At 45.1% G+C, this 287,642-nt stretch overlaps 3 protein-coding genes and 2 long non-coding RNA genes across 13 annotated transcripts in view; 4 read left to right on the forward strand and 1 right to left on the reverse strand.

The window, feature by feature from the left end:
* Positions 1-18,879, forward strand: part of NKAIN4 (sodium/potassium transporting ATPase interacting 4) — a 51,492-nt gene extending 32,613 nt beyond the window's left edge. The window contains exons 4-8 of one of the 5 annotated variants that reach the window (XM_069034293.1): positions 733-855; positions 1,268-1,465; positions 9,094-9,154; positions 12,220-12,304; positions 16,651-18,879. In XM_069034293.1, the coding sequence (XP_068890394.1) occupies positions 733-855; positions 1,268-1,465; positions 9,094-9,154; positions 12,220-12,304; positions 16,651-16,660 (477 nt within the window). In that variant the 3' untranslated portion in view covers positions 16,661-18,879. Of the gene's footprint in view, positions 1-732; positions 856-1,267; positions 1,466-4,806; positions 6,416-9,093; positions 9,155-12,219; positions 12,305-16,650 lie in introns of those variants that run through there. The other 4 variants (XR_011156080.1, XR_011156079.1, XM_069034296.1 and 1 more) reach the window with 4 other exon arrangements.
* A 1,613-nt stretch (positions 18,880-20,492) lies between these two features.
* BIRC7 (baculoviral IAP repeat containing 7) lies at positions 20,493-28,443 on the reverse strand. Of its 2 annotated transcripts, XM_069034374.1 has the most exons (8): positions 28,271-28,442; positions 26,055-26,583; positions 24,937-25,036; positions 24,269-24,350; positions 24,140-24,185; positions 23,009-23,227; positions 22,059-22,124; positions 20,493-21,627 (listed from the first exon to the last, which is right to left on the reverse strand). In XM_069034374.1, exons 1-8 carry the CDS (start codon positions 28,304-28,306, stop codon positions 21,425-21,427), a joined length of 1,281 nt encoding a protein of 426 aa, XP_068890475.1. In that variant the 5' UTR covers positions 28,307-28,442; the 3' UTR covers positions 20,493-21,424. The 2 variants fall into 2 exon arrangements, with proteins under 2 accessions (XP_068890475.1, XP_068890476.1); XM_069034375.1 differs by lacking the exon at positions 23,009-23,227 and having other exon boundaries at positions 28,271-28,443.
* A 7,869-nt stretch (positions 28,444-36,312) lies between these two features.
* Positions 36,313-51,697, forward strand: YTHDF1 (YTH N6-methyladenosine RNA binding protein F1). Of its 2 annotated transcripts, XM_069033987.1 has the most exons (5): positions 36,313-36,683; positions 37,075-37,099; positions 38,565-38,644; positions 42,688-44,214; positions 50,197-51,697. In XM_069033987.1, the coding sequence occupies exons 1-5, from the start codon at positions 36,657-36,659 to the stop codon at positions 50,221-50,223; spliced, it is 1,686 nt and encodes a 561-aa protein (XP_068890088.1). In that variant the 5' UTR covers positions 36,313-36,656; the 3' UTR covers positions 50,224-51,697. The 2 variants fall into 2 exon arrangements, with proteins under 2 accessions (XP_068890088.1, XP_068890087.1); XM_069033986.1 differs by lacking the exon at positions 50,197-51,697 and having other exon boundaries at positions 42,688-50,190.
* Positions 51,698-52,534: 837 nt separating this feature from the next.
* LOC138120979 (uncharacterized) lies at positions 52,535-56,860 on the forward strand. 2 transcript variants are annotated; one of them, XR_011156019.1, is made up of 3 exons: positions 52,535-52,583; positions 53,360-53,450; positions 54,645-56,860. It is a non-coding gene; the product is annotated as an uncharacterized lncRNA (long non-coding RNA). The 2 variants fall into 2 exon arrangements; XR_011156020.1 differs by having other exon boundaries at positions 52,535-52,579.
* Positions 56,861-98,510: 41,650 nt separating this feature from the next.
* LOC138121077 (uncharacterized) lies at positions 98,511-200,446 on the forward strand. Of its 2 annotated transcripts, none has more exons than XR_011156075.1 (3): positions 98,511-98,777; positions 126,885-126,949; positions 200,330-200,446. It is a non-coding gene; the product is annotated as an uncharacterized lncRNA (long non-coding RNA). The 2 variants fall into 2 exon arrangements; XR_011156074.1 differs by lacking the exon at positions 200,330-200,446 and adding an exon at positions 187,848-188,114.
* The last annotated feature ends 87,196 nt before the right edge of the window (positions 200,447-287,642 follow it).

A 287,642-nucleotide genomic window follows, 5' to 3' on the forward strand; every position in this document is an offset into this window, starting at 1 on the left:
GCCTTCAAATTTTTTAATCTATCCTTCAGAACAAACCTTCCAACCTCTTGCCTTGTTTTCTGGTCAAAAGGGATTGTTTTTCTGCATCAAAGTGACCTGAGAGGGCTTCACGGTCAGCCAGAACTTGGCACTCATCCATGAAGGGATGCAGCTGTTCAGCCAGTCCTGAGTTTGTCTTTTACCTGCAGGAGGGCTTTGCCATGTTCTGCAAGCACAAAATCCCAGAGCTCTACTGAGTATTCCCACAAATACTGCTCTTTTCTCAAGTGTGAGGAAAGTGTGGCCATTTTTAAGTGAACGTCTGGCTGCACACCAAAGCCCTGCACTCCTTGTGTGGCATTTCACTCTGTAACCCCCTCAACTGGTTTAAAGAACTTAACTAGCAAAGACAAGGGAGCAAAACAAAAAGCCTCTTGAGGTAAAGTTGATGAAGAATTACAGGGGAGGTGTTTACAAGAAGCTGCAGTCAGCACTGTGAGGTCAGCTCGTCTGGGTAGGGCTGGCAGGAGATGCAGAAGCACCAGATGTGAGGAGTGTGGAAGGAAATCAGGCAAAAATGGTACAGGATCTTGTCAGATGTGTTAAAAGCTAGGAACAGAGGAAGATCTGTTGGGTTTTGAAGCTCACTTTGGGGTTATAAAGTTCATATTTTTCAGTTGCTTGTGTTGATTCCCAGGCTGGGAAGACCCTGGCAGGACACTTAGTGCTGCCTTTTTTATCTTTTTCTTTTAGAGTTGTAAGGTTCGTCTCCCAAAGCCAAAACTTGAGGGTTCTTTTCTGGGTGAAGAAACCACTAGCAAAGTGTTCTTGGGTCTGCAGCCTGTGTCCAAACTGCGCTACAGGGTGGTGGAAAAGGTTTGTTGCAGGGCTGCCTCAGGAATGGTTCTCACCACTGCAGCCTGCCTGGGAAATATGTTTAGGTTAGATAATAGGAGGAAATTGTTCCCTGTGAGGGTGGGAAGGCCCTGGCACAGGGTGCCCAGAGAAGCTGTGGCTGCCCCATCCCTGGAAGTGTCCAAGGCCAGGTTGGATGGGGCTGGGAGCAACCTGGGATAGTGGAATGTTCTTTAAGGTCCCTTCCAAACCAAACCATTCCATGATTTTTTGAAGGAATATCAAGCCAATGTGCTTTGATCTGTGCTAGCGTGTTTTGAGAGCGGGGATTTGGAAACTTCTAGTTTTCCATTATTTTAGTATGCACTCCATCTGACAGCATGTCTGACACTCTCAGAGTAAACAGAGAACTCTTTGCCACTTTCCTCTTTAGGACAGCGAACTCCTGACATTCAACATCTCCCGGCACCAGTCCTGGTGGAGTGAAAATGGCCCTGGCTGTGTAAGGAAGGAGGCTCCAATGTCTGGCATCAAGGGGCTGGATAACCATTCCTACATCTCTGTCATCGGCTGTGCCCTGGAGTACCGCTACATCGAGGTCATGCACAGCTCCTTCCAGATCCTCATCGCGGTGAGTGCCTCACTGAGGGGCAGCAGTTCCTGAGGAGATGCTGTTTGGCTTTGTTTTTTCCCAGGCACAGAGCTTGGCCTGTATTTTCCACCACTTTCTGTATTGTCTGATTGCCAAAGCCTCTGTAAATGTGTTTTGTTTGATTGTCCTCCTGTTCTCTCTTTCAAAAAAAATATTGCTTGAAAGAATTGGAAATGGGTATCAGCAATCTGATGCCTGAAGTAATGCATCTGTGCAACCATACAATAACAAATGGTCCTGAGTCCCTGTTGGGGTGTGAGAATTCATGTTTTGACAAGGACAGAGACCCTTCTGGAGGAGGGTCAACAGCAAAAGTTTTGATGGGACAAGAGGAAATGGTGTCAAATTCTACCGAGGAGGTTTAGTTTGGATACTGGGCACAATTTCTGCACAGAAAGGGTTGTAAAGCACTGGAGCAGATTGCTCAGGGAAGTGGTGGAGTCACCATACCTGGAAGTGTTCAAAAAATGTGTGGGTATGGCACTTGAGGACATGGTTTAGTGATGAATGTGGCAGTGATGCTGGGTTGATGATTGACCTGATCTTAAAAGGCTTCTTCCAACCTCAATTCCATGTTTCTGTGAAGGATTGCTCTTACTCCCCATGACTCAGTGATGGGTGGTGGAGCACATACCTGCACAATTGTTGTGAAGGATCCCCAGGAAATGAAATAAACTTCTAGGAGGCAGTAAGCAGCACATTTTCCTTCTGCTGATACCCAAGATACGTTCACTAAATGTTTTCATCCACTCTTTCCTCATCAGTGTCTTCCTCAGGCTTTTGAAAGTACTCTGCAAAAATGCAGTGTCCCTAATGTTCACTCTTAATTGTCTCTCACTTGCCTGTGAAATTAACTGAAACAAAATGTCCATTGTGTCCCTTGCTTCAGTGGTGCTCTTGCATTTTGTAGCCCACATCTCTAATCTGCTTTGGGTTGTTATTTTGGGGTTAATGGCTTTAGTTACAAGTGTGAACTGGGGAACCATTCATGTTTTGGCTTTCAGTTTTGGCTTAAAAAAAGAAAGGCAACTTGCCCTGTTTAAATGCTGAAGGATAACACAGATTTTTCAAGTTTCTGGAGTGCCAAGTACTTCTCTGCACGTTTTTGGTACAACTTTCCACTGTCCTGATCCTGCATTTCCTATTAGCTGGGATGATCTGTGTTACCCAGTGAACTGCAGGGAGGGGGGAAGGCTCAGTCCCCTTTCTTGTCACAGAGAAGAGGCAGAGGCAGAAGCTCCTGTTTCCTGAGTTGGATGGGCTCCCTGGCACGTGTGCTGGCTGTTAATATTCCGTCGGTTCTCCTTTGGGGAAGATGATCTGCATGAAACTGTTTGTGAGCTGCTTCATGGCTCTGTGTGAGAAAGGCAAACCTGTGTGTTCAGGAGAACAGAGCCTGGTGTCTTTTAGAAAGGGCTGTTAGGTGGAACAGGATCGGTGGTGTACCTAAATCTGGTGAAACAAGGACAGACTTTGCAGTCAGAACATCCCTTTTTAAAGCACAGAGGTTTCTCACTCTTAGAATCCTTCCTGAACTCCTGAGCTGGCACTGCCCCTGTTCCCTGGGCTAGAGGTTGAGCCAGCAAATGGTCCTGAGTTTGTTTGGAGTAGATCTTTGGGTTTTGGCAGCTTATTGACTTAGGCACGTGGCCCTGGGCTGAGTGATCACACTGATATATAGCACCCACTCTCTGGCAGTGGCTTTTCCTTTGCTTCTTCCCAAAGGCACTTGACAACATTCTCTGTGCATCTGCAAAACACCACTAAGGGCCAGATGGGGAGACAGGAGGGAAATATAAGACAAAATAGGATTTAGGGAAATATTTTGTCTCTCTTTCTCCCTGAGATTTAAGGTGCAATAAATGTTTGAATCTTAAACCCTGGAAATGGGGTTAAAATACTTGTAGGCAAGAAACCCATGTGAGCTGAGCTATGCAGTGAACTAAATTTCTACTTGTCCTGTAATAAAAGCAGAGTATTGAAGCCCCAGGTCTGTAACTGCTGGCTCTGAAATGCTCGTGTAATTTTGTCATGCAGTGGGAGAAATGGAGCTTTTCCTCTCTGCTTTGAGGTCAGGCAAAAAGCAAGTCTTCTTTCTCCCTCAGACCTTGCCTGAAAGCAGTCAGCCGGTTCTCTCCCTTTTTACTTTCTGAGGGTCAAACTCTTTGATCCCTGCCAGTATCTTTTTCTGTTCTCTTTATCTCACTTTGAGGCAGGTTTTATTACAGGCAGCTGTCCCCATAGTGCTGGCAGGTAAAGTGCTGCAGACAGGCAGGGACACAGATCAATAGTAAAAAAACACAACCAGCAACTTGAAGGCTCAGGGGATGCAGCAAGAGACATGACCTAGTTCCCTCCTTGCCTGGGAGCAGAATAGTCAGTTCCCTGTTAGGAAGGGCAAGGGACAGGCAAAACTGTGCTTTCAGTAGCGTGTTTTTGCTTTGTCTAATGGTTTTTAGAAGTTGTGGGGTGGGGGGGGGTGTGTTCTGCTTTGTTTGGTTTTTACCCCAGATACAGCACTGTGAAATCCACGCTGTTTGAATATGCAGTGCCCAGCTGTGAACACTTTCTTTTGTTTTCCTGGAAGTTGAAGTGCCTTGAGACTATTGAGGGACTGTACTGCAGGGTTGTGTACTTGGGGCAAGGCTTCCTGAATTCAGTCTTGCATGCCAAAGCAGAGGGAAAGCAAGCCTGGACCCATATGGTGAGCACAGTGTTGGCTGTCAGCTTGACTCCTGCTGATTCTATCATCCTGCTCCTGGGCATACATTTGAAGATACATAAGGTCTCAGTCTGCTTTTGCTTGGAGCTTGTCTGTACTCCTTGAAGGCAAAAGCAATTCCTTTAATCTAGAATGCAATCAAATTTGGGCATATTAGTCACCACACATGATACAAGTTGCTGTAGGGCCCAATAGGAAAATCCTTCTCAATGCTTTAGCACAAAGCACATTGGAGAAAAAACTCCTTGTGGCAACATCTAAAAGTCTTTACTGGTATAGAAATGAATTGTAAAGATAATCCTACCAAACCAGGTAGGAAATGCAGCAGCAACTACTTTGTCAAGACAAGACTCTGCTTTGCTTTTGCCTTAGCAAGGATTCATCTTGCATGTCCCCAGCTCGCCAGCCAGCAGGGGCAGGAGCGATTCCCAGCTCTGAAATACCTGGCATAGCTCTGGGCTGTCCATATGGTACTTCTGGGAGTGGGGAGGGTGAGGCTTTTCCTGAGGCTCTGCTGAATGGGGTAGAAATTGGAAATGTCTTCCCAGCCGCCAGAACTCGCTGCCCGCCTGTCTGTTGTTTTCACTCCGACTGACAGGTTGGAAGGTTCCCAGGAAGGCAGCAATACAAGCCTTGACAGCAGATGTTATGTGAGAACCAACGCACAAGAGATGCCTTCCTCTTGGCAGAAGGTAGATTTTCAGTGGTTGAAATTGCATCCAAAGAGTAAAGAAGGTCAAGGAATTAAAGGATTTTGATTGCCTCTCTTTGGCTATCTGGTCACAGTAGCTCTTTCACAAGCTCGATTTTTGCTTTCTCATAGCAGACTTCTCTTCATTTCCTCCACTTGCACTGATGACAGTGTGCACACTTCATTAGCTCTGATTAGAAGTGAAGTCTGGAGTGCAGCTGCCCTGAAAGAAGAGACTTTGCACGTATTCTCTTTGCACGTATTCACGTGCTGGAAAAAGCAGTGGAAAGTTTGTCTATTGAGAGAAGAGCTGGAGAATCTTCATTAGGACAGAGGTAGACTAAAGCTAAGATCTTACACAAGTGACAGTAACACCTCCTAAAATTTGCCTTCCCATCCTTGGTGTATTTTGCACACTTGCAGCCAGCTGGTCCCTTTCTCCAGGTTTTTCTCTAATTTACTGACTCCAGCACATTAGTTCAATGCTGCTGTTTTATGAACAGTTTTCAACTCTATTAAAAAGTGAACTTCAGAGGACTGAGGGGCAGGGGAATGCTCAGACATATGTTTTCCTCATTCCCTTTGAGCACACTTGTCTCTTCCTGTCTTTCCTGCTCTATTTGTTTGCCTGCAGAGTGCTTGGGACACCCCAGCTCCATCCCCTCCTGTGGGGCAGCGTGTGCGTTCCCAGGCTGACAGAGCACACCTGCCCTCGACATGTGTTCCTAATAAAAAGCATAATCGGATCCTTCTGCAGCTTGGAGAAAGCTGGTACTGAACATGCAGAACAAGCAGAGAAACAGCAGCAGAGGCTAAAGCCCTAGAACATTCTTTGGGGAATTAGAGCAGAGGCTTAGTGTCATTTTACATCGCTGACGTTTTCCCTCCTCTTCCACCTCCCCAATGTAATTTGCAAAGATCTGGGAATTATTGGTATTTCCCTGGGATACAGAGCTTAAACCCCTCCTTTGTATTGAAATCAGCAACCAAGATGGCACTTGGAGCAAGGGTGAAATGATTCCAAATTGTTGGCCTCTGTGAAGCTTCCTGTTCTGTGTTAATCGCTGATAAACTGGGTGATGTTTGGGGGCTCGACACAACATTGTCAAAGATGCAGTCAGAAGGGAATTTCTGGTGTCTCTTGGAGTCTGCTCATTTCACACTCCTGCAGACTCTTCCAGGAGAAAGGACTGGACAACAGGAGCAGCATTTCTCCTCTTTAGCTATATTTCATTCATAATTTATTCCAGAGGTGAGACATGGGCAGTCCCATGAGTTCAGTTAATCCTTGAGATTATTTAATTTGAGGTTATTTAATTACAGATGAATCCTTTAGAGTATGTAATTACAGTTTAGGTCAGCACATAAAAAAATGGAATTTGTATTTATGTTGTACATCTCTTCCCCCCTTGCCCCTTAAACTCTCCTGTTCTGGCCAGATCACAAAACAAAGGTTCTTTGAATAAAAAGTTCCATTAAATAAACAAGTTTTTTTATTGATGAAACTCATTTAAAGAAGAAATGAATTATAAAGTCAATAACAAGTAAATTTTAAACACTAAGCAGATACAAACAAAGCCAAGAGCTGGAAGAAATCACAAAAGGAAACCTTCCCTTCCAATGAAGCTGGAATTAGAGATTCAGGGAATCCCTTAATTCACTAGTTGTTGGTTGGTTGGTTTGTTTTTCTGAATGCAAAAAGTCACCTTAGTCATAAAGTGAAAAATGTATGGGGTGAGCGGAATGATGGTTGAGGGTTATGGGGCATTAATTTCTGAGCAAAACAAACTTCCCAAGTCAATCGCAGTGCTTGGTGCTTCTGAACCGTGAAAAATGTCCAGAGCTTTATCAGGTTTGCTGTGACAGTACAGCTGATAATCCCTCCCAACTCTGCCCATAAACTGGGCAGGTAAATCATTTTCATTGTTAATTCCATCAGGAGTTTCCTGGCACAGGTATCACATAAGATTTGCATCTACGTGTTATAGAGTATAATAACAATGAGTGGATGTAGGGCTGCCACTTTGCATGGCTGTTAACCCAAAGTTCCTACTCTGAGAGGTGATGGGAGATCTGGGGAGGGAGAAAACCATCCTAGAGTTCCTTTGGAATCAGGGTTTGTATTCAGGGTGCATCTTTCCTGCTTGGATCTATTTGTGTGTGTAAATTGCATTGTTTGACCTGGTGTAAAAGGCTGGATCTTGCAACTATAAAAATGCTCAAGCAGGTACAGAGGATGTGTGTGAGCACACTCCTGATTTGTTATTTGGGTTCAAATGCCTTTATGCTGAAGACGAGTGTGTGCAGATGGGTGATTGGACATCCCATGGAATGCTGGGACGTGCAGAAAGCATTCTTGTTTTTCCAAGAGCATCTTGGAAAAACATCTCATCCCAGGTCCCGCAGCCCAGGGACGAGCAGGTGCCTCGGGGCTTCAGCACCACGGCCAGAGCCCAGGCCGGGCCGGGAATCCTGCGCTCCTTTGGGTTGGGAAAGCTGTCCAAGATCATCGAGTTCTCCCAGTACTGCTAAGGCCACCACTAAACCTGTCCCCAAGTGCCACATTTACTTGTCTTTTAAGTCCCTCCAGGGATGGAGTCGTAGGGAGCAATAAGGTCCTTCCTCAGCCTCCTTTTCTCCTGAGCCCCCTCAGCTATTCCTCATCAGCCTTGTGCTCTGGACCCCTCCCAGATTTGTTGCTCTGACCTGCCCAAAAACTGCCACAAACTTCAAGAAAGAACCCCAATCTCCAGGTTTTATGTTAGCACAGTACAAGCAATAGGAGAGAGGAAAAATCTCTGATATTCTGTTTGGTTTTGCTTTGTCTACCTCTGAACAGTAATAGTTCTACTCTGAGACAATTCTGAAAGGCAGCAGGTACAATTAGATTGGCCATTGCATGTGGCCAGAGGATTTATGTTTCCCTGTAGCTCACAGGAACTGAGCCTGAAGCAGCCTTGGTTTCATAAATGCCCAGCAGAGGAATGAGGGAGGCCCCCAAGCTACCCTTCCTCCACTGAGGTTCTGGGATGTGCTCCCATAAGGCTCACCCAAGAGGAAAGGAGTGAGCTGCCTTCTCTTTCATATGATTATAGAAAAAAAACTTCAAGGAAAAACATGGTTTAGTGATGCTACAAAAACATTCCATTTCCTCCCAACGAGGCATGTTTTGTCAGGGAGAGCTGGAGAAAGCACAAATGTTGTATAACTCCCCAGCAGAAATCTCATTATCTTGCCTTTTGTTTTCGGGTGTGATGTATTTTTCTGTCATATTAAAAATGAATGGACTCTACTTTTCAAGCCCTCCCATGCATCATTCTGTCTCCTCTTGGAGTGAGTCACTGTGTGCTACAGGCTGACTCCTGTTCCCAGGAATTGAGTTCACAGTGGAAAACAATTATGCCTCACAATAACTTTACTAACACAGTTACTGTCAACCAGGATCTCGCTAAGCAGGGTGTTATGTAAAGATGTAAAATGAAGGATGGGGAGGATATTTGATTAACAGGAAGAAGGCAAAGCAAAGTAAGACCCTGCTGCATCTGGAATGCTTAACTCCCATAGTACCAGGAGTTTGTTTCTCTGTTTAGGCTGAGGAACACCTTGATACTGAGGCCAACGGAGGCAGCTCTGATGCTTTAGAGCTTCTACAAACTACTGAGTTACTAAAGATTTTGGTGTCTCTGAACATTTCTGCCAGTACACCACCATTTTTATGGTTAACTACTCTTCTGTCTCACCTGCATAAAAACTACTCACCTCTTATTGGTAATTTACCCCATATGACAGAATGCTGAGCCCATGAGTTCTTGTCCTGACTCTCAGTGTCTCCTGTCTGTTGTTCTCTGTCCCACAAGGCCCTCTCCTGTATCCCCATCACTTCTTACAGAGAATTAATTTAGCACAGTAGTTTCAGTTTCAATAAAGCCAAGCCATGCTCTTGCCAATCATTCAAGAAACCAAAGGTGAGGATGGGTCTTGCAAGTTTTCCTTCTTGAGCTTTGGGTGTGCTCCCTCAGTGCCTGCCCTGACACCGACACCTGCCCCCACCTACAGCAAATGGGACTTGGCTCCACAGTTACAGAAATGCTGCCAAGCTGAGTGTAAATAGTGGCTGTTGAAGTTGTGCCCGGTGGGTTCTGACCAGGCTCACACTGGCTGATGCTAAAATGATTTATTCTCTCTATTTTCCAGCTGGTGGGCTTTGTGTACGCCTGTTACGTGGTTAGTGTTTTTACAGAAGAAGAAGACAGCTGTAAGTATTTATCAACAGATCCCTTGGCAAAGGCTTTAGTAAATTTTATTTCTCTCTCAGATGTTCATCTGTCAGGACTGAGCTGCCATCAGACTTCTTTCCATCTCTGCCTCTGTGTGTCATGGCACTAACTACCCCTCAAGGATCAGCTATTTTTACAGTGAGGGTTTTTTTCCCTGTGTCACTCTGTGTTAGATGCTGTAATTCTGCTACACTTAGAGCACAAAAAGAGCTTGGGTTTGGCTTCTCAGCTGGACTAAGCTTTAGAGAAACTGGGCAGCTGCTTCTGTTCTCAAGCTCATATAGCCTGAGAATAATGGTTCTGAAATATTACTGCTGCGATTAAAAGCACCTACAACAAAGCTTTCAGCCCAGGGCTCGAGCGGGAGACCTGCTGAGCCTCATGTGCCACAAGCTGAGGATGAAGCAGATCATGAGAGTTCTTGCCAAGAACCAATCTGACCACTTAATTTAAGAGCAGGGGAAGTGCTGTGTTTGAATTACGAGGAGGAGGAAGGAGCCAGCTCCGTCGTGTTGGGTACACAAATCTCTTCAGTGACAGTGAGTCACTGTGACACGTGTCAGGGTGAAGACTCAGAGGTCTGTGGGCCCTGTGCAGGGATCCAGTTGGTCCTGGATTGCTTTGCACCTCAAACTCCCTTTGAGACCAGTAATTTTACAAACAGAAAAATGGATGCAGAGAGTTAAAATAAATTCAAAGTTCGGTTTGTTTGGCACTGGGTTGGGTCTAGGCCAGTTTACTCCAGCAAAGGATCTCATCCAAAAGTTTTACATCCAAGTATCAATTCTTCTAAGGCATTGATTAGGTTTGTGCAAGTAGCTTTGTTGTTTTAAAGAGCAGCTGGCATGGATGAGAGCTGGAAAACAACAGCTTTGAACTGAATATTTGAAAGTGTGTGAAGAATGTGTTTTCATAGGAGCGAGAGGAGATGCATTACTTATCTGCCTCGTCCTTATGTTTTTTTCTTCCTTCCTTCCTGCCTGAACTCATTCTCCTGGCTTTATTGATCATTCCTTTAGAGCTTGGCAGTGCACTTAGAGAAGGTGCTACATTATAGTAATATTTTTTAAATTAGGCTATAGCTCTTCTATTAGCTAAGTAGCTCCATTTCTGAGCCCCTGCTGAATATTGTAAAGCAGTAACTTGACAGAACTCATTTTTATAGTAGGGGTTTGTTAGGAGAGACAAAAACATGGAAGGAAGCTTTATCTAGGAAACACAGAGCTGTTAATTTCAGGATATGTATTTTTTTCCCCACTAACAAATTCACTTTCCCTCCCAGTTTCCCAGCTTGGAGTTAAAATGCCAGCTTGAATAATTAACAATGACAAACCATCAATATTTCACACTCACAGGGGTAGATCCTTCCAGTGACCTGAATAAATTTGAGCTGCGTTTTAATTTTCTCTTCCATTTGTGGTTTCCTTTAAATGTTGCTTTGATATGCAGCATGAAGTAATTATAAGTGCTGAGGCACATTAATCAGGAAGCTCATGCTAACGTGATTTTCATGAGAAAACACAGCAGTAGGGATCTACTAATGCTGAATTGTGGGCAAGAATATTTTAGATGTGCTAATGCAATGTATTGTATCACAAGAAACCACACTTAAGATTTTTCTTTTAAGTGTCTTGGATTTTGAGTGCCCTCATGCTTGGGTGTTCACATGATAAGCCTTGTGTTGGTTCAGGGTACTAGACAGTTACTGAAAATTGCAGTTCTTCCCAATTCTTCCCAATTTAGGCCTTCCACAACTGAGATAATAAAGTTAGAATTTTGGGTTTTTTTAAGTGCAGCCGGTTTTGATTTAAAAATCCTCAAATGCTTTCAAAAATGGCTGAGAAAAGGTAAAGTTTCACTGAAACTATTTGGGAATTATCCCAACAATTAACTTAGAACCTCTACAGATTTCACCCATTACCTGTCAGTTGTCCCAAAATCACAGTATCAGCATGAAGCTCTCCAGCAAGATGAATTTGTCAGAATCTGTTGTCCTTAAGAAGTCTTTTAAGAAGTTTGGGTTTTTTCACATCCAGTATATCACATCCAAATACTTTTTTCTATTATTTGATCAGTAAAAATCCTCAAACCTCTTCAGCTTAAATTTAAAATAATAGTGCCACCTTCAGGAAAGAAAAATAAGCAGGCATTTAAATAGTTAATAAAACTCTCCCATTATTTTTAAATGGTACTTGGACAGGATGGTTTTCACACTTCCATACAAAATGCACTAACTTGGCACCAAAAAATAATCCAAACTGGGTCTATTTGAAAGGGTTTTGGCAAGGCCTGCGAGGTCAGTCACAAATCACAGCACCTCACACCCCTCCTGCCCTGACTGTGCTGGCCAGCTCTGTGCTGCAGGCTCGGCCTAAAGTCCAGGGAACTGAGACAGCCTTGGAAAATTCCTCCCTGGTTACTAAGGGAATTGTCCCTTGGAACTCTCCCTGCTGAGTTACGCTGCCCTTCCGTGAACACTGGAGAAGGGAAGCATTGTTCCTGCTTGTACACAATTCAAAGAAATTGAGTTGGCAGAGGGGATGCGAAAAATACCAGAGCTGAAGATAATGAGGTGGTTGCAGTTTTCCAAAGCTGCTGTTGTCTTGCAGGAAAGACAAGTGGGGCAAGAAAATTCCCCCTTCAGTGTAGAGCCTTCACGGGGAGTGCTGTGCTGCCAACTTCTCCCTGGCATTCGCTCAGGAGCCGTTCCCCAGCTTCCTCCCCTCGGCTCCGCGTGGAGCGGCTCCGGCTTTGTCTGCTCGCTCTCATGTGCAGTCACAGCGTGGGGGCAATACCCAAGGAGGCTTCTCTGGAGTCCTTTGTTAGCTCTGCTTTAAGTTTTGTGTTAGCTGAAATCTCCTCTTTGGCATGTTTGCCCATCCCAAGAGATCCCAGAAATCCATACCTGAAAAAAATCATTTTTCTGTTCCGTCACTAATTTTTGTGTTTATGCCATGACATGCACCAAACCTTCCTTTCATTTCCTTTCAACTTTCTGGCCATGTTTGTTTGTTTGTTTATTTGAGTTTCGATTTTTTTTCAGTTGATTTCATTGGTGGATTTGATCCATTTCCTCTCTACCATGTCAATGAAAAACCCACCAACCTTTTGTTCAAGCAGACATACCTGTAAGTATCATCTGTGCTAAGAGACTCCACGTGCTTCTTGGTTTCATGGCTCAAGGGGACCACAGGTTTGGGTTTTTTCTTGTTGGCAGGTTGATTTTTCCAACAGGCTTTTCAGGCATGGAAGGAATGAACAAATGGACACCAGGGGTGAAACTGCCCTTTCTCAGCTCCAAAATAATTTTAAATTCTGTTGCCTGCAAGAACTGAGCCTTCCACATGGGGGGCAGCCCAAGAGTTCTGCTGAGAGCAGGGAGCAGAAAAGGGAGTTGTCCACAGCAGCTTCTCTCATACCAATAAATGAAGAGCCACTCTTGAAGTCTCATTTCTGCACAGGATCACAGTTTCACTCTGTCCACTTAAAAGCTGATTCTTAATGAGATTCTCAAACACAAAGGCCAGATTTGTCTGTTGAAAGCAACAATGAGATCTGAGCTTATATTCCTTAAATTGATCTGCAAAAGGCAGTTCAACACATGGAAGTTTTTTACAGCAGCTGCTGAGGGAGGCTGTTTTTCAGGAACAATGTTACCAGAGAGTCCTGCCAAAAAGAAGGATGTGAGTGAGGGTGGTGGAAAAGAGTGGGGCTGAGGGGACAAAAACTTCCCTGAGGTAGATTGGTAGATGAGCCCCTCAATTTTGTAAGGACTTACTGCCCACTTCATCACTGCAGCACATGATCGGGAATACAAGTAATTTTTGCAAAGCCATTGAATTCCCTGTAACTTTGGGAGTTCTATAGTGTTATTACAAGGGATGCTACAGGAGATTCAATATTGATTTCTCTCTCATTTTATCACAGTGGGGTGGAATTTTTCATAGTCTGCAGAAGCTGTGCAGCTTTAAGCAGCTCCCTGATTTACTAGCTTGATGCAGCAGCGTGCTGAAGAAGCATCACATTCTTACAGTCCAGGGTTTGGGCTGCTTTTTTTCTTAAAATGATCAATTCTGCTTGTGAAAAAAGCTATCACTTCTAAATGAAGATTCCTATATGGGGAGACTGGAATATGAAGAGAAGTTAGCAATGCAAAACTTTCTCCCAGGGCCTCAGTAAGATGGGAAGCTGCTGCTGAAGTCCACAGATAACTTTGTTGTTCCTCACTCCCATTCCTCAGCCCATCACTTCTCTGTTGATATTTTCTGCCAGCACAAAATAATATTTCTCTCAGGCCAACAGGAGGTGAAAACAGCTGCTGAGCTGTAGATAATGTGACCCTCTATAAATTTCAGCAGCCACCAAATAGCAATCTTTGTTTATTTATTTCAGCCTTACTATTGCCTTTTTTCCACATGTGTGAATGGTAGTGAGGGGAGGAAGGGATAATAGATTCCCAAGCTGTGGTGCCATGGAGCATTGCAGGCTGGGGCACTGAGTGCCAAATGCCCTTGTCCTGCTCTCAAAATCATTTAGTGATGACTTGAAGGCTTTTTTGTTTGGTTGTTTTTTTTTTTTTTAATATCCTGCTCAGGAAGGTGAAAAACAACATATACATCCAACTTATCTGAGGTGTAAGTTTACAGAAGAGCTAGGGATCAGGAACATGGGCTTTCTGGTTTGAACTCCTTTTTGTTGATGGAAATGCTGAGCACACCCAAATTTATTCTACAACTGATCACTTGGAGCTGACTGCTACCAGGAACTTTCCTTTTAGGATGGCATCACCCCCTTGTCTGCACTCCTGAGAATGCATTGTCTGGGCTCCCACAGCTCTCTAACAGGATCAGTTTTCTTCATTCCCTAATGGAATTATCCTATTCACTCCAGTTTTACCTATCCTTTTGTGATAAGATCACACTCTTTCCTCCTCACTGTTCCCTTTCCTGCATTTTTCTCTAGACTCTCTTCTTCATCTCTCCAAATTTATGAGTTTTTAGAGATCTGAGACTCCACAGAACAATGACATGAGCTGCTAAATTCAGTATTCAAACTGTGCACCCCAGTTCTGGCCTTCAGCCTCCAGCCACAGCACTGAAAGAAGTTCTTAAATACCTTTGCCTCCTACTAGGAGGAGAAAACATCTCCCCAAACAGTTACTGATAATAGATATTTCCACACCATAATCCAGTTATGTCCCAGCTTTATCATAATGATCTCCCTGACCTCAGATGCAAGCCTCCAGTTAGTGGAAAACCTCACAAATTTTCAAGTCAGGTGTTATTTTTCTCTTTTTAAAAAAACCAACAACAACAATCAACCATCATTTTGTACTGTTTTTTACAAAGGCAAGATTTAAGTGTGCTCATCTCAAATCACACCTTGAACACTCACACAGCAACAATGATATTCTAAAAGGAATTTTTTTCAGGTTCCACGACTGCTTTTGCTCCACATTTCATTGACTCCAGGGGAGTTTGGTTGTGATAGTTACTGTTTGAAGTCACAACCTTACATAAAAGAGGCTGAAATCAACATGAAAAAATTTGTTCTGGAAGTTTTACTGCCTAAAAGAATTGCCTTTAATCTCACTGCTGATTACCAATCAAGGCACCACATTAATTATTTAATAATAATAATACATTAGAACTCCTGATAGAAGCATGTTAGTCTTCAGTGCCTGAGTTTCTGTGTCAAGGTACTTACCCAAAAGATAGCAAATCACTTCTTGAAAGCCAGAGTTACTCACCTGAGGCTAAATGAGAATATTTCCAGTGAGTTTTTAGGAAGGAAGGGTTGAACTCTTCCCCCTCCCTCAGCTGAAGCTCAAGTTCAGGTTGTGCCTGCTGGTGCCACTGTCTCCCTTTGTGCTGCACAGCACAGGACCTCAGCTCTGGGTTGCTTTTCTTCTTGTTTGTTCATTTGTAGTAACAGAATTCTCATCACTTGAGGCACAAAAGCGTTTTTGCACCGATAACTGTGGAAGTGTTGGCCAAGCCAGCTTTGGCATTCCTCACTCAAGCTGTTCTCTCCGAGCCCCCTGCACTACCTGCCAAGTGCCCAGAGCATCCTGAGCCTTTGTCAGCACCTCCTGCCTGCTGAATCCTTTCAGTCTCCTGACATCATTCTCCAAATTTGTTTTGTAAAGCAGCACTGTGCAATCTCAATTATAAAGCAGAATAGCCTCAAAGTGTGATTTTGTACACAGGGTAGTGCTAAATCAGGAACCTGCTGGATGACAGGAGGTACCCTCTGTTTATTTAAAGGTACAGAGATGAGCACTGGATCTTCCTGCCTTTTAAAACTGTGTTTGTAAGGCCAAGCAGTGAACTGCACAGCTGTGAGTTTCCAGCCCCTGACACTGATCTGGCACCTCAAGTACTGCATCACATTAGGGCCTTAAAAGCTTTAATTTTAGTCATGTAGCCAGATTTTATGGACTTTCCTTTCCTCAGATCTACCAGTGGAAAGGGCCCTGTGTTAACACAGGGTGTGACTTTTATCAGATGGAGACCTCAGTATTGACAAGGCAGCAACAGGAGGCATTGGTTAATTGGGGGATCTGAGGCTCCAGTTGCTCAGTTTTATGGTCCCTAATCAATCTTTTGTGGGGCACTGTCTGCTGGCCACAGGCATGAAGCAGCTGTGAGCATTAAAGGACTTGCCCCCATACAACCATCATCCCTTACTGGCTTAAAGTGGGTTCTTCAATACACCAAGATGTACAAGTACACAAATAACATTGAGTCAAAAAGTCAAAATCCAAGACTGAAACACTGGAGTACGGAGGGGGAGGAAAACTCCTTTAGAATTGTTTTCCCACCTATCCCCTCCCAACTTTGACAACCAGAATAATTTACAAAGGAAACTTAAACAGGAAAAAAAATACCACTTTTTTTCTGAGGAGAAAAAAAACCCACAAAACAAAACACTTCTGCTTCTCTTTCTAGGTAGACTTTTTCCCAAACAAACAACATGAATTTGCAAACTCTTTTGATCATCCTGAAGCTGCATGTGTAAGAGGTGATGTTTCAGCCAAAGCATTCACTCACCTTTACTGCTGGCTCCAAAACTAGATCTGCTTATCCTGCTGCACCTACACAAAAAGCACATCACTGCAATTTCAAGCAGCTCTTTTATCCTAGAGATGACCCTTAGCTTTTTAAGTTCCTAACCAAATTTTATGCAGCTCCAAATGCTGAGGATCCATAGATCTAACACTTGAGCCTAACTGCAGCATATTCAGGTCTGACATATGCATAGCATTCTTTCCAGGCTAGAAGACTACTTAACCACATTACTTCTGAGCTCTCAATCCTATTCCTCATCTGTAGTCAATTATATTTAAAAGTCCAGAAGACGAAAGAAAAAAAACTGTCTTCATTATTTCCACACCCTTTCTGTTACATGAAGAAAGCAATTGAGTACTTGCTCCACACTCACATCCTGCCTTCACCTTTTCCCCCTCTTACAGGCCTGCGTAAGTGAAGAGGAGCCAGAGGATGGATAAACCTTGCACTCCACCAAAGGTGCTGCAGGAAACAGTCCCCTGGGGCCTGGATCTTTGGCAGAGGAAATGCAGGATGGTGAACTCCATTCCATTTTTTTGGTCCTTGTCTTCTTTTCAAATGCAATGAATGTACATCAAAGAATGGCCACACAGTTGGTTTTTAATTCTCCAAGTGCCCTGACGAACCTTTCCTACCACAGTCTGCTGGTACTGGCCCAGAAATGGCACAGGCCTGAAGACCTCTGGCAGAACAAGTTCACCAAGAGCCTCTCTCAAGAGCTACAGTTGAAGTTGGAGCTGCTTCCTTGCGCCATGGATCCAGAAAGAAGGAAGCACTGCATAACACCCTGGGACATTTCATATGTTCTGTAGTTAGTTTCCTCCCCTTTTTCTGAACAGAGCCTCAATCCCCTAACACAACTTCATCTCCTCCCTGCCTGTATAAAACTAGGTGGGGGCTTTTTACACTTGAGTTACTTAGGCATTGTTGGGTTTTAAGTTATAGATGAGAACTCTTCCCTTCCTCCTCCCCAACCACCCAGGACTCCCTTGCTCATTCTCTGTAGACATGGCAGTAGGCATTTGTCCTGGAATTCAGTGCTCTGTGGCCTAACTCCTGTAATGCTGAACAGCTGAAAACTTCTTCACTCAGCAGGGAGCTTCACCCCACTGCAACCAGCCAAGCCATTCCTGGAGCAGCTGTAGCTTACTCTGGGTCTGCCCAGCTACATTAAATTAACCCTGGTGTAGCCACATATGCAGCTGAATCCTGCTGCAGGACCCTGGAAAAGGCTCAGTTCCTCATGGATCAGAGGTGGGTTTGCGCCTGCCTTCTTCACCTAGAGCCACACCTATTCCATGGTAACATCGAGATGGAAGAATTTCATCTGTGACAGGTTTTTCAAGGGGGGGGAAAGGGGCTGAAGGGGGAATGCGAGTGTAATAAAGTTGCATTAATGAGCTGCAGCAATTAATTAAAAAAACAACAAAACCAAGTCAGTTTTGTTTGCTGTGTCTCCCAGCATGTTAAGTGTCAAAAGCAGAGGAGGAGCACTTGTCAGCCAGCCCTAGCATTTTTGGGCTGCTACTTCCAAGTGCTGTTGTAATTCATTATTGACTTGCCTAATCTTCTTGAGATTACTTGGCATTTTTAGAGAAATGCTTTTCAGAAGGGTCAAGCTAGAAGCCATGCTAGGGAGAAGTGTGAGGGAAGAATTAAGAAAAAAATAAAAACATTAAGTGCTAAATCTCTTTTTTGTCTCATTCCAAGGGGCCCAGGAAGCAAAATACTTTTTTATAAACCCAAATGTATAAGCATTAAGAGTATTTTTTGCTTCTGTGTGACTTCTATTCCAGATACCCAAACATCCTGAGTTTTGCTTGGGTGCAGCTGCAACTAAAAATGTTGTTTTCTGTAGGGTGTTTTTTCCCCTTCTTTTAGCCACCAAAAGCCACAGCTTCTGACTGAGCAAAACAGACAACTAGTTTCATCCTAGTTTAGTAACTCAAAGAAAAAAGCTCAACCCTGACAGCTCTGCCTGACAAAACACAACTACCTCCCTTATTAGTAATATTGTGTCACTACCAAGTTAAGAAATATCAGTGAAACACAAGCTACTCTCCATTTTGAGATCCCACACAGCAGTGTGCACACACCATTAACACTTTCTCTACCTCTCCTTTATTCACTTCCTTTCTGTATCACACTCATTCCTGCCTGCCCACCTGATGTTCCCGGGAGAGGCAGGGAAACAAAAAGGAAAAGAATACACATTCTCTAGTCAATGAGATTTTCCCATGAAAGATTTCATTTGTTTGGGGCTTTTTAAATTAATCTTTTCTCAGAAAGCACTGACTTCACACTTTTTGGTTTAATGTGATTTCTTTTCCTCAGAGAGAATATTATCAATCAGATACCAGGAGGTACTAAAATTCAACACAGATGGTAGAAAAATAACAGTTTCAGCTCTGAACAGGTGAAACACTTCACTGGTAGTTTCAGGAAGCAATTCTTTTAGGTGGCAATAAGAGGGAACTTCTGGAATTATTTTGAGGTCTGCATGTTTTTAACACTACACCTCTCCAACTGACCAAGCCCTGATGCCACTTTCACCAATAAAACTGCTCAAAACCACTTGCCAAGTACTCTAAAGAGATAAAGCATCAAACTCTGCACTTAACAGCATTGCCCCTTGGCTTTAACACACACTGGTAAAGATCAACTAAATAAAAGTGGGATGACTGAGTAGCTTCAGAACTACCATTCAATTGCCTGTGTTCATTGTAGCATAAAGCACCAATTAACAGGAGTAAAACAAACACCAAGCCCATATTCAGGTAAGCCTATAATATGCAGTCCCAGTGACTGCCATTAATCATAAGAAAAAAAAAAATATCAGTCTGAGAAGAAACAAAGCTACCCAGGGTCATATTCCACACTTAATTACCTCCTCCAGTTTTCATTAGCAAAGCCATTCATCCTCGTGCTCTGAGAACTCCTGCTTCTGCTCTGTGCTAGACCCACTCCAAGTACCACAAGGTGACACAGTGACCCTCTGTTCTGTGAGGGCACAGAGTGCCAGTCCACCCCATCCCATCTCCAGCCTGATCCAGGAGCAGGGAGCAGCTGAAGGTGGTGCTCAGGTGCGTTCCCTTATCTCCCTCTGTTGGGGACAGACATCCCTGGAGATGTTTCTTGAACAGCATGGTACCTCTTTCTGAAGGGACATTTCCCCACAGAAAAAAAACCCAGCTCCTCCCTTCCTGATGTGGAAAAGCCACAATTTTCAGTGTTCAGTAGGAGAAACCCCAGAAATAGCTGGTCCATTTCCAGCCTTGCTTAGTTTCCAGTGACACTGAGATGAGTTTGGGAGGAAATAACACTGCTCCAGTACTGAGCTGCTGTTTTCCCTTCTCAGATTAGCACATCTATTTAAACTATACACTTTTGCTGTATTTATAGAGGCAAAACAAAGCCAGTGATATCTTGAACCCAGACAACACCTTATTTGGCATGGTGGTGACATTCTGCTCCCTAGGAAAGCTGCTGGGTCTGGCAGAGACCCAACCAATTCCTCCAAGAGTTGCAGAGTTTAAACCACTCAACTTGCAATTTCTCTCAGCTTTACCAAGAACTAATATTCCCTTCTGAAGCAGGGATGAAGAGAGCTGCCCTCCCATGTGATCCACATAGATAACTGACACCTTACTCATAGGCAAGCCCATAAGCCTGTTAGTAACCAGAGCTGGAACCAAAGAGAAGCAGTTCCAGAGCCACAGACTAAAGAGCCACCCACCAAAACTCTGCAAAGGGTTCAGATGCAGAATTATTCCCCATTTGCACAGTTTCATGTATCAGATCCTTGTTCTCCTGCATCCTTATCTCTTCTTTTGCAGTTTAAGATAACCTGGACAAGCCAGATTCTTCCCTGTGAGGCCCTGGCACAGGGTGCCCAGAAAAGCTGTGGCTGCCCCATCCCGGGAAGTGTCCAAGGTGGGGCTGGACAGGGCTTGGAGCAACCTGGGATAGTGGAAGGTATTCCTAGCCATGGCAGGGGGGTTGAAATGAGATGAGCTTTAAGGTCCCTTCCAAGCCAAACCATCTGAAGGCTCTATGACCCATGTGCTGTCTGGTGAATTCCAAAGGAAATTAGTGGATGGTGAGAACAGTTGGTTTTCTTACTCATGCCCATGCAGCACTGAAGGACAGATGTGATTTACAGCCTAATGTCACTAACATCTTAGGACACCATCACAGCCCTCCCCTCATAGGGGATTGTACTAGTCAGATACTCAGGCCTACTAAATTAAACAAAGGAAAAAATTTATTCCATGAAAAAGAACAGTTTATTTTTAAAAACATATTTCCTTTCCCATTCAGTTAACAAGGGATACTGTGGATGTAACTTACTCTTTTTGGCTACATGATAGAATATTCCATTTTAAATAAGAATCACCAGTTTAGCCAGAAAAGAGACGGTCTAAAAAGGTGTGTTTCCAGAGCTGTTTTCTAGTAGGATAGTACCCAACAGCCAGGGAAGAGCTCCATAAGAAGCTTCTAGGAGACCATTCAGTGACCCTGAGCAAAGAGCCTTCACCTGGGGAGGTCAGCTGAGAGCAGAGAGGTTGGAGAGTCAGGCCAGGCTTTTCCACTTAGTTATGCAAATTTGAGTATTACTGAAACATTTCATCAGTTGTCAAAGATTCAACAAAAAGGGGAGAAAAAGGTAGATTCTCCTTCCCCTACAACACATTGCTGCTGAGTATTGTAGTCTCAATGGAATGCATTTTGCACAAAAAATACTCCCATTTTCAATCAAACTTCCTGAAGGAATCCCTAGCAGAATAATTTCTTGACAACTGCTAAGTGAGTGAGAGAACCAGAGAGTCGGCTAAAAACAGCCTTTGATTTCAACACAGCGAGCAAAGAGTCACTTGAGAACACAAAAATGTGGAGAAGGAGAATCTCTGTCAACAACAGCCTCATTTTGGAGGACAAAAGAACCCAGCAGAGTTTTCCTGGAGTAGTCCTAAAGCAAGATCAGCAAGAGTACATCAAACCAGCAGCTCTTCCTAGGAACACTGTGCATGGGAGGCACATTTAGTGAGTTTTCACACTTGTGCCAAACTACCCTGCAAATAAGAATGCTCCACCATCAAACCCTTTACTTATTTCCTCCCTCTGCTGAGTTATGAATGAGTTGTACAGACTTATCTTTCCCCTCAGGTGCATCATGGCTCAGGACATGAAAGCTCTCACACTCCCCTGGATGACAGCTCTGCAGATGGGACACAGCCTCAAATTGAGGGCACATTCTCCACAAGCTACCAGGTGGCCACAGGGAACAAACACAACAGACACCTCTTTGTCCATGCACACTTTGCACATCCTCTCCTCTTGCAGGCGGCGGAGCTGTTCTTCTGTGCTCAGCTGAGGCTCATCTTTACCAAAAAAGAAAAAAACAAAAGCCCAAACTGTTAGTGTTGTCACAGCTCCAGAGTCCCAGTTGTGACAGCTTAGGAAGTCACACTGCAACTTGCCCACTGTTTTGTTCAGACTGTGAAGATGGCAAAAGTACCTCTTAGGCAAGTTTCATTTAAGCTGAAAAACTACAGCTATTGTAGACTGGCTTATCTACACAGGATTCAGCTTATCTACACCTGCTGGACCGAGCAGGGACACAGATCAACAGCATTTACTATGGTACATAATTATCCTGATAAACTGGATTTTTTTGTAACAGCTGCTTCACAGGGGCATTCCAATCCCTGACAAAGGGTTTCTGTGCTCAGGTACCACTCTGATACTGTTATTCTAGAACCCTCCCAATTATGCTGAAGCTCAGTGCCCCACCACTGCCAGCCCAGAGCACCTGGTTCCTTCTGCTGCACAGATCGCATTTCTTGTCTTGATGTTCCAGTCTCTCTCTGAACAGCACCTGTATAACCAGAAAAGAGGATGGCATTGAATGCTACCCCCTTTATCCCTCTCCAGACAGTGCTGTGTGAAAAGATGAAATACCCTGGACCTCAGAAGCATTTAGTTAAAAGTTTCTTTACCCAGCCTGGTGTGGCTGATGTTCTCTGTGGTGCTTCAGCAGCTATGTAAGTTCACTCCCTGCCAATGCCTGTCTGTCCATATCACATTCTCTCCTCGAGGTTGGTTTATCTATCACATCAGCTGGTCATTCCAGCTCCTATACTTCTATGTAATCAAAATTTCAGGTTTGTGGAATTTTTTTTTTTCCATGTTAGCTACAGAAATGGCAGACCACGCTGTGGAGGCAGGAGCTTTGGAACTGCATCTTCAAGTAAACTTCACTTGGCAAACAGGCTTCACAAAACAGATAACACAAGATAGAAGTTAAGGAAAATACATACTATCTAGACAAAAAGCATGGCTGTTTCTCATCAAGTTATTGATCCAATTTTAAATAGGCTTGAAGTGATCATCCATCCTAGAAGCTTTGCTTCAGACAACTGCCTCTGTCTGGATCAGATGTGAATCTATGCACAAGCCTCCACATCGTGGAGCTGCTGGTTACTGCAGCTCTGAGGGCAGCAGGAAACACCAGGGACGTTCCCACCACAGCTCAGTGCAGGCAGATACAGCCACTGATATCCCAGTAACCACAGCTTCTCCAGGTTTCTTTAAATCAGAACCCCATTGCTCAGGCTCCCAAGGGAAGGCAGGTTTGGGGACATTACTCCTCTTAATTTCAGCCTGGGCAGAGTGAAGGCAGACCCTCAAGACACTCCCAGCAGTGCTCCAGATGCAATGAGGAAGAGGTTAAACCCCAGCCCAGGTGTGAGTCAGGCCTACCTCTGCTTCTTCCTGCACTGCTGCTGGCCCCCCCACCTGACTGCAGCAGGTCTGAGATCAGCTCAGACTCAGACAGGTAGAAAGTCCCAGTCAGCCCAAATTTATTCTCCACCAGGATTGCCACCCAGGTGGGGTCAAAGCCCATCTGCAGGACATTCTGCACTATGGCACTCTGATCCTCAGAAGGATGAGCCAGCAATTTCCAATCTCTCAGAGGATCTGTAAAGCAGTGAACAGATACTTTACCAAAAAGGCAGAGCTTTGGGCAAAAAGTGTGCCATTCCTTGACGGCATTCTACATAAAATGGCATTAATATATTCTAGAACACTCCTCAAGCTATCCATATAGCCAGATTAACATCCACATTTATTTTTTACTTCAAATCATAATTCACAAGAAAGTTAATCAAAACTAATTTCATAAAAGCCCAGACACTTATTTTGGATGGTTTATTTTACTTTATCACTGAACATAGTCTCCAGTGTTTGGCATCAGCCCAGAATCCTTATCTTTGTTTTCACATCCCAGAACAGAAGCCTCAGAACCGCTTTCATGAACATCAAGTGGAACATCCCAATTAAGGCCTCTCCTACCTTAACCATTCATCAGTAACAACAGGAGCAGGAAATTCAGCTGGCAATCTCTTCAAAGGCTCAAGTCTTGCTTAAGCTTATGGGAGCCAAATTTCACCTACTTACATTTCTGGGAGCAACTGATAAATGGGAATAATCCCTAGGATCAACACTTCCATGAATGCCTAGACCCTCCACTGTTCTCTGGTTTCTTATCAAGCCTGTTTAAAATGTTGTAGTGAAAGACTTTACAGACAGACATCAACAGCAAGAGCATGCAAAAGCCAAAGGTAAATTAGGCAAGCACTCAAAATTCACACGATCTCTAGACTAGCTAAGTATCTCTGGTCTTAGACTAAGAGCTCTCACTAGAACAAGTAACTTTGTTTCTTGAGCTAGAGACCATTTCCTAAAACCAAAGCGAAACAGCTGCTAGAATATCAAAACATCTCACAAACACCCTGTCTACAGAGGGCACAGGAGCTGGGGTGGGATGATGGAACTCAGACTGCACCAAGTTCACCAGAAGATAAAACACCATGGAATTACTGCACTGACCTTGGGAAGGAGAGGAGTCTTGCTCAGTCTGATCCCAGGAATGCCTCTGAAAATGACACAAAAAAGTGTGTTCAAAACTCCACCATCTACCAAACCTAATCCACTACACACAAAATATTCATGACTCACTGGAGCCAGCAGGGTGGTAGAAAAGGTTGCCTGAACGCTGCTAACAAATTCTCTCCCCCTTGAGTGCAGTAAAAATTCACACCTATGATCAGAAAGGTTTAAATACATTAGTACAGGATCTCCCAAGTGAAGCTAGCAGTAGTAGTTTGAATTTTAGAAGAAAAGAGTGCTATGAGCAATAAGCAAACCGCTATATATCCATTAAAGACAGGGTTTCTCCTGCCCACCCCTTGCACAAAGGCTGAAAAGTAAGAAGATCATGATCCCTCCTCCCCCTTAATTCAGTCTTCATTTTGGCCCAGGATGAGCTCAGTTGTAACATGCTTTAGAATAGACCACAGGAACTCTGATGAGAGAGCAGTTCACAGGAAGAAACAAGAACTGCTGCAGAAACCTAAAGCTTACAGTACATTTCTTCTAGTACCTCAGAGTAGGAGAAATGAAAGCTCTTCTTTGATGTCAAAGAAAGTTATTTTAATTGAACTCTTAGAAGGTGAAATCTCAGGTCTGAACTGTGCCATTCCACCTGAACTTGAGCATCTTATTTTGCTTTTAAGGTGAGAGAATCCCAATATTTCTATCCTATGAAAGAAATCTGTCAGTGTGAAATGCACGACCTATCTTTTGGCCTTGCTATGAGGGGTATTTGTTAACCAAGACTGACTTACTCTGGATACCATTTGGCATGTTCCCTCCAAGGATCATCTCCAAAGGACCAGCTCCTCACACCTCCATCACAGTAAAAACACCTCACTACATCTCCTTGTCCTGAAAGAGAGATCAAGAGATTGTTTGATATCTGAGACACTACATGCCCTACACTAACCCTCACTAACTGGGTGAGAACCTGGGGCAAGACTCAGCACAAAACACAGGCTTTGGACAGAAGAGATGAACACATGACAATTTACCAACACTGTGCACATTGTACAGGGGCAGGAACTCAGTCTGAGCTCCCAGAGCTGCAGCTGGTTGAGCTGATTCCAGAAGGCAGTCACAAGCTCACAGGCAGCATCTATGGGAGCAGCTGAGCTGCCATGCACAGCCCCCCCATCCAACCCCCCTGCCTGCATTTAGAGCAGAGCTGTAATTAGTTGTACCTGTGAACACATTTTGCTCACTAACCACAATCTACCATAGCACAAGTATTTCCTCTGACTGGTCAATTCAGAGATGAGTATTTCTTCAAACCTATTACCTAACCAGCAAAGCATTCTCAGAGGGAAACAATAACATTATATTGATATTCACATACACATGATTACAAGAAATATTACAAGTTTTCCTAAAAAAAAAAAGTATCTTATTTCTGTATTTCAAATCAAGTGTTCTTAGAACAACAAGCCAGATGTGCTGACTCCATACAGCTTTCACTCAGATTTGGGGTTTTGAGAAGAAAAGGCTTCAGTGCAAGACAGAGCCTATGCAAAACATGACAAACCAAGCTTCTCAAGTCCTTTTAGCAGTGCAAGGAATAAATTACACTCAATGGATCTTCAAGCACACACTTTTCTGTCAGTAAAACATCTGTTTAAAACACACCACCTTTTCCACTCCTGCTGGCAGGGGAGTTTATGTACTAGTGACCCCTCAGTACCCAAACAGGAGTTAAACGTTGAAACAAACTGTGCACAAGCAGCAAGTGAAACAGCACAGGCACAAGGAAGGATGTGGTTTTTAACTACAACACACACACTCACAGGTATTTATAAGACCAATAACACACAGTGAAACGTTCAGAAGTTTAGGTGAGTAAGAGTTAAGGACACTTCTCCAGAGTACCCACCTGTGTAAAAGAACCCTGCTCTAGCCAGTTGCTCTGGATGCATGTGGGAATTTTGAGGCCAGTTCTCAAATGTAGACAGTCTCATCTCCTCTGTGACCATCTCGGGGTATTCTGGCTCATTGGGCAGGGCTGTCTCCTCACTGACTATCCCCTGCAAGAGACTCAGGAACTGCCCATCCACAGTGTCAAAGATCTCCTGCAGGGACAGCACCTCCTGGTTCCCAACATCCTCACCGCAGATGTATTTACAGGAAGGGAAGAATTTCATGTGCTCTATTATGGGGCAATCAATAGGTCTCCAGTCCTTCAGGACACCACCACAGCAAAAACACTGCACTTCATCCCTGGGGCCCACGTAGAAAAACCCAGCCTTGGCCAGATCCCGGGCAGACACAGGGGCAGTGCGGGGCCACTGCTGGAAAGTCCTCAGTCTCATTGCCATGTTCCTCATGCTGGAATCAAAGAGCTGGCAGTGAGCACCCCTGGGCTCCGGCTGCTCTGCTGCTGCTGCATCCCCCATGGCCGTGCTCTGAAAGAGAGGATGGGAGAACCCAGAGCAGTCAGCTGCATTCCCAGCACCAGGCAGCACTCATCCCGCCTTATTATTCCTCATCCCCACGCACATTCCAGAAAGCTTCTGCTATCAACAAAGCCCAGCTTGTTTCAGAATTGCAGCCCAGCCACAGACCTTGTGCTTCTGCACTTTGCTGTCGAACTTTTGCTGAGCACTCACTGGTGCCTGATGGGAAGAGCCCAGCACTTTCCAAGCCCCTCTGCCAATTTACAGGAAAGATGGAACAGAGAGAGGAGGGCAAAACCTGTGCCATCTCCCAAGCTGAACCAAGCCAGCTTTTGGCATCTGGTCTGCAAGATTAATCCCCAGCCATTTTGCTCAGCCTTTAAACTAACACTAGAAAGGCTCTGCTTTTTTATTCCCCAAACCAGGCACACCATAAAACAGAGAACAGCCACACCCAAACAAATGTCTCAATCTCGCATTTACAGCCAAACACCAGGCAAAACATCAGTAGATTTTTTGTGACCTTATTGTTATGATTATTAAGCACTGAATATCCAGAAAGAGCTCTATAAAAGAGAACCTTTCCAAGCCTAAAATAATTAGGTGCAGTTTCTATGAGGTGGTGTCCTTAAATCAAGAATTTTCTAGTTTTTGTCATTTTCTGCTCTGTCCTCCTTCTGCACAAGAGTAAGAGTGAAATTAAAGAAATTACCAGTGCCTGATTATCCAAGCTCTCATCTTGCTTAAGTAACAGCCCTTCCCTGGGTGATTAAGCTGAACTGCAACTCAGCCACTGTGTCCAACACTTTCCCTATGGCTGGCAAAGACACTTTCAAACAGCCTTACAACGACACAACTGAGAACCAGGAACAAGTTAATTCCTTTGGAGCGAAGTTCCTACAAAATGTAACTAAGTTAAAGGTGCAAAACCCAGCTTGCTCAGCCACAGGCCTCTCAAAACAAAAGGCAGCAAGGAAGAAAAAGCTCATTAGCAACCAGAATTTCATTCTATAATGACAGTGACAGAAACCAGAGTTGGAGGGAAAAGCTCTAAAAGTGTCTTTCAGAAACTGTGCTTTATTTAATACAATAAAGAAGTTACTCAAGAACTATGCCACTGCTATAAAGAAAAATCCAAAGCCATTAGTCACTGATGCCCAGCAGAATTTGCAAGCTAAGCAAACTGAGGAGCAGACAGATTATTTGCCTTCACAGCAGATTTTGCTCCCAGAACACAGAAGCTTGTTCACCAGGCACAGCTCCCCAATCAGTGCTGTTCCCATCTTGGGCCCTAACAAAACAAAAGCTATAACTCTTAAGCTACAACAAATTCTGGGTTTCACAGAGATGATGACCAGCTTGTCTTAGCCTCCCTCCACCTAGAAAGCCCTTGAGACCAAGCTTCATAGCTTTTGCTTTGAGGTGCAACATAGGAGAATATACTTAACTTTTGCTTATTAAGAAGCCCATTATAGTGTATCTGCACATTCATATGCTCAGCAGAAGACTCATTAACTTTACTAACAAGACTCCCCAAACCAAATTCAAATTTTAAATAGCTATAATACCACTAAAAATTAATGTTCTTTCACAACCTGCTACTTACATAGTAATACAAAGCCAAAGCAACATTGCAGCTCATGCCATCAATTAACACAATAAAAATAAAACTACTTTTAAAAAAAACCAACTTTACCTGAAGCAAACGAACAAAAACCCAGAAGGCTTCCATGAATTAAAACTCTCTCAACACTACAAGCTCCACACAAAAATCTTCTGTCCTCAGAAGCCTCTCCCAATGGAGAAACACCACCAACCTCCCTCAGAGGCCATTTATAATGCTTAGTTGCCCCCAATTGGTTGGGTTTGGGCTGAAGTTCTCTATTGGCTAATGACTCCAAATTTCATCTTTATAAATAGGAGTCAGGAGGCAAAAGTTAGCCTCAAATTTTCTCTAGAAAACAGCTGATCTTGTTAAAACTTAGTCTAGTGCCAGGTGTGACATCCTGATTCCTATGATACAATGGCTGTTGCCTCCCTATTTTGCTGTGACTGTAATAACAGTATTTCTGCATCTTTTCAGCTTGTTTTCACATGTGGTTTGCACCTGACATTTCTTAAGAAAATGTACTGTAAAATTAGCAGATAAATAGCAACAAGAATTTTCTCCAGACAGCTTGAACAGATTGCATTTCCCTTACTTTAGGAATTAAGTCTTTTTCTACAATCGCATTTTCACAACTTGAAATCCTCCCATTCTTTTGCCTTCCTGTGGCCACAATTCCACAAAATGGAAGATTTTAAGGATAGTTTTGAAAGGTGCAATTACTTGAAAATGTGTTTTTCTTTACCACTGCCTGAGAAGAAGCATAAAGCTTCTTCTAAACTCTTGACAAAATATCAGTTCTCTGTGTAAACATAAGAACATGGGTAGTTTGTGTTTCTTAGAAATTATAAATTAGCTTTTTTCTTTTAATAAAAAGATCCCAAGTCTTTCTTACAGGCAAGCCTATACAATCATTCTCATTAAAAAGAACAGTGTTGGGTTTTTTCTAATTAAATACTTGCTAATGAAAGCCCCTGAGCAGTAGAGGGCAGTGCTTTTATATGACATTTACAGAATCCTGTAACAAGAGAATGTGCTGGGGAGGTTTGTCCTTAGTGAATTTCTCTGTAATAAAATACATATAAAGATAATTGCACATTATCTTCTGCTCCATGGATCCTGTTCTAAGTCTATGCTGATTCTTGAAGAATGCATCCTAAAAATCCAAGGGACAGTGTTAACAAAATCCCTCCTACAGAGGCTGTTTGAGGTCTGCTGATGGGTTGTAGCAAATCACCTGTTAATCAATAAGAGTGATTGATAATTCCGATTTTATGAAGCATTTTACAAGCAATGACCTCATCTTCTACTGCTTATAACCACCTGGCTTCTCAAAGGTATGCACAATTCCACCTATTTTAGGAGAATACCCAGCCTGATTGTTAAAGAGGGAAAAGCTGTATAAATCTCAGAGAAGCTCAAAAGCAGCTTCTAAGTGAATTGACAAAATTTATCTGTTTCTAGCAGTGGTTATTTGGGTTTTTTTCCTGTATACATAATATTTTTCCATCATAAAAACTTCAAGACAGGTTTAAGGTTGATCATCTGTGGGATACACTCGTGATTTTGGGGGGAACATTTCACCAACAGAGGAAAGCTGAGAAGGACCAGTGAGATAACTGTAGCAGAAGAAGATGAAATGATACCAAGTGTGGTGCTGAGAGCAAGTAAACACAAGTCACCATGTATAAATCATAGGATTTTATTTTAGCTCACCAAGATTTGGAAAGCAAATAACATATTCAGTAATGTGTTGCATGCAACTTACATTGAGCTTCTTTAGCAAGTCATACATTTTCAGTTTCTTTTCAGAGCATTAAGATGTCCTACTGAACTTCTGAATGCGTCTTAAAATGAAGAGTGTCATGAGTTAGTGATAAACAAATGTGGGAATCAGTAAACATCAATCAGGAGTCCAGGACAGATCAGTGATAACGATCAACAGTGCCATTCACTAGACAGTGATTGGAAACACTCGATGAAGAAAGTAATATAAACATGATTAATCAAAAATCTGCTTGCTGTTATCAGCCTGATTTGGAAGGAAAACAATCAATAAATACAAGGCCCAGAGTATAGCTGGAGACAGCATAATGAAGAGCTTGAAAGCACTGGAGTGACTGGAGCCCCTGGAAAAACTCCAGCAGAATTCAGCATCTCTACCCTTGAGGTGCTGCACAGCTGTAAGGGGATGAAGCTTAGCTTGAGGAAGACTATTGTGCTTTCATCAATAAATTAAGAGTTTACTGAGGAAAGAGGCTTTTATAACAGGGGGAAAAAAAAAGGTATCAGTTGGCACTGGTGAAGAAACAAAGAGGCTGGAACATGAGACACTATAGCTTGCCACTGCAACTGATGTGTAAAGGAACCGGCTATCAAGCAAATTTATAACATAATTCCTATTCCCACTTGCTCAGATATTAGCCACTATGAAGACATGGATCCATTTTGCAGAAAAAACCATTCAGACCCTGTGATATAACTGCTTAGCAGCCTGAAGCAGAGTAGACAAAATCATTACACTTGAAGCCCTAGACACAGATGACTGCTGCTCTTTCTCCATTTAGGGCCTCTCTTTTCCTCTTCTGGCTGCCTCCTCCTTGTGTGTTGTCCTTCCCCTTCCTTCCCTCTGCAGGGCCAGCTGGTCTCATCCTTCAGCACACCACCTACACTGCTGCTCCCTGGGGAGCTGCTGGCACTGCTCCTGCCACAGGAACACCTGTGAGGAAGCCTGTCTGCTCAGCTGCCTCCCAGGGCACTCCTGAGGGACCAAAGCACACTGCTGGACATTGACACAGAGCTCCACAGCATCCATAAAACAAATCCACTGCGGACAGGAAGCAGGATCCAACCCAGTGAATAGTGACAAGACACACTGAAAAGTGACTGGTCACCCCTGGGACAAACACAAAGCCATTCCCTCAGGGCAGGGCAAAGCTCAGAAGTCTCACTTTGCTGTTTCATGCAGCTCAAGTTTTTCTTTTCCCATAACAAGTTCTGCTATACATCTGCAGGGATCTTCTCTGCCTATCAATGTCTTCCTTGCTGCACTTCCCTCAGTGGACTTTTCAATAACAATGAAAAACAAATTTAACACATTAATAATAATAAATGATTTATTTCTTGACACATTAACAATCATTAATTCAGGAAGCCTGGAAAATGTTGCTATGAAGTAAATCATAGAATCCCAGAATGGTTTGGGTTGGAAGGGACATTAAAGCTCATTCATCCCCACCCCCTGCCATGTGCAGGGACACCTTCCACTATCCCAGGTTGCTCCAAGCCCCATCCAACCCGGCCTTGGACACTTTCAGGGATCCAGGGGCAACCACAGCTTCTCTGGGCACCCTGTGCCAGGGCCTCCCCACACTCTGAGTACACCAAACCTAACATCAAACCTAAATCTCCCCTCTTTTAGTTTAAAGCCATTCCCCCTTATCCCATCACTGCATGCTCTTGTAAAAAGTACACATACTATACATAGAGACTGCTGGAAGTAGTGCACAGGTGAGTTACAAATACCTGTTTTGTGATTTTCTAGGGATTCAAATATTTCAATCTCCTGCTGTAATTCTTTTCCCTGACCCCCACTACCATGGTATTTGATTGCCTCAAAACTTTAGGTATTGTAATAGTTAGGAATAGCTAAATGTAGCTTGCAACGTGATTCATGGAAGTGCTTCAAATCAAATCCTATTAATATCCCAGCCCACAGAACAGAACACAGTACATATGAAAAGGAAAATCTGCAAAGCACAGCAGATACTCAAAAAATCAATAGAGGAACTGGCCTTAAAATCCTACTGTGATCTGAAAGAGAAGCAAACTAATATACCAGTTCTTTGAAACATGGAAAACTCTTTCATAACTTTGTGGTTTAAGTGTCCAGCCTATTATAAAAAATATTTTTGCTATTGAAGAGTGGGTTGAAAACTGTTCACTTCTTTTTCAAAGGAAAGTGTTTGTAGAAAATAGCTTCTCTTTTATTTTTCTAAATGGCTTTTGGAGCTGAAAAATGTGAGTTTCTTTTTCAAGGGTCATTTTTTCTCTTCATTCAGTTTTCTACCCCTTCTTGCCCTTGCTGGTGAACCCAAACACCATGAGAAAAAAAAAAAAAGAAATAAAGAACAACCCCAAACCCATTATTTGTTGTCCTTTTTTTGTTTCCCATAACATTCTGAATACTTGAAAAAAATCTTCAAAGATTCAATGCTGCTGCAAATTGAATGAACTATTTTCAGTTTTCAGTAGATCAACAATCCAAAGATCCAAAGAGCAAGCAGAGTGCTTAGAGGCCTGAGCAGCAGCACAGGGATTGGGAATACAAATTAAAGTTGAGGAGAGAACTGTAGGGCTAAGTATATTCCCACAGTGAGTATGGAAAACATAAATCATATTCCCTTGATTTTTCCTTCCTAAGTAGCACCTGGCAGGTTTCCCCAAAGATGAACTCTGCTTCTTCCTCTCCCCCTGACTGATCATTTCCCAATTCCTTCTGATTCTGACATGGAGGAGCCTCACATCTGGGCTTTATTCCCTTTACCTACACCAAGCCAGGAGGTACAGGAGCAGGAGACCTGGAGACTCATATAAGCTGAGTGGCATTGCAACTCCAAATTGTTCACATATAAAACTAACAGCTCCTCAGAAGAGATTCTTACCCACTTGTGACCAAAGTTCCACCATTCAGCCATTAAATTACCTGTAAAGAAGGATTTTTCAGGCATTGTTGTGATTCTAATGGAGCTCATCCTACTTTATAATTGGCAGAAAATCAGCCATCAAGAATCACAGAACATCTGATTTTCCAATTAAATCCGGCTATAGTTTGGACTGTGTTTTCATTGCAGAGAATGTGCCTGGCTGCCTGAATATTGCTTGGGCGACAGGCAGAAAGATCTATTCCTGAGCTATTCACACTACAATCATCTGCTTTTCTCCATGCAAATTGGCCTGGAATAGGTTTAGTTTGTCCCTGTATCCATAATCAATAGCAAGATTGAAAGACGAGGAAGAAAGACAACAGAGCAACCTGAAGTCACTGCAGAGAGCTAAAGGGGAAAATGCACAACAAAGTAACCAAAGACAGACTGACCTTACAATTTAATGGAAACCACACGACAGCAGCAAGAAGGAGTTGCCAAGGATGAAGATCAAGAGGGAGACAGGGGAGGGTCCCTGTGCTCAGTTGTTGCTCCGTTGAGCTCCTTGCCACAGCTTTCCAAGGAAGTTGTCTTGCAGGGAACAGCATGTGTGATGCTGATGTCAGATGGGATCTGTTCACAGGCCACACTCTTTGCATATGATTTCCCTCCTCATGTTTTCACAAACAATGTGTCAGTGACATGAGAAACAGGAGAGAAGAACAGATACAATTTCTCTGTGTGTCTGCTTTTATTTTTCACCCTCAAATGATGGAAGTGAATGCTGGATCCTTGGTTTGGGAACATTCCACAGGGGTGTGGGGTCCAGGAGGGAGGTGATTCTATTATGGCAATATTTGATTTTCTTCCCTGATCATAACAGAGAGCGGTGCATATAATTCCTGAAAAATCTAAATTAAAAAAAAAATAATGAAAACACCAACAAAAGTATTCTGTATCTTACACATGAACTGTTCTGAGATTTCAGAGAGTATTAGCAAGGGAAAAAAAAGGTAAGTACAACTTTTTCTGAAACTAGAAGAACACATTTGTTTCAACTAAGACAAAACCAAACCCTGTGTCACCCCCTGCGTTACAGTGTTACACTCCAAGAGTATCCTAAGTTATATATATAAATATGAATATCACCTTACCCATATCCTTCAACTGAGACTTTTCATCTTCCTGGTCTTATTTCTAAAAGATTATGCACTTCTCAACGGATAGACAAGATCACTCTTAGCATTACCAGGAAGAAAAAAAATTCACATTTTCCAAATGCAAAAGACAAAAAGATATTCCCACAAAGACCTAGCTGTGTACATGCATGTATATATGTGACCTGCTGCCTTGGGGTCTAATCTAACAGGTACAGCCTCAGAGCAGCCCCCTGTACATTGGGATGCTGAAGCAGAGAGCTCTAACGTTCTGCCCACATGCTCTCCTGGCGAGGATGATTCATAGTCACATCGTTTCTATATCGAGATGTGAACATATACAATCACATGGACTTCGGAGCAGTGCCCATCACCCAGGCATCCAGCCTTTCCTTCTCCTTCCACACACATGTTCCTCTCTCCAGCCACGCTGATCACTTTTTTCGTCCTGTTTTTTTGAAGCTCTGTGCTTTGGATGGCCTTTCCAGCTCACTCAGGGACTGCCCAGAGCAGGGATTTACTGACTTGCTCCATAACTACACTAGAGACAAATAGAATTGGAACAGGCCAGGTTGGAAAGGGCTCGGAGCAACCTGGTCTAGTGGGAGGTGTCCCTGCCCACGGCAGGGATTGGAACAAGATGATCTCTGAGGTCTCTTCCAACCCAAACCATTCTGGGATTCTAGGAAAATACCAATTATTACTTGCTACCTAAGTCAAACAGAGAACATGAGGCATCTCCAGGCACTCTTTCTTATGTCTGATCAGAAAAAGGACAAAAGTGGACTCTTCATTTCAGGTATTTTATTAGAATGGTAAAACTCAAACTACCAAGTTCTAAACATGTGAACACAGAGAAGACTCTGGTTTTAACTGCATCTAAAGGAAAGCATGATTGTGTTGTTTAGTGCATTTCACAAGGATCAAAATTTGCTACTTTTACCCTCAAAATGAAGCGTGGAGATGTTACAAAACTTTGTAGCTTGCGTAACTTACACCTTGGCCCTACTGAAATCAACATAAACTGGGCTAAGGGGCCCACAATTCCACCCAGGTTCTGCAAAATAGCTGGAAGGGGGAAAAAAATTAATTGATCTGATAAAAACCCATGTTGAGGGTGGCTGCTGCCAGTGGTCAGACTGGCTGTGATCCTCTGCCACGGTGTCCCAGCTATGGCTACCATGGGCTGGCATGAGGGAAAATAGGGCTCCCAAAGCTCTTGGGGCAATGGGTGAACTAAAACAGGCTCCCCAGGAAAGTGATCATGGCACTGAGCCTGATGGAGCTCAAGGAGATTTGGACGATGATCTCAGATACATGGTGGGATTGTTGGGGGTATCCTGTGCTGGGACAGGAGCTGGGCTTTGATGATCCTTGCTGTAAACAGAAGGAGACATGGTCCTAAGATGCACCTGGGGAAGTTTAGGCTGGACATTAGGAGGAATTCCTTCACAGAAAGAGTGATTAGACATCGGAATGGGTGGCCCTGGGGAGGTGGCAGATTCACCATCCCTGGAGGTGTTTAAGGAAAGACTGGACGTGGCACTCAGTGCCATGGTCCAGTTGACAACATGGTGTTGGTTTGATTCGATGATCTCAGAGGTCTTTTCCAACCTAGTTGATTCTATGATTCTAAGGAAAGACTGGCTGTGGCACTCAGTGCCCTGGTGTAGCTGACCAGGGCTGCTGGGTCATAGGTTGCATTTGACGATCTCAGAGGTCTTTTCCAACCTAATTGGTTCTGTGATCCTGGGTCTCTTCCGACTCAGGAAGCTCTGTGATTCTGTCTCAGTGATTCACGGATCCTGTGAGCTTGCACAGCTGAGTCTGTGGGCAAAGAGTCCTTGTAAAGGCTGAGGGAGGAATAGAGAAGGGACAGAATCAGAGAATATTCCGAGCTGGAGGAGACCCACAAGGGCCATCGAGTTCAACTCCTGGCCCTGCACAACACACCAAGAATCCCTCCATGTGCCATTGTCCAAACACATCTTAAGCTCTGCCAAGCTCGGTGCTGTGACCGCACCTCTGGGGGAGAGCGTTCCAGCGCCCGACCACTCTCTGCGTGAAGAACCCTTTCCTCCCGAGGAAGTCGCACGCAGCGATGGCGTGTCCCTCAGGCTCCCTTTCCCCAGGCTGAGCAGCTCAAGGGCCCTGGGCCGGGCCGCGGGGCGGTGCCGGATCGGCCATGAGCCCCCCTCGCTCCCCTCGCTCCCCTCAGCGCTCCCGCGCGTGCGCAGGAGGCGCCGCCGCCCCGCGCGCCTTTCCCCCGCTCCCCGCCCCGTGCGCTCCCGGCGCGCCCCGCGCGCGCTCGGCGCTGACGTCACCGCAGCCCGGCGCCCGCCGCCATTGGAGTTGGCGGCCGCCGCTACCCCGCTCGCTGCGGCCCCAGGCCCGGCCCGCGGGCATGTGAGAGACCGGGCCGGCACCGGCACCGGCAGCGCCACGGCTGAGCCGCGCCACCGCCGCCCGCACCGCCGTCCCCTGAGGAGGCGCCCGGCGGCCCCTTTCCCTCCCCCTCGGCCCCGGCCCCTTCCCCGCCCGGCCGCCGCTTGAGGGGAGAGGAGGCGCCGCCGCCGCCCCTCCGCCAGGCCCCGGAGCTCCGCGCCGTGCCGAGCGGCCCTGCCTCGTCCCCCGGCGCTCTCTGCTGAACCACGGCGGCCCTGTGCATGAATTATGTCTGCCACAAGCGTTGACCCTCAGGTGAGTGAGTGGCGGGGCGGCCCGTGGGCGGGGGGATTCCCGGGCCTGCGGCTGGCAGGCCCCGCGAGGCTTTCTTCTCCCTCTCGGCTGCTTTAGACCTCCATCGTTCTCCTTAACTTCCCCCGTGGGCACAGCACGTTCCCGCCTCCTCCCTGGAGCCGGGGCCATTTCTCAGGAAGACTGGTGCTGAGTTATACGTGGAGCACGCTGCTCCAACCCAGGTCCAAACAAACCTTGAGATGCTGCTGGCGGTTTTTTTTTGAGTCTCTTCCCCGTACTCAGAATCTCTGGGATTTGCAGTGACTATGATAATATGAGCGTTTTTCTAAAATTAACTTTTTTATTTCCCTTTTCTTTTTTTTTTCCTAAATCACGTGCTGTGGCTTCCCAGAGACCGAAAGGACAGGATAATAAAGGTGAGAATCATGCTGAGATATGGTCGCTTAAATTGTTACTGTAACAGATCAATTACACAGGTAGCTGTAGGTGAGCTGAAATGTATCACTCTTACTCCGTATGGAAAACATCTGGGAATGAGGGAATGTGTGCTTTGTTTCAAAAATAACATCGACTGCCATTCATCCAAGCTTGCCTGCATCCCACTTAATTCTGGTGGATTTGCAGTGGGAAGAACTGTGTGTTGGTACTTAATAATTCTCCTCGTTTAAGATGAAGCATGTTGCTGCATAAAGTCACAAGGATATCCCTGTACAATATATACATATTTACCTACTCTTGCACACTGTGAATGCAGTTGTGTTGCTGCTCTGCTGTTGGCTGAGATATTTGCATGAGTCTACAAACCTAATAATATAAAGAACTTTAAATAAAAGGTAGCTAACTTCTGATGAGATAATAGGCTTTTTTTGTAACTTTCCTGCTTCATTTAGGAGTTAAATTTAATAACAAGTCATCTAAAAAAATAGCTTTGTTCTTACTGTGATTGTTAACAAGTGTGTAACTGTTAAGGCTTAGAAAGTAATGATGTTCAACTCATAAATGCATTTTAATAGATCTTAACCTGCCTTGAAGATCTAGCTCCTTCTAGTTGAAGAAACACATTCCCTGTGTTTGTAAACACGCTTTTACCTCTACTCCCCCTACAGACTTTGAAGAAATATTCTGCTAAATTCCCAAACTTGTTTGCAAAACATGTTATTTGGTGTTGTGTCTTATTTAGTTCAGCTGTTCTATAAAATAGGTAAATACAGAAACTACCACACCGTGTGTTTGACCTTGTTTTTTTAAATTTAAAGCAAACAGGAAATTATTTGAAGGGACCTAATACCCGTTTTGGGTTTGTATATCATTCAGTAATGGGTTTTGAATGCTTATCAGACATTCTTTTATGCTGAAGCAGGACTTTATGGCAGGTATCTTTATTTTACAGATGAGAACGTTGAAACTTAAGTTTTCCTGAAAATGTCAGGATACCAAAGCACTTAGCAGTCATCATTTCATAATTAAATGTAACCTCACCTCATCATATTTTAGCCAGCTTAAGCAGTGAATAACACACTCTGGGAGAACTGTGAGTTAATTATGGGCCAGAACAATAAATGATAAATGTTATTCCCAATTTTTTTTCACAAAATTGTTCTCAATAATTATTTTTTATTTGGAGTTAGTTCATATGAGTTGTTTACTCACTCTCAGCTGTAGAATTTTTAATTACTAATTTTTAAAATTTACTCAAACTTCGTTTTGTAAGCAGAAATATAAAGAGAAACCACCTGATGGGGGGAATGTCATCCCTTGGTCTTTTTATGAGTCTTCCTGGTTTGAAGAAGAAATGTGGCTTTACCTAAAGTACATAGGGTGGAACTCATCCCTGCAATGCTGCTGCTGGTGTTATAATGTGCTGTAACCCTTTTCTTGTAGTACAAAATGGTTCATTACATCAGAAGGACACAGTTCATGACAACGATTTTGAACCTTACCTTTCCGGGCAGTCAAATCAGGTTAGTGGATTTTTAACTTAGTTTTTTTTTTTTTCCTTAGGCATGCTGTTGGCATTCCATTCATAGGATTGTGTGGAGGGAGAAAATGCCTTAAATAGAAATGGAAAAAGAAATGACAGCATATTGTGTTACTTGGTGATACAACCAGCATTTGTGTTCCCAAAGCTAATATTATTCTGCATCTCCAGATGGCCACAAGTGAAAGTGAAGTTAATGCTCCAAGGAGCTGGAGCTGATTCCTCCTCCCCTTGCAGGTTACTGATGTGGCTGGACTGTGACAAACTGATCTTACAGGTTGATCTTATGAGTTGCTTGTGGGAGTCTGAAAACTCTGCTTTGGACTCTCCTGATTTCTATTATTTATATAATCCTAGAAATTAACATAGCTGAGATTTGGGTTGGATGCTCTCTAGGCAGTTTGTAGAGTTGTCCCATTTTTTACACTTCAGCAAATGTTCTTTCATGTCCTCTGATATATCTTAAGAATTAAAGATGTGTTACTTAAGAGTAAGGTACTGTAATGTAAACTCTCATTATAATGCACATTCAATCAACATCCATGACTAAAATACCGTTAGAATAGGAAGTGTACTCTGAAGTAATTTTTCACTTCACGTTCAAATCTCTAGAAGGAGCAAAATGTTTAGAAACTGGAGAAGCAAAAAGTTTTCATTCACAAGTGTGAAACACTGTTTCAGAGAGAAACACTTACCAGAGGTACGTGATGGGAAGGCTAAGTGTTACATTTTAAAAAGGAAATTTATAATTCAGCCTGAAGCTGTCAGATGTCATTGTTAATATTGATGACATCACTGAGCTTGCTTGCAGCATAGACATGTTCTCCAGACTTAAAATAATTTAATGGAAAGCATTCCTTCTTTTGGAGTTAATGTGCTGTGGAAGGTAGAAAAGACTTCGTGGGGAAAAAAAGGAGGTAAAATCTTAATTTTTAATGCAAAATTAATTATAAAAGAAAATGAGGTTTTCACCTCCCTCTGATTTTTTTAAATTGTGCTTCATCACATTTGTATTCAATTTTTAATTATTAAAACCAAGCTGTGTTTTCTAATGTTAAATATACTGAATGTTCACATAGAAAAAGTAGATCCATCTATTATAATTTAATGCTAGGAAATTCGTCTTTGCTGTCAACAAGCCCAATTATTAGGATTAAATAGAAAAATTGCTACGGCTGTTAGAATTTCCATAATTATAATAAAAGTTTTCTTTATGAAAGTGTAGCTCCATTGACCAATTTATTTATGCTGCAGTGAAAAATTGGCATGGCACAAGAAACAATTGTGTAGGCCCTCTTACAATTTTAAGTGGAAAGTGACAGTAGCATTAATTAGAACTGTTGAGATTTTGTACTGAAGACAACCATGTTGCTGAACAAAGCCTTATTATCCAGTTACCAGATTTATTCAGCCCTTGAAAATTACTGTAAAGTACAGATGACTTTAAAAAAATTTTGAAACCAACTGGATATTTAAAAAAACTTAGGAAATTAAAGCCCCAGCTGACACAATAACATATTTGATATCAAAAATCAAATGTAGGTTAGTAATAGTGTGTTAATTTCATAATTTAAAAATATTAATTAGTCTTTATAATGAGGATGAGCATGTTATAAAATCAAATAAAATATGATTGCCTTCCATCTTTCTTTTGAAAACTGAGATTGAGTGGTACCTTCTTTTCTTCCCATAAAAGTTCTGGTTTCTAAGGGGCAGTAGTTAATGCAGAGATAGGAGAGCTTTTCATTGTAAAGCACACTAAAAGTACTTTTAAGAGCAAAGGGAACTGAGTCAAATAGACCTTTCATATAAAAATTTATACTCAGCAAGAAAAGTCATTTAGAACCAAGAGATTATTCCTTTGGAACAGGGAATCACCAGCAGGTAGCATATTTTGGGGGAAAGGAGATTCTTTCCTAAGTAACAAAATGATTGGGATGGGTGATTGTTTTTGTTTGGGATTTTTTTTTTTTAATAAAAATGATACAGAAGGTTGCAGAAAGGTCAAGGATAAGTTTATTGAAATAAATGTTCTGATGTTGCGGGAAAGAACTTCTGTCAGGGTTTCTTTTACACACTCTAGCATAAAGCCAGTCAAAATAGATTGAATGTTTGGTAGGAATGGCTCCTGAAACTTTCCTTTAATCTTGTTAGAATCCTTGTGGAGACTTCACAGGCTGTGTGAGGAGATGACAGCTGCAGGAATTGTCTAAAATCCTTCAGCATAAATATTTCTGAGACAAAACGCTTTTCTGTAGGCTTACTCTTTTTGGTCTTACATTCTAAATTTGTAGAATATATGAGCATAAGTATCTCAGAGAACTCCTTATACCTCCTCCCTTTCACCTGCCTTTGTTTTTAATTTTTTTCTTAACACTTTAAAATATTACACACAGCAATGTCAAAGTAAAGTATTTCAGAAGAATGGGTTTTTATACTAAATATTGAGCTTGGGACACTCAGAAAACTTGGGGTATTTTAGAGAATCATCTGATAGGAAGGTGATTTCTGTACCTCTTGTTAGTGATAGAATTTGTGTGTAAATAAAGGCAGCTTGAACAGTGGCAGAGATCATTTCCTTTGAATCAATAACATTGGATTTAGGCTGTTTAAATCTCAGAAGTGTTTGCAGTATTGTTTGGAAGTCTGAGGCATATTGTGGTATCATTCTGTGTATGAAACAAGGATATTGAATTACTCTGGCTTTGGGGTATCATGGAAAAGAGGTCATTGAAAAATGAGCAGTATAAATGATTCTGTATCAGTTGGATATTAGGCTTATCTTCAGCAAGGAGGGGATTTTACTTTGTTTTTAGAAAGCTAGAAATAATCTGATTTTTGAAAAAATGACTGAAGTTCTGGTGCAGTTTTGCTAATTTTGCAGATACATTTTTCTTTTCAAGTTTGAAATCTAGCAGTTTGAAAGAAGAGTTCGTCTTCTTAAAATAGCCTTTATGAGTAAGGAAAGGCGAGCTACTGTTTGACTCATTAACAGGAGATGTTGACCTTCCCACCCCCTCTCTGGTAATTACAGTTGGAGTGTCACTTTGGAAGGTCTCCAATATATGTGCTTCAAGTTGATTTAAAAAGGAATAAAACCTACTTTAGAATATCCTGGCTTTGTTCTTTTGAATTGTTGAGTAGAAGAATCATATGGAATGCTTCAAAATCAAGTGCCAGCAGAAGTGTTAGTGAGAGGAAAAGCTTCTCAGCTTGGTCTAAGAAACAGTTGATGGGGAGAAAATTTCTGAGGGTGTCTGCTGGTTTATAAATGTTTGGTCTCTTATTTCATGAGTGGGAGAGATGTCCTGTTTGGAAGGACAGTCAGAAACACGCCTGCACAGTTGTAACTTTACTACTGAGGGGGGAAAAGACTTATGCAAAAGGTTGGATAGGGTCGTTCTCCAAGAGTTTGGATGGCCTGTGTCGTGTGCCATCTTGGCATGGACTTGTTTCTGGTGCACCAGTCCCTGTAATTTCAGTTTGTGTCTCTTACCTGTGGCAAACTTGGCATGTGTGTCAGAAGTAGCCTGTGTGTGTTCTACTGCTTGAGGTGTGGTTTTTTGTTGGAGCCTGTTGGCCCCTCAAAACAACTCCCTAATGAGGATTGTAGTAGTATGTTATGTGTATTGTCATATTAAATTAATTTATAGTCTAAAGCTTCCTCCATGTAGCAGTCTAGAAATGCTGAATATCCTTTGTTCTGTGAGCTACAAAATATAGTTAGATATGTTCCTTGAAATAATTTGGGGTGTTGGCTACTAAATGACCTTAGTAATGTAAGATTACATGGTTTCAAAATCTCAACTACTAACCTCAGTGTGAGCCCCTAGTCTGGGGGTATTATAAATGCCCAGATGCTTCATTTCAGCCCTGAATCCTTCTTGGAGTATGAACTAAGATCTGTCATTAGAAATTACATTACCTGGTCTCTTTTCTATTACCTCTCTCTTTTCTATTTGGTGTTGTGCCTATTTATAAATGAAGGGTTTATTTATCTGGTGATTTTCTTTTTCTCTTTAACAGAACAGTAGCTATCCATCAATGACTGATCCTTATCTGTCCAGTTATTATCCACCATCTATTGGGTTCCCCTATTCTCTCAGTGAAGCACCATGGTCTACAGGAGGAGATCCTCCTATCCCTTATCTCACCACCTATGGACAGCTCAGTAATGGGGATCATCATTTTATGCACGATGCCGTTTTTGGACAGCCTGGGGGTCTGGGAAATAATATCTATCAACACCGGTTTAACTTTTTCCCTGAAAATCCTGCCTTCTCAGCTTGGGGAACAAGTGGATCCCAAGGACAGCAGACTCAAAGCTCAGCATACGGGAGCAGTTACAGCTACCCACCCAGTTCCCTGGGGGGTACAATTGTGGATGGACAAACAGGATTTCATAATGATACATTAAATAAAGCTCCTGGAATGAACAGTATTGAACAGGGAATGGTTGGACTTAAGATTGGTGGAGATGTTACAACTTCTGCGGTGAAAACAGTAGGTTCTGTTGTTAACAGTGCCGGGATGACAGGTGGCCTCTCTGGGAATGGTGGATCTAATGTAAACTTGCCAGTATCTAAACCAACCTCTTGGGCTGCTATTGCCAGCAAGCCTGCAAAACCACAGCCTAAAATGAAAACAAAAACTGGGCCTGTAATTGGAGGAGCTTTGCCTCCTCCCCCTATAAAGCATAATATGGACATAGGTACTTGGGACAATAAGGGTCCTGTGGCAAAAGTTCCTGCCCCCCAACAGATACCTTCTCCTCAGTCTGTTCCACAGCCGCAGCAACCAATTGTGCAGCCTGTTCCAGCTCAGCCTCCTCCATTGACTCAGTCACAGTATCAGACCCCCCAGCAGCCACCCCAAAATCGCTGGGTAGCTCCTCGCAACCGAAATGCAGCTTTTGGCCAAAGTGGAGGAACTGGGAATGACACCAACTCAGCTGGCAGCACCCAGCCCAACCCCGTTCCGAGCGGTGAGTCCCATCCTGTCCTTGAAAAACTGAAAGCTGCTCACAGCTATAACCCTAAAGATTTCGAATGGAACCTTAAAAATGGACGTGTGTTCATAATAAAGAGCTATTCCGAGGATGATATTCATCGTTCCATTAAATATTCTATTTGGTGTAGTACGGAACACGGCAACAAACGCCTGGACAGTGCTTTTCGCTCCATGAACAGCAAGGGCCCGGTGTACTTGCTGTTCAGTGTCAATGGCAGTGGACACTTCTGTGGAGTAGCAGAGATGAAATCACCTGTGGACTATGGCACCAGTGCAGGTGTCTGGTCTCAGGACAAGTGGAAGGGGAAATTTGATGTCAAGTGGATCTTTGTGAAAGATGTGCCCAACAACCAACTGAGACACATCAGGCTGGAGAACAATGACAACAAACCTGTTACAAACTCCCGTGATACACAGGAGGTGCCCTTAGAAAAAGCAAAACAAGTGCTTAAAATTATTGCTACTTACAAGCACACGACCTCCATCTTTGATGACTTTTCTCATTATGAAAAGCGCCAGGAAGAGGAGGAGGTGGTGCGGAAGGTAAACTTATTAAAAAATTTATTTTATACACAGATATGGGGAAAATGAAATGTGAAGGCTGCTATGGTGGAAAAATGTAAGTAGGAATTCAAAATGTTTTTAATACATCTCAACTTGATGGTTTCTTGTGTGTTTAACAACACAAACCTGACGCATATTTGTCTGTGAAAGTTTCACAAGTCAATGAGTTTCAAAGCAGAAAGCTAAGCAGTAATACAGGTAAAGGACTTTATGTCCAGTTTATTGGAGTTTGATTTATTTTTTTATCTTAAAATAGTTAGTAGAAAATAGTTTCTGTTTCAGAATTGGGTTCTGCCAGTGATTGTCACTTAAGTTTTTTGAGTTGTTTTAGCACTGTTTGACTGGAACTGGGCTATCAAAATTGATACCTGTATTGGTATTTGAAATTTGTACATCACCTTTAAGAAGAAGAAACCTGATTTTGTTTATTCAGTTTATCTCTATGGAAAAGAAAGAGTTGCATAATATTGCTGGAATAGTGCTAGAAAGAGTGCGTTTATGCTGCTGAAGTCACATGTATTATTTGGATAAATAAAGGTTTTCAGTTCCCAGGTTTAATCTGTCTACTAATTTTTGAAGTTTTGAGTGAAGATGTAGTGAGAGAAGTCTGGGCAGTAACTGTGAGAGTGTAGTAAAAATTTCCACACGCACTTTCATGGCTCTGAGTCTTATCACAAGGGATCTCTGTCCCTCTCCATCCCACAACCTCGGTTTCAAGAATGCCTTTCTCTAATTAGGCAGTCTAGAAGTAATAACCTGACAAAATAATAGGTGTCAGGATGTGTAGTTGCTACTGAACACATTTGCTTGTTGTTGGTAGTGTTTCCTAGACCTTTTTGTGTAGCATTGCAAATACAGCATTTGTTTGACAGGCTGGTTTAGTTTAGTGTAGCTCACACTTGCTTTAAGATGTTTTTAAAGCAAAGACTTAATGCATGTTCCTGCAGCTTAAATTTTAAAATTGCCGTTTTAAAGGTTTTATGGCCATTTAAAAGTGTAGATAAAATTGCTTTAAACTGTCTTCATAGAATGTACTGTTAAATTATATGAGAAAAGGAGTTCAGTGTCTTTAAAACTTCGTGGCTGAACTTCTCCTGGCCATGATAGATGTGCATAGCTGACCTCAGCACAGCAGAGGACAGCTTAAAACTGGAAGTTTTTCTTATGTACTCCCTATGGGGTTCCATGAGGTAAAACCTAAAGGCCTTTACTTGGACACTTCATTCCTTCAGTAGGTAATTAGCAATTCAATATTTAATGCAACCTGTATCTTGGAGAGGTGTTCCCTTATGTAGGAGAGAATCTTGATAAAGTGGGGCAGCCTGGGTTCCTCTGTCCAGTGTTTGTGGTGTACGGGGGTGTGATTGTTTTGGGTTTTTAATTCTGTCTCCCTGTGCTCTGCTGCCAGGGCTGGAGGGGGGAACTGTGGGTGTTCAAGGAGTGAGAGTACAGGGAAAGTGGTAACAGATCTGCTCTTGCACAGATAACTCATTGGCCTGAGGAAGATCCCAATGGTGGCACAAACACCAGAATTCCTGTGCTTTGTAGGATCTCAGAGGGCTGGTGTTATACTGCTGAGCTGATCTCATTTTGGGTTGATTTAATAAACACAACTAATTCTCACTGTCTGCTCAAAAATATTCTTACCCAGGTCACTGCTTTATTTATAACAGGATCAGTTTTTCAAAATAATGTATTTTCCTTCCTCATTTAAAATGGAAGGCTTTGGCTTGTATTACACATTCACAAAATAAACTATGAAGTCTAATTTAGTATTTCTTAGATTCCTCTGAATAGCTTAGAAAATGAGACACCAGAGTATCCGGAGGAAGGTAATAGTGCCAGAGAGGTAAAGCAGAGCAGCAATGAAGGAATGGAAAATAAGATGCTGCTTGTCAGGTTGCACTCTATAAAACTTGTCTGGAAAGTCACTATTTTTCCCCTTCATTGACAAAATGGATTTTAGAACTCCAGCTGATTACTAGAAGAGTTTGGTTTTTTTACAGGATATACACACATTTAAAGTTCTTATTGTTAAGAAGTTTGTGCTGTTGAAGTTCAAACCTTCCTGTTAACAAAGTTAATCTTCCTAGGACAGTAATTTTTGAAGAATCTTGCAGTCAGTTAAACTACCCTATGACCTAATTGACATTTTCAGATAATTGTTTGTATATGTGCCATCCTAATTGGTTTTCAGATTGCTGGGTTTAACTCATTATATTCTTGTTTAGCTTTAAAATTGTTGAAATTTTGTGTTTCCATTTCACTGCTGTTGTGATTACAAGAACAAAATTCTTAAAAAGCCATACAAGGAGAGCTTGAATGACACAATTACTTTTATACACAAGTATTTAGTAGAGAATAATAATGTAATCTGTGCAGGGCATACCATTGGCCTTTCAGCTCTTTAGATGGTTCCAGTTTGTTGTTAACCAGCATTTCCATGGCTGCTGTGCAGATCCAGCTCCAGTGTGTGCAGCTGAGTTTAACTGATGTAGGAGCTTCTGTGTCAGTGCCAAATCATCCAGTGAGGCTTTGGCAGGTATAATGCTGGATGAAATTCATTCAAGTGCCAAAGATTCAGCACTGTTGCAGCATTGCTGAAAGAAGGTATCCCTCCAGAACTGAGAGAGGATTTGGTTGTGCTGGGTTATAAGTCCAGCTTTTGATTTGCCACACTGAAATACTTAAGCCCAGTCTGGTGACCCAGAACATGGGAGGGGAGTAATAGAAGGGTGTTGGGGTCTGGAATGAAATAGCAAAACAGTGAGTGGCGTGAATTCTCACCTGACCCTCACAGCCTTTTTCAGTCAGTTCCAGAGCTGCTACAGTGCCCACAAAGAGCTACTTCTGTCATCAAAGCTCATGCTCTGAAAACTGTAAAAATGTTGTGACGTGTGAGAGAGCTTCTTTTAAAAGAAAATAGAGTATAATTTGGCATTGGTTATTAATATTTCCTAAAGCATGCCCTCAGAGTCTTTACAAAGTTGTCTTCCAAAGTTTAAAAGCTTGTAAAGACACGAAACTTGTTGCAGTTCTTGGTACTTCACAGGTGACAGATGAGCTGTCAGCAGCTCGTGCTCCCAGATCTGCACCGAAGCAGATGGTCCCAGTTCCTGTACTGGGCTGCTGTGCTGTCACCTCTCATCCAGGCAGGGCACTCAGCTCTTCCAAGGTCTACACCTTGGTGTTGTGTTGGCAGAGCTGCACGGCCTCAAAGCTCCTGAATCACCAGGATTACCAGTTCTGCTTTAGGAGATTAAATACTGGAAAGTGTTGGCTGGTGCATGTTGGCACCTGGGAATACTCATTTTCTCCTAGCACTGTGTGATTCCTTTCAGTGATGAGCTTTCTGTGAACACACTCACAGAACTTTAAAGGATGGAATATTGTCCTTCCTCCAAAGTTATAGTTAAAAAAACATATTTTAAGAGTAGTACTGTGTTCCTGAGATAAAGAAAATATTTATATTTTTGTGTCTGAACATAAATGCTTTGATCCCACTGACTTTAACCAAGTTTAGTAGGAAAGGTGAAGCTACTTTAGCCTGAGATGAAGAGAAAAGAAGTTTTACAGGGATGAGTGTCTCCAAGATGGAAATCTCTGCAAATTTTGTGGAAACCCATTTTCCCTGTGTCTGAAGACCATACAGATTAGTGTCATGAAGGAGAAGTGTGCAGCTGGAGCTTTCCTGGGAGATACCAAGAGTATTCCACTGGAGAAGAGAAACTGAAGGCTCCGGATCTTCAGAACCAGAATGAGCACAGCTTTGTTAGTTGCTTACAAAACTGTTTGTTCTTGCTTGCAGTAGTGCTAAGTAGCAGTAAGGAAGAGAATTTGAGAGTTAGAGCTTCTTAAAAGCAGCCATGCTCAAGAGCACGAAGAATTGCTGCATCAGTTTAAGTTGTTTCAGACATTTATAAAGAGGAAGACAGATTAGCCCCCAAGAGAGAAAGCAAAAAGCAAGGTAGGAGGAACTGCTTGGGAACTTGCTCAGTAAAGAGCACTTTTTACTGAATTACAGAGTCTGAGCTGGGTTTCTGAATGCCATGAGCACTTCAGGTGGAGGTCTCAGGTGCTAGCCTGCCTCTGGTTATGTGGGACTAGTCCACATAAATAAGTAAAACCTTCCATTTCTAAAGAAAGTGGAATTAGGAAGGTCAGTGTGTGACTACACAGAAAACTACACATCAGTTACATGAGGTGGCAGTGGGACAGAATCAGCTCATGAACAAGGTAGGGCAGTAAAGGGGATGTTGGAAAGGGAAGTTGGAAATAGGAGGAAACAATTACTTTTTTTGGAAGCCTGAAAATAGAGTTGATATGATTCAGTTCTAGATGCATTCTAACCACCTTTTGTTTGAAATGTCAGGCAGACATAAGCTCCTTTTATCAAGGACAACACCTAATATTCTGACACTGCCATTAAGAAATGGGTTTTTCACTGATAATTCATCATAGTCAAGAGTTAGAAGGAGGAATATAGATTTTTGTAATAAATTCTACCACTTTACACAACCTGTTTTGTTGATTTGGTAAAACAACTTTGCTATCTCTTACTTCTGTCTTAAATCATAGATTAAGAATTCATTCTGGACTTTGTTGACTTAATTTTATTATGAAAATTGAAATATTAATATTCTGCCTGGAGGCAGAAATCAATATATTCAGTTTTTAAAAATCTCTTCTGATTTTTATGCTGTGACCAGCTGAAGCAACAAGTGCAGTCTGTTACATTTATAATGGTTGGTATATTTCCAAATAAGCTTTACATCACAGCAGAAACAATTCTGAGATGAACTTTATGCAGAATGAGTCCACAAAACAATCTGAAGGAGTTAGTTCAGGAGTTGGCTCTTGGTGGTGCTTGGGCTAGTTCACAGTTTCCTTGCTTGGAATAGGATTTGGTGCCATATTGGTGCATTTAAGTACAGAGTTGAGTCTTGCCATGCCAGTTCTGCACTGTAAACAGTAAAAATGGGAAGGCTGAGCCCTTTCTGTTCAGTGTGCAGCGATGCCTTAGCTGCAGGATGCACAGGACTGAGGACACAGCAGCCTGGTTTTGTCCTGCTGTTGTTGCAGGTTCTGCACTTGTGGGGCTCCTGAAACAGAGTGAACGAGTGCCCTGTTCTGTTGGGGCATTGCTCAGGGTGTCTGTGGGAGCCCTGTGCTGCTGGGAGAGCTCAGGGTCACTGATGTGAAGCTCACCTGCAGGCAGTCCCCAGGGCTGTATCCTTTGAGTGACTTTTATCTGGTTTCAGTATTTGTGATTAGCAGAAACTTTGGAAAAAGGCTCAAAGACCTCCCAGCTGCTGTGCTGGAGCACTTAGGATACCCTTGGGTTGTTCAGTCCAGCTGTGCTGGGTTTTATCAGACTTATGTAGAAGCACAAAACTCTTCTTCCACCTAATATTTTTTTCCCTTACCCCCAAATATTTCCCAGTGCTTCCCAGAATAGTTGAACAAAGAAGAAGAATTAGGGACAGCATTTCTCAACAGCTCAAATCCCTGCTTTTACTGAATGTGACTTAACTCCAAAGTCATTTGAGTGCTTCAAAATTAGACCAGTTCTGTGGAGTTCACTAATCTGCCATCTGCTTTCTGCTCATGTATTGGTTGTGCTACTACTGCAGTAGCTGAAGTAATCCAGAAAGTAGAATATTGCAGATCCTGTTTCTCCTTAGGAGTATTGATATTTCATACCTTTCTCTCTCTGTGACCTTCAGCTGCTGTTAGTTTGAAGTGACTGCAGGTATTCATCCAGATGTTCCATTTGAGGCTGCATTAAAAAACATTAAGTTATCAAGTCCTTGGGTTTGTTGGGTATGAGCAATATATTTATAAAAAGTAGCAGCATTGTTTTAAGTGTATAATTATCTGGGAGCACATTAGTGCTGTTAAACTACTAAAAACTTTTTGCTTGTTCCTTTGACTAAAATCTTAACTTTTTTCTCTTTGCAGGAACGTCAGAATCGAAACAAACAATAAGAATAAACATATACAGTTTGATATATATACTAGAACTGATATTAAATTCGACTATGAGAAACAAAATTAAGTATAACTGGTGCTGTATCCTGGCATCAGGACAAACTAAAGCTTTCAGCTCCAATATATCTTCTCGTGCAGGGGAAATTAAGTTGTTGCATCTTTAAGTACATTGTAGTTTATTTTTGCCCAAGTGGATCTGCATTAATTTGTATCTTTTTTCTATGTAAAATTCTGTAGAAATCATTAATAAAGGTGTGTCTGTTTTTATTTTTTTAAGTTGGTAAACAGTTATATTAACCTAATGTGGACCTATACATGAGCATACTAAAGTGTCAGTGCTTCCCAAAGACTTTATTTTGGCACAAATTATGTTCCTAGCCAGATATAGAGATTATGGAGAATACATGACAAATCTTCCTTTATCTTCCTCCCAACCCCTTTTTCTTCATGGCAGAAGTAAGAAACCATGCATTGATTTATTTTTTTGTCATTTAAAAAAAAAAAACCTCCTAAGATACTGCACTTCAGAATTTTGAAATGAAAAAAACCCTAAATTTCTGATCACTTTGTGCAGCTGCTCTGCCTCTTTATTTATCTGTACAATTACTCTTTTAAAACTGCTGATGCGCCATGTTGGTCTGTCTAGTAGAAAATCAAATTGTCAGTGGAATTGTTTTTCTGGAAAATATTTCCCTTTCACATTCTGTTAACCAGTGCTTCAGTGTGCATCTGTTACTCCATATCCTGCCGAGGGTGAGCGAGATGCTTTCTCTCAGCCATAATTCTGCTTTACGGTTTTTGTAGCTTAATTAAATAATAATGTGATGCTATCGACATTGCAGGGGTTTTAAACAATGTGTTTAAACCTGTTTCAGCTTTCAGGTGTTATTAGTTAATTGCAGATCATTTTTAATCCTTCCCTTCATTACTCTCTCCCAACCCCCCCAAATCCTAATGCCATTTAAAGTTTTTATACCAATAATGCTGAGCTTTAACGTAGGAACTAATAGTACGGATAATATGATGGATTATGCCTCAGATGTTTAAAATTGACAGTGTGTATGTCTAATTTTTTTTTTCTGTTGGATGAGTAAAAAAACCTGTTTTAAGAAATTGAATTTGCTGTCATGTTTTTGTGGAGTGAGGGGACCGTCGGAGAACCTGTCACCAACTGGAGTTCCAGTTAAGCATGGAAATGGTGCTCATGTCCGCTGCTCTAGCACACTGAATCTGCACGTGTTTATTGTAGAGGATCTTTTACTATATTAGAAAGCAAGTATCTTCTGAATACTATTTACTCCAAAAGGACCTCCAATTTAAATAAAGTTTAATCTGTATCATTTAGACTTGTATTTAGAACGTATAACTCTGTCTCTGGACTGTTACTGCCTGTAAGGAGTAATGGACAGCATCAGATTAACTTTTTCCTCTAGGAGAATACAAGCCTTAATAAACAATACATATTTAGCAAGCTTGATGTCATTTTCATTTTTTCCCTGCATTCAGTTGTCTCCTCAGTTCCAGTCACCCTTTGTGCTGACTCATCAATTAAATCTAACTTGCGAAGTGGTTTGATGGACTAACTCAGATGTTTGCTCTCAGCACACCTGAAGGGTGCAGAAGGGTTTCACAGGACTCTGCAGAGGACATTTAAGCTGCTTTGACTGTTCCCATTCCTCAGAGGACCTGCATCCGTGTGCAGAGGCTGTCACTTGTGCTTCGTCACTTGTGCTTCCCTTGTACCGTAGAGAAGCTGAAGAGAGGACTGGAAGTTGTGCTGTGTCCTTCAGGAGGCAGCAGCACAGCCTTCGGTCACCAGGGTGGGAAAAGAACTTCCCAAATCTAGCAAAGCTCTCACCAGTTTCTTTCCCAGTACTTGGCTGTGTTTCCCAGCTCTAACTGTAGTAATTTGCCTTGATATCTTTTTTTAACTGACTGATTGAAGCAATTCTGCTTTTTATAAACATGTTGTCATCCAGTAAAAGTGCCTGCTGTTAGTTTCAGTTATGTCAGAACACTTCCACTGGTGATTCTAGAGCCAAAAATCTCTGCTCCATCTGGACCCTCAAGAGAAAAGTTAGTTACACAACTTTAGTACCTTTCTTTTTTTAATCTAAACAATCTCTGCTGTGATACAGACTTCAGGTAAATATTTTCTAAGAAAATGAAACACAAAAATTTTTAAAAATAATTGGGAGCCTTCAGCTGAAACTGGTTTGACTGTATTAATGTGATGATGTGTTTCAGCTGTCTGGCTATGTGGGCAGCAGAAAACAGCTTCAGCCTGAAGAGATTTCTTACTGATACTGCAGAGTTGTACAGCCCTATCAGAGAGGTGGGAGAAGATTCAACAGTGGGTAAAATAATCCTGTTCATCACAACCACGTTGGGTGCTCAGATAACTGCAGTGTTGGCTGCTGGTCCTTCTGCTTTTCAATCCCCTGCCACTGCAATTCCAAGGGATGACTCACTTTTTGTGTTTCACAGAGTTCACATTTCACTGCGAGGGGGAAGAAGCATTCTTCCAGTGTCTCTTGAAGAATAACTTCATGTCACAAATCTTGCTTATTCTTTATTTAGTCCAAGTAATGGTTCTAAAGGAATGTTGCTGTGTGCTTTTGGAATTGGTGCTTAAATTCGCTCCTTAAATGAGTTGCTTTGCTTGATGTTTCTGGAATTTGGGTGTGACAGTAACGCTGCTGCCTTTCACTTTTAAGTCAAATGGAGCTGGTAGCACCAAATGCTGATTAAAAAGTTAAATTATTTCTCTGGTGCAATTACTGGTTGGTGATGGCAGCCCATTGTACTGCTCTGAAGCCGTGAACTTATATAATGGGGGGGAAAAACCTATTTGTTTGCAGGTCGTCACACCAGAAGTAATAGAACTGAGTCTTCATGGAGATTATGTTTGTTGCTGGGAGTGAGTTGAGCTTGTAGAGCAAATGATGAAGTTAAACCCTACACAGATGTGTGAGGGCAGAAACAAGCAGACAGAAATTCAAGGTTACTTCTCTCCCATAACACATTGTGCTCATAAGGCCAGATTGATTTCTTACCTCTCATTTTTGGGAGATGGAAATAGGGGATGTAAAATTTAAAATTCTACTTTTTTTCTTTTTTTCACCCTTTACAGTACTGTTTATGTTCAAAGATGTGAGATGGTGTGTTTATATTCAAAGATGTTTCTTCACAAAATACTTGATATTTCTTTGGAGAACTTAAAGGTATTTATGAATTTACTCAAAGGGTATTAGTGAGATCTCAGTAAAAAAAAAAGTATTTAATTCTAAGCATTAGGCTGACCACAGTGCACTACAGAGCAGGGGTAAGTGGTTTGCTTTTCGTTTTTAATAATGAGGGGTTTTATTTGCCCATAGAAGATGGAAATTCCAGTAAATCTGGCCATAAAAAAAACTTGTAGGCAGAGATAGTGCAAAAATATGAAAAGAAAACTCACTGATGTAATGTTACTGCCTTTTTCTGGTTTCTGCACCTATTGAGAAAAGTAGCTGAGAGAGGAGTAAGGGAAGTTTAGTTAAAATAGCAGATAAATGCAAAACGAGGCACAAACAGCTGATGGAGGGAAGTGTGTTTTGATGTAATGCTCCTTTTCCTGGGCTCTCGGCTACTTTGAATTCTTTATGTTGAACAATCTGTTTCCCTTGGAAAAAGCTCTGTCTCTTGCTGACGACGGTGCTCAGCATCTGCTCATTTCAGGAGAAAGCTGTTCGCTATTTTTGGGAAAGTGCAGGTTTTTAATTGGAATTTGTGATCCTGCCCAAGAATAGAGCGAGTGTAGCTGTGGCTGGGGCTGTCATCACTGCCTTGGCTGTAGCCTGCCTTGTCCGCAGCTCCTTTGAGAAGGAACAGCTCTTGTTCAGCCTATTTTTAGAATTAGGGGAGTTGAGTCAGAATGTTGAAATGACTTAATTGGGGTGTGACTTGGCAGAGGGAGATTTTGGATTTCACAAGAAACATGGTTCAGCTCGATGGACTATTCCGTAGCTGACATCATTCCCAAAGTGCGACTTCCCCGTTCACATCTCTTGGTGCTTTGACCGAATGTGAGGGCGAAGGGAATTGTCCTGGGTATGAATGTTGTCGATTTCACAGCTTTCCTGTCTTCAGAAAGCTTGTGTTGATTAAAAAAAGCTTTCAAATTGCCTGTTGCAGATGCAGCGCTGCATTGCACGTGCAGTGTGATGGCAGCCGGGGATGTTTCTCATTTCCCTGCCAGAGCATAAGCAGGGCAGGGCTTCAGCAATTCCAAGGACAGCTTTTGTTCGCTGGTACAATATGGGATTAATTTCCTTGTTTTATGTAGGATCATTATTTCAGGGCACCTTTGTAATCCCTTGGGAAATGTTACACAGAAGAGTGCTGACTTGACTTCTGTCTCCTCATTTTGCTTCCTGTAGCATCCCTGATCTCCCTTTTGTTCACGTCCTGAGGTGAGCTTCTGCCAGAGCGAGCAAGACCTTGGAGATGTGCCCTCTTCACCATGCAGGACTTTATGGAACTGGCATCAACACTGTCTTTTACTGAATCTCCTTCAATTTGGAGAGAGTAGGAGGTTTTTTGCCATCTGTCTGTTTATAAGTTATTCAAGAAATTATTTTTACCTGGGATGTTACCATGACAACAGACAGACAGTAAAGTCTTCACCAAACGCATTTCTAATGTCCAACTGCTGCTAAATCAGTAGGATCTGGTGTTTTGCTGTGGTTTCAATAATGAAGACAGTGGGAAAGAGGTGTAAATACTTGTTTTACCAAATATACATTCTCCAACTATTTTTAGATTATTAATGCAGTGCCTTGGACAGTAATATGTATTGCAAGCAACCTCCTTAAATTTTTTCCCCCCTCACCATCTGGGTGTGAGAATAGGAAGAAAATAAATTTTATCAGTAAAGGATACATTGATTTATACAGATATTATTAAGGAGCTTTTTTCATTATTTATATCTACTTTGATTTCTGTGCTCTGCTCTGTGGGTCTGCAAATTGTAACTTGAGCAATTTGATTATTGATAATGTCTAAGTCTCTACCATAGTTCAGCATGTCTCTGGAAGCTGAGATCTGCAAACCCTTCTGAGTTTGAAACCACTGATGTAGTAGGAGCTGTTCCTCCTGCTCTCTTGTGACAACACATTTCAGCTGAAAGCACTTGATGGCCGAGAAGTGGAATGTTCAGGTTGTTGCAGCTGAAAGCGCTTTGCTGAAATAGTGTTTAGTCAGTCCTGGTGGAACTTTGGGGAGGTAGGAGTCCTTAGGCTGAGAAGTAGCAAATCAGATCATTGTCTGCACCTGGAGGGAGAGTCACTTTTCTAATTCAAGATTGCACATGCTCTGTAGTGGGTCCAAATTTACCAAGTTTGGAGTTAAGTTTACTGGTGGAGTGGCTTCTTCTTCATCCCCTTTGTGGATAATCAGCCCTTTCAGGAAATAATGGCTTTTGGAAGGTCTGGGGATTTACGGAGACTCTTCGGCTTTCTTAGACCATTGCTGTGTATGAAAATCCTTCTCTAATCTAAATCTGTTCCATACAAATTTGTAAAACATCAACAGTATACATTTATGTGGGTGCAAATAGTCTGATTTATAGGGGGAAGAGCTCCTCAGAGGTCTGCAAAAAGCTCCCGCTTGTAACACCAAAAACTGTCAGGGGAGGCTTTTGGCCACTTGTAAAAAAGATGATTATGCAGAGCCCTTGAAAACACTTTGGGGAAAAGACAAGGTGCTTTGATGTTTTGGCCTGTATTTCATAAATACATCAGTGACATTTGTTACCTGGCATGAAGATTCACATTTGTTAAGTGCAACTGTCTGTAAACTTTCTAGACCTCTATTCCAATCTTGAACTCGTGCAAAGCCTCTCTGAAAGGTGCTCTGAGATACACAAAAGCTGAGATCCTTCCCAGCTCTGCTGCTCAGGATTGGGCTTGGACAAAGCCTGGAAGGTGCAGGGTACGACTGATAACAAAACTGTGCCATTGCAGAGGATTTTTGAACTGTTCTGTTTAAAGACTGCAGGTTTAATCTTTAAATGAGCTATTTTTTACTTTCCCACAGGTACTCTAAGGTAGAGCAGGGACTGGAGTAGGAGCCAAAAGGACTGAGCAGGGAGGCTGCTTGGGAGGTGTCAGGAAGGAGCAGTTTCTGGTTAGGACCCCATTTCTGGGAGAGTATCAAATTCTGAGGTACCAAAGCAGGTTTTATTTCTTAAGCCACTGGCAAGTTGTTGAGATTTCTCTCATATTTTTATCCTTTTCAGTCCTCACACTGTGTCACTTTGAGATCTCCCTTTGAATCAAAATACTCAGTTACAGTGTACTGAAATTGAACTGTTGGCAGCAGTTGGATGGTCAGACACTTAATCACACCAAATTCAGTGTTGTTATGCCCTGGTTTGTATATGTAGTACCTGCTTAACTGAGCTAGCTCATTCCACAGTGTTCAGGGATTTATGCTTTTTTTCCACTAATGCTAGATCAGCCACCAGAAGTTTGGAACAAAAGAACCAATTAAGGAGGTGTAGCTGCATGTTGTATCACTGGTGTGCAGCATTTCAAAAAATGAAAGCAAGGGAGACTGCCTTGTGTCCTCTAGCTTTATATATTTGACCTCTGTAAAAGAGAAATTACAACTAAAACATTGTAATTCCTTGTTTGCTCTGACAAAGAACAAGAATTCCTAGTTTTAACCTGTTAGTCCCTTAAAGAACAATCTTTCAGTGTGCCTGGGACAGCTCGTTCATTCACTCAGCAGCATCAAGGTGAGAAGCATGGTAGGGTTTTTTGGTCCAAAAGCTTTGTCTTTCTAAAAATGCCCAAGAATGTCTTTCTAAAATCCCTAAGAATGAGGGAGTCGTGGTCAGTGAGCTGGGAGAAGAAATAAAGAGCAATTTCTATCAAGTGGGAGCAAAGACAACTCCAAAAGATTTCCTGACGCTGAGCAAAGAGCAACACTAATGAGCCCCCACAGGAAATGTAATCTCCCCGTAGTGAGTAAAATAGTAGGTGGGGAAGAGGAGTAATTTTATGAGCCAGGTATAATTTCAGATTTTTTCCTGAACTTACTGACCTTGATGAGGATGGGAAAACACTGCAAGTTGCTAATTCAGTTATTTCAAAGAACAGGATAGTGGAAGATTAAAAGGAGGGTATTAATAAAAGAGCAGCAGACAGAGTGATCTTTAGACAGATTTTTAAAAATTATTACTCCATTAGAGTTTTTTTAAATAATAAATACAAGCAAGGGTGTGAACCTGCAGGTCACAAATTGCACAGAGGTTCCTCCTGTTAAAGTCCAAAAGCCTCCTGGTGAAATGAGAGCGGGGTTGTGAGGCACAACCATCCTCAGAAACATATTCAAAACTGTCATCTGCTGTAAGGGACTGTGACCTGCCTTGGGGCTTCAGAGAACACCCAGCCCCTTTCCCTCTCACCTCCTCCTGATGGGCTGATGTTCCACAAATCGAGTGGCCCATTGAGGTGATGAAGAGGGTGAGTAAAACCATCGCAGGCATTTGTGAAGCTGTGCTTTTGTGCTTTTCAGTCGGTGAACAGATGCAGTTTTTCGCTCAGAAATGCTTGGAGCATGGAGGTCATTAGCAGTCAAAAGCCTGTAGATAGCCCGTTGTACAAGTGGAGCATGAGAGAGCCCTGCTCGGCTCTGCAGGGTGAGCAGGAAGGCACAGAGGGGGCCAGGGAAGAGAAACCTGAGCAGAGGGAAGGGGGAAGGTGGCAAATGTGAAAGCAACCCTGATATTTTTGTTCTTATTTGTTTTTTAAAGTGTGAAGGCATGGTTATGTTAGAGATAAAGGGAAAGACAGGAGGAGGGGAGGGAAAACAAGTGGTGCACAGTATGTGCTGTCATCAGCTTCCCCAGCACACCTGCAGTGAGAAGCCCACATGGGCTTTCCTGAGAGGCTTGTGGCTGCTGCAGCATCCCTCAGTTGTTGCTCATAAAGCAATAAAGGTGGTGTTTGAATTATTCCTGGGATCCCAGCTGTGCCATTAGTCAGTCTGGTGAGGTTTGAGGTTTGTCCAGAGGCACAAAGCATTTCTAGCCTGGTGACTGCAGCAAGCGTTCTGTGTGTTTGAAAGATTAGTTACAGGAGCCATCACATCACAGAGAAAAGGAGGTTTATAGGCAGTACCTCTCTGACACCTCTGCCCACAGGAAATTGTACAAACACAGGCTCAGAGTCCTGGGCAGTTAAAATGGATTTTCTTTGTGAGCTAATGTCATCATTTCCAATGCAGTTACTTGTGCAGCTTTCTCAGACTTCATTCTCCAAGGCACTTTTCATCCTCAGTAGAATGAGAGTGTTCTGCATGTAATAAGCCATTAGTTTCTCAAATAAATCACACTCTGGAATAAACACTGGGATTTTTCTGCTGTATAATAGCTTTATGTATGCCAGTGTATATATTACATTTATGTACACACATACATGCATTTGCTTCCAAGAGGAGATGGGCACGGACAAATAGTGATGGCTTTTTCTTCACACAAATGGGAAGGTGGCAGCTATCACTGTGTGTCTGAGCTGAAGGGAATTGGCACAGCCCCAGATGCTGCTGATTTCCACTAGCTGGCAATCTCACTGTGCTTTTTATAAGAATGCATTAAAGGTATTAATGATGCTAACAAAGAGGAAAGTGGGATGATTAACAATGAAATGAAATAGCAGAGGAGGGAGGAGGTCTGGAAGGCTCAGTGTACATCAGAGGCTGTTCTCAGAGATGCAAACCAGGGAAAGCAACCCCTTTTTCACAGCTTTTGTCAGACAGTTGGTCTGGTGTGATGCCTGCCCGGTTGCCCATGCTGTAAAAGCACATCCCACGCTGGGTGGTTCCAGCCCAACAAAGGGATTCTGTGAGGATGGGTTCTCCTTCCTGCAAGAACTTGCCAATAAATAAAAAAGGGTTTGGGAAGCTCTGCAATTCTTTTACAGTGTGAAAGTGCTGGTAAGATAAGGATTTTATTCAGGGTTACCTTTTCTCTAGTAGCAACACTGGCTTACAGCACAGGCTCTCTGTCCCAGAGCGCTGCTCCCCTTCCCATTACAGTCCTGTCCATACTTGGTTTTTTAATTGAGCTCTAACTATAAAACCCAAAATACCTTAGTTCAGTGCTTGGATCTACACCCCAGGCTGCACAGTTAGCACAGCTAGTGGAGGGTAAAGGATCAGAATTAGCAGAGCTGGAGGAAATGTAATAGCAAACTTCATGCCAAGAAGCCAACTGCAGGGATCCTGATCATCTCCGTGGTGCTAATTTAGTGGTGCTGCTGTATTTAACAGCATTGCCATTTCAGTGGCCATCAGCAGAGTTCAGATGAGCCAAAGAGAGCTAGGCAGGGAGTTGATTCTTTCCATAGGTTCAACTGCATATTTAGGATGCCTTTGAATTAGTTTAAAGCTATAGGTATATATGGATCACTCTGAGGTCATGTGATGTAGTTGGTAAATTGGTCCCAGAGTTCTCAAGACCTGTTGAATTGAGAAATAAATTCATGTGGAAATCACCAGGATTGTGGTAAATCATAAGAGTGTGGTGACCTCTCACAGTGCTTTGCATCCTCCTCTGGCAAACAGATTCCTTGACCTTTGTGTGCTCTGCTGCTCTCAGGTCAGGCTGGGTTTCTGTTCCCTGTGGGATGAGTGCTCCAGGAGCCAAGAATATTTTACCCTTTGTTTTCTTTTCCTGAGCTCATGCCATACTCAGCTCTGACTTCCAGATGTGGCTCCCACAAGGTGGGAGCCCCTCAGACTGTGGTCTTTGCAGGGCTGTAGCTCGAGCTGAGAATCAGCCTGGCTTGTGAGTATTACAACCAAGTACTGAATTCAAGGACTAGAGCAAAAAACTAATCCTAGGTTCTGTCTTAGTCATGTTGGAGTGTTCTCTTATGTCACTGCTCTCAGCCCTGGGAATTGAGATGGTTTTTAGGTGCCATTCACTTGGAATTTGTTTCCATGTGTGTCAGATTATTGCACTGCAAGGCTCTCACCAAAGCTAAAGGGTACAAAATGAAGCCTTTCTGTTCCTCACCTGCCATTCCCATCTCTCTGCAGATTTGCAGAATGCAGGGAAGGATATGGGCAATGTAACTCCCAGTTGGCACCATCTGGCATAGCTCATGCTTGGCCTTCCAAGTATAGGATGTGATCACAGCCATGCAACTGTTCCATCCCCACACTGATGGGGCCTGTGTGTGCTGCTTGGCACAGTTTGTTCTGAAAGAAGTTCCTGATTTTGCTGAAAAAAAACAAAAAACCAAACAAAAATACCAACCAAACAAAAAAAAATAGCCAAAAGCAAAAGAAGAAACCAAACCAAAAAAAAACCCCAAGCCAACAAACCAAACACTGTTAGAGCAAGAAAAGAAAAAAAAAGCTGGAAAAAAATATAAAAAGCAACGTTCCAGCAGCCCTGCTTAAAAAAAAAAAAAAAAAAAAAAAAAAAAAAAAAAAAAAGGAGGGAATTGTTTATTTGGAGTATGAGGGGTCATGGAATATGATGTTCAGCACTGAAATGCAGCTCCCTGCCCTAGGAAGCCCTGTCCTCCCTCACTGCCTTTTGTTCTGCTCCAGACAAACTGGCTGCACTGCTGCATCCCTGGAATCATTTCCTTCTGACACAGAAGGCTTCCATTAATACCTTCCTGCTTGCATCTTTGTTTCTGGGCAATTTTCAGAGCATTAAGCCACAGCACATCCTCTTATCCTGGGACTCCCCATCTCAGTCATTAGCTTCTTTTGCAAAGCCCTGTCCACTGCATGCTGCAAACCTAATTGTGCTGTGCTGTTCCCTCCCCTTTGGCTGCTGCAGCAGTTCCAGCCTCAAAGAGCTCCACCAGATTAACCACAACTGTTCCTTGCTGAAATCACCTTGGTCCCTATTACTCAAGCTGTGCTTTTGCATTTGATCTTTTAAATGCTTTGTAATGCTTACCCCACCTTTACGTGAAGCTAATTGGGATGTAACTTCCTACAGCACTTCCAGATCTTTTCCTGTAACGATGCCAAAAGCTTTTCTGTCTCTGGGGCCTGCACCTGAGTTCAGCTGTGGAATGACAGGTTTCCAGTGGCAAGGCTTTCCATCAGGATTTGACAGTGTAGATGTCTGACTTTGTCTGGCTGTCACTTGCATTGGGAAAAGGGGGAGCCTTGGGTGGGAAGGGTTTGTGCTGCCAGCAGAGTTTAGAGCAGAATGCTGCCAGGCAGCCCAGGAAAAGAGCCCCCATGTCCTCCTGCCTCCACTGGCTGGTTTGCAGTGCTGCTTTGTTCCACCCCAGCTCCACCTCCCTTCTCCCTGCTTTCATTTATTTGCAGACACTTGGGTGTCAGCTCCTCATGCCTTACGCTCCAAACCTACAACTTGGCTGCCTCCGGATCTGGCATCCTTGTGCCTTGGCATTAACACTGCACAACCTCTCCTGCTGCAGGACCCCGTGGGATGTTTTATGAGGGTGCCACCCTACAAGTAATCCCTCCAAAATGGAAGTTGCCCATTTCCAAGGATGTGATACAAGTCCTCTCTCTGGGAGCTGACGTACAGGCTCCTGACAAATTATCTCATGTGCACCTACCACCTCCTCCTCTCCCTTGCTTCTGCCTTTTTTCTTCTTTTTTTTTTTTTTTTCCATCTGAATGCAAGAGATCTGACGCATCATATTAGGTGATTTCTGTAGGTCTCATCTAAATACCACTCCTGCTTTGGAGATGCTGTTGAGGATAAGGTGGGCTAGGAGGCAGCTTCTTGTGTTGTGCAATAGCTAAAATGAAGCTCAGCAGCTGCAAGCAAGCCTTTGATCGCTGCTTTGCACAAAACATGAAGCTCTCTGAATCAGCTGGCATTTCCATAGGGGAAGGGATGCAAGCTTTGCTGGAACGAGGTGTGGGAAGGCTGGATGTTACTATCATGATGTGAAGTGCTCAGGAGCATCCATTCTCCCTGGAGATTGGGTTAATTTATGGGGGCAAGGCCGGGGAAGAGGAGATTTGTGTTGCCTCTGGGGATGGAGAAGGAGCATGTTCATGTGGATCTCAGTTGGGAAGCTTGTGGCAATGAGGGAAAGGAGGGAGAACTAGTTTTTAAGTGAAGACGGTAACCTTCTCCCATCCTTATGGGGAGAAAGGTCTTCAGACAGTCTGGTTTATCACAGTGGTCATTTGCAGACCGGCAGGAAAGGCTTTGCTCCTTGCACTCTCCCGGCCTTGTCATTTTAGACACGAGCTCTTGGCCGACACCCCGTGGAAGTTGCAGCCCTGGCATCCAGAACTGCTGCGTGTGAGAGAAAGGACCGGGACACGAGCGATCCGGCCGTGCCTGGAGGATCCAGAGAGGGGCCGGGGGATGCAGGGAAGGAGCCGAGCACGCATCTTCTGCCCGAGCAATCCAATGCCTGCTTTGCATCTTACACCGGCTGTCGCTTCCCGCAGGCTCTGCTGGGATGGAGAGCGAGTGCCACCGTGTGCCCAGCAGCAGCCATGGCTCCCAAGGACCACGGGGGTCCCTGCTCCTTCCCCAGCCGCCTCCTGAGCCTTGCAGAGGGCCCAGCAGCCCCGGGAGACGGGAGGGGTACCAGGGGTACCAGGGGCACCAGGCTGCAGCGTGCTGGGCTGCCCGGCAGAGAGGGATTCAGAGCTGAGCCAGAGTGGCAAAGCCAGTGGCAGGCAGGGGCGGTGGGCTAAAATGTTGAGGGTGAAAGAATGTAGTAGAAGACCTCTTTTGGTTGTTTCCCTAAATGCCGGAGCAGAGGGGTGGCTCTGGCCTCGCAGGGAGCGGGACTGGACGGTCAGGAGGAGGCAGAGTTGCCTCCTCAGTTCAGAATGAAATTTAATTCAAGCCACAGTCTTGAAACCAAATTCGTAGCTCAGGGCGTGTGTAGGTGCAGGATACTGAATCATTCATCGGCGGTTCGGTGACACAAAGGCCACCCGGGAGGCCCGAGGGCCGGCGACTCTGTCAGCGGGAGCGCGGCCGCTCCGCCGCCCGGCCCTGGCGCGGTGTCCCTGCTGGCCCTGCTGGCCCTGCTGGCCCCGCTGGCCCTGCTGTCGCTGCAGGAGAAGCGACACTGGTGCCATCCTGCGGTCACCTGGCCCTTTGCAGGAGGCACAGTGCCTTTGTCCCGCTTTTGTCTCCTCTGTCCTGCAGGAGCTGCTTCTGTCTCGGCTCTCGCTTTGTACTAAAGGTGATAAAAGTTTAAAGAGGTGTTGCCCGCTCGGGCTGGGCAGCAGCTGGCGGTGGGGTTACTTAGAGGGTTATGAGAGCGGGCTGTGAAAGCGATCCCTGTGCTCTCCCAGTCCTAGAGCAGCTCTACAAGCAGCACAGGAAAGCTGCTCTAAAATACAGGCAGGCTCTGCAGGGAGGGAGGATGATGTGCTGAGGGTCCCTCACTTTCTTGTGGCAAAAGTCGGGCAGCCCAGGCTGGGAAAGCTGGGCTGTAGGTGAGGTGAATTGTCCTGACAGCTTAAAAAATCACCTCTCCTCCTAAAAATCTCCCCTCCCTTGAGGGTAGACCATGGTTCAGGGTCCTTGAGTGAGTGCTTTGAATCCTTCTGTGTCTGACTTTGCAAGTCCCTGGACAGAGAGACAGCTGTATAACATATATATTATGTATATCTATCTATATATGTATGTATTATAAATATGTATCTTCAGATGCACCTGTGTAAGATATATTTTATGATCCCACACATATCAGATTATCAATGTTTTCCTCTGTTTCTGCAAATGTACCCAGGAAGGTGTGCAGTCAATTGAAAGGGAGCTATTAGGAGGTGACAGAAAATGGCAATCCCTCTGGGATGTCACCTGAGGGTATTATACCTTGGTAATGCTCTCAATTGGTTTTGAGCTGGCTTGGGACAAACCATGTGAGGAAGTAATCCCAAATAGGATTATTTTCATAGGACTGATGAAGATACATCCCATTTCTATCATTTTAGAAAAAAATGATGCTTGAATTTGACCACTTCTGTTGCAATTCCTCAACCTTGTCTTTGTATGAGGACAACAAGGCACTGCACTCTGTCACTGTCACTTGAGCAGAGGCACCTTTCTGGTCTCTGTGGAGACACAGATGATGGGCCCTTTGGGTTTAGGAAAAGACATGAAGATGTGAGGAAGCTTCGCTGTATTTTCAGGAGAAATAGATGTGTGATGCCACTTTCTGCTTGTGGCACTGTTAGGCTGGAGGGACCAGTGCCACCTTGGGACTCCCGCTATGTGCTTCCCCCAGATCTTCCCTGGGCAGGAATTTCTCCTCCTTCCCAGGCTGTTCCAGTGCTTCTCTATCCTTTCCGCCACAAGGCTCTTTTCCTACTACCTGAATCATTCCTGCTGCAGGTTGGGCCTGTTCCTACCTGCAAAGCCATGGAAATTGTCTGGTTCCCTCTCCTTGCAGCAGCCTTTTATGCACTTCACTGTCAACCATTCTTTCTTAGGTTTACCCACTCATGTCATCAAAAGTCAGGCCTCTGCCCAGGTGGGTTTCTCCTTATCCTATTGCCAAGTGGTGCCTGTGTTTCTCAATGTAGCTCAAACCCAAGGCCTCCCTGGCATGCACAGTGGGCTGACAAGGCAGCTCCATCTGCCTGTGGTGATCTGGGAGAAAAGACACCTATTTTTTAATCTGTCCTTAATGATTGATGTCAAGACACCTATTTTTTAACCTGTCCTTAATGATTGATGTCAGGACTTGTAAAGGATGAGCCTGTCATGTGCAAATTCCTGAGCAGTTGTCATGTGGACGTGGACTGGAGGCTGGTGCTTTGTGTACATCTACAAGGAAGAGGTGCTTAGAGGGTGGAAGGTGATGCTTCCTTCTCACCCCAACTTGGCTCCAGCTGTGCTTTTCCCTGTGGGGAGGAAACTGCATCACTCTCCTGAGTGTGGGGGAGCTGTACAGGGGAAATAAGATGATGATTTCTCCTCCATGGTGAGTCTATCATAGAATGGCCTGATCCAGCCCCATTGTTGCAGCTCGTATTTTCCCCAAGGCTTTCCCATCAGGAAACTGGACTAAAGCTGTGACTGCCACAGGAGTATATCTGATCTTGGATAAATTCTCCTTCTGAATGTCAAGGAAGTGGTGCCTGCAACTGGAGGTGACTTGGTGGCAGTGCTGTCCTTGCTGTGTGACTAATGGTGTTACTCTGGGGGCTTTTTTCAGCTGAGCAACTTGTGGGATGTGTGACTTCCTGGAGGAGGTGCCTCCAGCTGAACCACAGCAGAGCTGAGCCTCTGAGCCAGCCGGGAATCACTGCAGGATCACCACCAACCACGGCTAAGGAGCTGCACAGAAGGGACCATATCCTTGAGGGACCTGTGAATCCACACTGAGCAGCAAAGACGATGGAGAAGGCCGGGGAGAGCAGTTTATGGGCACACGGAGGTCTCTGTGCAATAACTCTCTGCTCCTTGGTGACTGAGCCTTGACTTACCTAAAGAGGGGTCAGTGTAGGAGCAGGGAAGGTGCAACATGAAACCACGGCTCGTTCCTGCCAGCCGCACTGATCTGGCTCCTGCTGCCTCCCTGGCTGTCACATCGGTGGGGAGGGCTCCTTGCAGCACAGTGGCCCCAGAGCTTGGTGGGGCTTGTGGGACCCCCCGGCCGTGCTGCAGCCGCTGGCTCTGCACAGATCAGGGATGGGCACGGCTGCTGCCAGGCACGCCGGAGCAATAGGTGTGGTAGCGCTGGAGGGGGCTTTGTGTGAGGGAGGAGGGTTACATCTCAGTGATCAAATTTAATAAATCCCCTCTTGGCTAAGAAGGGAGCACACAGAAAGTCTGAGGAAGAACATTTGGGAATTGAGGCAGTCCTGTTTGCTGAGGAGTCTGTGCAACACCCTCCCCGGCAAACCTGGAGAGCGATCTGGTCCAGGGTCAGCATCTGACTTGCACCATTTTGGCACAACCGATCTTGATTCTCAATGCCAATCTGGGGACTGGGCCCAGTGTGGTCCATTGGGTCCCACACAGCTCCCACCAGTTACCTGCATTCCTTCAGAGCTATCCTTGGCCTCTTGGTGGCCCCTGGAGGAAGCCAGCAGCTTTCCTGCTGCACTGCAGATTACCTTGGAGTGGCTCACTCCCTTCTCTCAATGTCAACTTTACATGTATCAGGATCTGTCTCCCTGCACTTGGCTTCTTACTCCTCCCTACCAGCTTTGCAAAGAACCAAGGACTTGTTCAAGAGCAGAACTGCCCTGTGGCTGGAGATCTGCCCCCACAGGATTGCATGGAAGAGATCAGCGATGTTCCCTTCCCCCAGCAGTGAATCCAGTCACCGCATAACCCAACTTACATTGGGGGCAAATGAGGTCAAAATGCATCCTGTGACATTGCAGCACACGATGGATGTGGGAGCAAGCAGGTCTCCGACACCTCAGTACCTGTGCTGATCTATTGGGAAAGAGAGAGGGGGAATATCCAGCTTCTTTTAAGAATCTCTGTGCCCCTAGAGCCCTCCTGATGAAGCTGGGCCCTCCTGCACCCTCAGCCTCTTGCCCTGTGAGCTGCTGCAGTTGCACGGTACCTGGCCTCGTTGGAGCAATGCTCACGATCAGGTCCAGGAGGGGCACAGGTGGCTGCACCGCTCGATGGAGCCCTGTGGGCATCGTGTGCTCCCTCGCTCCTGTCTCCTGCCAGCTTTGGAGGCATGACCCGTTCACTACTGCTCAGTTGTGCAACGCCTCTGCAGCAGAACAGCCTCAACACCACGCTCCTCCATGGCCCGTGTCCTCTGCTTCTTCCCTTGCCCCACTTCCCCCAGGAGCCCTGCCTGAAAGTCCCTGCTTTTCACAGGCCAACTTGAAATCAAGTAATCCCACAAAGTACGGGAAGGTTTTCCTTTCCCCCCTCCTAAGCAAGGCGAGTGCTCTGCCACTGACATTTCCGCTGCAGACAAGGTCGTGTGTCCCACACAAGCACTGCAGGGATGGAGGATGGAGACATCCACGGCCTCGGTTCCTTGGACAGACGCAATGCTGACAAAAGTGGAGCAGAGATGAAGCGGGGAGGGGGGCGCAGAGAGTTGGGTGTATGCGGCTCAATCCGGCTCTATGGCTTTTTGCTGCCAAATTATCAAATCCTCCCTTGCCCAAGCACAGTCCTCAGGAAGCTCGAACTTAGGGCTCGGCATGTCTTTAGGAAGTTGAATACACAAGTCTTACAACAGAGATTTATTGAGGTCTAAAGCCTAACCTAAGAACCGGTGTGGGTTACTGCAGTCTCACTGGAGACTGCAAAAGGGGATGTGTGCCTCCTTGCAGGCTGCGGTGACAGGGCCGGAGGTGGCTCTGGGGAGGCTGCAGCGCTGCAGCCCCTCACCTTGCCAGCCCTGCTTTTGGAAAAAAGCAGGCTCGTCGTTTTGTTCTGTGGATAGTTGAGTTGCAAAGGGGCTCAGAGGGGCAGGACAGGACCCTGGACCTGTCCTGCGGCTCCGCAGAGCAGCGGGAGCCACATGGCCGAGCCCCCACGTGAGGGAGGAGCATTGCAGGGGCAACGGCAAAAATAAAACCAAAAAAAGACCTGCTGAAAAAATGAAGCAAAAAGCGCCCCCCTTCCTAAAATCCTCCAGAGGGGTGTTTTTTTCAGGGAGCTTTCTGAACGGCATTGTGGAGGCTGAGAAAAGGGGGGTGTCTCTTTGGGAGGGGGGTCCCTCGCTCTGCGACGAGGGGCCGCTCGTCACCCCCCGCCCACGCCCCGCTCCTCGGAGCGGTCCCTGCCCACGGCCCCCCCAGCTCTGCCCGCATTGTCCTGCCGCTCCTCCTGCCCTTTGTACGCCGGGAGCCCCCGCAAGTCCCGGCGGGGCCGGAGCGGGGCCTCCCCCCGCCTCCCCCCGTGCCCCCGTTAATGCGAGGAGACAGCTGCCCCGCCGGGCGCTGGCGCATTGTTACTCCTATTTGTCAAAAGGCCGAGGATGCTCCATAGATCGCTCCGTGGCTGTTGTTAAGTGTAATTAGAGGGTTTATGTCCCCAATTTCCATGAAAATGAAGCTGTGAGGCTCCTCTCTTGGCATTCACCGCGTGCCTTAATTGTATGGACATTAAATCAAGGTCCGCTGTGAACACGCAGAGAGGGGCTCGGGCTGTCCCCGCTCGGAGCAGGGCAGGCGGCGAGCGGGGCTTGCGGGAGAGAGCGGGGGGGAGAGAAAGAGAGAGAGAGGCTGTCAGTGCAGGGTCCACCCCGCCGGGACCGCCGGCCGCCCTCCCCGCCGCCCGGGGCCCCCCTCCGCCGAGGCGGCCGCGGGGGCGCGGCGGGGCCGGGGGCGGCGGGGAGCGGAGGAGGGCGGCGAGGAGGGGCTGCCTTGCTGCCGGGGGCCGCTGCCGTCCTTTTCCCCCCGCTCCTCGCCCTGCCGGGGTCGGCAGCGTGCCCCGGACCCCCTCCCAGCCGCACCGCTGCAGCGCACCCGGGCAGATGCGGAGCGCCGGGCGCGGAGCAGCCCCAGGGGCAGAGGGGCGGACAGACGGACACATCCCGAGCTCCGGCCCTACCAGCGAGAAAAATGCGGCTGGTGGTGGTAATAATAATAATAATGATAATAATAATAGTAACAAGAACAACAATAATAAAGCCGGTAGCGCCGAGGACATCCCGCAGCAAGCCTCCGGCTGCCGGTGCCGTGCGGCGCGTCCCGGCACGGAGGCAGGAGCGGCGGCAAAGCGCCCGGAGATGCTTCACAGCCCCCTCGGTCCCGGGGCTGCGGGAGCGGCTCTCCCCTCCACGCCGGGCCCTCGCCGTCCGAGCCCCGGGCAACCGGCGGGGGGATGCGGGGGACGTGGGGGATGCGGGGGACTCCCGCTCCCTCCCCAGAGCGAAATGAAAATCCCGCTCGTGTGTTTGTCTTTGCTGGCCAGGCAAAGGAGCCGATTTCTCTCCTCTTGAAGGGAAACCGGCGGAGGTTAAACACGCGTTTCCCATCTCTCCGCTCCGCCGCGGTTGGCACAATAATAGCTTCATAAAAAAAAAAAAAAAAAATAGCAATGCAAAAAGGGAAAAAATAATTAAAAATTGAGAGGGATTGAAAAGGGGTAAAGCAATTAAACCGGTTTCGTTGATCGCCGTCAGACTTAGAGTCGCCTTATGAATTTAGGACGATTTCTCTCTCTAGATATCGCGTCTGAAAAATCCTCGCCCCCTCCCCTTCCTCCCCTCTTTTTTGTCCAAAAGCAAAAAAAAAAAAAAAAAAAAAAAAAAAAAAAGGAAGAAAGAAAGAACAAAAAAAATCACAAGCCCATTAAGGTCGCTTGCACAAGGGGAGGAAAAAATCCTGATGCTGTTCCAAGTCAGCGATAGAGCCGGTCGCTCCCCGCCACTGTCGCCCGCACCCCGCGCTCACAGCCGGAGCCCCGCTCGTAGCGGATTTACCCACTCGTGGACGCGGCGCCCGGCGGCTCCGGCGGCACAAACTCCGCTCCTCGCTCAGATCCAGTGCAAACGCCCTCCCGTGGCTCAGGACGCTTGTTTTTGTGTAGGCAAGCTGGAGATGAATAAGAAAGGCGCCTAGTCTCTCATTATCTTTGAATTTCAGACTTTTTTTTTTCCTCTCTCTTTTTTTTTTTCCTTTTCTCTTTCTCTCTCTCTCTTTTTTTTTCCTCTTTTCTCCTCCTGCCCTGGAACAATGCAGAAGGACCTCATCAGAGTGAAAACCAGGCTCCCGCTAGGCTTTAAAAGCAAGATGAACTTGGTGCACCACCCATCTTTCTCTTCTCTTCTCCAAAGCTCTTTAAAGGGGTTATGAGGCGTCTCTCTCAATTTATCCCTTTTCTCTTGATCTTCCTAGCAGAGGGGTTTGGGGTCTAGTCCTGGCTGTTTCAGCTGATCTCATCCAGTCTAAGGGATTAGAGCTTCTTCTCCGCATCCCGGCTCTCAGCACATCTGCTGATTGGGTTCAGCACAAGAGGATTACATTGGGACCCAATGACGTCACCGCTAGGACATAAGTTCTCCTCCATTAACCAAATCCTCATCAGCAAGATGTCCTTGAAACTGGAGGAGTAACATTCAGGACTCCATCGCCAGCCCGTCCCCACCTTCCTCCCGGGCGGGCTGCTGGGGCTTTCGGAAAAAATATTGTTTAAGCTTTGAGCACTTGCAGCTGCATCAATAATGCACCGCTCCAGGCTGGAGGATCGAGGCGGCACAGGAGAACGTGTACCCTATAAATAGGGTTCTGCACCTAAACTGTTAATCAGAGAAGCTTTATATATTCTGTTGCTTTTTTTTTTTTTTTTTTTTTTTTTTTTTTTTTTTTTGGTTGGGAAGGGAGGGGGTGGAGGGGCAGAGGGGGAGGGGAAAGCTGAATCCTACAGTTATATTTCCAAGCTCAAAAAGACATCAGCGATAATTTTCTTTAGAGCTGACATGGATGTAATTTTAAAACGTGTTTTCTTTTTCTTTTTTTTTTTAAGTAATGTGTAGGATTTCACCCCCGTTCTCTCTGAGAAGAGACAATGTGTCCTGAGTTATATAAAGTAAGAGGCTCCCTTTAAATATACAATACGAATTTTATATTTTGGGGTTTAATGCTAGATTTTTCTTAACGTTGCATGAGCTCAGATTCACAGGAGTGAGGACCTGGAAGGAAATGGTTTTGACTTCCAAGTGACAAACCGAGAGAGTATTTTGTTTTTTCTTTAAGCTAAGACTTCCACCCTGGAAAACGCTGAAATCACGTATAGATTTGCTGCCCTCAACCTGCTCTAACCTGTGCCGTGGCATCCAGGCGTCTCTCCCCATCCCTCTCAGGCATCCTGCACTTGCAGTTTAGCTGGTGCCTCACTGTATCCTTCCACCACATCCATTTTGCGAGCTGGGAAGCAGAGATGGGTTTGCTGCACCTCTTGTTGGTTAAACTTACAGACCTCACCACAGGGCAGCTGCTACAATGGGAATAGGCTCTGAGATTTATTTATTTATCTCAGGTCACCAAATTTAATCTCTGGGAAGAGAAATCGTGTTTAATAACAAGCTGGCTATGTCCAGTAAGGAGAGGTCTTGCTTAGAAGCCTTGCATGTGTTTTATTTTTTGGTAAGCACGCCGCTTCTTCAGTGCTAATTATCCATCCTTCCTGCTCCAAACACACACCCCCCCAAAAAAACCTGAGGCACATTCACACTCATTTTTGTGACAGGACATGCAGGTCTGTGGCTTTCTGCACGCCCTGACTCCCTGCCTAGAGTAACTTTTATGACCAGCAGTGCTATGCGTGTTTGCTGGCAGAGCTTTCAGGCGAGGATTTATTTGCCTGGGTGTATTTCCATGCGCTGTGGTATTTTCCTCCATGGTAAGGAAGGGTGTAAGGTGGGGGAAGGCAGGATACAATTATTTTGATGGAAGGTGTCTTGCTCCAGTGCTGGAAGTCTCTCCCTGCCTCAGCAGTATGAGCATTTCCAGGACAGCTGGGCAACAACCGCTGGAAGAGGGCTCTATTCCCTTCCCCACTGGAGCAAAACAATTGTTTTGAGGCCTTCGTTTCCCTCTCTGAGGGCCGTGCCCTGCCAGGCCAGGCTCCGAAGGGGAAACGGCCTCCAAATAGCAGCTTGTAAAAAACTGGTGGGCCCTGTTTGGCTACTGAAATACTCGCAGGGAGGTGAAATATCACCTCCCAAACTCAAGAGCCACATTTTCAAGGCATCCACAGCACTGAGAGCCCCCGTCCCTGTTTGTGTGCCTTTCCCTCTTCCTCTTTTATAATGCTGCGGTTCATGACAAGCACAAACCAGGGACAATCAGCGTTTGACATTACACAGCAAAGGGAATTTTCCCTTCGCTTTTCATCTTCTGAAACTTAAAAAAAAAAAAAAAATCTGCTTATTTAGAGCCTGTTCCATATTGACCTATTTACTCCGCCAGACCGAGGCCCTCAATCTTTTATCGATTTAAAAGAAAACAACCTAAACAAATTAACACGGAGGAAAACGCTCAGGTTTACCGTTTGCACGGGGCCTGTCCCCGGGGGAGGCTCGGACCTCGCATCCAGTCCCGAGGGTGCCGCTCCGAGCTGGGGACGAGGGATGCGGAGGGACTCTAGGGATGCTCGGGATGCGGGGGCGGCTGGGCCGCCTCCCCCCTGCGAGCCCCGGCCCTCGGCCTCCCGTCCGGCCCGGGCCCGGCCTCCCCGAGACCTCCGGTCCCTCTGTCAGCGGCCCCCAGCCCTCTGCCCCCGGTCGCCGGTCGCCGGTCGCCGTCCTCCCCCCGGCCCGGCCCGGCCCGGCCCCGCTTCGCTGTCCATGGTGTTGAAGGCGCGGAGCCGCAGCAGCGGGCGCGGGGGCGCCCGGGTCAGCCCTGGGGGGACACACGGGACACCCCGGGCTGTTTCTCGCCTAAGAGGAGGCGGTGTTTCCCTCCGTGCCCTTCCCGACGGGTCCGCACCCGGCCGGAGGGCCCTGCGGGGAGCTGCTCTGTCGGTCTGTCTGTCCCCGAGCGCTCGCTCCTCCAGCTGCCCCTGTTCCCCCGCGAGTCCTCCCCGAAAACCCGAGGGGTTGATTTTCCTCTCCCCTCCCCCGGCGGAGCGGGGTTGGGGTATTTTGAGCCTCCTGTCACTGCGAAGCCCCGCGGTGGTGACTGAGCGATGTCATATGGCGGGGGGGAGCGCTGCTGCTCGGCAGGCTGGCAGCAGGCTTTATTTCTCCTTTAAAACAAACCCATCATCGGCTCAGCCCCTCGAAAGTTTACCATTAAATACCCTCACCAGCTCATCCCCCGCTTCTGCGGCCCTGCAGCCTTTTCCTGATCCCAGACTTTAAAGGCAGGTTTGGCTGCTATTTTACCAACACTTCAGTGAGACATTTTGTCTTAAGCACAGCCCTTCTTTAATCTCTAATGCAGCATTTCTCCATCCCAGAAGAAAACAGTCAGATGATTCGTAAAGGGCCATTTTTTTCCCCCTTTTTCGTTTCTTTCTTCTTCTCCTCCTCTGTCGCTCTCTGCCGTTTTAAACCTACCACCTACTGTTCCCCGAACAAAGGAATCCCAGAGACAAGCAACATGCCTCCACTTTCCTTCCATTTCCAAGCCCCTGCTCCACCACGCATAGATGACCACATTAGAAAAATATACAAGATTGAACCCCAAATCAACTGCGGCACAACAAACCGTGGAAAACGTGCGCTCAGCCCTGTCCTGGACAACATGACACGCACACACACACAGACACCGCACACGTGCTCACACACACACACACACACACACACACATTGCAGAGCGCTCAAAAACACCCCAAAATCTCATCCCCCTCCTCATTTTGGCTGAATAAGTCAATAATAACCAGCCTTTGTCTGTCTGTTGCCACCCGGATGCGGCCCAGGCACCAGAGCAGCGCCGAGCAGCCGCTGCCCCGTCGCCAGCCCGAGCATTGCCTCAGAGCTGACCCACAGCCTGGAGGAGAAAGCAAAATCTCTTAAAAATTAAGCCCAAATCTCTTTCAAATCTCAGACAAAGGTTTTGCGGGTTCTAGGCCTCTGGTTCCTGCCCCAGAAATCTCTCTGTGTAGGAAAGGCATCAACAGAGTTTGGTCCCTGCTATAATTTCAGACATACTTCTACATTTTTTAATCTTTCTTAGAAAGCAATTCATTTTCTTAGAAAGTAATTACACTTACAAGAGGTTTGGGAATCAGATTTTTCTATCAAGTCTCCTCTCCCTCTTTTCTCTCTCTGTCTCCTTTTGGTCTTCTTAGCTGCTGCAAGGCTTTTTTTTTTTTTTTCCAGATCTGTAATAAAAAAAATAAATAACCCCCCTCCCTCCCCTCTTCCCCTAGAAATATACAATTTGCTGATTTGCAAAGCCTCTTCCTATGTGGAGGAAAGCTGCCTGCTCTCCCCACGACTCGCTTTCCTGGCCTCCCAGCTCCTTGAGAAAGGAGGAGGGCCTTGTGCATTACAATTCCATTCAATCTCATTCATTCTTGCCTCTTTCTAACGGTCTTTGGACAGCAAATCCACACCAACGGGGGGTCCGAGCCCCCTCCCCAGGCCCCCCCCAGCCTTAAACACACACAATAGCCGTCAGCTAACAGCACAGCAGCAACTTTGAAACATTCAAGCTTCTGAAGTGAAGAATGCCCGCAGCTCCCCAACCCCCACCCCACCACTTCTTCCTGGGCTTGACATTTAAAAAACATATAATGATCTTAATTTTAAAAAGGGGAAGGGGGGGGCGAAATCCTCACTTGGGTCACACTTGGTTTCTCAGGGCAGGATTCTGGTGTCAAGAATTTCCTCGGCAGGAGAGGATTGCTCCATCACATAGCTAATTACCTGCTTCCCCTCTCGGGCTCCATGCTGCAGAAAGGCTTTTCTCTTCCTTCCTCCCCTTTCCCTGGAGATGTTTATTTGGTTGGATCAATCACCAGGACAGTTTCCAGCCTAATTTTTCCTGGTCACCTCGAGAAGGCACAGCTGAGGGCGGGGAGGGGCTGGGGGAGTGGGGGGGTCCTGGTTATTGTGTGCTTGCGGTGCGGATGCTGCACTTGTGTGGGGTTGGGAGTGGGGTCTGACATCCCCCGGGCTCCCCCAAGCCCGGGGGTCACCCCTGTGCTGCTGTAGTGGGGTGCGCAGCTCCTTCCCTGCAGTGGTGGCACAGCTGGGGTGGGGGGTTCATCCTGGTGGGGATGGGGGACCCTCTCCTGCCCCACCACGGGGAAGGTGTCTCCTACCTCTCAGATGGGATGTGACCAATGAGCCACCATCTCCCCCTTAGAAACGTTGTCCCTGCCCTGCTCCTGCCAGCCTGGGCTGCGGAGCTCAGGCCTGGCCACTTTATCCTCATCTTCAGCCTCTGCTGGCTGCTGCACAGAGCCAGGGCCAGCCTTGGACACAGTTTCCCCACACCAACACCACCAGGGTTTGAAGCCTGTGTATTTCTCCTTTTTGCATTGTCTAAGAGTGTTGTTTTTATCATCTCAACCTTCTGATCGCCCCCTTCTTCCCCAAGGAGCACCCTGATCCCAACAATGCTCCCCCAAGCTCCAGGACATTGTCCCAGGGTATATTTTTCCTGGGAATGGGGAGGAGAGAGGTCCCTGCATGAGAGCCCACTGGGGTTCTCACTGAAATCCAGGTGGTTTTGGTTCAGGTCTTCAGTGGTGGTGGCAGGGCATCACTGTGCTCAGCAGAGGCTTCACTGGGTTTCCAGGCACTGCTGACTCTCCTGACCGAGGCTGCAGCCACTGTCCCCTCCCTGGTGGAGGGGACAGGCCAAGTGGTGCTCCTGTCCCTCAGGGCTCAGCCTGGCTCTGCTGACACCCCTGACAATGGAGTTCCCTCAGAATAGGGAACAGGGCAGCACAGGGACCCCCTGGTTTGGTTTGGCTGCTGAAAGGGAAGGAGAAAGGGATGAGGGAAGGAAAAGGGAAGAGGAAGGGGAAGAGATGTGCAGCAGGGCAGGGCTCTGCTGTCCCCGCTCACTCCTGCAGTGGGATTTTGCAGCAGCACAAGCATTAGCAGGAGGGGGAGGCCACAGCTCCGCTGCACATATTTGAGGGAAAAGTCCAGTCCTAGAGGCAGCCTGTGGCTACTGCAATTCTTTTAATACAATTAAAAATCAATGACACTCTGTGCACGCACACAAATAAACATCACCTCTCTGCATCCCCGCTTCCCTGCCCACCCCCTCTTGGAGCCGGTGGGGAAGGCATCTTCTCCAGAGCCTGTTCATTACTGCTCTACTTAGGTGGGGAATTGCTTAACTGGTCTTTCTCCAGTAAATCATATTAACTCCAAGCACAGCTATTTATAAAATGTTCCACAGCCCAAGAGTACGGCATCCAGATCACTTGAAGAAAATTAGGCGATTAGGCGTGCATAATCCAAGCCCAGTGCGTCTATGTACAAAGCCTCGCCAGCCGGGCTGCCTTCAGCTATTCACTGACATTAAAGAAATCACCGGGTTTATTGGAAGCCCAGCCCGGGCCTGAGTCCCAGCCAGGGACAGGGAAATAACCTTTTGCAGGGCAGAGCATTCCCAGATGGCTTCTGATGGCTGGGAAATGAAGCCCAACCTGAGAAAGTCTCCCCTCCCCAGCCCTGCTCCTTCCCTTCCTGCAGAAGGGCCCCTCCAGACATATAAAATGCAGCACTCCAGGCTGAGTTTCTCCCCCCCTCCTCCTCTTGCGACCCATTAAACGTCTTCTATACATTTCCTCTTCATCTTGTCAAGGCCAGTTGCTCTATGACTGCTGGTTTCCCAGGCAAATCACACCAATTTCTGAGTTGATGTTGAAGGTCCACATTGGCTCAGCAGGGGTCCCAGCGAAGCACTCATCCATGGAGCCGGAGGTCAGGCTCTGCCCTGCTTCGCCAGCTGAATTATTATGATTTTTTTTAAAGTCGTGTTGTTCTTTGAACATTTACAGATCTGTTGGCGACGGGGATAACAACAATAACCGAAGGAAGGGTGTCCTCACTGCAGACATGCTTCTGAGCCTTTCTGAGAGCAAGGATGCTGAGCAGGATGCAGCTCCTCCAGCTTTCTTTCAGCCTAAACTCCTCAAGCGAGAGTTTTTCAGGAGGAGGCTGATGGGGTGCAACTCCCCCCACAGCCACCTCAGGCGAGGGCTTTGCCCCGAGCACCCGGCAGCTGCAGGCGCCCGCTGCACAGCCGTGGCCCTCGGGCTCTGTCCACGCATGTCCGAGCTTGCATTCACATTTTAAAAACATTATTTGCTTAAGGGTGTCTGGCTGCCTCATCTGTGCCTGGGCCGGGAGCGTGGCACACAGGCGGCCGTGGGCAGCCCCTGTCCCTGTGCAGGCTGGCACACTCTGGGTGTGCATGGGCAGGAGTGTGAGCACTGCCCCACACCCCCAGCCCTGCCTGTGCAGGGACTGCAGAGCTCAAAAAGAAAAGAAACCTGGTTCCTGCTTTTGCACCCTTATGCTCTTCTCCCCTCTCTCCCTTCCCCTTTGCCAGCTTTAGCATTTTTAATTAAATTACAAGCCTCAATAATGTTTTCCTAACTACAGTTCCCTGCTTCCTTGTGGAGTAGTGTGTGGAAAGGTATAATTTTGCAAACAGTTTCTTTAAGAGCTGGGCCTGAAGTACCATCAGCGATGTGTGTGAATAGAAAAAGAAACACCTCCACAAAAGAAGGGATTGTTAATGGAGGACAATCCAAAGGGGGCCCACTAAGGCCTGTCCTTTACAATAAGGATGGAGGGCGATGATTTGAATGCAGGGGGCCCTACTTGCAAATCTGGACAAAAACAAAATGGTAATAAGGGTTGAATCCCTCAGTGGTCAAAGCAGTGGGCAGCAACTGGTCTCTTTAACTCCCCCCACCCCCTCCTTCTCCCAAATCAGACCCCAAACAAGAGGAACTCTCCTCCTCTTTAACTTTATTTCCTTGATTAGCTCTAAAAAAATAATCAGCCGGGTGGACTTAGGGGAAATTTTTTAGGGCTGTTTGAAAGGAGAGAGCTCTCATTCTGCAGGTGCTGAGGGGACGCGCCTCGCTGCGGGCAGGTAAGCTCTGAGGGGCTTTTCTTTCTTAGCATGGGATTGCCGAGGCAGAGCTGGGATGCAGCTCCGTAGGGCCCTTCCCATCGGCGCAGGCTGCACGTACGGATGCTCCGCAGAGATGCTCTTGCCTCCCCGCCTGCCCTGCCTCCAGATGTTGCATCATTTCGCGGGGTCAGTTCATTTTATAACACTGCTCGTAGCTTCCTCATCTCGGAGCCAATTAAAACCTCGCATTTCAGGGGGGGATGTGGGGGGAATTAATAATTACAGTGCTGTGTTTAAATACTGCTCGCCACTTATTTAATGGGGTTTCTGCAAAATGTTGGGAAATGGCTCTGGGAAACCGGGTGCAGGCTCTGCCTGCACTGAGGGCCGTGGGAGGGGAGTCTGGCTGTGAATGGGTCCTGAATGCTGGGAAAGGGGGTGCGAGGGCTGGAGACATCCCTGGCTGATGCTGCCCCCCCCACCAAGGACCCCCACAATTCCTTCCCCCTATCCTCATCCCCATCCTCATCCCCATCCTCATCCTCATCCTCATCCTCATCCCCATCCCCATCCCCATCCCCATCCCCATCCCCATCCCCATCCCCATCCCTCTGGCTTTGCTTTCCCCTGCACCCCCCCCCCCCCCCCCGCCTCAGCCCAGCTGTGATCTTCATCCTGGGTGGGGAGGTGCAGGAGGGGGGTGCTCAGGGCTCCCCTCATCCCTTGGCACGGTCTTTGACCCCCCAGGCCTGGTGCCCCTGCCCTGCTCCCCACCATCTGCTCAGGGCACCCCAGAGCCAGGCACGGATCTGCCTCACAGGGGGAAAATGGGAGCAAATTCCCCCATGGCTCTGGTGGGCACAGCCACAGCCCCTCTCCCATGCGTGTGACACTTCCCATGTGTTGGGGCAGCTTTACAGCTCCTTCCTCATGGATATGCTGAGTGCACCAGGGTTTATTTATATATTTATGTAACACATATATGCTGGGGTGGCACGTGTCTCTGGATGGCCAGGCTGCGTGTGAGCTGATGCTGTAACGCCCTGCGTGCTCCACATCCCCGCAGCCGTGTCTGTACAGCCTGCACGGCTCGCTCAGAGCCTGCAGGACACATTGACTTCACAGAGATATTTTGCAGAATGTGTCTGTAAAATCTCTACAGCTCCGAGCTGGCTGTGCTGGTGTCCATCTGTCCAGACACAAGGACACGTCTTGCCTGCAGAGGTGTTGTTTCCCCATTCCATGTGTGAATTCTGGTGTTGTTGCCTCGGCTTCCCCTGCAGAAGTTGAGCAGCACTTTCAGCTCAGTCATTCCTCCACTCGGGAGTGGTGACTGAGCTGGGGCTGAGCCAAGCCTGAGCTGGAGGCCCCCACTCAGTGGGGCTGGAGCATCCCTGCACCCCCTCCCTCTAACTCCAAAGCCCTTTCTGCAGGTATCTTCAATACTCACTGTCTGGGAGAGCAGCCTGACATTAGGGAGTACTCCCAGGTAGGCTATGGGAAGAGCTTTTTTGTAGGAAAAAAAAAGGAAAGAAAGGAAACACACCAAATTTCTGATTGGATTTTTTTACTCTTGAAAAATGTGTTTATCCTGAGCCATCCCCAGGAATGTGGTCCTGGCTATGAGGGCTTTGCAGAGATTGTTTTACCCTAAGGAATGGGGGGAAAACAGGTTTGGCATTGTGGGTTTCCCCCCTCACTTACTGAATCAGCCCATCTGAAGCAAAGGTCCCAGTAAAGGGGACAGGCACCTTCCTGTGCCTGATGCCACACTCCAAGCAACTGCCGAGGGGACAAATACCCATTAGCGCTTTACTGAGCATCCCTGTCTTCCCCTTCCCCCTTTCTTTATTTACCAAAAGTGCTTAGAGAAGGAAAAAAGATCTGCCACCCACCTCAGGTTTCACCTCTCCTTATATATTTATCCTAAAAATACGAGCCCCTACTGGAGGTAGGAGCCTGTTTGATCCAAGAGAGCTTCCCAAACACGTTCAGCTCGTGTGAGCAGCCCGGCAGCGGCTCCCGGCACTGCTGCGAGCCGCTGCAGCAGCCCCTGAGCCGCAGCATCCCGAGCTGGGGCCGCGGTGGGGAAAAGCCAGTGCAGGTACCTGCGGATACCACCCCGGCAGACATCTCTGCCTGGCATTCCTCTGTGACGAGCGTGACAATCGCTGAATGAAAGGAAAGCACCTCACAGTTGATTACGACAGAGTAACACTCCTGCATCTCTGCTGCTGCAGCGTCACCTCCGTATTTTCTCCAGCGGAGTTTTGGCGGGGGGGGGAAACATACATTTTGTGTGCATTGAACTGCTGCTTTGGTGCTGTCTCGAACCATCAGCCCTGTCTGTTTGGGATTCTGGGTAGAGGGGTTCATCTCGGGGGTTGGTTGTGCTGAGTTGGATGCTGTAGTTTCCAGAGGGAAAAGTGTGCATGTAAACACAAGCCCTGGTGCTGCCCGAGGGGTGCTGGGACGCCGGGGGATACTCGGGTTTGGGGGTTTGCCAGTCCTGCTCCCCCCGTGAAATGCGCTGATAATCTCACATTAATGCCGAGATCTAAGGCAGAGAAATAGTGAAAAATAGTTCCTTGCACGGGGAGAATTCATATAATGGGAAATGCAAACTCCAATGTTCCTCCTTCAGACAAAACAAGACCATATTTAACAATGCCTTGTTAAAAATAAAGAGGAAATCTATTGATGTAATAACTAAATTGCTATTACAGGCATCAAAGCACCCTGATGCTTTGAGGTAACTTTATTTCCATCAGTCTTTTTAAAGAGCACAACACTAAAAAAAAAATAAAATCCCCCACCATCCCGCCTCACCCAAACGCTGCCATTTTACTCATTAATTTTGTAATTAATCAGTTAAGAAGTTCTGACTTATTGGATTAAAGGGACGGGGAAATGCAATTCCGCCCAGCCTCATTTTAATAGGCGATTGTGAAATTGCTCTTTTGAGTCTCTGCCTCAGCTCTGTGCCGGGGTGAGGGGGCGGCGGCCGCGGGAGCCCCGGGGCCGGGGGAACCCTCGGGGACCGGCGGCTGCGCCCCCCTCTCCCGGTTCCGGGGAGCGCTCGGGGCGGGCCCAGGGAAGCCGCTTTCTCCCCTTTGCAGCTGGGGAGCAGCAGCGGTGGGTGGGCACAAGGGGTTCTCCTGTCTCCGCGGTGCTCAGGGGCTGCGGGCATCCCTCCCTGCCCTCCGCGGCCGCCTGCGGGCACAGGGTGGGTCTCTGCCGCTCCGCTCCCAGAGCCGGCCCCGGACACGGTCCTTGGCTCAAAAGGCAGGGACAGAGACACTGCTTCCCCCCTCAGCCTCCCCCGTGCCTGTCTCGACTCTCCCTGCCTTGCCTGTCCCTGCCCTGTCCTTGCTCTGCCTGTGCCTGCCTTGCCCCGCCTGCCCCAACCTACACCTGCCCTGCCTGGCCCTGCCTGCCCCCGTCCCCTCGCAGACCCTCGGAGCTCGCCCCAGCCAGTGGCCCCTGTCCTGGCTCCCCGAGCAGTGGGGACAGCAGTGGGTGGATTTTGAAGGAGATCGGGCGCAGTTGGGGATGGATGAACTGCAGAGCCCACGCAGCCATCGAGCGCTTGGGGGTGGCTTTCGAGGGGACCCGGCCTCTCCCCATCACGCATCAAAGGGCGCTTGGGTTTTTTTCCCTTAAATAGAGCCCTGAGTGGATCTGGCTGGTGTGTCCCCAGAGTGACAGCCCTGGGTGTCACAGCCAGTGGCCCGGTGACCTGCTCCCAGCTCTCTCCTCCACAGACGCTCCGGGTTTGTCCTTCCCGCGGACACCCGCGCTGTCACAGCGGGCAGGGCGGTGCAGGGAACGCTGCAGCCTCGGCTGCCGGTGAGCGCCTGCCCAGCCGTGCGGACCGAGCCCCGGGCAGAGGCAGGAGCCAAAGGAAACAGCGCGGGATTCCTTTTTTTAATTTTTTTTTTTTTTTTTTTTTTTTTTTTTTTTTTACAATATGCGCTTTGCAATTAGACACGTCCAATGGATTATTTCTCTGCCTCTGCCTTTGATCTTTTCAAAACTAAACAGCTTTATAAATACCATCCCTCTGTTTTCAGCCATTTTGCAGTTCTTGTACAGTTAATGTACCGCAGCGATCCACTTCTTTTCTTCTTCTTCTTCCAATTCTTCCCAGAGCAAACAGGCACTACTGTCCTCACTGTCCCAGTGAGATTTATTTCTTCTCTCTCCTTGTGTCATCACCAACACCCTAGAATAAAAGAATAAAAATTTTGCTGGACAATTTTGAAGAAATCGGGGATGAGGTGTAAACCCGCTGCCCCGACCCTACCACACAAGGTCTGTTACTATCATTAATTTGTAAACACCACAAAACTTACATACATAAATGCATGATTTAAGCTAATTATTTACTAAAGATTTTTTTTAGCAGTGCAGCAAATCTCTGGAGTTTCTGCATTTGCTTTGCACTTAAAAGAAGTTGGTGCAAATGAAATCAGCACATTAAAGTGCATCTTTCATTAGAGGACAGGGAGCACGGATGAAATCTGTCCCACCTGTCTCCATGCCATCTATCGGGTGACCTTGGAGCCGTTCATTCATGTGGAGTTCTGTGCTTGGGTATTCTTATTCCTCTTATTATTATCTCCTCTCTTTTCCCTTCTCATTGCCAAAATTCCCAGCCTCTCCAAGGTACTCAGGGAAAACCCTCAGGGTTAAAGCACTTTCCTTGGCTTTGCTGCTAGAGATGTGAGCCGGTGCCTCCAGAGCTGGAAGGGGCAGAGTGAGGAAGCAGAGGGATGGGGATCCTCACCAGGCTCTCCAGCACTGAGGGAACTTCTGCTTCTCATTTGATGGAGGCAGTAAAAAGTAAAGACAGGAGTTTTTCTAGGAGAGGGATGGGGTGGGGGTTAAGAGATATTGAGTGATTTCTATCCAAGTCACTCTTTTTTTACATAAAAATAAAACACAGTAGATGTTGTCCCTTCTCTTGCTCTGCACAGACATGAGAGGAAGGGAGAGCTGGGGAGGTGGCTGTGGCAGGGAGCCCATGTAGGACCTGTCTGTGGAGATGTCAGGTCCAGGCTCTGCTCACTGACAGCAGGGAAAGATTAGTTGAATGTCACCCTCACTGGCAGTGAAACATTTCTTTATCACTTCCAGTCCTGCCTCTTACCCTGCTTGGCTTTTCCCCCTAAAGCATTTCCATTGTCCCTTGAAAAAAGATGAGCAGAGACCTTGTCCTGCCTCTTTCTTTTCTTGCTCTCTCTCTTTCCCTTGTGTTGGTCTCTGTTCCTGTACCTCTCTCTCTGGCAGTCCCTGCCCTCTCTCCCTCTGCAAACCTTTTCTGTGAGCGAGCTCTTCTCGGTGGGCATGGAGGTGAAAACCCAGCTGGAGACGATAAAATCCACTGACTTGGCTCTTTCTACCCCTGAAGATCTTTCCTCAGTGAGACACGAGAGAGAGAGATCATAAAAGCATTTTCTCGCTCAGCCTAAGCCATGAATTTTAAGTCCTCGGGACAGAGACTATTTCATATGGTGTGTGTTTGTGCAGATTCAGCACAAGGCAAGGACCAAACTGTTATTTTCCCAGTATTTCCAATTCCCTGACTCCTACAGTGCCACAGTTCCATCTTTACTGGAGGGATGTATTTTTCATGTTGCTCTTTTTTTACCCCATGCATCTGTCTGACTTGCTCTTTGGGGTTTATAATTTAAGACATATTGTTTATTATTTATAATATTAATAACAGGTATCATCGTGCTATAGCAATTAAATAATTACAGAACCCATTCTGGTTTGGTCAGGCAGAATGCCCCATATGGCAGGAACATCCCTCAGAATGCAAAGAGCTGAATATGAACAGAGCTGGGCACTAAATGTTAGGTTTAGTTTCCCATAAACTTAAATATGTGCATTTCTTACCCAGTAGGATCCTCCACAGACTCATAAAGCAAGCGACAGAGTGATCTCCCCTTAAGATGCTCTAAGAGCTTGGAGAAATTTGTTAAGAGTGCTACTTCTGTAGGCACTTGTTACCATGAATCCATGATGAGATTCATTGTTTGCCTTTATGTCCACTTCTCTGGGCTTTCCCAAGCCTGCTGTAGCCTCTCATTGGAATCAGGGCATCCATTTGTGACCCCGGGTTTTGTGAGAGAGTGCCTAAAAAGATCAGGACTTCCACTCCTTAGCATTGGATCCCTGATCCATTGCAAACAGTGCCACCCTGCTCCACCCCCTCACCTGCCCGAGAGTCGCTGTAGCTGGGGCAGATGCCTGGGCCAATGCCCAGATGGTGCAGCACACGGATGTTAAACTCGGGAAGTAGTAGAGCCCAGCCTGCCTGAGAAAGCATCTCCCCACTCATCCATCCTTCACTGACTCCCTACTCGGCAGCAGATGTGATTTCATTATGGCACAAGGAGTTCCCAAGGCTCAGCGAGGTTGGCGGCGGTAGAGACCCTTCGCTGCATTGAATCACAGCCATTTGCAAATGCCAAGTGGATTTTTCTCCCCCTCAAATCAAGGAGAGAGGCTGAAGATAGTGAGAAGAAAGCCAAAGATGTGGAAGGTCTGAAGGGTGTTTTCCATGCCTGAAGGTCTGTGTTAGGTTTGGCTGGGGTAGCCAGAGCTCTCTGATCCCTGCATCCCCACCGCCTTGACGATGAAGGGAGATGATTCGAATTTTCAGCCTCTTCAGTTTGCTCCTTTCCCATGACATGACAGTTCTAGTCCAGCAGAAAATTCATTATTTTATGGCCTGATTTCATTTCTGGACTTTTCCTTCCCCTCAGACTCTGTTGTTCTCTTGCATATGTGATAATTCAAGAGAACTGTGTATCAGCAGAGCCGAATCCTGTGTGGTGCAGAGTTGACCGTGGCCATCGCTCACGGACCCTCAGAGTGAGAGGCTCAATGCAGTCACCACTGAAAACAATATTAATCACTTCCTTTCACCTTGCTGCCACTTAGCTCAGATCATAGTTAGAGCCAACTCAAGGACAAGATTAAAAACCTCACATCAGTGAACACAGATACCAATGAAATCTGCAGAGCTTAACCAGCTCCTGCGAGCTGAGGATGGAAGGTGACACCTGGGCCACACCGATATCTCTGGGGTGTTTGATCCAAAGACTGGAAGCTTCTAGACAGGCCACAAATGGAAAAGTGATGGTTATCCATACTTTAAATATCTTTTTCTGTCTTGGTAATATAAACCTTTAAAAGGTTAAAAAATAAGTGATTCATTGGGGTCAGAGTAAATAGTAACAGGAAAAAGAAGTTCGCTCACAAAAAAGCTGAATTTTTTTTCCCTCTTTCTTTCTCCCCTCTGTGTCCGAAGAACAAAGTTTATCCAGACCCCAAATTTTAAACTGGACACAGCCCTATGGAAGTGGACCACAGAATTCTAAATTTTTTTAAAAAGGGAAAACATTACTTTTTGATGCATGATTTCAACAAATGTAACTCCTACACTTGAATACATACCCCAAATTTCAGTGAGGAGTCTGTGCCCAGAAAAGATCAGCCTTTGAGTATTTTTCAGAACTCCTCTGTAGGAATTTACATGACCTGGTCAGACAGTTTTAAAAGCCAGTTTTTCCATTTTCGTTGGGAAAATGAAACAAACTATTGATGACCTAGAATGTATATATGGAGGGAATCAGATGATATAGCTGCAAGGTCATAAATGCTGGGAATATTAAAATTAATAGCAGAGCTCTTGAGTTAATGAAAAGCCAGTTAGGGCAATAAACATCTAAAGGAACAGATATGAACAAACCTTCATCTTAGTTCGTAGAAGAAGGGCTGTTTCCAGCTCTCCCAGATTTTAGGGCAAGTTCCTGTTGGAATGGGCAGTAAATGAGTGATTCAGATGGTTGTGGTACTGGAATTTCTCAGCCATGTACAACCAAGTCCAACAATGGGTGCCCTGGCTGGCTGCTGAGCATCCATGAAAACCCAGAGATTCTACACTCCTGATCCAACACGCACGTGGCTCTACTCCTACCCCTGACAGCCTGGGCACAGCCTCAGCTAATGGGCTGTACACAAAGGAGATGTGAATATATGACAAAAGAGAGTCCAGCTCCAACCCTGAAGGCAGAGCTTGAAATCTCCTCTGTGTTAATATCCAGAACTGGCCTCTCTGCACAGCCTGTGTATTCAAATAACAGCAGGTCAGTCAGGAATATCTCTCATCCCTGCTTTTATTCCTCTCCAGCCTCTCTCTGCATGTTCTTTATCCGACAGAGAGCTTGTACCCAAATTCAGCATTCACCTCTGTGGTGTGATGTCCACCTTGGCCACTTCGTGCTGCATCTAGGGGATGATCTGTGAGTCCCCAGAGTGCTGAATGTCACCCCAGGTACAAGTAGGGAAGGGAGGAAGGCTGCAGTTTCCATTTTAAATCCTGAAAACATATTTTAAGGGCTCTGCTTCTGTCTGTTCTCTAGTTTCTGAGAAAAACTCAGCTAAGGGAAGATTTTGGTAGAAACCCAAAACTGACATTCGCCTGCCTTTTCCAGGTAATGCATATGCATGCATGCAAAACTCAGGCATTGGTTGTTTCTGCCTCAGGATTAAAAGCTATGGCATGCACAGAAATAGAAGCCCATCTTTACAAAATTGCTTTTGAAAATTCCATATGCCAGTTGCATACTCTGCAAAGATGTAGAGCTTGAGTAGTGGTACAGGGATGGGGCTGCCAGCCAGGAGCATGAGCAGTAAGCTCAGCTTCCCTGCAGGTCTGTTCTTTGTCTTAGGGTCATTTTTCCTTCCCCAGCCTGTTCTTCCATCTCTGAAAGGGAGGAGGTTAATGCTAAGTATTTGTTTGTGTCTCAGAACAGTTCTCAGCAGCAACACTTTGTGACCAGGAGATTGACCCCACATTTGCCAAAATAACCTGAATTCCTATGAAGGGACTTTTATGTTCAGCATGTACAAGAAATACAGGGATAGCTCTGAAAGCTGCGACTTAAAACCCAGGTGGGTTTTAAAACGGTAAATGTCACATCACAGTACCAGGAGTTATGTCAGAAGATGATGTGTAGGAAATACAGGAAAAATGTGAGGGTATTTTGGAAGAGAAATAAAAGTACCCCAAACCCCTCTGCAATTCAGCCCAGAGGCAGCCCTGACTTCAGCTGTTGTTAGGAAAACAGCAAAACCCAAGTCCTGGTTGTTCTCCATCCCACTCTGAACGACTTCTGGGTAGAATAAATCTTTCCTGCTTTCAAAATAAATGAGAGAGCTTCACAATGCCAAGGCCATTTAAATTTACAGTGAAATAACGCCAGGAAACGATCCGGGCTCCAATTTGTATTCCCGGTGTTTTCCTCCAGCTCAGGAACACACAGTTACACTTTGGCTCGTGTCTTGGGGTGAGCGCCCAGCCCCGTGCCCCGGGAGGCTGATTTGAATGTAAAAGCGAGCCCGAAGGAGCCGGGAATGGCATTTTCCTTTCCCGGGAAGGTGCAAAGGGAACGTCCTGAGCAAGGTCGTACCCTGCGAGGGGCTTGTGCCTTCGCCGGGATGCGGGATGGGGCAGTAGGGCTGGGCTGCTGCTCCCGTCTGCCTCCCCCAACTCTTTGTTTCCCACAAAAGGTGAACCTTCCCGGGAATGCTGCGAGCAGTGCAGGAAGGATTCAGCAGCTGAAAAGGTTTGTGATTTTTGTCAAGCGCAACTGGAGCAAAAAACAACACAAAACCAAACCAACACCCCACCTGAACAAAACATACCAAAAGAACCTTGTAGATAAAACCTGACATCATTTAGGTTGAGTTTTCAGTCAGGAGACTGGAAATAGTGGAAGGGTTTTCTCTTGCCCTTCCCTGAGCGGTGTTGCAGTATTTTGGGATATGCATTTTTCCTCTTTCCAGACTTCTACCACAGAAAGGATTTCTTTGGGTTGTTTTGGGATGTCTGGGAATTGTCATTTTCTTTCCCTTCAAAGCTCCTGTTGGAAATGTCAGGACCCTTCCTGTCGATTTTCCCAGCCATTCATTAATCCATTTCATTTAGTTTTGTTTGAAGGAAAAGAGGTGTTTCCTCCTTATTTCTAGCAAAATTCTCCCGTCTGCTTTTGTAGCTGCTACAGCTTCCTTTTTGAAAACTCGGCTTTTAATGTGAGAAAGCATTTTGAAGCAGCAAGTTTTTAGCATGGAAATTTGCATTTGCTTTAAATGAGCTTTAAATGTGTTTGTGTGAGTCTTATTACAGAAGTTTTCTATTTCCCAGAACTTCCATGACATTTAAAGTCAATCAAAGGAGATGGTCCTGGGGAGGGGTGATGGAGAATACCCTCTGAAGAAATAATTTGAAATAGGTGTAGTATTTTCTGAAAGATTTCATCTTTTTAGGGTCTGGGTTGGAGCCTGTTTCTCCTGTGATTAACTGGAGCATCCCTGTCGTCTCGATGGAAACATGAACCAGTGCCTTGTTGCTAAAATCTTTTGAAGTGTGTTTGGAGGATGAATGCCCAGACACAAATTGCTAATGTTAAGCTGCAGAGTCCTGGAAAAAAAAAAAAAATTATGTTATCAGGCAGCTAAAAGAGTGACTACCTGCTCAGAATGGTCTTGGAATAGAGATAGGTGACTGGAATGAGAATGTGACCACCCATAAATTGAGCGTGAGGCTATGATATTTTTTGCAATATTTGTGTTTTCTGATTTGGAGCTCAAAAACATGGTTTGAAGTTTTTGTGTCTGTTGTGAGCAGACTTAGAGAACCCCCAGGTTCCAGCAGGATATGGTCTCATCCTTTGGGTAGATAAAGTGGCAAATAGAAGAGTGGTGAAAGAAGTGAAAGGCATGAAGGGAAGATGCAGATAAAACAGATTTTTCACTCTCTTGCCCTCTCTCTTTCCTTGCATTGGGATGATTTCTATTTTACTTCTGGATGTTGAAGAAAACAGCTTCCTTTTTTTTTCCTCTAACAAACAAAAAAAACCCAAAACCCACCCCCAAACCCCACCAAAAGCCAAATGGAAATTAGAGCTGATTTGAGCTGAGAAATCAACATTTGAAAACTCAGCTGAACTTACCCATTCCCCTTCCTGTCATTATTCTGCATAAGCTGGATCCATTTTTCCCCACTGCAATCAGCTGTGAAGGAGAACTTCCATCGATTTCAGTAGGAACAAGCTAGAACATGTTAGATTTAAATATTTGAATCCTCAGCTGTGCTACCCAGGCATGTCAATCTGTCTTAATACTTTATTTCAGGTTATTATATTAACAAAATTCAATGATATGCTACAACAAAATTGCATTACATGGTCTCTCTGTGTTTTGAGCTATCATACTCCATACGCACTGGCATCCCTCCTCTGAGTGTGTGATTGTATGTGAGCCCTGTCTCTAAATACATTTCAAATATGTTACATTTTTAATTCTTCAAGGAAAAAAAAAATCCTGGAACAACAACCAACCAAACACACACATTTCTTCGATTGTGAAAACAGATTCTCTCGAATTTGTATCTCAAACAACGCAGAGAGAAAGAGCAAAAGCTCTGGGGTTGGGTATGAGCTGCCAGACATCACAGCGAGCAGCACTACGGGATCCTCCAGCCAAAAGAGAACCCAAATTAGTGACCTATATTGGGGATAAACTGGTCATGCACCACAAACATGATTCTGTAATTAAAACCTTCCCTGGTACAGACACAATTGATGCCCAGTGTGCGCATCGAGGCATACAAAGCAAAACAACTACACTGGGAGAGTTAACTTTTTTTATCTAGTTCTGATGAAATGTGGAAAATACGAGCTGGGATGTGCAGGGCAGCCCTGGGATGCACGGCTCAGACACACACACGGCTGCAGGGACGGGGAAGCAAGGCAAGAAACAAATACAAACCAGATCCCAGTGTAGAGCTTAATCTCTCCATTATTTAGAGACAGAGAGTCCGTCGCTGTGTACCAGCCTCTCCCGCTGTCAGATATGCACCCCAGCTCAGAAATCCTCTTTTTCTAAACTGGGGCTAATTCTGCAGAGCGTGTGTTTGGCTTTGGGAGCAGCCCCGGGCTCCGCTCGCCTCTGTTGGGGTGAATTCCAGCACCGATGGGGCTGCGCTGGCATCAGGAGCCTTTGCTGAGTCAGGTTGTGCTGCCGCCCCACCTCGCAGCTCTGCATCTGCTGGGAGAGGGGAAAAAGTACATTTTTAACTGTTTAATGCGTGAGGTCAGGCTGCAGCGAGCGGCGGTGCTGCGGTGGAGCCAGCGCTGTCTGCCGGGGACGGTCACTCGGGAGGGGGCTCTGGGGACGCTTTCTGCTCCAACACACGATTTAACCCTTTCAGCCTTCTGACAGCTGAATAAATAGGCAAATGAAGCAGGGCTTAATCTAGTGTCCACCCCCTTCCAAAGGGCCCTGCACTAAAGAACTTAAGGGACTAATTGCTTCTGTATTGCTATTGCTGCCCAGCCACTGCTGAAAGCCTCCTGGAGGTTTGCCTTCGGTCTGTGCTCTGCGTGCCAGCCTGATTTTGCTGGAATTTACTATATTTCCATATTAAAACAGCCAGGCCGGGGGGAAAAAAAACAATGGAAGAAGAAAAGGGAAAGAAAAAGAGAGACTCATTAAAACTGCATCATGTCACCCGGCTGAACTTCCCATCCCTCCACTTCCCCCCTCAATCAGCAGCAAGGGTAACAATTAGATGTGATAGCTATTCCTAATAGGCAGCAGTTAGCGCTCGCTGCTCCAGCTCTGGCTAAAGCAGGAGAGCCCTGGATCATCCCCTGAGAGGTTACAACTGATGAGGCTCCGATGGCCACATAAACCTCTCCCAAGCAGGGCAGGAACCGCAGGGCTCTCCCCCCTCCATCGCTCCGGCTCTGGATCCTTTTCCCGCTCGGCACAGCAGCATCAGCGCGGCACAGCCCGTCCCGAGGCTGGGCTGCAGCTCCAAACCCGGCCCCTGCAGCCCAGGGACTCCCGGCCAGGGCGGCAGCAGCGCTCAGCGTCACTCAGCCAGAAAATTTGGTATTAGGAGTGGGAGAAAAGGTCACCTTGGAGGATCAGAGATAGAGAGTTAAAAGAAAGGGGCCGGGGTGGGAGGGAGGGAGGGGGTATGGGGGAGGCTGAGGAGGGAAGGAGGGAAAGGGACGTAGGATTTCTAAGCAGGCCTGACCCGGGAGGATAAAATATCCTGTTTTCATTGGTTCAAATGAACCATTAGGGAGAGAGTAATTTGTTGACCTTTTTGCTGCCTTATCATGAGATGAACAGCCTTAACATGGGCTTCACGTTTGCCTTAACCCCACCGTAAATCATAGAAGAATCGATTTTTTTCTTTTTCCTTTCTCCCCCTCCCCCCCCTTCCAAAATATATAAATAAAGAATAACAACCAGGAAACCAGCCTATATTTTGAGATGATTTAGCAGAGTAAGGCCAGGTAGATACGTGCATTGGTCAGACTCTATGGATGTTGTCCCCTGCCTTCCTTATTTGTTTTTGTTCTATTTTGGATGAGCAGGTGGGAACCAGGGCTGTGCAAAGGCTCTGCTTCCTCTGGGAATTCAGGCTGGAGGACAGTGATTTTCCTCTTATTTCCATCAGCCTGGCTTGGCAGTGGTTCCAATGAAGTCAGTTTGCACTCTCCTAAAGCCAGTCTCTTTCCCCAGCTCCTGCAGATAGTCTGGCATGATTTTGGCTTAAGAAAGGCAGGGCCAACATGAGAGTTGGGTTGAAATGACAGTTTTAGAGTTCACTGTGGACCTTCCATGCAAGGTTGCCATCTGTGCAAGGAAATGGAGCTTACGGAGTTTGGAATATGTCAGCTTGCTGGGGGTGTACCCAGGAGCTGCTCATTGCTGAGCCCAAACCACACCCAGATCTTGTGAGGGACTGGCTTTTCTTGGGTTTCACTCTAACCCTTGATTTGCAAACTTTGGAGGCTTCAGGAGAGTCTGAGCACTGAAAACCAACAACTGATAAACCCAATATGTTGCAGCAGAACCAAACATTTTTAAAAAGCATTGGAAGTTCCCTGCTTTGGTGTGGGAAGAAACCACCAAAAAGCTTTCACTGTGTCCAGGTTGGTTTGGGATTATCAGTCCTAGGGTGTCTTGTGTTTGCTGTGAAGCAGCTGCCAGGGATGAGGTGGGATCTTGCCAGACAATTCCTGCCCTTTGAGGGAATTCAGCCTCACTTGAAGCTCCTCAGCTGCAGCTCCCACCCAGCTGAGCCAGTCCAAAGGTTCCAATCTGTCCACAGTGTTTTGTACAACTTCACTCGCAATATTTGGTTGTCTCTCCTTGGCACAGCAGGGAAAATGTTCTGCTTTCACACAGAAAAACATTGACCAACTCTAAACAGAAAATTACTTGAAATTGCAGGTTAGCCAGGATTTCTTACTTTGCGACGTTTGTGTTTCCATTGAGTCTCTTATTACAGGAAATTTAGATATGGAGCAGAAGCATCTGGCCTTCAAAGGACCCTGAAATTGCCATGGGATGTTATGATAATGCTGCTTTTATGTGACTGATCTTTTCCATTTGTCCTTTGCTCTCTAGGTAACAGCTTGGAAAATGTCACCTTTCGGTAGGTGAAGAGAATGCTGCTCTGTGTAGGGTTTGTGATACCAACTTTTATTATAATCATTCTACATGAGATGCAGATCATCCAGCAGCCAGGAAATTCTTGTCAAATGAACCCAAATCAGGAAGGTCAAATGTTCTCATGGAGAATGCAAGATAAGGATGTCTTCTGTGCCTGCTCTTGAATATAGCATCTTCCTCCATCAGAAAGATATGTAAAATTACTTCTAGCAGCAGGCTGGGTAACAATATACCCGTGTGTGCCAGGCTAAAAATAGCCCTTGGAACTGCATTTGTAGTACACTGAGAAGTATGTGATTGCTGGGAGAGATTTCAGAACTTTCTTTTTTGCTTTCTGTCTTACATTAATTACGCTTTCCGAACATATCTTTAACATGCTGGATGTCAGGATTTCTTCCTCAGTTGTGTGATCACCTTGAGTTTTGGAAGGTGTTGTTGGATTTTTAGTGGTAGTGTAGCTATCGTGAAGGTGGATTTCATTATATTAAGAGTTTAAATAAGTTATTCTTAAAATAAATTATAACCTGAATAAAAAACACATAACAATACGGTTTTATAAAATGGCATAGGTCTTGTAGTTTAACCAAAAATCAATGAAAAATCAATTACAGAGCTTTATTTCAAAGCGTTTCCTACACAGTGCTTGCAGAGTAAACTTTACAACATGCTGTTATACAAAAGCAAAGGAATGTATTAGTGAATCCAGCTTCTAAACCAAAGAGTAAAGTGAATGAAACATGTGTTTAAAGTGAAAAAATAGAAGAAATAGCAGAGGAAAAAACCCTTCTAACAAGCTTTTCTTCCTGGTTTTATTTGTCTATTTATTTATTTAGAGCCAGTAACATAATGTATTAAGCTTTGAAGTAGGAGAATGTGTGTGTGTGTGGTGGGGAAGGAGCAGGGGTTGGAGGGCTCCCTGGTGCCTTTGACACCTTTACAGTGATGTTTGATCTTCATCCCCATTCACCCCCAGCTCCAAACTCAGCTCACACCTTCACTCTTAGAAATGGTGCAGAGAATTCCCAAGGATAGAAATCTGGGCTTTCCAGGGAGATTCGTGGAAATTCATCCATCTTCATGCAGTCCCAGCACACCAGGGCTCCTGCTAAGGCACTGGGGCACCAAGGTACTGCCATGGTAAAAGGCACCACTGGTTCCAAGGAAGTGCAGGTTGCAGAATCAAGGCTCTGGCCTTTTCTCTAGGTGGTGCAGCTGAAACTGGAGGGCCTCTGGAGCTCTGCAAATACATGGTAGGATGGGGATGAGAGTCTGTATCTCCTAAGTCCCAGGGTATTTTGTACCACCTCCCACTGGGTTGCTCTCCATGAAGCACAGACATCTGAAAAAAAAGCAGGCTGGAGGGTTTTGTGGAGATGCAATTCAAGCTCTGTGGGAGATGGGGCAGTTGGTGCCTTTGGAATTTCTCTATCCAGCATCTCCCCACCCCGTTTGTGTCTGTGTGCCAGCTGTCTGCTCTTAACCTGTGTGGGTGCACAATTTACTTACTACTCTGGGAACAGTTTTTTTCTTTTGTTTCCTCTGTATTTCTAAAAAAAAAAAATCTCAGTAATATGTCTGTATAGACTAGATTTTCTTTCCAGAATGTTGTGAAATTGACTGTTGAGAATTTTTATTAAGCACCTTAAAATGTATGCAGTAAATACAGCAAAAAGAAAGCAAGGGATGGTGCTTATAGGGCCAGGAGGGATCTGGGAGTGCCCAAGGGAGGGGAGGAGGCCTTGGTGTCCCCATTTCATCCTGAGGAAACTGAGGCACAAACTGTGGTGGCACAGGGAGAAATCCTAAATTAGGGTGAAGGTGAGACTGGGACCTCGTGGAGGAACCTGAGGACATGGGAGGTGCTGCAGGCTCTGCCACAGCCCCTGGCACTGCAGATGGTCCACACCAGCACTCAGCACCTGCATCCACCCAGCATCCACAGTCCTTCCTGACAGGACTACCTGGATCACAGGATCACCTTCCTTTCTGGACATTAACAAATACCTGAAGCACAGCAGGTGCCTGCTCACACCTTTCTTCTTAAAATGTAGCTAAAAATGAATTCCAGATCTCATGAAACCTGAAGGGGACAGGGAAGAGGCTGGATCCATCTACCCCCTTCCCATTCCCAGTATTTATCTGCCTGTGGACAATGCTGGGAGGTGGCTGGCAGAAGCGAAATTTCGATAACAAGAATGGAAGGAACATGTGTACACAGTTGTTTTCCCTGACTGGGGTCTGTGTAGTTCCTCTGGAAGGTTAATAAATGGTATGCAAATCCTCTTAAATGGCCGTGTTTACACCACAGCTTAGTGGCTCCAGCCATGTCCTCTACTTTCAACTCCTGAAGTTTGAGTGGAAAAAGAATTTGCTTCCCCACGCTCTTTCGAGCTCTCCCAGGTTTTGTCCATGCCTTTGCTCAGCTATCTGCTCTTGGGATCAGAAAGGGCATCACCAGAGGAAAGAAAAGAAAAAAAAAAAGGGTAAATTTGCCTAAGTGCAAAAAAAAAGGAAAAAAAAAAGATGTTTTTCTTATAGACAGGAGGCTACTGTAGTGCAAAATGAATGATTAATAAGGATAAGAAAAACCTAGTTCAACAGGGCAAATGCTCAATAACAGCTCATTTAATCATTGGCAGATTAGCTGCAAATGCAAAGTGTCTGTGCAGTACTGTGTTAACTCATGCTGGAAAGTGTTGGCTACTCCTTTAATGACAGCATAACCTTTCATTGTGCATTTATTTTAAACTCCTCTCCTTAGACGGTAGAGTGTTTGAGGTTTTGCTTTGTTTTGGTTTTTTTTGTTTGGTTTGGTTTTGTTTTTTGTCTTCTTCTGCCCTCAATGAATTTTGCAACACGGGGATATGTTGTGAGTTGTGTCACCTCTGCAAATATTGCCAGGCTTGAGTTGTGTCTTTGGGAGAGAATCGGATTTCATAAAGTACAGGCTCAGCTTTGGCAACCACTGCCTCCTCCCTTGATTTCATTTTCTGGCAGCACTGATGCTGTCCTTGCGTAATTGTCCTTATGAGAACCAAGTACACCATAACAAGTGCATTTATTTGTTACCATGAGGAGAGTGGTTTAGCTTGGAGAAATACAGTGATCTAAGACCTCCTCTTGGGCAATACAGTCACTGCAAACAGAGGATCTGATTCACGGGTGATTTTTAGAAATATAATTATTGCTCTTGCTGGCTGTCCAAAGGAGCTTTTGTTGTATACAAATTGCATTTATTATTTGTGTTCATGATGAACACAGGAGGCTCTTCCTACTGTGCAGCGGGTGCATTGAGGGAAGGTCTAAGCAGCTTTCCAAGGTGTGTGTTCTGTTTCCAAACCAGGGGAGAGAGCCACGGGGCATCACCCATGGCCTCAGGTTTTCCAGGCCAAACAAACCAGGGCCTCCCACTCTCTTTTATCACAGAAGGGGCTTTTTCCACACATAATCTTCTTCAGCCTCAGTTTACCCAGCTTAAGCCTGGACTACCACGTCTGGGTTAGTGGGGTAGATGAATAAAGGCATTGGTGTAAAAAAAGAAGGTTTGGGCCAAATAAAGGGGAAGAATTGGTGGCTGAATTAGTACTAAAATTGATACAGAGAGTTGTGCTGGGCTGAGCTCTACCATAATTCACATTTGCCTCCATCAGCAAGTCCTGGTGCACAGAAACCCCAAGGATGCTCTTTGTCAGTTATTTTGTGGGAGCAGCTGCTTCAGCCTCTCAGCATCACTCCCCACGTGCTGTGATAACAGGATAAGCAAGAGGCAATTTTCCTGATAACACATAAATGTTTGGTTTCTGCTCAACTTCATAGTGTAAAGAAAAACACTGTTTGAGGAAGGCTGGGTGAGCAGCAGTGCAAAGGTTGTAAATACCAGTTCATAGTGACATTAGTAATGAAGCTATTCTGCATTAATATTTTTGTTTATCATCATCCAGAGCTTTCAAACAACAGGGATTGTTTAGCAATAAAATGAACTTCTTAACCAAATTCCCCATCCTTTCCCCCCTCTAATGTGTCTGACCAGCTCTCTTGGCACTTTCCATCACATTGTAATTCTGCAGGTCGCCTGTCACATTGCTGAAGAGATAGAAACAAAGTCGTGTGTGTAGGAATTTGATCATTTGAGCTGGTTTTAAACTCATTTCAATTAACTTGGTACACTGCTGGAGATAAGCTGCCCCTGCCTGGAGTCACCTTTACTGACAGTCAGCAAAGGATGTGAGATATATGACATTCACCATGGATTTGTATTTATCACCAATAACTTTACAGCGATGAGAGGCTGGTAATGCACACTCTGTCATTATCTTTAGCACTTTATATATATATTTGGCTCCTGTGGCAGAAACGTTCTCATGGCTGTTGTAAGTGAAGCATCACCTGTGTAACAGATTTTCTGACGCTTCCACTTTGCTTCTCAAATTCAGAGGAAGAGGTGTGAGCGTGATGGGCTCGGAAGGTGGTGGGAAGGCTGAGGAAGGCACAGGAGAATTGCAGCAGCTCTCAGAAGGTCTTGTGCTGACTGGAGGAATTTGTATTCCCCATTTTCAGGTGGGCTTGTAGGTGCATGACAGCACTATTGCCCAGCAAGGCAAAGCTTTCCAAGAGCACCAGAGCGTGGTCTGTGACCTCTGGCACCGGCAGATGCCTTTTCCTGGCAGCCACCTGGGGCTGAAGAAGCGTCAGCACAGGCACCTCCACGGAATTCAGTCCTACCATGGACAAGGGTGTCAGGAGCTTCACCAATAAGCTGCTCTCTAAAGTCCCAAATAAAGGGTTGAACCACCTCACAGCCAGCACGGCCAAATTCCTGCTGTTTTAAACTCTTCTGTGAGGGAGCTCTGCTGCAGCACGTGTCAGCAAGGCAGAGGCCCCCGAGCACTGGCAATTTTAGAGATGATCTCTATTTTAGAGATCAAAGCTCATGACAGGATGCAATTATGTTTAGCAGAGACAGGTGATCAGGGACTAATACTTTGCATAGGAAAGACAGGCTTGGCATAGGAAATTTGGAACAATGATGAGATATCTTCTGTGGCTGTTGGTCACAAGTGGAGGAATAACATCAGTAAGATATTAACTGAGTACCCAGAGTGGGAATGTTCCTGTAGGTTGTTCAGCTGTACTGTGCACACTGAGCTCTTGTTAAAATTCCCATCTCATTCAGGACTTTTTAAAAAACAAACTATTTAACCAAACTGCCAGAATTTGGTTAATAAGGGCTTTTTTTTTTTTTTTCTGGCACAAGCCTTTTATTTTATTTTTTTCATTTGAAAGAGTGCATAAAAAATTAGGTACATATTGTTTGTACCCCTTGGACTGGTGTAGAAGGTGGCACAGACATTTGGAATTGCTGGCTGTTAAAGAAGCAGTGATAGCAGGGCTGTTTGGAGCAGGAAGTGTTGCTGTGGAACACAGCCCAGCTGTACAGAAACTATGGAAAAAAGCCTTTGGATGATGCCACTGAGTTTGGATGTGTATTTTCTGATCCCTGCCACAAAGCACTAAGGCTGTGTCCTCTTCTGTGCATGTTTTCTGTGCTTCTCTGACACCAGACCAATGCCATTAACTGTGGTTTCTCTGTGGTGAGGGATGGGGACAGCGATCGATAACCAATATGTATTTCATAAACACTCAGCCAAGGTCACTAAAACAAGCACAGGAACAGATCCACAGTACCCTCCTGCTGAGTCCATACGTCCCTGGGGAATATTCATTGCTATTGGGGTGCAGGTGTTATTTCTGCTTCTCTGTTTTAATTCAGTTGGTCCCTGAAGGATCTGATGGGCTTTGGAGACCTTCTGGCTGCACCTTTTATCAGCTAACACTATCCATCTGTGGCACAGTGCTGGCCTTTCCTGTGACCTATCTGCTGTGTGACCTTGATTTTGCCCTACCACTAATCTGTAGAGCTAGTTCTGGCCCCTCAACTATTTAACCCTTCAGCATTGTAGATCTGATTGTTCTTGCACCACAGTGGAAGCAGAAAACCAGCTGTACAAACAGCTCCTGCTGCTGCAGAGACTTCCATAATCAAGGGAGGCAGGTGGGCACATTAAACTAACGAGTTTTGCTGGAGCATTTGGGTCAGTCATTGCAAAGAGTCATTGGAGGTCATTGGAAACACTTGGTGGGATGCTGGGTGCCTTACACAGGTGAGGCTACTCCAGTTCAGTGGCCCAGCCAAGTTTATAAAGTCAGTAAGAGGAGCTTTTATTTCTTTCTGATCCTTGAACCAGCAGGTCTGAGTGCTTAAGAAGCCAGAAGATAAAAGCTCCATCTTTAATTCTTTTTATCTTAAATGTTTCTTCAGAGGAATTACTTGTGGGATGAGTTCTCCAAGGATTGGAATTGCCAAAATATGGGTTGAATATTTGGATTAGTTGGGATATTTGCAAAACTGCCATCCTAAATAAGAGAGAGTGCATCTGCATGTTGGTGATTAGGCCCTGGTGCTGCTCTGCTCAGATTAAAAGCCCCGTTTCTCTCCCTGTCAAACACTGTAAGGAAGGAACTTCATCTTGGTAAACCATCCAGTTTAAGTATTTGAACACTAAGTGGAAGTTTCTGGTGATCAAAGTAATTTCCTTGAATAATGTATTCATACATAAACCTGAAAGAAATGTCATAATTGCAATAAGGTGTCTCTGGGGAGTTTGGTTATCATGATATAATCACATCCCTGGAGAGTGAGAGGCACGAGGCATAGCCTTGTGCTTAATAACACCCCAAGGGTGTGATTATCTCATAGCAATCGCACCCTCATTGTGCCATGTGGCCTCAAGAGCTGCAATGGGGAGAGGAAGCCACAAAATTTAAGTGGAGGCAACAAAAACATGGAGACCTTGGGTATTTGGACACCAATTTCTGCAGGTATTTTTTGGTGGAAAGAAAAAAGCTAGGAGCAGCACGAAAAACAGCAGAGAGTGAAGCTGTTTCCTTGCAGAGCAAGAAAGAATGGGATGCAGTATCTGTCCTCAGCCATCTGCTGTGCCTTGTCCTGCCTTCCCTCTATTTTTTTTTTTTTTATTCCACCAAGTTGAATTAATGTGGAGGGGCTCGTTGTGACGCAGCACAGACCTGACAGTGCCTTGGCAAAGTGTCACACTGCCGTGGCACCTGGGCACGGCGGGCACGGTGCTCCCTCCATGGAAAACAGGGAAGGACACGGCATGGAGGATGGGGAGAGGGGGGAGCTGTGCAGAGCCGCTCCTTTCCCCATCCTGTCTGCTCCCAGACCCCTCCTGCTGCAGGGCAGTGGGAGAAGGGAGGCTGTAAGGCAGGTGGGATGCTGCTTTGGACAGTGGCTGTGCTGTTTGCTTGGGAGCCTCAGAAACCTGGGAATTTTGCTCCTCAGCGCAGGTCTGGAAGTTGGATTTAGAAGAGAGGTTTCCTTGCAACAACTGATATGGCTTAAAGTTGCATTATCCTCTGCTGGTTTCCATGGGGGGGTGATGTGAAGGAAGGGTGTTCATGGGGGGTCACTCAGGGCCCCACTACAGAGGCAGAGCAGGTTGCAAGAACTCCAGATGCTGCTGCCCAGCCTGTTCCAAACTGTCTCAGCAGCCCCGTGTGGATGGGACAGCTGGGTGCAATACTGAAAGAAAATCACTGTGGTTTGGTTGTGTATAACCAGAAGGGCAAGAGGGAAGAGGAATGAATTCCCAGCCCAGCCGTATTGCTTTGGAGGGAGTCTACTTGTGCTGCTTATGAAGGTGATTTCTGAGATCCACTCCCACATCTTTTCCTGAAATGGAGCCCCGAAGGTGTGCTATGCTTACCAGGAAAAGGGACAGTTGGAAATGCAAAACCCCCGAGTTTTGTGGCAGGTATTTCCCCTAATTCTCTGGCCCAGCTGGTTTAAAATCCAACTGTGTGGGCCCAGAACTGTAGAACTTGACTGGAGGCATACAGTTTTCATCAGGAGTCAGCATCTTGCTGCTTTGCATCTTCTTTTTTTTGTTGTTGTAGCCGTGATTGCAAGGAGCCACAGTTTGACTGCTTTTTTGATCATGTAGGAATAAGTGGTTGCCAGAAAACAGGAGGTTTATAGCTTTCCTCTTGCTCTCTCTGCCCCAGCTCAACATACACAACCTTTGTGTGCAAAAAAAGAGGCACCTTCACTATTCACCGGATGCTGCAGGGAATATATCACGTTTATAGCTTTTGGGGGAAAAAAAAGCTGTTGTTTAAATCTATTGTGTGCTCTCTAAGGTTTGCAAAACCAGAGTTGTTTGGGAGATAAACCTTTTTTTTTTCTTAATACTGAAAGATGGATGGTTGTTATGTAGCTATGGGGGGAAAGGAGGTGTTTTATTGTGTGTTTTGTGTTTTCAGTGGCTTGTAGATGTGGGTAGGAAGGAAGAGAAGGGTCAAAATTCCAGCAGTGTCACAGTGCCGAATTTCTGGGCCATTTCTGATTGTGCCTCTAAGGGTTTTGTAAAAAATCATTGTTGTTTTCTGTAGCACAATCCCTCCTCGACAGTGTGTCCTGCCATTGCTTTACTCTGCTCTTAGCAGCTGCAGAGAATGAGGGAGGATTTTTGGCAGCTGGTGAAGTGCACCCTGAATCATCTGGGGTGGCAAGTTTGTGTTTTGGGAGCCACACTGAGAATTGTGCTGGGGATCAATCAGTGCTTGCTCTGGGCACTCCAGTCAGAAAGGGAAGGGCTGCCTGATTCCCTGAGCAGGGTGGCCATGCTCTCCTCCACATCCTGAATTTCCAGTTCATTGTCCTTCTCCACAACTGTCAGCTTGGGGGATTTATCAGACATCTTTTCTTAGTTTGTAAAACTTTTCACAGGGCTGGCAAAAGATCGGCAACAGACTTAGTAGGACCTCACTGTACCAGACCTCTTGTGATGGGCAGAGAAAATGTTTATCTTTTGAGTAACTGCTTTTGCATTTTGGGTGCTAGGGAACATTTTGAAGAGATTCTCTTTTAATTTGGCTTTGGGAAAAACACTGTATGAACACATCTAGTGAAAAATCCTGGCAAGAGGGGAGAATTGACTAAAACAAATTAGGGAGGTTGGGTGCTTATTGCCTAGTCAGCTTATTAGATTTCTTCTACAATGTTTTTTTAAAAACCTGAAAGCCCCAAGGTGTAACTAGCTTGCTTTATGTTTTTATAGAGTCTAGGCAATTTCCACAAATTGAAAAATCATTTTAAGCTTTCAGAACATGTCAGGATGATGAAATGAGTAAGTTCTGTCTATTTTTTGATGACATTTCCTCATTCTTGCACATGGTAGGCTTGTTTTGTTTACTATTAGGTGATGCGAGTTCTGAGGTGGTTTTTTCATTGTTAAAATAACAACATGGATATTTGAGGGGAAAAGCACATGTGGATGTGGATCCAGCAGACACAGGGAAGCAAGGGAAAGGCTGGTCAGGCTGACCACTCTTGACAATGTCTCTTTAAGAAAGCTCTGTACTCTCTTGCAATGTTAAAGTTGCTAAGGTAACTGTGCATTTTTTTAGAGCATAGCAATGTAAATAGGTACATGACCTGTATAAATTCTCAGTGCATAAATTACTCGAGCCCTCAAGCTAGAGTAACTTATATACTTCCTTATTTCCAAATGACTTTTTGGCTTCTCTGCATGTCTAATGCACAGGGATCTGACGTGCCCAGTTCATGCTGCAAAATGTCCACGAGCAGACCCAGGGCACTGATTTCCCCTGTGCTTTTGGTGCAAAGAGAAGCCAGGATTGCTTAATGGGCTGTAATGGGCACTCAAGGAGAGGGCGAGTGCCTCAATGGTCTTTACCCCTCCAGACTTGCACCCCAGTAAGTCTCCCCAGCTCATTTCTGTGCTGGGGGATGCAACCCCTTGGGTTGGCATCAGCCTTCTGTTGGGCAGGCAAGGAAGCTTGGGGTTCTCACTGGAAACCTGTATCCTTGCCTGTGGCTGTGCCTGATCACCCACCTGAGTGCAATTCCAGTTGCTGCTTGAAATAGAGGGTCTGGGTCCAGAAATGTACGTCCAAGATACCCTGGTGAGTCGCACAGCCCGTGCATGGGTCTAATCTGCATCTCCCACAGCAGCTTTGCTCGGTGCCAGCTCTGCATGGTACCTGTTGTGTGCTCCTTGGGCTGCAAGAGGCCAGATTGTCTTAGGAAAACTGAAGCTGAACAGCTCCTGCTTTGATGCCAAATTCTACCACCCACATCCTTGTCCTTTGTCCTCTTTTGCTATTGTGTTTTTGCAGCATCCCTGAATGCAGAGTTGCTGGAGGGGATAACAGAGCTCAGTTAATTTTATGCCTGTGCACACTGTTGCTTTTTCTGCACTCAAATTGTGTGCGTGGCTTCAGAGCGGGGCTGGATGTTTGGGTCCTGCTGCCTTATGATAAAAGGTGTCATGCTCCTGATGGAGGCTTCTGGTGCAGAAATATGTGCACATCCACCGGGTAACACATGTCCAGTGATTCTTCAAGCTGTGTTTGGCCTGCTACACATATGCTGCAAAAATAGCTTGACCACTTGCAGCAAACCCAAATGCACTGAGATGATCTCTGTGTGTCCAGGGGCCACTTCTCTGGGATTTCTGAGTGCCCATGAGGCCAAAATCTTCATACTACATCCAGATAAAACGCTCTGGGAGACAGCATGGATGGGGGTGCCCGGGGGAGGCTCGCCCTGCCTTGGTGGCACTTGCTTCATATCAATTAGGAGGGGATATAATCTTATTTCTGGAAATATCTGCTGGTGAACATCAGACTGCCCACATGTGCCTTAGCAACATCCCAAACAGCTCTGCGGTGAGGTCATGGACCACCGCGGGGAAGGCAGGACTGGCAGTGCCAGTTTCACAGGCTCCTTGTCAACAATACCATCTGCTGGATGGATCACTGTTTGGAAAGGGATGGCAGGACGTGGCATCTGACCATGGCGTGCAGGCTTATTTCCATGCTTACCTGTGGCTACAAAAGGGTCTCTGTATAAAGAAATGCTCTGGCAAGGTGGCAGTGTACCCCTGTCCTGCCCTATTCCAGTGACAAGTGGTCTGGCTGAGGCTGCTTGAATCTCCAGAGCTGGATCAGCTTCTGCTGAAACAATCCAGGGAATTTCAGGCTGGGGAAATATTTTAACTTGCTCCCTTCCTTTGGTTTCGTGAGTCCTTTCTTCTTTCTCAGTCAGAGAAACATCTCTGGAGGCTTCTCATACGGCATGGGAGGATGTGAGCAGCCCAGTGCTGACAGACCCAAATGCAGAAGGCAGGGGACCTACTTGGAGGCCAGTTTGGAGGGCTGCCCCTCCCTGAGCACCAGAGCTCAATGTATGGGCAGGTTCACCCTTGCTGCTGACACACAAAGTCCCAAATCAGGTTTCTGATCCTCAGACTGCTGGGTTTTCCTTACATGTTCATGGTTTTATAACAATAGTGGCTGCTGGGTGGAAATAACCTGAGCATATCCCAGCAGAGAAACTGAGAGCAGAATTTAGGCTAGACATTGAAGTAGAAACCATTTCAGGAACCGGAGGGTGAAGGAATTGCCGTGGGGAGAAATTTGATACCGCAACTGGAATGATTTGGTGTTTGCTCACGTTGTACATTGTCTTGTTTTTAAGACAGAAATAAGTTGATCTGAAAAAGTCCCATCTGCTGTAGCAGGGATGGAGCTGGTGAGCTTTGGTACAATTATACTGAGACTCAGTGGAAAATACTGGAGAAGTTCTGCAGAGATTTTTTTTCCAAGCAAACCAACAGGAGGTGGGAACACTCCTTCCCTTGGCTTGCAAGGAGAGTTGCTGTCTTATGACTCCTTGCTGCAATGAGAAGTTATTTCCTTTCTTCAGGGCAGGAGCTTTGCAGTCAGAACCCTCTAAGTCAGGCAGGAAAATTCAGCAGTGGATGCATTGCTTTCTCCCCAAACCCTCTGCACTTCTGGTCCTGTGGCAGGCCACATGGGTCACCCATCCTTGGTGGGTGACAAAGCTGTGCCCTGGCTCTGTGCACGCAGCGGGGTGTGCGGATTTTGGTGGGGTTTTTTTTTAAACAGTGCACTATTTTCAGGAGGAGATGGACTGTGCTGGCACGAGGCCAGAGGCAGCCCTCTCCTTGCCAGGAAGCCAGATGCATGGTCACATTGCCTGGCTCTCCCTGGCAAGGCTGGGAAAGCTTCAGCAGGTGTGATCAAACAGCATGCGGGAGCCGCAGGTCCAGAGCCGCCTGCCTCCGAGGTACCACCACACTTCATCACCAGAGCCCCTGCATGGCAAATGTCCCCTCAGCCAAACCAAAAACCCTCGGTGGTGGGTGCTGCTCCTCCCTGATGCATGCTCTGCTGGGCTAGGCTTTGAGGGATGGCTTTGGAGCAAGGAGCAGCAGCAGGATGGAAAGGCTCTTTCCCCTGCCCTCCTCCCCCGCCGGAGCCTTCCACCTCCTCAGCAATGTTGTGGCGAGAGCAGAGCCTCACAGTCAGCAGACTGCAGTGACAGATGGCAGGTCATAAGCCCTCTCGCTAATCTAACACTGGAAAAGAAAATAGGGCTGGGGGTGATTCAGCTGCTAGGCCTCAAAGCGAGGGGCTGACGGGATAGCATGCTCCTCTGACATGTCCTTGAAGGATGCTGCGTCCCAGAGGACCGCGGGAACAAAAGTAAAGTGACGATCAAGCAAAAACCTGTTTGCAGAATAAGGCAAATTTTGCTAAAAATGGATAACGTGCTCAGAGTCATTCTGAGTAATTGGATTTCTATTAGCAAGATGCAAATATTACTAATAGAATTCTCTAGCAGGAATAATTTGTGCTCTGGATCTGAAGCTACCCAGGCACCATCGTCTTTCCATCCTTAATTGTCCACTGACCAGAGCTGTCTGCACCCTAAATGTATTTATCTATCAAGCTGTCTCTTTGTATGTGTGGATCTGAAGGCAAGCTGAATCCATTTAATTCAGCACAGCATTCTGGAAACATTCATGTGGCAAGAGGAATTTCTTGGCATTTGTAAGCTGCGACTTGCATTTAAAACTAATATATTTTATTTTCAAGGAAGGAATACAGGCTGCATCCCGAGCCGCCTGCTCCTGCTGGCAAACACCCATCCTGCTGAAGTGGCAAAGCTTGTGACACCGTGGTGGAGGCCGATGTCAGAGGCTGTTGTTGCCTCCATCCTACCATGAAATCGGTTTAAGGTCGGGAGATGAGCGTTACCGATTCGCAGGGAAAACCTTGCGGGGGGCACAGGGGGTTCCAATGCCACTGGGCTTGGATGGTCCCAGGGAAACCAGCAGGGCTCTTTGCTATGGGAGGGCACAAATCAGAGCTTTAAATGTCCAGGAGTAGGGACTATGGGTCAGGTTTGCAGCTCTAAAGCACCGCAGCTCTGCTGAAATGGAGAGTTATGGATAATTGTCCTGCCTGCTGAATCTGCAGTGGAAAACATGCTCTGCTCTGTGTGTAGCTATGAGGGCAGGCACTGCTACCACTGCTCAGTCACTGCTGGTGTCCCCCTGAAAGAAAACAAAACAATCAGTGTGTTTTAAAAACTGATTCCTGAAGGGAGTATATTTTAGGAATTTTTGAAATGAAAATGTCTTTTTAGCAGAACAAGTACCTGTACATGATGTTCTCCATATTTTCTGGGGAGGAAAACCTCCCACTTTTGAAAACAGCTTTTGCAAAAAGTGTTAAGGGGTTTTTCAAGCTACAGTTCAAGTTTTTTTAGCTCAAATGTTTCACTTGTTGCCCCAAAATATTTTATAAAAAGTTTTCAGGCTTGAAAACATTTTAAAGAGATAGGAAATCACAGTGTTCTAAAAAATCATTTTCGTGGAGGAGAAACACTTGTGGGCTGGTACCACCAGTGTTGACATCAGTTCTGATTTTTAACTTAGTAACAAGCTTGAACTAGAAGACCGCAGAGCAGTTTCTTCTGGTCCTTCCGGGCTCCTGCTGGCTTTTTTCTTGGAGGAGGAAGGAAAAAAGGACTGTAGAGAGAAGACACTTCCTTTTTGCACACTTCTATATCCTGGTACTGTTATAATAGGGAAAAGGGGATATGGAAAAGGAAAATTTCCCTGTCACAGTGTAGAGCTAGAAAATACCTGGACATAATGCTGCAAAACAGAACGTGATACTGAAATTATACTGGCTCTTCAAACCTTTAGAAATACTGTCAGTGCTGAAGTGGCTCAAGTTCACGCCAGTTTGAAGGTCTGTCCTGAAGTTTGTCTTCATGCAGAGCTAAAATGGATTAGGTAAAATGAGTGATATTTTAAGAACTACCAGGAAACTGGATGCTTCTACTTCCTGAGGTTGAAACAAATATAAATGTTGACATGAAGGTTTGGGGTGAAACTAAAGCCATGTGGTGTGTGAGGGCAATCTGTCAGGAAGTCTAATGAGGTTTATTTTGTTCTGGAAGTTGAACCCTTTGGCAAGTTCCTTTAGCCAAAGCTGGAGGGAGGAGGTCTTGTGCCAAAGAGCAGCTCCTCTGCCATTTGGGTGCAGACCAGCGCTGTGGCTGCACTGACAAACAACTGTGCAGGTGAGTGGAGGGCAAGGTCTGAGAGGTCACACTGTCTTCTCCAAGCTCCCAGCAAGCTTGCAAGTCATGAAATAGTCATACAACCCTAGAATTAGGGTTGGAAATATCAATGATCACTCCCTTCCAAGGATCCCTCACTGTATTGTCAATGACTTGCTCATGGATCTGATGGGAAAGGTCCATTTAAAAGTACAGAGCCCCCAGTGATTCTCATAACTGCTTCTCAGAGAAGATCTAGCCTTTCTGAAATCCAATATAATCAACCTTTGCTCCTTGGAGCTACAGAACACAACTCTCCACTAAATGCCCTGGCCTTTGCATCGTAGTTTGATCCTGGGAGGAGTTACCTTAGAAAAGGGATTTTGTTAACTTTTTTTTTGTCTAGGCAGCAAAGATGGTTGAGATAGTAATGAAGCAATTTTTTGCTCATTAAGGACATGTTTTGCAAGGAGGTACAATTTTTATGAATAAATGCCATAAAATAACATCAGTGACCTGTTGTGCTGTTTGATCACCATAGGAGAGTGAGCCCAAATTCTGTCCACCTGCTTAAAAATCCAGAGGATTGATTTCAGCTATGGCTCAGCTCATTCTTGGAAATTCAGACACTTCCCACCATTATCGCCTCTGAAAATCTGACCTGGGGAAATAACTGCAAATGCAGTCAATGAATCTGTGCTTAGACACGCCCACTCTGCTGTTGGAATACTGAAATAAATAGCATAATATGTATAATTTTACTGGAAAGTAAGGCAAATATAGAAGGGAGATGAACAAAAAGGTGTTAAACGCCAGGTCCTGTTTTTAGAGTCCTTCTCGTGTAAGTGCAGCCGAGGCACTGGAGGTGAAAGAGCTGCTGGTTCCAGTGATGTGACAATAATAATAAGCAGTAGAAGTAGTGGCAAAGCTGAAGGCAGGAGCTGGGGCGGGGGAACTCTGGCTGTGTAAGTCGGCTTGTGCAATTCCCAGAGCTCTCCTTATCTCCCTGTGCCTTTGGTTGGCATATCAGCCAGACAAAGAGCTTAACGCAACTTGGCAGAGCGGCTGGGGAAATTGTTTAAAATTTCCAGCAACTGGAACAATTAAGTAAGCCTTGGAACGAGGGAGAATAGTTGTCCCCTTAGGATTCCTATCACCCAAGGATAACATTTCCAGGCTTTGTCCAGCAAGAGATGTCACTTCATTTACAGAGATCCTCACAATGTTGAGGTATATTGGATATTGGTTATTATATGCAGAAGACTATCAGGAATCATCTCAGCTGGGCTAATTGTTCCTGGGTTCAGGGCTGATGGAATTTTAATTTAAGGGCTTGTGAAGTTTCCCCGAATTATAAAAGATGATGAAAAAGCCTTGTTTTCAGAAGTATATTATTAATATCCTGGATTCAGGGAATTCAAGGTTTCAGCCAAATGCATCCCTGAAAAAGAGATTCCTCAGCTGGGACTTACTAACCTTGGCTGCCTGTTTTGGGATGGAGACGGGATGGAGAAGAAGCATTTTCTACAAGAACTGACTGTGGCAAGGGCTCGATTCCCTGACAGTCATGTTGACGTCATGTTCTTCAATGTTTGTTTTTACAGCTTGCAAAAGAAGAGAAGTGTTGCCCTATTTTGTGTCACCGCTTTTTCTAGGGTGCTTCTCTTCCCTTCCACCTCTTTCCTTTACTGAACCTGTGCTGAGGATGTGTCATTCCTTCACAACCCCCTCCCTTTGGATGGGGGAGGAAAAAGGGAAAGGGGCGGGGGGGAGGAGCAATGACTCTGTGGTACTGTATAAATAGTTGCTTTATTATCATAAAAAAAATTGCACTCTAAAGATTTTTAGGATCAAAACATACCAAAGAAAATGTAAAACAAAATTAAAATGAAGTCGGTATTCACATTGTCAGCAGTTATTTTGTCACTGCAAAGCATCTCCTCAAAGGAATATTGTGCAGCGCAGCAGCAGCTGAATGAAGCAAGCGGCTCCGGCGTTTACTTAAAAGGGAAGTGCAGGGACATCTTCAAACTGCAGTAATGGATCCCTGGGGTTTCTCTAAAGTCTGATAGTGGCACTGACATTTCCTGTGAAGTTGGAGGCTGGCAGGTTGTTAAAACTTCCCTGTTTTGTTTTTTTTTTTTTTTAACTGCATCAAGTGTTGCTGTAGTTTGTTGAACGTATAAAATCACTTCTCCACCTCCTCCTTTAAAAAAAAAAAAAATTCCAGATATCAATAAGGAACTTGAGAGAGGAAAACACTATAATTATAGCCAAAAAGCTGGCACAATGCCTGCTGTATAAACCCGTTATTTTGGTAGCAGAGAATTCGGTACTGGAATAATTCTCTGGGTGGAAACTTGGCAAACATGATCTCAGCCTGTGAGCTAATCTTTTCTTTTTCCTCCTGTAATAACATTTTTTTCTATGCTACAGATTTAGCCATTTTAAAATTGTGCATCCTATTACTGAGATTGTGTATGCACAAATGACCTATGTTATGGGTCTCTGGGGTGACGTGAATGTAGACAAGAGATCTGCATGTTAGATTAAAACCCCTTCGCTGGAAAATTGGTGCCCTGTAGATTCAAATACAATTAGCCTTGGTCTGAACTGCTGCTGCGAGGGGAGCTGGCTACTGCTGAGGGTGCCACGAGAGGACTGGGGCCCAGGAGAGCCTGGACAAGGTCTGGGATCAGGCTTTTGGAGTGCTGTGTGATGGGGGAGCATTTGTTTCTGCTCCTCACCATTTCAGTCTCAGTCTCGCAGCAATTCTGTCCTAGAGCTTGCTGGTCTTGAGCAGTAAAAGTCTAAATATTTGCACACATTTGAGGATTCAATCCATTGTGAAATGGAGCTGGTTCTATCTCCATAACATTGTGAGAGATGTCATCAGCCATGCACAGAGACCAGTTTTTATGGTTGGCCCTTCTTTTTAACAGAGCTGAGACACCTGAACACTTTGGTGGAACTATAAAAGAGCTCAGATAACGCAGGACTCTCTGAACTTTTTTTTTTTTAAATTTTGACCTACATCTTCAGTTTTTAAAGAACAGTGTGTTTGCCTACACTTGCAGGTTCTGGGAGCTGCAGATGCTATGGGAAGAGAGTGAGGTTTGAATTGAAATTCATGCCAGCCTGCCATAAACATCTTTCTAAATGAATATAATAAGATCAAATCTCTCATTGCTGTTGTCACTCCCTCCAGGGTGCCTTGGTGCGCTGGTAGGAGAGACTGTCCCATGTGTTGGGACTGCCTGGGTGGGAATCCAGGGGCAAAACTTGTGCTTCAGAACTGTGGGATAATTAGTTCCACTTCCCTGCAGCAGAAGGGAGGACTGCAGCCACCTTTGAAATCTTCTTACCAGAAAGTGGAATGTGCAGTTTGCTGATGTGCTGATTTCCAGAGAAATCAGTCTCTTAAAGAGGGATGCTTCTGGGAGTCTGGAGGAATTGAAGCAGGCTGAGACCAGAGGTGCCCTGTGAATGTGTGGATGCTGGTGCTTGCTTTGGGTGGGCAGCAAACCTGCTTATAACTTTTAACATTTTTCACCTGGAGGCACAAATTGTTTTCCTCCAGCCTATGCATGGGATTGACTTTGGGTTTTTTTGTTCCCAAGGTGGTGCTGAGTGCAATTTGCAACAGCCTGCAGGAAATAGGACCCCTTGGTGGGGATGTGTGAGCAGCATTGGTGCTGCCATTCAAACCCCATCATTACCTTGTTCTGTATTAGAGCTGAGTGTGGTTCAGGCTTAAAAACTCAGCTTTGAATGCACCTGTCTGCTCATGGGATGTGCTTAAAAATTAGAGTGATTTTTTAGGTAGTATTAATTGCTATGGCACTTCCTGATTAAATGATCCTTTGGCACTTTGCATCAGCCAGAGATTGTCACTCCTGAATCTTGCTGACTTGCTGAAGACAATGTTCCACGTGCTTGGGCTGAAGCTGGTGGATAATCCATAGCAGATTTTGAGGCAGGATCAGCACTTTAAATAATTTACCTGTTTGACTTGTTCTGGGCCCTTCTCGCTGACAAGGTAGAAAAGACTTTGCAAATGAAGGGGCACCACTAAAGATTGTGGTGGTACAGGAGTTACAAGCCAGATCCAAAACACCACTGAGACTACAGAAAAGCTGCTGTTCCTTTGGTGGGGGCCTTTGGGTCAGGCTGGCTCCTGTCTCCAAGATGTGACCACTAACTGAGTCCTGAGCTCAGCCTTGCCCTAAGGGTGCAGCCAGCGAGAGGCATTTAAAAGCACGAGGCAAGTCATGGTCATACCTCTGTGGAGTGACCTCAGCAAGTATTCACAGATCATGTTAATCACACAGTGTGCCACAAAGACATCCCATTAAAAAAAAACATCATGAGGGCCCAAGGGGAAGGGAACCCAGTGTGCTGCTGTCTTTTGCTTTTTCAGGGTTTGGTTTTTGCCTTTGGTTCATGCTGCGAAATTTTTTAGGAACGCAGAAAAGTGCATTGAAAACAAAACTAGATTACCTTCCCTTTTGCAAGTCAAAGTCTGACTTCCAGGTGTTTTGGTGGAGTCTTGGTCCCTGGGAGATGGATTTACATCTTTCATCTCTGCTATTCCCATGGAGAAGAAGGAAAAAAAGCCCCAACCTCAAATATTTTATCTTGCTCTGCAGGACCCAAGCAGATCTCTCCCCAGGGACCATAAATTCTTTCCTGACTGTCACCACTGCTCCTGGACTCTGGTGCAGCACATTGGGAGAGTGAGCTTTGTTCCTCTGCAGCACAGAGGACATGCCACAAATAATTTAAGGGACCATTTTTCTTGTTATATGACGTTAAATATTCTTTACTTAAAAAAAAAAATTCACACCACTTGGCATAAAGTAATATATCCAGTAGAAGGGCAGATGCTGTTTAATAAAAGACACAGCACTTGCTTCTGCTCTGCATCCAGCCTCCTGAATCACTTCCAGCCTGCTTTCACCTCTGCTACAAGGTGATGAGGTGGGCCAAGAACAAGCTCTGTGCTGGGCCAAAACTCTTTAAGGACATGCTTTCTACCTCCAATTCAACTGCAGGAAAAAGGAAATTGTGATTTCAGTGCAGCTGATTGGAATGATGGTATTTTTTTTAAACCTAACTTATTTGGGCAACTTCTCCATCTTCAGTAGAAATTGTGTGTTCAAATCCTGGTGATGTTGGTGCTGTGGGAGGCTGGGCTGCAGCCCTCCCAGTCATGGAATCATGGAGTCATTAAGGTTGGGAAGGACCTCTAAGATCACCAAATCCAGCAGTCAACGGATGTGTCCTCTGGGCTTGCTCTGGTTCCTGTTTGGAGGGTATGATAAAGTTTTAATGGTAGTAGAGATCTGGTGGCTGATGGGGAAAGTTCTCTGGCTTTTAGAGAAAAGAGATTGGACCAATAAACCAATGAAAGAGCAAACTTCAAACTCCTCTGCTCATATATTTATTGGGTCTCTTTGCAATGGAGAAGCAGGTAATAAACTGTCCACAAACATTGATTACAGAAGGGAAAAGTAGAAGGTGTAAAGGGAAAAATCTGATTCCTGACTCACTTTCTCACCTCCAGTTTGGGAGCAGTGATGGGGTTTTGTTCGCCTGCTGTATTTCTTCCCTGATACAGAAACAGAATTGGAAAAAAGTAATACATAGGGAAATGGCAACCCCAAACCAACCCTCTGGAAAAGCTGTTCCTCTAAGCTTTCTGTTTCTTTAGTGGACTTTGTTTGCCACCTGCTTATCTCATTCCTCCTTTGAGCCTGTGAAAGGCACCTTCATGTGTTTCTAAAACATTGCTTCTGTGCTAAGGTAAATATGAATTCTATTGTATGAGCAGAGATTTTTGGAAACAAGACTTTGAATGCACAAATCCTGTGATTTCAAGGTAAAACAGGAGATATTTTCTTATAAATTTAACTGCTGTATTGGCACTTTTGATGTTAGGGTTTTTTCCCCCTTTATAATGTATTCTGATTTCCTTGATATTTTCCTTGGTTTTTTGCCTAACTGCTTTTTTAAGAATTTCCAAGCAGTTCAGTTCTGGCATCTGAACTTGTGTATTTGTGGGGAAGGGTTGGACGATGACTTTCAGATTCCAAGTTTTGTTTGACAGCTTCTTATTCCTTGTAACAATTTCATTTCTAACAGCCATGAAGCCAATTTTAGAGCTGCACAGAAAGAATTTCATAGGTAGCATGAACACAGTCAATGCAAAACCACCTCTGCCCCTGCAATGTAAACACTGAAGCATGTCCATAAATTTGACTATGACTGTTCCAAAGAGGTGCTGGTGCTGTTGGCAGGCCTGAAGCCTCAGCATTCTCAAATTGCTGCTTTTTTTTTCTTATTTTTCCTCACTTTCACATGAATTTTTATGAATGGCATTGCATGTGTGGTGTGTTTTTGTGCTTGTGTCCTAGTGGGTTTGATCTGGGTGTATCAGGCATCTGCCTTGCACAGTTCCCATCTATACCATGTTAATTATATTGCTCTGCTCTGACATAATAAACGCTGAGCGAGTTGTGAATAGATTATTTACAATGCCACCTGAACTCTAAGTAATTATAGCTGTATAATTTAGCTTCCCCCTATTTCATTTTATATATAATGCAATATTTCAAAATATTCCAGGGTGCATCTATCTTTAGCTCTGTGTTTGAATGAATAAATTGTGATTCTCTTTCAAAGGTAATATATCAGCAATGTCCTTAAGGGAGGGCGCTGTAGCTCTGTCAAGAGTGATCCATAAGCTAATTCCCACATAAACATAGACAATGGATACAGGAAATGAGCACACACCTTCATTCACAGAAAATAATACTGTACTTACCTGTCTGGGTCTGTGTAAGTCTAATGCTCTACTGGCAAAGTGCTAAAGGAAGGTAGGCAATACATCTCAGCCTGATGGGTCTTAATACAGGACTTTTCCTGCAATTCAAGGTGTTGGGACTAAATTCTATTGGGCAACAAATATCTTGCGGTAGATGGAATGAAAGTATTAATGTTTGCAGCTGGAGAAGTAGAATTACTTCTGTGGGGATGTTGCTCGAGGCTGATTGTTGGTATTTGTTCATGGGTGGCAAGGATCCCACTCCAGTACCTGCTGCTGCCTGGTCCTGTGGAAACCAGTGCATTATAGAACAGCTCTTCAAGGAGGCACAACAAGTGCTGGGGTGTCAGAGGCCCTGACAGACCCAGTGTGAGCAGGGATGCTGAGGGATGCTGGGCACTTCCTGGGGGATTAGAAGTGCTTGGACACTGCCAGCAGCATGTGAGGGTGCCCGTCCTTCTACCTGGCTCTCACTGGTCAGCACAAGCATGTGTGGAGTGATTCAGCTCTGTTCCTTGCTCTGGCTCTCAACAGCCACTGACTTTTGGATCTATGGTCCCAGCCTCCCTTTGCCTCAGTTTCCTCAGCTGTAAATCCTGTAAAATACCTCTTAGTTCTTAAACAGATGAGGCTACATTATTTCAGTATCTGAACTAGAGCTGGATGCCTCTCTGGAATGTGCTGAACAAGAAGTTGTAGACTTAAATGATCTTCCATACTGAATTAGGAACCAGGAAATTATAGAGTCACAGAATGGAAGGGACCATCTTTTTCCAACCATCTGCCATGGGCAGGGACACCTTCCACTATCCCAGGTTGCTCCCAGCCCCATCCAGCCTGGCCTTGGACACTTCCAGGGATGGAGCAGTCACAGCTTCTCTGGGTGAGCTGTGCCAGGGCCTCAGCACCCTTATAAGGGAGAGTTTTTTCCCAATATCCAATCTAAACCTCCTCTCTCTCAGTTTTAAGCCACGCCCCCTCGTTTCACTACATGCCCTTGTTCAAACAACCTCAAACGTTTGCATTTTTGTTTTGCAAAGTACTTTGAGATCCTCATACCAAAGGTAGTGTAAATGCAGTGTATATCCTCTTGTGTCCTTGAAAACCCATCCAGTATGATTTTGCCTTCTTTTTTATTTCCATAGAGCCTTCTGGGCTCATTCTTGTGGTTCCTCCACACAAAGCCCTGGTTGGCAACAGTGGCCTTGAATGGGGGAGCAATCCCACCCAGGACTCCTGGAGTACCAAAGATGTGCTCACGTTTATATCAATTAAAAGGTACTTATGAGAGTCAGAATCTCCTTTTCTTCTTCTTTTTTTTTTTTTTCTTTTCTTTTTTTTTTTTTTTTAATTAAAAATGTCAGGATTCAAACTTTACATGGGATTTGTGATGGCTCCAATTCCCGGTTGGCATGTGTGAGGCAGCACCCAGGAGATTCGAGGTTTCCATGACATCATACGGTAACTGTGAGCCTAACAGTTAATTAAATACTATATCCATGTATTCTAGTTAATTGATGCTTCCTTTACATGGTTTATTGTGCTGCAAACTGGTATTGCTTCTGTCTCAGTGAGCAAACACAGAGAGGGAGTGGGAGAAGGAGACGGTGGGATGCTCCCGCTGGCGGCTGGGGAGAGGGAGCTGTTGGCACACGGCTCCGTGCCCAGGGGCATCCTCGAGGAGAGCCCAGCGTCACCTGCACACCAGGGGCTGGAGGTGGCTCTGCGGGTCAGATGGAGATCTTTTATGAATGAGCTGAGCCGAGCCTTGGGAATGAAGTGCAGGCACAAGCAATCTGTGCCTTTTTTTTTCAAGTCCAGCTTTGTCTGGGGTTTCTGTTTATGCAGCAGAGGACATGCAGAGGAGGGTGCTCCCTTATGTTTATGCAGTGCACAAATCTGGCATCACCTCTGTGACAACTGTCCTGCAGGAATGTGACTCTGCCCAGACCAGATTCTGGGATAAAGCTGGACCTCTCCTGCATGCTGGCCTTAAGGGAGGGGGAAAAAAAATCATCTTTATTTTTTTAGCAAATAAAGTATTTTAAGTCAGGGAATCCAGCTTTATTGGGAGTTGGTAACATAACACGATCTGGCAGCAGGGTCTGAGCACTGACCTCCAGCAGCACACCTCAGTCTCTGGCAGCTTTCCTAAAGGGTGTTGAATCCCTCAAGTAAAAGCAAGCCCAGGTGGGCTGCTGTGGTCAGGCCACCTGCAGAAAAGGGCAGGGCACATCACCAGGCTTGCCTGCAGAGGTGAGCACAGTGTTAAATGATGTGCCCACAGTGAGCGTGACCTTGTCCACTGACAACACAGCTGTGTCAGTGTGGAAAGATGACAAAAATTCATAGTGCCCACAAAAATTCTGCCTGATATTTGCCCCTTTTCCCTGCCCAGCTCCTGCTGGCAAAAGTCCAGGTCTGCCTTATCCTGCTTGTGTGCCTCAGGGTATACTCACCTGTTCTTAAGCTTGAGGCTCAAATGCTGCTGCAAGGAGGAAAGAAAATAGTTTTGTTTCAGGGATTTCAATCCAGAATGTAATTTCAGCAGCTTTTTACCAGGACTTCATTTGGCTCAGTCTCAGACTGTGACAGACTTTCTAGTCTCCTGATCTGACCTTCCGCAGCACTGGGGTGATTTGTGTGCCTGTGTGTGGGAAGGAGAAGGGGATTTGTTCAATGCTGAAACAAGACTGAGAGCATTTAATTTGTAGATGATGTAAAAGCCCCTGGTTTTGGCTCAGACTCCAGATGTGAAGCTCTAAGACACATCTGTATGCTGCTGTGCATTGCTCATACTGGAGATCCTAAAGCATTGAGACACTGTCAAGTTGGTATCGGGAGCATTTCTTCACTTAAACTCTCAGGGAAAAGCTATTCTGGATGTTTCAAATGAGAATGTTTAGAGAAAAGTGTCACACCCTATGTGAAAACCAAACAGCGGTTGCCTTTTCTCTCTCCCTCTCTGTCCTCTTCCCTTCTCACCAAATGTATGATTTCTCTTCTAAAAGAAGGTAGGATACTACAAGTGTGATGAGAAACATTTCTAAGGAAGACGTTGTAGGGTTTCCATGTTTACTCTCTCATAGCAACTTCCAAGGTGTGTTTTTTTCAAGCTCACAACTCTTGTCCACTTGCAGCTCCGTACTTCTGGTGAGGTGAAGAAACACTTTGAGAGCCATCACCCCAAAAATATTTGCTTGTTGCTGCTGGCCTGGCCTTCTTCCAAGAGGCAGTGTCCCCAGCCCCATGAGCAGATACTGTAGATGAAGCCAGTTCAGATGGAGGGAGAAATGAAAGACATTTACATCCCATTTCAGTAATAGCCCTCCAAATTATCACCTCTCTGATCCTACCACCATGCCAAGTGCTGCAATGGTGGTGCACTTTGGAAAATAGTGCTGTCTTCTATTAAAGGTAGGTATTTTTTTCCGTAATTCTCTTTAGAGTTGCCTTTAGAGGCCCCTCTATGTGGCTCCTTTCGCTTCTAATTACTGCACTAGGAGATTACAGTGTGGTGCTGGCGACAGAGAGAGAGAGGAAGGGGGAGGAATGGGATGGTGGAGAGGGAAAGATTTCTGTGGTAATTTGCATTTAAAGCTGGCACTCAGCATTATATCTCCCTGTTCACCCATTGTCTATAAACATTTTAGCTCTTCCTTCTGCCTCATCAGAATGAATTAAGCATTTTCATTGCACCACCAGCCTAATTAGAGTCATTTACTATGTTGACACAAAGGGTTTTTTTATGAGCATCTCAGCTTTAATACACTACAGAAACATTGGAAACCTCCGATCAAAAGGTAAATGTTTGGGGGTCAGAGAGATTTTTCAACATTCTCCCAAGAATACAAACAACTTCCTGGGGAGGTGACGTGTGCGTGCAGCTCTGCCGGGGCCGCGGGGAGCTGGGGCACTCGTGTGCTGCTCCTGCCTCCCACTTGCACTGGTTGGAAGGGCTCAGCTCAGCACAGAGGTGGCTTCGTGTTCTGCAGGTGCTGAGCAGCACAAAGGCTTTGGTGGGTGAAGCCAAAGGGCAGGTCCTTGGCATGGATGGAGGGGCCACAGAGATGGGCTGCTCTGAGCCTGAAAAGTCTCTGCATGTTGAACACATTTGACTCGTGATGGATCTCAGGGCTTCCTTGGAGCTGGGATCTCCACATGGGCAAGCCATGAACTGAGGCACTGAGATTTTGGAGGGGTTTTCATGTCTCGTAGGCACAATATCAAGTGAACCAATGCACAACCTCTTGCACCCTCCATCAGGAGAAGATAGGGTGTGAATTATTCTGGATTTTTGGTGTCCACACGCACATTAAAGAGATGACTGTGTCCATACTTAAAACCTGGAGGCTTTGACTCTCTCTAACCTGATTTTCAAACCTGTTGTATTGGCATAGGAAAGTTATGTCACTCAAACCAAACCCCAGAGAGCAGGAAATGGTTTCATCTTGGTTTCAGAGTTCAGAGATGCAAGTGCTCTGTCACAACAGTGTCACCTTTGTGCTGAGTGAATTAGTCACACCTCAGAAGTCTGCCACAGATCTTAGGAATTTGCGTATGTTGACAGGATTGCAAATATTTTCCGCTAGTTAGGCGAGTCATATTTACCAGTTTAGAGTCCTTGGGTTCAGCTTTTCCAAATTGCTCTGACATTTCACATCTTTATCATGTCTGATCTCTTCTTGGATTGTTTCTATAAAGATGTATTTGCCCAAGGCAGGAAGCCCATGTTTCTGGTAAAGAAGGTTGGATGGTCTGAGCCTTCTCTTCACCAGGCTGAACTGTCCTGGCTTTCTCAGCCTTTCCTTGTAGGAAACACACTCTGAGCCTTTCACCATCCTTGTGGTTCTTCATTGAACTTCCTGTGTATTCACATCTCTCTTGTATTGGGGAACCTGGTGGTGCTGGAGAAGTTCCATGCAGGGAAGCAGCTTGAACAGCTGAGGTTCTTCCAGTTATAATCATGATTCCAACCATGGTCCACACCAGGACATCTCTGGATCCCACCTCTTCCAGAGCAGCTCTGTGGTGCTCCTGATTTGTTGTGTAATACAGGAATTGCTTTGCAACAGTCCATGAGATCAGCTCCCCTGTGTTTTACTCCATCTAAAAATAACATGTAGTAGATGTGAGTAGAGAGAATGAGAACCTAACTCAGCTTTCTGGACCTTTAAGGAGATTTGGTTTCTTTTTGTGCTTAAATGCAGTGTTTGCTTGGTCTGCAGGACTGGCTCCAGTTTCTGTGGTGGTTAATGCTTTCTCTATGGGGACAGTGTTCTTTTTTCCTAGTGGTAGTTGCTTTTATCTTTAGGAAAGGGGAGCTGAATGTCCTAATCTTCTAGAATCCCTGTCCCTAGATCCTAGAGCAGTCCTTGCTCTGCATCCCCTCTCCATTGCTGCTGCCATGTCCAGTGCTCTGTGGGATCAGAGCTGTCCTCACCCCATGGGCTGTGCAGCACGGCACAAATCAAGGGGCACCTACAACCTATAAGTTAAGAGTGTGAATGTAAATCTTTCCTCGTGGTAAGAGCTGTTATTACCTCACATGCTGTGTAAAACCCTTCTCTCCCCTTCTTGCGTGTGGTGCCAAGGCTCTCCCGTGTTCCCATGTGTCCCTGTATATGTCCATGTGTCCCTGTATATGTCCATGTGTAGGCACACATAAGCTGGCCACGAGCTTGTTCTCTTCTGGGAAATTAAATACTTATTTCTGTAATCCTGCCAGGCCTAGATAAAGCCTGATGCTTCCCCTGAACTCCTTAAACCAGTTGCTGTGCTCAGATGCGTTTGTGCCCCGTGCTGTCCAGGTTAGGGTCACATTTCAGCCAGAGTGAATAGTTCCTGCAGCACCTTAGAGCAGCAGGATGGTCTGGAGGAGAAGCCTGATCTTAGAAATGTATCCCTGGGATCACCAGAGCCTCAGGCATCTCTAGCTACATCTGCATCTTGTAATTATTCTACAGACTACAAGGAAAAGCGAAGTGTTGCTTTAATTTACACATTTTCTGGCCTCTCTGCATTTGTTTCTTAGTCAGAGACTAATGGTTAGACCACTGCACTGGAACCCAGGAGACCTCATTTATTTCAGGCTACACTACCAGCCTGCTGGGGAGCTCTGACTGAGCCTTTTCCTTCCCTCTGCTGTTTCTTCCCCTCCACAAAGAGGAGGTAGCAATGGTGAACTTGTTTGTAAAGTTTCTGATAAAATAGCACCAAGTGAGATAAAATATTAATAACATAGTCCAGCAAAAAAAAAAAAATTTAGGCACCAAATTATTAGAGGGGCCAGTTAGTTACCACATTGTTTACATCCTAGTAGTAGAGGAGAAATTACTTTTTGCTTTATTGCTTCTTTTTAATCACTCTGCTAAATTCTTTCAATGTCCAGAGACCCAAAACTCAGCACCAGGGCTAAGGTGACTGATAGCAGAGCCTGGAGGAGGGGGAGAGAGAGCAAGGGTGGGGGCTGAAGAGGAGGGGAAGGTGTTAGAGGGGGAATATTGGATGGGAAAATAGAGCAGAGTGGGCAGATTGGAGAGCGACAGATTGTGAAAGCGGGGGAGAGAGAGAGAGAGGGGAGAAGAGATCCTATTAGAAATACCATGTGTGTGCCTGCATCGAGGGCTGTGCATGCGGGGAGGAAGGGACGCGGCGGCTCCTGGAATATTATTCAAGCAATCACATGAATCCTGTACCAGATAACTCCTCTGGTTGGTTAGCACTGCGAGGGCTGCAAACGTGTTCTGCTTTAATCCCAGACACAGCACGTTCTTAATCTCAAACCCATCAGGCTTTTCCTGGAGGGTTCTGGGGGGCTGCTTTTTTCAGGAGTGGGGAGATGCAGGAGTTCAGGGTCTCTGCAGCCTCAGGGTGCTCCTGCTCTTGGGGTTCGTTCCCCATCAGCTCTCCAGGACTGAGGAGTTTGTTCTGCCTGGGAAAATGGCTACTGCCTTGACACAACGTGTTGGGGGTGAGCTCGGTGGGGAATAGCCTCCTGGAAAATACGGCATTTTGAAAGAGGATTAGAAAGTCCCCAAGCCTTCCTCCTAAATTGTTGAAAAACCAAACTTAAAAGGGTCTGAGTTAAACAGGCGAAACATGAGAAATGTTGAAATCGGACTCAAAACCCCGTACTGACACCATCAGCCTTAATTTACCCCAGAGTACAGAAATAAAAATTCATAGAGACATGATGAAAGGCTGAGAGTATCAGACAAGAATCCAGAGACTTAACCCTGAATTTACTGCTCCCGCAATGGGTTTGTGCTCAGAATATTTTCCATTGTGCAGATGTAGATTTCCCGGTTTGTATTTGTGTGGTGAGTTTTTTTTTTTTAGAGTTTACTGAATTTGCAATGTGTCTTAGAACCAGAATAGATACAGTTTACTGTTATTTCTCAGTGTGTGGATGTTCACATACATGTCTTTGAGCATTTTTACGTCGGTATCATTCACAATATAAGAACAATAATAATGTTGCTCTTGCTCCTGTGTAGATTTTGAGTTAAAATGCTTTTCACAGCTCGGGGATGTACATCTTACTCAGTATAACATTATTTAAAAAAAAAAAAAAACCATCATCCTCCAAGTAGAAAAAGAGAATTTGATTCACATGGAAGGGGGACAAAGTGAATTGGCAAATTGTGGGCAGGTGCTGGGCCAGCTTCCTCCACATGAATTTGTTAATGCGTCTTAATCCTGACCTGTAACACCCTGCCTGGCTAATGCTGTGGCCTCTCATGACCAGGAATTGCAGACTGCTGAGTTGTGTGGCACTAGGCTGGGATTTTGTCTTTTTCTTTCATTTTCCCCTGTTTGTAGGTTGCTGACTACATTTCATTTGTGACCTAGATAGGATTTGAATCCAATTCTCTAAATTTTTTTGTGAGAATGGAATTACTCCACTTCTCTTTGTGTGCATGTACATCTATGCTTGCACATTGCCCCCTGTGAAGAAATTTCCACTGCACAGAGATGAAAAAGTGTTATTTTGAAACAGAGCCCCCAATCTATATTTCTTTAAATTGAACGTGACAGCTTAACACGCTCCCGTTCCTTTTCTTTTGCTGCTCTCTTAATTTGTAAATGGGTAATTATTTGTTGGGGGTTTTTCTTCAGATTTGGGTGGCTGCAACGTGGAGCTGAGTGTTGCTATGCAGATTCCCGATTTTGATGGCAGGAACATAAAGCTCTGCAAAGAAGGGCGTCATCTCGGCAATCCGGGGACGCGCGCTCCGACTCGTGCCTGTGATTTCATCCTTGCAGCAGCCTTCCCCACCTCGATGGCTCCCTGAGCCCAAACAGGGGCCGAATTTTAGGCTGCAAATGAGAAGATTAGAAGTTGGGATAATGGTGTTAACAGGGGGATGGTGGACACGCAGCGGGTTTGCAGGGAAACGCCACGTCGCGCTCCCAAAATACAACTTGTGTAGGGAAGCATTGTCACTCCCGGTTTTCTGTGTTTTGGTGGAAAAGCAACTGTTTGTTTTTATAACTGCATAGCTATAGAACATGTAAATATATGCATAATCCAGAAATATAATAGAGAAACCAGTACATCCATGGAGTTTATAGAATGGAAACCGAGCATTTTTTCGTTTGCACTTGAAAATAGTGCAAACTTCCCCTACACAGTTATATTCTGTCTAATTTGTTCTCTTTTGCTATTTTTCTCTTTTTTTGCTTGCAAGTTGCTGGATTGAACAAATGATATTGAAGTCAGTGTTGTCCCTACCCCGCTGTACACTCTGCCTTTTTCTGCATGTTTTTCCTTCAGTTGCTGACAAAGGCAGGAGCTCAAATGCTGGGTGATTATGGTCAGGTTTTCCAATCTTTCCATCGGATGTATTACTTCAAACTATTAATAACTCCATTCCAGAAGAGTCATAACTGTCATGTAAATGCATCTTTCCCTGTATATATAATACAGGAACCTGAGAGAGTTTTCAGAACAAGCCAAAGAATATGGTGAAAATTAATGTATTTTCCCAGGTTAGGTTGTAAGGGCTGAATTCACAAATGTGGACTTTTTTTTTTTTGACCAACAATTTTTCATTTATTTTTAATTTCATCACGTTTTAGTTTTCAGGCACATTCTGAAAAATGATCTTTATAAAATATGCAGTCCTCTTCACGGTCTTATTACATCACTACTGCACTGGGAGAGACATCTCTTTAAATTGAAAACCATCTTTAATGAATTGTTGTTTTATTTTAGGATCCATTTAGGTTTCCTGGAACATTCAGTCTGAGTTGTCTGCCTGAAGGAATTCTGACCTAACAAAACAAAAAAATAATCTGCAGCCCTTGACCTGGCTCACAACAACCCCCTGTGCTATAAAACAAAGGGCTGTGGTGATGGGGGGGAATCCCACTGTGAAGTAGAAAATCAGCATTATTGCTTAGCTGTGGATTTGGAATTAAATCACACGTGAGATTTAAAAATTTGATGGAAAACTGTGACCTTCTGCCTTACCTGCAACTGTAGTGGAAGACAGTGACCCTAGAAGAACGTGATCTATTGGTGAGATAAAGTGATCTGTAAAATAGGAGGATGGGTGATTGTCAGTAAAAAGCATAAAGACAAGGGAAAAAAAAATCTCAACCTTAATTGTCGGTGAAGGAAATATAGAGGAGGAAAGAGGGAGATGAAGGGGAGAACGAGAGCATCCCCAGTGGCAAAATGGTTAAAAGAGATGACTAAAATCCAGGAAAAAATCAAGCAGTCAAGTAGTTAATTGACTTTGCTTTAATCAGCCCAATGAATATTCATTAGTGTGCTGGTCCTAATCATGGGGGCCATGTTGTCCGCATTTAGCAAGCGCACGCTCAGCATCATGCATGCCTCAACAGCTTCCCTTCCTCTCCGCACTGACATTAAATTTAGAGGCTTTGCGCCTTCCCAGCTCGAAGGGAGCGGGATTGGCCCAGCTGCTCGCTCCGAGATGCCATAGCAACCCCTGGCTCGTTGCCTTGGAAACATTTTTTTTAATTTTTTTTTTTTTTTTTTTTTTTTTTTTGTGAGGGCCTGAGCCAGTAATCCATAGGCTTAACGTAGAAAATATGTCTTTGTGGGGCATGTGTGTATAGATATAGAGATGTAAGGCAGAGATTGAATGGGCGGAAGGCGAGCGTGTCTTCCATTGTGCGGCTTTCACGACGGGAATGGGGTGAGGGATCTCCTCCTCCACAGCCCAAGCTCTGCTGTGGGTTACGAGCTTTACATTTTTTATTTCATTTTATTTAAATTAAAAATGCATCACCTCTCTCGGTTCATTTCCAGACCCGTTCACATGGAGGAGGAATATTCCTCTCTGCCGTAACACTCCCCTCCCCACCCCAGGAAGAAGCAGCGAGTGTTTTAAGGGCTATAGGACCCTATTATCCACATCGAGTTGAAGTTCCTCCTCCTGAAGGAGGTGGATCTGGAAATGAGCTGCCCCATAAATCAATGGAGAAGTGCAGGCATGGAGCTGGAGTCACGGAGCGGTGAGTGCGGCTGCTGCTCCTCACGTTCCGGCTGCTTCTCCCTTCGTGCGAGCAGGGGGAGGCTCCTGCCAGAGATTGGTTCAGCCAACGCAACTCCAATCCCACTCCAGCCTCTTAATATTCCAGATGTTGCTGGGGAAAAAATGATGATGTCCTGATCCTGGTGTTTTAGGAGTAGTTTGTGTTTCTACCTCCCTGAAAGCAAAATATGAAAAGTCCCCAGCTGTGTCAGACCCAGCATTCTGGGCTTTAAAAATAGAATTTAAAAGGAAAAAACAAACAAACAAACAACAAACTACCCTAATATATTCAGAATGCCTGCAAGGAATTTTGGAACTGGGAAATCCAAATGGTTAATGTTGTCTGGTAAATAAAGCTCATCCCTTAAAGCAAATTAAAAAAAAAAGTCCTGACCCAGTGAGGCATCATCTCCAATGGAACAAAACAGCTGCAGGGAAAATGCGCAAAAACAACCCGTCCTCTTTGGACTCGGGCTGTGAGCATGCGAGGTGCCTTGTAAAACACTCAGGGTAAAGATGAAAGCTGCACAGGAATCCAGAAATAGTCCTGCAGAAGATTAAGCAAAAGGTGCTTTCAAAAAAGCATTAGTAATTTCCTAATATTCTCTTCTATCATGCCTTTTTTTTTTTTTTAATAGCTCTTAAGATAGAGCAGAAATGGCTACAAGTGAAAAGCTAATTCAGAAGCTGCGAGAGGAATTGGGTTTGGTCTCTACGAGAGGTTTTTTTTAATGTTTCTATTATCGTTATCTTAAATTATTCAAAAGTGTCATTTTGAGCTCACGGTGCAGGCACTTGGTTTAATGAAAGCAGATGAAGAAGGATCCTCCTTATTGAAAAAAAAACCAGGGGGATCATTGTCCCATGTCCTGCCACCTGTGATGAGAAAGGTCCTGCTGGTTCAGCACTGTGTGCTGGGGGGAGCATAAATGGAAAAGAGGGCTCATTTCTTTCACCCATCAGGAAAATGTTCTGTAATGATGCTAAAAATGTGGGGATATTCAGGGCTGGTTCCCAGAACAGCATAGAAAGGGGAAAACTTTATTTTCCCCTGATTCCCATGCCCTGAATGGCACCAAAACCCCATTAGAGATCTCTGGATGGTGTAGGGCTCGGGATGGAGGATTGTGTGTTGACCAATGGTCCAGGCACCAGTTATGGCCAGTGTGGGTGGGAAAATGTTTCTCAACATCTGTATCTGCACATAAGAAGATAAGGTTAATCAGCCTCCAGTTCCACGTCAAAGAGAACTACTGTGGTTTGCAACATTTTTAAGTGTGAAAGGAAAAAAATCTGCCACCCACGACCAAATGTCAAGATTGAAGGCTGGTGGTTTGATCTCCAAGGTCTTCAGCAGCTTCCATCTGGCTCTGCAGCCCTACTGCCACCCCAAGCACAGCTCAGTGGGGGTCATTTCCAGCAGGAAAAGATGGATATTTTGGGAGGAAGAGAGGTTTGGGATGCCTTTTAGTGGGTTTTACTTTTGTTTCTTTGTGGCTTGGTTTTTGTTGTTTTGTGTTTGGTTTGGCTAGGGTTTGGGTTTTTTTAATAAAATTTAAATTCACCAGTAACTATAGTTGCAAGAATGGAGAGGAGAGAGAATTGTGAAATGCATGAATCAAGAAAGAGCTGATTTAAAGCAGCCTATCAGAGCTCCTGGGAAAGATCATTTTATCCCAGGAAGCATTGAGGCAGAAGGACTCATAGGATCCAAGAGTGGCAGAGCACTGATGTGAGACAAAGAGCTCCTGGGGAGGGAGTGAGGAAGAAAAGTAGGTTAAAAAAATATTTACAGTGAATTTCCAGGGGAAATATTAATCTTGATAGATCCATTTCTCTACAAAAATTGTGTTGGGAAATTTCTCAAATGTGTTTAAGAAGTCCAGACCAAAGTACACTAGAGAAAATCCTTTATGTAGCCCTACTGAATAGCATTTATTTTAAAAAATCATAATGGGAATGATTTTATTTTGGTGTTCTGAATTTGTTGATTCAAATCTCTGAATCGAGTCTCTCTACTTCCTTGTGGTTAATTCTGAGAGCTGTTGGTGGTCCATTGAAAAGACAGGATCAATTAATTTTGTATGGGGAATATACAAGCAAACACTGAGCATGATGACACTGTCCCTTAGGCCGGTAGTGCCATGGGCTTGGCATCTCCTTTTGGGGCTTTTCTGAGGTTTGAATCTGGTTTGTGCTGATACAAATGCCTATGGAGGAAGGACAGGACTGTTCCTCTAGGAAATCAACATGGAGGAGAAATAAAAAAGGCAATGACCCCTGCTCACAAAGGCAAAGCAGCATGTGTTGCTCGCAGGACCCACTCTGCACTCAGAAATAGTTGAGTGGTTTGCCATGGTGCTGGTGGAAATGCACGAAAGTGCCCTGGTTTGTATGAGGCATCATCCTGCAGTTGCGCTGATGGTACCTGGAAACTCATCCTTTGTTAAGGTGTTGTTTTGATTGTCCTGTTCGGGAGCAGAAAAATATACTGAGTTTGGTGATAAACTACCCTGGTGAAAATGATGAGATGTCTCAGAGCAGTTTTAGGCCAGCCTCGGTTTCAAGTGTGGCAAAAGGCAAGCAAGCAAAGAGCTGGAAGGAAAAGAACATTTCTCCAAGTGAATAAAGATCAAAGAGCTGATGTTGTCTGACAAAAATGAGGATATACCTATGGAGAATATTTTCTTGCAAAGTTTAATCTGAACAGCTATAATACTATGCAAAGATAAAACTAAAGCATATACAGCTTTTTTTAAATGGTGTGCTGATATAATTTCTTCTTTTGATTTCTTCTATTTTCTTTTTTTCTTAGCTACAAAGTATCCAGTGCTCTTGAGGTACAAGAAACCCCCAAGCCTAACCCACCAAAAAAGCAAGGTAAGCGCCGATTAATTTTTCTTTTTCCTTCATTCTTAAGTTATCAGTGACTTGGATTTTTTAAATGGATTCTTATTTTGGAGTACAACAGCATTGTATCTACTGGATCCAGCCTCAGTGTGTGCACAGAAAGGTGCTTTTTGTGTTAGTGCTGCAAACCCAGAACAAGGTTCCTCCCCAGGTGCGCCTGAGGAAGGTGCGCACACCACGGAGGGAGCACATTTGAGACTGCTGCTCCCTCCTCTCAAAGGCTGCTTAGAAAAGCACCAAGCAGCACTGCTGGTGCCATTCCACGCCTGGTGCCTTCACTAAAGCTAGAGGCAGAGCAGGCAGGGAGCTGGAGGTCAAGGGCAAGCTCAGCTCGATGCATCACACAGCCTCCCTTCAAATCTTACCTGCCCAACCTGCGAAGCTTTTGCAGAGAGGCAGAGCACAAACCAATCCCCCTCTCCTATTAAAGATGGAAAAATCCCTTCTTTTATGCAATTGTGTCTCTTCTCATCTCTATTTTTGTCATTGGCTGACAGGGTGGGAAGGGAGAAGGAAAGGATGGGGAGGGAGGCACCAGAGAGAGGAAAATTACCACCAGATCAGGCAATTGAAGTGAGAAGGGAGAGAGAGGGAGAAAACAGAGGCTAATTCCTGAAGCTGCCCCCTGCAAACAGAGTTCAGGCTCCTTTACACGTGCTTGAGCCAGGACCACAAAGCCCTACCTTAAGCAGGTTTCTCTTCCAAGGAGGACTCATCCCCTGCCTCAAATCAGCAATATCAAGCAATGTGCTTCTGAAAATACTGCCCTAGTTATGGCTGGGGCAAGGCTGCTGCTCTGCTCTGGGTTTTATCTTAAACTCCTGGGGTATCAGTCAGACAGGCAGTTGCTTCGATACTTCTCAAGAAATTCAGATATCAATTGCAAACAGAGCTCAGGGAATAAGGAACGGGATACTCTGTCCAGATCAGCCACAGCATGCTCCAAGTAGAAGGGCAAACCCAAAGCTGTCACCTTCTGCTTGCACCATGGCAGTGGTGCAGACATTTGTGTTGGGGCAACCCCTGCTGAAATGGGAGGAGGCACAGTGCTTGTCTCAGGTTTGTTGATTTAGGAAGTTGTCTAAAGGTTGAGATTTCAGAGAAATTTGGGGGTTGGCTTTTTCAGGACTTGCTTTTCCACTGAGAACCTAACCACTGTTCAGCTAACTGCAAAGTCTTGAATCAGGAAGAATGCATTATGTTAAATTGTTCTGCAGAACAATGATTTTTGGAAAACAAAATGACAGTAACCAGAAAGAAATCCCCAACAAACAAAATAATATTTATTTCTGCCATGGCAGCTCTGTGAACTGAAAATGGGATGTTTTGTTTTGCTGGGCTTGTGTGCAGAAAGTGATTGTATCCAGTTGCAGACAAAAATTACATCTGGGCCTTGGAAGAGGGAAAAGGAGGGTGGGAAGATCTATGTCTGCAGAATCACTGATGCAGGAAGATGCAAGTGCTGTGTTGTGTCTAGTTGCATCATGTGTGAATCCATCAGCGACTTAAAGAAACAGCAAACTCGGTGCAACGTCTTTCTGTGGTTTTTCCATCTGCTCCCTGATCTGCTGGTGATGAATGTTAAGCTTTGCCATCTCCTACCCTCGAGATGTCCTCTGTGGGAGCTCTGGGTGACTTTTCTGAGCTGAAAAAAATACCCAGGAATGTCTGCGAACTTTTGTGAAAAAAACCTTTGTCAAATTGTTACTGTGAATGCTGCAGTGCTGTTGTATCCATGTAATGGTTGTTGAGGACTTCATGAGTACAGTGCCTGTTAAAATTTTGCTGTCTTCTGTCTTAAAACACCAATAAGATGATAATTATGGGTGGAAAAAATGGCTACTTCAGCTTCTAGTTTTGGATGCAGGTGTGGGACTTGAGTCCATAACGTGCTGATTGTGAGGTCAAAGCTGTTCTGTGAAACTGCAGATTGAGTTTAGTCTTGGGGAGAATTCTCCTTCCAAACCCTTGTGCACAACTTAGCGTTTTACTCTAAACCAAATCCTTCTCTCACATTGTTCATTGAATCTCAGGAGAGCTGTCTGCCTCCACAAGGAATCTGTCAGCCTACCAGCAACAAGCTCATATCCATGTCTCGACCTGCTCAAGGACTGACCGTTTTCATTTTTAGCCCATTTTTTTTTGGGGAAAACAGTTCTGTGCCATATGAAGCAGTGTGTAGGTGTCTCTGTCTATCAGTTTCCATAATATTTTTTTAAGCCTGTCAGCTAATCTCTCCCAGTTTTGACAGAGGTAGAAGTCTCAATGATATTTAATTCCTAGTAGTTTTCCAGCATGGGCAGTGGGGGAGAGAGCAAACCCCATTGCTGCTTCCCCTGAAGGGGAGCGAAATGCACAGTTTATACCTCTATTAGACATCAGAGACTCCATCTCAGCAGAAGGTATTTTGAAAAATCACATAGAAATACCACTGTTCATTCATTTGCCATTTGCTCACTCAGCCATTGAAGGGTTTGTTTTTTCAAATGAGCAATGACCAGCACAGAATGGTTCTGGGGAGCTCTGTCTCTGTTGGGCTGGGCTGGTGGTTGGCAAGAAGGTGGTAGGAGCTGGGTTGGACCTGGGAGCTTCTCCTCCTGCCTGTCCCAGTACATCCTCATTTGTAATGATTACGAAAGACTTGTAATTGACATCTGCCATACAGCCTGAATTACTGTGGGTGGTTTCAGTATTAGCGGGGTTGGTACCACGTGGGTTTTGGACATTCTGCAGGAACACCCATGATTTAACTGACCCCTAATGAGAGCAAGGGTACTGCTAGACACAGAAGAACCCCCAAAATGTTTTGCAATGACAAATGGGGCTGTGTTGCCTTTGCTCTGCAGCAATTGTGGGAATTGTACATTAATGTGAGACAATGACACCACCCTGATGTTGGCCAAGCTTTGTGCTGCTGAACTTTACACCAATGCCTGCGTGGAGAATGACTTGGTTCAGACAAGAAAAAAGCTGAAAAGCTGTTGGCTGCTACCCCAGAGATCCTCTAGCGGTTCCACATCCCCTCATTGTGCCGTCATTTGTGCACACGAGTTTATTACCAGAGAAGGGCTGTTGTGTTAGCAAAGACCGTCCTCAATGGTGGCAATTTGGTTTTGTCATGGTAATACAGCGCCGATGCACTGCAGACACAAAAGTGAGTTCTGCATGGCTTGGCAAAGAGATTTTCACATAGCTGCTGGGTGAGTCCATTGGTTTCTCAGTGTTCCTGAACAGGAGTGGGTCAATGGCAATTTTTAGGAAGGCAGATGCCCCTTGCTGAGCTTGTCTGACTATAAAGTGCTGCACAAGACATGCAATGTACATAGCATCCTCAGCCCTCTGTGTAACTCGCAGACTGTTAAAAGTGCACAGCAGGAATGAGAACTCTTTTAATCCACTGAATTTGCTGTTTAGCATGACCTGAATAATCTGGTGGGGCTAACGTGATCTTCAGCACTAGCACTCAACTGCCTGTTATCCCCTTTGAAGCTGCAGGATATCAAAAATATCTGACTGGTTTGGACTTGGATAGTGCCTGTGTGTAATTTGTTTTTCAGTGATATTGTTCCAGGCTCTGCTGTTCTCAATGCCAGTGAGGCTGTTCCTGTGTGAACTTTTCAGATAGGCTCTCTCGATCATGCTACTTGTTCTGTTGACCACAGCTGCCTGTTCATCATCACGTCCTTTATGTTTTCTCTTTGGTGGGAAATGAAAAGTAGAGGAGGGCAGAGCCAGCATAGGGAAGCTAAAAATGTGTCAGTAACTGCCTAGCAGGAGGCAGACTCCTTCCTCCAGATTGCCGGATACATGAAGGTACAGCCTTGATTGGTGCAAATTGCCATAGATGAGAAACTATTCGTATTCATTCAAATTTATAGCAGCTCTGTGGATGTTTAAATTCCTCCTCCTGTTTAGCAGTGCCCTGATGAGCCACAGCACTGAACTGGTGGGATGATGGATACGAAGAATTGAACCAAAATGTGGCTGGTGATCTCAGTGGCCGGTGTGTGGTTACGTCTTTCCACAGAACATGTGTTCTTACTCAAAGAAATAATCATGTGGGGAATGGAGGTGTATTTTTGGGAAGATTCTCCTCTTACTCCAGAGCTCTCTGGTTCTGTCTGACTTGTAATCTGACAGCCCTTTCTGTCACTGATGTTAAGAGCTTCTCTGGGGTTATGAGAAAAGACAAACTTCCAAACCCAGCATCCTTAAGAGGGCATCCAAATGCTGCACTGTACAAAGGAATTGAAATTAGTTCTGAATGCAGTTGGCTTTACCTGCTTTATGAAAAAGAGAAATATATTTTAAAAGGATATGTTTCATGTAATCATGCTGGGTTTATCAAGTGCAGAAAGATGTCTCCTAACAATACCCAGGAAGATTACAATTGTCAATCAGAGCAGAGGTCCTGTTCGTGCCTCTTTGCCTCACTCCCCTGCTGCTCTGATTTTTCTGGGCATAGCAGCACTGAACAAGGTGAAGAGTGTAAAGAAAGCTATTTAACCATCAAAAGACAGTGCCAGCCAAGCACAGAGCTGAATTTCACCTCCTCAGTGCCAATAATGAAGTTTTTACAGGGAGAAATGCGCACAACAGCAAGAGTGGAAGCCATCCTGTGTGGTCCCGTAAATGGTACACTCTCTCCTTCTGGGCCTCCACAATAGCACAAGGGCTGCTGCAAAGTGGGCAAAGCCCTTCTTGAAGGGCTCGTGGAGCTTTTCAGCTCATTGCAGGATCCTCAGAAACCCTCATCATCCTCCTCCTCTTGGCACGGCAGGGTCGATAAAATCAGATCAAGGCTTAGTATTTCTAAACAAAAGGGAGTGGTTAAATGGGCTTTTAAACACTGGAACCTGTCCAGCTGGTTGAGAGGCAGAGCCCGGAGAGGCGGGGGTGAGGAGAAAGCTCAAGGTGCCAAACTCAGGGTAGAGTGGCACTTGTAAGCAAAGTTGTTGGAAAGTCATTTCGTTGCTTGTGTTGTGCAGTGTGTGTGTGTGTGTGTGTGTGTGCAGAACAGATTGGCAGACGCCTGTGCCCACGAAGGCGGGCTGGGGGCTGGGGGGAGGCTGCTTTGGAAAGGTGCCAGTTGTTCCATGGGCTTTCTGCCATCAGGAATTTTCTTTTCCCCCCTTCCCTTCCTCCCCATCCCAGCCCCCAAACACACACGAACAGGCTGGCAGGAAGAGCATGCTGAAAAGGATCTGACAGTTTGAACAACACTCGATGACTTAGTTTGTTTTCCCTGACTTTGCGCCAGCAAGCAGGTCTCTGGATGAAAGACTTTATTAGGCTTTTAGAGCCACTGTGACACAGGTCTTTCTTTGACCTGAGGTACTTGAGAAGAAATGAAAACAACGTGTAACTTTCATGGAGTTGAAAGACTGCCCAAATGGAAGAATACGGTTTACAAGGGATCCAGAGTATCACAAAACGTTTCCCAGGGTGAAGCGCGGCAGAGCAGAGCGGGGGGAGAGCCTATCCTGGGAAGAGGGAGAAGGCGCTCAGTGGCTGCTCGTGATGAGGAGGAAAGCTGATCTGGCTAATTAGGAGATGATGAGATGATCGCATCCAGCGGAAGGTGCCATAACCAGTCATCAGCATTGGGGGTGTCCAGTGGAGGGAGGTGATGGGAATTAGCACTTATTGCCAGGAGCCTGCCGCCGCGCGGCATCCCAGCGCTGCCTGGGTGCTGGCACGGGGCTGTGCGCTCAGCGCTGCAGCTCCTGCTCCGCCCGCTCTGCGCAGACCTGGCAGAGCCACGGAGGAAAATACACGGAAGAAAAGCCATGCTCTGTCAGCAGTGGTAGCATCTACAAGGAAAATGTAGGACAGCTGGATCCTCCTCCTCCCGCAGCGATGCCGGAAAGTCTTAAAAGGGCCGAAGCTGGCTCCAAACACCACCTAAATTATCCCCTCTTCAGTCCTCAGGGATAGAGGGAGAATTTCTCATTAACTTTCTGTATGCCTACTTTACTCCTCAAGGAGCTTGGCTGAGGAGTTTAAACAAGAAAACCAAGAATTAGGCTTTGCTTATAAAAAAAATAAAAATAAACAAGCCACTCAGTGAGGAAAGAGGAAACATCAAAGAAATGAGGGGTACCACAGAAGGAACAGTGCAGTCGATGCTAGGAGCAAGTAAGTTTGTGAAAGAGACCCCCCACTTGGAAAAGTAATTTTAAAAAGGGTGATTCATCCTTTTTTTCTTTCTAAAATCTCATAGAAGGAAAAAGATGGCAGGCTGGGTTTGTAGAACTGAAATAGTTTCTGAAAACTGAAGAACAGATGACTGAGAAACAAGTAAGACTGTTGCTGGCTTATCAGTCTTGGAAGAGAATCACAGAAACTGAAACTGCATCTTTTTAAGCCTCAGTAGGCTGGGGAAGGAGTTTTCATGGTTACAAGCCATGACTGAGAAGTTTTTCTGGAGCTCGCTACAGGCCTGATCCTTCCTTAGACTGAAAATAAAATGCTGCAGTCAGCGAAGACTGTGATTCCAGCAGCTCTGGGATGGGCCAGAGTTGCTACCCGAGGAAATCATCTAGGAAAATTCTGGAGAACAGTCAAGTTTTTCTAGCACCACCAATAACAACTTCTGCTCTCTTAAAACCTTGCTCTGTTGATAGTGCAAAGGGATGAGGACTCTGAGGCCCCATTCCGCTGTTGTGGAATAACAGAATCACAGAAAGGGTTGGGTTGGAAGGAATCTTACAGCTCATCCCATTCCACCCCCTGCCGTGGGCAGGGACACCTTCCACTAGACCAGGTTGCTCCAAGCCCTGTCCAACCTCACCTGGAACATTTCCAGGGATGGGGTATCCGCAGCTTCTGTGTCACTAAGATGTGACAACAACCATGTTTGCACAGAGCCACCACCACCCAGAGTCACTTTAGTGCAGCTTTGCTCTCTCCAGCAGAATTGCTCTCCAGTTTGCTCCTAGGCAGGATCTTTGGCAGGCTGACATGGAGCCATGGCTCTGGAAGTGCTCGGTGATAGCTCCTCGTCTGCAGTAGAGGCCTGCATGGTGCCCCCAGGGAGCTTGGGTTTGAATCATGTCTCCACAGAGCCCAAAATTCGTCACCTGAGGAGACGGGCCTGGTGGCTCTGTGGGGTCTGTGCCCCATGTGGAAGCAACGTCTCTGCAATAGTTTGCTGTTCACAGTGAGCTTGTGAGCAGGAGGCCTGGAGGAAGCTGACTCCAACACAGAATTTGCTCTTGTCCCTTTTGTTCCAAGCCCTGGTGTCACCTCTCTGTGTGTGCAGGAGCACAGGGACGTGTCTGTGTTTCTTGTTTCCTTTCTATAGGACTGAATGTTCTGAGCGATCATGTTATTGTATGTGTCTGATGAGCCATATGGAAGCTGTGAGGCTTCAGGAGTGTTTTGGGAATATAATGCCAGGAACTGATAATCTCAGCAGCTCTTCCTTCATATTATCACATTGCTTTTGCTGCCATACCCACTTAGAGCTATTTACGCCCGTTCCCGGAGAAGCTGGTATTTCCCTGCCACATTTTTTGCTCTCCATGGGATAGAAGGGCTTTGGGAAGTGCCATTTGAGGCTCATTGCTACTCAGAAATGCTTTACAGAGCCCGTTCTGTTGTCAGACTGCCTGCAAAGAGTTTACAGCATGAAATAGCTCAGCCTCTCTGATCGGAGGGATTCTGGTTTTGCAGTGCTATTAGGCAGACAAAAGGTGAATTAGCCCCACTCTGTGAAACAGCCCTGACACAGGGAGGTGCTGCTCTGTCACCACCATTATTTCACAAACTGGTTTTCTACGGTCTTTGATTCCAACAAGGCAACTTGCAGAGCACACAAAGGATCAGATTGTATCTCCTAGCACTGGCCGCCGTTTCCTTCCTGTGGGACATCGGCGGCTGCTGCTTTCTCTATTTCCACACCTTTGCATCTCCCAGCCTCCCTCCAGAAAACCCACTGACAGTTGTTTAACAGTTTCAGTAGCGAGTCAGGCAGTGGGCATTTTTCCATACTGTGTGTTTTTCTTCTCCTGTGTTCGAAGAGTCTGTTCTTCCCCTGCACCTGTGGAGCTTGTTAATCTCTGCAGAAGATTCAGTTCTTTGACTGCAATCCAAGCCTGCACCATCTGAGACAGACTGCATCCTTCTGCCCTTTGAATGATCCTGATTTTTCTGTGGTCTGGCTCAGCCCTGCAGAGGGAAGGACATCTGACAAAACTGGGGATGGATCATCTGAAAGGGGTGGACAATTTGAAAAATTATAATACTCCTTGCTGTGCATGCAGTGCCCAAGACATGGTTCTTGACCCTGGGGTGGAGCTGGGGCTCCGTGGGTTTCCTTTCCAGCACATGAGCTGTTAACACAGCTGTATTGGACAGCCTCAAAGAACAAGGAATTATGACCCCTTCCATTTTACAGATAAAAGTACCACAGGGACAATGCTGTCTCCTCCAAGGGTCCTCATCAACATGGAGACTTCCAGCCCCGCTGTGTGGACAGGACATCTCAGTGTTTCTGCTCTTTCCAAGCAATGGGTTGCTCAGCATCTGCTGCAGCCTCAGTTCAGGATAATTTTCACAGTGACTTGTTTTTCATGCCAAAGGAAGGAAGTGTGAGACCCCTGCTAAAAGTTTGCCTCTCCTTGAATGAGTGAATGCAACTTAACTAACTGGAAAGGCTTTAATTACCATCCAGTTCTTGCAGGAGTGTCTAACCTGGTTTAAGAGCTCTTTGAATCCTTTAGCCCCTTGAGTTTTCTTAACCCCTGTGATATATTTCGTGATCCCTGCAGCTTCTGTGTGCTGCACTGGGGATAAATGCCAGGCAGTTTTAGCATTATGTGTGTTACAAACCCACTCATCCCTCCACGGGCTGTTCATTTCCATATGAAACATTTCTTTAAATAGCAACAATCTCAGGGGCTGATTTTATTGTCCTTGCTGTGGCTCAGATCACTCATAGTGCCCTTTTGAACATCCTGACTTATTGTTTATTTCTGCTGATTTTCATGGCCCCATAATAACTGCTCACCCATCCATTTTTCATGCAAGGAGTCTCACCCTCCAGTCTGGCCCCAGACCTCTGCTTTATTCCTGCCAGTCACATGAGTCTCTGAGCAAGGATCTTGCTCTGGCAAGAAAATCCTGGTCTTTATGATCTGTCTCAGTTTCTCCAAAGAAATAAAGGGACGCTTGCCTCACTTTGCCACAGAGAGAAAGAAAAGGGAAACTCCATCCCAGTGCATGAGGTGATGGGAGCCCCATGGGATGCCCATGGACACCTTGGGAGAACTGCTTGAGTGCCTCTGAGGCAGCCTTGGAGTACTCAAAACCAAAAAGGAGGACCAAGTACATCAGTGGGGGGAATAAAAATAATTTGAAAAACAGCACATAGCATTTCCAGAGCAGGAAAGACAAGTCAGTGAAGTGGGTATTTTATCTGAGTGCTCCTTAGTGTTTCTAAGAGGATTGGTTTAAGGAGAAAGGTTGGTAAACAAACAGGTTTGCTTTTTCAGTTAGTTCCTCTGAAAGTGCATCTTTTTTGATAATGAAACCTCTTTTTGCATGTCCCCCTGTTTCAATTTCCCATCAAATTAGAATTTCCTTTATAGGAAATAAATGTGCCTGATTATTTCTAAATAGCTTTTCTGTTAGTCCTGGCAAAGTTGTCCATATACACACATCTATATTTTTTCTAGGTGGTTCTTCTCTTCCCCAAATACATGTGCTGATCTTCTGTGTTCTTTTAATGTCTTCCAGGAGATTTCCATTCCCCACATCAAGTCTTCCTAAATTGTCTCTTTAATCCCCAGGTTTTTAGTGCTTGGCAATGCTACTTGTTCTGAAGTGCCGTGATGGGAAGGTGGTGGGTTTTTTTCCCCCTCATTAGCTGCTTTTAACATTCACCTCCTTTGTTTGTGTATCTTCTTTAGATTCCCTTGCCTTTGTGGGCAGGGCTTTGCTCTTCTGAGGTGTTAATAAGCCTCTGGCAGAGACGACATCTGTGGCAGAGGACATTAAGTTCTGAAAAACATACTTCTTGTGTTATGAGGCCCGTTACCTCATCTGAGCAGCAACTACAGCTTTTAAAGAGCAAGGACAAAGGAAACATTGGCTTAGGGCTGCTTCATGGTTGGGTGTTTTTTTATATATCAAAACTTGAGCTCAAAGTGTTTGTATGGGAGAGGGGGGAAGAGACTGCCGAGGGGAGGAACATTAGAGGAAAACTTGTGAAGGGGAAAGGAAAAAGAGAAGAGGCTATTTAAAAATACTGTGCATCGTTTAAACCAACACCTAGCGAAGGATAAAGGCTTTGCAGAGTGTATACGTGATCCATCCATCTGTTCATCCCTTTTATCCAATCCTATAGTCATGGGTATCATAAGAAGGAATAAGAGCGGTTAAAGCTTCCCCATCACAGGCATGTCAGATGTTCCACACCGAACAAGATCAAACCAGGGATTTGCAGCCTGTGGGATGCAAAAAGATGTCATGGAGGGATAAGTGCTCTTCCCTTCCTATATTGACAAATGGGAGGGGATCGTTCTGAGCAGGATGGAGAGCAGAGCGCAGGCATCGCCCTCACAAAGGGGTGTTAACAGCTGGGTTACCACCTCCCTACTACCAGGTGTAACTCTCTAAAAAGTTGCAATCTGAGTACATCAGGATTGGTGCTTCTGCTTCCTCCTTAACCTTATGTCCTGATATGATTTATCAGCTAAATGTTTTGAGGCAAAAAGAGGATGGTGCTAGTTCAGACTTCCAGTGTTTGCACTCTGAAATAATTTTGAATTAGAATCAAAGAAAGCAATTTTTTCTCCTTCTTGCATTCCATCCTCCTTTAAATTTCCTGTGATTTACCTGGCAACATTATTTTTGCCCTGTTTTGCTTATTTTCCCATTGTTCCCCAGGATGTTGCAATGCAAACACCTCAGTGTGCTTTCTGGTCTGTGAAAGGCATTCTGACACAACATCCTGGCTGACACGTTCCAGTCTTGTTTTTAGATGAAGGTACCAACTACTTAGTGCTAGCTGAGCACCTTGTTGGCTATCAGGTGGTTTTGCTGTAACATTTTCATAGTTGTTGGTATCTTGAAAGCTGAATAAAGCAAAAAGATTCACTGCACAAGGTGCAGTTGTAAATATTTCCATCTCTGGTTGTCAGTGCATGGAAGAGGAGTCCTTGCCACAAACTGAGGGGCTGAATGATGGTGGTTTTGTCACTGTACCTGAACCATTTCATGCCTGTGTCTTTACAGAGCTCTCAGCATCAGTAGGAGGGGGGGTGGGATGGTGCTGCTCATCAAACTCCCTGCATGCCCTGACCCACAGTGTGGGACCCACCTGGCAGCCCCCACCTCGTGTCCTTAAGCAGCAAATCCCTTTGCCTGGGGCCTGCTGCTGTCTCCCCAAGGACACCTTTCCTGAAGTATCTGTTCTCCACTCCTGAAAGGCATCCAAACCCCCGTGTGAAAGCTGAAATGAAAAACTGGCTGGCACACGTTTCCACGGTGGAAGGAGGTGACTTCTGTGCCTGCAGATTGACGGTATCGCTGCTGCTGGCATGACAAGTCTCTGCGTGCTGTAACCCTGGCACCAATCAGTGCCACGGATGCGAGCTAGCCTCCTCTTTCATTACTCTCAGTAGCTCCTTCCCTGCTTAGGAAAAAGAGCTATTTATGGACCTGGACAAGGTGACCTCCATATGGCAGATTCTGCCACTCACCGTGGGGACTCGAGCTAGGCACATGCTCCTCGGGCAAGGCAGAGAGACACTCAAGCAGTGGGCACGCACAAATGTGTGCTGCTTTCAAAGCAGCAGAAAATTTGTTGGTTTTTGGTTTGTTTTTTTAAAGAAAAAAAGTCTCAGAAAGCAAAGACTTCTGTTTTCCTCTGAGCATTTAAGAAAAGCAATGCATTTCCACAGATTGCATGTTTGGAATATTATGAACTTTATCTGGAATACTCTGAAAAAAAATAATGTAAGTTCTTATCTATATATTCCCCCCAGACAGAGAGAACTGAATTCCTGTGCACAGAGAGCCGTCTCTCTCCCTGTAGCATCAATCCCCACTTTATTCCTACCCTGGGGGACTACACAAAAGCAGTTTTCATTGGGCAAATCTGTGCCAGTGTACGCAAGGTGACCCAAATTTTTAAAGCAAAGGAGAGGCTGAGGGGAAGGGTGAAGGAGGAAGCCGAGTAGGAGGGAGGATGCAGAATCCCGTGGATGCAGAGAGGGGCTGAGCTGGGCTCTCACAGGTCACATGAGGATGTGCTTCTGCCTTCGATCTGTTTAATTTGATCAGGCGTCAGAGGTGTTACACGGTGACCAAAGTAAGGGGAGAGGAGCTCTGTTCCCTGCAGCCTCAGACAAGCACAAGTGCAGATTACCACTGTCCTTTGCGTGCTGTGTCCTAGAAAGGGCAGGCGAGCCCAAGTGCCACCATCCCCGTGCCAAATCTGCTGTTTGACCTGCGTGCTGCTGAAACAAACAGATTTACTCAGGTTTAGCCACCAGCCAGTGTTTTTTGTTTTTTCCCACGTGCGTCTAAATAGCTGTCAGTATTGCAGTAACAGAATTGCCATTTTAGTGAAGAATCACTCTTAATTATGCTGCAGCCCGGATTCCCTTGCAGCTCCACGGCCCTAATTTCCAGCTGAGGGACCCAGGCTTCCCCTCAGCTGCAGTATTTTCTGTGAAACCCTCTGGGTGTAGTAGTGGGCTTTCAACAGAGGCATAATGTGCTGAAAGCTCCTAGTTGCACAAAATGGCTTTAAAACATATATATATGCAAGATGTAAGGCGAGGGAGAGCATAATCTGTCCTGTGTACCGTTGCCTCCCATTGGATTTCCTCGAGGCGATGCAATTCTCCGTATGCAGCTTCCAAAGCAGGATGTGCTGTTTGGGTGGTTGCAGGACATATGCAACACACAGAAAGGCAAAAAAATCTTGCCTTGCTATTTGTGGCAATTTATATTTGGAGCTGCTTGAATAATTCATGGCAGATCTTAACCATTTCCTTTTATGTGATGCTTATTCAAAGGTAATTTTTCTCATTATCTGACTATTTTTGCTTATACATGTTTGATACATGGTAATAGAGATAAACCAGCCAGAATCGCCTTCTTTTTATGCTGAACAAGGAACTTTATTGCAACGAGCAAAACAGTAGCAGCTCAACAGTTCCTGGTTTATTTGGCATCTGAAGAGATGTGCTGTAACATCATCCCTCTCCCTTTCTGCTCAGCTCCTCACTGGAATGCTCATCAAAAGCAGGTATCCTGCTCATAAATCCCTTCTGCAGGCAGCGAGAGAAGCAAACACAATGGATGTGGATTTGCAGCCAGCAGCAGTCCATGGGTGTGGATGTGCAGAGTTCCATGAGAGGCACTCATTAGAAGTATTTCAGAGTTTGTTCTCAAGGATATGTTAAAATCCATCTTTCTGTTGATGCATAACTTAATATTCTCAGCGTGTTTACAAGTTCCAAGTATCTGATTTGAAATGTGAGGGGATAACTTAGGTTGGCATTTCAGCTCTCTTTGTGCAGATGCATGTGAAAATCCACATTTCACTAACTACAGCCATCGCTCTGCTCTCTTCCCAGTCATGTTCCTGCTAGTCAGGTCTCATTTCCAGGAATGCCCACCCTGTGCTCAGTTCAGTCAAACAGCAAATGAGGCAGAGTCCTTACCTGGGGGGCTGCAATCACTGTGAAATTCCAGCCTCCAAATGCAGATTCTCAATGCTTCATTAGAGCAGCCACATTTGGAAACTGTCCTCCAGGGAGGGACACGATCTGATGTCTATTGAAAGGAGGAAAACAAAACCTCCCCTTGACATCAGTTTTTTTAGGCTTTGGAGCAGACCTTTAATGTTTTTCTCTTCAGCATGTTTTTCTGTTCTTCTTTGGAATTACCTTTTGCTCATCCCTTCCCTTTCAAAATCCCTGTTGTCAGGTGGGAATATGATTCTTCTTTCCCGACTGGGCAGATTCAATCCGTAATGGGAATTTCTCACAGAGCACAAATATATCTGGGGGATGTTAACTGTCCTGCATGACCTGCTGGCTGTCACTTAATTACCTAATTTATTTTAGAGTGGTTTGGCTTGGTTTTTTATATCAGGATTTTTATCTAAAAGCACCTCTCCTAAGCTCTAGATGCTTGCTAACCCTGCCCGGCAGTCTGCCAGTTCCAACCAGCCAAAAATATATCACCTTCCTTGGCTTGTGGGCATTTTTGTATCTTTAAAAGTTAATCCAGCTCTAAGCTGGATTAATAATGGAACATCCCTTTAACCAAGGGCACATAAGGTCAAGGCAGAGCTGTGTGGATATTCCAGGCTGCTAACCACAGAAATAATTTTTTTTGTCCTATATAGGACCCAGAATGATTTATTTCAGCAGTATTTTTGCTGCTGGACTGAAAGAGGAGCAGAGGAGTGAGAACAGGGTGAGACTGAGGGAAGAACAGGCAGCCTGAGAGGTCAGTGGTGGTGTGGGGTGTTGGACGGGCAGGTTCCTAAAGGCAAGAAGACAGGCCAGAAAAGCATCAGCGTTCGGTGGGGGGGATTCTGAGGGCGAGATGAGCTCGTTGCATAGATTAAAGCGAGGCAGGCTGCCACGAGGACGCCTTTTGGAGCGACAGCGAGCACACTCAAGCTGTGTTCGCGTGGTTCGTGTCGTCACCGGGGCACTTTGATGTGCTTGGCTCGCCCTGCGAACCCCGGCTGTCTGTCATCCCCTCGGCAGCGTTACATAACGCGCTGCTCAGATCACTGACTGGGCACCCTCCGAGCAGCAAAATGCTTCTCCTTGTTACCCCCTGAATAAAGAAGATACGCAGAGACCTCCTGATACTCCCCTCCTCCTGTTTTCAGTTCAGAGCCTTTAAAAATAAAGTAGAAAGGAAATGGAGGGCCTCGGATTTTTGCTTCCACACGGAGCTGTTGCTGTCAGTGAGTGCTTGTTTGGAGTCAGATTTGCCCCAGGGTTGGAAGTGATGTGAGAGCAGCCAAAAATGTGGTGGCAGCTTTGGCTGGTTTTGCGTTGGGGCAGTGTCCCTGTGAAGCACATGCTGGGGTCCAACCCCAGTGAACCTTGGCTGCTGCTCCTGAAGGCAGTAGGAAATTCAGGCAGCTAGAAGTCTGTTTTGAGGGCTTTTTTCCCCCTCGAATTATTTTTCTCTTCCTTTTCCTCTCTTGAAGCCCAGAAATCAATGCCTTTCAAAGATCCCCTTTGGATAGGTTGCTGAAGTGTACTCTTTATCGTCTATTTTAGTGCTTTCTCTCCCCATTTCTCCTGCTCTCTGACAAGGGTTGCTGGGGTGACTGGAGAAGGGAGGATACACTGCATCTCATCAGCAAGGGACACGGGGCAAACCTGTCCCTGTATGCTCATTGGGTGGGCTGTGTGCAGCTCCTGGGGTTATGGGATGTATCTAACCCTTAGACTGTGCATGCTTTAGGGATCTGGGTGGAGGGAGGGCTTCAACTCCATGGGCAGATGTAAAGAAGAACTCTGTCAGCCCTAGTCTTTGGAGTAAAAGACTCATTTAGTCCTGCTTTCTCCACCCTAAACCATTTTCCTCATTCTCTCTGGGTCTGCCTGGCAGAGCCTTCAGCTGTTGGATGCTTTAACAAGGCTGTAAAGAACAAATAATGTAATAGAAACTTCTTAGATTGAGGGACTTGACCTTTTCTTCTCAATGCTTCCAGGAGCCCTGACAGCAGCAGCTGTCTGAGGGGTCCTGCTGGGCACCCCAATTCCACCAGCCCTCGGACCCTGCACTTTAATGGATCTCATGGTTTAAACTGTCAGGGTACAAAACCTGGATTTGGGCATAAAGTACCTTAAAGCTTGGACTGCTCTGAGGGAATCGTGCTTGAAACACACGTCGGAGATATATTCATCTATTTATATTTACATATATAAAGATACTGCTGCTAAAGCAGGCTTATTGAAGATCCCGTCATGTTTATCAATGATGGATGAATCATTGATATTTTTGATACCAATTCCCCAAAATACTAAAGCCAGCGTGTTAGGCAGCGAAATCACGAACAGAGGCACGCAGAGATCTCCTAAGCAGGCCAAATGCTTCTCTCTTACCTATAAAAACCCGTGCTGTAAGATACATTAGCTGTAAATTCCTAACAGATGGGGCTGTAACAAGCTGTTACAGAGCATCTCCTCTGCGGTGGGGTTGCACTGCTGAAATGATGCCACGTGGCTGTCTGAGCCCTCACGCAACTGAGACGAGCTGGAGGAGGAGGCTGTCATCTGTCTAGGTGTTGATGTCCTGCTCGTCACCCGGAGATCCAGCCAAGCAGTTGACCCCCTGTTAAACTCACTCGGCTCCTCTGCATATTTATACCATGAGGAGAGTTTCCTCTTGTTAGACATGTGCCTTTGCTGTCCCGAACATTTCACAGGTGATTTGGAGATGGTTTAGAGAGCAGGAGAGGTTTTGAGGCAGGCCACATGCATCTGTGGCACATTAAAGAGTTGGTTCTGTGGAGGGGTTTTTCCTCTCTCAACTTTTCAGGTGATGGGGTCCTTTGGGGAGTCAATCAGACTTTATATGGGCAGTGACTGAGTTGTGTTTGGCACGTATAGACCTGTGGTGTGGTGTGTGCATGGTTATGGAGGTGTATACATAAATACATATACATATGAGCAGCAAAACGTGCACATGGGTGTATTTTAGTTGCATTTGTATATTTGAATAATGACCAACCCTAATTAAATATAAGAAAGGAACCCTTCAGAAAAAGAAGTCGATCTGCAACGTGGCAAAATAATTGAAACAGCAAACATTAGAACTGGTTTTATACAGAGGTGACACATTTTATTAACCCTGCATAACACCTTGAAACTATTCCCCTACTCTGTATGACCTAGGATTGCACTCCTACCTGGAGTTTGTGTACACAATATTTGAGAAGACAATAAATGGTTTTCTCTGTTTTTTTACTACGTGCCAGCCTTAATCTTGGGCCATCCCTCCCATGCCAAACAAACTGGAGTTCTTCTGAAGCCTTGAAAATCATTGCTCCATAATCCCATAATGAAAAGCAGGATTAGCTCCAGTGTAACACGTGCAGGACTCATCTTTGCATGATGATGGTGTTGGGCTGGTTACCTGCATAGAGGTTTCAGCTGCCCTGAACAGGAGGGGCACAGGGGCTTTCCCAGGTCTCTGCAGCACCTTCACCTCACATGAGCTTCCCTGGCTTGAAGCATTTCAGTTTATCATTTTATCAGGCTGTTTGCCCTCAAACTGAATAAGGACCAGGAGAAAATTAAAATACTCTCTTATATCAGTTTAAAAAATATTTATTTTCAACAAATCCATCCACAAGTCATCTGGGCTTTATTTAAAGGTGAGGATTTAATATTTAAAACTCAGCCCCAACTGCTGGGCTTGGCCTCTCTTGTAAGAGTGGATTGAACTCGCTCTTTGCTGCATTCAGCTGGTGCAGAAGCATCAGGCCCAGGAAATAAATGGGCCCCCTGTGCAACTTGTGAATAATTCAGGTGCCTCAAAATCACACAAGGGAATTTTTTTTTTTTTTTTGAATAACGCCTAATCAGCCCTTGGCACACAATGCCACGAGAGTTTAATGAGATTCCAAAAAGAGCCATCTCCAAACAGCTGCAGATTGAGCTCGTGTGTGTAAAATACATAATTTTGTGCTTGGGTGTGTTTATGTGTATATATAAACACAAGAATGCAATAAAATAGTTGGAAAAAGTATTCTTATGAATGCTCTAAGAAAAAGGGGATTCAAATGAATTTGGTACAACCCAGCTGATATGCTTTTTTAAAAGTGATCTTCTGAATCTTCAAAATGTCCTTGTTTATTTTCTTTGATTGTGCTTTGATTTAAAATTCTAGACTTATTAAATGCCATAAAAAGAAACATTTACATAATTTACAAGCTCTTTATATGAACATTTTAATAAAAGAACACACCTTTAAATCAAATCACAAAGGCATATGACATCTTTGAAGGAGAAACTTATATTCCCAAACACAATAAACATTCTTCTATTACTATGTTAATTTGGAAAACAGGTCATGGGAAATTAAATTGCTTAAAATAGGTCACCAATTATAACTCTGCATTCTATTAAAGCAAATGCATCTCTGAAATCTTTATTAGTTTATTTTAATTAAAGGCAGAAAAATATTCAGCGTTAAATTATTGCCATTTGTATGTTTTACATTGATACGGACACACATTTATTATGCAGTGTAAAATGCTGCACATCTTTTTCATTATGATGCTTGTATTGTTCTTAGTTACTCTACCCATAAAGTAAGTCTATAATAATGTTGTGTTTTAAACATAAAAGGAGGGGAGCCCAAATGGAGTAACGGTGCAAATTTAATTTGATCATTTATAAAAGGAAATGCAAAAGCAAATGCTGTCTGTGTGTGAAAATAGTCATTGACCTCCTCAAAATTGTTACAGTGTTGGAAAGGCCTGACTTCCATTTGTGTTCCACGTTTGTAGCAGCGTTGCTGTTCATATTATGATTCTAAATTAAGTACTTTGGGGTACATTCCCCATTGATGTTCTCTGATAAATTCATTAATACCTGTAGTAATTATTGCACAAGCCCCTGGTGAGAGCTGGAATCTGCCCTGCGCACCTGTGTTTGCAAACACCATTCCCAAATCATGGTGCAGCCTTCAACAGAGATTGAAATGATTCGGGGTTGTGTGCCTGGATCTCCTGAGCCACGATGGAAGCTCAGGGTCGGTGTGGTGTGCACACACTTGTCCCTGCACAGCTCTGGTTAAGGCAGGCTGAGAAATAATCTATTCCTTTATGCTGGAAGAGGGATCTAAAGTGGCTTTAGCATCTCTAAGCCCTTAAAGGAGAAGCTCACCAGCAGTGAGTGAAGTGTGAACGGGCACAGCCATGGTGGGATGTTGCCTCTGCTCTGGACAGGCTCCGTTCCACATCAAAAAGAAGGGATGTTAACTTTTTATGCACATAAGAAATGAAAATGTTGAACATGTGCAAACTGATAGGATGGCACTAGTGGTTTTTATGGAATACCACGATCACCTGTGTGGAGTTTTTAGGATTGTGTTCAGGAGCCACTCCTGAGCATTGCTTGGATTCACCTCATGTTCTCCTGGTGAATGTGGCTGCCCAGCCCAGCTGGACCAGGTCACCATGGCTTCACAGAGCTGTGTAGAAATGGTTTGCCTGGGTGCCACAGAGGAATTTCATGTTGCAACCTCTCCAAATCAGGGTCATGAGGGTCTTGAATGCTCCTAATAATTGACAAGCAAATAGGAATGCCCTTCTACCTGTAAGCTGTTGGTTCAAATTCAGCCTCCTCTCATGCTGGTCTCTGAGGTCTTTCCCTGTTTTGTGGGGATATTTGTGAGCCCTTCTGCAAACTCCAGCCAGCTCATGGGAGGGCAGCAGCTGGACAAGGTCCTCTTTAAGGTAAGATCAGACCTGAACCTTCATCCTTCACTCAAATCCTTGTCTTCTGCAAGAGGTTTTGTTGTTCAGTCTGTCTTGCTGACAGTTTTGCTGTTCAATCTTCTATGGAGACCTGCTGGGGCAAAGCAGAACAGGAGAATAGTTTTGGCTCCTTGCTAATGGACTTACCTATAGATTTCTTGTGCAGAATTCTTTTTTTTTTTTCCTTCCCTCAGCTGCTCAAAGCACGTCCTTAAAAGAGGCTCAAGAGATCTTTAAGTCTAAACAATAAAAGACCTATTACTTACCTCAGAGACCAACAACAGCTCTCAAGGGTAAACCCGCATTAATTATGTATTTGAGCAATTGTATGTTATGCATTTAGACGGAATACGTGTTATTTACTGAAGAGCTGGTAATGGCTGTGAAGCGGTTGTGATGATCCAGGGTAAATAGGAACGTCTGAGGATTTCAGGACAGAGAAAATGGAGATGGAGCACCAGGAATCTCACCTCCCTCACCTGGCTGATTTGTGGCTGCTGCTGCTCTTTGCCAGCCTTGGGATGATGTAAACATGAATGGTGGTAATGGAAAACCACAGACTATTGCTGTTAAAGTCCTCAGGTTGTTTTGTAGCCAGAATCTCCCCTTTCAAACACAATTATCTATATGTAGTTGGGTGGTTGCAAAAGAAAGGAATGTTTGTGTGTGTGTGAGTCCCTGGAAGATGGGAGCTCTTAAAAATTCAGTTTATCTACCCTGTAACCATGAACATAAATGAACATAAAGCCACCCAAAACTTATATAGTGCTCCCATCTGAACACAGTGCTTCCCCTTTGTAGGAAGATCAGGATTCCACAGAGGAATATTATCAAATATTGCTGTCTTCTTCAAGAGAGGAAGGAAAAGCAACCAGTGTTGAGAGTAGCAGAAACTGAACGTAAACACCACTCTGGTGCCACCAGCTGTGTTGCTGCTGTCACAAATCTGGATTCAGAGACTCTTGCAGAGAAACCACCCCTCTGCAAATCCAGGGGATCAACTGCTGGGAATCACAGGGTTGGGTTGGAAGGGACCTGTAAGAAAGGTGTCTTTTGGCCAGACTTTTCTGCCTTTGTTTTGCACTAAATGGTGTTTTGAGAACAATTGCTTGCTTCCTGAATGACTCTGATTTTCATTTTTCTAATTTTTTTTGAAATGTAATGTTGTAAATATGGACCAGATGGCTTTATGAGGATAACTTTTACTAATGACTGTGTGGCTAAGGCACATAACACATTATCACTTCTCTGAAATAGTGTACATATATTTCTTCCCCACCTTTCTTACTGGAAAGAAGTTGGAAGTGGTTCCTTGTTTTCAACAGAGATAAAACTTAAGTTACAGTCATTATTGATCATGTTTATCAACACTGTTTTTCTCTCTGGACCTCATACTCTTCCTAAAGGATCTAGTGAGCATATATAGCTCTCTTTGAAGTTTTGACTTTGATATCTGAAGAATTTGCCCAGAAATAAGGGTTCTCATTTCACAGGGGTTGCTTCTATGCGTTAAGGTTGCATGATTGGGTCCAGAGCTGGGATGTGTTTTTCCAACCCCTGAATCAAGGAAATATTTCCTTCAGGGATGCACTGAAACATATATTGAAATATCTCTGCAATTAGTGGGATTTAAATGTGCTTGAAATTAAGAGCCATCTCAAATATGGATGGATTTCAATCTGTTCTTCAGTGCTTTCTTGATCTGCAGCTTGGATCTGCTAAGTTTTATGATGAACTATGAAAAATTAGTTTTGAACTATTTAACACAAAATGCAGTCAGATGAACATGTTCATCAACTCTGCAGCTTCAATTTTCAATTTCTGCAGGAGTTCTATTTGGGTTTTTGATTGGTTTAACTTGCAGGGTATGGACTTTGGGCTTGTTTTTAAATCTTAGTCTAGGTTCTTCCAAATGAAAAAGTTGAAATGCTGCAACTGTGCAAACAGCATTACTTTAATCTGCATAAAGATGGGTGCAGAAGAGCTGGGTATTAGCAATTCATTAATATGCAGTGAAAAGCTTATTTGCACTTTGTCTAAAAGTAACAGTAACTTCAGATTTTCTCTCATTTGCATAAGTGATACAGCACAAGACTAAACCACTCCAATAATAGTCCTTAATAGGATAATCATGTACAGACTTTATGTATAGGCTCCTTAACTGTCCATTTAGGCACATTTAAGTTAACACACAATACACAGTGAGGAGGATCATGTTAAGGAATGTGCTAATTTGCTGAATCCAGTTTCCCAGGCAGCTTTTACAGGGGTCATTTTTCATGAACTACTCTAGCCACTTAAATCATAATATTTCATAATAAACATCACAGCCTACTGTACAGTGGGGATCATAAAAAGGCAACACAGCTGCCCCGTGCTCGTATTCACCTTCAGCTTGGACCAGTGCCTGGCTGGGGGAGCCTTGTTCCATGTTTTCAATCATGGGAATTTTAAACATATTTACAGCTTCTTACCAGCAAAGCTCGATACATACTGGTGCCTGCTAAACCTGCATTAATGACTAAAATAGTCGTCCCTAGAGTTGCACCTGCCCTCTAGAAAATAAATCCTCACCTCCAGTAGATAAACAGCTCTATCTTTGCTCACAACAGTCCTGCTGCTGAGAGTTCTGGCGCGGCTCTGGGAAAAGCAGCCTCCGAAAGCTGCTCCCCTGTGCTTCTCCAAAGAGTTTTCTGTGGGTTTTTAACTGGTCCTCATAATCCTTCTGTGTGTTTTGGGATTGAACCCTCTGGGCTGCCAGAACTGATCCCCTTCACCAAAACATTCAAACATTAGGGATTTAAGGAAAACATGTTTAATTTTAATTTTAAACCTTTCTTTACTGAAGGCAGCTGGCTTCACTTGGGGTTGCTCCTTTGCTGAAAGCAGAGCCCACCCTGCCCAGTGCTGGTGGGGAAAAAATGATCAGGGTTGGAGACACCTTTTTTCTTTTCTTTTTTAGCAGAAATAACATCATTTTCCAAGCGAAGCACCAACCTGTCTCTGATGGAGTTAGCTTAACCTGTGATTTGCCTGCTGGTAGGATCCTTGCCTCTTCCTCTGGTCCTGGTCCCTGCTGTGGGATCACAGCCCTTCTGTGCTTGCTGTGGTAGTGTGAAAACAAAGATCCTTTTGAATGAGACATTGGAAACAAAAGAGATCACAGAGATCTTTCCCAGTACCGTTTCCATCGTGCATTTAAATGGTGACACTGGAAGGAGCCAAAGTGAAGGTGTTGCCTGTTGCAGATGCAAAGACAGATGTAAGAACCCCCTTTCAAAAATATGGCAGCTCCTTTGTCCCTCCTTTCCTTCCCTTCTCTTCCTTTGTCCAGCAATATTTCAGCTTCAGAGCTTGACCCTGAGCTGTGCTGGACACCCAGTGATATCAGAGGCTTTGGGGCTGCTGATGGGCACAGTTACATCCTTCTACATCAGGTTTTTCTGTCACAGAGGATTTTTATGGATAAGAATCCATTGATTTCTGTGTTTGGCTGCTGAGTTTCATGTGAGAACCTAATCAAGCCTGAATGTCTCCAACTTTTCTAATCCAGGCAGCCTCTCCGCAGATGAACTCTGCTCTGAAATATTCATTTTGGTGGCATATCTTAATTGCATTGCAATTATTTCTGAAGTTACTGTGAGTGCTTTGCCTTTGCAGCCTCTACATTTTCCATAGGCTCTTAGAGCATTCTTTAAATCAAATGGTTCTCAGATACCATGGTGATGGTTGACATTATTATAGGTGACCTCTTTTTTTGGCCTCGGACAGCAATGGCTGACAATAGAGAAGAGCATTGGCTGTTTCTGTGTCAGGGTATGTGGGTGTTTTAAAGTCCTCATGTGGGATGGTGGGTACAGGTTAAACTGTGGAGTTTAAATCATAAAGAAGGAAGAATTTTAAAAGGTCATATGTGAAAATGCCATTAAGAGAGGCTCAGCTGATTTCATGACACTGCCATCAGCATCCCTAATATTGTGAATTCCACAATTCAGGGAAAATAGATTACACTATTTTTGCAGGGGTGGAATATGGATCTGCTGAGGAAGCAATGTGATTTTCTGCCTTGGCTTTGTGTGTGGGCAAGCATGTATGGTGGGGAAGGGTTAGATATTCAAATCTTTTCCTCCACAGCATAAACCTCTTGATTTAGTCTTGTAGGCAAAAAAATAGGGTCAGAAATTCAGCCTGCAAACATGATCTCATAGGGGTGTCTGTCAATTCACTTTTCAAAATAATATGTGTATGTGTACACACACATGCAAATACAGAGAGGTGTTTCCCTTTGGACCCAAAGATTTTCATTACAGCAGCCCTGGTGAAGCCCAGGAGAAAAAAATTGTCAAATGCTGCAGTGTGGATGGATCTATAAACTGAAAACCCTTTATTGAAAACAAAGAAAAAAAAAATCTGAGTCAAATTTTTGATGATTTCACTTGACCACGGATGAGAGCTGGAATTTTCAGCCTGAACCGTAGAGACTCTGAGCTGCAGAGCCACTGCTAAGCTGGCTGCCCAGCAGCCAGTGACACTCCTGCACTGAATGTTTAAACACCCTCAAAAGCAGAATGAATTTTTCATCTATCACTTCGGCAAACAATCTGGCTGCTGTGTGCTGAGGGGATGAATAGCCACGCGTGTGGGATCTTAATGGGAAAAGACAAGGGAGCATGAAGCGATGCTTTCCAGAGCGCGTGCGAAGAGCCCACCTCGCTCGCCTTTCAGGAGTTAGATGTCAAGAACTGTGTTTTGCAACAGCATGACTTAATAAATTTTCCCTTTGCTGCCTCCTCTGATGATGTCTCCTGAGCCAGCAAAGGGCGTTTTCTCAGCGTGGTTTTCGGCTGTGGGATTTTGCGGGGGTTGGGAAGCTCACACCTGGTTCAGAGGCCGTGACGGCGCCTGCGGAGCTACCGCTCCTCTGGCTCGCCTTTCATGGGGTGCTGGAGCCTTTGATAGAACCCATCATCACACACCTTCCTGTCTGCAGGGCTGTGATGAAGGTGTCCAAAAGATGGACCATCTCCAAACTCCCTTCTGTTGCAGAAACACAGGCAAGAGAAAATATTTATAGACAGGGAAGCAGCTCTTTACAGTCCCCACCCCATTTCTCGCTTCCTTCTAATCTTTATTCTCCATATTGGTGACTAAGTATCAGCTTGACTTGCTATTTGTAGCACTCCAATTGCTTGTAAAAATAGCAGATTTCTTATTTCTTATTTTATTTTTTCCATTTCCGTTTTATTTTTATGCTCTCATGGTTTTTAAATTTGTTTCCCCTTCCTAGCACACCAAGTATTTAAAGAAAAACTGCTAGACCAGTGTGACTCTTCCAGTGTGATCTGCTTGCTGCCCTGACATGAAAATCCTACAACCACACACTGTTCCTTATTGCAGGAGAATTCTTATGAGATCAGTTATAGAAACTAAAATGCAATAAAGGTTTTGATTGCTGATATCACATTAACAGGTAGGACAAATATATGATGATGGTGATAATAATAAAAAGAAGAAGATACAGCTATTCAGGGGGGAAAGAGTGGACTAGGATTAATAGAAAATGAGTTATTTGTGCATAAAATTTTGGTGGAAAGAAACTTAAAAAATTTATGCAAAAATATTTCAGCTTTGCTTCCCCCCATCTTTGCACCTCAGGGGTTCAGAGAAAAATGAGACTTCAGCATAAAAAATTTAGAAACTGATGTATTGTGAACATTTCTCATTCAAAATTGACTTTTGGAAAAGACAATTTCCTTTAGAAAAGACCGTACAGGAGAGGTTTTAACCACTTTAATTTACATGCCATCTTGCATGGAGGCTGATGTGGGGCTGATCCAGCCGTGGGCAGCAGTGCCAGAGGTGGCAGTGCTGAAATGCTGATTCTTCAACTGAAGTGGTCAAGTTTTCAGTGGTTTATTCTGTAAAAATGTTCAAATACATGAATTTTTAGTATTTTAATACTTTTTAATTGTGTACAAGGATGAGGAAGCAGAGACAGAAACTTGTGAGTGAAACTGCAACTCATGAGCCTGTCTCCAAAAGCAGTCTTATGACTCCAACTGAAAAATTCCAGATGTTTTGAGTTTCTTTTCTTTGCTTGCAGTCAGTTTGCTCTGGGGCAGTTTTTGGAATAGCTTGTAAGGTCTAGGGAGCAACTTACCCTTTTCTAATAAAGCTGGAAAGCTGAGAGTCTCCCCCAGCACCTTTCCAGGAGCTGAAGTCTGGAGAGTATTGTGAGGTGATTTTCTGCAAGAACATCTTGATCATCCCCAGAATGCTTTGGCCTTAACTGTACTTTTAGTCACAGGTGCAGGAGGTAATATTACAGCTGAGTGAAAAATTGACCACAGAGGAGGCAAATAAAAGTGGAGTTGACACTGGCTCTGTTCTTTTCCCTGTAGGAAGTGTAGGTCCACTCAGAGGAGACACCTTGCGCTGGAGTCTCCTCTGTGGAGGAGTGTAGGGACAGGTTTCCCTCCCCAGCAAGACTGGACTTTCTGGCAGACAAGGGCAAGAGGAAACAGCAAAGCTTCAGCTCTACCTGTGTCCCCAGAGCCCCCCAAGCATTTAACAATATCTCAGTTGCTGGGATAACCTTAAACAACCGTGAAGCTTCCAATGATAACAACACAAGGACAGCACAGAAACAACTTCTGTGTTTGCTGCCAATTCCCTGAGAGTTTTGCTTTGGCAAGGACAGCACAGCAACTCCTGTAGCTGAAGGTGATGGAGATGTAGTCTCTGGAGAAGTGCTTGGATGCAGGGCATGGGGTTCAACCCCAAATGATGTAGGCAAGAGCTTGGTGCAGTGAGGTCTGACAAAGCCCCATGAAGAAATTGCCCATCACAAAAATACCGCAGGACTGGAGTTTCAGGCCAATATCCAGGGTAAAAATCAAGTGAGAGAGGTGCAGCTGGAAGAAATAAGTTAGTAAAGAGGAGAGGTGAGCCCCAGAGAATGGTGGGCTGGAGTGCTGGTGGACACCAGAGCAGTGGCAGTGATTCATTTAATCACCAGCAGCCTCTCTGGCCACTCTGGCTTGTGCCAGTGGCTGCCAAGAGTTCCTTGGGGCAGTAAAAGTGAAATGGTACATTAGCCATGTAGGATGGGGCTGCTGAAGCAGCTTTTCTTGGGAAAGCTCACTTTGGTGCCTGTGTTTCTGCCCTCACCATTTTAGTCTCAAAGCTTGGGAAATTATTAGTGTATGAAAAGCACGTGCTGTAAAAATACACCCAAAAAAACCCCAAGCGTGAGGCATCAGTACCCCCATGTAATTTCATTTTTATGGTTTCACAAATACAGGCTGTGAGTCTTTGATTGCAGACAAGGCACTGCAAAGCAAGGAGGGATATCCTTGGAATGTAATAGCTGGCCAGAATTAGGCAACAGCTCTGCCCCACCCGCAGCACCCTCGGTGATTTCCTACAGTACTCAGTACAGTCGTTGGTATGTGTGGTGCATTAGTTAAGTTAATTACAACAGCACAGAGATTCATTGCAAATTGTTCCTAGTTAAAACTGAAAATTCACTGGAACAAGGAGTGCTAATTATATTCCACTTGTTACTGCTGTGTCTAGTTAATATTCCAACAGCTGCTTTGGCAAGATAATGATGGCTCCAGCAGAAATTACTGAACAAATAGATTTTTAAATCAGTAACAACATATTTACCAGCGGATTTTTTTCCCTCTTCATACACAAAGTTAAGCCCTGCCAGAGTTGGGCATTCATATTCACTGAAAAGTAGAGATAAAAAAAATCAACATTGCCGTTATTGTGTTAATTTGGCACAATTAAAAAAAAAAATAAAAAAATCTAAGTAAGAGAATATTATTGATAAATAAATGTTTCTATTCTCTTATAGGGATTCAGTGCTTTTCTCAGGGTCACAAAACCCAGTGTAGCTTTTTGGTTGGCCATACTCAGTCAATTGTCCAGCACTGCAAAGGACAGGATAGGGAATGGATCTTGCTCTTCCTCACAGCCTGACTAATGAAGTTAAATGCTTGTGAGATCTTGTGAGGCAGAGAAGCCCTTCCATTAAAGCTGAAGATCCATGCTGTGCTGAAGGCAGGGGCAGCCCAGGTTCCTTGGGCTTGGCTTTGTGGACAAACCTCTTAACCCACGTCCCACACAGCACTGGAAGACTCTCTTAGCTGAAAGTTCCATCCTTCATCCAGCACAGCAGCACTTGTGACCTGAAACCAGTCATTTCTCTCTCTGACACAGCAGAAAGGGTGTCAGAAGTGTTGAGTGTTGCCTGCATTGGAGCTCTGAGCGTGTCCCTGTGCTGCAGGACTGGCACTGCATCCACACCGTGATGCACAGCTGCCTTCAGCAGGACATGAGCACACCACCAGCCAGTTTCTGTGCCTGCTTGTCCCCAACCCAGCTCCTCTCTAAACTTTTTACAGGATTTATCAGCAGGAAAACGTCTGCTGTGTAAGGCAGTCCTGCCTCCATCCTGTCCTCTGAGCACCTGAGACCCAGCAAGGTGGAGAGAGCCATCTAACCTCACCCTGAGATGTCACCTCACCCAGGGGAGAGCTCGGGGTTTGTCCCTCCTCCCACCCTGTGCATTTATCTCTGGGCAAAGCCAGTAGCCTGTGTGTATGAAAAGATACAGGACGTTTTTAATGAGTCGTGAACAAGAAGTTCAGCTGGTGCTGAATGTTTAAAATCAGAGGCAAAACAAACATGCTCGAGTGTCTGGGGTTCTTTTTAATGGATAGCACAGCTTCTGGTTTATTATTACTGCTATTATAGTTTGCAGCTGCAAAATGATCTGAAATTTCAATAGCAGCATGCTCTTCATGCTGCTACAAGAATGTATATGCTCCGTTGTATAAATCGACATGCACCACTCATCCAACCAGGCTGGAGCTCTGGATCACACCATTTTATCATTCATCTCCCAAAAAGGGGATTTAACACCTCAGCTGACAAGGGGGAATGTGTAGCAGTGCTACCACTGGGAGAGCCGCTCCTTTTTGAGGGAGAGTGTGCAACAGGGCTCTCTTACTGGAATTACTTCCATTTTCAATTAGTTTTCTTTGGAGAGAGGGTTTTCTTCCCACTTAGTCATAACACTAGGATGTGTTAAATAAATTCACTCTGGGTTGTTCCTTGTCTGGCAATATAATTTGTGAATCAAGGTGGGGGAAGAAAAATCTAGTTAGCAGCAATTGAACATACAAAGTGGGGTGACCAGTAACTCTCTGCTGCTGAGCCAACATTGATATATGTCCTATGGTGTCTTAGGGGAGGTTTCTAATTGCAATATGAGTTTTGCATGGTAACCTACAGGGAGAAGGGGAGATGCAATTGCTTATCAGTTTATCATTACAACCTTTTATTAAGGTTGTTTTTAATTAAAATGGAGCAACAAATGTACACTCTTATCCCTATAAGCAATCTTATCTAGTGTGACTGCTGCTATATTAGTGAACTAAATCCTCTTGATTACATTGGATGTGATCTTATGAAGTATGACAGCTTTACATATTAATAATAGGAACTGTCTGAATAGGCTGTCGCATGACCCTCTTCTCTGTGGCTCTCCACCAGCACAGTTTTAATCTATTTATCTCAGTCCTTTTCCAAGATAAGCTGTCATATTCTCATGAAAGTGCAGTTGTCCCTGTGTCACTGATGTGGAATGGAAGCAGAGCCCCAGGAAAGACCCAGGACCAAATCCCCAACTCCAGCACTTTGCCCCTTGGTCCCAGGACCTCCAGCTCAATCGCTCTTTTAGAGGTGGGGAGCAGGAGGGACCTATTTTATTCTCCTCATGTCAAGCAATCTCCTGGCATTCCTGCCATCAAATTTCTACTTGTATGAGATGAGCAACTGCTTTAGTTTAGTCCCTTCTGCAGCCCTAGGAGGGAGGGAGGTGTTCTGGGTGATTTAACTGTGCAAAGGGGCAGCTAAAATGGGTGTGCAGGTGGCTTTGTGTGCCCAGGTAGCTGCATACACACAGCTGGGAGGACAAAATGGGAAAGGGAGCTTAAAGGAATAGGACTGAAGGGGTATCCTATATATCCGAATTTACCATTACTAACATAGGGTTTATTCTATATAGCTGCAGTTCCTCACTCAACTTTTACATAGGCAGATAATAATAGGACAAGTGGGAATGGTTTTAAACTAAAAGAGGAGGGATTTGGATTAGAAATTAAGAACAAATTCTTCCCTCTGAGAATAGTGAGTCACTTGCACATACTGCTCAGGGAAGTTGCGGGTGCCCCTGGAAGGGCTCAAGGCCAGGTTGGAGCAACCTGGTCTAGTGGAAGGTGACCCCGCCCATGGCAAGGAACTGGAACGAAATTATCTTTAATGTCCCTTCCAGACCAAACCATTCATAGAAATAGATGCTATGAACTATTTTTGAGTAGCACTGCTCTCACTGAGAAGAAAACAAAGCTCTGTGGTGTGATGGGACTGATGAAAGATGGAGAGGGCTTCGTTTGCTGCCTCGTTTGCTTGCCTGCCTTCCCTCATTCTGAATTAGGATCCCCTTTAGGCCAAGGGACACCAGAGGTGCTCTGTGGCTATAAATCCATGCAACTCCATGCTGGAGCTGTAAGAGCCGTTTGCTTCCACCTTAGCTTTACAACAGAAAAACCACATGCTGTCCTACTCTTTCCAGACAGTGGCCCAGATTCTGCTCCCTGCAGCACCAGTGCAACCTCCTGGAATCTGTGGAGTTGTTCCAGGCCTGCAGCAGCACAGGACAGGGCTGGGAGCTCCTGCAGGGCCGGCTCTGCCGCTCGCGGGAAGCTCCTCACATCTGCGCCTTTTATGAGGAGCCAGCAGAATCCCTCCAGAGCCGCTGGGTTTTTATGGCAGGCAGAAAAATCAAAGCACTCTCAGTGGGTTAAAATTTAGAAAATCTGGAGGTACAAATGAATGAAAAGGAGGCGTGGGATGTGTGATGCGGTTTAACTGTTGTAGTGCCCTCAAATAATAACTGCTGCTGGAAGTGATCTCTGGAATCCTGGAGATGAGCATCAAGCCAAAGAGAGCCCAAAGAGGGCTCTTACAGCTTCTGTGGCTGTGTCTAAATTGGAGTCTGAATGTCTCTTCCCACTCACAACTCCACGTTATTGTATTGCATTGCAGTATTGTTCCATTAACGCTCCATTTCTGTTTCATAGAAAGTTCGGGGGAGGTTGTGCTTTTTTAACCCTTTCAGGTGGTGGTTCCTGGCTTTATAATGTCCATTCATTTCTCTTCATTGCTTTTCAGAAGGACAGTTCATTACTATTTCTACATTAATTCCATTTTGTAATTTCAAACTTCACCTCCTTAACAGGAGTGACCTGCTTTAATGATATTTCATTAGCTACAAGCAACTAAAAGAAATAGCCTTATTTCCTTAGCAATTCCCTGGCCATTGCAATGGTACTTCACATATATTTGTACGGCTTTTATGATTCCTTCCTACTGAGCTAGTTCAGGGGACCTGTGAAGCACCTGGAGGATCAGCATTGGTCTTTGTAGGCTAAAGTAGCTAAGCAGTGAGGTTTGCTTTCTGTGCAAGGCAAAAGGATGCATGAGGAAATGTGCCAGACAGTCCAGAGCAGAAAAAATAAATTCATTCCCCAGGGAAGCTGGAAACATTAATGCCCAGTGGCCCATCCAGGGCTTGCTGGAGGGGTTCAGATGGTGCAGCTTCAACACAGTATTTGTAACCTACTCACACCAGTGATGCATTTTACAAGTTCCTGAACACTGGGATATCTGGGAAGTGAAGCTGCTTAGCTAGTGATCAATATGTGCTTTTAGAAAGAATCCAGTTGCAGAAAAGTGGGTGTTAAACAAATCTAACAATGAATCTTCTGTACTCCAATTTGAAAATATATCTCTACCTATGCTAAAAAGCATCATAATATGAAGGTCATTATAATCAAGCTCAAGTAGATGTTTTTAATACTTGGCTTAAGTTGATTCAGAACTGAGGCTGTTTCCTTCCACGACACCTCCTGCACTTTAACAAACAACCACCAGACAATTAATCTAAAAGGGCCTCAGATGCCCTGGCCAAGCCACTGATGTGAGTAATGGTTATAGCCCCACATAACACACAAGGATCATAAGCAGTTAATCTTCACCAAAAGGGAGAGTGAAATATTGTTTGATATCATTTTTAATAAAGAGAATAAATTAGGCTTTAAATATCATAACGCATCTTTAAACGCTGGTTACAGCTCCTGCACGCAGGGTGAATTAGCAACTGAATGAGCGTGTCAGGGGTTATCTGCTGAATTATTACCTCCCAGTCCACTTTGCATTATACTGGCACTTGTGTCCATGGGAGCTGGAAGCTGGCCACCTGCCTATGATGGCTGTCCAGATAACCAGCTTTGTCTGAGAAATTAAAATGGTGGCTTTAATCTCGTCGTTAATTCCTAATTCCACCAGTAACGTCAGTCACGTGAGGGAGGAGCGCATTGTTCGCCCCTGTTCATGTATTGATATTTTAGGGTTTGATGATGTCCAATCTCCCTGAGATGGCAAATTTAACTCTTCAAGTCTGGCCTGCAAACGTGGTTTATGATCCACCATAAATCCAGTGTTGGGAAACAAAAATAGGAAGGGGTTAAAATGGAGTTCAGTGCACACGTCCCTTCCCTCTGGCTGTGCATCAGATTGAATTCTAAGAAAGATTGATGGTGGGCTTTAAAATTAATTGCAAGTACAATTATTATTATTAATACAGATGAATATAGATCTAATAAAGCTATGCAAGTCTTAGGAATAACCATGCTAGGAGAGGTAAATCAGATGTAAATGCCTAGTTTGATGCTGTTTATCCAATAATGCCCACCTTTGTTACAATGCTGCCTTCAGGAGCAAGAAATAATCATTAGAGCCATTGATGCAATGAGGCTGATCTTGTTGGGGTTTTGGGCAATCCGTGAGAAACAACTCCTGGTGTTCCCCACAGCAGCAGTTGTGGGAAGTGATGCTGTCCCTCCTTGCACAAGGTTGTGATTTGTGTGCTCTGATCTACCTTACTGCTTTAGGACCTCCTCAGAGCCAGTGAGCAAACTGGCACTACTGCTGGAGCCTTGCAGTGCCTTGGTTCCCCTCTTTCCATATCAGAGATCACCCCATGATCTCACCTCACAGATCAGAGGCCCACAAGCTGCCTGGTAATTCATGTACAACTCACACTCATTTGAAAACTAGGGAGATATTTCTCCCCTTCTTTTCCAAGCAGAGGGACAAACTCTGCTTGCAGGCAGGCTGGTGCATATCCAGATTGTCCCTGTGGAAGCCACTGGTAGCCTGATTCATTGCTGTGACCATGCACAGAGCCCACCATGGTGCAGAGCCCTGGGGTGGCTGTGTCTGAGCCGTCTCCAAATTTGGGAGCTTTCCCAATCTGCCCAAGCAGCCTCCTAGCTGGAGCAGCCCACAGTGGGAACGGAGCCGTGCTGCTGCCGGGAGCCAGGCTGGTGCTGCTGCACATCCCCACCCTGTGCTGCTCAGATGCAGGACAGGGATCCCCACCCAGTGCCTGTGACTTTCTCCAAGCCCAGCATCCTCCCTTCCTTGTCCTCAGGAAAAAGCCCATGAGTGAGGGGTGACTCCTCCATCTTCCCAGTGGTACTGGCACGGAAGGCAAATCAGTTCCTATAGTTCCAATTCCTGCTGTTCACAAGCCTTATTAATTATACAACCTAAAGCATATTTCTAGAAATACAGACATTTCTCTTTCGAAAAGAATACTACATTTTGCTCTTCATGGTTAAAAAAGGGGCAGAACTTGAGGAGATCAGGAAAAAAAATAGAACCGGAGCAGTTTTCTTTGTCAAAAATTATTTGATCTTTTTATTTTTGAGGGGGAGGGAGGAAATCCTAAACTTTGCATTTCAATGGATTTTTTTATTATTATAAATCCATCTGTGCTCACACACACACACACCCCAAAAAAAGTCTTTTCTGTTCTGTACAAGGCACAATTTAAGGCATCTTTCAGAAATAAAAGGCAGAACAAATGTTATTGTTATTCCCAATATACAGATGTTTATTCTTATCTTTTTCCCCCCCCTTCCTTTCTTTATTTTTATTACTGTCTTCTTGGTGACATCATAAGTAGGACTTGTCTCTTTATCGTCTTGCAAAGACTTTTGTTTTCTGGGACAGGAGCCTATTATGTCGTCACACACTGGAACAGTAATAATCTCCCCCCTCGCTTGGAAGTCTTCATAGAAGACAATGAAAGAAACCATATTGTTTTCTGCTGGCACTAAATAAAGGAAGCAAGGGAATCTGAAGGGGGAAAAATTACCCGAGAGAGGCAGTCACTCTGGCATTTTGCTTTCTAAATGAATGTTTGGGGTAAAGAGAGAGAGGCTTTCCACACTTACTAGACAACGAAGGACATCTTAATTGCTAGGTCAGACACCAGGCTGAGTGGCACGTCAGGTGAGAGGACCTGATCCTGGAAGGAGCTGGGCACGTTTGGAAATGATCTCTCTTCCTTCCCTTGCGGTATCTGCTGCTGTGGTTTGCCTTCAGCACGAGGTGACATTTTGTGTTGGTTTGTGCTGCCCCAGCTCTACAGGAACTGCTCCAGTAATGGCCTGACCTCTCCAGCTGTGGTGCACCTCCTTGCAGCTGGATGAGTGGGGCTTTCACATGTGGGGAGGTTCCTCCAGCTGCTTTGCAAGTCCTTTCCTGGAGCAAGAGAGCTGGCACAACCTTGCACTTTGCTTTTCCCTCAATAGCCAGTGTCCAGGAGAACATCTGAAATACTCAGGAGTTTGCCTGTACCTTTCTCAGGCTGACAGACACACGCTTTCACCAGAATCTAACTTTGTTCTTATGACAGGACCTAAACACTCTCTCCAGGTTCTGGGACGCTCTCCTCTTTGGCTTTCCCTGAATCAGTAAGGGAGGATTTAAACTCCCAGGGTAGGAACAAGCCCCAAAAGTTGTGCCAGCTCCAAAGGGCAATGTCTACTTGAGGCTTATTACCCTACAGAGGAGTTGCATGTGTAGTTATGATGATGAATATCTGAGCCATCTTTTAGCTTGCTCTGCCTTCTCCTTTCTCCCTCTGGTGAGCCAGAGATGGTTTCTTGAGAAAAGGGGGTGATGCAGCAGAAGTATTTTGAATAGGCAGGATTTTTTCTTCCTGTAGGCAAAAGAGTTACTGAAACCAAAGCCATTTTTTTCTTCTCTTCATCTATATATTGGGAGACAAGCAGCTAATCCCCTTACTTACTGTAACACTGTGCAGCAAAGAAGGCAATATAATAATATCATGTGGGAATTCAGTGTTCTGGCTGCCTCTCTGGGAGTTGCTATGTCTAATGTGTTATCCCTTTTTATCTCTTATTTTCAGACATATTGAAGTGCTTGAAAGGAAAGATAATGTATACAAAATAAATGTACATTAAACTAATACAATGGCACAAGAGTGAGCCTTGTATCCCATTTATCAAATGAAAACCAGAGGAAGAAAATTGCATGTATGGGGCCAAAGTTTCTAGGATAGGCTTTGCTCCAGCTGGAGAGACCTTGTTGTGAGTAGGGCACCAGCTGGGAAGGAGAGAGATCTGTTCTGTTCCTGTTCCTGCCATCGACCTGCTCTGTGACCTTACCTCTCTTCTTTGTTTTCTCTCGACAGCTAAATATATCAGCTCACCTAAAAAGCAGCTTTTGCTTCTTGTTCTTTTGGAGCACGGCTGGAATGTTTGCTCTCAAATCTATTTCCATACTTCCTTTAACAATAATGAAATTTCCTGGCTTCACCAGGGCTGGGACTTTTGCATGGGGCAAATTGACAGTGCTTGTGATCTCCTCAGTCATAGACAGCAAGGGTTGGAAAACAGGAGCACAGAGTGGTGCCAGCCCCTTCACCGGCAGTCCTGGTTCAAAAGGGAAACCTGTCCATGGCATGCAACCCACAAAGCATTATTTGTTTTATTTTTAAATATAATTAATCACTCGTATCTATAGATTGATTTGAAAAGATCCTTCTAGGCAGCCCCATCAGCACTGAAACTAATCCCTTTGAAAAAAATCATCCCAGAGGAATTTTTAATGTGCTGTGTGAAGTGATGTAGCACTCTATCCATGAGCAAAGTTTTCCACTGAGGTGAATATTTTCCAATAAGTTTGGTGTGTCTGTTCCTGTGTCGAATGTGGTTGTCATGAATGGCTCTTAGAGAAAACAACGTCTTCCACCTTAGGAAGGTGATCTCTTCTGGATTGGCCTTGGCTCTGTTTCCATCTGATAGCAGATGGAAACCTCGGGACTCAGAGCATGTTGTGTGGTTTGGAGAGAGTCACAGTGCACATTTCTGGCTGGGAGAAGATGGCCACAGATGCTTATCCAGAGGCAAAGCCACATGGAATGAGGTCTCTCTTTTATTCACAAATTGCATTCCTCCTCTCTCCCCCCTCCTCCCCAACAAGCAACATTTTTCATCCTCTTTGTGCCTCCAGCCTGAATTCTGAACACCTTTCTCAAGGACCTGGCTTCCACTTGCAGCACTGGGCAGCTTTATCCCTTCTGTGGTGCTTCAGTCTGGTTCCTACCCCAGAGTTCCAAAATTCCGCTTCTCCTGGCAATGATATGGGAAAGGCACTGTTCCTTCAAATCCAGAAAAGGCAGGAATCCTCGTGACATTTCAGCAAAGCCCTCTCTGAGAAGGGATGCCAGAACAAGACTTTCCTGTTCTGCCATGTCAGAAGCTGAGAAGTTGTCAAAGAACTCAAAAATCCTACACAGGGAGAAAAATGCAATCTGAGATCAGAGAATTTGCCCCCAAAGTGCAGAGATATAAAAGCATGGATGGATTTAGTAACCTGTGAGTGGCGTGTTCACCAGGCATCTCGAGAAGTGCACGTCACAGGCTTGTCCCTTTAGCAGGGAAAGGCCTCATTGCTCTCTACATGCCCACACATCACAATGAGTGACAGCCAAAGTGACCTGAATCACTCTTAAAATGAGTTCTTTATAGTAGGTGGCACAAATACAAAACTCATTGACTTTTGGACATGTTTTATCATAAAAGAAGTCTCTGCATCCCCTGTTTAACATAGTTTGGTCTTCTAAACTCTCTGCAAAATCCATACAGGTTTGCAGCTTTGAGCCCTTGTTTTCTAGGTCAGACCTGCAGAAAAGTCCAGCTTCACAGCTGATGCATTCACATAATAATCTGACTTTTTCAGAGGAGTTCCTGGCATCTAACACAGTCCTAGTGAAGTGCCCACTGTGTATCCAGCACCCAGCCTGCTGAGTGCTGCTGGAAAGCTGGATCTGCTGATACACCACATTTATTTGAACACCTGGTGGTCTATGACTCCTAATTTTTATGAAGGCTCTCTGGCATTCCATCAGTGTCCTCATCTGTTTTGTCTTTTCAGTTTACTAACCAGGCATCTGTGTCTCCAACCTCTTTCTATCTGTAAAACCTGCTCCTCAGAGAGCAGTTCTTACAGACAAGAGGGTCCCGGTGAAAACACTCTGAACTGATGTGTTTTGCCCAGACAGAAAGTTAAAAGGCATTTTAGATTGAGAATAGATAGGAGGTGTTCTACTGGGCCCTTTGCAGAAAGTGTTGTATTTAGCCTGACTGAGGTTTGAGATGTATTTGTCTTTTTTGAAGTGGTTCAGTCGCTCATTTCTGTCAACTACCAACTGTGTCCTTAATTCCACTGAATTAGAAAAGATGTTGCTAAGATCAGCTTTTGGTCTGTATCATTAAAGCGTTTTTAAAAGCAATTAAATTGCATACTATTGTGCAAAAAGGTGTAGAGCAGAAATCACCCCGTAGTGTTGTCGTGGCAGAATGATTAATGAGCACCATTTCCTTTGCTCTGCCTCTTTAAAGTGCTGCTGACTTTTGAAAGGGTGGGTTTTGGGCTGAAAAAAAAGTGTTGTTGAAGATCTCAGTGCTGGCAGTGGCATTAGCATCTTGTTAAATTGCCAATAACATTGCAACCAGGCTTTTCTTCTGATTTTTTTTCTGGTCAGCAGAGACCTGAGTGTGAGGTGCAAGGCTTAGGTGTTGCTTTTTGGGTGGTGGAGGTGTGGGAGATGTGGGTCACTGTACCTGCAAATCCCATCTTAGAGAGATGTCACCTCACTTCCCTGCAGCAGATATTGGCCAGATAATGGAGGTCACCAGAAAACTGACAGGAAAGCCAGATCAGAATCACTGCTTTGCAGATCTTGTGCCTCTTTTCTCCTCAGTTATAGAATTTGTTAGTTAAATGTAGCTCATATGAGCAAACTACACATTAAAATATTGATGAAGATAAATTAAATCGTAAATCAGGGGGGCCACAATCTCCCAACCTCACTTAAAACTTGCTGCTTTGACTTACCCAGTTTTACCTTAGAAACCAAAACTCACTTTTCTTGCAATCTCTATGTTCCATCCTCACCTTCAGATCAGCGGCTAAGCCCAGATCTGAGCTCAAATAAATAATCCCTGTTCTTGTAGTTTTGATCCAGTGGAGACTGTGACATTTAACTTTTCCTTATGGTAACTAAGGAGACTCCCACAAGCTGATGTCCTACCAACTGCCTTTTGTGCTCGCGCAGCGACAGCCTTGGCTCCGGGATAAGAACATTCCACCCTCGTCTCCAACTTCAGAGCCAGCTTGGGTGGCTTTCAGGGCAATGCGTGGTTTCCAGATGCGTCTGTTCTAATCTGAACACTGAGGAGGGACTGACATTTGGTTTGAAATTGGGCGTTTGTGGAAGGGAAGAGCAGGAAAATCACTGCCCAGATCCAGCTCTGGAGCAGAGTTGCAACTTTCTTGTGTCTCAGCTCTATCTGCCTGGAAACAGAGGTGTTTTTCTACTCCTGCTTCTTTTCAGGAAGCCAATTTGTGGATAAATTATGCGCTGGGATCAGGACATAACCCTTGGCTACTGTTTCAGATATTTATCCTCTCCCAGATCAAGTGATGCTGCTTGCAGACATTAACTTTCCCCAGCTGTCTATTACCAGCCCTGTGGGCTGGAGAGATGGGACGTGCACTCCCTAATTCACTTCGGGCAGAATCAGCCAGGTTAGTTTAGACAGCCAGGGACTGCAGGTAGGAGATGGATGACCACGTGGAACTGATTAGGGAGCACTCACACACTCCTGGCTGGTGGCAGGAAAGAAGGAAAAGCTGGAGGCTGGGAAAGCCTTCAATCAGTTTTGCAGTGTGCAGGGAAATATCTTTTCTTAACTTACACTCTCAGCTACTTCGGAAATCTTATTTCCTCCAGCCTTCAGGTGGAGCATGGTGCTAACCATGATTGTTGCCACAGCCAAAGAATGGGGCAAATGGGGCTTTCCAAGCAAATTCCCAGCAGCAAGAGTTTCTCTGAATCATTTTATCTTCCCTCTCTTTTGATTTTGCTCTTGAAATTAGAGATGATATCTCAAACATGGTCTCTGAAATGGGCTTGAGGATGAATTTTTCTTCGTAAGGGAAGCATGGAAAGAACTCTCAGGAGGATGATATCAGGGTTCAAAGTGGGGTTAATGACAGGTATTCTGCTGTGGATGGCAGTGGCCAAGAAAAGCTATTCATGGGAGAGCAAAGTCACGCAAAATATCTAATTACTGGTGAAAAATCAAAGGAAAATCCAAAGCTTAAAAAGCAAAATTTGTGTCTGGAAATGATATATGGACCTATGGATGAAGGTTGGGTTCCAGAGGTAAATGTGCAGAGAGCTGATGGGGATCACCAAACCTGGGGAGGGATACCAAAAAAGATGGAGGAAAGCATTGCCTGTTAATGATGGAGATTTATGGATCTCTTATGAATCACATTGACCTCATGAACCACCTTCCTCTCTCCCCAGCACCTCCTTTGCCCTTCCCCTGGATGTCCTTTCATTATTAAAAATTCATGTTTCTCTTCTCAATTTCATACATGGGATCACAGTGACAATCAGTGCCATCAGTCTTTGGAGCACTGAGGACATTGACTGAAGGACTGAGCAATGAGCAGAGGAGGCCAGAGTCTGCCCATTGTCCAGGTCCCAGCCATCCCTGCAACCCCAGACACACACAGGCCTTGAGCAGCTGCTCTGCCCTGGATTTCCTTGGGCTCTTGCTTAGTTCCTGACCCTCAGGAAGATAAAAACCCAGCCTGAAATACATCCCAGTGTGGGAGAAGAGGATTTTATGGGGCTGTGGAGGGAAGCCAGCCCAGCAGCTGTTATCCGCTACCCACCTCTCCATTTCCCAAATGTCGGGGTGGTTGACAGTCCTGAAGAATAAGGGGCAGAGGAGGTGTTTCCTGTCAGAAAAAAGGGAGACCAGAAAATATGAGAAGGGGTTCATAATGGCAAGAAAAGGTGGGAATGAGGAGGTGCCAAGGATCTCCCAGAGACACAGGGAAGTACCTAGAAAGCTCTCCTCCAGCTGCTTCCCTTCAGGCAGGTAAAATATGGGGAATCTCCTATTACAACACATGGTTTTGAATTGCCTGTTGAGTAAATTGTGGTTTTCCATCTCCATTACTCTACTGGTAGCTATCACTCATAACACAAATATACAAAATAAATTAATTAAAAAAAAACCCCAAACCTTGTAATGATTTTTACCCTCCTTAAGTTTTCAATTACATCAGCTATCTCATACTCATTAGAAAGACATGAGCCCATATTCATTAAATGCAAAACTAACTTTCCAACAGCAAAAAGGCTTGGGTGAAGAGGGTAATGATTTAATTTTCTTCATTTCAGAGAATTACATCTCTTATCCTGGGGCAATACGTCTGTAAATGCAGACTAAGTGCTGCTTCAGACTCAGTTTAAATTCCTAATTTGGTGGAGCTACTTGGTAGGAAAACCTGAGGAAGGTCCAGGCACCCATTTTGTCTTTTACATTCTACCAAAGCAGTCTAAATGTTAAAATTTTGGAGGATTCCAGAAAATATTCTCAAAAGCAACCATCTTCAGAAGAGTGTTTGTGTACATTCCTCTACATTTATCCCTACAAACAGTAACCTGTGTTCATAGAAACATTTCTCTGACTGAAAATTCCTACAGATATCTACTTCAACATTCAAAACTTATGGCATGTAGCTGCGGTTAAAGACATCCAACAGTTTTCAAAAATCGCAGTGCATCCTCAGGTTCCCAGATATTTTTTAAATGTCAGTAAAAGTCCATTTTTGAGTGTGTAGAAGTAGTTAGTCCCTGTCTGTTGGATAGGAAAGGACTTCAGCTGCAAGTAAAACTCCTAAAATTGTAGTAAGGATTTCTTGAATTTGCTTGAACTTGCTTAAGTACATCAGGTGTTTAATTCTTTTGGGTTTTTTTGGTGTAAACTGCATCTAGATCTGTAAGACTTTAAAAAAATAGCTCATGTTGGATGAAAAATATAACAGTGAATTTTAGATATATATCGACCTTTATGGAAAAACAGTGATTTCAACCAAGAAACACTAGCTGTGTACTTGGTATTTTGCCCAGTATTTGTGTGCAAATGTGTGCTGCTTCTTCATTGCATCTCCCTGTGACTCACCTCAGCTGGAGCAAACGAGGGGGTTTCAGTTCCACAGCAGTTGCAGTGACTGTGGTGAAAGTGCTCATCCAGTACACCAAGGAGAAATATCAAAAAAGTCTCCTCATTTTGCCCTTGACAAATCTTGCCCCAAGTCTCAAGCATGAATCTCTCTTTTCTGGATGTCAGCAGAGCCAAATCTCTTAGACTTGACTTGGGAAATTATTTTAAAAAACCAAAACAAAAATCCCAGCGATTCTAATACCTCAGATGTTTTAGAACACTAATTTGTTGTTGGACTAAAGAAGAAAAGTTAATTGCTAAGAAATGCACTTCATTATGTGCATCACTTTTTATCATTGTGGATATTCAAGGAATAATAAAATACTTCTGGACCCATTGCCCTCACCTGCTCCACTCATGCATTATGGTCACATAGGAGGACTGAACAATTGCATTCCTAGAAAATATGTCCTTATCAGTAACCACTGATAAAACGGATGCAGGAACACAAAGTGTGGGCCGTGCCCCAGAGGCACAGAATTTATAACCTACACAGAGTCTGTGCCTCTCCTGTGTTTACTCAGAGTTATCTTTGGTGTTTATCCATGAAATATCTTTGGTGTTTAGGCAGGAGATGTCTTTGATAAGTCGAGACCAGAAGAGACAAATCTGTTGTTTAATGGATAACCCTGTTTGCTAACACCACTTACACCCATACACAGCTTTGGTACATTTTGTAGAAACTGTGATGAAAATGTTCCCAGTTTATAAAAGGCCTCTGAGCCAGTCCTGGACAAACCTGTGTGCCTTGGCTCAGCTATGTGCTGTCCCTCATGACCCTCCTGATCTAAACTCTTCCCCCTTTTTGCGTCCTCAGAGTTAAAACTGTGCCTTTTCTATTTGCCTATTTCTTACTATAGGTGGTCAAGTTACTGAGAAAACCCAGAATTTCCAAAACTCTTGATGGTTTTAGACATATTTTCTTTTATTTCTTCAAGTATGTGCATGGCTTCTAAGAGATAAATCACAACATTTGCTGATTTTTATGGACTGAATCAAATCATGAGTCAAAATGAAAAGTTTTAATGGAAATGTCACAATTGTTTCAGAGAGAAAAATGTGGTCAATACCAAAAATTCACGCTGAAAACCACTTGTGTTCAAACAAAAAAATCTTTCCTTAGAAAAGCTCCTCAGATCAGGTTTTTCCCACCTGGCTTTCCCCTGTAGCTCTCCAATTTTTTTCCATTCCCTGTCCAAACTAATGAAACAGCTGCATTTTTATCAACTGCTCTTTCCACCCCAGAGACAAACGCCTTTCACTGGAGAAAGAAGCAATTTTTATGTACAGTGCTGCAGACAGAGCCCTGCTGTAGCATCTGATGGGGGGGCACCACCAAAATGTGAGCTCAGGACAACAGCTCAGGCTGTATTTTAACATGTCCCTATATTGCAGTAACATTCCAAACAATATCTAAGTGCAGATATTACTTTCAAGCTCAGTTTTTCTCTCTCAAAGTTTTCCGCTCTGTTTAATTAAGGACCAGCCTTGGGTTTCTCATGTCCCTTTTCCTGGTGGTGGCTACAGGGCTCTGTAGGCAGAGCCAGCAAGGGAGCAAAATGTTCTGAGCAGAAGCTCAAAGGAGATGTGAGTTTTCTTCTAAAATCTGGGTCCAGGTTAATGCATAAAGATCAGCTCCAGTTCCAAAATAGCTGCAGAGGGCTTTGTGAAAGCCTGCAGGCACCGGCTGTGAAGTCAGCGCCCTGCGTGGACCAAGTCAGGGAGGGGCATGAGGAACATTTGTTCATTTGGCCTTTTTCTTATTTAGATAAAGATAAAATACCCTCATTCCACTCTAAGCTTATCACAGGGCAAACCAAGCTGGGCAACCACGGTAATATTTGCTTTGCTTTGACAAAACCTTGGCAAACAATAGAATTAAAATCCTGTCCACATCCCATGTGTGTGTCCCAGCCTCTGACCTTTAGTGCCATTAAACCTGCAACTTGTGGGTTAAACCAGGCAGGTTCTGTGCAGAGATGATCTGTTCAAAGCAGACCAGGACATTCCTCAAGGAACGACTCTTGATATGATTTCCTAAATGAAAATGTTGAGGTTGTCTTTTGGCAGGATTGTGTTCAAATTTAGAGGTAAGATTCTGGCTTTCAGCAAACTGTCCAGGTTTGATTCCCTGGAGAGGGTGGGGGATTTGCTCAGGGGGGAATGTTGTCATATGTGGGGATGAGGATGAAGGATTTCCTGAAGGGCAAAAAAATATCTCAGAGCTCACCTCCTTGCTCTGTCACAGCCTCCCCAATGGCCTCAGCTTCCCTGTGGAGATCCAGATCACAGCTCTCCCTCAGTGTTCTGGAAAATACCATCCTGAAAGGCTTTGGTAGAGGAACCACAACTGAATTTTTAGGCTGTCTGCTTCTCACAACAAAATTAAAATAGTGAGGGTAGCAGACCAAAGTCCACCTAAAAGTCTGCCAAATAGCCACCTCCAGAATGGTGGGAGTTCAGGGAAGTGGGTTTTGTGGAAGTTGTGTAACGAGTGAATCACGCCCATCCTCCCCAAGGGAAGAGACAAGTGTGGGTCTGGATGACGGCAGCAGTCACAGTCCCAACGCCCTGCCCATGGCGACAGACATGGGACTGTTCTGTGCTCTCTGTTCTACTGAGGACAACCACCACCTTCCCTTCCCTTCCCTTCCCTTCCCTTCCCTTCCCTTCCCTTCCCTTCCCTTCCCTTCCCTTCCCTTCCCTTCCCTTCCCTTCCCTTCCCTTCCCTTCCCTTCCCTTCCCTTCCCTTCCCTTCCCTTCCCTTCCCTTCCCTTCCCTTCCCTTCCCTTCCCTTCCCTTCCCTTCCCTTCCCTTCCCTTCCCTTCCCTTCCCTTCCCTTCCCTTCCCAAACACAAACTGGTTCTCCCAAACCAGTTTGCAAAACTCCTCCTTTCACTCCAGCAGCCTTACACAACTCTCAGCATGGAATTTTCACAGCTCCCCCAAGCATCTCCTGATTTCTGCGGGAAAGGGCACAGGCGTTTTGGGATGGGAGGGATGGAGGGAGGACCACCAGGCACAATTCAAATATAATTTCCAGCCTCTTGCTGGCAATATCCCATGACTTCCACTTCACAGCAGTCTTGACACAACCTCGGAGGAGAAACAAGTGAGAAACCCCAAGGCAGCCCATAAGCACGGGGGAGATGGAAGGGATGGAGGGGAGGATGGTGGGCATACCCTCCCAGCTCCATGCTCTGCCTCTCCCTGCTGGAGCTGTTCATCCTGGGTTTGAGAAATTAAATGGCCCTGGAAAGGCAGGGAAGCAGCAATTGTAATTTCTTTAAAAGTTGTTTCATGTGATTCAGGGTGACCGGTTGTCATTTATTGTAGCCTAAAGTATGAAGTGGATTTTGGCATGCAGGCCTGTGACTAGAGGATGGGATATTTCTCCTTGTTAGAAATGAATCCTTATGTCTGCAGTAGCAGCTTTTTCTCGGTGTGCAGGTTGTAAATCTCAGCGGAAGCAGTGCAAGTTGGGAATGAGCAGCAGCAAGTCCATTTTGTGCTGCATTCTTGGAATTAGCTCATATTTCAATTGTGCTTATTTTGGATTATTACTGTTCAGTAGAGCAGGGGAGAGGCAGGATTTGCAGGGAAATCTGGCAGGACCAGCTTCCAAATGACCACCAAAGTCTGAAATGTGCCAGTTAATTCCAGGTACCTTCATCTCCTTCGCCAGGGTGACTCAAGAGCTAACTTCTAAATAGCACCTGAGATATTTAATAATATAAATTTTAAGTCCTGGATTTTGCATCTGACAGCAAACAGGAAAGCTGCCATCTGACTCTGGAAACCCAAAGGGTATCCCCAGATGTCAGCTGGACCCCACAGAGCTGCATTTGCCAGCAGCCGCAGGGTATCCCAAATTAATGCTGTGACACAAACACAGGAGCTATGTGAACATGTCTCATTGTCACATTGGGCCAGTTTTGCAGAAACATCTTTCTTTCAGACCCACCCAAAGTCTCAGCACTCTACGTGATTTTAAGTACAATGATTTTTCTGTCAAAAATAAACTTTGCTCTCGAAATAATTAGCACATCATCCGTTGGAAGTAAGCCTCGTCTGGAGCGAAAGAATGGAGTTATGTGGGTTATTTTTAAATAGCACAACAATATATGCTAGAGAAAAAAAAAAAAAAGCTTAAATTATTTACATTATTTACACTATTCTTCTGAACAGCGTCTTCAAAAACATGTTTTTAAGAAATGGCATTATTAATTGAGGAGGTTTTTTTGAAGAGGATTTTTGAAGTTTTTGGAAAGATGGTTAAATACTGAAAATGACCTCAAAACAGATCACTGAATTATTTGTCATTTGACTGGGTTTCAGATCGTGTGCAGAGTTTGGCCCACTGCAAGTGCCTTCCTGGGGTGGCAAGCTTCTCCTCACGAGAGCAGATCCAGGGCAGTCAGACTTCAATAATGTGGGGACTCAACCATCTGTCCGCAAACAAATCGACTTACAGCCTGATCCCCCAGCCCTCCCTGGGTGTCATTTACTCCTGTGAGCAGCCCAAACACATCTCCTCATGCACACAGGGCATGGAAGGGGGTCACACGGGCAGAGCCATGGAAGCCGGGTGAGGGACAGTGCCGAACCCTACAGGGTCTCACCCCATGGCTGATACCCATCAGCAGGGTCTGAAGGCTTCAGCACGAGGTTTTTCTGGTGAAAACAATCATTTTGGAGCTCAAAACGCATCCCCTTGGTTTATAAACCCCAAATCGCCTCTGTATGCCCTGGATGAAGGTTGGCTTTGGGGGCACCTCCACCTGTGCCCCTCCTCTTTGCAGGGCAGGACAAGCGGTGTGGGGCGAGAGCAGGCCCGAGATCTGCGCTGAAGCCTGACCCTTTGTTTCGGCGGTGTCTCTGTTGGTGACAGATGGTGATGCTGTCCTGGTGAATTTGTTACCTTCTCGATGACATGCAATATGTCTGCATCCTGACAGTGAGAGGAGAGACTCCAGCTGTCCCTCCAGTAATTGACAGCAAGGAGCTGTTTTCACTTTTGACAGAGCTAAGAAGCATTAACATCATATTGGCTACTAGGAGGGGTTTTATTATTATGTTTATCATCTGAGAGAAGTCATTGTGATGTGGGACTGGGTGGGGTTTTTTTCCTACTTTGCTCCTGCAGCCGCCCACTCCTCACATTGCAAACTGTCGCATGCTCCAGCGGAAAAGAAAGGGAAGGGAATCTGGGCTCTGGCCACCTCGTCCCCAAATGAGCCCCACTTCTCTCACATTGATGGAAATGACAAAATCCCACCTTCTTTCTTCAGAAGCAGTGGGGGGGCGGGGGGCAGGAGAGGAAGGATTATTTTAGAGTAATGAAAGTGCAGAAAATGAAGCAAGAGGTCCTGTCTTGCTTCTTGCACGCCTGGTGCCTGCTGAAGTCACTGCTTACTGACAGAGCTTACTGTCACATCCTCTGCTCTTTGGAAAAGAGAAATAATCTTGTTTTTCCGTGGGTTTTAGGCTCTGCTGGCTGGCATTCTGGATGATTTATGCCCAGTTTGCCTCCCTTTCACTCTTCCTAGCTCGCACACTTACCCCTCACTAGCAATAAAGGGCACCTCTCCTATCCCCTCATGGACTCTGCTGCAGTCTTCACTCTATAATCAGTCCTTAATAAGATTGGGCCAGTGAAATCAACTCCGAGCACATAAGTCACACAGACATCCATACAACAAAGATTCCTCCCTAAATTAGATTTGAGCTGACCTAAAACAAAGGTTGGGTCTCACTGCAGATCCAGCAACAGCAAAGCTACCAAGACAAGCAGTCACTTCAGGAAGAGCTGGGTACTTCCCCTTGGTCCTACCCGTTGTAGTTCCCTGGGTGAAACCCACACATTGTCACACTCCTGAAATCATATCAGAGGAAATAAGGAATTTATGCAGAGTATTAACACAATCCTATCTATTGTCCCCTTGTTTTCTCCCAGACAGAGATGAGGGTCTACCATGCTTCTGGGCCACTCTTATGTCTCATGGGTTTGTGTAGCACCTACAGCCATGGGACACTGATCCTATACCAGAGGGTGCTGATATCAGATATGGGTGTTTCACGCTGGATTAATGAAAATCTAAGCATGACAAAGCAAATGCAGCCCAGCAAATCTCAAAAGGGAGATGTCACCTGGCACAAGAACCAGTCCTGCACTGTTTCTGTATTTTCTGGCCCACGGAGCAGGGGGTAAGCACAGATAGTGTGACATACACAGGCTCCTGGAACAGGTGAGGCAGAGTCATGGATGCTACTGTCACATGAACAAATCCACCTCTGCAAGAAGAACCCAAACTTCAGCTATTTATGGCCACAGACCATTTGTTCAGTTCTCATTTCAAACTATTTCAAGACTGGGAGTGATATGTAAATATTATAGTGCCACTATTTTCACTGTATATGTGAATTTTGAAATCCCCAGGGAACTTTTAAAATCTCCAAAATTACTTCTGTTGATTTCTGAAGAAAAGGTAGTATGAAAAAATAAAAAACACAGGTTCTGCCAGCTTTATAAAAAGTCCTTCAAAGTTTATGGAAATACAGTTCTGAATATTTCTGTGAAGAAAGATAGTATCCACAACCAGGTCTTCTGTGAAAACAAGTCTACAGAGTAAAAAAAAAGCCAGAAATGTTTGTCAGCTCTGATTTATTATCAATCCAGGCATTTTAACAATGGCTACTACAATATTTTGCCAGTTTCTCCAAATGAGGATTGATTTTTAAGTCTCATTGAATACCTCTGTTGAAAGGTCCTTTCCCCAGACTGCTTTAAATATGCAAGCATAGCACTCTGCTGTGAGGCTGTTTGTGCTGACTAAATTTGGAACTTATCGATCTCAAAGCATGGCACTGACCTCAGAAATTAGCTGGCTCGGGAGCAGCATCAAACTCCTAAACTGGGATCGGTGTTGACACGAGTGCGTGACAAAACCCAAGCCAAGTCAGAGCTGAGCAAAAAGCCCAATTGCTAGTCCTGGTCTGGGGCCAAAAGCTTGACTCATGCCTTGGACCAGAGTTTGGAGGAGGGTGAGTTTTCCTTCCTGGTCTTTTCATTCAGTAATTCCTGATATCCAGCAAAAGAAATGCACGTGCCTCTGTCTGTGCATGGAGAGGGGAATTAGTGCTGCTGTGCATTTGGGCTGAGGGGCTGGAACCAGGATCTGCCCTGGGATGCAGAGCCCCTGGAAAACCTGCTGCCTTTAGGAGAGAAGTAGATGGTTTAAGAACGAAGTAGATGGGTGCCATGGAAGGCCCATGCTGTCTGTTACATGCCTTTATGATGGTATTAAATTATTCCTTTTTCTTTCAATGCTCTGCTGTGCACTGCACCGTCCTGGCTCCAGTTGAGAAAGAGAGTGAGGGACAGGGTATGGGACTGAGAGCAAAAGGGGGAATCCACAGCATAAACCAGTATTTTTCAGAAATGGGAGTAATTGCTGCTCTTTGGTGTGATTTATTGAGGTAACAAAGGTTAATAACAATGCCACTCAGTCAGTTTATTCTATTCATTTTCATGTCATTACAACGTATCAGGCACAGTGCATGTTGCAGCTGGGGTAAGGACTCAGTCTCTCCCAAAGAGATGCTCCCGTCTTCCTCCTGACCACCAAAACCCATCTCCAGGGTAGGCTGGGGGCTTGGAGCCAGCCTGGAGCATGTCCATGTAGGATGGGCATCACAGGCATCAAAGGACTCCTCACTCTTTGCATCCCAGAGGCCTGAAATTTCAGACAAATTAGAGAAGGAGTTAGCACAAGGAGAAGTTAACACAGGGCCAACTTATCCGAGCGGTGCTTTGCTGGAAGCATGTAGGAGTGAGGGCAAGGGTGGGCAGTGAGGGGGTGGAAAGCAGCCTGCGGCAGCAGATATCCCCACAGGATGCCTGAGGGATGGACGGGGTTTCTGTGGGAAGAGGTGGGTAATGGAAAGGAGCCGTCTGTCATGCAAATGGAGAGGCAAGAGGAGTGCTCCTGAGTGAGATCCTGATGGCTCTGGGGGAGTGGGGAAGGCTTTATAGAGGGATAGCCTCCTGCAAGAGGAGCAGGAGGAGGGGCAGGAAGGAGAGCCGAGCAGGTTGGGATCACTTTGTTGTTTTGTTTAGAATTTGGCAAAAGCCAGAAATGACAGCTGAGAATTCTGAAAGTGAAGGAGACTGGTGTTTCAAATTAAAGAGGTTCATTGTCTGTTGATGAGGCTGCCACAACCCAAACCCTCACCTGGCTGCCCCCACCTACGTGAATTTGTATTTATGGTGTAGGGATCTAAAACATACTCCATGCTGAGTCCTCATTTATCAGTAGCTTTCACTAAAAACTTCTCATTCCCATGATCTTTTATGACAAAGAACTATTTTAGCTGATCTAACTATCTTCTTTGGGCTTGTAGAAGTCATCAAGGCTTGGAAATTTAATGGCAGTGGATTCCCTGCTCTTCAGGAGTCAGGGGTTGCTGCTGAGTTTTGTGCAAAGTACTGCAGGAGATTCAAAGGCCCAGAGTTTCCAGAGTGGCTCAACAACCACAGCTCCCTGCAAGGGGAAGCCTTCCCACAAATCATTCAGTGCTGCAAGAAATCCATCAGATCTTTTTCCCCAGTCCTGAGGATCAGTGTCCACATGTGTTTCATCTGCACGCACAACCGTACAGATCTCCTCTGGTGGCCTTAGCCCAGATCCATCCTCCACTTAACCGGCACCCAAACATCTCCAATCTTTAAACCCCCCCGGCCCAAACCCCCACTGGAACGGTGTTCTTTGTGTGAGAGAGGGTTAAAGAAAACCCAACATCTTGCTGCAGATCCTCCCTCCCTTCCACCCACTTTGGCGCTGGCAATCTCACTCTGTTCTTTCATCCAAGTGGGCATCAGCACCAGCCCCATATTCATAAGTGTCAAGAGGTGTTGATGCATACGGCAGTCGGCTGCTTTTGCCCACCCTGGAGACTAAAATGCCTCGCACCTCCACCCGGCTGCTGGGACTTGGCTGGCTTTCAGATTTTAATTTTTAGAAGGACTTTGAAATTTTTCCAGCTCTCTCTCTCTCTGCTGTTTTCCACTGCTCGCTCAGGGAGGTACCTGGGCTGCTTTGTTCTCAGAAATGCATTGGTGAATTAGCAGTCCCGAGCTATGGCAAATGCTGCTTTTTTACATTGTTCTGACCCGTCTCAGCTCCTGTTCTAAGGTATGAGATGGGCAGCAAAGGACAACAATGTCTCAAAGTGCTACTAAATTGTCCATCTAAATGCTCCTGCTACTGTTTAGGGGAGAGAGTTAGAAAATGGCAGAGATCACCCATCCTGATCAAAGTCTTAATGCTGATGGTGGAGCATCCAGCTCACATGTCAGCCTAGACCCCAGCTGTTCAAGAGAGGTGTTTTCACTCAGAAATCTGCCTGCTGCAAGATTCCAGAAGAGCCCTATGGCAGCTTTTGGTATTGAAAGAATTTTTGGTGTGGGTGAAAGTTTCTTCAGAATTTTTGTGAATACTTTGAATGTCCTTGAGTATTTTCTTGATGTCTTCTAAACATCAGGGTGCATGTTTGGTGATGTCTTGCTCATGTCAGGAGCCCATGGGGGAATCCTGGATCTAGGTAGCACTGCCTGGCTTGGGACTGAGCACAGAGGTGAGAGCTGTATGGAGACCCAGAACTCAGACAGGAGGAGTTTGGCATATAACCCAGCAAAGAGGTCTGTGCTGTTACAGGTATCTCAGCTACCTCATTTAAATCTTGATCTGTACGTTTTTGCTTCTTGGGGTAGTGGGAGAATTTTGTGGCTAGATCCAAAGTTGTCAGGAGAATCAAGTTTTTAGCTTTTCTGATTCAAAAAGAAGTGTCTCAGTTGTTTTCAAACACATAGGGCTGTGAAAGGCTGGGGCACAGCCCAGGATTTACAGCAATAATTCATGAGGCTCTGGCACCAGAAATCTCTAGCAAGGATGGCAGAAATCAGGTCATAAATGTCTTGTTCACCCATCAGCCCAAAGCAGAGCCATGAACCTCCCAACCTCCACTGATGCCATCAGGCTGATACAGCGCCACTAATCCAGCCCATGACACACTGGGTGGGATTCCATTGCCTGAACATCAGTGTCTCCAACTTCAGTACTCAGCAGTGGACTCAGGGCTCCTGTGCTGTATCTGCCAGTTCCTCAAGGATGACTTGGTTACACTACAGAGTCTAAAATAGCCCTAAACCTTCATGTTCAGAAAGCTGAATGCAGGTGAAGGAGCACAGAGAGCCATGGGACGGCAGGGACAGGGGTTGAGAAGTCTCTTGGGGCTGGAGCATGCTGCCAACTTTGCTTTGGGGTGGTCTTTTCTTTGGTTTTGGTCTTTTCCAACATTGCTTTTGGATCTTTGGGTATCTATTTCCTTTCTGCATTGCTGTGATATATTTTCCTTCAGATACCTTCCATTTCTCCAGAGAAATGAGAAATCCTTTGACTTTAACCTCATGGCAGCTCTCAGCCTCTAAAACACATCTGCTGACATATGTTTGCCTTTCCTTTAGTAGGGAAGTACAAAATTTCTCTGTCCCCCTCCAGATCCTGCAGCGTTTGTGTTTGAAGGAGACCTTGGGGTGGAGCAGGATAAGTCCTGCTGACCCAAGCTCAGCTCAGGAATCGCTGGCTTCCCCCTGGTCCTCCCCCATCTTGTAACATCAAGGTCTTTCTTCTCTGTAGCAAGGTTAGGCTCTATATGTCTTAACCATATGCCCCAAGTGAGGAATTCATTAGCATTCATTATGCATTCATAAGAAACAAATGGGCAGAGGAGTGGGAGGTATTGCAATCCCTCTCAGCTGCTCCTTCACACCCGGCATGGAGGGAGGGGCACTGGCCCCCGCCAGCCTCCTCCTGCCTGAGCCACTGACCACGCTGGCACCACTGACCACGCTGGCACCACTGACCACACTGGCACTGCCACCCTTTCACCACTGACCACCCTGGCACTGCTGACCATCTTTGTACCGTTGACCAGCCTTGCTCTACTGACCACCCTTGCACACCCATCCTCACACCACTGACCAGCCTCACACGCTCACCTTTGCACCACTGACCACTCTGGCTCCACTGACCACCCTTACACCACTGACCACCTTTGAATCCCTGACCAGCCTTGCTCCACTGACCACCCTTGCACACCCATCCTTGCAGCACCGACCACTCTCGCACTGCTGGCCACCCTTACACCACTCACCACTCTTGCACTGCTGACCACCCTTGCACCACTGACCACCCTCACACCATGGACCACCCTTGCACGCCCACCTTCGCACACACTTCTCACACCAGCAGCTGATTTCCAGGTTCCCAGCTGACAAGCCCCATCCGCCTGCGTGAGTTCCCTGTCGGTTCATTTAACTCTACAACATAAGCTGATTATGGAGGGAAATGGCTGAAGCATAAATCTGGCTTCCTTGGGTTTTTTCCTCTTTTTTCTCCCCCTTGGTGGTATCACCTCGCTCCCCTCCCCTGCTTCACTTCCATTTGTTCCCTGCGCAGGGAAGCCAAGGCAGACGGATGCAGGTCCCACCATCCCCCAGGTTCCAAGACATCTCTGCATGGGGGAAAGAAAAGGAAATCTTGATGGTTTTAAACAGTAGCAAACGTTTTTCACTATTTCAGAGACACAGAGAGAGTCAGCTCAATCCTTAACTGTAATTGATATCTGAGTGGGAGTTTTGGGCAAAATAAAACCAAGCACACACACTGTCACAGGGTGATGTCCCAGGACACGGTGACACAGAGACTGTCACCCAGTTCTTGGTTCTCACCAGCGCAAAGATACCCTTGCCTCAAAGTCACCAGTGCTACAGCAGTAGCACTTGTGGATTATTTCTTATTTTATCCCTTTTCTTCACTTGTAAATAACCAGAAGATTTCTGGCTACTTGTGAGAGCACAACTTGAAGACACAGGTAACAGGTAGGAGAGTGGTGAAATGAGCTCTGCTTCATGTCTAAGGAGCTTGAGGATTGGACCCAGCATTTTTCTGGCAAGTCTCCCTTAAATGTGGTGAGGAACATCCACCCAAAACAGGAGAAACTCTCTGAAGGGAGACGTGGCCTCCAAAAAACTCCTAAAGAGGAACACAGACTGCTCTGCCTCTGTCCATGGGGTCCCAGCTTGTTTGGGAGGAGGTTTTTGAACCTGCGTGGGTTTTGACTTGTCATTTCAGCGTGATCTGGACCCGTTTCAGTCTCCTCTGACAAAGCCCAGTCCTTGGAGCAGGCAAACCCTGCTAACGCTGTCACCTGCTACTCTGACAAATTTTCTCAGTAAATCTGCTGAGAAAATCTAGAAATCCAGCGAGGGGGGGAAATGATAAATTTCATCGGGTGTGTTCAGAGATAAATTGCTGGTGACTTTGGTACCTGAGCGCGATTTGGGACCCCTCCGCGGTGAAAGGCAGCTCTTGGCTGCAGCAGTTCCCGTGCTGTGCGGTGCCGCTGGGAAGCCCGACTTGCCTCCTGGTGGAAGGTCTCATTACAGCAGGGAGACTTCCCAGCTCCAGCAGCTTTGTGAAAAGCAGGACATGAGCTGCAAACACCTTCAGAGGAGCCTGACAGGGAGGGGGTGCCTGGCATGGTGCTACCCCGGAGCCAAGGAGTCGCTGCATGGCCCAGCCGCACGCACGGCACCTCGGACTACGGGCTGTAAAAATGGGATGTCCATGTCACATTCACGGGCATCTCCCAACTCAGCAGAGCCCAAAGCAAGCAAAATGAAAGCCCCCATGGCCCTGGGAAGCAGTGAATATCTGCTACATTAGTGGTGCTGCAGCTCTCCCCACGGATCTCCTTTGCACAATGGAATATTATAGAATATCTCTTACAACAGCAGAAAAGAAATTGCTTATGTGCTTTTATCCTGCTGAGTGAGGGCAGCACCAAGCCCACAGGTTCTGAGGAAGGCTGTGTTTGGAGCTCAGTGCCCAGCTGAACTTACAGATGATTCATAGGAAGGTTCACATGATGTTCAACCAGGTGGGAAGATTTTGAAGTTTATTTTTTAAAGTGATGAGAGCGGAGGTTTTCCTTCCTGCATCACAGTGACACAGACAGAGCTGTGCACCCATCCTCCTGTCCTTACTTCTTGGTGATTCCCCTCTTTTGCTGCTCTCTCCTTGTTGTTAGGTCTTCTTTTCTCTGCTTTGCTTTTTGTTTTGTAGGGTTTTTTTTTTGGTTTGAGGTTTGTGGGTGTTTTTGTCAGTTAGTTTGAGTTTTTTAGAATGAAACAAACTAAATCTCTGTCCTGGAAGGAACTTTAAATGCTGGGTAACTGCTGATATCCATAAAACTCTACCCCAGTCCACGATTGCTGCTGTCTACCTGCCTCTCCAGCCCCAGAAGGGCAGCAAGGCAGGGAGCAGGGATCAGCCACTCTCCAAACAAACACCAAATCAGAGCGGTGTGGCCCCCTCATTAGCAGTCGAATATCAAGGACCTTAATGCAGCAAAATTAACTATTTTTTGTAGGATGTTTAACAAAAGAAGAGATACTAATGAGGTTAGTTAAAGGGTGGCCCTCTTTCATTAGCTCTGCTGGGCTAAGACTGCCAGTGAGGAACTATCAAGAAGATTGCTTTTTTTAATTACTCTGTTAATTGATATAAAACAAAAAGGACGCAGATTAGTTGCATGCAATTAGCAAATTAATTCTTGGCAATTACAGACTTAATAATGGAGTACTTTTGCTGCTGTGTGTTGGATTCTGTGGCCTATATTCGTTGCCTGTATGAGCTGAATAATTTTTTTTTTTTTTTTGAAGAGGAACAAGAGTTAAATATAGACATGTACACATTTCCTTAGAATTCTCTCAATGGAATGATGAGGAAGATAAAGTGCATTTTTCATCTTTGACACAGCAGTGCCTCATAGCATCTGTGTTGTTGACACTGAAGCCTAAGGTGATGTGTAAGACACCTCTGCCTTCTTGCCTGGTTCTGGGTCCTGTGCTTGTGAGCTCAGTGAGACAAGTTAGGCACAAGTTTCAGTTTCTCTCTGAATGGGGCCAATGGGCAGGAATATTGGAAATCAGGTCCTTAGGGTCTAACCTCAATCTAGGACTCTTCCCAGGCTGCAGCACAGGCAGATCAAGTAGGCTGAAAAATACCCCAATTCTCCTTGAAAAGTCATGGTTTTGGGGTGGTTGCTGTTGAATGATTGCAACAGAATAATAATGATGGCAAATTCCTTTTGGGATACAGGGCTGTCTCCTGGCAGCGGGATGCTCTTCCCTGCCCTGGACACTGGAGGAGGAGGAGTTTGAGGGCTGGTGGACAGTGAGGCCTCTGGTTGCTCCTGTCTGTTGACCACATGTGTGCAGGATATTGAGATGGAGAGACAATGGTATAACCCTACCCAAGGGAATCAGCACAGAGCTGAGATACCTCACTGTGTTTGACCCCACACAGGGCAAATTTGATATTATGCAGCATTTCAGCCTGAGTGACCCCTCTGCAAAACCACCTGGCAGGTTACAGTGCTTTGGAAGAGGAGGAGAAAGCAAAGCAGGTGGGAATACTTCCTCTGAAATCTGTCCCAGTGCAGAGGAGCTGAGCATTTCCACGATCCACAATGGCAGCAAGCAACTTATCCATGCCCAGGAGATTCTCCTTGGGCCTCTCCCCTCCCCTCCCCTCCCCTCCCCTCCCCTCCCCTCCCCTCCCCTCCCCTCCCCTCCCCTCCCCTCCCCTCCCCTCCCCTCCCCTCCCCTCCCCTCCCCTCCCCTCCCCTCCCCTCCCCTCCCCTCCCCTCCCCTCCCCTCCCCTCCCCTCCCCTCCCCTCTCTGTTTTTTCTCCACCCGTGCCTTTTCTTTCCAAGCAAACTTGCAGAGAAGACAATGGTCACGTTCATTGCTTTGCTTGTATTGCTTTCCAATATTTTTATTTTACTCCAGAGCGAGTCTATGTGTTTTTGCAGACTGGTAACAGGCAAGCAGGGACTGGGGGCAGGAAGGGCCTTGGTGATAAGACACCCCCACACACATAAGGGGAAGCACATGGAAAAGTTAATCCAGAGAAGTTCAGAGGGGGGAAAAGGATTTTCTCACTTACTTCAGTCTGCTGGGGATCCTCATTCTGGTCTACATTTGGAGAGCACCTAGCATAGCAGAGGTGCCTGACAGACCTCCTGCTCCTTTTTTTTTCAGTCAGATCAGGATTAGCATTAGGGATTTGTGGTGGCCTGTTACAACAGGGATTCTTTATTTGGACTGGGAAATGTCAGTGAGGCTGTCTGTGCAGCACAGGTTATAGAGCAGCAGTGAACAAAGCTTACATCCAGTGAGAGTAATTTACATACTGAAATAGTGGCTGTTTGTTCCATGTTTCCCACTGACCCCAACCTTTCCTGGGTGTATCAGTTCCTCTGGTCACTGTCAAGGACTCAAAAATGTTGAGAGACCTTATTCTGCTGGGTAATTGCTTTGATTCCGTAGATTAAATTAGTGAAAATAGACACTGAAGACTTTATTAGTGCATCTATTTCTTCCTGTACAAACCCTCCTCTTGTAAAAGGGGGAGGATGAGATCCTTTGCAGGGAAAGGCCATGCAGGGATGTGTGCAATGGGAAGGCACAGGGAATCTCTCATGGGAGCAAACAGCCTTGCAGGGTTTCACTGCAGGAGCACAGGGCTTTCTGCAGCCATGTGCCTCCCTTTGGCTATCTCAGAGCCTCCCAGGCTGAAACCTGCCTTTAAGTCCCTATTTGCAGGCCTATTTAATTTCATTGTTACTTTTCAACTCACAGTAACAATGTTGGTTTTTTCCTTTAACCCATCCCTTTTGCTGTTAGCTGCTATCAGGGGCTTTTTGACAAAAATATATGTTTTTCATGCACACAAACCAGCCTGTTTCCATCTCATTTCTTCTAAAACCTTTTGACTACTTTTTAAACCTAAAGGTATTGGACCCACCCAAAGTGACTCTCAGGCAAGCAGGAAGATCATTTGATGCATCCAGTGTTTTGCTTCACATGAGTTCTCAGTATTGATGGGGAGGAAGAAACTGCGAAGGGAATAGATCGGACTTGCTCTTAAAGATCTCTTAAAGAAGAAAATAACCCAGCAGCCAATAATGAGATTGTTTTCTTCCAGTGCCCAAGCCCAGAGTTTATTTGCAAAGCAGTTTCTCAAAGAGTGGTTTAGCAATGAATTGCTGATTAGTTTGGGCACAAGGAATGGGCTGAAGCGCCTGCAGAGGTGCAGTGGTTTGGAAGTGTCAGCACAAGGGTGTGGATGTGGCCTGAGGATCAGATCCTGCCCCACTCCCCACTCCAGCCAGTCTCTCTGACCTGGAGCAGGTTGGGACCCTCATCATTTTGTTTCCCCACTGATGTAGGACCCCAGATCAGAGGCTTTTAAAGACAAAAAAACCCTCCACTGAAAAGGAAGATGCAGGGAGAGCACTGGCAGGAGAACACAGGACTGAGCTGGGACCTGGCCCTGAATGTTCCTGAAGAAATTCACTGTGGCAGAGCCACCAGTGCCACCCAGCATGTTTGTCCTCCCCCCCAGTCCTAATGTCTTTTCCCCCTCACATGGAATTCCACACTTTGGAGGCTGCTGGGTAGGGGCTGTTGAGGGTTCAGCCATGCAGGAAGGCAGTTTGCTGCCTCATCCTTTAATTTGAGGATGTTTTCCCTTCCCTTCCCTCCTCTCACTTGTCTTTAGTGCCCAGGAAAGCCCAGCTATTGTCTGGGATATATTCCTTCCAATTTATCCAAGGTTTCAAGGGGAATTATTCCATGCAAATTTCCTCTTTTCACCACTATTCCTTTCCTGCAAAACATGTGCCTTGCTTTAATTTTTTTTTCCTTACATGAGACATCTTGATTATTTTTCCCCCATGTCTTTGCTCCCCCCTTGGTGCGGCTGCTTCTCCTGCTGGTGCTGCATTGCTGGTTTCCAGAGAAATCCTTTTCTTTCACTTTTATTGTAATTTATTGATTTCTCCCCCCGCCCCTTACAGGCTCAGAACCTTTTGCTTCTACCAAAGGAGGCACCAGGCATTAACAACGCACTGAATGCAACGTAAAGAGTTAAAACGAGGAGGGATGCCCATGTCACACACAGTCAGTGAGAACATGAGAGGGCTTGAGCTACAAAACAGAAGCCAGCAGCATTATCTGTCTGACTTCTCCCTCTCCTCCCACACACTGGGGACATTTTTTCTCACACTTCTGAGGGCTTTCTGCCTCCCCTGCTACCTGGCTCCATAGCCAGCAGTCCTGCCTGTTCCCCTCTCCGTGCGTAAATGGGCTGTGATTTGTTAGGTTCAATCACTGCTTTCTCTCCAGAGGCTCTGGGAAGGAAAGCCATGAGTGTTAACTTCAAGGAGCTTGCCCCATTTTGTCTGCTCCTGATATAACTCCCTCCTGGCCAATGCTCACAGTCCTTAGGGAGAACTTTAATTGTTATTTCCAGGGAATCTCTACAGAACTGGAGGGATTTCTTTCCCCTCCAGCTCTTTCTCAGTGTACTATGGAGCCATATCCCCCTTTCCCTGACCTATTTGATTTCCACTCCCCGTTGTGAAGGGCAATCACCACACATGCCAAGATCTCCATGCAATGATGTAGGAGGGTCCAATCTTCTCCATTACAATTCTTTCTTCTATCTGAGATTATGTTTTTTCCAACAAATCCCATTGGCTTCAGAGTTGCATGGGTAGAGGTCTTATAAACACAGATTTTGGGGGACTAATGCATGCTAAATCTGTCCCCAAGGACCTCTTCTGAGCCGATCCTATGTGTCCAGAGACCCCATTCATAGAAAACACGGCACGTGGACTGGACAGTACCTTGCCACAGTGCAAAATATGTTTGGCATTAATTTAAATGAGAAACACAAAATTTATTCAAAGATTTCAGTGGATGGTGTCACCTTTGCACCCAGCTGCCAACCCACAGGTCCCTCCTGCCACACTCCCCTCCCACCTCAGTCTCTTGACACAACATCACCTATGTGTTCAGCAAGAAAGGAGTTGCATCTGTTAGTGCCCAATAGTGTTTAGGACAGAAGTCTTCCATAAGGAGTTTTTTGGGGTTTTAAGCTAAGGGAAACCCTTGTGAAACACAGTGCTGCTCTGGGGCTCAGTCTCCTCAGCACTGTCATAGTAATAATTATTTATATGGTTTTTTTTCCAGATTGGTTTTTTTTTTCCTGACTGCAGGACTAAAAAATAAAAACAAAAACACAAGCCAAAATTTAAAGTATCAGCATCTTTTTTGCAGATTTATTTTTTCACATACACAAACCTTCAGAGACAGAAAGATGCATTTGCCAGCTCGTAAAGATATACATTAGTCTTCATAAGTATAGGTTCAAGAAGTTGTGTTGAATCCTCCAAGTTTTTCTTACACCTACGACCATATTTCATCAATAAATTTGCTATCTAGACAGTACACAAAACTAAAATTGGACCGGCAGCTGACAGCCTGGGGACTGAGCTAGGGACTCTCAGAGCTGGCAGTGTTTGCTAATTGACTTAAAAGAAAAGATATCCTTTTTCTTAACTGGAAGAGTCTGACGCATTTGGTGGGGTCATGGAAGACGGGACACACACACACAGGCACGCACACACAAACCCCAAACATTTGCCAAAGGGTCTCTTTGAAAGCAGCAAGACCGGCTCGGATTCGGGTATCCAAAAGCTTGCCTGGTTCAGAGTGTGTTATTTGCTTTTTCACAGTCAATAGGCAATCGTAGATGACAACAAAATATTGGATCTCGCCTGCAGCGCCAGGGAGCCTTTTTCTTTAATGTGCCAGCACTGAGAAAGAAACTTCCACAAGTTGTGCAAATCACTGCTGGTCAAACGAAAACTTCGCTGTAGCATGAAATGCGAAGTGGCACCTTAGATACAACTAATGGAGCTTTCATGGGCCTAAAAGTAACTCTCAGGGCACCTCAAAGGGATTTGTTTCTTCCCATTCAGCCTCCCTGTCTTGCAGGGACATTTTTCATTGCCTGTCTCTGTGTCCCCACTTGGGCTCGTTGTTAATCATCAGGCACTGGGACTTCCAGGCATGTGGGAGCGTGCTTGGACAATGCATCATCTCAGGTGGGGATAATCCTGAGCTCATTATGACCTTGGGTTTGCTGGAGATAAAAATACTGTGCAGGAGGGTTTGGGCATCTGCTTTTGGCGGGAGAGTTCAGCTCAGGCAAGGTATGGGCAGTGCTGAAGCAGCCTCTGAACCCAGGGCAAAGGATGGAGTCCAGCCACACTCCCACCTCCAGGTCCAAACTGCTCCAACAACAGTGGATGTGCCGTGACAAGCTCACAGCCCATCTTTAATATGCCTTCTTCATAAGGAGAAGAACCTGATTGTGGAAATGGAAGCGGAAACATCATTACATTTTCAGAGTAATGAGCTTTGCCCCCACCCTGTAGCTAATTAAAACTGTGGAAGTCTTATTTCAGCTGTAATCAACCTAAATCTTAGCTACAAGCATGGCAAATATTTTTTCAGTGTATGTGGCTTTGCTTTTCTGTTGGTAAGTGAGCAGGGGAGGAGGCAGGGTCTTTTCCTCCATGGCAGGAGCTGTTTTGAGCTTATTCCTTGACCATGCAGGGGATGTGGTTCCTGCAGGGACAAACACAGCCCTTCTGTGTTTACTTAGAGACAGTTACCAAACACAGAGATATCTCGGTGCTCGGGGGTTTCAGCCTGATCTAGGATGAGCAGATATCTTAAACATAATAATCAAAAAGATGGAAAAATAGGTAACTCGTCTCTCTTGAGCTTCAAATATGAATTGGTTCAAATTTTAGGTGCATTGTTTCTTACTTCATCCGTATTGCCTGTTCTCCCCAGCTGAGCCACATTAATGCAGAGATTGAGATCCCCTTCCCAGCATCTCTAAATGGATGGAAGAATCCTCCTGAGGCAAATGCGACATGAAGATGTGTAAGAAAAACCTCAATTTAGTATTCTAATAAGAATTAGGCGTCCAGATTTCTTTAACAGCTTTGCAATATCAGACCTGAAGCACAAAGGGATCTTCTCCTTAGCTCAGGGGCATGACACACTCTGTGGACCAGGCACAGAAGAACTGCTCTGGTCTTCCCCACTCTCAGCAAATTACGGTTTCCTACTTCCAAAGCTCTGAATTGTATTTATATCATGAAATACGGAGTTGTGGAAAAAATCCTGATCCTTCAGAAAGCTGCAGTCCTGGCAGGCAGGCAGATGCTGCCTGTGCTAATAGTGAAAATACAGAGAGACATTTTCCTGCTTGGTTTTCTTTTTGGTGGGGAAAAAAGGGCACGTTCAAAGCACTGAGCACACAAATGTGTGCACACACAAACCCTCCAGCCTCTGCACATGTATTCACCGGGGGTTCAAATTAAACTCCAAATCGTGCAACCATGATCTGTACAGATTAGAAGTGGGCTTAGATTGCAATTAAGTCAAGGGAAGTCAAGAGCTTAGATAACGATTATCATTTTTTCTATTTGGAAGAACCAACTGGAAAAAAAAAAAAGGAAAATAAAAAGAAGATTAAAATACAGTATATCTGTGCACATGCACTAATAAATTGTCATTAAACAGTTCCCTCCTTATTGTCTAAACGGAGATACTATGAAATATTTGTAATTAGCAACACAATTTATTAAAGCTGCCCTATCTTGGCTTGGTGCTGTTTCACAATCAAATGCAGTTTGGGATTTTGCAGCCAACCATTTTTTAATCACCAGAGCACTTCATTTTTAGTAAATCCAACCCTAATTTTTGTTATCCCCTGCTGGGCTTTACTTGAAAAAAAAAAAAGTTTAATTTGGTTGAGATCCCCTCAAAATCATCTCTGCTTAATGCCTCCCAGCCTTCTGCAGTCTGTCTGCCTGTTTTGTACAAAACACACACGCAAGCAGTAATCAGCAACTATACCCCAGCCTTGCATTAAATGTCAGTTTGGTGCTTTGAGATTTTTCATGTGCTTTTGAAAAGCAGGGTGTAGCAGGATGCAGCCCACATAAAAAAAAAAAAAAAAAAAAAAAAAAAAACCCAACCAAATAAATAAAAAGGGAGAGAGATACAGCCGAAAAATAGTGTTCATTATCGGGGAGAAGTAAGTAAATGATAAGAGATGATTTAGAGATCCAGAATGTAAAATGCATGATGCAAACGTACAGAAATGGACTGCTCCTACACTATTAGGAGTTGAAGGTCACGCCACATGTCATTGGAAAGGTAATTTTCTCTAGATTTTGAAATAGGATCTCAGATTTGACCTATGCCCTCTGTGTCAAGAACATCTGGGCATCCTTAATGCATCTATTCCTATTCCTTTTTTCCTTTTTCCTTTGTTCCCAAAGCTGGAGGACAGTCCCTAGTTTGGAAAGAAGAGGAAAAGAATGGCCACATTTCAGTTTTAGCCTTGCTGTGGACTTTTAGGAGACCCTGGACAAGTCATTTCATGCCTTTTGGTTTCCCCTTGTCAGCAAGATGGATTTGATATAGAAATGCCCAGATAGCTCATGCTTAGGTCTCAGTATTTGATTAATTAATGTTCACGAGTTATTTTGTAATGCACACATGAAATAAGTCATTCACAGCACATTCAGATGTGCTTCCATTGCTTTAACAGCTTTGAGAATGAGATTTGTTTCCCATAAACAAGATATCTTTATCCATATCAATAGGTGTCTAAGTGTGATTCCACAGGGTGCAAAATTACATGAATGACTTGAAATAATTTTACCAGATATTTTTCATTACCTTTTGAAACAGATTTAAAATGCCCTTCTCTTAAATCTTCTTCTCATGCTGGGCTCAGCTAGAAATACAAATGTTTAGTGCATCCGGAAGCCAAAGCATCCAAAAATATAGTTCTCTTTGGAGAATATAGGTGCCTATGTGCTTCAGTTTCCTTCATCTTTAGACTGGGAAAAGTGAGGTTTATCTATAGAGACTGAAGGAAGAAGAGAAGCAGAAAAGTTTGCAGGCAGTTCCTGCAGACAGCTTTCCTCAATATTTTGAGACAACCTCTCCATGCAAGTCACAATTTCTCTTCTGTGGAAGAATCTAACTCTTCAGCCTACTTAGCTTCCTTATTTCCAGTGAAATCTTCAAACACCAGAGGCCAAAATTGCTCTAAGGCTCAAATTAAAATCCTTTGCCTCAAAATAAAAGCTCAGTTCACACTCTTAGCAATGCTACAGTGTAAGGAAGATGAATATCCATAAAATAAATGTTTTCCAAAGGGGAACAGTGGTGTTTGAGAGGAGGGTACTCAGCCTGGTGGTGTTGGGCATTTGCACTGTGACTGGTGAATGAAGTCAGAGACTAAAATCAGACCTAAAATCATCTGTGTTTCAAATCTGCTTCACTATCAGCCTCGTCAGGGTCCTGTCTGCAGCAGCATGAACCTGGAGAGTGCTGGAGCAGAGCCTCTACTCCTCTGGGATGCTCTCCCCGACAGCCCTGTGGCAGCCTGGGCTCCTCTGCTCAGCTGCTGCCCCTTCAATTCTCCTTTCTGTTTATCTTCTACTTATGAATGGAGCCCAGCTAATCAGCCTGATGGACAGGATGCCTGTCAGAAAACATATAAAAGGATTTAAATCCCTCTCCCTCCTTCAGGAAAGCTTTTCCCTGCAGTGGGAAAAGGGTTCATGATTCTGACTGTGGAAGAGAGCAGGGGGATCCTTACTCAGGGGCAGAGCAGCTCTTTGCAGACATGGACTTGGGGTTCACATCAAATTCCCAACTAAACATCCTATCTAAGGTGAACTTAAAAACAAAGTCATCTTGCAAATGGTTCCCCCAGCAGGTTGAGACATGCTGTTGAGGATAATGTGAACTCCCTGCAGTCTCAGAGAGACAGGGAGAAAGCAGCTTATTTCCATATCTTAATTAAAATTTCCATTAATCCCATCTGAGGCCTCATAACTTCAAAAACTTGGACAAAAAAACCCAACACTTATTTCTGATAAATATTTTAGACTAATTGTTCGGAGGTAGCAGACATCTCTGGCTGATGAATATCAACGAGCCGTGGGTGCTGCCGGCTGTTTAAAGGGAACCGCGAGGGTTTTGTTTGTTTGTCCTCTGAAAATTACGGAACATCTTAAATGCCAGAGATAGGAGACACACAGAAAACAAATGGGCTGGGCTGAGCAGGGCAGCTGTAGCTCCTGTAGGATTGTTTGGAGGCTGATTTTGTGCTTTGGAGGCTCCTTCCTGCAGGCTCAGAGCCCAGGTGCTTCCAGAGCAAGGGGAGCCGCCGGGCAAAGGAGCTGCTGGCTCAGGATGACATCTCTTAATGATGCTCTGCCTTTATCCTCCAACTCAGCAGGGTGTTTGTGGAAAAAGTGATGAGAATCAGGGGTTTAAAAGCAAACCACAATTTCCCCAACCAAACTCCGAACCTACAGGAACTGCTTTTTGAAGGGAGATGTGGATCTGTGGTGTGCGCCAAAGTGGAGGTGCTGATGTCAGTGAAGAAGATGAAAATTCAGAACGTGATCTGGTGTTGCCTTCCTCTTCTGCCCAGCCCAGAGCTTTGGGCTGCTGATTTTCCTTACAGGCAAAGCCTCCATGTGGGATTGAAAAGTCACCACTCCACTGAACAATCATCAGGAACCCAGACAAGATCATGATTTTTCCCTCTGTGGAGGGACACAGAGTCTCTCCTCCTTTAAACCAAGATCACAAGCAATGTTTATTCACACTCTGCTTCACCTCCACTGGTGTTCCTGTCTTCCCATAGCTCCTGCAGCTTTTCCAGCAGTGACCAAAAAACTTCCTAAAGAGCCAGAAGAAAGAGCACAATTAATGACAGTTTCAGCCACCTGCCTGGCCACAGGAGATGGCTGAGAAGTAGCAGCAATACTTGGAATGGCAAGAAGAAAAAACACAATAAAGTTTTTCCTTTGTCATTTAAAATCATGCTTCTGCCCCATTCCTGGGGGATGATCCTCAGAGTCTTGAATGTCCCTTTTGCACGGTGCTGAGATCACCAGAGCACAAAGCCCATCTCTTACAACCCCACTTCCCCCTCTGCTCATTTTCTTTGCTTCCCAAATTTGACACTGGTTTGGGCTAAGAAAATATTAATTTAGGCTTTGTGGAGTGGAGGTAGGTTTGGGGATACCACAAAAGGTGTTGGGTTTTGGCTCTTTCTTCCATACCATTCAGCCTTGTTGACAGTTTAAAAAATTAATTTAATGATCTTTCACTTAATTTTAAATGCTATTAATTTAATCCATGGGAAGAAGCATTTATTACTGTTTGAATGCATGCAGGAGTAAGCAAAATACTTTCACGTTTCTGTTGAGCACCAGGGTGTATTTGGGGTGCAGAGAGAGGACTCTCCATCCCTGTTTAATGGCTTTTCAGGCACACAGGTGACAAAGCTGAAGTGGGAGGGATGGGTGGAAAACAGAGCAGACCTTCTGCTGGGGTAAGGCTGGGAATTTGTGTCCATCCTCCTTGAAGGGCTCAGCTGTTGGGGTAGGGAAATGTGGAAGGACAGAGCTCCTCTCTGTCTTTTCACTCCTCATGTCAGTGGCAGCCACGGAGAGCAGCAGCCATAATTAAACCCCTACACTGAGCCTGGTGTCCCAGAGGTAACATCCTCAGATTGAGCTGAGCAATGACAATGGCAAACTGCAAGGGACCCAGTGACAGGTTCTCCGTGGTCATAGACCACCTGTGAATGACAGAAAATTGGACACAGATCACAAGGAAGGCAGGAGAGAGCATTGGGGAGGGGGGAGGAAGGGGAGAAAGCAACCATTCCTAAAACGAGCCTAAAATCTGCCTGGTTGCTAGGGAAGTGGGACTCCTGGTAAGTCATTTCAATTTGTACCTATATTTATAACAGTATGAAGATACGTTTTATAATCTGTGTAATAAAGAACCTCATCAGCAACTTCTCAAAGAAACTTGTTATTACAGAGAATGACACTCTAATTGCCTCCAGACATTTAGCTTGTCTAGTGAGTGAAGTAACCTGATAAGCTATTGAGCTATTAAGTGATGTAGAATCAATTAATGTAGTTAGATAAGAAAGTAATACCCTGCCCAGGTTAACTAAGTAGTATGTGTCAAACGAGTCACTATTAATTCAGGTCCAGAACAGCATAGTAGACCTGTATAATTCTCAGTAACCTTCATGAAATTGAGGGGATTGCATTTTGACCAAAGAAAACTTGTTTCTCAAAGATCTTCTGTGGGGGGAAAAAAAAAAAGATAAATACAGAATTCATTACCAGGCTCATTTTTTCCAGTAATATTCTCCATAAATTTAAAACACAAATTACTGAATAGCAATGCTGCAGTGATGGTTAAATTGTAGGGACTGATTCTTTTGAGTTTTGGAAAGAGAGGGAGACATAGGGGGAACATACCTTGAATTTCCACGCCAGCATGAGAACACAAACAGGATCTGGATAACTGGGTGTGGAATTGCTTGTGTCACCTGGTGCAGGCTCACCCAGCCCTGCAGAACAGCACAGAACCATTAGTGCCTCAATATCCTTTCAGCCTGGCAGCACCCCAGGCTGGTGGAGCTGGGCTGTCAGCGAGTGGGGCTGATGCAGGGACAAGGTGACAGATGGGGAAGGGTCGCAGTGCCTTGTGTAGATACAAGCAAGAAATGTGTGAAGCCCGAGTTCTAGTTCCAGTTAATTTTGTCCCTGTCTGATCTAGCTTCGGGTGTGATTATCTGGAGTGTGTTAGAGCAGAGGAGAGGAGAATGGCTGAGAAATTATCATCCTGTCTGTCTCACCACTGCTGCAGGTTTGCTCTCCTGATATATTGTCTCTGTAGCTGGGGAGTGCAGAGGGAGGTTAATGAATCTTAAAACATTTGTAAGTGGCACAGTGTAGCTCCAAGCAAGCCGGGGTACTCGAGAAAGTCTGCATTGCTGTGCTAATGTGCTGCTCAACAAGAGCTAATTAGCCCTATCTGGGAACACAGAGCACCGGGGGACACGGTGGCACTGCCAGTTCAGGGGATGGCTGTGCTTCCTCCAGCCCTGCTGGCTCCACATCTCTGCTTTGGACCCTTTCTTCAAGTTTTTGGAAAGAGACGTTTTCAGCTATGAAATTGCAATCACCCAGGTCTTGCTGTAGGGGTTGTTCTCATCCATGTATCCAGCTGTCTGGTAATGTCCAGTACTTTACATAGATATATAAAGATAAAATCACAGAATATCCTGAGTTGGAAGGGACCCATATGGATTTATGCCGTCCTGCAGTATTTGGAGACCGTCTGTAATGTATGAGCCAGGGTTTAAGACTGAATCCAGGAACATTTTGAGACTTTCTCCCGAGATTAGGCCCATCATGGAAAGAGGGTTGATGGAGGACTCAAAGCAATGTGAGCAATGTGTCAGAGGTGGGGGAACACCTCCAGGCACTCATGGGTCAGTTGGCATTAATGTGACCTGCTGTGGTCAGATAACAAACTAGCTTAGAGCTCTTCATAAATCCTTGGAATGGCTGTTTGCAACTTTGGAAACTTGCAGTCCTCTGGAAATCTGGGCTTGTAGGGGAAACGGCAAACTCTTGCTGGAAGGTTTATTGCATATTGCGTTGTAGATTATCTATGACAGAATAATATTCAGGAAAAAATTAACATTAACATCCCTAAAATGTCCCACTGCAGGAGGTGTAACCACATGGAAAACTTGATTTATCTTCTGTGAAGGACCACAGCAGTTCCCTATGGACCACAGGGCAGCAGTAAAAGACCAATCAGCTGAGGGAAATGCAGAACAATAAATATATCAATAGTGAAGGTTTTAGTGCTTCCTCTCGAACTCTTAGATGTGGTACAGGATTGGAAATTTTGTTTCTGATCTTCTTTAAACACGAACAACCCAGAGCCATCTGAACTGATTTGCTTAATGTGCTGTTCAGCATTCACAGCATAAATTGAATTGTTAGCCTCTCTGTCTGTGCATTTGAATGTTTTGATTCTAATATTACCAGCAGAGCAAGCTTCCCTAACTGGATTGTTCTCACAAGTAATGTTGATGCTTTGCACTCCCACTCAATTGATGTCATTGGGGCTACTGACAAGAAGGTGCCTGTTAGAGAGAACAGGCTGAGATCAGATAAGAGCAGAGAGTGGCAAATCAGAAATATCTCATTTTTCATCAATTTCCTTTATTTTAATTTTTTTTTCTACCAATTTCTAGTTTTTTGCTTCTGACAGGGATGGGCTTGCAGATGCTCTACCCCACAGCTAAAGCTGCTAAGCACCTAACTGGGATGTGTCTGCACCTTCCCACAGTGTAGGAATGCCCATCAGGAAGGGTTTGCAGCTGAGCATTTGCCCCACACCTGTGTGTCTGCACAAGATTTGTGTGCAGTACTGGGAGAGAACCCAGCTCTCCTCATGCCAGTGTGTACAGATTGTCCACAGTGTGGAAAAACTTCATTTTCTGGGCTGGCTGGTCTTCTCCCAAATCACCTCCAGGGTCATATGGAGCCATTGTAACTCTGAGATACACAGATATTCATGTAACAGTACAGTCAACTTGAAATAACAGAACAACATGCAGCAGCTTGACACTCGTGAAATTCTGGAAAGGAGTTAAAGGCAGAAGTTTTTGGGAAGTTTGAGGCTGCAAGACCTCATGGAGTTGGTGTTTTCGTGCTGCTCTGGGAAGAGACATCCCCAAGTGTGTGTCTGGTGCAGATATTAGGACTAAGCTGGGTCTCTGTAAGTTGGATCTTGGTAGCAAACCCACATGGCTGCAAGAGACACCATCAGGGACCAGAGCCCTGGGAAGGAGAAGTGACAGCACCACCATGTCCATCAAAAGGAGAGGATATGCAAGAGCCGTAGAAAAACGCATGGAAGATGAAGTATGGGATTTGGGATAGAAGAGAAGTGAATTTGTCACTCCTACATCTCAGCAAAATCTATTACCAGAGAAAGGGAGAGGCAAGACTCTTGAGTAACTCTTGTGACCTGTGGTTTTCAGTCCTCTCCAGAGTTTGATGTTTCATACGTAGACAGTTGCCAGGGGAAATTTTGCTTACACTGTAATTTTCCATTTGCTGCTAGACTTCAGACAGATGAGTGCAAACTGTTCTCTCTGCTACTCAGGAGATAATTTTGCAGTCAGTGTGAACACTGTGAACCTTCTAATTTTTTTTTTTTTTTTCTCTAATAACAGTTTGGCAAATCAAAGTGTCTGTTCATTTAGGCAGGAAAAACACCTAGGAACCATGCAAAAAAAAAAATACACAGGCATAGAGCTGGACTCTGAGCTGGCTGTGTCTCAGATTAGGTATTCTCAGTGATTAAGGATATTGAACATTTTCCATTTTATCTTGTCTGCATTGAAAGAGAAGCATCGAAGATGACTTTGGAGGGAAGGGACTAACAGACACACTCACAGTTTCTAAGTACTTTTATTTACACAAATTCCTTTGCCGTATTTTCCAACATCATAAGATGTTGGTCATTAAGATAAATTCAGAAATCTGGCCACTACTGAGAGGTCAAATAGGGAAAAAATGAGAAAGTGAATATTTGTGCTTTGCATCGTAGAAGTTACGGAGACATGATTGTATTTCTTGCCTGTCAAATAAGTTCCGTTTTAAGCCAAGAAACCCAGTGGTAGGACACCAAGTAAGAGAGAAGGATTTTCCCAGAGATTAATTTTTAATTAGTTCAAAAAACTGGTAAATTTTAGGACAGTGACCCAGATTGCTTCATCCACAGTAAATAATAGAAATAAACTCTTCCCTCTACTCCTGCCTTGCACATATCCAGGCACATGTGAGCCCAGGTTAGCAAAACCACAGTTTCTTTTGTTCTCTTTGTTCCCTTTGTTCACTATGCAGTAATGAAAAATGACAGCCATATTTATTGTAACATTCCTCCAGGAATGCAGAGATAATTACCTGCCCTTAGCATGGGAGAGGAGAACGAGCGCGAGCTCCATCTCCTTCCAGCTCCCAGGAATCCAACTGCAGCCTTGGCGTGGGATGTGAATGGAAGATATTGGGAACAAGGATCAGTAGATCCTTGTTTTCAGGGTTCATGTTTTTGTCTCTTGCAAAATGCCAGCTGAGAAGAGCTCAAACACCTCTGTTAAAAGGGGACTGCTTCGAGTTTTGCCTATTTCCTCGCCCATTTCTAAAGGAAAGGCCTCTGTGTGTTCATTTGAAGTAGACTTGACTTTATTGATAAAACTGCTGTTTTCACGAGGCCTCTTGCACGGTCTGCCCAGACACATCTGCCTTCAGCCCTGGCCACGGCAGGTGTGATTCTGCTTTCCATTAAAGAAACCCCAATCTTCACCTTACGTGCTTTTAAGAGGGTATGTGTTATTTCTGAGAAGCACAGGATTAGCTGCCATTGGAAATGAAAGCCTTTAATCTAACGAAATAAAATAATCATTTGGTACCAATAACTGTGAGCTGGTTCCTGTTCACCCTCCTGGTGTGTGTGGTGGTAATGATCCACAGCCTGGCCACAGGAATCAGAGAATCCCAGAGTGGTTTGGGCTGGAAAGAGCCTTAAAACTCATCTTGTTCCAAGCCCCCTGCCGTGGGCGGGGACACCTTCCACTAGACCAGGTTGCTCCAAGCAACGCGACCTGGAGCAGTTCCAGGGATGGGAAATGGACAATGATGATTCCCTTCCCAAAGCATGGGTGGATGAGCTCTCCCTGTGGTGGGAGCCCTGGGGTGAAGAGAACTCCCCTTCCCTTCCTGCCTCTGCTTGTTTGGGAAGACACCCCTAGATGAGCATGTCCCCAAAGTCCAGTGCAGGAAAATGTGGGGAATTCTCTCACTTTTACTCTTTTGTTCAGCAAGAACAACCCATTCCAACGAGGTCTGTTCAGGTAACCAGGTGCCTCACTGCAGCTTTTTATGATTATTTTCTCCTATTTGTTCCCATTTAATGGAAATTCGGAAATATGACATATTTAGCCTTCATAAGAAAAATCTCTTCATATCTTAATATTTTTGTTCTCCGCCTTTATTTCCTCACTAGCTGGGATTTTTCAGGCTGATTATTTTTTAAGGTATTGAAAATATAATCTGTATGATATATTAAAATATAATTAAAAGTGTTATCATATTTGCAGCAGTGTGTTATGCCTAGGGAGGTTTTACAAGAGCAAATATATTTTTGCATTCCCTGCACAAGTGAGGCACTAACTATTGCTGACCTTTTTTACTGATAGGAAAGTGGAAACAAAAAGAGAGGGGATGGATTTGTGATGCTTCCAGGTGTTTTGCCTTCACACCACATTCTGTGTGATCCAGAACATCTCCCAGTGGTACAGAACAAAAGGAGATAAAAAATTAAGTTCATAGCCTGGATTGCTCTGTTTCTCAGATATGGTGAGGAAGTTCTGGCATGGCAGCAGGATGGGAATGGGGATGGCCAAGCGATGCTGAGCTGTAGCTGATTCCCATGGCCTAATCCCCTGCCTGTGGAGAGCAGCAAAGCTGCTCCATGGCAGAGCAGCTGCTCTTGGTGGGAGCTCATGGAGCTGAGAAACACAGCCCTGCAAATGGGAATGTATGGATTAGTGAGGTTGTGCATCCAGGGGAGTCCTCCTGGAGACCTTTCTGGGCTCAAAAGGACCTCTTCACCTTTGCCACATGATCCAGCACTTCACCTTCCCACAGTGGGGTGGGCAGGCATTGGGTGTGGGCTGCGACTGTGCCCTCATGGCCCTCTGTCAGCTGGATCTCTTTGCTGGGCATGGAGACTTGCAGGACATACAGTCTGAATCAGGCAAAATGGTCAGGGATTCTGGGATTTGCAGCTGAACTCCCCAGATCTCAGTCTCTTACCTTCTCTAGCCCATACCCAGAAGGGTTCAGAAATGGGGAATTTGGAGGACGAAGGATTACCTGGACAGTGCCATCATGATGGGAAATTAATTGAAAAATAATATAAAATATTCTATCATGTTATATTGTATTACTCAAAGTGCCCAAGTGCTTGGGGAACTTGATTCTCTTTATGCCTTTTCTCCTCTTTTTCTCTCTACCCCCAGGAACTACTTCTGTTCCTACAGCTCATACTTTCAACTGCCTTTAAATAAGTGTTTAATGGGATTTATAAAACACCTGAGCAGGTTAGATAGGTTATAATTCCCACTGATTTCACTGACCTCTCTGTAGATGGAATACAGGCTCCTATATCACACAGGCTTATTTGAAAATATTATTTCAAGTATACTGGAAAACATTAGTCCTATTAGCTTTGTGGTTTAAATTCTGGGAGGTGCCATCAGAGTGCGGCTGGTGCATAGAAATAGAAATATAAATAAAACTAAAAACATATATGTGTGTTGGTACCTGCCTCTGTGTGTGTGCATGTGTGTAGTCTTTATTGGTGGCTGAAAACCTGGTGCCTGCTCTTTGGTTTTCCATTTTAGCTGGCCTATTATCAGAGATTTCTGGAGTGTGAGTTTCATAAGTAGAGGTTATCATACATTGCAGGCCATCTCTCCTGCTGGGGAGCAAAATGAAGGTTTGATAATGAGATCGCCCAAAGGCAGATAAGAGCTCCAGCTTGCTGAACAGTCCCTCAAGGTTTCCTGTGATGGCAAAAAGGAGGGAATGCAATTTATTATCCTTCTCTCCTTGTACCTTCCCATTGTTTGAGAAGTCAAAGCAACAAACTACATGGGTTAAAAATAAATAAATTAATAACCAGAGCAGGAGACCCGGTGTGTTTTTGTTTTGCTCTGAGGAAGGAGATCTGTGATTTGCTCTAACACCATGAAGGAAGTCTCTGATCTCCAAATCCTGAAATTCCATTTAATGGACAGGCTCTCCCCTCTCTCCTCCCGCCTTCTTCCCCCTAGGATGGATATTCTAAAATGAGTCAAGTGCTTTATCTTGATAGAGGGTGGAGGATGGCTCTGTAACTGCTGCTGATAACCTCCCCATCTCCAGTTCTGTTTGCTCTTCTTTCATGCTAAATGCTACAAAGTGCATTACAGGAAAGCGAAAGGTCAGATTTAAGCTGTAAAACATGGAAGATTTGGAGCTGAAGTTGCCACATCATTAAGTCACAGCATCTTCATGCTTATGTTTTCTAGCACATATGGTATATAAAATCACCTAGTGTTTCACAACCCTCTTAAATAATTAGGCACAACAGGGTTTGCTGGGTGACCACCTGGATAAAGTCAAAACAGTGGCATCTGCATCAACCAGATGGGAGTCTGCTCTTTGCTGCCATCAGGAAATGGACAGCCAACTTCCACTTGAGTGAACCAAAAGCTGCCTTCGCTCAGACAAGAAAGGGAAAAGGCCATGTAGGAGAGAGCAATAAATGTGTCTTCCTCCAATTTTCAGGTTACCGAGTCTCTACTGAAACCTCAAGGAGGAGATCCTGTTCCCCAACTGGAGAAGCAGCAGGGAGGAGGTGAGCTGGATTTGTACATCATCAGCAAACCACATACTTGGCAATGTATATGGCAAGTTAAACAAAGGTTTATATTTTTATTTGCTTTTCTCATTTAAAAAAAAATACAGTGGGAGAGAGAGAATATTAGCAATTTACTGTGAGACTCCATTAGATCAAATCAGTGCCAATGATAGTCACTTATTTCCTCCATTTCGTAATGATTTACTCTATAAATTAATGTCTGCCTATTTAAACACCCTCAGTGATTCAGTGCTGGGTGCCATGGCAATAAGTGACAGGGACTGGGGCTGAACCCACCAGTCATGTGGCTCTCGGTGCTGTCATTATGTGCACTGGTAATGGGGGGCTACGTGGGAACGCAGACAGATATTATGCAAACATATACTGACTTAAGTATCAATCTGTCACTGGTGTAACTCATGGTAATGGCCCCACCAAAGTCATTACAGAGGAATATGCATTACAGCATGTTAAACATCTATCATGGGTGCAGCTTCAGAGAAGCCATGGGGAAGATGTAGGGAGGTGCCAACATCCAGATCTGGAGGATGCTCAGATGTAAGGGGTTTAATTCAGCAAAGCCCTAAAGAAACATTCCTTTTTCTCCCCCTTTCCGCTCCAACAAGATGAATCTGAAAAAAATGTCTCACAGCTTAAAGAGAAAAAAAAAAACAAACCAAGAAAATCCTCTTGAGTGTGTATGCATGAAGCACAAGCAAGTTAACTGCAGCAGTTCAATTCCGATTTCTGCTTCGTAGACACAGGCACAAATAGGGGTTTGGCGGGAGACCTCAGCCTGGCTGTACCACACAGCAGTTTTAGGATGTGATCCCTCCTCTTGTTACCCTTAGAAGTCACTCAGCCTGATTTTGTGATACAGAAGTGGAAGGACTCCACTCTGTGTCCCTCTTTGGCTGATCCCTGTCCTCTCCCTGACACACCTGGAAGGTGTATTAGCACATCCATGACCCAGATCAGTCCTTTTTCCATTATAAACCAGCCTGATGCCTCACTGCCAGGAGCATTCATTCCCCACTTTTGCACTGGGTCTTTCCTCTTTCTGATGACTGAAATCCTGCTCAGGTCCAGACAGGGCAAGGGACCTCTGGACAACATCAGTGACTCAGGATAATCTCAGTTCCTGTCATGCATTTTTTGGTTGCTTTTCAAAGAGCAGCGCTGCAGCACTGGCTCAGCAATCGAAGGCAGAGAGAGTGTCTGGCATGGGCAGGGGGATATTTCATTGCTCAGTGCAGGCTTGGCTATTTTGTTAACATAATATACGTCCTTCAGCCAATCCAATGGATTAGAAAAGCACTCTGTTTAAAGGTTAAATAGTTGATACTGCATCAACATGTATGGGAGGTGACACACAAATCCAAAGTGATCCGCAGCGCTTGGCTCAGTCTGCAGCCAGCTCGGCAGTGTAGCCAAGGGTAAATGCAAGTGCACAGATTTCTAAAGGGAGTTTACCCACCGCTTGCTGCTCAGCCTGTGCACTCAGCAGTGCATTTACTCACTTTTTTTGTGTACTAAAGCAGTACTGATACAGCTCACAGCATCCTCGAGCAGTTGTATAGAGGGTCAGGAAAGAGGCTTAATAGACTGAAGGTGCCTGAATGCAGCGTTACAGTAAGTAACCAAGCCTCGTAAAAAGAGAGACTGGTAAAAGAAAAAGCCCAGGGAACAAACACTGGATCTGTTGTGCTGTTACCATTTAACCTGCATTCACTGCCAATTGAAATGCACTTTACATTACTTCAGTCAGATACTTCAAAGGAAATCCTGGAGATGGGAGCACTTAAGCAAGAGCACTTCTGGTGGTAATGTGTGTATTTGAAAGCCTGGCAATTGGGAAGGTTGTGAATGCCTCAGCGTATCCAAATATAGCTGTAGCTTGTTACATGTAAACGGCAAGACTCATTCTGATATTCCTGCTCCTATCCTGCCCTTCCTTCCCTCAAAACAGTGTGATTCCTCCATCTGTCAGCATCTCCAGTATTTGTGTTTTCATGTAACAATGTTCGCCTGGGTACATTATTCCACACGGTAGCCCGGTGAGAAGAGCTGGTACAGTACCAAGTTATGAAAAACCCAAAGGAGACATTTGGGAATGGCTCTTTTAGGGAAATATTGCTACTTCTGTAGCTGCCTGAGCCTTACGGAGCCTAAGGGAAGGCCGTGAAAATTATCGGGAAAAGGTGTAAGACTAAAGCAGGTGAAACCCTTGGATGGAGGCTCCTCATCTCACTGTAATTAAATCCTCCTGAATGAGACCACCCACATGGAGACCTATTGTGTTTTAATTTGTGTGGGCCGGGGGTTGAGTCCATGTAGCTCTACGGTGTCCTGCAAGGTGGGGTGAGGCGTGTTCCACCCTCAGACCCTCGTGTCATGACACTTGCACCAGGATAGGGGAGCAGGCAGAATCTGCACTGCAACCAAAAGACTTTAGTGAAGTTTGCTGGGACATAGTCCCAGTTCCTATCACACTGGTGCCTGCTGGGGCTGGAGTGAGTGTGAGGTGTGCACAGAAAGGGGTAAGATGACACTGATGAGTCTCAAAGGACTCCCTGTTAATTGAACATTATTACAAGGTAGATCTGTGGCAGCTCACTGTGAGATATAAACGACACAGGACCAAGGGACACTCAAAGTACATCACATGGCCAGGGGTGCGTGTGACATGTTGGACCACATGTGGGTAAATCCCAATGACCAGGGGAAAAATGTATCAGCCAAGCTTTTCTGGTTAGGCTTCCTGGAGAAATGCTGTTTCTTCACGGCCCTGCTGCTTCTGGGTGCAATCCCGTCTCCGTTGTCGTGGTGGATGAGAATTTTAAGATAAGTTCTTTTTGTGTTCTTGGCAAGAAACCTCTCTTTATGGAGTGAGTTCATAAAAGGTAGCTGTGGATACCTGGCTGTAAAATAAGGGAGTTTGATATCCTGGAGATGGGGAGAAGAGCCACAGCTGCTCTCCTTTCCTCAACACAAATGGCAAGACTGTGAGAACACACTGACCTTTATTCAACACAATTAAATGCCATGCAAATAAATAGCTAATTCTATTTAACAGCGTTGCTGCATTTATCTCCCTGCGGCCATTCCAAGGTAAAACTCCCCTTTGCTGACCCAACCATGTGTTGACACATTTAGGGATGTGATGTGCAAAGGAAAGGTCCTGTTTGCTCCATCCCTGAGCAGGGCTGGATTCTCTGTCCCTCAGCAAGGATGTTTTCTTCTTGCTCCAGACTTACATATCCAATTTGGACAGGCAGCTGATGGGCCGGCATTGCTGCCTTTCCAAAAACCGAGGAGTGGGGAAGGTGAGAGGAAACGTTCTGTGCCACCACTGTGTGTGGGATGGTTCCTTGTTTGCAGCAGGAAAATCGGAGCAGGGACTGTCCAGACAATGCACGCCACAAACCTCATCCAAATCAGGGGTGTATTCAGAGAGCAGCATCACTCAGAATTTATTGCAAGCAGTCTGACAGCTCCACCCCTTCGGAATTTTGTTTGACTTGCAAAGACTCTGGTTCAGTCTCTGCTGATGCTATCTGTGGATTTTGAGAGTATAATGACATCTATTTTGTGCCATTCACATGTTCATCCATAGGGCTGAAATCTTCCTCTTCTGGGAAAAGCCCGCCCCATCCCACATTTCACGCTGACGTCCTGGGCTGGAGTCTGATCAGCCTGTGGGTATGGCACAGCTCCAAGCTGCTCAGGTGGTTCTCTGGAGATTTTAGCTGCCAAATATAAAATTTTAAAAGGCTCTTCTGAGCATGTGCAAATAGTAATTTCACAAATGCATTTAGCATGGCCAAATTTGAACAGATTTTTATGGGAACTTCAAAAAGCATATTCCCAGCATAAAATCCTTCCACATCCCCCTGTAATAGTCAAAAAATGAACAGAGCAGATTGCTGTTCATGCTTTCTTCTTTTTTTTTTTCCCTCAGAAACCTCTAATCTCTCTTACATAATTTTTTTAAAATTCTCCATCAGACAATTTCAATCCAAACCACAAATTCTCCATAAAAAAAACTAGAAAGGTCATCCTGGTTTTAAAACAGTTGTCTCCAAAGTCCTGGATAATGTGCTACCCCCTTCTATCCCCCTCACAGAGTTCCTACACAAGGTTCTAACATTTTTGGAGTCATTAATAGATGCAAGCTGCTCATTTTGGGGCGATACCCTGGAATTTGGCCTTAGAGGGGTGCTGAGCTCCCCCAGCTGCATCCAGATATTTTAACAGAGCAAACACCCTGGGGCATGAGATACCCAGCCCTGCATCATCACAATTTGGGTTCTGCAATTACTGCACTTGGGAGAATTCTTGTTTGTGACTCAATGCTTTCCTCTGTAAAGTGGCAATAATGTCACCCTCCTCTAAATTAATTCTAAACTTATGAATTCCATAGACAAGCCAGAGAGGAAGTTAGTCATTGCCTCCAGAGCAGTGTTTGAGCAGTTTTCTGGAATTAAAATATCAAACAGTTGCTCTTTAAAGGAGCTCTTTGCAGGTACACTTTGTGCACATGGACACTTCAGGAAAAAAAGGCATGTGAATATTTAGCTTAAAGATCGTGAATCCATGTATACCCCCAGAGGAATCAAATTGAAATTGTTCAGGTAAATTTAATTTGACATTACCAGGCTATGTATTACCCCAGTCTCGTGTGTATAACATCTTTATGCTCCACAGTCTCTCTGAATCCCAGATTTTAGCATCCTTAGAAAAGGACAGTCTCCTGCTGGTATTACATTGCTCCAGGACCAACTACCCCTCTTTGTGGTCCTCCCTCCTCCTCCTCCTCCAGCTGGAACATGCTCTTGGGAGAGTTTCCTATTAAAACTCCCCGAAGGGACACCTTGACTCCGGCCATTTCTGATGCTATGAGCAGCACTAAGCTCTCTCACCAGCTTTATAAATTTTTCCCCTCTTTCCACTATCTCAGCTTCAAAGAATCATTTCATCCTTATCTCAGAGCAAAGGGCTGCATTAAGGTAGACCTGCTCCCTGTGCCCAGGGCCAGCACAGCCACCAGTCTTTCTTTCCAGCTGGTCCCCAAGGCTGTGGTTTGAGCGTGGCCAATGCAGGGAACATCCCACAATTAGTCTGGTTTCCTCCTGCTCCCACATGCTCGTTGAGCATTCCCCATCCTGAATACACTCTACTGGTCCAGCACAGGCAGCTGGATCCTGACCTGGAGCCCTACACCTGGTTCAAAGGGGAAAACAATCCTGCTAAACCTCTTTAACATGATCAGAATTATGATTCATGTTCTCATTTGAACTTAGGGAATAAAAATATTGGCCATCAACAAAAGAGATCTCAGGAAACTAGATATTCTTGGAAACGACAGTATACTGGAAAAAAGCAAGTTCCCTTACAGACATTTGTTCCTACTGCACAAGCAAAGTACCTTTATTGCTGTTCTATGTATCATTTCAACAGATAAACCTATTAATTATTTGTAGCATGTTCAAGAGTAAACACAGGCTCCAGGGAGGAAACCAAGGCTTTTTAAAGTTCAGCTGGTACCCAGAAGTCCTGGAAGCATCACAGGATTCACCACAGTGCAGATAGGAATTGATGTTTATTTGAATTTTTATCACCAGTTTATGTGGAAAGGCACTTCTTTAGTCCATAGGCTGATATCCCATGCTCAAAGCAAGAAAAGCAGCAACATTTTTCTCCCTTTGCAGTATCATCTCTGCCTGGGTCTTTTGACTTCTCTGGCAATCAGCAGGGGCAAGTCTCTAGACAGAATTCCTCCTTGTTCTCTTCTCCAAACCTACAAAAGTCTTGAACTGATTTTATTTTTAATTTAATAAAATAAAATTAATGCTTCAAATAGGAAACATTTGAGGACAAGTCTCAGTTTGGGCTACTTTATTATGGCTGAGTTTTAATCCTCGGTGCATAAGAAGGATTATGCTGAGAACACTGCCATCACCTTAAATATAGCAGCATGAATATGCTACTGTAATAAATCTTTTCAGCTTTTAATTTCAATTCAGGAAAGATGTTGGTTGAGAATATCTTCTTTCCCAGTAGCCTTCCCCTGTCTCAGACACGCCCACACTCCCAGGCACCATCTGACACAGCCTTGTCAGTCAGGAAGGTGAAGAGGTGCCACCTCCACCCGACACCACAAACCTCAAAAAAATCTTCTGCAGATCCAGAAAGAGCAGTGAAGTGCTGTTTTTACCTGTTGCAATTATCATTTGGAAAGAGGGGGCATAAATCTAGTTAAGCTGTAACAAAAAAAAAAAAGGCTGACCAGTAAAATCTGAGCTCACACTGGGAAAATTTCTCCCTTTAACATTTTTTTGGGGGAGACAGTGTGAAGGTGGAGGTGGGCTCAGTCCTCCACAAGATTTTATTCCCACAGCCCAGGAGGTGGATGGAGTACAGCAAAGTATCCAGGAAAGAGAGATTTGATTTATAAGTGAAGCATCAGCAAATGTCTTAAAAGGTCTCTTGAGAGTTTGTAATACTCTGGAAGAGCTGAGAGTAATAAAATGGAATAAAATCTATGACAGAGCCGAGTTTCTATCCTGCCCAACACACCAGCACAGTGAGTGCTGCTTCCTGTGGGCAGAGGGGAGCCTGCAGAGGGGTCTGAAAGCTTTGTCCCCTCAAAGGTGAGGAGCTGGGAATGGTCCAGCTCATGTTGAGGTCTGATGACATTCACCAAAAGGGCAGGTGCTTCACTTGGTATCAGAAACATCCTCCTGACAATTCTGGTATCACCTGGCACTCTTGTGATTACCCAGGGACTTCATTTGTCTCTGTCTTTTAGATTATCCTGGGACTGTAGATTTATTCAGAGGTTTGGATGGTGACTAGAGTGAAGACAATATCTAGGTTTCTTGCAGAAATATCAGATTCTGGGAAATGGGTCTATAAATAACAAAATTTTGTGCTCAAGGAATATTTTCAGGTTGTATTTTATGAATTGGAATTATGGTTATCATCAAAGGAGTGCTGGAGAGCCAGTTACTACAGCACATAGATATCACCAGTTTGGGCCTGCAAGTGATGTGCTGGTAGTGTCCTCTCTGGCAGGAGATGTGAAATGTTACAGCTCTCATTTTGCTGGGAAAAAAAATAAAATATCCCAGCTACAATATCATCCATCTTTCCCTGCATATGGAGCATTATCAGCAAGTGTTGGTGGCAGCACCTGACACTTGCAGAGTGGCCTGATAACACACCTCCCATCCTGGATACGTGCCAGGCAAACATGTGGAGCAGCTCCACTGATCACTGCCAGGGCAGCTTTCGTGGTACAGATTTGTGGAAAAGAGCAGTCCATGGCTTTTGTGGGTGAGCATATGCGAAGCAGCACAGAAATCAGGCTGCTGGAGTCACAGCAGCCTCCCCAAACCAAAAGTACGTGTCTCTGTAGCCTTTAGGCCAAGATTAGCACTAACTAGTCTCGGACCAACAGCTGCAGCAGCCTGATGAGACCTGAGAAGGCCACTAGAGTCTCTCTGGTTTCAAGCAGAGTGGAGTGAATGCAAAAACCTCTCTGCAAATTTGTGGTCCTGCTAATTTTTTGGGTTGATTCAATCAGCACTGTGCTGTTGCATATGTTTTCCCAAAAGGGCCTGCCCAGGGCTGTTACCTACACATTGAGGGAAAAATTACTTTTTGCATTATAATTCCTAGTTTGAAATGAACATTGCAGTCATTTTAAACAGGCTTAGCTTACACTTGGTGAAATCTTTGGTTCAGCCTGATCCGTCTGCTTTAAGGCTGTCAAACTGAAAGGAATTAAAATGCAGAGAAAGTGATTTAGAGAAGAAAATGCAACTTGGCAATTTAACTTTGCTACAGGGATGAAGTTTTAAGAAACAATTCGCAGTTTGGGTGTCTTTCGCCTTGGGAGCCTGAGGTTGGACTCATTAAAGAAAGACAATTTTCAGAAAATATTGAACACCCACCTTTGGAAAAGCCATTCTCAGCGGGTAGGTAAAGATGATTTGTTCAAAAAGCTCAGCTCAGCCTTAAATTAAAAAATAATAAAAATTAAGCCAGGTACAATGGAGTAACTGTGATACTCCACGGGCAGCGAGGACAAAACCAGATCTGAGAAGAGGAAACACCAGTGAAAAGGCAGCAGTGATGCTCAGGGTAGAAGGAGGTGGAAATAAACAGGATTTTAAATTATTCTAAAGTAGTAGTCCCAGAGCAGCGGCAGAACAAGAGGTGGTCAATATTCTTTGGTTATGAGGACAGAAACCATGAGGTCTCCAGGATTTTTTGACTTGTTGCTGCTAGTTATGAAATAATGAAAACTGGAGGGCTTTTAAAGGGATCTGGCCGGTTGACCTCCTTTCAAGATGATAATTTTGATGATGTTGGGACTCTTCTGCTTTAGGAAAGATGAATTAGGGAACTTAGAGTCCTAGATGTGCATCTCATCTTTTAAATTTACATTCAAATTTAAATAAATAAATAAATAGTTGGGAATAAAAACAGAGGGATATGATGTCATTTCCAGAGCTAAATAAAATGCTGAACCTAACTAAAACCCACTGATGGTGAAAAAGGAGCTAAGAGTTCAAAATTAATCCCATTATTGTGCTCTAAAATATTATTAATAGGTATAGAGATTTTGGCAGATCCTGTTATTTTAATACTACCCTTTCTCCTAAATATTTCATAGCTGGTTTTTATTTATTTTATTAAATAGTCACTTTAGAAGGAAGACAAACTCCCTCTTAGTGACGTTCAGGAGCACACAACCTGCAGGGTCTGGCGAGGGAGGTGTTTTTGAGGGATCCATAAGAATTAGCAGGCTCAGGAAAGGGGTGACGAGGAATCCCCGTGCCTGAGTGGCCCTGCAGGCTGGGCCATCCCATGGCTGTGCAGCCAGGCAGTGCTGCAGCAGGCTGATACTGCATTTGCAGGGTGATAATCTCATGCTGATCAATTCAGAGCCCGGGCAGAGCACATCCTGCAGTCCCCGGCACACGCAGAATAATAACGGCGCTTCCCGAGTGGTCCCATTCATTCCAGTGGGACTCTCTTGTAATCAATATATTTGTTCCCAAATTATAGTGCTATTGGTCCAACTTGATCTTTATTCCTGCGAACCAATTGCGTGTGCAGAAGGCCTGGAAGCGATGCCACAGCCAGGGCTGCTCTCTTCCCACTGCCATTGTTCCAGGACTCCCGTCCTCGGAGTTATTGTTCAAGCTGCCAGTTATCTCCGAGTGCTCCCAGCAGATGTTGGGGGGAGGGGGCAATTTATTTATTTCGTTTTATGAAGTTTGCCTCTTTATGGGCCAGCCCCGACAAGAGATTAATTCTCTTTGCTTTCCCCTACGCTTTTTGTCTCCTTAAGTTGGAAAATATTTAGAGAGGAAAAAATGTGTTTTCTTGCTGTTCAAAATAATAATAATTTGCCTGTGGAAATTTCTTACTGACTTGAAAAGGAGCTCTAAATTTGCTGAGAGTAAATAAGGGACAGCCCTGCTTTCACTACAGTCAGTGCAGCTGTTCTTGGAGGGTTTCATGGGCGCTGATTTGCGTGCAGAGCTGTCCACAATAAAGTGTTTCTGGTTTATGAACATCCACCAAAGTCCAGCATTTATTTTTGTCTGTGGTGGAAATGAAAACCAAAAACTTGGGGCCAGTTTTTGAAGACGTAGGATTGTATCAAAATATTTGTTTTCAAATCAAATCCTAGTTATCATAAGAAGGTTTCTTAGATTTGGGAGTGTTGGATGACCTTAACAGATAGAAAATACTTTTGAGCCATAGCCTGGTTTCTGGGGTGGTTTTCCTGGTCATAAGAGATGCAAGGTTAAAGCTCCTTCTGAAGAAGAGCTTTTCACTCTGCATCATCTTGATGATCCACTCAACCCCAAACCAAGTGATGGGGTATGACAGCTCTCTCTTTTCTGCTCTCTCATGTGCACATGAGAAATGAGCAGGGAAGCCCAGAAGAAAGCTGGCTGATGTGGATTTGTCTCTACAGAGCATTTTACCCTTGATCATAGACTCACAGAACCACAGAATTGTGAGGGTTGTAAGGGACATTGAAGCTCCTCTCATTCCAACCCCCCAACCCCCTGCCAGGTGCAGGGACACCTTCCACTGGACCAGGTTGCTCCAAGCCCTATCCAACCTGGCCTTGGACACTTCCAGGGATGGGGCATCCAATGATTCATCCTGTTTTGGTGACATCTCATGAAGAAGACTATGCCCCAGCCAGTTCTGCTTTAGTGCAGGTGAAAGTGTACAGCACCTCAATGAATGAAGCCTACAACATCCACATGGACAGCTCACACCTTTGGAAGTTCACATCCCATCCAAAGTTGGCTTAGCCCCCTGCCTAGCCCTAACATTTTTTCTGAATACTTAACCATCAACAAAACAAAATGAAAAATAATCCATGCCATGCCTTGATTAGGGATTAGAAATGTTAACTGGCCAGTGCCTTTTCCTGCAGGGGCACGCAGCCCCTACACCTTTAATTAGGGTAGCCCGTGGTCCTTGCCATAAAGCTGATAAGTAATAAATAGCTGCCTTTGTCACATGCAAGTTCAGCATTGTGAAACGGCACACGGACGGCTTTAAAAAGCCTTTGATTAAACCCAGCACTACAGTAAATCTACAAACACAGAGGAAAGAAAAGAAGCTATTTAGTCTGTGCCAGTTCCCGGCATTAGGTATGCAAATTTCTCGGTGTCTTCAGCTCCCAAGAACAGCAGGCGCTGAATGCAGCAGCAGCAGCAAGCGGCACGACATCATTCATTTCAATCATTAAAACAAAAGCGGGATAAATCGCTACCTAATTTGTAAAATATGCTTATCATATAGGCTCTTTGGTCTTTAAGAAAAGCACCAGCTGAATGAGAATCACTGAATTATTTTGGAAAAAAAAAAAAAAATCATAGAATCAGTTCTGGTTTCCCCCCTTCTCTCAATGATTGTTCTTTTATTTCTTTTTCCTTTCTCTTTCTCTTTCTCTTTCTCTTTCTCTTTCTCTTTCTCTTTCTCTTTCTCTTTCTCCTTCTCCTTCTCCTTCTCTCTTTCTCTCTTTCTCTTTTCTCTTCCCCTTCCCTTTTCCCTTTCTTTCTCTGTTTCCCTTCCCAGTTTCAGGTAAAGCCTATCTGTAGCCTTCCCTCAAGCTCCCACACCAAGCCTAAGGAAAATCAGTCTTTTTACCTGAACATGCGAAACTCAACATTCCTATCTCGGTCTTCTCACTCCCTTTTTCCAAAAAAAAGCAGGGTAGCACCAACCCAGCCTGGAGCTCTGTGCTGGGCATCACCCATCACCTCTCTCACGCTGTCCCATCCTGTGCCCGCTGCCATCCTTGTGCAGTTACTCAGCAATCTCCCTTCCTCCCTGCAAGGGAAAATGTGCATCCACACAGCCTGATCCTGCAACCTGCTGGGAGCTGCCTGCCCAGGGAGCCCTCCTGGGTGGTTCATCGCCCCTGCACAGAGGGATGAGCTGTCTCTGGCCTCTCTCCCTGATCCTGGGTGCTCAGCTCAGACCTCACCAGTCCTTGCAGCAGAGAGGATTATTGGTACCCAGGGAGCATCACCACTGGATCCATTAAAAGGCTAAATTCTCCCCTATCTGAATGGGTGTGGTGGCCTGCAGGTAGCCTCTTTTCCAAATTAGATAGTTCCTTTCCCATGAACTCTCCTGGCCTCTCTTTGTGGCTGTGTGGGGTGCAGGGGCCACAAACGCTCTCAGAGGCTGCCCCTATAACCTGTCACTGCCGTAGTGGCTCCTCTGCCTGTGCTCCACGCCGTGTGTGTGATGAGAAACGGGGCCAACAACCCTGCTCTTGTATGAAAAGTGTCCTTTGATGCTTCCCCAGCTGTTCAGCAATTCAGCTGTTCCAGGATAGTGCCTCTGGCAGTACAGCTCCCCGCTGTGGCTATGCTGGGGCGTCAGCAGATGGAGCATATCGTGGTTATTGAAGCTGGATACAGTGGCTGTCAGCAGCCTTGCATTGCCTGGCATATGCAAATAGATCCCAGGCATCTGGTTGTGTCTTGGGCTGGTCACGTTCAAAACCAGGAAACGAAACCTCTCGGTTTGGGAGCACCACTGGCCCTGGCTGGGACAGCACCGTGCAATAGTCACTGTGTGATCCATGGGGAGGTGGGTAGGAAGCCAGGGAAGGGGGAGTTTTCCAAAGTAGTAGAAGTACAAATGGTCATGCAAAATGCACACCTGAGAGGTGACCTGGTGCTGCAGGGCCTGGGGGGTGTGAGAGCACAGCCACAGACGGGGGCAGAGCCCGCAGCCCCAGCACCGAGGGCTGTTACTGGAACAGTGACTCGAAATAAAGGCAACAGGGAGAAACTGATGCACAGGAAGTTCCACCTAAATATGAAGAAGAACTTCTTCCCTGTGCAGTAACCGAGCACTGAACACATTGCCCAGAGAGGGTGTGGAGACTCTCTCACTGGAGATATCCCAAAACCATCTGATGCAATCCTGTATGATGTGCTCTGAGGTGGCCCTGCTTGAACAGGGAGGTTGGACTGTGATCCCTTCCAACCTGACCCATTCTGTGATTCTATGAAATGTTTGATGCACCTCGGATGCTTGTCACACCTTTTACTTCACTTTGGTATCACTGAAACAGAATATCCTGAGCTGAAAAGGAGACACAAGGATAATTAAGTTCTAGTCCTGGCCCTGCACAGGACAATCCTAAGAATAACACCCACAGTTTAGCTTGTTGTTGGCAGAACAATCAAAAAAGGGAAACTAAATGCTAGTTTATCTCCAACTTTTTTCAGGGTTGCCACGTGTCACCCAGTCAGTCAGCAGATGAACAAGCTGAGTGCACAAAACTCCAGCCCAAACTGGTGCTGCTTGCACCAGTTACAAACTCTACACCTCTGTATATGGAGCTCACAGTCCTGTTGGTGTCTACAAATTTCATGTGATGATCTACAGCCAGACCTCATAACTGCCCAGTTGAGCCTGAGAAAAGATTTTCAGCCCCAGTGCCTGTAGGATGGTGGCTCTTACCACTGATGTGTTGAACAGCACTGAAATGTTCTTGCATTAAAGAGCATCATTTCAAACCACCTAAAAAACCCCAGCTTGATGCCAGTGTTGTACTCCTCTTGTCTGCTCTGCTTTGTCCTGGCTCTGTGGATGCTGGGAGGGGAACCCAGCAGCCATCCCAGCACAGCCAAGGGATGTCTCGGGCTCTGGTGTGGCACATCAAATCTCCCCTCCTTGGCCCGGCAGTCTCCTGGTACTCTCTGCCATGCCAGCGCCTTACCCAGCTCCTGCCTGCTCCTGTGCTTCATCCTTGGCTCCTTTTGCAACAACAGAGGAACATAAAAGGAGGGAAGGAAGAGAAGTAACACCTGAATATTGTGCCTTCTAATTAGGCTGGCAGTGATCAAACAGCTTCTCAGGAGCACACGGTGTAAGGTTTGCTGGCACAGGGCTTCCCAGCCGTGCCCATTATTGCCAGAGGAAAAGCAAGTTCCATCCTTGTGGGACCTCATGTGGTCTCCTGAGGTCACAGAGCAGCCTTAACTGATCCAAAAAGACCTGGAGGAAGAAGGTGAAATCCAAATTCCTTCCCCACCTTTGCTGATGGTGTCCTCACCGTAAAGGGACTTGTAGAAACTTCAGCTGCACAAGCTGTTCCTGTGATGTTGTTGTATAAATATGTTTTATGTATAAATATGCATTTGAATCCGTGTTTGGACTCAAACCTGTCTGTTCATCCAGCTGTCGAGTAACCTCTGCAAACAGCAGGGTCCTTCGTGACAGATTGAAACCGAGAAAACCGCTGCCTGTTCTGCAAAACATATTTAATTTGTTAAAGACATGGGAACTTTGTTGAATTAATAAGATGTGCTAGAGAAGGGAGCTGCTCTCCGAAGAGCTGAATCCTGGTTACAAGTGCAGTTTGCAGCTTGCTGGTAATCCTGCAATTAAAGCTACAGTACCAGCGTATCACAAAAATGGGATTTGCATAATTTGAAATTTGAGGAAAATCTCTAAATACTCTAATTTTGATAGAAACTGTTTCCACTGCTGACATGTGTCTACACCTATAATTTCGGCTGATAAATTGCTGTAATTTCTCCTCCATTTCATGTTCTTTCTAACATTAATTGTCAGTTGTAGAGTAAAACAGTAGAAAGAGAGAGAGAGGGAGAGAATAATGTCATTGTGCTTTTGTGGTGTGAATAGCCTTCCGAGGAATGATTATCTTCCACACAGATGCAAACAAAAAAAAAAAAAAAGACAGAGAGAGAGAGAGAGAGAGACCTCTTGGTTTGCACAAAACTACTGCAATGGGCATCAGTGTCTCACTGTGAGGTAGGGAAACAAGGAGTTAAAGCCAGGTAAATGTACATGGGAGTGATTGTGGACATTTCCCAGGCTGCTGGAAGGAAAGAGGGACTTTTCACGGGGATGTGAAGCTGCAGAGGACGTCTGGTGATGCATAGCTGGAGGTCCAAGCTGCAGGATTCCAGGGATTGAACCCTCAGTGTCAGCCATCTCCTGTCCCAAGCAAGACCCTCTCAGAGCCATCAGCAGTGAGGAACTCACCTGGTTGGGTTTTCCAGAAGGAAAACTGAGGGGAATAAAGGCAAGCAGTGAGTCCCTGCATGAAGCATTTTCACAGCACCTCCTCCACCCATGACCTGTCCCCATCCCACCTCCCCAAATGCCACTTTTCAAGCTACTTTTAAATAAAACACCCTTTCAAACAGAGGGCTAGTGGTACTAAATTATTCTATTAATTTATTATTCATGATGAAAAATTATTCTAATAAACGGTGAAAAATTATTCTAATAACATTCTATCCTATTAATATTCTGCAGCCAAGCAGTTAAAGTCACTTCCTGTGGCTGCTCCCCTCCTTAACGCTGATCTATTTCTTACAGAATTTATTGAAATTAAAATCTGCTTCTTTGGAAATGTGCTGCATTTAACAAAACCAGTGGGGGGAGATGAGCTGTGAGCAAGGAGAGAATCAGGCAGCGATTTTTCCCTTCTGCTGACAGAGCAGTGGGATGCCTGGTGGGGTGGGAGCTGGGCAGATCCAAACTGCAGAGTCAGGGATGGCCCAGCCTGGGTCCTTTGGGTGCTGTCACACTGTAGCCCATTAACTCACAGCACCCAGTATTGCTAATTACTGCTAATCCAGTGTCTCCCTACATTTCCCAGTGCAGGGAGACAGCTCCTTGCCCACTCCTTTCCCTTGGCTGGAGTCCTGCAAGTCCACTGCTGCACCTCCCTCAGAACCCTGTGGCTGTGTCTCTTCTCACAGCCCTTGTGCAGAAGCCTTCCTGAAGCCCAAGGAGCTGCACTGCCAGAGCCTGGACACCACTGCCACGGGAACAAGTGGAGCCTGTAGTCAAATTAAGGACGAGGCTGGGGACTCTGCTGTCACCTGGGCCCCAGGAACAGTCCAGGCAGCATCGTGCCACCCCTCCTCCTGCAGCTCCCTGTGCACTGGCACCACAAGCCTGCCAGGCTTTGTGCCAGGGATATTTTCCTAATGGTTCCTCTGCCTGCTCTGCTCGCAGCCCTCCTTGCCTGCCAGCTGGCTGGGATGGTCTCGGGCCCTCACAGGCAGCTGGGGAGGTTTCATGGGCATGCAGGGCTTGGAGCCTGTGTACAGGTGGCAGAGCAGCCCTGGTGCCCAGCACAAAGCCACCAGGAGCCCACTGATCGCCAGCAGGGACTTTCTGGGTCCCCGCTCAGGGCAAAGGGGGATGTGGGAGGCTGTGATGGGGGAATTCCTGGTACCCAGAGCTTGCAAGTCCTCACAACCATCAGAGATATCCTGAGGAAGTGTCCTACAGGACATGGCAGAGAGGTGTCTCAGGGTTTCTCTTGAAGCCAGATGCAGCATCTGAGCAATTTTGGAGACCAGACAGCAGATGAGCAGCTGCCACTGGGCACTTCTGAACCTGCCTGACCAGTCACAAGGTGCCTTCTCATCTGGCTTTGCTTTCCCAGTCATCCATACAACGTAGAAAATAAAAGGTCTAACTTTGCAGAGGAGCAGCACACCCATCTCTGTGGGTCTGTTGGCCATAGGTGTTGCTTTCCCTAAAACTTCCCTGGCCAATCTTGGTTTTGTCTGCACACACCTGTTCCATGCTAGGGCCAGATCATCTTCTGACATTCTCTTTTTCCCTACTTTTTTCTCATTGTCTCTACAAGCCTAATAATTCCTTGCACATTTATATCAGCTGCTTCCTGCACCTGCCCACCTGGCACAGGTAGTTTTGCCAACCACATGGAAAATTACGTGCACAGGTCAGTGTTAAATGTTCTGGTGGCTCAAAGTCCTAATGAAAAACTAACCTCCAGGTGACGTTATTGCAGCTTTAACAAGTGGTAAAAGGATTTCCTCTCAAAGGACTTTCACTGAAGCCATCTTCTTCTTTGTGTGTTCCTCCCTTGCAGCGTGGGTAATTAAAGGACCGGTCAGAGCTCGGAAGATTCCTCAGCTTTTGCATTTGAGGATATCTTTCACTCTATTTTTTCCCCTCTTCTCTGATGGCATATTAGATCAAGCCATTAAGCAACATCCTCTGTTTCTCCTGAGAATATTCATCAATAATAATGAATAGTACTTGCTCCAGGGCTGGCCCCTCCTTGCCCAGGAATATCACTGGTACACAATACAACCCTGTTGGAATAACTCTGGCATTTGTTTTTATTTCTGAGATTCATTTAAAGTGTAATTTTTTTTCTCTCTGGGATTGTGGAGGCCCTGCTTTGTTCTGGGTTTAGAAGCTGACAGTTAGCTGAAGCTGAGAGTTTATCTGATCCAGTGGGGACATCAAAGTAATGCACAAGAGGAAACTCCTTAATCCCGACTGACTGTGCCCCTGTACAACTGCCTCACCTTAGTAACACATGGACCCGGCTGTATTGATGCATTTTCCTTTTTACCCCAGTACAATATACTTATTTAGCATGATAGCAGAACAAAATCAAAGTATTTTAAACAAAAATGCTTGACACTGGGCTATCTTTTCTAATCCCAGGCAGCAATCACAGAGCCAGGCACTATGCAGCCTGTAAAGCGGCTTCTCGGAGTGCTTGTCCTGCTCCTGCTCAAGAGAGGGTGGATAAAACCTCAAACTAATGATGCAGTGAGTAAAGGATTGGATTCAGGAGATGAGGACAGTGATGCAGAATCAGGAATAGGAGCACACATCTAGAACCTCTCTGAGTGCTAGAGAAGTTTGTGCTGCTCTTACTCTGTACGCACCAATCTACTTTGTCCCAGTAATTATTTAACTTCCGTCAGACTCTGAGTGATGTAAATCTTGCTTTGCACCTTTCCTGCATCCTTGCTGCAGAAGAGGTTTTCAAGGAAGCAAATACATCAGTTACACAAAGGGAAATTATTGCAGACAGTGCCTTAAGCTCCATTTGCCTCACACTTCTTATTTCTTCCTTCTCCAAGAAGTTAATCAAGAGGTTTAGTTAATGGGTGTGGGTCAAGTCTTTCAGCCAGCCTGGAGCATGTGCAGTTGCCTGGTGCTGTCCTTCTCCATCGCTGGGATGGTCCAAGTTACTCATGGACCTGAGGGCATGAGGGATGCAATCCCTGCCTCCACCCCAGCTGAAACCTGTTTGTGCATTTAAATAATAAACTCATGCTCCTGATTGCCACTGTGTTTACTGCATGAGCTGCTGCCCCCAGCCTCATTCAATAACTGGGATCAGGCACTTTGGGCTCCCTGGGGATTTTTTTAGATTTCTGTTTTGGCATGATTTTTTTGTTTTCTTGGCTTTTTTTTTTTTTTTTTTTTTTTTTTTTTTTGCAAGCACGATTTTCACTTTTGCAAGGTGAACACTTGTCCCCAGCACGATTATCACAGCGGTGAAGGGCACAGCCCTGCTTTGTGCCAGAGACTCCCTGGCTGCTCTTGAGAGCCTCTGCACATCCCTCCTTGCTGGAGCGCTTTCATGGTGTTCTTGATGTGGGGATGTTTATCTTCGCTCAGTTCTTACCCATTGGTGCATCTCTCAGCTAAAGTGCTTTTCCTCAGATTGTGAAACCCACTGTAGTCCTGTCTTTGTTAAGAAGATAAGCTACAGCGGGAAAGCAGCACCAGCAGCGAGAAAAAAATTCCTCTAGTGTGTTATATCTTTTTCTCCCAAGGAATATCACACAACTTGGACAGCTACTGTAATGCTAATAGACAAATCAAAACTCCAAGGAGCGAAATAGAAACATCCAACCATATTAAATAAGGGGGGTTTGTGTGTGTTTGAAAGCTCACAAAAAAATCTAGATATTAAATTGATGTCCTGGCACTTGTGCAGTGTAATGGGCAGATTCAATTAAAAGAAGAAAATATGTCCAGCCTGTAGTGTGGACTAAGCAGCAATAAAAAAGCAAATCAATTTTTCAGGAGTTTCAAAGCCTGGTGCAGATTTCCAGAAGGCAGAAGCCAAAAATATATTTATTAAAAAAGACCCCAGGGGCTCAACAGTGTCATTTTAACCCAACTACTGCACCTTCAATATGATGAACTGTCACGAAATTTTGAGAAATACTTTGGAAATAATCCATTTGTATGTATAGATATAACATGTTCTATATGTATAAATAAATGCATATGCTTCTGTTGCATATATACAATGTCATTGATTATTTGACACAGGTGCAATGTAAAAACTGCAAAAAAAACCCACAAATCAAGTTCAGTTATTGTCATCTGTGTTCCCAGTGTAAGAGCAGTGTGGGGTTTTCTATGTAGCATAAATTAGGGAATTGGATATCTTTATATACGTATATAAGTGTGAGAGCATATACGTGTCTGTAGGAAGATGAATGTGTGCATGCACTCACATTTAGATACAAGTGTTGATGGCTTATTTGCAGAATATTCCAGATGTGACTATACCCAAATTCCTGGTTTGAGGTTCTTGGACTGAAATCAGAGTTCATCCAGCCAGCCCAGCACAGAACCAAGAACGGCAGCTCACGGTTCCACACTTCCCTCCAGCTGTACACAGCAACCTTTAGAAATCCATGGACGGCGGAGTCCCAACCTCCCTTTTACTTTTTAATCCTACCCAAAGCACAGTTATGATCCCACTGAAACCAGCTGCAGAACTCCTGGGTGAATAGAATAAGGGTTTCCACCACAAAAAATTATTTTAAGGGATCCATTTGAGGTTTTGGTTACTCTTTGGCTGGATGAAATCTAGAAATAAAGAACAGCAAATCCTGCTGCCAGCCATGGTCTCAACTTGCTTTGAGGCCAGGTTGGATGAAGCTTTAAGCAACCTGGTCTAGTGGAAGGTATCCCTGCCCACAGCGAGAGGGTTGGAATGTGATGAGCTTCAACCTTTCCAACACAAACCATTCTGGGATTCTATGATTTTGGTTAATCCCTGACAATTTCTGCATGGTCATCTATCTGTCAGTTCAACAGGGAGCCTCTGACATTTGCATGAGGGATTTTTGCTGTCTCTTTTCTTCCTCCCTTTGTTTTTTTGCCACCGTTGCTGATAAAAACAGGTGCTCGTAAAATGTTTCACTGTGCTCAGGCAGCAAACCGAGAAAAAATAATTTTCTCTTGTTACACTGAGCCACAGATTTATTTCCCTGAAGAAACCCAAGTGTGACTGCAAAGGTAAAATACAAATAAAAAAAATAAAAAAAAAACGAGAGAGAGAGGAGTAAGCAGCATGGTAGTGATGATTAAGGTGCCCTTCCAAGAAATAAATAAATAAGCCGAGGCTCCCAGCACTGTGCCGCAGCCAGGGTCATCCCAGAGCTCTCCCTGTAATCAGGATGGGGAAGAGCCCGGCACAGGCAGGACCTCCCATCTCAAACCCCCAGTGCTAGAGACAATATTCACACAGCTGGCAGGATGGATGTGGCTTTTATTTAAAACACAGATGAGCATGCACATAGAGGGAAAGAAACCCGGCAAAGCCAAATTTTCTTCTAAATCTATTTACATTTGATGGTACTCGAGATCACCTTGAACCATCTTTGCTATTTCCTTTCCTTTTCCCTTTGAAGTTGCAAGTACTACATAAGCCCTTAAAAAAAAAAAAAAGAGAGAGAGAAAAAGGGAAAGGGAAAAAAAAAGAAGTGTATAAAGACGCCATTTGTGATATGCATTTTTTAATAATGACATTTTAAAAGGTTGAAATGTTGTGGCACCTTTTGCAAAGTTATGCCATTTAAACAAGATAACATGGCATTTTACCACTAAAGACAAGACCCTCTTTTTTACTCCTACCTTTGAACAGTTTATCATTTTGCAATAATATCCTTTAGCTATGTAGCTCTCTGTTCTTTTTCAAATGGAGGACATCTCTTCTAATTGTGCTTATGATACAAATTAGCATTGGGGTTTTCTTTCTAAGAGCACTGTGCCTATCCTAAATATGTTTTCTCCTATATGGGATTCAGGAAGAAATTGTAATTCCTCTTTCAGTGAAATAGCAAAGCTATTTTTAAATTGCATGCCTTTTTGAGTTAGCAAAGTGTTAGACAATTAACAGCCTTTCTTTTTATTTTTATGTTCTTTAAAATGCAGATTCAGTTTAATACTGTTTTCCCTTTCATTCTTTTCGTGTGTCCTAATTGTTAGCTAAGGAGTGTCAGGACTGCGTGTTATCGGCCAAGGCAGGTGTCAGGTTTAATATTATTAAAGACACAATTACTCCTTTCTCAAGCACAGCTTGTCAGTTTAGCTCATCAATGTATATATCAATACATTTTTAAATGAAAAAAAAAAATCTCTGTTTCCCATCCATAATTATCTCCTTGGTTATTTTGGAAATGTCTCTCTAACCTCAGCTCACAGGAGTCCTGGGAACGTGATGACCTGTGACAGTCTGAACGAGCTGCACAGTCACATTCCTCAGCTCAGAATCACAGAACCATTTATGTTGGAAAAGACCCTTCAGCTCATCCCAAACACACGGGCTGTGAGACTCCGAGGATGCGCCGTCTCCCGGGGCTGCCGCTTCGAGCACCCGTGAAAGGTTGGGGGAGAAAAAACTGTAACTGAGGAGTTGACTGATTTCTTGACATTGGGCCTGCATCACATAAGGGTTCTGGGGAAGTTGTAAGGAAAAATGTTGGTTTATGCTGCCAACACCCATAAAGGAGATGAGAACGCAGGGCTGGGAGTTCGTGTACTGCCAAGCAGAGCTCCAAGTATCTGCTCTGGAAGCATGGCAGGGGAATCCTCAGAGTTACGTGGAGCCAATGGCTGAATTCCTCCTCCTCTGTCCTTGGAAAGCTGATGGGTTCAAAACACCATTGCAAATTTTGGATTTGGGGTATTTCTTCAATCGCATTGCAAGTACTGTCCCAGAGAATGTGCTGTATGGATGGTTTAGTCGCTAAAAATCGGATTCAATGTTAATCAAAACTGCCCACTCAATAGGGCTTGAATTCATAAATCATTTTTACTAGCAAAGGTGGAAACATTGAAACAGGATTTTTTGTTAGAAATTTCCTAAATTATATACTCAAATTTCAAACTCATGTTTTCTCTTCAGCTCTGGAGAAATCTTATTTTAAAGAAGGGTTTGGGAGTCGGATATTTCATTTTGGACAGAACATGCTCTGTTTGGCCCAAAATGAAGTAGAGATGCACACAGCCCTGCAATTTGGCCACCATTCAAAAAATCAATTATTCTCAACGCTTACACTGTGTCCCTTGAGGGAAATTGTTCTCTGACCACTCCTGGTCAGACAAACCATGTCCTGAAGGGTATATAAGCCATGAGCAGATAAGAGTTTAACAGATGAAGTTATGGTTTATTCACACATCTTCATCCAGCATCAGCACACCAGAGGTATTTCCACTCTGACACTTTCTTTTCCTATTAGTGTACACCCTGCTCTTTCTCAAGATGAGTGCCCAGAATATCCACAGCCCATACTTATTACCCTCCACACTTGCAGACTGCTCATTTCCTCATGAAGATGGTGCTCATTGCCAGGTCAGCTTCCATTTACTCTGGAAATTTGCAGATATTCTTTGCTGCAGGACCTAATCTGCAGCCAAAGAGCTTCTGAGCAAACCCAGATGGGAGTTCTCCAGTTTAGGAAAATATATAAAATGCAGTGGGCTGTTTTCACAGAATCTAGGATGGTTTGAGTTGGAAAGGACCTAAGTCTCACCTCATTCCAACCCCCCTGTCATGGGCAGGGACACCTTTGACTAGACCAGGTTGTTCAAAGCCCTGTCCAGCACTTCTAGGCATGGGGAATTTATGGGAAATATGTGCTCCTTCACTGTTTTGTCTGAGAATGTCATGATCAAAAGTATTTCCAGCAAAAGAAACTTTGAAAATAATTGGACAAAAATGTGAAAAATGGCTAATGTCCCTGCCCTCCCCCAGCTCTTTCTGCTTTCCACTGATAAAATTCCAAAGGCAGAAGCCTCTCCCAGCATTCCATGTCACCCCCTCTACCCCTGTGCCACGACAGGTGCCACAATTTCAGTGCCACCTCTGGGAATGAGCTCCTCAGCTTGTGTCGCACATCGGCCGGTTGGTTGTGCTGGGAGCAGAGCCGGAACGGAGGAGCTCTGTTTTGGGATCATCCCTCGGTTGTTTCCAGGTATCCTTGTTTAATGGCAGTGTTCCCCTGCTCCGGAGGGTCACACCTGTCCTTGTGTGTGCTCTCCGTGCTGCTCCCAGGGTGCTGGCGGGTCCACGGGTGCAGCTCTCTCCCGGAGCGGCTGCAGGATCCTCCGGCTGCCAGCTCTGCATGGCTGGAGACTGACAACTAATGGTTAGTTTGCAAATAGCTGCATAAAAGATCAGAGGATAATGTGTGAGGGGTGGGGAAAGGAGGAAGGAAGGGGAATGACTGGCGGTGCTTAAAGAGAATCGATTGCTGTTTAATTTTTATTCAGTTCGATTTTCATTCTCAATTAAGAACAGGGCTCTTAATGCAGAGTTTCACTCAGCTTTCATGGGGAGTCAGGATCTGGCAGAAAATGTGACTGTAATTAAAAGGGCCACATATTCATCTCAAACTTAACTTCTCCAAGCTTAATTTTGTTCTCAACCCAGGACAAATTAGAAACAATTTCAAGCTCCTACAGGTACCATGGCCTGGCCACCTCACAGGTGGTCACATGTGGCCACCTGCATTTGCAGGTGGCAGTGGGGGTTCTCCCATGGAGAGGACTTTGAAATGGGACTTCTGGGAGAGCAGGGGTCATTTTGGGAAGACAGGGCAAGAGGAACTGTGTGTGTGGGCTGGCAACAGATTCTGTGTCCAGGAAGGGTAATGGAAAGGTAACAAAAGGGGGGATCTGCTGCCTGCAGACCCTCGGAGCTTCTGCACTGCGGGCTGAGAGCATCAGCCCTGTGAGCACTGCAAGGAGGAATGTGGAGGAGGAGGAAGAGGCTCTGAGGCACTGGAAGATTTCCACTCTGTGGGTGCTACCTGGCTGCATCCTTTCCTTACCTTTGAAATTTGCCACCTGTGAATTTTAGCTCTGAAATTTGCTGTCAGGAGGCCGTCATGTTGCTGCTCTGCTATAAGGCCCTCTGCATTATATTGGCGATAGCATTTGATTGTCGCACTTTGATATCACTGAATAGGTAATCAGACCACTCTTTATTTTAGCCTGAGGATATGCCTTTGATTTGTAGAGGTTGGCCATTTCTTATCTGAGTTTGAAAATGGGATTATTTAAATGTGTATTGATGTTTTTCATGTGGTCTAACTGTGCAGTTCAACATGGTAATTCAACTCGTAGCTATACCAGATTGTTATCTAATCTGATAAGATATGAACAGCACAAAGCCGAGATGATGAAACAATCGGGATTGTTGACTCACTGGGGTCCTGCTAAATCCAGTCTGCTTTCATACTTAATTATCCTGTCAAGTTTCTCGAATCTTAGCTCCTCCAGCACTGCGATGGAGAACGGTGGTAGTGACACCACTTGGTGAATACATAAGTTGATCGAAATAATTTCAGCAGATACAATGGCTATTTATGCCTCAACTGTGATATGAAAAGCTACTGATTCAAACACCCTAGACTGCAAAATTGTCCCTCTTAGCATTTCTAGGTTCATTGAAGGCTGTTATTAAAGGCCTCTGGAAGTTAATGTTTTTGTAACATGAGCTGCTGCCTGACTGTCTCATACCAGAGGGGGAAAAGAGCAAGAGAAAATTAATCTGTCCTAATTTTCTCCCTAAACTGGTATTTACCAGCTCCCTACACCAGGCACTGTACCTGACCCTGAAAACTTTACGGGACATTTACAGCCCATCCCTCCTGATGCTGCTTACATCATATTTATTCCAATTGTGAATACAACTTCTATTGAAAGATAATTAACTTGTATTAGTTAGATATAAAAGAGAAGTTTTAAAGGCTCCCTCCACTGCTTGAAAATACTCATATTTTCACTTTTTCTCTTGATCATCTATAGGAGTAATTATGAGAGTAAAAGTTGTGTCACAAGAGGTAATAGCAAAGATAATGATGTCTGCAGCAGGTTAAACCAGGTATTTCAGGTATTCAAGAAAAGAAGCATTAAGGTTCAAGCAGAAGTAGTTGAAATATTTTAATGGTCTGAATTGAAATCATACTCCTGTAAGTTTTACAAGACTCTTGTCTTTGCTGTAATTTGAGGCCAGCAGTTTGTTCTTGGTCAGTATTTAGCTCTAAAGCAATCTGGTTATGAAGGAGACCCGCTGATGATGATGATTTTAGTAGTCTGAGAAGAAAAAAACAGCCCATAAGCGCTCACAGAAATCCCAAAGATCAAAATACCACTGTGTCAAGCCTCTTCTGCTGATTAACTCACTGGCAGGATTCACCTGTGGATGTATCTGGAGCAATCATTAAGAGCTTTGTCACGGTGTAGCACAGTCAGTCAAGCATCCTCGTATTTAAAATCAACATTAAAAAATATCTAGATATTGAAAGATGCTGCTTTATCTACCCAGTGTGTTTTAAAGGGAGAGCCACTGCTTTGGCTAGAAGCATTGTCAGCTGTGAGGCTCAGTGATTTAGATCCAAGCCGTTAATGTCTCCTTTGAGAAGCTGCACCAGGTAAAAATCCTGGAATTTCAGAGCTCCGAGCACCTCGCCATGAAGGGCAGCACTGCCACACCTCTGGACTGTGGAACCTTCTGGCCACAAATGGTGCAGGACCCTCAATCCACTACTTTCATGCTGGTCCCCTTCAAAACTGTAGCTATTATGTTTAAATTAATTATGCTATTTTCTGTTGAAATTGCAGAGAGCTGTGTGGTAGAGCCTTGTCCAGCCCCAGTGCACATGAAGTGAATGGAGGCCCTGCCCTGGGCTTTTAGAAAGGCTGTAATCAGCATGGAAAGGAAATACCAACTGTTGTTTGAAAATGTTACTGCTAAAGGTCTCCTTTAAGCTGGTGTCTCTAGGAAAGCCCATATCTCTCATATAAACCAATGAACAAAAATGCTACTTTTCTGCTTTTATTCCTTCCCTGCTGTGGGAATCTGTTCCTTTTGGAGGCTCTCAGAGGTGGGTTTGAGCCTGCCTTCCTACTCAGACCTCTTCCTGCCTCCATCTGTACCATTTCTCCAGCTTTCCCATCCCGTGGATCTCACAATCCTTTCCCAAACTCTGCTGCTGATCATCTCTCACCCACCTCCTCCTCAGTCGCACTTCATCCACACCCTGAGACACCCCACCAGCCAAAGATGTGGAATAGAGCCAAGCCAACCTCATGGGGAAAATAAATGGAGGTTGATCAATAAAAAAATGAGGTGATGGGAAGATTCCATGCCTAAGCACACACTGTGTGCCACCCCTCTTCTTGGGACTGTCACCACTGGTGTGAGCCCAGCTTTATGTTTGTTCATCAAGCTGTAACTGCCTTCAACACCACAGAGAGACAGACAGACAGACAGACTGCTGCTGTAGCTGCACTAGAGGGTGTTCTGTCTGTGTTGACTCCAGGGATTACAGCCTAATGTGCACAGGGTTTGGAGCTGGGTGAGCAAAGGTCTGTGAAGGGATGGGGTTAGAGTTGTGTTTTCCTCTGCTTGCCCTTATTCTCTGAGTTTCAAAGCCAGGGGTTGGGCAGGGCAGGACGCAGATCCATAAATGTCTTCTGATGTAGCAGAACTCTGCAAGCTCATCCCCCCGGAGCATCCATCCCTTACACTCTCCAGTGTGCACAGGGATGCAGAGCATCCCACCTCAGGGTCCACAGAGTGCACGGGCTGAGCAAACCTCACTCATTTGGGAGAGTGTTGAGTATTTATTTCCTTTTCTGAAAATTTAAGCCCTCTCCTCATGGGATTCATCTTTGAGAGCTCCTTTGTGTGGTTGCCACCTCCCGGAGCTGCTGTCACGTTTTCCCTGTGCATGTGGGCCTGGTGCTGACCCTCATTCCCAGCCACACCTGAGCTTGCTGATGAGGTTCAGAATGCCTTAAAATAGGTTAATTTGTAGGAAAGTGACAGAAATAAATTGCTGGCACTTTTGTGTGCTGATAAGTTTAACCTTTTTTTCCCCCGAGCAGCTAAATTGCCAATCATCCGGAAACACACTGGAGTTCACCCATTACATAAAGGAAGCTGTTAGTCTCATTTAAAACAATATTGACCTTTTTCCTGTCCTTTCCATTTTGACTAAATTACAGGGTACATTTTTTGAAATGTGGCTTTTGTCTGACTGTAACCAGGTGACCCTGATTTTTTCTCCTTTTTTTTTCTCACTTTCAGCTTTCAACATTTCCTTTCTACTTCTAACATAGTTTTTAGTTTAACCACTGAGATTTTAAAATCCAGAGATATTAAAAAAACAGACTTTGCATGATACATATATTTTCCAGTTACAAAAAACTACACCTGGAAACTAAGAAAGTTGAGCTGGTGAACCCTGAAATGCCTGGTGTGGGAGTAGCAGGGAGCATTATGAAAATGATGGCAGAGTGTGTCTGTTCTTCCAAATTCAGATCAGTGAGTGTGTGTGAGCTTTCTGTTTCACTCAAAATTAATTGCAGATGCAACATTACCAATAGATTGTCTTCTGGGACCAAAAACATTTCTGCCAGCAATGAATTGTTGTTTTTTTTTTTTTTTCCTTGTTTTTCTCTTTAAATCAGGCTATGAGCACATGTGGCTCCTTGTAAAAACCAACGTAACTCATTCTGAGAGGGTTTTTTCCCACCCAGAAACATTTTTCAGTTCATCTGGGGCCTTGGGCAGAGCCTCCCGGTGGCAGCTTCTGAGGACATCAGAGTGAATACCAGAATACAAGAGTGGAGCTCAAGGTGTTTTTCTTGTACCCAACCCCTCTGATAGCAGTGTGGCCTCATGGATGTATTCTATTGTGTTTCCTTCATTATTTCCTGAAGAAATCCAAAGAGACAAAGGCTCCCTGCTCCAACTTCCTTCCCAGACAGTGCCCACTGGCCACTTGACATCAACAGTATTTCCACAGACTGAGCTGAAGCCTCAGCTGGGGTAAATCCCTGTATCTCCCTTGCAACAGATGACAGAGGCTTGCTTCCATCAGCTGAGGATCCAAACCATCCCCCTGTACATCCATGAATGTGCTTGTGGCATTTGTTTCTTATATTAATTTTTCCTACATAAAGCCTAAAAATATCCCCATGTACGTTCTGCTGGCTCTTGGCTCACACAGAAATGTGTCTTGTAATACCAAACTGAAATTAATACAGGCATTTTTTTAATTCAGATGTATGCCAGTTCTTTACATTATTTTTTCTGAATCACTGAGATGTGAGTTTTTTCCCCGGTAGGTCCTATTTTAGTAGTTCCAGTGTTTTTTGCAGGAATCCTGACATGTAGGAAGCTTTAGGATTCCCTGGCAAGAGAAGCAATCATACTTCCATTAAACTTTCAATATACAGGCCTCTTGTGTGGAATATTTATCCCACAGGTTTGATGCCACAATACTGAGAGGCCAAAGAGAACACATCTTCCAGCTTTAACCCCATCTCTTCAATATTTGATTAATCTGAATCAGTGACATTGAAAATGGCTTGAAATATTTAATCATCTAAGAGACATTCAGACACTACAGTGCCTTTGAAATCACCCTGCCAACAGAGAAAATAATTTCTTCAATTGCTTACTGGTACAATGTCCAACCCATCTGGGAAAATATTTGGGTTGCATTGCTAGCATTTGATTGACTCTCCTGCCAACACCAAAATTTTAATGAGCTACAAAAGGACAAATTATTCCAACCACCATCTCTGTGTTTTGTGACAAGGCCTTGAGAGGAGAGGGAGATGCTTTGCACTCATTTGCAGGTGTGGCTGTGGCTGTGGTGCCTACGTGGGCTGCAGGCAAACAAGTTCCTGGGGTTAAGTAGAGTGTGCTCCTGCAGTGTGTCCCTGCCTCCACCTCTCCTCCTCCTGGAGGATCAGCCCAAACCCTCCTCCAAAGGACAGGAGCATTGCATCTTCCCTTTGGGCTGGCAGACCTGTCAAGATGCTGCCTTGCCAAAAGTTTGGGGATTTTATTTCATTCTAGTGATGCTGGTAGAGCAATTTCTTATCTTTTGGTTCTCCTTTAGAGCACAGGATTCAAAGATGCCTTGAGAAGCACACAATGCACTGATGTGCACACTGGACTTGCAAGGAATGAAATCACCCTGCCTGCTGTACACAGCCCTGAGACTGGTTTTACTCTGCATTCGTATGTGCCTCCGTGTAAAATTGCCCCGCACAATTATCCAATCTCATGGCAACTATTCAGTTTGCAAAGCAAAAATAATCATGTGATTACCCTGCAATTAGCTGATAGTTACTAATCAATTACATCTGCAGAGTTTGCCTTCCACTGAGGAGGTGTGTGGTGGTGGTTTATGGGTGAGACTCGGTGCCTGCCCTGAGCACTTCACAGACCACCAGCCTTGGTTTGCTCCATGGCTGAGCAGGTGCTGGGGCTGGAGGAAGGAAAATGGGGCTAAACTCTCTGGGTTTAGTGGCAGGAGTCAGACACCACAGTGTCAGCAGGGTCTGGGTAGGGTGGGCACCGTGTCATTAACACTGAAAAGGCTGGCTGCAAAAATGTGCTTGAATGAAGCCTGAGTAAAGAAAGCAAATGCATTCCCAAAACCTCTGGATATTCCTGTCATCACTTGTCTTCTCCAAGCTTAGCATAGCCAGGGCTGCTTCATTCACTTCATCACCCTGTAGTAAAAACAAGCACAGCAATGTGTAGTCCACAGGTATTTACTTACCTTGATATTCCTAGAGGGATGAGCATTACAGTCTACACAAGGGCAAAAAGGAAATTTTCGTATGTCCCTTGGCAGTGCAGGTTTGCTCTTCCAGCATGTGGCTGGAAGCAAGAGATTGGGATACCTGTCACCTTCCCACCCAGCAACACTCTCCAGGACTGGAATACTTGCAATTGGTGAGAAAAGAGGATTAGCAAATACCTTTGAATGGCCACAAAAATCTGTCCTTCACCTCTGGGCATGTGCCCACACAAAACTCTCCCAAGAACATCCATGGCTGAAGCTGGAATATTCATTCAGTGCATGGAATAAGGGATGATTTTGCAATATAAGGAGCAGTGCTGGGAAAACTGAAGGGGGAAGTGAAGCTACTGGCAGGTTTGAAGAACAGTTTGATAAATATTTCTGCTGTGAAAGAAGGAAGTAAGACATGACAAGAATAGAGATGTGTCCGTGAGAAGTTAGACAGGAATTTAAGGGGAGGGCTGAAAAGCTTGAGCTTGATGCTTCTGGGGAGAAGCTTATTTTTGAGAGAGAAGGAGAGAAAGAGTGAAAATACTGTGAAAGAGGGAGAGGGATAAACCCTGAGGCTATAAATCCAGAAGACCCATGCTCGAGGGAGCAAGGGGAGGGAGGCTTAAGGCACTTTGGGCAGAAAGATGTGTAGCCGGGTGCAAAAACCTGTCACCTGCCCAGCCAGTCGTGAAGCCTGGCATGACTGCACTGTGGTTCCACTGCCCTGATCCTGGGTGGCTGCTGCCAACTCCAAGGACCACGGTCCAGCTGGGACAAGCCGTGAAGTGGGACTGGATGTGTGCACACCTGCACAGCACGGGTGGAATGCATCCTCCTCGCCAGTGCCGTTCTCCCTCCCTCTCCATCACCCCAACCTCCTTTTAAGAAAGATCCCGACAACACCATTAAAATGTCTTGCGTCGATTGCAGATTCATTGTTCTCTAAAAGCTAATCCAGGCTCGGGTAAACACAATGGCCCCTTTTCCCCCAGCCTGACATTTCATTTACACAAGAGCCCGAGCCGCCGCACCGGCGCAGCCATCAAGCATTGATTGTGCTATTCAGCAGGATGGCTCAATAATTACAGTCCCGGATCTCCAAACCCCACCAAAGAGCAGGCTTACCACCGCTAGCCTTTGTTGCTAATTGTCCTTCAGGATACTTGAGATGAATTACCGTGGCTTACATTTTCCTGGTTTTCCTTTCCTTTTCTATTGGGTTAATATAAAGAGAAATCTTTCCACTTAGCGGAGCTGGACGGATCAGACAAGTGTAGCATTGACTGTTGACAGCACTTCATAAGAAAACCCTCTGACTGCAAACTGTCTCGTTGATACGTTCAGCTTGACACATGGGATTGATTTTTGATTGTTTTACAAAGCTCTCCTGTGCATGTTTTCATTATCAATCCTGGGCAGTTTTCATACCAACACTTGGAAAATCTTAGAGCTATTAATATAACTTGACATCATCTATACTGCATCTAATTGTAACAAGTAACCCGACAAATTAAGCCTCTTTCACCCAAGCTCTCCAAAATGGACTGCAGCCCTGATTATTCCTCCAGCTTGTTTTGTTCGGGGGTGCATGACACAGCAGCAACATTATTTCAGTTCAAAGATTTTAATCCTGCTTGTTGTAAAGACAGAATTAGGGCTGAAAGTTTTACATTCAAGGCAGGCAAGTGCGATCAGCACTGAATCCGTGCTTATTCCCAGCAACTTCGCCGGGAACTGGATCCGCTCCCGTGCAGGCTGCTGGACTGCAGCTCGGGAGGTGATGGCACACCCAGGGAAAGGACAAACATTCCCTGCACACATGGATTGGTGCATGTCCTTCATTTATGAACTCTGGGGTCCCTAACCATCCCTTCCCCATGTCTCCAGGCTCTGATCTACCCTTCCCCTTTCTCTTTCCCATCTTTCTCTGACTATGCCTCTTCCTCTCAAGCCTCCCCAGTCCTCCAGAAACCCCAGAAAGGAGCTGGGATGTTAGTTTCTCTTTCCCATACAGTCACTGCATGCCTGCTGATGGGAGTCTTTGCACAGCAGTGGCCTGGAGCCAATCTGAACTACCTCAGAAATTTTGGAGGAACTTCCCTCCCTCCCAGAACAGATAGAAGCCATGAGTTATGGTGGAGTACTGTGATGTTGGGGGTAGCAGGCCGACATAGGGCATAAGCTCCTTCTGCCAGTCCTGTTCAGCAGTTACCCTTTGGATAAAAACCTGCCAGCGCTGCCTTTGCCTTTTTTTAAATGCTGTTTGTAAAAAGGAGGAATGAAACTGTCTAAGGTGAGTTTTAGAAGCAGGAGGCCCACAGTCCATATGCAAAACTGCTGCTGGTTTTCTCCCGTGTCCGTGTGCGCAGCCAGTGGGATAACCCACTCGGGAGCCTAGCAGCACTCGCTGACCAGGCAGCCTGGATTTTACAAGATGGTTCTTTTTATTCTTCAGACACAGGGGGAAAAAAATCATTTTCCATCACTGCTCCCTCCCCTTCTTTTCTCCAATAAATGAGCATTTGCTATTCCTCGGTGCTGCGCATCATTTTTCTGAGCCCGCAGTGCAATTACCTCCTTTGCCATCAGCTGGGCAGGGGCTGGGAATTTCCACTCCTGCACAAATGCCCATCTTGGTTTTCTTTCTCTAAAAAAAGCAAGGCCCTAAATAGTGTGTAAGCACTTTCCCATGGCTGTGCACCCTCTTCATAACCCTTCCACTCGAACAAAGTGATTGTCTGAACTGAAATCGTTTCACTGAGATGATTAAATTAGTTCCTACATGCCGGAGAAGTACAGAGGTCTTGACATTTATATTTGGGTATTAGAGTCTGACATTCAAATGTATTCCTGTTTGAAAACAGTGTAATTTAAAAAGTAGCATAAAATCCATTAATATAATAGGGAGAGATGGCGATGCTTTAATTTGTGTGGGGCTGTGCAAAATGATCATTTCCAGGGGCTGCAGCAAGGGCAGAGCTGTGCTGGCTGGGCTGGTGCAGGCAGGGAGGATGTGCTCCCTGTGGGACCCCCCAGACACACCAACACCCCAAATATTACACCCATGGAATTCAGGATAAAATCAGCCATGGGCTGAGATGTCTCTAACCACAGTGGGTTTGTTTTGACAGGATACAATCTGCTATTTCTTCCTGCAGCTTGAAGCACACCTGTGGCTGGGATGTCAAACCAACAACGGGTTACATATCCAGAAAGACAAAACAAACAATTAAGCCTGTCCTCAGGGATCCCAGCAAGTGAAAAGTGCCAACACCTATGCAGGCAGCTTGCCCCAAATTCACCCATCACCCCTACAAAGAGAACCTGACCTGACATTAGGTCCTGTATTATGTGATGTGGATGCTTAGGCTGAGGGTTGCCATTATTTAGGAACCAAAATTACATGGGTTTTAAGTTTTTGGCCCAATACTACACTTATTTAATGAGTTTATTAAAGAATCCAAATCCCAGTGTTTTATCATGTCTTGGATACCAAAGCAGAGTCTCTTTTGCCTGGAAAAAAATTTTTACCACACGCAGCATTGCCACTTTTCAATGTTATTTAGAATGAGTGAATGCAAATGACATTATTCAATTTGCAGATGCGGTTTCATTCATGAGGTGACATTAACATCTGGTATCTAAAGGAAACATTCTTCAACTAAAATAAAAAAATCTGATTGATAAACTCCTGAGAGCAAATCCCCCACTACGCCAGCAGCAAAGCAGCCCAGCAGCTTCATCCCTTTTCATCAAAACAAAACCCTCTGTTGGAATAACCGTGTTTTTCCCAGGATGTTCCTCAAATATGGAGGGGGGGAAAGAACTTAAAGGTCTGAGCTGGAGCATATGAGTGCAGAAATGAGCGTGGCCACGTTTTTCTGTCGTGTGCCTGCACATATTTATTATTCTCGCCTGCAGTATTGATGACCACGGACTGATCTCGCTGCACATGCGTCTTCCTGCCCTTCCCCTGGCTTGCGCAGCTGAAAAAAGCTGGGATTTTTTTATTGCCGTTTTCTTTTTCAGCAATGAGCAAAATGCCCCATGTTGATGTCAGTTGATTTTCCCAAGTGAAAAAGGAAAAAAAATGAAGATAATAAAAGCAGTATAGGAATCAGGGCAGGCCACTGCCATCAACAGCAACCAGGGCTGGGGGACATTGTTCTGGCTGTCGGGGGCAAGTCAGGAGAGGGGAATATTTCCTGAATCCAGGCTTTTATTATGCTGGGGCACCCTCATTTTAAAGCAACAGGATAAAACAGCTTTCAGGATCAAGATCAGGCTTCAAAATAGTGAAAATTGCTCACACAGCTCGGATGGTGGGTAACTCTATTTGGCAAAAACAACTCCTCATTAATGGGTAAAAAACGAGCACAATTAGTGTGAATATACATTTGTATACATGGGTGCATGTACATATACATAATACACCCTTATTTATTATGCACACGCTGGGGTGTGTGTGTGAGTGTGTGTATGTATGATAAGAATAATGAGATATAACAAAAATGAGGGGACAATTATTCTGATCTTTTGTAACCCAACTCAGCTGGGTTGGCTCAAAATTATCATTTTGAGCAGTCTGAAAACAGAAAACTAAACACAGGAGATGATAGGGAGGCGTATTTTAAAAAAGAATTAAAGAATAAAACGCACAGAGACAAAATGCCATGTTTTGTTATGTCATTCCCTGCTTGCCTTTCTTCATGAGAGAGATTTCAAATTAAATTCAAAGACTCTACTTTTAAATAAGCAATGAAAATTGAAAATAAGCTTCCTTGTTAAAATATATATCTGTATTTCCAATTCCTCCTTCTTTTTTTTTAAAGTAATGCAGTACTGTGAAACGATACAAAAAAAAAGAAAATAAATAAATAAATAAAAGGAGGGCATTAGGTATTAGGATTCCAAACGGGATAGTACATCTTTAATGATACATATGATAATTAAAGAATACAATAAACACAATTAGCATATGTTTTAAACAGTTTATTAGTGAAGCTTACCATAAAATCAGAATATATAGAGCTCCAGGGTTTGTTGGGATAACAGCTTCTAATCCTTAGAGTCATAAAATCCCTGGCTTGGAAGAAATGGGCATCTTTAAAATGATTGAATCAGCAGGCCTCGAGTGAAAACACACAAATTAGCAAACTCCAGCAGTTGGGCACCGCGCGAGGCTGCGACGCACGGAGGTGAAGTCACCGCTGCCACTGCCCCGGCAGCTCTGATGGAGCTCAGCGGGGATGCAGTGCTGCGGTGGACATCGAGGAGATAATGACTTTAACTCCTTCCAGACCAGGGATACAGAAAAAAAAAAAAAAAAATTATAATAATAAATATCAAGACATTCGCCTTTATTTTGCAAGTGGTCATCACGGGGAGGAAGGAATGCCTGAGTAAGTGATGGGTATAAAGGAGACCACGGGCTCGCAAGGCACAAGGGGGTGCTGGGTTTGGGTTGCCCTCCCTCTCTCCTTCCTTCCCTCCTTCCCAGCTCTCAGGGTTCCTGCCGGGCAGAGCACAGGGTGACCCCCACCCAGGGGGTGCGGGAGAGCTGGGACCCAGGGGACTCACTGCAGGAATTGCCGGGAATTTAGAAGTTGAGTAATTCTGTTCCCCCAGTCTGGACAGGGCTCTGGCCCCTCTCACAGAGCAGACAAACAACACTCTTGACAGCAGCACTTTGTTTCTCCTGCTCTCGCCTCTTTTTGCCTTCCAATGTCCATATTTCCTCTTTATCTCTTCTTTTCTTTCCTTCTGACTTCAGTTGGGATTTTTTTTTCTGCTAATGATTAACATATAAGCTCTTTACATTCATCTCCCTACTGTAGAGATAATTTCTTCCCTCTTTAGTCATTTGTTTGTTTGTTTGTTTGTTTGGAGGGGGTGAGGATGAGTTTAATCCTGCAGTTGGGAAATTTCAGGTTTCTTTCGAGCAGCAGGGAAGGCTTTGGATGAGAGTCAGTGTGGGCTGAAAGGAATGAAGCTCTGCAGAATTGGGTTTTTGAAGGGAAGGGGCAAATTGTCAACTTTATAATGTCTCCTCATCAGTTGTGATGACTTCCCAGCTCTGAGCAAGGGAGAATAGCAGTCAAGCAATGTTTGAACACAGTCTTATGGGGAAATTGGGGTGTTTGGATCCTGAAATTAGATCTGAAGGCAGCCAAATATCTCCATAAAAATGGGAGTTTCACTCAGATGAAGGCATTTCACATTTGCTCAGCTCCTAGTCTTATCTGAACCAGCTTTTCCTGCTGCATGGCAGAACTAGTGGGCACGGTGCTGGTGTGCACCAGAGAGCTGCCTTCTAATTTATGTGGCAATGCTGAAAACCCATGGCATGCATGGGGACAGCACATTGCTTTATGTTTATCCCATGCTTGGAATTTATGCTGGTATTATTTTCCATAACTTCTGCCTGGACCTCAAGTCCAGGAGGTGGAAGCACTTTGTAGTAACAATGCCAATGCACTGCCTTAGTCATGTTTGTTTATTTTTGCCCCATATTAGTCTAAAGACAAAAGGAACAAGCTGGAGGAGAAATGAAGGTCCAAAAAGATGAAGTGACTTCGCCAAGGTCAAACAGCAGGACAGTGGTGAAGGCAGGAATATAAACATGAATTATATTGTCACTCTGCTAGAGAAAAAGGTTGAAATGCAGCTCATTTTTTTCCTGTAGTTTAGACCCAGCTTGACGTATTTGACCTCTATTCAGCTGGCCAAGGTCCAGGGAAACAAATATGAAAAATAGGATTCTCTGTCTACTCAGGGGAAAGACATGAAGGTAAACTAAAGTGTGTCATGGGTTAACTCCACAGCACGGGAGATTAAGCAAACCAAGGGCTGAGTCAGGGTCTGGTTAACTGTTTTTTTCTGTTGACTTCATTGGTTTTGAGTTACATTGAAAGGAATAAAGAAATTTGGCCCAGGGACTGGGAGGGAGAGGAGGGAATGCAGTAGCACCCATTTGTTGTTGCAGTGTTTCCCCACTGCCATTCCTGCACTGCTCCATCACTGGCAGTGCTCGACAGACCCCAGATGCAGTGGCAGGAGGTCCAATCCCAGCACCTGAGTTTTAGCTCCATCTCCAGTTTTCAGCAGAGGAATTCAGCATCCAGGGGAGCATTCGCAGCAGACTGACAGGGAAGAGCAGAGCAAAAACCACTTGGGATTCCACTCAGCCTGTAAAACCCTCACCCAGGGCATGTCCTGACCCGGAGGAAGGTTGTGCAGACCTCCAGTCCTGCCTTCTGCTCCTTCTGGGGAGGAGTTCATCACCTGGGAGGTGTAAGGATGTGGGAAACCCCCTGATCATGGGCTGTAAAACTCCTGGCATGTGAGTGTTGCATGATCTGTGTGCCAGACGTGACTGGACTGGAGCTGGTGTCACTGGAGGGACCTGACTCTGCTCCCTTGGGCCGCTTGCCCATCCCTGAGATGGGTACAGGGGCACGGGGGTAACACTGCAACACTCAGCTCCAGAACATCCTCCAGAAACGGACAGGAAGAAGGAATCTGGATCAAAATCAGAAATAGAATCTAGTGTTGGCTGCCTCTCTCTTCTCTTGCCATTATAGAGAAAGCCATGACATTTTGTAAACCTTGAGATTCTAAGGAAAATATTTTAAATAACGATGTGTGCACTGCTCTCTTTACAGTTCACTGTTCTTCTTCACTGTTCTCCAGGTGTAAGCATTAACCCACTTTATTTTTTTTTAACCACGTGCCATAAGCATTTTTGCATTTTGAATATAAGGTCAATTTAGCATATGCAGAATATTTTCCTGTTCACTTTCCATTAGCATTTTATATTTATTAGTGAGAAACTCAGAAATAGTGGCTACTGAATTCATCTAGAAACCAATTCTACACTGAATATTTAACTAAGACATGACTTTAAACTGTGTTAGTTATTTTTATAGGTATTCTAAAAATAATGCCATAGGGTTTATTACCTAACCCATATCACACAGAATTTGACATTTGGATGTTGAGGGCTCATATATATGATAAAACAGTGAGAAAATATGCACAGGAAAATTTCAAGGCTTCTGTAAAATAAAAATAAAACCCCCAGAAATTTATTATGTGCCCCAACTACACTGCAAATTGAAAAACTGACAGTGGTGGGCAGCCTGTGCACCAACATTTATCAGCTTGTATCCTCTGCACAGGCTCTTAGGATGCTCCATCACAGATTAATGTCTCTCAGCAAAGAACATGCTATAAAAAAACAAGGCATGCAGCTGATAAAATTAATGAAACAAATCATTGTTGTAAAGCATTTGGTGAGGTGTGAATCTGAAAACTAGTTTCCCAATATTTGTAAAATAAACAGAAATTAATATCCATTAATAGTATCATAATGATCTTAACTGAGAATGTTGAACTGTTGCCTGTTTTGTTCTTTTCAACTGCAGCATCTCGCTGCAACTGTTTTGTGGCTGGGGAATAATCTGCTTGTGTATTCTGTAATGACACAAGAAATAAAACGCAATAGGAGGAATAAAATCTGAATTCCCTTCTCAGCAAAGAGTAATTCCACAATCCATATATTTCTGGTAGCTTTCCTATATAAGGTGCAGGGCTTTATTTTCTAGACTATTTTCACTGCTACCTCGAGTCGGGCTCACAGGAGGAAGCAATTTGACGTAAGATTTGGGGAAAAAAACTTTTCCCCAAATCTTAAAATGACACTGAGTGGTGCCAAATTTCCTAAAGCCTTGGAGGGTGATGCAGCTGCCATAGAGGCCTCCCCATGGGACAGTCCCTTCTCATGGCCTTTCCCACCAAGGATGATGTGTTTCAGATCTCCATATCTCTGTGCATAGCTGCCTTTCAGATCAGCTAAAATGTGAAAAATTCAACATTTTCCAAGAGAAATGGCGTATTTGCAGTTCTGCAGATACCACAGTAGCTTGCTGGTGAAACAAGGCACTGTATGGACTGAAGTTAAAATACCAATACCTCACAAAGTGAAGCCATGGAAAGAAAAAAGGGAATTTATTCTCTTAATCAGAACAGCAATGTGGCACAGGTTCACATCCCGATCGTTTTTGCATTGTCATTTACCAAATGCAAACAACGTGGTGCCAGATGGGGCCAATGGGTGAAGGGACAAGTGAGTTCAGACATCCAGGAGCCAGGACAGGCCCAACCCACCCTTTTCTTGGTGCCAGTACCTGAGAGCAGCAGCTTTATCACGAGGAAGCCTCAGCAGCGAGATGGGAGTTTTAGCTTTGGCTTCCATGCTCTCCTTTGCAGTTTGCTGGGTCCCACGTTAGTGTTTGCACGCCTGCCCACACAGGGAGGGAACATATGTTTTGGATGGGATCCTCTCTTTGAAAATGTGTTTTTGAAGCAAAAACAAATGTTCAACATTCTCTTAGCAAATACCTCTTTTTAAAAGCCTTTCCTCATGTATCTCATGCAGACATGAGTTAGTGTCTGTCCACCACATCACCATTAATGGTTGAGCAGAGTGTCCATCAGGTCCACTCCGGAGGGACTGGAATTTATGGGGATAACTGACTTTTCACTCCATTGGCTCGGCAACCTCATTAATTTGGCCTCAATCAAAATATTTCATCCAACCTGAAAAAAAAACCCCAACATGTTTTACCTCAGTATTTCTCAACCACTTCTATTACTGCCACCAAGATTTTAGACGTCGTTTTGAGATAAAAAACCTCTGAAACATTTCGTTTTGGAAGTGTGGAAGCGAAACTTTTTTTAGCCCCTTTTCCAGCCTGCCACGTTGCCATATTTACCACGGTGCTAACAGTTGTCAGAGATTATCTGGCTGAGTCACAGCTTGTATGGGCTTCACTCTGGTCCTAGAGACGTGAAGCAGCTCCTCTGCAGCCCAAGGTTTATGTTGGCATAAGCGAGATCAGAATTCGCCCTTCTGTTTACCATTTAGCTGAATCACCCCATCACAAACCAACTGTCATCTGTCACTCCATACTTTTAATGGTACATTGCACTGATGTTGTCTATTTTTTCCCCTTCCCAGCAGCCCTGTCACTCTGGTATGTGCTAATCTCTTCTTCCAGGCTTCTGGTGGATCTCTTAATGACAGTGCCACTGCAATTTAGGGGTTTTTTTTTAAAAAAAAAAAAAAAAAAAAGACAAGAGAGTATTTGGGGAGCTGCAGGCAGAATCAGATTTGCCCTGTAACTCAGGCTGCAGACTGACCAGAAACTGGGCTTTTGGAAATGCCTCCCAGGATGTGTTTTACCCACCCAGTCCCAGGCATGCCATTGTCTGGGGAGCAGAGGAGGTACCCCCCCTCCCCAGTCAGATCGGGGCTGCAGCTCTCCGACAAAGTTCATCGCAGAGAATTAATTAATTTTAAAATTGCAATCTCTTCCTCACGCCAGGGCCTTGCTGCAGCCCTGTGCTCCTACAGCCAATGGACCAGAAATCTTTTCCCAGTGCTTGGCTTCCTTGGGGCCCCGGCGGTGACAGAGCCTGGCTGCTGATTAACCCGTGCGGTGACGAGGGACGCGCCTGGCCCCGGCAGGCGCCTCGCACAGTCTCGCACCCGCTCCGCATCCCCACACGGGGAGGTGCAACGTGAATCACGTATCCTCTCGGTGTTGTGACAAACAAAACAAGGAGAGAAATGCCTTGCAAAAGGCAGTTTGGCTGTGGGAGGGACTGCCCACCCCGGGCAATAAAAAATATTTCAATGTATTGAGATTATTCCCTGCCTTCCCCAGAGGTGGGGGTGAGCGTGGAGGGGATTAAAGCTACGATAATCTTCAGTGAGTTTTCTGTTTGTATATGGCTGGGTTGGTCAGCTAATAATTTTAGCCTGTTGTTATTATTATTTTTGCAAACACCTAGAAAAAGATTCTGAGGTTTTCTCATGGCCTTTCCAAAATTACCCATATGTATGCGAAATAAGCAGTAACACTGAGCAGTGAATTCAGAGTGAAGTAGCACTTAAACACTGCAGGCAGTGCCTGTGAGTATAAACCCTTCTGGGGGTCCCTACATTTTCGTGTTGGCAAAGATTTTTATCCCTGCAAAATGCAAGTTAACAATTCGCTGTTCTGGTAAGTCCAAGTTGAGGGTGAAAATTGTTTCGCTGCCTTGATTGCTGAATGTCTGCAACATGGAGTGCGCAGAACTTGTAGAGGTCCATCTGGTAGGAGAAATAATACTGTGTCATTGCGAAATATGTGTCTGGGTGTGAGTGTATTTCTCTGTACTCCTTCTTTGTCATGATTCCTCGGTTTAATTTAAGTACATGTTTCACTTCTCTCCATATTTCAGGTTTATTGCGGAGTATGAAAATCAGGAAGCTTTTTGTTCACTTCATACATCTCTTCCAACAAAGCCAGACATCCGAACCCGGCACAGACTCCAGAGTGATTATTGTTACACATGATCTATGGAGCAGATAAATTACAGCTTGATTTTTATAAGGTATATTGAGCCTGCAGGCTTCAGCAGAAACAAAAACAAAACAAAACTCAAAACCTTGGTTTAACTAGTAATTTGAGGAAATATGACAAACCTGACGTGGAAGTCACAGAGCAAATAAATATGCACATCCATCATTTTGTAAAATAATGCCTTCACTAGAGAGACCTCTGCTTGCTGCAGTCTGCAGTGTAAAATTTCTTCATGGTTTACTGGCCTCAGATCCTGCTACACAGAATCAAGTTAGCTGTAGTTGAAAGAAACAATTCTGTGTAAGAAAAACAGTGTTGTGCAGTAAAGTGCACATATCAATCATGTGAGTGAAAACTAAGTTGGTTTTAGGATGTTTTGTAATATTCTTGGAACATTTAGAGGTGTTTTTTCTTTGCTTGCTAAAATGATTGGAGGTTCTTTGCCTTTATTGTAAAATAATCTAGTTCCTAGAAATGAAATCACACGGTAGTTATTGCAGAGAGAAAATCCTACAAAATACAACAAAAGGCAGTTTCAGAGTCATCTTCTGAGCACATTAGTTTTGTTGGTGCACTGGAGAGGAATAACACACACAATTCTCCCTTCAGGAACTGGCTTTTGGTACCAACTCTTTTTTTGTAGCTTGCCAGTAGTTGGAAGGTTTTGTGTGAATCTAAAGAACACCATCAGTGACCTTTGCATGAGATCTGCCTCTCAAACTGTCCCATCCCTGCAGACCCAGGAACTGCAGTTCTCCCTGAACTGGAGTTCACAACACAGCAAAATGTACCTGCTCAAAGAGGAGGCTGTGGTTTGGGCACTGACAGGGATGTCACCTTTGACACCTGCAGTTGGGTTTTACTCAGAGTTTAGGGGTTAAATCCGACAATTTATGTCAAACTGCTTCTGGATAAAACAACCAAAATGCTCCACTCCTAAAGAAGTGTCTTCATCAAAGCCACAACACTTTTCATGCTCCATCCCTGATCCAGCATGTCCTCAGGGTTTTCTCCATTTCCAGGGATGCTTCTCAAAGAGGCAAGATGGAGAGGAGCCAGATCACCTCCACACACAACCATGCAAAATGCAAAACACCCACAGTGCAGGAAAGAAGATGCTGCCCTGAGCAAAAAGGTGAGTCTGGGGCCTCCCAGACAACACAAGACCTGGATCTCCAGTGTCCTGTGCTCAGTCTCGACCACTTTCAGAGAAATTCCAGTGCCTGGAAGAGAGCAGAAGAGCCTTGGTGTGCAAATTCCCAATGGGTCAGATGTACAAACCACAAACTGAGTGGCTTGGCCACACCAGAACTGCTGTAAATCTGAAGATATGCAGAATTACTTCTGAGGGTATCAGAGAGCTCAAACACCAAAGCTGGAGTGCCAAAAAGGGAAGGACTTCAGGTTAATAGATCAGGAAGAAGGGCTGAAATCGCTTTTGAGATGTTGCCTGCTTTATTAGATCTGACCCATGGAGCCTGGCTGGGAAGTCTGCAGGAAAGTGTCTGCATTGGACCATGAACCTGTATCTTCCACCCTTACCACAAAATTGTCCTACATGCACAGCAAAGGCAGTGGTCAGAAAAATGAGCCTAAGTTTGACCTCTACAGCAGCTGTTTTAGTCTGATCTTGTAGGTTTTGGTACATAGGTATGATCCTATGTTTTGGTCTGATCCTGCAGTTCCTGGCCAGGCAAACCTTACTTGGATCATAGTTTATATGAAGGGTCCATCATCTCCTTCACTGTGTCTTCCAAGCCGCATCTTGCAGTTTAAAAACCAAGTGCACGTTCACTGCTCTTAGCATTGCAAAGCCAAAATAACTGGTTTGTGCTTCATCCATAAAATTGCCAGCTAAATATTCATTCTGGAGTCATTACTGCAGGTGTTTGTCAAGGAAGATGTACAAAGCAGCCAGAACATGTTTAGCATTTCATGTACCAGGCTGAGCTGCAGGAGTGACAGGTTGAAAAATCTTGTTTGGACTCATAGACTGAAACCATTTAATATAGAAGTCACTGGTGGACTATAAATATGGAAAGCCAGTGTGCCACATTTTTAGAGAATCCCCATTCTGCATGTCTTTTAAACATACTGAAACTTCAGAGAAGCTGTAGAAGTTTAACTCACCAATTTTTGCTTTGAACATCTACACTTCTTCAACGGGGGAACCTTCAGAAGCTCAAATTCCTGTACAAAATACTCTTTATTTGAATGTGCACTTAGATTAACTGATCCCACAAAAGCCAACTCTTTTGTTCATTTAGGCCAGGAATTACCCAATTTGCTCACATAATCTCAGCAATTACATGTTCATCTTTTTTTAAATATCAGACCTATGTGTGTGATTTACGTAGTATGTGGTCTTTTTACTTAACCTCAAAGATATTAATCTTTATTAAAGGGGATGAGAGGCAAAGAGGGGGAAGAGAAGCCAGTGACAGATACTCTGACAGTGAGGAAAAGTAATTTATAAAGTGAACATCAGTAAACATTAGGAGTGACATATTGATATCAGCAGCCAGGAAATGGCTGGCCGAGCTAGGATGAGGTATTACACCTTAAATTGTGGCAACCATATTTTTTTCCCAAGGTTGATCTTTTATATTTTTTAAAGAGAAATTTACTATTATGCCTTCTGCTTCCCCTATGGTAAAATGCCAGAAATTTGACTGAGATTTACTTAAAGTGACAGCAATGCCCCATTTTGTCCAAGAAAGATGATTTCTAAATGTCATGTCTATCTACTCTCATGTGGATCACTTATTTGACATGTTCGTGTCTCAGCTTCATAGCAGTTTGCAGCATGTTTTCTGGTGCTCTGAGGCAATCTGAAATCTTTGTGGTGCAAACACGAGCTGGCCAAAGGCAGTTCATTAAAATAAATAAATAATGCAGTTTGGAGTCGCTGCTCTCCATTCCAAGGGTGTCAGGCCAGAAAAAAGCATAAAAAGCCCTCACAAAACCAGACCAAGAGCGTATGTTCTGGTCAGGCTGCCAGAAGGCCATTGCTGGTGGGATGCTCTTGCCATCTCAGCTGATTCAGAACCACACCAAACAGAAAATATTGGTATTTAAATACAGAAAATAACTTTGTACCATTTACTGGTTTTTTTTTTTTTTTTAGAAATCTGAAAAATGGCACACTCTGAACCAGGGCAGAGTGTGGATTTTCCCACTTTGCTGCAGGACCCCACTTTGCTGAATTCCTGGAGGGGGAGATGCAAAACCCAGCTGGGTGCGAGGGAACCATCAGCATGAGCTCCTGAGGTGGGGAGTCCATTTAAATCTCCTTTGCTGAGCCTTAGAAGTGACCCAAGCAAAGCAAAATGGAAAGCAAGGCAGAAAGGCTTTTTGCACAAAATGGAACAGTGGTCATGAATAATTAATGGACTTCTACCTTCTTTGCCATTTTAACTTGTCTTTCTTAGTACTTATTGCCTTCCAGTCCAGAAATGTGTCTGCAGATTAATTCATGCATGTTTTGCAGCAGCAAGTCAAGAATTAAGGTGTGTGCTGGAGATGCAACCTCCCACCAGACCCAGCCTGATCCAGCAGTCTCCCAGCCAGAGCCAGGGAATGCTCTCACACAGATTCAGGCTCTGGCATCCTCTTAGCAAGGCCAAGAGCTCTTTTTCCTATCCTCTTCTAAAAATTTCTACCAACCCTGTTCAAATACGGAAGTCAATAATAACAGAAAGGGCTTGGGTTCTGAAAGCAAGGACATAAATACATGTCATGAGAAGGACATACCTTTGGTTTGTTCCAGCACCAGAGATTCACAGATTACCATATATTTACGAATTTTGAGGTGCAAATACTACAGTCATGAAATACAGTGATGATATTGAGTCCTGGCTTATCCTGTTGACTGCCCTGTGCCACCAGTGCAGTCATACTCTCTGTCAAGTTTGTGTCATCAGCCAATCTAAGGGCAGCTCTGTAAAATCCCAGATTTTTTCTCCCAGACATTCCCTTTGATGCCCAGCTGCCAGCTCCCATGTGGGCACTCACCTCAGACAGAGTTTAACTCCCAGAAAACCTGCAGGAGCAACAAAACCAGCTCAAAATGCATCCTATGTAATAAGAGCGGGGTTTTTTAGTGTATGGTGGAAGATTAAAGCCATTCTAAATGAAAGTAGAGTGTGTAACTGGGTACAAGATTTCTAAATAGGTGGCACATGTCAGCAGGCATTACAAGAGTATCTTTAGGTGAGCCTTTGATATTGACTGCTGAATAGTTCAGTCAGAGAGATGCGACCAAGTGAGAGTTTCACTGCCTTGATTTGTTTTCCGGCTAAAATAAATCTGAATAGAATACACTTAAATTATCTGTGATTTTTCTGTCTTTAAAAGGACACATAAAAGCTCATGAGATCGCTGTGGTCCCTGGGGAAAAAAAAAAGGAATGGGAAAAAGAAACCAGGAAAACCATGAAAGATTCATTTTAATGGAATCCAGGTTTAGCTGTTTCATATTTAATAATGTTTAATATTTCATTTACTACTGGGGACTCACCTTTTTCAGAAGAATGTGAGATCCAAGGCACTATTGTGCATTAAGATTTTATGTCTGACTGTAGCAATATTATAAGGGTTGGCACTGGAGCTGCTCAAGCCTTCTGCAGAAAGCCTGGAAGCAACAAGGTTTCTTTCTTTTTCCCTACAGCCAAAATAGGAGCTGAAGCCCCGGAAAGTCGTGGGGTAGAGCTGTGAATCCTAGCAACAGGAGGGGAAAGAACTGTATGTTTCTTCACGTCCTCCAAGTGTTGGTGCCTTCTGGTACATCATTGACAGGAAGAGACAGAGACCATGGAAAGGCCCTTCTTGCTGATGCGTCAAGAAAGGGCACATTTTTTCCAGTGGGATGGGTGAGTTATGGCAGTTTGGGGGGAAAAACAACCAAAGCAACACCCCAGAGTTCATACTGCTGTTGCTGTTGCACTTTCCTTCATCACAAGGCACTTTTGGTGCAGGTTTTTTTCAATTTTCTGTGCTTTTAGTCTTTTCTCACTGATAATGTGGGCTTTTCTTTTTAAGTGAATTATGAAAATTTGCACTCAAAAGTGTGAGCATAGAGCTCTGCCAGAAAAATCCATCATTCTGTGGCCTGCAATGAAATCATGGGTGATAAAAGCTACCACCCATGTTCAGCAGAAAGGGAACTGAAACCAGACCATATTTCCTGGAAGAAGAGGCTCCTTTTAAATATGCAGTAGTCTTTTCTTGCCAATATTAAACCAGCATTTCCTCCTAGAGAGCCTGTCAATACAGTTTGACCTCTCTCTGTGGATATTCTTCAGAGCCTGAAGCACTCAGATAATCTAGAACAGTTCCCCAGTTGCACCCTAGGAAGGTGGGGTTCAGTCAAAGAGAAAGCCACAGCGCCTGGTACAAAGAGCAAGGTGGGATTCTAGACTCCTTTGTCCCATCACTGTGCTCAGAAATTCCCCATTTCCCAGCTGATGCCAGTTTGTCTGGTTTTGCCACCAGTTTTGCCCTTGGGAGAAGCTTGCAGACTCTTAGGAGCTTTGCCTGGATGTAAACTGTGGGAAGAGGGGCGTGGAGAAGAGCTGGGATGGAGGCATCTCGTTGTGTAACGTGGCCTGCTGCTTTGAAAGACAAATTTTGTGGAAAATGGCTCTAGTGGGTTGCTGCCTTGGACTGGACCAGCTGCTGCAAAGGTGAAGCACAGCCCCAGACAGAAGGATCCAACAGAAGAGAAGGATTTGGCTCCCAGCTCTCACCAAAGCTGAAGAAGGGTCCTACGAGCCCTTCTGCCTGTGGGGACCTGTTCAAAAGGCACCCCCTTCTTGCAGCAGCTCCCTTCAAGATTTTCCAAAAAGATTTCTTGCCAGGAGAAGGGAAGCATTTTTTTTTATTATTAGGGGGTTTTTTTGCTTGCAATTTCAGTCTCAGATCTTGTTGAAGGGCTCTGGCATTTGCATAACTTCCCACGGAAACTGAATCAATGTTTGACATCATGGAACAGAATCTCAGGCGTGATTTAGCATTAGTAAGCCACCAGTCATCAGCACACTGTCATTCCCCTATAGCTGACATCTTAATAGAGTCAGCCTCATGCACACACATGTTCACCAGCAGTAAATTCTTCTGCTCTGGCCATGCAGGAGCTTTTTTTTTTAACATGGGCTTGCACATATGAACATCCAAAAGACACTGGTCCAATATGATCAATTTTCAGGGCTCCAAATGCATTTTCCTTTTAGGTAAGAAGGCAATTTTAAGTCCTCTTAAATAATTGAAGATACTCCTGATACAATCAAAAGTCAAGCTCCCCAAGATGAAAATGTCTGGATGATGAATAAGTTAATGGAACTAAAATCCCAGTCGTGGCTGATTAGGGGACCAGGAGAGTTTATCAGAGATGGGAATGTACAAGTCCAGTCACAGCCTGACCTTGTAATGAATGAGAGCTGAAAAGCAATTAATTGAGAAATTATCAGGGAAAAGCGAAGTTGTATGGTTGGTTAGCTAAAGCAATATGTCAATGGGCCAGGGATTGATTTGCCTGGAATACCTCAAGGTCTCTGTTCTGATGATTCAGGACTTGAAGGAACTGGCCCGAGCCAAGCAATAAAAATAAAACAGGGTCAGGAGAGGGAGTCATCAGTCAGCATGGAGGCTCAGTGTTCATGTATTATTTAGCTGGTAGTTAAGGGAAGTTATCAAACAAGAGCAGACTTTAAACCCAAGTTTTTTTCCCCTGTGGGAGGGGAAATGAAGGGAGGGAAAAGAAAATGTTTGATTGTGCCAATGCTCACTGTCCTCAGCTCAAGCACTGAGCTTGGGAGCTGGGTCCTGGGAGCAAGAGGTGCCAGGGTTGAGTGTTCACTGAGAGGCATGAGCAGTCCTGACAGTGAGCACCATTTATTGCTGACATATTTCCTTCCTTGCTGCTGCCAACAGGCTGCACAGGACCTCTGCTCCCACCTCCAGCAGACACCAGGACACCTCTCCCAGGCCACCAAACCAACAGTGAACTTCTGCCCCCTTGAACCTTGATTATGTCAACTCATCCACACCTCAGCTTCCCACATCCTACACATTTGGGAGAATAATGGTGGGACCAAGACTTGTGCATGTTGATCTGAGCTGCAAAACATGTCTGGAAACACAGTTCTGTTCCTTCAAAGATAAATATGGAACACCCTGAATGAGAATGTAGTATCCTGTAACTCAGGAAAGCAGCAAAGCAAATGAAAACAGCAAAACAAATGATATATAAAGTCTTCTAGAAAGATCAGTGGGTTGGGTGAGAATATCTGTGTCTTGCCTTGTGACAATTCACTAAATAACACTAAACTCTGTCTCTGCCTTGCTGAAGAAAGGAGAAAACTCCCACAGAACCATCCAGTACATGTTTCGTGGCAGGATCAGGGCCTCAGACACCACAAATTGTTCTGTTTCGGGATCAAGATCCTGAGATATTGCAGGAAAATTTTTGCTGGAAAACTGCAGCTACCTTTCCTATCAAAACACTTCACGTTCTCATTTTTTTAGAGAAAGGCTTTCTAAATATTTCAGATTTTATATTGGGTCTTTTTTGTCATGTTCCCCACTAATCAAAATTAGAACAAAGCTGTAATTTTAGCTTGTTATATTTCAATACGTAATAAATACAAGAAACTCCAATATTTCACTGCAAATAGCCATTGCTGATGCAAAAACAGGTTTCTAGAAGGAGATTCCAGCAGCAACTGTGAGATGAAGGAACAGCTTTATCCCACTGCCTATGGACATATCTGAACACATTTCTGGGACTCACAGCATGTCACGCTCCGTGTAATGCATTTTCCATTTGTCCTGACCTGAGAGCTTTGCATTCAGGGAGCAGATCCCCCAAGTGAATTCATCAGGAGGAATAATAACCAACACACATGCTTGGACTGCTGGGCCAGCAGATCCAGCCTGCACTTGTCAGTGTGCTGAAATTCAGGGTAGCACAAATGCAGCCTCCTTTGCTTAAGGACCACAAGGACACAGCAATATTTTCCCAGTCTATTTCATTGAAATGAAAGAGAAAGGATTTGGGGAGTGGATTGCATCATTCTTCTCCTCTGAGGACAAGCTGCTGCACAGTGTCAGTACAGGATCCGGGAGTTTAGGGGGTGGTGGTGAAGATGCTGGAATAACCCGGCTCTAATCACCTATTACCACCTTATGATGATTATCAAAGCTGATTCTGAATGAATCCTCTTTGGAGCAGGTCCTTGGCTGGCACTCTGCTCTGCAAAGTGCATGAGGTGCTGCTTGTGCAAACACAACCACGCCCAGTAAAACCAGTGGAATCCCAAATGGAGCTTCACATTGCATGAGGCAGTTGCTGGGTATTACCACTGGGACGGGATAAAGTTATATTGTTCTGCTAGGAACCACGAAAAGGTGTGCTGGACTGCACTCTGATCTCACATATCAGGGGGAAATTCAGAGATTTGGCCTCTTTATTTTCTTCACTCTTTTCAATGGCAGTTAAAGACTTTCAGTATAAAGGCTGTGATGCTTTAGGATTGTCACAACGTGGAAGGGCAGGAAAATGCCCAGTCTGGAGTGTGACACACTTTCCATCATAAATTAAATGAAGAAAGCCCAGCAAAGGCATGAAGCAGTTCACACCAGCAGTACTTCTATCTAGTAGTACTGGTGTGAACTTTTGTGGGCCTGAGCCCACCCAGGGAGGGAGAGATGGTCAGGTACTACTGACCCACATCCAGGACTCGGAAGAAGTGTGATGTGTTCCCAGCTCTCCCATACATTTCTTACACAAGTTCAGCCAAACCATTCAACTCCTCTTTCTCCTCCACGTCTGGTTAAATGTGGAATCATCCTATTTTCATTCCTAGCATCTGTCGAAGCCCTGATGGTGGGTGAGATGGCAGTTCCAGACACCACTGCAGTGGGGTGTGTGGGACCACTGGTGTGTCTGCCCCCCATAACTGCAACAACAAATTAATCTATGCTTGTTGTTCTTTGAGGACAAGGAAATCATTCAAGCAGGTAGGCTCTAGGTGCCTAGGCTTCAAAATATTGTGTACTGGCCTCAAAAAGAGCTTGGTATGAGAGACAGACTTAGTTACAGCTCTACATCCCCCACTTGGGCTGGTTGCTGTTGTTGCAAAGGGTTAACAGACACTGCAAAACATTTCCAGGATGAAGTGCTAAGATTTAGTGTACTGAATTAATTCTTAAATTAGAACAGGGGATTTGCACATGATTTCTAAGGGAAATTATCTTCTGGGTAAAATTAATACAGGAGATGTTTCAACATCTGGGATGGCATTATCACGAGCAATGATTACCCAGACATTGCCAAAAGAAAGAGATCCCAGTAAACTCTTTCTTTTCCTAACCAAAGGCAGCTCCTCACCCTGAAGGAAGGGGAATATTTGCAGAGTCTTGGCTTATTTGGGAATGCACAAGAGGATTCTACATGAGAAAAAAGCTGTGTGCTCTGCTGATGGACAGTTGGGAAACAGAACTGCAGACAGGGAAGGTTCTCATTGCAGGTGGGCTCCAGGCACCCGGCTGCCTCCCTCACCTCTGAGCTCCTCATCAAAAATAGGTGCTTAATGCAGTGCTACAGCTGTCCAGGTGTTTAGTTTTGGGAGGGTAAAGAGGAAACACACTGGCAGATGTGACCTGGAAAACCTCCAAAAGGAAGGTTGGTCCCTCTGCTCCCCACCCAGAGACCACATCTGCCTCATCTTCCTCCAGCCTTTAGAGGGACGGCTTTTCCCTGACGAAATTTTAAATAGGGCAGAGAGTGAAGCCAAAGCAAGACCTGCATCAAAACAATCACCCCCCAGGAGGAGCTCATAAATATTTATTTTCCTTTGCTGTATTTCATTTTGTCAGGAAAAGAGGAGGGCGCTTGAGTGGGAAAAGTAGACCAGTGGCACAATGCTCCTTTCACAGGGAAAAACACCGATGTTTAATTTAAAAGGGCATAAATACAAGAGAAATGCCTCTTTACTTTCATGTTAGTAGCTGGCTATTAAATTACATCACAAGTGCTACGTGTGGGACCAGGCGAGTGCATGGTTATTTCTGTCTCCTAAACCGGAGTGCAAGTCTCAGCGTAATTACTTTGGATCCAAGTGTAATTACCAACTGATCTGCAGGAACATACACAGCGGTGACATCCATCCCAGGCAGCATTAGAGCCTGATGATAACACAGCATCATTAACACAGCTTAGCACTTCCCTCCGTGGCTGCAGGCCATGGTTTTCCTCGGGAAAGGGCTCGCGGCTGGGCGGCCGGGATGGCTCAGGGGTCACCTGAGATCCTGTCCCCGCGTGTGCAGGGGCTGGGAGCACATCAGTGCAGACAACGGCAAACATGATACCCTAATCACGGGGAATCAGGCTGGGACAGAGTCTTTTCCAAGATAAAGCCCCTTGTGTTGGTATTTCTGCAACCTGCCCCTTTTTTTCCCCCAAAGTCCATGATAAGAAGGAGGGTGCTGAGTCCCCCTGGGGTCACTTTTTGTTTAGCTTTTTTCTGTTTTACTCTGCTTTACTGTGACAGCATCATGCTCAGATTTTGGAATATTTTCTCCAGAGTTCACACTTGATCTGTCTCCTTTTGGAAGACAGCGGGTATAGGGATTTTCTTTTCTTTATTCTTTATCTTCTTTTTTTTTTTTTTTCCCAAGGCTGAAAACATCACAGTAAACAACCTATTTATTCTGATAGTTTTGGAAGCTGTCTCTACACCTCCAAGAAGGTCAGGGAAATGATTCAGAAAGAGAAAAGGAGAAAAAAAATCCTCCTTTCTTTTCATAATTGCCTGTTTTGTTACCACACCTTCTCAGTGCTACAGTGTTGCAAAGACAATGCAAGAGACCAGTGCAGAAATGAAGATGCATTAAGGAAAAATAAAATGGATTTTTTTTTTTTTAAGTTGGTGTTTTCAAGTACCTTTAGTTGTGTCCATTCTAGCTCATAAACACGAACAAATGAAAAGATGACAACACATAAATTGACATAATTTCCTGTAAGAAGTACAGAACCTAAGATTATACAAATAAGCAAGAAAATATCTCCCAGCTCCTGTAGGTAACAATGTATTTGCTCCCAGCTCAGGGTCAGTGATGGTAAAGTGAGATTGACAGGGTAGCTAACCCCTGAAGGAGGTTTTCCATTTTGGTCAGTCCTGCTAAGCCATGCTTGCTGCTTTGAATGAGCTCGGTTTCACAGAGAGATCTTCTTTTTCCCCTAATTTTGCTTATGTGTTGGTTTTATCTGAGCAGCTCCGCAGATGTCAGCGAGACACATTTTGTTGTGAGTTACATCAGCGTAAATCACAACTGATCCAGTGAACTCAGAGATACCCTCTTTGCAGTGAGATCTGTGACACGAAGGGTTTGGTGCCACGGTATTGTGACAGCTTAAAGCCCCTCCATGAGGAAACAAAGTCAGGCTCAGCACTATCCTGGAACACATTACAAAGCATGTTTGTTATTGCACAGAAGACAGCATTTGCCTTGGCTGTGAACAAGAAACCCAGATCTGTAACAGCTAAGATTTCATCTCTACCATTTATCCAATGAGCTTCCCAATCCTCTTGCACAGATACCCTGCTGCTAATATAGCAGTCAAGATCAGAGCACTTAATCAATCATTCACTGAGGACAAATATGCGTAATCTAAATTAGAACAAACCCAGGCATATTTTATATGACAGCTGTACAGATTTTTAAGAAAAAGCATTGGCAAGAAAATTGCATGAGAACAAAATTGTCTTGTGTTTATGCTTAAAGTGGTAGATTTCCTAAAAGCTTCTGTGGCATTAGGTAGCCTTGAACATACAGGGGCAAAATTCTGCTTTTGCTGCTTTCACTTCCACATTTTCATCAATAAACCAGGGATGCATTTGGCCCCTCTGGCTCTGAAGCAGAAATCCTGCTGCAGACCACAGTATGATGTAGAGTCCTTCTTAAAAACCTTTCATATTTTATGATCACTGTCGATTCTCTTATGATCAGTGTTGGTTCAGGCTTTCATGAATCAAAAATCAGCTCGTGGAATGCATCTTAGAGCAACCTATTTGTCTGCAGGTAGCAAAGGAAAGTGGTACTTTGAAGAATAAACCCCTCTGCCTTCAGAACGAAGCTCAGGCTGCACAGGAGGCAGGAGCAACTTACAGTTTCTATTCAGGCTCCGCTCTGGGCATGCTGGGTGACCTTGTGTTCTCCCATTTTCCTCTGGGGGAGATATTATTTATCCCTGATAATAAAACACAGGATTCTTCAACTACGACTCATGGTTTAATCTATTGTGTCAACTAGCACAAGCTCCCTTGGATAAAAAAAAAAAAAAATCAGAGGCAATAAAAGGAGTTAAAAATGAAGCATCTTTAACTGAAGCATTACAACTTTCATCTGAGGTCAGGCCCATGTTGCCCTGACTCTGCAGGGTGGGATCTCCAGAGAGGAACATCCCAGAGATGGCCTTTGAGAGTGGATGGCAGCTCCTGCACAGCCCACAGGGCCCATCAGGCTTGAAGATCCTTCAGCTTGGGGTACAAACCCAACAAGCAGCAGGAAGGCTGAGTCCAGCCTCTAACAGAGCAGGCAGCACAGCCTCCTAGAAGGAAGAATCCTGAAAAAATGCTGCAAGGATCTGTGCAAAAATCCCTTCCCCGTGCACCTCTGCAGATCAGGCTCTAAAGAGTTGCTCTGTTGAAATACTGTGTCTGCTTCTCCAGAGGAGCAAATGCTCCCACAGAAGTTCACACATCACCAAACATCCCATGGAGACTGAATTCCAGATTATTGCCATATCTTGGGACTTCTAAATATCCATTTCAGTCCCTGCATGAAAGCAGGTCTGATCCAGAGCACAGCAGGACTCATTTGCTCTCCTCTGACTTCATTTTGGAGGGACCTGTGAGATTTTCCAGGGACAGCTGTCAAACTCTTCTCCCAGTCAGCTTGCTGAGGTGAGGCATTGCCATCAGCACTGTTGGCATAACAGGTTCGATCAAAGTTGTCAGGGAGATGTTGGTAGGAGCAATGGTCTGATATAGTAATTGAAGGTAGTGGTGAATACCTATTCCCAGAAAAGTCTGGGGGAAGCAGTACAGAGGGCTTTGGAAAAATTTATCTTGGGTGTCCAAGCTGGAATTTGTATGCCTACTTGCTTATTTTTGCATCCAGAGGTCAGTTCTGGATTTTACTTGGATCCTAAGCAGGAGAAATTAGTCTCGGCTTCAAAGAGCAGAGCTGAATGTGGAGCTTCTTTATGCCTAAGGACAAGACAGAGGCTCTGCAGGTACCAGAGACCTGGAAGCAGGATTCCCACTTTTCACCATCCAGAAATCACTGTGTTTCCCAGTCTGGCTTATTTTTTTAACTTAGCTTTATTTTTTTTTAACTTCTCAGGTTTTGCCTCAGTCACTTGCCTGGGAGGCTGCTGTGAGGAGGTGCACGAGGATGGACTGGAGCACCTAAATGGAGGGCCCCAAACATGAGCATTTTTCCCTTAACCTTCCCACACCATTGGGAATAATAATTCCTCGCAGGGCTGTTGCACAGCTTGATTCATTAAGGCTTATGAAGTGCTTTTAGCTCCGGCACCGGAAGGCTCTATGCAAGTTGTTTTGGACTGCTCAGGTGTTAGGAGGAGAGGCATTGCAGGAGGAATACAAATAAATCAAGAGAAACTGCCCCTTCCTTCCATGCATCCCCTGCCCCCCACTGTTCTCCATCACTGTTGGTGTCAAACAGTTAATTTACAAGCCCAGCACTTTACAAAGCCCCTGGAGCACCAATTGTCCCCTTCTCATGCAACATCAGCTCCTCAAAACAGCCAGCTGAGTCTCCGGGGTCAGCCTGCTCCTGCCCTTCCCGAGGCAACTTCAGCCTCTCTCCGGAACCGCCTGGGTATTTATTTTTGGACAAGTCAGATCCAGCATTACCCACCCTGCAGCAGGGTGAACTGGAATAAGCCCGGGGTGCAGGTGGCTGCTCTGAAGTGTGCCATGTGCTTGGCCCAGGAGGGAACATTCACGTGGGCAAGGTGACCCAGATATCTCACCCAGCCCACCACCCATGAGGGCATCCCCACACAGCGCAGGGAGCGCTCAGCCTGGCAGAACAAACCGGGAGAGCGATGGGCAAAGGAAGGAAGGTGAAGGCGGTGGATCTTTCACTTGGCTTTTTTCCCCCTCCCTCCCTCGGTCTCCCTCCCCTCCTCCAGTCTGTTGCACGGGAGCTGTCGGCCATGCTGTTCCAGTTCAGGGGCTCCTGCAACAGAAAAGATCAGCTGTTGGAGAACCCATGGAAAGCCCTGGGGGAGAGCCATGGCCGCAAGGTAATCAGCAGGCAAAGTTATTACCATTATGCTGCTAATTAATTCCCAGCTCATTACGTTTCCTGTGGCTAATTTGTACTCGCCGCTGATTTGATTAAACTCATCTCTATGCTAATAAATGTGTTTTCCATTTGTTTTAGCGACTGTAGGAAGAGAGCCCGGTATTTACATATTTTGACGTTTATCAAATAAAACGCGGCGCCTGAATTAATTCTGCTCTGATTTATAAGTGGAGGGGGGAGGAAGGGGAGCGAGAGGATGCTGAGGGTCAGGCGTGCATCGCGTGTGCGTGGCAGAGTGAGCCGGGGGGGGGCTGTGATGCTCCTCACATTTCATCCTCCCAGCCCCATCCTGCCCAGGGATGCTCCTGCAAGGCGGCCTCCACCTGCTCAGCCGCTCCCCTGCCATTTATTTCCCCTTCCCAGCTAAGTTTTGGGACGTGGGGCTTTGATTTGTAGGTGCATTGCGCGGTTCAGCGACACCTCGTCAGGTGGATTTCTCTTTGTCTTTCAGAAATTGCTCTAAATGAAGATTAGGTTTACACTGCAGCACCTCATTATAAGCAGTGACTGTGTTTCCCAGTTCCGTTCGTCAGGACTCGCTACAGTAATATCAGACAGCTTGAATTTCTAATCAGGGGGAGGAACAGACACCTTGCCATGCACACAGATTTATTTTGGGGATGTGTTTTACCCTCTCTACCCCTGGTAACTTGCAGGGCAGAAAGCTCTGTCTGGCCCTCCAGCATCTGCCTTCTAAACCCAAGACTAACTCTTCAGGGCAGATCTTCAGCAAGTGAAACTCCACTCAAAACACTCCTCCTGTTTCCCGCAGTTAACTGCTGCAGTATCAATCTCTTCTTCATTTGGGGTAAATCCTAACAGAAAAGCACCCTGAGAGTGTAAATCAGTGGGCTTTAACATCACTCAGGGTTTGCGAAATCCAGCCTTTTCTTTTCCGAGGAAAACTGGCAATGGTCACCAAGCAGATCCCCTCCCTCTACATGTGTGTTCATACGTGTCATCTTCTGTTGGTGAACAGACATCTGTGTCACATGGGGTGGAGGCCAGAGCCTCGCAGGAAGCATGGACTGGGGAGGGCTGAGATGGGAGGAAGGCAGGGAAAGGTTCCTTGCAGGGAAAGGTTCCTCTTCTGGGGCTGGAAAAGGCACAGTGGCTCAGCAGGGATGCCTGGGAATCCAGGGAGATCTAACTCATCCCAGTCCTGCTCCCTGGTTTTCTCTGGAAGCTTGGCTCAACCCCAGAGGGATTTGTTTTCCCTCTGCATGCTCACTTCGGGCTGGATTCTCTGGTTTTTCTCCCAGGTGCTCGCAGGTCACACCGGCGGCCCAAGCTTTCTTTCACACTCCCAGTAAAAGTTTCCCAGTAAAGAGGGGCCCCAACGACGCCGCTTCTCACTCTGGCAGTGAGACACCTTCCACCACCACTGCTTCACCCCAGGCAATCTGAAACAGCTTCATTGCTTAAGTAACAATTAACAGCCCTGTCTTTTGGGAGCGCTTCTGGAGCGCTGTGCATCCCCTGCTCCGGAGCCTGCGTGCTCCTGCCGTGCAACCCGAACTGTGGGCATCGGCCAGCTCCTGCCTGCCCCTCATCCTGATGCATGGAAGGGTGATGATGGGCTGCACTGTGCTGCCAGCCCACCCCCAGCTCAGCCAGAGCCGTGCTGATGTTCCCTCTCCTCTGGCACTCGCTCCAAGGCTGCACAGACGTTCCTGTGATGCTGCCCAGGGTGAAGGTGTCCCACTGGCAATGCAGCACAGGTCCCTCACAAGGCTGATCCAGGTGTGCTGCCAGAGCATGGCAGGAGGTCCCTGGGCTGTTTTTAAAACAGGTCCCCAAAGAGGAGCTGGCGGAACCCTGCTTGTCCTGGCTCCGTGCTCAGAGTGATCACTCAGCCTGACCTGGACCTGGAGCACTGCCTTGGCCACGCACCCAGAGTCCCAGCAGTTCTGCAGCATTGTCTCAGCATCACCAGAACAACCAGCTAAGCCATGCAGTGGTGGATTGCTGGACTTTTCCTACAAAACCTTTTAAGCCTTTGCAAAAGCGGGAAGTATTACGGACAAAAAACCCGCCTTGTTTCGCATTAACAGCCTTTGCTTTTCCTGGCGAAGGTGGGACAATAGCCACACGCTGCATGGTATCAGTGTCACAAAGAACAGAACCAAAAGGCTTCAGCTCAGGACAAATAAAAGTAACATTGATTCCTTTTTATTTTTCCTTTTTTTTTTTTTTTTCCAGCTGGTATCAATACATTAAACAACCACGCTGGAAAAGTGAAATTGATTCAAGGCCTTCAGTGCTCCCTGCCAAAAAAGCCTCCTGCAAGGATCTATTCTGTATTGAATTACAGTCTGGAAAAGTTCAATAGGTTATTGTACAAACAGAGAGCAAAAGCCTGTCAACAATGGAGCCAAAGTGATTGTGCAGCTTCTTTGTGCTTGCCAGCCCTGCGCCCCTCACAAGCTCGGATGTTAAATCAGTTTAATTAAAATGGTGGGCTTCAAATGCCTCGCATTTTTTTAATGCATGTCCTTGTGTAAAGATATGTAGGCTGAGGTTTAAAGCTGCCTGCCTGCACTGATGGCCCCTCCATCCCTTTCTTGGTCCTAAACTGCAGCGGATTTTTACAGCTGCGGAGCACTTTGGGCAGATGCTGGGGCTGAGTAGCATCACCAGCCCCATCTGGAACAGTTCTGGGTTTGAGCAGCATCCTCAGCCTCAGCCCCATCCAGAGAAGCTCCAGGACTGAGCAGCACCCTTAGCCTCAGCCTCAAGCTCTGGTGTGCTCCCCTTTGCAGGCTGGAGCTGTGCTTTGGGGCTCTGTGAGTGTACAGGACTTGGCTGTGGGACTTGGCTCCAATGTCCTCTCCAGAGGGACTGGGTGCTCCCCAGGAAGCAGCAGGATGAGGTCCCTGATGCTGCAGCAGGTTTGTCACAGGTCTCACCACAGGGTCTCCTCCTCCAAGGAGGCAGGAGACACTCGTGAGCTACACCAGGATTTCTAAATCCCCCTCTCCATCTCTAATTAAGATTCAAATTGAGTATAGAAATCATGTGTAAGTAAGATGCTAATTATTAAAGCCATTGATCTCCCAGACAATAAAGCAGCCTCATTTTTCTGGCCCTGCCCATGTTTTGAGGCAGCTCTGAGCCCTCACCATCATAAATACCCAGGATATCTGGAATCCACGTTGGAGAAGTGTGAAAATGATTGATTTTGTGGAGAGGTGAAGTCTCCATCTTGCTCCAAACAAAAGCTCTAGCCCAGCCCCAGACAACCCTGGCAGCATGCTGGCTCTCTTGATAGCTCAGCTCCCTGTAACAACCATTAAACTTTGGTCCCCCACCTCACTGGACATCTGCTTGTGCCTTGTCCATCCTGCACCAGTGCATTTATTTTCTCCTTGGGGTCAGTGGGATTTACTGCTCAGAGCATTTAATGGCTTCTTGTTCCTGAACTGGACAACTGTCATGGTTGAATATCCTATCTAGGAGTTACAGGGGTTGGGGAAAAGGTGCTCTTAGTTTGAAAAAATACATGAAAAAATGGCTGGAAAATTACAGGGAGAGAAAATGATATGGAAAGCAGAGCACAACCCGTATGGGGCCAGGCTGGAACGTGCGGGGCAGAGCCACAGGGCTGGGAGGATGAAGGTGGCCAGTGCTTTAGTGGCCACAGCAAGGACAGACTCACAAAAAAGAAAAGGCTTGGGCTGCAGAAGAGAGGAATGCTAGCCTGGAAACACAGAGTGCAGCACCACACTGCACCAAAACGCTGGAATTAACATCAAAGCAGTCCTGGAGCAAATGAGATTACGGTATGCATGTTAATGAGGCAGCAGCACTAATCAGCCAGGATGCCTCGCTGGGAGGGCTGCAGTGCCAACTTGTGATTTCTGTTGTCAGGCTGGACCCAGCTTCCATTTGGAGTGAAGATTTTGTTTGGTTTTAAAAGCATCAGTATTTTTGTGGGGTTTCAGGCAATCTCAGATTTGATTTGAGTTCTTCAAGTAGATGTCTGGCCCTTCAGGGTACAGAAAAGAACTTGGAAATGGAATTGAAGTGGTCCCCAGGGCCAAACCAAAAACGACTCCAAAGACAAGGAGCATATGAAAGTTGCCCAAAAATGCATTTTACTCTATTTTAAAACATCGTTATTTTTAAGCCAATCTCACCAGTTTGCAGGGCTGAGTGCACGGCTTTGCACACAAAAGGCAGTGTATTTTTGTGCCAAGCTTTCCTAAGGAACAGGAAGCCACTCAAGATGCGAGGGGTCCAGTTCTGCTCACATTTGCAGTGGGTTTTTTCCTGGTGCCACAATGCTGATGTCACAGTTATACTTCCCCATTAAGCTTCAAAACTGGAGTTTTTAATGTCAAGAGCCCTCAAAAAAGCACTTGCTTGGGAGATACGTGGCTTCAGGCAAAAAGCTGTAAAAGGGGCAGCCCCTCCCAAGGGAGGCTTAGCTGGGCTGGGGAAAAGGATGGCAGGAAGGTGAGGGTAAGGAGAAAATCCTGAGGAAGGAAGGAGAGAATTGACATAAAGGAAAGGCAGATAAGCTGCTCACAAGAATTAAAAGGGCAGGACCCACAGCAGAGGACAGGCATGAGCCCTGTCTCTGCTTGAAACCTGGGGTGCTCCCAGAGGCCAGGGTACATATTCATCTTGGTCAGGGAAGCTTTGGAGCAGGAAAAGGGAAGACTTTCTGGGGCTTTTTATCTGTCTCTGTGGCAAAATAACCCCCTGAGAGCCAGAGGAACGTGGAGAAACAGCCACACCAGGGATGGGAATGCTGCAGAGTGAGCTGCAAAGGTGCAAACTGCTCTGAGGATCAGCCCCAGCCTTCTCAAGGTCCATCTCAAGCCCTTTTTGTGGAAAATGCCATTCTGATAAACTCCTTCTGCAAGGAAACCGCTCTCATTTTGATCTGTTTTTCGAACAGCCTTTCTTCTTGATTGGAGAAATTGGCTTAAATTAGTCTCTCTCCCTTTTCCTAAGCAAGGCTGCAATTCACTTCTGCTTCCTTCTCCTTTCACCGATAATCTCATTTGCTGAAACTGTGAATAAAACAGAATTTGAGACATTTGAGTGTTTACAGAGCAGAACAACATGTTTTATGTCTGAGTTTGCCATGCAAACGTGTCTCTTCTGCAGGTGGCTCTGAGCAAGGCACAAGGGGGGCTGCCAGAAGAGATGGTCCTCAGTTCCCAGCTCCTGTCCACCTCTGAGAAAACATTTCTTTTTGCTTGCTGGAGAGCAATGTTGTGGCTCAGCTCACAAAGAACTTTCCTGCCTCACTGCAGAGGTGCTGCAGGAATGGGGTCCCAGAGCTGCATCTACCCAGTGCAGAGATCCGGGCAGAGCAGTGGAGGAATGGGGGAGTAACCAAACAGGCCTGAGAAGGTGCAGATGTCCCTCCCTTCTGCCACAGATTGCCATGGCTGGGAAAAGAAGCTGTTCAGTAGCGCTTTCCATGCCAGGGAAATCATTAGCAAATTAATCATTTACTAATTAAACAGCATGATACCCATGTAAAGGGAGTGTGATTACCCTCTTTTATAAGGCAGGAAACTAAATGGTGTTTCTGATTTTAGACCAAATTTGCCCTCTGGCAACCCCACAGCTTTGCTCCACGGCCAAAGAGGGTTCTTTGGAGCACCCACCTCTGCACCCTGACGTGCACCTTGTCAGGACCATCACTGCCTGCTGGCTTTTCCCAGGTGCCTGTTGGAAAGTGCTGGAGGCTTGGCTGGTCTAATGCCATGGCCTTTCCATGTACAGTGGATGCCAGAGGGTCAGAGGACCCAGGCAAGGAAATGGGGCTGCATCCTTGCTGGGCATCCCAAAGGCTTGCTGGGTGCACATACACTCTTCACCACCTCTCCAGATGAAGACCAAAATTATGCAGTCAGGAGAAGTGACCATAATGAGACCCAAAGTCTGATCTGCTTCTTTTTACTCTTCTGATTTTATTTGGATCATGTATGCGAAATTAATCCCCTGCTTTATCCCAAATGAGAGCCCCTGGCAACAGACTTGATCTGCAGCATACGAGTATACATTTATTTAAAAAGTGAGGAGGAGTGAAATTGGGCAGGCGGAGCCATGGCAGTGCTGTCCATGAAGCCCATGGCAGTACCTTTCTCATTGTATACTGGAAGAAAGTCTTCAGGATGCAGAAAGAAAATTTATAATTTAAATGCCAAATTATTGCATTGCGGGAATGTTTGTCCTCGCTAAGACCTCTCATCCCATCCCTACCACAATGCCTTCCACTGAAGTGCTCTCATGCTGCAAAAACTCACCAGAAATAGAGCCAAAATTGTTCCCCTCCCTTCACAATCACGAGGGGTCCAGCTCACAGCGCTGACACAGCGCAGCAGCCCAAGCCCTGTGCACCTCCATGGAGGTATTTACTTTTGCTAAGTGCAGCTCATTATTATTGCCTCCCCTGGAGTTGTAGTGCAATGGAAACTCATTCCCCACGGCCTTGCCCAATAACTTTTGGAACAATATATTTTGCAGCTTTCTTTACTTTGTGTCCTGGTTTCCTCCACTCAATCAACTGCGGGTGTCATGCGGTGAGGTGTCCTGCCTGCTGCAGAGAGAAAAGCTGGACTTTGCTGGGTGGATGTTTGCTTTGTATTGTATACACAGAATAAAAATTAATTCAGGAGCAGCTAGGAAAAAAAAAAAAGCCCACTGAGATTAGGAGCACAGAGATATAATGGTCTGAAAACTAAAGCCTGGCTGACTCCAGGAAAGTAAGCAACATCTAAGGCAGCTCGTTTCCCCATCATAACTCAATACAAATAAAGAGAAGAAGGTGGATGGAAATGGAGTAAATTATTTCACTGCCTAGAGCGACAGATGAGCAAAACCAACTGAGCCGGCTTCTCCAGGCTTTCAACACTTTTGCATGCCTTGAAACACACCATATTCAGCTACCTGCTATTGAACTTCATGGTGGCTGGAAATCCAAAGGTTACAGCAGCTGGGCACCCCAGTATGGCTTCCCAGTTCGATTCCCTCAGCAGGATTTTGTAAGGATAAGGTGGCACAAGGGTGGTGTCCAAGAGCCTCCTCATCCATTCACTGCCCCTGGGAAAATGAGGAAGCTTTTATCCTTCGGGCACAACAGCAACATGCAGTTGCAGTTGCTCATAAGGGATTGGATTTGGGCCGTTTCTCCTTTTGGATGCTTCTGCCCACTGCCCAGTGCCTGTGCACACCCCGGACAAGTCCTGTTTTTCTAAGTCATAGCACGTCTCTAATGCAAACACAAAGTGAAAGGATGCTGGAAGGCCACTGGCCTTTATGGTTTATTAAGCTCCTTGTGCAGGCATAATTGCAGACTTTGGTATTTTTTTGAGACTAGACCACTTCACCTCTGTGTTGCACCCCACAAAGCCCACTAAGACACTACCCCTCCTGAAAAGGGATGGGAGAAGCATGGGGGAAAATACCAGCTTTGTTACTGAAAGATTCTGTGATTCTATTATTTTTAAAAAGAATAAGAGTCACATTTCTAAACAGCTCTTTATTAAACCGTCCAAACATATCATCTGCACTGGAGGATGTAAGGGCTGACACCAGACAAAACCATCAGATTGCTCTGAGAAAATGCACTGGCTTGTCTTGACAATTTAGGACTCTGTGGATTACCCTGTTCATATTTGCTGTTGATTTTAAGACTGAAATTTGCAGTATGAAAACAGACATGTCCAAGAAAGCATTGCTCAGCTTAAACTTAAAAGGACAGAGATGCAAGATTACAGCAGAGAGATGCAGCTCCTGGCTCCCAGCCCTTTCTTAGGAACCAGCTTTCACTTTGCCTTGGGCTTTTGGTCTATCAGCATCTAATGAAAGATGACAGTGCAGGCTCCCTTAGGGGCTAACGTGGGCAATTTCAGTTCTGGCATTTTAATTTATCTGTAACCAGCAGTTTTCAAAAGGGTAGAGCTAAAAAAGAACTTGGCTTGGTCACACACACACACAGACAAAAAAGGGGGAGTTGTGACATAAAACGCATGAGGAGGTTTGCTTGGGTTTAACTCCTTGGGCTCCTGCAAGGCAGATGCTGGAGCCTGGAGCCACGGCTGTGTCTCTTGGCACTGTGGCTGGATGCTGTTAACCCTATCCAACAGGAAGCTGGTTTTCCTTCAGGTGAAGTGAAGTCCTCCATGGTTTATGGCTGTTGGTTTTAGTGCCGGGCACATCTACTATATTCCTGACAGTTAAGGTCTCGACTTTTCCCATTTATTAATCCCCAAAGTTGCATTCAGGCACTGTAATGGCAAAAGGTTAGCTTAGGATCAGTAGCAGCCATAAATCCAGAATTAAAGGCTGTGGGTTCGTTTCCAAGTCACCCCGCGGTGCCTGGGTGCCACTGCAGTGGCCAGAGCCTGCCGTGGGTATGAGCACTCACACACTCGCTCCGTGTGTGCAGCCAGGGGTGAGAGGAGCAGCTCAGCCCCCAGCCTGCACTTCCCATGGCATTTTTCCTGCCGGGTTTCCTGAGCTCCCACGTGCCTGGCTGTGCAGAGCTGAGGGTTGTCGTGGCAAGCTCGGTGCTGACGCAGCCGGGACTGCAGAGCGGCTGCTGAGTGCGCCTGGCACCGGTTCACATCCGACCCTCATCAGGAGCTTTTGACTCCACCATTTATTTGTTCCCTGGCATGTTCCACACGCCCTCCAGGCACCTGGCGAACCTCCGGGCACCCGGTACCATCAGCGAGTTCTTGAAGGATGAATCCAACCGAGCCCCCTCTGACCTGCTCTGGGGCTGCAAAAACTTCATTCGGGATCAAACAGGTTAAATCTTTTATTTATTTAATTCATTATTTTACTTCTTTCCAGGGAAGGATTTCACTTTGCCTTTTCTTTTTTTTTTTTTTTTTTTTTTTTTTCCCCCTCCCTGCTGCCTCCAGAGGACCAGGTGATTCCAGGCACAACTCTAGCAGATGGTTTTGGTGATGGAAAGCACAAGGGGATCACTCCCAGGAGCTGCTCATGCAGTTAAGTCAAAAATGAACTGATGCATGCACAGTGCCACGGCCCCAGCCTGGACAGCTCCCAGTGCTCCCCTCTGTACAGGCAGCCTGTGCTGGCCCCATTTATACACCCAGCTTTCTCTGTGCCTGATCCAAAATCTGCTGGAATTGGGGATCAGCCCTTTCCTGAGCTCCCTGAGCCAGATGGAGTCAGAGCAAACAGCGTGTGAACCCCAGTTCAGCCACCCCTTTGTGATCCTGCCCACTGCAGCATCGCCCTGATGTCCCAGCACACGCAAACCTGATTGTGCCAGAGACCAGGAGATTATTTCTTTTTAATGTTTACATATTCTAATGTAAAACCTTCACCTTATGCCCATGGCAAACATTGCCAAAGTTGTGGAGTCGGAAAGGCAAATCCATATTTTGTCAATATTAGCCTGATAAACAAAATTTGAGAATTAAATGCATTCTGTGCTTAGCAAATTGAAATTAATTTCTGATATGTGAGAATTTTCTTTCTTAACAACATTTCCCTTGTTTTAGTGAGATAATCTAGCGCTGTATTAGGAAATACAAACATTTTTCAGAAGAACTATACATAATTTATAGAGAAGCAGGTCTGAATTAGCTGTAGCATTGCCCTGAGTTTTCCTACAGTCCATAGGTCTGGATCTCAGCTGTGCTCACAGATCTGCTCCCTCTCTCTGATGAAACCCTATCCCAGAAACAGTTAAACACCAGAAACCAGAAATGATCCATAAATTAGGTCTGGCTATAGGTTCAAAATCATAAGTTATGGCCTATTGACCTCATACTCTGAGGGGAAATCAGAAGCATTTTTCTAAAGAGCCACCACTGGAGGAAGGGAGGTTTAATATATGGCACAGCAGAGCCCTGCTGCAAATAAATACAGCACTGCATAATTGCAGGGGAAATCAATAAATACCATGGTGGTTAAAATAAAGATATGCATTTTGAGGGTTGGGGTTTGTGTGTGTGAACGGTTGTTTCTCCAGAAGCAGAGGATGATTTTTTTCCTGCATTAAAGCCTCTAAAAACGACAAAGACAACAGCTCCTGTGCTGCCTCTTTTGCAGGGAGCAAGTTTCAGCTATCGCGTCCCTCAGAGCAGCTCTGTGAAGTCGTCATTATTACCATAATTAATAAGTGCAGTTTGCTCATTTGAAAGATTCCAGCGATGTTTGCCACTCAGGCATCGCGTCAGCGCGAGACATAAAAAATCGCTGTGACAACTGTTCTGCAAGTTCAGGTTTTATTGACGAGCACCACAAAGCGATGAAGCCCAGAGCAAGTCCCTTTTCACTTTAATATTTAAACCTCTTTTAAGAGGACGTCAATATTAACTCCCGTAATTGATGCTGACAGGTGACTGCCTGGCCGTAAAAAAGGCAAGCGATAGAATTTAAAAAACCTTAATAAAAACAACCAGGACTTGCTGGTCAGTGCAGTGAAGGACACTGGGATGAGGGGATGAGAGGATGAGGGAATGAGGTCTCCTGCATCCCTGATGCATCAAATGATCCTGGTGATTCACCCAGGCATGGATGGGACCCTTTGGGCTCGGCTGATTTTGTTCCCCCAGGTAAATCCCTGGATCTCCTGGATGAGAAACTCACCCTTGCTCAGCCTCCAGACCAGCCAATGCTTTTAATAAATAAATATCAATTGAAGCTAGTTAACCTCAGGATTTCCAGCACTAAAGAGATTTCCCACAGGAGCCAGAGAGCACTAAAGGAATGGATAAATGCAAAGTTCATGGGGAAGAGGACACAGCCCTTTGCAAATCCCAATGTGAGGGGAAAATACCCAGAAAGTGCTATGAGACAGGCTCCAAAAATAGTTATTTGCTGGACTAAACTTTCTGATTTTCACTGAACTTATTCTTAGAAATTAGTGCATTTTTTCTGTTTGAAATTTGGCTTAAAAGTAGTTAGAATTTGGAACAATGTGAAACCAAGTTTTAATGTAAAGTGCTTGATGACCTGAGTATTGTTTTTTTGTCTTTGCTCCATCTACAATTCAACCAGAAGGAATTGCAAAGTGCATCAATCTCTTCATTTATTTAAATGGAGATACAGTTTTGCTGGCTTTGAGTTCTACTAATATGCAGATTATAGCATAAACCCAAAACTAGAGTGATAATGTTGTTGTTAAAGTGGATAAAAGTATTTTGAATTTTGACTTTTTATTAACTTTTTGAAATTGAAGGCAGGGAAAGCACTAAAATATCCTGTACACATTAAAAAGGTGTTCACTACAGGGAAAAATATTTCATTAATAGAAAATTGGGATATCTAAAAGGAGAGGTTTAAGAAAAAAATTATTGGTGACAACATTAGCTGCATAGACAGAAACTTTTCTGAATAAACTCAAGACACTCCAGTTAAGCTGTTTTAGGTAATTCCACTCTCACTTTCGTCCTTAAACTAAAACCAGCAAAATTCCTTCCCAGCACCCCTCTCCCAGCAAACAGCTCCTGCTCCACAGATATTTAACCAAGATATCCCAGCCAGCGCTTTTCTTTATATCCTTGATGGTTTTTGTCTGTACTTTGGGGTTCTCCAGGCAGTTTTTCCTGCTTGCAGAGGAAGATGCACAGCAGAAGATTTGGGATTAAAGAGACAATAAAATGTCCCAACCGCTGCCGTGTGGCGGAGACCAGGGCACGGATTTAGTGCTAACAACAGAAAACAGGAGAGCTTTGTAGCAATTAAAGCTGAGCAAAACCCACTGAATGCTGGAGAAAATACAGTGGGGAAAAATCACTGTGGTGTTACGAGTCTAAAAACAAAAATCAATATTCTTATTGTTCCCTGCAAGAGTCTCACAAGGAGGGAAGAGCCGTGCCCAAGACCCTGTCTGGCTGCAAAATAAAAGATTAGCAGTTAGATCCTTATCAAAAATGGGACAGGGAAGCTTTTGTTTAAAAGGCCCACTTGAACCAAAGCTCTCCTGGCTGATTACTGCTGTTAGGATTTGAAACTGCTACTATTGTATAATATAGCATTTAAAAGAGACATGGCTGCTGACATGAGCTAGTTGGCAGCAAATAAGTGTGCTTTAAATAATTGTATTAATTTCTACAAGAAGTAATACTAAGTTAAAGCTGTATTTGTGTGCAGATATGTGTGTGCACACGTGTGTTAGCAGGTTTCACGCCAAGGAAAGAGGCTGCTGGTGAAAATTTGGTGATAAATGTCTCAGCTTCCTCTTAGAGTTTTTCTTTTCCATCCTGGCATCACAAATAAAATCTCCTCTGTATTGTACAGTAATGCCTTTGTTGCCACTATGGCTCTTGCTTAAGCATCTGACTACAGTAATTGTTTTATACATTAACTGTACTCCCTGATGGTTGCTCTATTATCTTTTTCTTTTTTCCAAAATGGTGCTTGCAGATATTAGCAGCTTGATTACTTGTTTTATTAACAATTTCAACACTGTGTCAGGGCTGATTTGGGCAGTGGGGTGGTGGTGTTGGCAACAGTGGGGTTGAGTTTCTGTGGTGCTTTGGTGCTTCACAGCAGCTCCAAAGCCTCGAGGAGATGTGGTTTCAGTCCAAGTTGCACGTTGACAATCCATAGAATGGAGGCCCTTGGCTGCAGAGAAGCATTTGCATTCAGCTGCCATCAGGGCCAACACTGGGCAAAAGTAATTTGTGAAAAACAGGCATGGAAATGATGGATTAGAAAAGGGAGAGGGATGCACCAAACCCCTGCGAGGCAGCGCCACGGCTCCTGTAAGCACCGTGTCTGTGTGTCTGTGTGTCTGTGTGTCTGTGTGTCTGTGTGTGCACATGCAATAGAGAGGGAGCTCAGGAAGGCAGCACCAAATCTGAGATGCTTGCACACCAGTGCCTTTTAGACATGAGCCATTTCCAGTGGGAAGTGGAAGGGATCTGGCCCTGGAAGGGGCAGGCGAGGTTTTTGCAGCACAAAGCGCTCCCCTGCCTTTGCTCATGCGTCACTTCTGTCACCAAAAGGAAAATCAGAGTGTGATGCCAGTTATTAAATATCTTCATTATAAGGGCATTCCTTCCAGCTGACTTTCAATTTTGTTGTATCTAGGGGCCCAGTGTTAATAAGGACAAGTGTTCTTAAAAACACTGACTATTGAAATCCTTATAAATAATATGCAGCTTCCTGCCTCTGATTGATAGATATATTGTACAGCCGAGCCACCATAAAGGCAATAAATACATGTACTGTTAAGGGTCATGAGTCTCAAAATTAAATCGAATGCAGAAATTGAGTCTTGACAGAATCTGAAGGGATAATGTCTTAGCTTCTCCAATTACGCAGTTCAACATTTGGATAAATCATATGAAAGTAAGTATTTAGCCCCATTTTTCATAATCACTATTAATGAGAACAAAATGGGAGCTGAGGGCAGAGGGAGAGAATTTTGACAAGATAAATAGCATATGGGGTGTGTTGTCAGCCACAGAAAATCAAGGCTGTTTAAAGCCCCAAACAGCAGGAAGGAAAAATGCAGGAGAAAAAAAAGTAGAAAGAATAGCGGTCATGTTATTGTCAGCAACAGTCTCTGTGTCAGGACTTTTGAGATCTGCCTTCCCAAACAGCACTTAGGGCACAGAATTATCATCCAGAGCTCCCCAGGATGGTGTGAATGACTGATATCCAGAGCACACCATTTAAATATTGCCTGTTTGCATTCTGCAAGCAGCACTGAAAACACCACTAAAAAAATTCATTAAAAAACCCACAGGTTTTGGCCCCTGACTGGTCCGTGGGGGTGCAGGGCAGGTGGCTGTGTACACCTTCAGTGGCCACCTCTTTGTGTCAGGGCCATAAAACCAGGAGAAGCAGCTTTGCTTGCACAGGGTTTTCTCCAGCTTTCATGCCAGGACACGCACAGGATGTGCAGGGCTTAAAGCAAGGAGGGGAAGGTATAAATTCCATAGTCATTTTTCTATCATCTTGTCTGTCTTTCCTGCTTTTCAAGTTGAAATCACTTTAAGCATCCGCGGCAAAATTATTCTTAGAGAGTCTCTCATTAAATTAGATGTCTCTGAATTGAATTCATTTCCACTCCATTTTGTCAGCTGCTAACGCACCAAGAGCCAGATCCTGCTCAAATTGGCTTTGAGGTTTGGTCCCTCTCTTTTGGGGGGGAAGAAGCTGGGGTTTCACACTTGTGCTGAGTTTTTCCCCACCCTGAATTCCTGCCCTGCATTTTGGATTCTTAGGGAGCATCCACTGCTGTCACTCAGATGCTGCCAGTGGGTGAACCCTCATATTACAAATCCTAATGACTCACTAGGATCCAAATTATATCCGAATATTCCTACAATACAAAGTACAAGGCCACCTTTTGTCACAGAATTAGAGCTACAACATCCCCATGAAAGTCCCCAGCAGTCTGTGCTCTGAGCCACACACACGTTCTGTGCTGCTCCAAAGATGAGCGTTATGCTCTAAACCTCTGCTTTCAGCCATAAATATCCCAGCAATCCAGGGGCAAAGGGACTGTTTCGATATCTCATGCAACATTAGCAGCTCACAGATTAAGCACGTGGGGCCTGAGAGATTATCTCCTTGAATCAATATAAGGCAGGGAAGCAAACAAACAGCTGGCCGGGTTACCCAAAATAAAAGCATTTGATTGTGGCAAGCTTCAAAGCAACTGGTTGACACGAAATAGGTTGGGTGCCCTCCCCTGCTGTGCCCGAGGAGCAGAGGGTAGCAGGGAAATAAATAAACATCTAAAAATTACTGCTTACTCCTCCCCCCGCTGACAAACCACCTCCCAAAGAAAAGCAGGGAAGCAAGGAAAAGCGCCCCAGAACATATGGCGGAATCAAGCACAGGATCCCCGTAGGTTTGGGTTGTACAAGTAAATATTAATCTGGGGGGGATAGTGGGGGCTGAGATCAAAAGAGCTGCTCCCGTTTCTATAGGGAAAGGGAGCGCTTTGATGTCACAGCGTCTTCCCTGCGCCACCTAATGAACTGAAATTGTGACACAGTGACATCCTGCAAGGTTTGAAAGCACTCAGCACAATGACACATCTTTGGGGCTTGCTGCTCTCTTTTTCCAGCAGCCTCCTGTGCCGGGGGAAGGGTTCTGCTGGTGAGGGTGGAATAGAGGTGGAAGAGACAGAGGGGGCTTTGGGGAGTGAGAGTTGAGCGCTTCTCCCTCGGCTGCACACGAGGAGAGCTAAAGGGACTCGCTCCAGGTCATGCCTGACCGGGAAGGATGGGGTAGGGATGCAAAGAGAGGGAAGCAACTTGGCAGAGCTTGAGCGAGCCCAAAGCCCCCACCATCCAAGGCTGGCAGGACCAGAGTCATCCTCATCCCACACTTTGTGCCTTCTGTCCTACAGCACCCAGCTGGAGCCACAGCACCCTCGGGGGATAATGGACATGAAAAGAGTCTTGGGAAAATGCAGAGTCAGAGGAAGGATGAGCTCCTTGCCCAGGTCCCAGGGAGGCAGAACCTCCTCTTGTTCAGTTCAGGCCAAGAAAATATCCAGCAGGTAGAAAAACCAACCTCACACAGGCTTTGAGCCTGGGCTTGGTCAAACAAAGGCCCTGAATATTTCACCCGGGCTCCCAGGAGAAAAATACTGGAACAAAACCCTGCGCCCCCACCCCAAGGAGTGCAGGGAAGAGCAGGGAATACCCTGCATGGGATGGGCAGAGCTGCCCAAACCCCCATTCTGGGTGTCATGTGCTCTGGGGAGGAAACCAGAGAGAATGAAAATAAAATAAATCCTGATAAACTGTGCAGTGAAACTCTCAGGGCAGGCAGGGAGGGAGGAAAGATGTGAAAGTGGGAAGAAGAGATGGTTTTTGTTAAGAAAGATGATTTGGGGTGATTTTGTGTGGATCTCCTCCATTGCAGGTTGCCCTGCTGTTACCTGTGGAGTGTGGGCTGGTTTATTGGTCTTTACTGGGAGCACCTCCTTACCCATCCTGTGGCTCCTGGCAAGGACATGGTTCCCAGCAGACCCTGGGCAACACCACCAGTCAGGGCTGCACAGAGTGCTCAGCCAGCACAGGGTTAAATCCAGTTAATCCCAGGGACTTACTCTGGATTAACCCAGGGAACTGAGAGCAGCATTTGGCCCTGTGTAAAAGGGTCGGGCCAGGATTTCAAGTGCAGAGGAAACCCAACAGCATCACCTGCTCAGGGAGTCACAGAGCTGGGTAAGAGTTGCTGAGGCAAGTTAGGAAATGTAATAGAGCAAGAGAGAGCTGCTGAACCAGGCAGGGAACTGAAACTTTATTCAATCATCTGCTTTACTTATTTCACAGTGAGGAAATCTATCTATCCCTTAGATTTGTTTGTGCAGTGAAAGCTCTGTGTTGCCACGAGGCAAAGAAATGGTTAGAGATAATCAAAAGGGTGATGCTGAACGGCAACCTGCCTTAAAATGCTGCACCCACTTAAGGAGAATAAAACCAGGAATTAGGGAAAAGAGCTCCATGGCTTTTCTGAAGCCAAAGTAGTCTGATTGCTCTTCACCAAGACACTGGGATTAGGAAGGCATTAATGGGAACGACAGTTTGATGGGTTTTAGCAAAGCATCATGGCACTGTGACCTCACCTTTCCAAAAAATACCGTATTTGGGTATGTGCACATGGAAATCCATGTACAGACACACCCACAGGCAGAGCAGGGAAGCATGTAAGGACTCTGTGTGTCGTTGGAACAGCGTGAACACGGCACTGAGCTGTCCTAGGGAGGGGCACAGAAATGCACCCGCGTGATTTCATCAACTCAGAGGTTTACAGAGGAGTTTGCAATAGGGCTGAGGCATCCTGAGACCCCCCCTGCCCCCTGAATCAGGGGAGAAAGGCAGGATGGCTCCCAGCACACATCCACCCCTGTGGGAAATGGATTCCGGAGCAAGGGAAAGGATCAATCACATGGAGCTTCTTTTATAGGAAAAACTGCACAGAATTGACTGGGGCTTCCAGATGTTGCATGTAGAAATATTCAATAATAATGATAATAATTATAATAATAACAACAATAATAATTCAGTGGGGAAAGGCTCATCTTGAGCAAATTAAAGCAACCTTGGTGTAGCCTCGGGGTGGGTGGCTCCACATAAAATCATGTCGTGGTGCTGTGGTGTCCAGGACAGGGTGTCAGCACCCATGGGCAGCCCCAAGAGCCACCCATCACACCCCTGCACCCCTGTGCAGGGAAAGCACCAAGATGGGAAGTGATAAATAACCTTTGTTCTCATGGAGGGATGTTTCTGGGTGTGAATTAGAGCCTCACCAGCCTCCAGCAAGATGCCCCTTCCACAGGACGGCAGTGCCGATCTAGGACAGGTTTCCCTTCAGAAATGCCATTCCCCAAATCCCACTCAGACTCAGCTAAGCTGCATTTCATTATTTTTTTTCCCCAAATCAGCCTTATGCAGATTCCACCCTCTCCACTGGTTAACTCCTGCAGCACCAGAACACACAAAGTACCTTTAAGGGCTTCAGGAGGCTTTTGGTCATGGGAACCCTAAGATTTTGAGACATGACAAGCACCTTAGTGAGTCTGTCTGGCAGTTTGATTTTTAAAAATTGGCACAGAGGTCTGGGTGCCTTATCAGCCATTTTCCTCATGTTCCTGATATCACAAGACTTCTTTGCATTAAAGATGTGCTGTTTGTAGAGCATTAAGGGTGTTGTGCCAGCCTGCATTAAGAATGTAGATGTTCACTGGACCTTCCCTTAGCTCTTAGCTGTATTTCACTAATAAAGTGTGCGTTAACCACCATCCAATTTACCCAGGAATATCTTTGAGTAACTCACAGTAACTTCATATTTGATTTGTGCCGACAGCAGATGTGGCCATTCCCTTAGCTGGGCAGAGGGACAGAGCAGGGGGACACTAATCTTTCTGTGAGCTTCCCATGATGGATACCTCCGTGCCTAAATCAAGGCAGTGATGCTTGAACTAAAAGTTCAAAATTAGGAAGGAAGAGGAAGTTCAGAAACGATGGGGAGCAGGTTGCATCATCAGATCCTGCCAAGTCGGTGTCTCAGGACGGTTTTAGAAATCCTGAACACGATTTAGGCATCCTGTTGGGGGGATGAGTCCTGAATGGGAATGCTGTTCACAACCCTTGTTTTGCTGCATGGATAACGCGGGAAAACGCAGTCAGCCAACCCCAAATGATGGTCCTTGCACTGCCGTGACCACGGCGTGCAGAGACACGGGGCTGATCCTGACGTGGGACAGAGCAACCCCCTACCCCGGCGTGACACGAGTGGGATGTGGCTGCAAATGGAGCTGTCAGGAGCCGGCAGGGCGATTACCGCGCAGGGCAGCTGGGATGGGATCCTGGGTGCGGCGGGGGGTGGGGGGGTGCTGCACCCTGCCTGCACCCATCCCATGCCCATCCCATCCTTATCCTGCTCCCATCCCGTTCCTATCCGCACCCATCCTATTCCTATCCCGCATCTATCCCATGCCCATCCCATCCTTATCGCGCCCCCACCCCGTCCCCATCCCGCACGCCTGATCCCGATCCCGATCCCGATCCCGGTCCCGGTCCCGATCCCGGTCCCTCCCGATCCCGATCCCGATCCCGATCCCGATCCCGATCCCGATCCCGATCCCGATCCCGGTCCCTCCCGATCCCGATCCCGCTCCCGATCCCGGTCCCTCCGCCGCCGCTCCGGGCAGGCCCGTGCGGGTGCTGCCCCCTGCCGGCGCCGCGCGCCCCTGCAGCCGCCCCGGTTGCCGCGGTAACGGCGCGGGAGGAGGGGGCGGCTCGAGGCCACCGGCGGCACCGGAGGGTCCCATCCCGGCCCCAGCGGAGGGTCCCATCCCGGCCCCAGCGGAGGGTCCCATCCCGGCCCCACGGGGCCGTCCCGCCGCTGGCGCTGCAGCACAGCCTCCGGGGCAGTCCCGAGCGAGCAGCGCCGGGGCGGGCGGGCAGCGCCATTCTCGTCCCCGTTACTCGGGAAGCGGCCGGGGTGCGGAGCAGATTTCCGTCCTGTGTTGGGTATTACCTTAACAACGGGCCGGGATAGGGGCAGTGCCGGCAGGCACGGAAATATCCCCGCTTCCGAACATCCCCTCTTCCAAACATCCCCTGCTTCCAAATATCCCCGCTCCCAATATCACCGCCTCCAAATATCCCTGCTTCCAAATGCCATCACCGCTCCCACGTGCTCTACTCGCAGCTGCTGCTCCCCCCTCCCCGTGCGGTTTTTCCAAGCCCCCCAAATGCCCAGCGTGGGATTCCCCCTCCTGCCGTGTCTCACTCCCACACGGAGCGTTGGGAGCGCGGTGGGAATTGTCCCGTGTGCTCCGGCGAGTGCTGGCCCGAGCCCTCGCCCAAAGCGGGGTGCCCGCCACCGGCAGCCCCCTCCCTGCTGCCTGATTAGGATTCGGCCCGCATGTGGGCGGAGGAGGGCTGAGCATCCCGGCGTGCGCCCGCCCCAAATTGCAGCCCATGGCTGCGCTGCAGCGGCCATCTGGGTGGGGAACAACAGGCCGAGCACTGCCAGCATCGCCAGCTGGCAGGGGGATGCAGAAATGCCGGGAAGGAGGAAGGAGGTTGGAATGCGCGGGATGGGAGCGGTAGTCCCAGTGAGGCCACAGCTCCGTGCTGCAGCTCTCGAGCCCCCAGGAGCAGCTTCCTGCCCGGAGAAGGTTCCCTGCTCCCATCTTTCACTGCACAGAAGCATTACGGTTTGCAAGGATTCCCCCCTCATAAATTAGTATCTTCCAGCTGTTTCCTTCCACATAAAAATCTCTTCTATTTCTTCTCTTATTGCTTTATATAAACAAACATGAGAGCGGCTCGTTCTAAATAAAGTTATTTGTCTAAGTAAATTAATATATCATATTCTCTCCTGAAATATAGAGAGCTATTTGTCTCCAGAGAAATCATGTTGAGTGACATAGTATAACCCTATTCATTTGCATATGCAGATATGTCTAATTATTCAACTTGCAATTAAAGGCTTGTGTGTCAGCAAATGAGACTAATTAGAATCATAGAATCATGGAATCGTTTAGGTTGGAAAAGCCCTCTAAGATCATCAAGTCCAACCATTCCCCCAGCACTGCCAAGCCCATCACTAAACCATGTCCCCAGCTGCCACATCCACACGGCTTTTAAACCCTGCAGGGATGGGGACTCCACCAGTGCCCTGGACAGCCTGTGCCAGCGCTGAACAACCCTTCCAGTGAAGAAATTTTCCTTAATAACCAATCTAAACCTACCCTGGTGCTACTTGAGGACATTTCTTCCTGTTCAGTTGCTTCTCACCTGGGAAAAGAGACTGACCCCCACCTGGCTACCACCTCCTTGCAGGTAGGTGTAGAGAGCAAAAAGGTCTGACATTACAAGCAGTAGAATTAAAGGAATGGTTAAATATTGCACCGTCCTCAGGATTTTCAGTAGCCCTGTCCCAGTTTCCCAGTTGCCTGAAGGAAGGCAGCGAGGCACCTTCCACAAGCAGCAGACTCACTTTTACAACTGTGAAGAATGATTGAATGGTGTGTCACATCTCCACAGTGTGACACACAGCCCACCACCACCTCAGCCCTGCTGCCTGCAGGACCCGTGCCCCTCCCTCTCGTGATTGTCCCAGGTCACCCACCCTGCTTAAAATCAGGAGAGATGGATAAATCCTGGAAGTTATTGAATTAGGAACAAAACTATTTGTATCTGGAGACTGCTGAAACAAGAGCATTTGGCCTTTTCTTCAAAAATTCCAGCTAGATTTGTTAGATTATGGTTGGGAAGCAATCCTCAAGTTTTTCATCAGATTGTCATTCACAGAACAATATAAATAACATTTATCACGGTCACTCAGGACAATGTTTTCACAGTATGCACTTTGCAAACCAAATTAAATGCATTTTCAGGTAACAAGTTCATTTTCAAAACTGTATTAGTTCTGGTGGAGCCACAGACAATTTTTCATGGGTATAATGCAGAGTAAATGCAGAAATTATATTTAAGAAAAGTAAAAATGATCACATTTTGATAATTTTCAAGACAATACCTCAGGTAGACATGTCAGCCAGGTTTCACAGTACAGGAACACAAACCACATCTCTCCCATTTCTGATGACTACCTTCCAGTGAGAAAAATTATTCTCTGGATGTGCCTTGTCTTGATTTGAAAATAAAACAGGATTTAAAATGAAAGAAAGGGAAATGAAACAGTATTATCAATGCAAAATGGTGGCTTGTTCTGTTTTCTTTCGGTGAAAGGAAAAGGAGAAGAAATAATTTCTAGTTAATCCAAAAAGCTTGGAAATTGTTATATTTATCTGTTGGGTGAGGAGAGAAACACTGAAAGGAAAAAACATCTCTGTCCAGAAGCACCTCACTGAAAACATATTTTTTAAGCATCATTCTGCCTTTTCTATCTGTTCTGACATTTCAAGGGTGAAAAAGCACCAGCACAAAATTGTAGGAGCACTTTATAGGTCCACAGATCTGGGTGTGAGAAGTCAGGCTTTTCAGCTTTTCAGGAGACCCAAGATTCCTCTCAGGACCCCAAATAAGAGCTGCATTTTCACAGAAACTCAGACTCATTTGCTCTGCCCGTGATGCTTATGGCACCTTTCAGAGTTCAGCAGCTCTGGGCACTGGGGGCTCGGAATGTCCTCTTTGCTCTGTTTCTGTATTACACAGTTTAGTGGGATCTCATCCATCGCTGGGGCTCTCAATGCTTTTACAGCAATAGCTGGCCTTTTCCCTCTTCAGCACATCGACTGGAAATTGAAATGATCAGGCCACAAACAGGGCTGTTGGTCCTGGCCTGGCTCCTGTTGCCTCCTGCATCGTGCATCTGGCTGGATCACAGGGGCCTTAAATCATTTTTAGCATCTAGGGATCACTGACAGGAGTAAATAAGTATTATATAACCTTCCCCAAAAAGCATAACAAAATAATAACGGGGAAATGAGGTTAAGTGAAACCATTTCAATAATGTTATAGGCCTGCCTTCAATCAATGAACGCTGGGAGATTCGATGTCTTCAGAGGCTGTGATTTCATTTGAGCTCCCTCCACTGCTGAACTTCACAAAGCAATGAGTTAAAGACTTAGCAGCAGATTGATAATACATCTAAAATGTACCTTTTGTGTTTAATATTCACTGGAATGGTTGACTTTGCTGGGTTTGGTTATCGAGAGGAATAATAGTTTTCAGTTTCATTGAAGCATAAGATATAATTCCATTATCTTTTCTTTTTTTTTTTTTTTTTTTTTTGATAAAATAATCTGGAAGAAGTAGAGCAAAATGGGAGAAGAAATGATTCTACAGACATTGTTAATTATGTACCCATCATATAAAATAGCAATAATAGCATAATAATTTTTCATTAAATAGGGCACAGGAATATTTGCAATCTCATACTGTCAAGTAAGAAATGGCTTTAAAAAAATCCCACTTATTCTATTTCAATAACACTAACTATTTTTGGAGCAATTAACACTAAATTTAGGTGCCTACTAAGTAAGATTTGACAATTTGATGATTTGTGCTTTGCACTATACACTTTAAGCCCAAATTCAGTCCCTTTAACTTCACAGGATTAAAAGTTAGGCACCTGCTCTAAATAGACACCTGAACCAGCAATATGGTTCAGGGACAGGCACCTTGGACTTGGCCTTTGCCACCAACCTGCTCTGTTTTCCAGCCCCTATCTGGCTGCAGAACAATTGCATCACCTTATTTTAAATGAATGTAATTGAGAGAGGTGCCACCCTATTCTCCCTGCAGGGAGCATCTGTTGAGCATTGATCTTAACTTCAGGTGGTTCAGGGTGGAAATGAAGTGACTCCAAGAAACTGCCAGTATTTCATCTGGAATGCAAAGCTCCTGGTGCCTGGTACAATGTTCAGGGGGCAGGTTCAGAGAGCAGCATGGTGGAACATTTCCTTAGGTCTGCTTTTCCTGGTTCTGTGGAATACAACAATTTTTGAAGATGCTCTCAGTTAGAAAAACTCACTGATGAACTGGGTAACTCTGAGGCACCTCAGCTTTTTTCCTCTATGAGTTTATCCCACGTGTCTGTCAAGGAATGCCATGCTCCATGGAATGGGAAAATCCCTTTGCAGGCACAGAGGGTTTTCTCATTCAAACAAAACCCAGCAGTTCTCATTCCAAAACTACTCAGCAAAGCAGACCCATCCCGCAAAACACAGAACAAGGTTTGGTCCTTGCAGAGGTCCAGCATTAGGAAGGGAAATGATTGCTGGTGAAAAACACAGACCATTTGATATGAAGAGCATGAGAAGAAGGAAAGAAGCTGCGGCTGCTGCTACCGCTGCAGCTTTAAATTAAAATGCTGCATCAGCCAGTCCCTGAGGACTTGATAGAAATCTAATTAGTCAGACAATCTGGCACCAAATGTCCTAATTTCCCCAATCCATGTGGGATTTGTGTATTCTCTTATTCACTGCAGTTCTAAATTTCAACCTGAGCCTTTCTAACCCTTCTCTTTTTTCAGTGCAGACATGGGACTCCAGAGAAGGTGATCCCTATCAAAACCTAATTGTTTTTATAAACCTTTAATTAATTAGACTCAGGCTCATGAAAGACACTTAAAATATTAACAGTTTGTTTAGAGACAAGTGCTGGACGAGGATTGCTGCAGCCTTGTATTTCCATGAGAAACCCAAATGTAATTAATGTGGGTGGGCACAGGCTCCATGTGGGGTCCTGAACTGGGAGTCCTCCCCAAAACACACTGGGAGCAGCACAAGGAGTGTGGGCTGGGCCATGGCCAGGAGGATGGAAACAATGTGGACCCTCTGCAGCCAAGTAAGGGCAGGAGCAGCCCTGGAGTGGTGGATTTTAAGAAAAGCTCTGGAAAGGCCCCAGGGTCCCCCCCAGGGTGGCTGTAGAGGGCACAGTGAGGACAGCAGGCTCGGGAGGCATTAACCCTGTCCTGGGGGACCACGAGCTCCTGGAGGAAGGTGCTGAGCACCTTTGAATCCCCCTGGCACCCTTGGAGAGTGAGGATCCTGGCTCACATGGGATTAAGCCATTCGGGAGTAACAGATTTGATTTTTTTTTTTCCTTTATTTTTTTTTCTCCAGAGCAGCTATGACCTGTCATGTCAAAGCTTTTTATTAAAGTCTCTTAATCCCCAGATTATCACCACAATAGTTTCACAGGCCCATTCCAGATAAGGCAGGCCCCATTGTGGAGATGCACATTGGAGGAGTTTTAATCTCCAAATTATTGGCATGCAAGACCATGAGGGGCTGCTTTGCTGTGTTGCCCGTTGCGTCAAGGGGAATTGAATATTTATAAAGACGACTTCAAATGGGCCATGCACTGTATTCCTCCCGCATATGTGCAATCCCCATGTGGCAGAGGGGCCCTGCTGAAAGAAAAAAAACCTGCCTTGCCACCACAGCACACACGTGGAAGCCAGGCAGGCTGCGTGGAGAAAGGGTGAGTAGGGCCAGCGGAAAGGGGCTGGTCCTCTCCTCCAAACACCCCATGTCAGCCACAGAGGATGCATGATTTGATTTTTAAGAGAGAAATGATGAAAATGGAAAGGTAGAGTTGAAGATGGAAACTCCACTTCTTTCTTGAGTGCCGGGGGAGGACAGCAAGCAGATAAAGTCCCTGACAGGGATCCTTCGCTGACACAAAATATGCCATGTGGAGCGAAGGCTTATGCTGTATACAAAACTAATTAGCAGTTACCTTCTAGATTAAAGAACAACTCAAGCATCTGTTTCCCTGAAGCGTTTTTAAAAAAAGACATGGCCCTCTTTAAAATAGCCTGACAGATTTTAAGATGTCACCTCCTGGGTCTGGGGGCTCCCAGAGGAGCTGTTGGGGAGCCCAGGAGCGACCATCCCCTCTGCAAGGTGTTCCCAGGCTGTCAGTGAGCTGCAGGGCAAGGCAAGAGGTCCTTTTCTTTTCCCTGGAGGTGTTTGTACAAATGCCTTGCTGCATCTCACTGTGAGAGGCACCAAACAAAACATTAACATGGAAATTCTGTATAAACAGGAATCAACTGGGAGCACCGCGAGCCTGAGCGGGGTGGGCTCAGTAAAAAGGGGAGCAAAGCCCCTGGTGCTGAGCTGAACCTCCCCAGCTGCATGAGGGAGGCAGGTTTATAGATACAGACATATTTGCATATCTGCATTCTGCAAGATGAGCAGCTCCTTCAGGTCTCCCAGCAAAGGTGCTGCTGAACAAGGCCAAATCCTGGCTACCACTCATAAAAATCCTCCTCCTGAGGCCTCTGCTCCGGGTCAGGCTGCGACATCCGTCAGGGCAGCTCAACCTCAGCTGCAATCTGAGAGCTCCTCTGTCAGCAGATGGGGCTGAGGAAAGCCCAGGACAGGGCCTGGCTCTCCCTGTGTTATCTCCTGATGCTCCCCAGGCAAGGATGTCACCAGGATGTCACTGGTCACAGATCTGGCTCAGGATCTGCAGGCTTGGACTCAGCCCTGGCTCTGCCACAGCCTTCCCTTACGACCTTGGACCAGCTGCTTAGGTTTCCTCCATACCTGTTTCCCATCTGTTAGCAAATGGCCGGGTATATTAAAGGATTCCTGGGAAGATAAGTAAACTGTGAGGCCATTATTAGCTATTACACTGATAGGGCCCAAATGTTCCTATTTTCTGTAACAGCTCAAGAACTTAAGCAGGCACTAAAAGGCTCTGGGAAAATAGAGCTTTGCCTTTCTGGGGTGCTCTCTAAAAGGAGGGTGGTGTGTCTTCCTCTAGAGCCAGCTCTCCATGTATTGTATGAAATTGCAATGCCCTTATTTTCCCTAACAGCCTTGTTCCAGCCTGTGAAATGGCCTTTGGCTCATGGAAACCTTCCAGTGTGCTCAGTGTTACCTGCAATGCCTGTGTTAATCATAATGTGCAGGTGCCAGAGCCTCCAAAGGGAAGGAGAACGGAGAGGCCGGGTAATTGATCGCTACACGGCCCCAGCAGGAGCTGTTTCATTAGTCCAAAAATTACTTCCTTTCTGGTTCCCAAAGTTCTTGGGAGTATGAAACAGGAGAGAAGGTTGTCTGTGAATCATCTGTCATCTCTTTTGGCTACAACCTTCTCATGACTTGTGGAAAAAAAAATTATAAATAAAGTGTGGGGGTGGGGGAAGTGACTAATTGAGTGCAATAATTAAACACAGATCCCAAAAAAGCTGAGAATGTTTCTTCAGCCATCAGCACCCTGAGTGAGGGGTGGGAATGCCTCCAGGATTTGCCAGGACTCTGCTACTGTGGAGCAGCAGTGTAAGGAGCAGCAGCATCTGGCAGGATGCAGCAGAGGGTTTTCATGTGATGCAGCCAATGCAAAATGCTGGGGTTGGATGTGCTCAGGCCTGGGCAGTGGAGCTGATGCAGGGAATTGGCTCTTCTTGTTGCCCTGTTTGGAAGAAGCCAAAATAAAGGAGGGTTTAGTGCTGCAAGGAAATGTAAGGTGAGGAGTAACATCAGCAGGCAAAGTCAGAGCATCTTGTGCTCACCTGGGCCACCAAATTTGCAGACAAGGCCACAAGCTGCCCCCAGACACGTGAATGCACTAAATTAAACTGGTACCCAGCTTGGAAAACTTCCACTCCAGCCAATAATATTTGCAGGATGAAATACCAGCATCAATATATCCCAGGTGCCAAGCAGAATCATTTGTCTCCTGTTGTTCCCTCTCCGGTTCCATTAATAAAGGCAGCTGAAGATGCACTGAGCACATTCCCTTTCAGAAATCTCCCCAAACTTGGTGACATTTGGAACACATGAGGCAGCTGTGCTGTGAGATAACGTTAAATGATGTATTCAGACACGGCTCGGCTGGGAAGGTTGCATCTTTCACAGGAGCCTGGCGCCGAAACCTGTGTTGTGTTCCTTAAATGTGGAATTACTCTTCCTCCTGGTTCACACATATTGATGAATACACTGGAGAGATGGCCGGATTTCTGCAGAGCACCGTGCTTTCTTTTCCTGACACATGGATCCCCCTGCCAACACCACAGACCTGATTAGTGCTCCCTTATTTCTGTTCACCGGGGAGGAAGCATGTGGCACCTTTCCACAAGCCTATAAATGCTCTCTCGACACAGACAGGCACCATATTGCAATGGGTGGGACAGAACCTTGGTGGAACTGGCACTTCCACTGAGGTTTAATGTCATGGTAGCCAAAACAAGAGGGGCCATCACCCCAAACACAGGCTGGCACAACGAGGCGAGGGATGCAGTTCTGAGTTTCGTATCCTTTACCCACCATGTCCCTGTCCCCTAAAAGCCACACACTCCACTCCGGGGTCAGCTGTTGAAACTGGACTTGTGTATCATCAAAAAAATCCAGGATCAAGGCTTGGTCATAAAGGCAGATGTGATTTGTGCAGTTTAATATAATACAGCAAATGCAAGAGCTGGGAGGAAGAGATGGCAGGAACAGGATGGACCCTGGAGACCAAGCTCTGAGAAAAGAGAATTAGGAAACCCCTTAAATGAAACAGAAAGAGGGCAGGGGCATATCTGCCTTCAGTTCTCCTCCAAGCAGAACAAGGCACATCCACTCCCAAACCTGGCCAGCCCTGCAGGTCAGAAATATTGTGTGAATATGCACTCGAGGTTATTGTTCTTCCCATGCTGGGGAGAGTTATTTGGAGTCTCCTGCTGGCGTTAAATTAAATTACCCATATAAATAGCACCGGAGGTGATGGACAATAAATCCCACTGCTATGCAAGCAGGCTGCTGCAGTGGGCTGAAAGGTAGAGCTATTGTAACATTCCCTAAAAGGCACCTATTATGTTACATCTCATCAGACTTCACCTGGTGTAAGTTACTTTACAGTCCTCCCCCTGCAATGATATCCAGCTCCTGCTGTACAAGAGCCAAGCCTACCAAATGCCTAAGGAGTGAATAGCAAAGTGCCTTAATTATTCTTACAGTGTTATTTTTGGGTTTCCACTAATTTTGCTAAAAATCCATTTGAGTGTCTCTATACTTACATTTCTAACATTTTAAAATAGTGCTTCTTATATATATATATATATAAAAGGCCTGCTCAACAATTACTTTCTTTTTTTCTTTCCCCTTAAATATCCATCTCACTTTGCAAGGTTACTCCCTACTGCTCCTTTTTAAGATTAAAACAAGAAGTTAAAACAAGTGAGAGAATGAATTTTCCCCAGGGAAGCGAACAAAATTCATAGCCCAGCAAGCAGCTTCTCAGGGAGCAGTGATGCCAGACACATAGAGGTGATGTAAAATGCTTGAAATTAGGAATATATGTAGTGTTCAGAAAACAACAACAGCGAAAGGCTCGGCAGTTTCGTGTTTCACAGGGACATGGGTGTCATTACTGGGTTGGTACCCTCCAAATAAAGCACAGATAGAGTGAGAGGAAAATTGGAGGCTTCTTTTTTAAAAAAACAGAATCTCTCTAAGGCAAATTAACCCCTGATGTAAGCCCACTAAATCTGATAGTGCTACTGGGCAACCAAAGATAACCTGGCTCTTTTTCTTTGTTTTCCACTTACTTTAGAGGAGACAGCCTATTTTTATGCTGAGAGAGAGAGAGTGAGGACTGATAGTCAATTCAAGGCTGTAAAGTGCTGCATTGCTGTGAAGTATTTAATTTAGATCCTTTTTGTGTTTCTGGGGACGTAGCCTGAGCTGTCTACAAGAAAAAAGGTGAGGTGCAGCTCAGAAATTGCAGCAATGTAAAAAATTAGGGGGGATAAAAAAAAAAAAGGACAAGAAAATGAAATGACAACAAAAACCTATCACAGAGTGTGAAATTCACCTGGATCCCTCCTAAGGGGTTTGCACATTTGTGTGATTAGAGTCATATTTATAGGAAAATCTTGTCACTTCTCCTCACACTCTGTGGGGCTGTAAAACATATCACTGCTGCTCACAGGTTTTGGAAGAAGCTGCTGGAAACAGGTTAATCTGTGCAGGAGGGGCAAAGCCAGTGGTCCAGGAGGACCCTACCCACCTAAAGGGTCCTGAATAATATACAAGAGCAGGATTTCCTCCTGGTAACCTGTAAGAAATGCAGGCTGGCATTAAAATTAACAAACAAGCAAAGAAAAACTCCATTAAAAACTCACACCCTCCTTAGCAGAACCTTGCTCAGTTGTCAAGTTAAAAATCTCCATGTTCTCCAGAAGATTTATAAAATATTTTAATTATAATTGCTGCAACCAGTGACATCCCAAGCACTTTGTGTGCTGCTCAAGGAACAAGTGGTCACATGAATAAACAGGAGAGTGAGAGGAAGAGCCAGAGGGAGTGGAAGAAGTGATAAAGAGGCAAAACAAAAGAGAAGAAGAACCCAAGCCTGTGCTGCCAATCTTTCTGCTCATCTACACTGATATTTGATTTCTGAGCATGTCATAACACAGCATTGATAGATCTATTTCTCTTACAGGGCTGTCCAGTTTTATAAATTTCAAGTTGCCAGTGCTGCGCTGTGAAACCTCACCCAACCCATTTTCCCCAGGAGGAGCTCCTCAGGCAGAAATGGGGATATTTGTTTTTCTGGTTGTCACAGGGATATGTTGGGAACCTAATATATATACATTTAAAAAAAAAAAGGCATGCAGAAAGCAGCCAGAGCCCTGAACCAAGGATAAGAGCCTAAACAAGTGCACTGAAGTGTAAGGTTAAACGGAGAGGGAAAAGCCATTAGGGACAGTAGAGCTTTGGAAAAGTGTAGAAATAATTCTTTAGGAGAGAGGGGTGGTGAAGTATATCTTAAAGACAGAGAAGTCATAAAAACATGGAGAGCTATTGTTAGAGCTAAAGACAATACAAATTACTTCCCCCAGTCAAAACTGACTCTGGCAGAGATCTCTGGTCTGGAGTAGGATGGTATTTCTGACTGCAAACTCCTTTTTAGGCCTGGCTGCCTGAACACAAACAGAAGCAACATTGTCACCACAAAAATAATAAAACAGCAATCGTTTTGTTGGCTTGTCACATATTACAGCTAATTATTTAATTACTCCAATTTAAAATTTTACTAGATTTAGCATCAAAGCATAAAAATCTAGTGATTGCAGTGTCAGAAAGGAATAATATAATTAACGTATTTAGTAGTAACATATTAAACTGTTGATTGCACTGCATTAATCAGCAGAGGTGATACGATCCATGGGAGCTATATGGAACACAGGCCCGTGTGGGACTGGGCTGCCATCCTCCCCATCCCATCCCTTACACATCCATGGGGTGGGAGGTGCTGGTGTGGAGGAGGGTGTGAGGAGGCAGGCAGGCCCTTTCCTCCTGCAAGGGGCAAACTGAGATGAGCTGATGGCATCACACGCCGAGCACTCTGCACCATCCCCACAGCCAGGCCCAAAGCACAGGTGACAAATCTGGGGACATAGCAGACTGTGAAGGCTCTTTTCCCCAGGGATGTGCTGGAGGTCCCCTAAAGCTGCTTGAGTTTGCCCAGACCTGAGTGCACAGACCTCAGCTTCCCACTGTTCCTCCCACAGGGACACCCGACTCAGATTGAAGCATTTAATTGAACCAAGATCTAATACCTGGAGTTACCCACAACACACCAAGTTCAGAAGCAGTTGGGGGATGCTCTTGAGGCAAAAAATTTATTTTTATAGTCACCTCCAGAACTGGCTTGCTGGTCACCCAGCAATTAGAAATAGAGAAATTCTTTCTGCCTGACATAACCCAATGACATTTCTCTTTCCCTCCATGGCTCCAGAGCCAGGCAGCCAACAGAGGGAGCATGAATTCCTGAGCAGCACAACGTGCCTGGACTCTGCCATCCCCTCAGCTGTTTGACTGCTGATCATGCTGGCACACAAACCAGGAGGCAGCAAAAGGTGCCAGCCTTGGAGGAGTAATGTGCCCTGAACTCCCTTCTCCTGCAACAGGACCTGGAACAGCTCAGCTCCTCAGAGGACCCTACTCCAAACATGAGCAGTGATCTGAAAATAGGAAAATGAAGCAAGACCAAGACACCTGTAAAGGCAAGGCCAGTCTGGAAGGAAGGACGTGAAACAAGACAGGATAAGGGTTTACATTTTTGAGCTTAGCTCTCTTCTACAAAATACTTCCCCAGTCAAAAAGGGGAAAGACAATGGAAAAGATACCAGATGAAACATACAGACAAAACCAGACGTAACTGCCAAATAATTACAAATTACACCAATTCATTTTTTCAGATTAATTTCTGTCTGAAAAGACACATTCTGTATTCCCTTTTGTGCCTCAGCAAGCACAGTGGTCTGCTTGCCTTTCTTGTGAGACAAATCACGTTCTCCAGCATCACAGAAATCCATGCCCACAGCAGAAATGCCCCCTGCACCCGTCCAGGTCCCAGACCCACATCTCTCCACATGCACTTAGCTCTCCAGCCACCCTTGGGACAGATAAATAAGTGTTTTTCTGTGGTAGAGCTGTTTATCCCAGCTGCAAGTGGCATTATCCTATAGATTTATCTAAAAGTTATGGATTTTTGTTAGTATTCACATCACAGCCAGGTCGAACTTCCCAGTGTGCTGCTTCTTAGGGACAAGGTGTGTTCCTGAACAAAGTTTGCAGGGTTTCACAACAGCAAGTGAAAGGTGCACATGGACAGCAGAAGGGCACATCAGGCTGATTCTAACTGCTAAATTCCAGACTGCCCAGCTGCCTGTGGCTCCTCGTCCACACATAAATGAGGCATTGTTGCAAGACGAGCACAAACTGTATTCTTCAAATTAAAAGAAATAATTTACTTAGGGTTTTTTTTTCCCTCCCCAAATAACAGAATTCGAATATATGATTTGAAAAATTACATTTTCTTTTTCCACCTCACTGCGTCCAATGATTGTGGTGTGATTATTAAACACTTCATAAATAATAATGTGACATTTTTAGATTGTGTGTCTGATTAAGCAGCCATTCTTCTCTCCCTGACTGCGGCCATGGACAGATGAGATTGCTGCAGATGCCGCAATCTTTGTGGCTCCTTCCCTGGGGATCAGGGATCAGAAGTCACCCCGTAACCCAATTAAATCTGAGAGGATATGAGCTGATCACTTCAGACCAGCTCCAAAATTCGCAGTTATCCATGGGGCATCCTGGCATGATCTTCTCTGAGCAGCAGCTCTGACCCATGAACACAGTTTGGTGTATTTTCAAGGGGGGATATTTTACATAGTGAGTCACTTTCTCTACAGTGGGCAATAATTTTACTCAATTAGGGTTTGGTATTAAGAAGCCTGCTCTAAGAGCAGGCAGTTCCAGATGAAGAGAGA

Source organism: Aphelocoma coerulescens, chromosome 20 (assembly GCF_041296385.1).
Source record: "Aphelocoma coerulescens isolate FSJ_1873_10779 chromosome 20, UR_Acoe_1.0, whole genome shotgun sequence".
In the NCBI taxonomy this organism is placed as follows: Eukaryota; Metazoa; Chordata; class Aves; order Passeriformes; family Corvidae; genus Aphelocoma; species Aphelocoma coerulescens.

Coding starts and splice junctions, on each gene's coding strand:
- BIRC7 (XM_069034374.1), bottom strand. CDS start 28,306: ATGGAAGCCTTCTGGGTTTTTGTTCGTTTGCTTCAG. Junction 22,125..23,008: donor CAGTGCAGGAAGAAGCAGAG/GTAGGCCTGACT, acceptor CTGGTTATACAG/GTGCTGTTCAGAGAGAGACT. Junction 21,628..22,058: donor TGTGCAGCAGAAGGAACCAG/GTGCTCTGGGCT, acceptor TTTTTGGTAAAG/ATGAGCCTCAGCTGAGCACA.
- YTHDF1 (XM_069033986.1), top strand. CDS start 36,657: ATGTCTGCCACAAGCGTTGACCCTCAG. Junction 36,684..37,074: donor CCACAAGCGTTGACCCTCAG/GTGAGTGAGTGG, acceptor GTGGCTTCCCAG/AGACCGAAAGGACAGGATAA. Junction 38,645..42,687: donor TTTCCGGGCAGTCAAATCAG/GTTAGTGGATTT, acceptor TCTCTTTAACAG/AACAGTAGCTATCCATCAAT.